Genomic DNA, 288,358 nt, shown 5'->3' on the forward strand with positions numbered 1-288,358 from the left:
ATAGGGTTGTTAGAAAGTCCAGTTTAAAAATAATTTTGCTTTTAATGGGAAACAAACCGACGCTTCCCGCCAACACTGAGCGTCACATGAGTGAGGCGAGGAGGACTAATGGTTTGGGTGGACTCCCTCTACACAAAGCAAAAGCGAAATTGCAAATATTTGCTGAAACACCAAAGAAAATATGCCTGATGTCTCGTAGGAGAGACACCCTATGTATCTATGAGCGTCATTCTGTCTAAAATGTAATTTTATGTACCCAACTAATAAAACAAAAGCAACTTAGTCTGGTGCGATATTGGATTAAGGGATACTTATCGTTGGAGAAAGTAAAAAAGAAAAATCAGTCTTTCCAGTAGCTAGTGTTCCATAAGTCATACTGATGACAAACCATAATATGAGGACCTTTACAACTTCACAGAACTTGTCCACACTTCTTAAAAACAGATATTTATTTATTTACATCGTGACCGTTTTCAAGTTTTTAATCGATTAATAATTTCTATTCAAGAATTATTCTGCGGCGTAGGGGTATTTGTTTACCAGGAAAAACTTAACCTGCATTTAACACACTTTCCGCTGTCAATGGGTTTTATGGGTGCGTATTTCATTCCGTTGTGAACCAAAGTTAGATACACTGAAAAGACGTGTCCTCTGAGTATTTTGCGGCGACTTCAGTTGATAAAATGTTCTCAGTTTTGAAGCTGTGACCACTGATTATAAATTTTAATGGACTTAATGGCGATTTAATGCAATAACGACTATATGATCACTGGTTCCGGTTGGCTAGCAACAATCCGCAGATTATTCTTACACTGTAATTAGTATCTAAGTACAGTGATAAGCATTACAACATCACTGCTAAGGGTGCTGAGTGCTGAGAGCCATTTGAACCATTTGTTGACATTGCTCTCAAATGTGGATTCATTTTCGCTTGTATTATTCCTAACGCAATGTTTTTTCTCTAATTTAGGGCGAACAGTACCAAATGTCTGTTCGAATTGTAACCGAATTTGTGTAAAGAAGAATTTCCTAATCTGCGCAGATAAGCAGCGAAGATTGTTTCTCTTTTTGGTTCCACATGCATGCGTGAAATGTTTTCTTTCTGTCCTGTATATTAAGAAAACTAGACAGTGTGGAAGTGTTTCTGATTGTGATTTAAAAAATTCTCTTAAAATTGTCTCAGCAGAGCCCGTGTTCCGTGTAGCATAATTGCGAATAAGAGAAGCAGCAAATAGGAGAGATAATTTCCTATTGAAAACAAATTTAAAGTTAGTATTATTATTATTTAAATCTCTTGAGCGTCGGTAATAGTGTCCCACCAAACTATGCTTTCAGTCCACCGCACGTTAACATATGACAATGACGAAGAAAACAGAAGTGAAGTTTTGGGAAAGGTCGAAACAGGCGGCGCGAGCGAGACAGGCGCAAGGAAAGATAGAGACAGCGCTAAGGCGCAAAGTCGAGGAGTGGGGTTTTGCATGTTGTTAACATAGCGAAGCCGTCTTCTGCACTGCACGATGCGGTGGTGCAAACACCATGAAAGGCACTGGAGTCCATGCCTGCACGTACGTGTTGTCTTGGCACTAGCCACCCGCGCCATCTCCGGCCCGCGCGTTTCATTATTGTCAATTATTGTCAGCCAGCTGCCAACCCCTACGCCGTGTCGCGTCTGTGCTTAAAAATATTAAAACGCAAGAGAATGGTGTTATCGCTTGAAGATAAAATACAGTACACATTACTGGTTCATTTTTAAAAAGATGACTGACGTTAAGTTAGCTGGTCAGCACGATGTAGGTAACTCTACAATAAGCGATATTAAGAATAATACCAACATAGTTTTGAAGTACATCGGCTAACTTCACAGTGAAGAAGGGAGTAAACATTTAAAAGTGATGAAGAAACCGAAATATGAACTTTTGGAAGAAGCTTTGTATTGATGGTCGCTATGAGAAAAGGCATTACAGTTAAATAAAAAAATTGGTAGCGACGAATCATTTGTGGGAAGTGGAATTCGCTAACTGGAAATACAAGGTGAAAAAATGTCAGCTAAGTAAATTCTTTTGAAGGTGGTTTTCAACGAGCAATTGGACGAAAACGTCTATGACTTGGACTTAGTTTACAACGCTGATGAAATCGGATTAAATTGGAAATCATTATAATCAAAATTATTAGCTTCTCGGTGAGAGAAGTTTTCGGTTACATCTGGGGGTGAGCCTGGTCGTATAGTGAAGAACCCAATTAAAAGCTTATGCCTATCCTTGATATTGAGTTTTGCCCAAACAACCTCGCATAAAGCTTCAGTTTACATCTTGGTGAATCTGAGTTTCTTTTCTATTCCGATGGATACATCACCTCAATTTCCGATTGGTATATGCTTTCGGTATACACTTAGATTTGTTCTAAAAATATCAATGCAGTCTGTTTAGAGTTTTAGCCTGCTTTAACAAGTTTTATGTGAGCTCCACTGCTTTGTTCAAACCCTGTGACATCGTTGTCAAATCTTGGCCAATTGATCACATGGTTTTTAAATGTCTCATCCGAGAGAGGCATTTCGACGATCTCTACAATAATACTTCGGGCTCTTACACTACTGGAAGCAGGTTACTGGTTTACTGCAGGACTCAAATGCACATCTCGTTGATCAGGCACTGTGCATCGCCATCTCTCCCTCCTTGCTGACCAAACGTTGGTTTGCACCTTCCTGCCAACACCAGGAGACCTCATCTACCTTTCATGTGGTTTGTTAGCACCCACCAGTTCTCCCTAACATGTACTAACCATTCCCTCCATGCATATCCATCGATAGATTAGGCTATTTCACTTATTCTAATTTTTGCCCGCTTCTTCCGGTCTACCCCTCAGCTCCTCCCTCCAGTGGAGTTAACCTCTTTATATCCCACTCATCTGAACTATTTTCTGGCAAGGGTGCCTTCCTTGCCTGTTGTTTCTAGTATGTCTTCATTGTACACTTCATGTTGTTGTTGTTGTGGACTTCAGTCCTAAGACTGGTTTGATGCAGCTCTCCATGCTACTCTATCCTGTGCAAGCTTTTTCATCTCCCAGTACCTACTACAACCTACATCCTTCTGAATCTGCTTAGTGTATTCATCTCCTGGTCTCCCTCTACGATTTTTACCCTCCACGCTGCCCTCCAATACTAAATTGGTGATCCCTTGATGCCTCAGAACATGTCCTACCAACCGATCCCTTCTTCTGGTCAAGTTGTGCCACAAACTTCTCTTCTCCCCAATCCTATTCAATACTTCCTCATTAGTTATGTGATCTACCCATCTAATCTTCAGCATTCTTCTGTAGCACCACATTTCGAAAGCTTCTATTCTCTTCTTGTCCAAACTATTTATCGTCCATGTTTCACTTCCATACATGGCTACACTCCATACGAATACTTTCAGAAATGACTTCCTGACACTTAAATCAATACTGGATGTTAACAAATTTCTCTTCTTCAGAAACGCTTTCCTTACCATTGCCAGCCTACATTTTATATCCTCTCTACTTCGACCATCATCAGTTATTTTGCTCCCCAAATAGCAAAACTTCTTTACTACTTTAAGTGCCTCATTTCCTAATCTAATTCCCTCAGCATCACCCAACTTAATTAGACTAAATTCCATTATCCTTGTTTTGCTTTTGTTGATGTTCATCTTATATCCTCCTTTCAAGACACTGTCCATTCCATTCAACTGTTCTTCCAAGTCCTTTGCTGTCTCTGACAGAATTACAATGTCATCGGCGAATCTCAAAGTTTTTATTTCTTCTCCATGAATTTTAATACCTACTCCGAATTTTTCTTTTGTTTCCTTTACTGCTTGCTCAATATACAGATTGAACAACATCGGGGAGAGGCTACAACCCTGTCTTACTCCCTTCCCAACCACTGCTTCCCTTTCATGTCCCTCGACTCTTATAACTGCCATCTGGTTTCTGTACAAATTGTAAATAGCCTTTCGCTCCCTGTATTTTACCCCTGCCACCTTTAGAGTTTGAAAGAGAGTATTCCAGTCAACACTGTCAAAAGCTTTCTCTAAGTCTACAAATGCTAGAAACGTAGGTTTGCCTTTCCTTAATCTTTCTTCTAAGATAAGTCGTAAGGTCAGTATTGCCGCACGTGTTCCAGTGTTTCTACGGAATCCAAACTGATCTTCCCCGAGGTTGGCTTCTACTAGTTTTTCCATTCGTCTGTAACGAATTCGTGTTAGTATTTTGCAGCTGTGACTTATTAAGCTGATAGTTCGGTAATTTTCACATCTGTCAACACCTGCTTTCTTTGGGATTGGAATTATTATATTCTTCTTGAAGTCTGAGGGTATTTCGCCTGTTTCATACATCTTGCTCACCAGATGGTAGAGTTTTGTCAGGACTGGCTCTCCCACGGCCGTCAGTAGTTCCAATGGAATATTGTCTACTCCGGGGGCCTTGTTTCGACTCAGGTCTTTCAGTGCTCTGTCAAACTCATCACGCAGTATCGTATCTCCCATTTCATCTTCATCTACATCCTCTTCCATTTCCATAATATTGTCCTCAAGTACATCGCCCTTGTATAGACCCTCTATATACTCCTTCCACCTTTGTGCTTTCCCTTCTTTGCTTAGAACTGGGTTTCCATCTGAGCTCTTGATATTCATACAAGTCGTTCTCTTATCTCCAAAGGTCTCTTTAATTTTCCTGTAGGCGGTATCTATCTTACCCCTAGTGAGATAGGCCTCTACATCCTTAGATTTGTCCTCTAGCCATCCCTGCTTAGCCATTTTGCACTTCCTGTCGATCTCATTTTTGAGACGTTTGTATTCCTTTTTGCCTGTTTCACTTACTGCATTTTTATATTTTCTCCTTTCATCAATTAAATTCAATATTTCTTCTGTTACCCAAGGATTTCTACTAGCCCTCGTCTTTTTACCTACTTGATCCTCTGCTGCCTTCACTACTTCATCCCTCAAAGCTACCCATTCTTCTTCTACTGTATTTATTTCCCCCATTCCTGTCAATTGCTCCCTTATGCTCTCCCTGAATCTCTGTACAACCTCAGGTTCTTTTAGTTTATCCAGGTCCCATCTCCTTAAATTCCCACCTTTTTGCAGTTTCTTCAGTTTTAATCTACAGGTCATAACCAATAGATTGTGGTCAGAGTCCACATCTGCCCCTGGAAATGTCTTACAATTTAAAACCTGGTTCCTAAATCTCTGTCTTACCACTATATAATCTATCTGATACCTTTTAGTATCTCCAGGGTTCTTCCAGGTATACAACCTTCTTTCATGATTCTTAAACCAAGTGTTAGTTATGATTATGTTGTGCTCTGTGCAAAATTCTACCAGGCGGCTTCCTCTTTCATTTCTGTCCCCCAATCCATATTCACCTACTATGTTTCCTTCTCTCCCTTTTCCCACACTCGAATTCCAGTCACCCATGACTATTAAATTTTCGTCTCCCTTCACAATCTGGATAATTTCTTTTATTTCATCATACATTTCTTCAATTTCTTCGTCATCTGCAGAGCTAGTTGGCATATAAACTTGTACTACTGTAGTAGGTGTGGGCTTCGTATCTACCTTGGCCACAAAATGCGTTCACTATGCTGTTCGTAGTAGCTTACCCGCGTTCCTATTTTCCTATTCATTATTAAACCTACTCCTGCATGACCCCTATTTGATTTTGTGTTTATAACCCTGTAGTCACCTGACCAGAAGTCTTGTTCCTCCTGCCACCGAACTTCACTAATTCCCACTATATCTAACTTCAACCTATCCATTTCCCTTTTTAAATTTTCTAACCTACCTGCTCGATTAAGGGATCTGACATTCCACGCTCCGATCCGTAGAACGCCAGTTTTCTTTCTCCTGATAACGACATCCTCTTGAGTAGTCCCCGCCCGGAGATCCGAATGGGGGACTATTTTACCTCCGGAATATTTTACCCAAGAGGACGACATCATCATGTAATCATACAGTAAAGCTGTACACTTCATATGTCTACTTAATTTTTGACAACCTTCTCTAGCACCACATTAAAATCTTTCCAGTTTCTGCTTCTTCAGTTTTTCCATTGTACATGTTTCGCTTTCATTGGGTGCTGCATTACAGATGCGTAGATTCAGAAGCAGTTTCGTATTTGATAGCAGTCGGGACCTTCTTGTTGAGGAAACCTTTCTTCACACACGGTACCGGTACTTCTTTCTGCTTTTGTTGCCGCCTTTCCTCTGAGATCCTGTGTAGTACTGTTTCTTCTACAAAAGCTATCTTTACTTTTACACAGAACGGCCTGGTCTCCCAAATTTTTTGCGTCAGAGTTACGAAGTTGGTAGACAATACCAAGCTTTAAGGAAGTTTGGAAGTGAATATTTAGGTTAAATAAATACACTCTTGACATAGTGGATTATCATCACCAAGCTAAGAAAACTGGCCAAATTATAGAATTTGTACGGGTGAAGTCACGTTCTGATATTCTATACAATGACAAAGCCAGTCAACTAGCGAGAGGCGTGATTAGCAGCGGAAGACCTATGGACATTAAACTCTCATACACAGAATGTCTCCTAACAGTAAAAGAACAAACTCTTCTCTCGGTCAGGGAGAATCTAATGAAAGTCAACAAACAAGAGGTAAAAGCCACACACATATACAGACATTCATACCACGTCAGCCATGGTTTGCTTAGTCCAAACATTCAAGGAAAACTATAACATCCATGGTAAGAATGTGTCTCAGTCACGGATGCGATGAAGAAACAATTGGTGATTTAGACCACATCTTATTTCAATGTAGACCCTAAGGGAAAACTTTTTAAAAGAGCTGTTAAATCTGGTCACTGCCAGCCGCTTTGTACGATCCCAATTCTCGGAGACACAATCAGGAAGAACTACGTCACATCCAGATTTATAGCCAAAGACGGCATAAAAATTTAAACGGAATTGTTTATATGCACCAATACATTTAAATTGTAATGGCTATAAAGTGACAATAAAATAAAAAAAGGTTAACATATCTTGGGAAAAGCAATCTTTGTACTGCTATAAACTCTCGTAAGATGCCTGAGGATGGCGAAGAAAGCCGAGAGTCGGTTCATAACAGACAATAGAATAGATGTTATTCTGGAACATCAAGACTGTGTATTTGAATTCTTAAACTGTCTCAATATGTTTCTCCAAGAACCGACGGAATATTAGACAAATGAATATTTAGCCTTTTATTGTAAAGGACAACTTACACCTTGTAGCTACAACTTTAAGCTCACAGCAGCTGTTCAAGTGATGAACGCTAGCCTCATTACAAAACTTACAATGTAATCGAATGACATATCTGAACCCTGGGTTCAACATCATTTGGTTACATTCTTTGCACAAGTTGTTCATCGAACTGCTGTAGCAGCAGCAGTCTTCATGCCTGTTATTGAAAGTGTGTGTTTCTTGAGCAATAATAGTCAGCATATCAGCATGGAAAGGAAGATGATCGATAATAAAACTGATGCCACTTTCTAATATGCCAAATGTGATTCAATAAAGTAGAATTACTGCAAACTTATTCTTCAAACGTACGAAAATACACACAAGTTTACGTCAATTGCCAATATTTATAGGCTTTAAAAACACTGCACAATTATGCAAACATAATCGTAAACAGTGCCATAAATTGAAACAACTTTGCCAAGCAGGGCAACTTTGCCACTTTCTGAATAAGATTGTATTCGGCGCTCTACCAAGTAATCATCCAATGGATGCGCCAATGCAGTCGCTGCACAGGGAAAACGAACGACAGATCTGACGCTCGTTTTAAGTTTATTAATTGTTTCCTGGTGTTTGTCAGCGCTTTTTCTTTCGATTTTCTAATAGTCTACAAAAGGGTCTCGTCCTGCCGATTCATTCTCACCAAGCGAAAAATATTTCTTTTCTTGAATGAAATATATAATTGGGTATCAAAAACACTTTTAGAAATAAAACTGTGTGGTGGATTTAGAATAATTATATAACTTGGTAATGTTGCATCAGAAAACTTTGCAAAAATGGGACATTCAAAATTTTGCCTTTTTCATGTCTCTTCCACAATTTTTTTAATCTAGCATTTTTAGGTCTATACAGGTCGTTAAAATGCCAAGGCTCATTCGAACCAAACTGGGAGCACGTAGGTATCAAAATTTTTGCTGTGAAGAGTACCATAATGCTGTCATTCGTGAACGTAATGAAATGACTGCCAGACTGGTCCAGGAACTCACACAGCTAGAGATCGGATTGCTTGTTGTGGTAGAATTCTTGATAAAAGAAAATTGTCAAACATTCAGTTTTCACACAACACGTGTCAACCTTCAGTTGCCACGCTTTTAGTGCTAATTATATGTGCATTAATCTTTCATTTTCAGTTATTATAGTAGTTGTCCATAGGACTGGCGACCGTAATTTTCCCCAAATCTCAAATATCTAATTAACGCCAATTAATTGTTAACATAACGACCGCACATTTACTTTCTTTATTAATTTTACCCTTTTCTCAAAATTAATTTTCACCAATTTCATTTGCATTTTTACTTTCATTTAGATGTAACCCTTTCCTCCCTTTTTATCGACAGATTAACTTCGGTGACGATTGCTTATCCCAAATTTCCATTAGGTACACGCGGTTTAATTTTTCGCTGTCATTAAGGTCGATAAGTGAGGGGGAGGTTACACGTGGTTTTAGGTGTCGTACAACAGTAGGGAGAAAAGCTTTTACTTTCCAAAATGTAAAATACATTGTGCACGTATTCCTACTCACTATGAAAACTGAGGCAAATTTTTCTGTCTTGACGAGAAAGCAAAAGCTTCCTTTTAACTTCGAAGATTTGAATTTTTGTTTGTACCTCTCTGTATAACTTCCCTTCTAACAATCTTTGCATTAAAGTGTTTTAATACCAATGTGTAAATTATCTTTGATGCTTCAAACTTCTTCTGCAATTCTTTCGGTGATTTCCACTGATTTTAACACAGTTGTGAAAGTTGTCCAGTTTTCTAGATAGCTTTTCCAAACGTATTTTTAACTTTTACGTGTAAGTACGTAACTAAGTTGTTATCTGTCCACGTATTTTGAAGTTAGAGATCAAGACTCATGTTTTAGTATGCTTTCAAAAACTTGTTTGCATTATAGGCTGATAACACAGGCACATAAGAAAGTGGCGAAGTTGTCCCATTTTACGGTGTAAAATTAATTTCAAGTTAAAACTTCAAATACTTAATTTTCCCCAGAAATCTGTGCAGTGAGACTGCGGGGCCCATAGCATTTGATACCTACATTGCATTAATAAACCGCCTATGGACAGCTTTCCCAACGTCGATTCTAAGGAAACGAGTAGAGCAAACTCTCGCGACTGAACCCAATTATTCGCCGAAGTGGCGTCAACTAAAAAGACTTGCACTAGGGTGGCCGAACCTCGAAAGGGGATATCCCGGCCAATAAATGCCATACGATCATTTCATTGTTAAGCGAGAACATTCGTCTGTGTGTTAGTTTAGGAACATGGAAGTCCCCAAAGTGGCGTCCCATTGAAAGACTTTCACCAGGTCGTAGAGCCACATGGAATTCTTAATACAGGGTATTTATAAATAAACTACTTATACAATAGTAACCTTTAATGGTGAAAAGGGTAAATAACTTACAGACATGTTTGATGCGGCACGGCATGCAATATATCTTAAAAGTTTTATTCCGGCATGGCTCATAACACTGTTGGTTTACGACGTTCCCGCTAAGTGGCATGCATGAGAGTGATGTCAACTCTGCCAATTTTACGGCTGATTCCGGCAAATTTGTATATTTTTCTCAGCCGAAAATATGGCAAATTTCTCGTGTTAATTAACTTAAGTTAATTAACTTAATTCGTGTAGTTATTAATATATTAACGTTCAAACAAGAAACTTCATTAGATTAATAATGAAATTAATAGTTTGGATGGACTTTAAGAGAAGACAACTTAATAAACTGTTCAACAATCAGCATTCTGATTATTATTGCCTACTGCCGACTGCGTGACCTTTGATGCAATAACAGACAGCAGCTGGAATAAACAATAACACTTTGCTACAATATAGTCTGCCCTGCTGTTACAGCCATTCTTATTGTCAACAATATACTGGCAGCATTCTTTAACTGTTTTCAATGTATTTGTGTAACCCTTTTCACTATGAATGAGAAGTCAGTTTTCTTATATGCATGCCAAAGAATCGTCCACTACGCGAGAATTTAGAGAAGAATCGTTAAAAGATGAAGAGTTAAAAAACTGCATTCAAAAAGTGCCGACAGATAAAACAAAGATGCGAATTCGTTTTTGTCAATGGCGTCTCAACTGCTGGTATTCGGGATTGAGAATGTCCGACAAGCATACGAAAGCGGCTAAACCATTTTCTTGTGCCAGACAGTCTAAATTGAATTCTCAACCTAATTTTCCTCAATCACAACAACTAGAGCCGAGGCCAGAATAACATTATTTGTGAATATGCATTATGCCGTACATTGTGTTGACCACGTCAGCGAGCTTTACGAGCGGTGTTTCCAAATAAGAGATCTGAAAACACCATCGCACCAAATGCAGTGAGATGGTACAAGATGTAATATATCCACACTTAAAAGTTTTTTTGAAAAGTGTTGTTGGTGATGTTTCGTACAGTATACCGTACGTGTGAATGAGAGCACCAGCACTGCTATAACCAGACAGCTAGGTGTTTGTATTTAGTACTTATCAAAAAACAAGAAGTTTGTAATTTCAATATTTTTGAAACTGTCGGAGATTAACTCAGTGATACAAACACAATTATTGAAGATGCGAAAGCTATATTAGCTGACTTTGAACTGAATTTGCAGAAAGTGTGTGGAATAGGCACAGATGATCCATCTGTTATCGTCAGCAAAGACAATCGAGCTTACGTTTTCAGTAAGCGAGAAAGTCCTCAAACTATTTTCTTGTCACTCCATCCAGTTGGCCATTTCTCATTCTTGTAAAGAAGAATTAGCAGCCCTTTTGGGATTCATGTTTTTAGAGACACACAATTGGTTTCACCGCTGATCGGTAAGGCGAAAGTCCTACAATGATATGTATAATATATTTTATTATGCGGATGCCTGTAGGATACTGGAAATCGCCGGAACACGGTGGATCACAACTAATCTCGTCCGTGAATGCATGCTTAATCAGTGGGAGGCTCTAACAGAACACTTCAGGGAAGTCTCCGTGAATGGAAACTGCTTACCGCTCAGACACTGACAATAACAGCAAATTGTTTTTCAACGTAGTTAATAAGGATCTCCAGTTTAGATCTGCTAATTCCAACAAGTTGCTGCAAGATCTCACTATTGTAATCAGTACACTTGTACAAATAGCTATCGTAAAGGGGTGTCACGAGGATCTGCTTTTCGTAAATGATTTTCTTTATACCAAGCCACGTTTGGGTTCCGTTTTTGTAAAGGAAGTAGGAATTTTGCATATCAGAATGACTGCGGATACTGAAACGAGAACTCAACAAATCTGCATTAACTTTATTGTATGCCTTATCCGTAAGCTCCAACACTTATCTCCTGAAGAATGTTGAAGTGCTACGCAAGTTACCATCTGTAACACCAGAAAACTGTTTAAGAAAAGTAAAGGACAATATCACGGCACTAGCTTTGGAATTAGGTATCAACCGGCTATCCTGTCTGATATGGAACTCCAATGGAAGAAAATCAACTTTGAGGCGTGGGAGAATGTGACAGACACGGTTGAATTTTGGTCTCAAGTTTCGAAGTACGAGGATGTAAGTAAATTAGTGATTTAGTGAACTCGGCCTGCCTTGGTCAAATACAGACGTTGAGAGGCGCTTTAGTGATACGAATATTGCACGAAGTTCATATAGGAACAGGATGTGGAACCCCATGCACAATTCTGTTCTAACGATTCGTGTTTGCCTTCGGTGCTTGGGAATGTGCAGTCATAACTTTAGATTAGAAGATGCAGTTCTGAGAAAATTAGTAAAGGTTCGAAATAACTGAATAACCGCATAAATTTATAAACGTTTCGAGTTTCCTGTACTACCTTGCCTTGAAAAAGAAATATTGTTTGTTTCATAGGTAGCATCAAGAGTTACATATACACTGAAGAGACAAAGAAACTGGTACACCTGCCTAATATCGTGTAGGGCCCCCGCGAGCACGCAGAAGTGCCACAACACTACAGGGCATGGATTCGACCAATGTCTGAAGTAGTGCTGCAAGGAACTGACAATACGAATCCTGCAGGGCTGTCCATAAATCCGTAAGAGTACGAGGCGCTGGAGATCTCTTCTCAACAGAATGTTGCAAGGCGTCCCAGATATGCTCAATACTGTTCTTGTCTGGAAGTTAGGTGGCCAGCGGAAGTGTTTAAACCCAGAAGTGCTCCTGGGGCCACTCTGCAGCAATTCTGGACGTGTGGAGTGTTCCTCTGTCCTGCTGGAATTGCCCAAGTCCGTCAGAATGCACAATGTACATGAATGGATCCAAGTGATCAGAAAGGATGCCTCCGTACGTTCCACCTGTTAGAGTAGTATCTAGACGTATCAGAGGTCCCGTATCACTCCAACTGCACACGCCCCACACCATTACAGAGCCTCCACCAGTATCAACAGTCACCTGCTGACATGCAGGGTCCATACACTCATGAGGTTTTCTCCATACCCGAACACGTTCATCCGCTCGATGCAATTTGAAACGAGACTCGTCCAAACAGTCAACATGTTCCCAGTCTTCAACAGCCCAATGTCGGTGTTGAGGCGCCCAGGCGAGGCGTAAAGCTTTGTGTCCTGCAGTTATCAAGTGTATACAGGTGGGGCTTCGGCTACGAAAGCTCATATCGATGATATTTCCTTGAATGGCTCGCACGCTGACATTTATTGATAGCCAAGCATTGCAATCTGCAGCAGTTTGCGGAAGGGTTGCGCTTCTGTCACATTGAAGGATTCTCTTCAGTCGTCGTTGGTCCCGTTCTTGCATGATCTTTTTACAGTTGCAGCGATGTCGGAGATTTGATGTTTTACCGAATTCCTGATATTCACGGTACACTCGCGAATTGGTCGTACGGTTGCGTGACAGGGTTGGCAACACTCATTGCGCAAATGAGTTATTCCAACAGTCATCACGAAGTTGCATAGTGGTGCAGAATGTGTGCAGTGTTGTTTATGGCTTCATGAATCCAAATCCACTACAACGGTTCAGAGACAATTCAGCACTAAGTATCGCAAGCCGTCACCTCAAAGGTGAACTGTTAGACTATTAATTGGTTCAATAGTTTAACTGAAATTGGCTATGTATAAGTCGCCGGGGCAGGGTCGGCCAGCAATCTCTGATGCAGCAATTGAAGCTGTTGGGCAGTCTTACATCCGCAGTCCGGGTAAATCAACGAGACTTGCCAGTGTAGAATTGAATATGCCGTGTGCTACAGTGTGGAAAGTATGACGGAAACGGCTGTCATTCAAATTCTACAAACTGCAACTGTTGCAAGCTTTAAGAGGAAGTGACAAAGAAAAACGAGCTGAGCTTTCTGTAGAAATGTTTAATAAAAATCAGACTGAAGACGATTTTGAATCTGCAAAACGTTCGGATATGGGGTGAGCAGAAACGACGTCACGTAACTGAACATGTATAGGTCTCTCCTAGGTTTTGGTAGGAAATTGATTACAGATGGGACGTTCGTCATGTTTCAAAATGTAGTCACAATGAATATTTGTAAATAAAACTCGAATGTCCACTGCATTCAGTGCTGTATCAAACATTTCCATAAGTTATTTACATTTTTCACAATTAAAGGTTACTTTTGTATAACCAATTTATAAACCGCCTATGTTATTGTTAAGTGCATGACAGTATGTCTGTGAATCGTTGTCTCGATTAACCAAGGTTCTGGAGGAATTTTCACTTTTATCGAGAAATACCACAGTAGTGGAACAACAGGGTCGCCACCCCACTCTCCATTGTTGCCAGATTTATTCAAGATGACGGATCCAAGATTGTGGCGAGAGATATGGCAATGTCGTAATGACATCATGGCGGTAAGTTCAAATTTTGGCGGGAAAATAGGTCAATTGGGCTACCTCCACTAACCTAAGCCCCTTCCCTCCCCTCCCCCAGAAAATGGTGGGAAGTTCAAATTCCATCAGGACAATGCAACACACCACAGCTACCTCCACTAACCTACGTCATCCGACCGTCACCTCTTCCTAAGAATTGGTGGTGAAAGGACTTGGCCAGTGCTGGATAGGATGGACGTAAGTCTTTATTCAAACAGCCTTTAATTAACAATTCGAGGTAGTAGCTCCATCCAGTGTGTTCACCATGGGGTCCAGAGTCCAACTGGCCTAATACACAATACTGCCACCAGAGGGTGCCATCGTCCCTCCCATGATGTAATCCAAGATGGCGGTCTGGGGAGGGTGGGTGGGGGGGGGCGGGAACAAAAAGGAACCCTTAATCCAGTCACAAGTTAGACATCAGCCAGAGTAGGATGGCGGTACCCGGTAATATCATTGGAGGGGATATAGGGTAGGCTCAGCAGCTCTGGGACCTCAGTCTTTCTCAGTCAGTCAGCAGCAGAAGAAGAAGAAGAAACATGAAGTGTCAACAGCAGTCACAATCCAGCACGGCCCTGCAGAACAGGAAGAAGCGGAAGTAAGTATCCAATATCTTATCTTTCTCTGTGGCTAGCATTAATATTATTATTATTATTATTATTATTATTGGTTGTTTTTGCATCTTGGTCCATGTGTAATGCTTCCTCATCTTTGTTCAGCTGTAGCCCTTGATGCATCCAAGCCAACAGTGTCGAGTGCCAACATGCCGATCTCTACAGCATCCAGTCCTGTAGTAACCTCGGCTGCCATCTTGTGAAGAACTGCACCGACCTCTGGACCTGCCACAGCAACAATTTCCAGCATGTCTGAACCTGTAGCAACCACGTGGGATCCGGTAGTGCACATAGCCCACTTGCTGGACCAGGACAAAGAGCTGTTGTTGTCTGTCCTATTCATGGATTTGTGTGATGAGGACACATGATCTGCTCCCAACACACTGAACGGTACTGGTGGTCCTAAACAACAGCAAGATGGAGGACAGTACTGGTCACCAACATAGGACCCATCACAGCGGAACATCCTTGTGCTAGTGCAGCCACAGAATGCAGATGCTGTAGATAAGAAGGCATCGAGTGTACCCATGCTTTTCAGTTCTACCTACAATTAACTACCAGTGGAACAAAGCGTGTAAACGTTGGTATAGAAGCACATCATGTGTGGGGCTTGCACGCGAGAATAGAAATTGAAAATGCATTGAAGGGTGTTAAAGTGTCAATTTCTGATTTCGACTAGGACGAAATATGTCGTGCAGGGCGCTACATCAATCAGCGGATGACTACAGAGTATTATCCAATTCGTTCTCCCCCCAGACATTCGCCTTTCTAGTGTGACACTATCTATTACAACAGAGTATGATAACCGTGCATTATGTGTGAAATCGGGTGATAACTGTGTTTATCTAAGGCACACCTCAGTTATGAACATATATCTTGATACTGTGCTACGTCTTGCATTGCCAAGCATAGACTCTGCATACAATGATGTTGTAAACTTCCTACGTGTGCATAGTGTACATGCTGATGATTTGGTGTAGTACCTTTGTTTGCTCATGAACGCTGAACCAAAAGAGAAGCAGATTAAATGTGTGTATGAAAAACCCGAATACTGTGAGGAATCCACTGACTTGAGGGAGATAAGCGCGGAATTTGTTGCATGCCAAAAAACTTTGTTTGGGAAATGCTGTACAGGTGCGAAGAAGAAGAAGATACAGAAAGAGTCTGATGATTTTCTTGGAACACTGCTCCTATGTATGATATTTAAATAATGTGTGTGTATATAATCTCAAACCGTGTTTGTTTTATTTCATACCTCTCTCATTATAGTCAAACGCTTATTAATATCATTATTTTTTCAATGTTACACCAGTTATTCACAAAATGAATGATAAAGTTACTCTTCATGGGTAAAATATATATGAGGTGCGACAATAAAGTAATGAGACCGATGTGAATAAAAAGTGTTGCTTACCGTTTTATTCAAGTTTCGTGTTGTCTCCTTCAAAGTAGTTCCCTTCTGATTGCACACACTTTTTGCAGCGCTTCTGCCATTGATGGTAACATTTCTGGAACTCATCTTCTATACTATCCTCCAAGACCCTCTTCACAGCTTTGTGGACATCTTGTGTTGTTTGAAAATGGTATCCCTTGCCCGCTGTTTTGACTCTTAGAAATAGAAAACAGTCGCACAGAGCGATATCTGGTGAATAAGGTGGCTGTGGTAGTACTGAAATTTTGTTTTGAGGTTAATAATTGCTGTACTGACAGAGCAGTATGGGATGGCGCATTATCGTGATGCAGAATCCAATTATCAGCAATGTTGGCACGGACACGAAGAAATCTTTTACGAAGTCTTTCTAAAATTTCTTTGTAGTAATATTAGTTAATTGTTTGTCCAGGAGGCATCCACTCTTTATGAACAATTCCCTTGGAATCAAAGAAGCACAAAAGAATGCATTTCACTTTTGACTTTGACATACGAGAATTTTTCGGTCTGGGTGATCCCTTTGAGCACCATTGCGAACTTTGGCGTTTTGTCTCTGATCATACTGAAAAAAAAAAAAACTTTCATCACCAATGCTAACACAGCTCAACAATTCTGGATTGATTTCCATTTGCTTTAACAGATCGGCTGCCACATTTTTCCTTGTTTCTCACTGTTGTGGTGTGAGATTTTTGGGGACCATTTTTTCACAAATCTTTCTCATACCAAGATCTTCAGTTATTATTAGACGAACCGTTTCTCGATTGATGTTCAGTTCTTCTGCAAACATTTTCATGGATAATCTTCGATCAGATCACACGAATTCACGCACCTTGGCCACGTTGACATCCGCCCATGAGGTTGATGGCCGTCCACTGCGTTTTCACCTTCAACATTCGTTCTGCCTTCACTAAACATTTTATGCCAATGAAAAACTTGACCTCTTGACATAACCTCCTCTCCAAAAGCCTTCTGAAGCTTACCATAAGTTGTCGTCGCGTTTTCACCCAATTTAACGCAAAAAGAAATGGCATAACATTGCGCAATATTAAACGGTCCCATTTCCATTATGAGAGACACAAACACGTGCTAACTTATTACAGCACAACTCATGACTGAGCAGTTGCATTGATGTGACGCTTGGAATAGAAGCAGCTTATAGACCAAGGTCAAAGATATTGTGCTTACGCAAGCCTGCAGGGTTGCCACCTCTTGCAAAGAAAATCAGTCTCATTACATCATTGTCGCACCTCGTATATAGCTGATTTCTCTATGTAGCCAATATAGCTCAGTCGCTTAAGTGATGGAGTTGTAGTGGCTACACATACTATTACCGGCCCTTCAAGTGTATCCTTCTATATATGCCAACTACTTGTCAGTACCTGGTATATTTAGTACCATGGCAGCGTGGGTGAAACATCCTCATCACAAGGACCTTGTTGTCGGTGACTGGTCCTGTGAAGATGTAAAAGAAGACCTGAAAAAGAAGAAGAACGGAATTCTCCTTCCTGATAATATACGAGCAATTATTGTAGGTCCGTCCAATTGCGGGAAGACTAATGTCCTCATGACGCTGCTAACACCGACTTGGCTCGGCGCCAGGCCGGCGAACGCACCAGCGGAGCGCGCTCCTAGAACCAGCAGAGCGCGCGTACGGGCTAACACTCGCCTGCTGGTGCCTGCAGAGTCTAAGTCCATTATCAGGGCGTTACGTAATCAAGGTCACGCGTTCTCTATATAAGCGGGCAGTGTAGATATGTATTCTCAAAGACACTGTTTCAACCCAAGTATCAGCTATTACAGGAGATCCTGTGCGTTGTAGATGGTGTTACATACACCATATTCAGTGAAAGCGGTGATATCCCTCCACCTGAAAAAGCAAAGCCAAACACTGTTCATATTTGATGATGCTGCTGTGGAAAACCAAGAACAAATTCAAAAATATTTTTGTTTCGGTCGTCATATGGGCGTTGATGTATTTTGTCTAAGCCAAACATATTCCAGAATCCCGAAACAGTTCGTTAGGGATAATGTATACCTCATTATAGCCTTCAAACAAGGCAATCTGAATTTAAAACACATTTACCAGGCACATGTCGGAACTGACATGTCGTTCAATGATTTTCTAAAGATATTTGCTGATTGCTGGAATCATTCAGAGTATGGGTTTCTCGTTATTGATAAAACAAGAAAATTGAATAATGGTAGGTACAGGTGAAACTCCCAAGAGTTTCTGCATATATAGCACGGTAAGAGAGGATAGTAAATCAGTATACGCTGCACCATGGACAAATTCGCGCATATGTCTAGCTCTCAACCTGAGAGAAGAGGTGTACAAAGAAAGAATATTCGCCTGTACATGGATGCGAAAATTCAGGCTATTGCGCATAAAATTGGAGGTATGCACAGGGAACCAGACTCTCCCGAGAATGGTGAATGTGTTAAATGAAGTAGTTAATAAAGTCGTTAAGAAAGTAGATGACTTAACTGAAAAGGTCGAGGCAATTGAGGGGAAAATAGGTGTAGAGTTCCTTGTTGTTGAGAAGAGGAAGCAGGTACATAGTAAGAGGAAGAAGAAAATGAGCGGACATATAAAGCCTAACGCTGCGGAGATGTCTGATTAGTGTACACCAAGATGTCAACGAAGCAGAAAGTGATTCAAGTGCGGAAAGCAGTTCTCGAGAAATTACAGTTGCTGAGGTTAGGGCATATGGATCGACAGCAAACACTGAGAGACCTTTAAGCCGGGTACTAAATCTCTCCGACAGCTCACAGCAAAAACAAAAACACACAATAACGATGGTGTTGCCAACGACGAATTCATTATCTGTCACGCCCCTGGTTAGATCGATAGAACATTCGGCGTTAGCGGGGGAAGAGCGTACATGTTGGGTACGCATCTTATAATTGTAACTGATGACACAATACACATTGGTGATGGCGGTTTGAGAGAACACTTGGCTTAAAGAATCTTACTTTCGTAAGACTTACCAAAAAACCTATAAATTATTCAGTTAATGATATGGAAACATACCGTGAAATACTGCACATGACAGATGTACATAAGACCGCGAAAAGCCTGAGCAACAAGAAATATAAAACCATTAGAAAACCAATACTTTGTAACCTCCCCCTCACTTATCGACCTTAATGACAGTGAAAAATTAAACCACGTGCACCTAATGGAAATTTGGGACAAGCAATCGTCACCGAAGTTAATTTTTCGGTAAAGAGGGAGGAAAGGGTTACATCTTAATGAAAGGAAAAATGCAAATGAAATTGGTGAAAATTAATTTTGAGAAAAGGGTAAAATTAATAAAGAAAGTAAATGTGCAGTCGTTACAATAACAATTAATTTGTGTCAATTAGATATTTGAGATTTGGGGAAAATTACGGTCGCCAGTCCTAAGGACAACTACTATAATAACTGAAAATGAAAGATTAATGCACATATAATTAGCACTAAAAGCGTGGCAACTGAAGGTTTATATGTGCTGTGTGAAAACTGAATGTCTGTCAGAAGTAATAAATTTTGCTACACTCTGACTTAATTTAGCAAAAGAATTAATAAAACCGGAAAATTGAAAGTTAATTTAGTGACTAAAATTAATAGTGAACTTTGTTTCTGAAGCACTACGAAATTCAATAAATGGTTAGTCTTGGGCTACCTCAACAATCGTTTCAAAAGCTACTTGAATCTACGCAATTTAGAAATAAGAGATTTAACATTGGACTTGAATTAAATGATTCTGAACAATTAACAATAGTAAAATTTAGTACGTACCAAGCTGAGCTGCAGTCACAGGTAAGCTAAAAAATGGTAACAAAACTCACACTCTTAATTTGTGCTTGTGTAATCTAAATATTGTAGCCAGCTATGAATACTTTAACTGAACTTTGAAATTAAAGCAGTGAAATGGAATGATATTACTTTAATGCTGGCGTATGAATTTCAACGACACTCGGGTTCATTCCAGAAAAGGAAGGGACCCTGCTTGGTAACGCAATTGGGACAATGAGCAACAAAGGTTCATGCTAAGTTGCTGTATTTTTGTCATGCAACAGTTTGAAAAGCTGAGGTCTGCCATACACCTCTAAAACTTTACGTGCTTTTAGTCTTACTTGTTGGTTGATTAAAGGTTTGCAGTTGTCGATCGGGGAGGTGGCGACAGTCACTCATTGTCGGCCTTCGCTGTTGCAGAAGCTGGATGCTGGCGCGCCTTCTTCTCGATACTGTCACCAGGCGAAACGGGCTCTTGATGTGCGCCAGCTAATGCTTCCCATCCGCAACGCCGTGTCAGAAACTATCATAGCAAGTCGAGCACAATTGCATGCTGTTAAACCCCGAAAGTGCGGCAACTCGCAGGAGCATCACACAACACACCTGCTCCACCGCCCTACACCAGCCAGACTCCGCTCTGCCCGCGCTCCACAGTTAACACTACCAAAGATCCTAAACACTATGGTTCTCCACACGACCTATCGATGTAATCGTTCGATAGCATAGTTTTCCCTAGGCCAGACTCAGCGTAAAAATACAAATAATATTTACAAAACAAACTAATTATACATCGACATATATATATATATATATATATATATATATATATATATATATATAAAAAATAGTAGATCAATTACAATATATAAAGACACAGAAATGTCATATCTTCATGTAACAAAATAAGGAAAAAAACTTATAGTACAATAGATGGAAATAGGAGGATATGCATTTCCGGCGTTACAACTTGAAGGCGAAAAGAGCAACAACAACAACAACAGCAGCAGCAGCCGCAGTAGCGGTATGGACATTGAGCGTAAAACAGTGAACAGTCGAATCCCGCAGTATATATATTATGACGACCCCAACGAACTAATAGACCGACTACAGCTGCTCATGGCATCAGGTGCTGCAGCTAATACAGCTTATTCGAATGAGGTTGGTTCAGTAATCTCTGATAACCTCAAAGAGAGAGGTATCATCGAATAAGTATAGAGACAGAAGTTCGATAACTGCACAAACCAGCACGCAAAACATACCCTTGTAGGCATGTTATGATTAAAGGTTTGGATGGCTAATGGCAAGCTGATCTTGTAGATATGAGGGAATATTCACATGGGAATAATGGATTCAAATGTATTTTAATGGTTATTGATACATACTCTAAATTTGCTTGGGCATTACCTGTTAAAACCAAAACGGGTAGAAATGTTGCGGATGTTTTTGAGCGTTTGATACAAACAGGGACGAATCGATGCCCAGACAACCTCCAAACCGATCACTGTGGAGAGTTTTACAATAGGTATTTCAAGACCGTCATACAGCGGTATGGAATACATCACTACTCAACATTCACTCACCTGAAGGCAAGTATCGTGGAGCGGTTGAACAGAACAATAAAAAGTCGAATGTGCATGTGCTTTAACCTTCGCGGCTCATGCAAATGCACAGATATCGTCCCAGAAAAAATTGCTCAGTATAATCGAGCCAAGCATACCACAATAAAAATGAGACCAATCGATGATCGTGATAATGAACTCATACATACGGTGTACTATCGCTTTAAAATGCTGGATCCATGCAGACAGAAATTTAATGTAGGTGATTTGTTATGCATCTCAAAACACAAGATGGCATTTGAGAAATCATACCTACCAAACTGTCAACAGAGATATTTACAGTTTCAAAGGTGCAAAAAACGAATCCTAGAACTTATATATTGAAGGATAGTAAAGGTGAAGAAATTTTAGGCTGCTTCTACACCGAGGAGTTGCAGAAGAGCTCTGAACAGGATGTTTTTCTCGTGGAGAGAGTCATAAGACGTCGTGGAAATAAAGCACTAGTCAATCGGCTTGGTTTTCCTGCTTCACTAAACAGTTGGATTGATGCCGACGATTTGCTATATAATGGGGGCACATAGTTCACAACCACCACAGTGGCATGACATGCGTGCTAGGAGATGGATTAGAGGAGGTGACGATATTCTAGACAAACTGCCAGTGGAATTACAAATCCCTGGGTATAACTACTGTGGACCTGGGACAAAGCTTTAGAAACGCTTGGCATGAGGTGATAATGGGGTTAATCTGTTCGACGAAGCGTGTAATGGAACATGACACTGCATGCGCTGCAATAAAGGTCTATCAAGTCGTCACATTGCAGGTAGGTTTTTAGCTGATAAGGCTAAGGCGATACAGAGAAGAAAGGATATTGGTATAGGTCACGCATCACAGCATTTGCAGTTGATAAAACTATGCGAGGAAAAATTAAGCTGGGTTTAGGAGTGATGAATTTCAAGCGAGTTATGAATGCTGCACGTTGTGCACTAAACAGGAAGAAGGACAATGGCGGGAAGCAAAGCTGTTTGAAGAAATGTATCCTGACAGCGATGTACGCAGCTAAAAACGCACTGAAGCAGAAAGATGCGGGAAGAAGAAGAAGAAGAAGACGACGATCAGTTAAACCACCTCAAGTTCTACCACTACCCAAGACGTCTGACGGTTTTCTTTCATTTCTCATCACGGCCCTCTCCACGCTCTCGGCGGTAGGTTCCCTCGCTGGTGCTGCTACAGCTATCGCTCGAACGATCAAGAACACACGAAACTCCCAAGCGCGGTTAGAAGAGGCAAGAAGACATAACCGCCTGATGGAATCTGCAGCCATCGGAAAAGGACTATACTTGAAACCGTACAGGAAAGGGCTTGGTCTGTTCACAAATTAAGAAAAAAAGACCATTAGCGGTCCTACCAGATCGACCACTCACAAATACTGATCTCATTACGTTTGTTACAAACAAATTGAGCATACCAAGATTCCGTGATGTGTTTATGGGGGATACATTACCAAAGACTATGAGGAAAACTGGTGAATGTGGCATTGTGAATTTAGATGTTGCTGGAGGCCCCGGCACCCACTGGGTATCATATGTTATGAAAAATGCGGATACCGTCTACTATTTCGACTCATTTTGTGACCTGCAACCGCCAGAAGAATTACAACGATACTTCACTCACAGAACACGTGTGTTCTACAATTATCAGCGCTATCAGGACTTTAATACATACCTCTGTGGACATCTACGCATCATGTTTCTCTTGACGTTTGCAAAGAAGAAAAAGAAGCATGCTATATAAGGAAGAGGTTTAAAAATTCCTTCATCAGTTGAGGTTCAGCTGCAATGTCGTACACTTTGACGTTAAAAGAACTATCATCTGTATTGTGTGCAAATTACCTCCCGCCAGTTTATTTGAGCGTTAGTGAATGGAGTATTGCATTGATTGGACTGGAGACGTACAACAGCATCCCAAATATCACTGTGACTAACAAAAAACTGCATCTGGATATTAATGGTGAAAGAGACACTTTTGAAATAGAATGGAATGCGTATGATATCGATGATTCAAACGAAGTCTTAAAACAGTCTGGAAAGGATTTGATTTGAAAACCAAGGTCGCCGATACAGTGGGATCCAAGCTTACACATAACGCTTTAGCATTCCTGTTCCAAGAGATACACTATGAACTCAATGGGTCTGAGATCGATCGTACACGCAATGTCAGCATAACATCGACCCTTGAAAGATACGTCTCTGCATCACCCACTGATTTGCATGGTTTAGAAAGTGTGGGGTGGTTCATAGACGATGTGGAGGATACAACAGTTACAGAGTACATGCGATTTACTGCATGCATTCCTTTAAAAATGCCTATGGGCTACTTTGAGGACATGAGACAGATTATTATGAACGCTAAACAAGAACTCATTCTGGAACGGAGTGCGGGAGCCATCCGTGACACATGGATATACACGGACACACAGAAAACCGAGCAAACGCTCTCCAAATGAGGAGGTGACTGGATACAATAGAGTCAGTGCTATACTACACCTTCCAATCAGTCCATCTGGATTGAGCTATATTGGCTACACATACTATTACTGTCCCTTCAAGTGTATATTTCTATATGCCATCTACTTGTCAGTACCTGGCGTAGTTAGTATCATGGCATGGTGGGTGAAACATCCTCATCACAAGTACTTTGTTGTCGGTGACTGGTCCTGTGAAGATGCAAAAGAAAACCTGAAAAAGAAGAAGAAGAACAGAATTCTCCTTCCTGATAATATACGAGGAATTATTGTAGGTCCATCCAACTGTGGGAAGACTAATGTCCTCATGGTGCTGCTAACACATCTAGATGGAGTCCGATTTGAACATGTTTGTGTATTCTCAAAAACACTGTTTCAACCCAAGTATCAGCTATTACAGGAGATATTGCGCGGTGTAGATGGTGTTACATAAACGACATTGGGTGGAAGTGGTGATATCCCTACACCTGAAAAAGCAAAGCATCTGGATATTAATGGTGAAAAAGATACTGTGGAAATAGAACCGTGTGCATACGATATCGACGATTTAGACGAAGTCTTAAAAGAGCCTGGAAAAGGTATTGAACTTAGTGCAAACATCAGTAAGGACTGTAAATGTAACGATTGACTTTAACCAGAAAGGTTCAATAGGACGCCTGCTGGGTTTCACAAAAGGGCAGGTTTTGAAGAAGGATCCAAGTAAATTTTACAAGTCAGATCAGACTGTGGACATGCTTCCTGTCAGCACAATCCGAGTCTAGTGTAACATTGCAGCGAACTCCTATCTCAACGATAATATGATTCGTATTATTTACAGAGTCTTCCCCTCAGTTGCAATGGGGTATAAGATTGTTGAGACCCCTGGCAATGTAATATACCTTCCAGTGGCAGCTCAGACACTGGATTATTTGGAATTGTGTATTGTGGACAAAAATAACCAATCGATTACATCTAAGACAGGATGGGCGTACGGTATAAAACAAGTGCACGCAATGTCACTTTGCTACTGAACAGCAAAGTGATAACGTGCGAACTACGAGTTTCTTAAATCACTTGGCTTGAAACTGCACAATGATGTCCTCACTCAATATAACCAGTCCGGTAGAGAATGATGAGAGAATTATACATCAGGAATACTTCTCTCATAAACCTTACGCTTCAACCACATTTAACAAGAACAATGAAATTAGGATTGTCATCCAGCACCAAGATGCACTCACGCTTCCATGCAAGAGTTTCATACATGTAGAGGGATCATTCAAGAAAACCACTGGCAATGATACAGTGGGATCCAAGCTCACACATAACGCTTTAGCGTTCCTGTTCCAAGAGATACACTATGAACTCAATGGGCCTGAGATCCACCGTACACGCAATGTCGCCATAACATCGACCCTTAAAACATACTCTCTGCATCACCCGCAGATTTACATAGTTTAGAAAATACGGGATGGTTCATAGACTATCCAGAAGATAGAACATTTGCAGAGTACAAGCGATTTACTGCATGTATACCTCTTATAATGATTATAGGGTTCTTTGAGGACATGAGACAGATTATTATGTATGCAAGGCTTCGTGCTTCTTACTATGAAATTGCCGAAGGAGAGGCAGGAGAGTGTCTACTCAGTCCATGTAAGTTCAAAGAGCTTTCACCGATCATTGTAATAGACTGCTCGAAACAGAACGAGATAATTACGTCTGGACCTATAGATGTGCAACTTGAATTTGAATCTTCGACATATTTCCCAGAACACACTGCCATGTATGCTCTAGTTCTACATGACTGTGTAATCAACTACTGCCTGCTCACTGGTGTTGTGAAACGAGCTGTAAAAATGAATAGGTGCTGCACCATACCTAGAGCATTTCACAGTGGCATCTCAAGGCGTGAACATCATTGCAGACGCTCAGGGTATCTATGATGGTGGGTGTAGACAGTTCATATTTAAAGATGTTGCGTTTGTAGCGTACACACAAGATGCTGGAATAATAGACATCCTCAGTAAACATTGCATCACCGAGGTCTTTCAAGTACGTGAAGTGTGCTAAGACATGGAAGAGTTCAAAGTGATTAACATATTTCTATCGTGGAATTCACTGAGATGATCCTGGCATACCCTATAAAGATATGGTGATGGCGGTTAAATTATTCGATCACACGGATACTATTGTCTACGTGAAGGGGAAGGAGAAGATCTCATGGACGAGTCGAATCTTTAAGTTTGCTGCTATTCAAGACCTGGAATTCTCCAGAGACTGAAGAACATGTATGAAAAAGGTGTTGCTGTGTCTGCTTATAAAAGTGTGAAATTACTTTTAAGTTGGACCAGAAATAAATGAATTTTTACCTCACAACCTCTGTGTTCGTTTTTCACAATCCTGCTCCCGCTGTCAGAGTGAACAGTTTTTTAACCACATGCTATGTCTGTGGTTTTCTTCAAGTACAGGAGATATAATTTTAGACATGTCTGCTATATATCTTTAGAAGCGGACACAGTCATGTGCCTCCTGCTCCCATAACCAAGTTCATGCTGAATGATAGGCATAATTCCATGCAACCATTATATGTATTTTGTTACCTTCCACCTTAAACTTCACCTCCTTAACAGCACTCGTCTTCAGCAAAAACTAATGTCATTTGAGACAGTGCTCTCACACCAGCAGCAGCAGCAGATTGACGGGTAAATTCAGTGACAATCGCTAGGAAGAATGCACCATATGCTATTCTGGGAAGCATTGGGGCATGTATCTTTTGCGCTAGTCCCGCACCACAGCTATGCGTCATCGCGCCAGCAATGGTACCTAGGTGAACACGTGTTTTGACAGTAATTTTTCGGATGTCATGTATGAAACAGATGTCGCCACCTCATCCTTGCGGGATCTGAACTGACACTTACTCGTCGCTTGGCAGCTGACGGCGGCAGTAGTGGCGTCGGCGTCAAGTGAGGGGCGGGGGATGTGTTTTTTACTATCAATCTTTTTGTAAACTGTATTCCATCGATTTCACCGACCAATAGGAGGCTGCGAATTAAAAAGAAAACTAATCACACATGTGCAAAATATCGATTTAATTGAGTTGCATAAATTTTGCATATCAAGATGGAGTTAGCTGTACAGTAGTTAAGGGGGAGTGCGTGAGTGGGTGACATGGAGCAGAACAGCACTTTAAGTGCATAACCCTAGGTTAATTTGCATAATTTTTATGTAAAACGCAGTACAATAGGGGTGGGTGACAAAGAAGAATGCACCAGAAATGGCGTTAAAAGTATGTGAAATACGAAAAGGGTATCAGAAAATGGTGGGAGGACGTAACTAATTACTTAATTGGGCATCAAAGGCGGTACAATAGTTTAAGGAAACGGGAGTGACATGAAAAACCGCTTAACAGAACAACAGGTTAAGTAAGACTTATTGGGCCGGCCCTTGTGACCGTGCGGTTCTAGGCACTACAGTCTGGAACCGCGCGACCGCTCCGGTCGCAGGTTCGAATCCTGCCTCGGACATGGACGTGTGTGATGTCCTTAGGTTAGTTAGGCTTAATTAGTTCTAAGTTCTAGGCGACTGATGACCTCAGAAGTCGCATAGTGCTCAGAGCCATTTGAACCATTTTTAAGACTTATTGTCTGTCCTATCCAGCACAGGCTTAATCCTTTTCCAGCCAATTCCTAGGAAGAGGCGACGGTCAGATGACGTAGGTTAGTGGAGGTAGCCCAAGTGCCCTTTTTCCCGCCATTTTCTAAGGTTAGTGGAGGTAGCCATGGTATGTTGCATTGTCCTGATGAAACTTGAACTTCCCGCCATTTTATGAGGGAGGAAGGGGGCAAGTGAGGGAATTTACCAGTGGGTGAGAGGTTAATTAATTGATCAATTTAATTAAGTAGTCAATCAAACTGATAAGAGTGAGAGGAGCTATTCCAATAACTCTGACCTGAAAGTGTACCTGTAGCAGCAAGGGAGGGAGGGAGAGGGGTTAGGGGAGAGGGAGGGGGACAATAGGATAAATGCCTGTCAATCAAAAGGAAGTGGGGGTGACATGGAAAACCACGTAACACAACAATAGCTTAAGTACCTGTCAATCAAAGGAGGGCAATAGGTTTGCCCCTGAGTACATACCTGCCCCTCATGTAGGCAAACCGCACTAACAAAATGCGCCACAAGGCGCCTTACCCCCTACTCATGTTGAGTTTGGACAGGTCTAGAATGCACATCCCCACATAAATAGGTTTTGTAAACTCTACTGCAGTCTTCGCCATGTCCATAGCAACAAAGTCGTTATTGAATATGGTGACCCGCTTAAAATTTGGTCTGGCAATGCATGTTTTTTACGCCATAACGTCCATCCCATTTGGTTCTAATCAAAATTTCTCGTTGCTCCTTCAAATTCTCCATTGTTTTACCAAAAATTGAATTATTCATTAATTTATAAAAATCTTTTTCAAAGTCACATGTCGCAGAAGCTCCTGCCTCGTATTCAAATCAATATACTCCTTTAACCAGGGGGCCTGCTTGAAGGAGACAGCCCGGGTGACTCTAACCAGCTCCATACCCAAGCTGAGACACTGCTGGAGATTACAATGATGAATGATGTATCTCCGCTTATCCCCCGGCGTTGTCATCAGTTTTGACATGGGGCCTTCTTGTGAAACTAGTTGCTCTGGACACAGTGACAAATCAGCGTGTGCATCATGCAAACTAATAGGGTATGTGATTTCTGCCTCTACCACATACCCTACATCAGAATCAGCTGCCACCCCCGCCTCCCACCCCCCCCCCCCCCACCCCATGACTTTTCCACCTAATCCTTTGCATTCGTATTCAGGCACCCATCGAAACTCACCAATCGGCAGTGATCGCTGCATGGTATGCCCATATAAGTTATTTACGTGCAGGTATATTATGTGACTCGAATCAAGGGATGCATTGAACCTGTCACCCATTTGCAGGTTATTTGCCTTCGTATGCCTATGGACACATTGGCGAAGTCCTCCACAGATCCCTCACTCAAAGAAAAGAAGCATGTCAGCATCGGTCAATAATTCAATGCTGCACTTCGTTTTCTTGAGCATTGCATTCCAAGACAACCCAGGTGCAGTGTAATAAAAGGCATGTCCATATAAAGCCGTGCATACTCTCCTAAAGTGGAAATATTGAATCCCCACCAGACATTCATTGCATGCTCATACTCTGCATCCGTTATGCCATTGCCTGTTAGGTTGTTGGAGAATGAAGTTATGTCGGGTAGCCTGGTTCCATTGAGTTTCGCCATACTATCCACATACTCATATGGGAAAACCCACTTCCTAGTCACAAGCTGAAACTTCCCGTTGGGAAATGCAGCTCTAGTGATATGCTTATCCTCTCGATGTAGAGTTTCAACGAGTTTCTGGAGTGACACCTGCATAAAATGTAGCATATCAATGGAGCGGAGCTTAATTCTTGACATCATACATTTGGAGAATGAAATGTATTTCTCAACGCTCTCAGATAAGACACTGACCTGATCTTTCTCCAATCCAAAATCAGCTAAGTGTTCAACTAGAAAGTGAGTGTCAAACCCATTTAAATTGTGGAAGAAAACGGGTAAATTTCTTGGTAGCTGGTACTTTAAACTGCACATGTTGTGAGCAGCGCCAGAGAACTTCCCAGTACGATGAGAGTGGCCCCTAGGAGGTGTTTCCGCTTTTCTGTCTAATGGCAGCCCACAGATATGGCAGTCAGCCGCATTATTATACAAATCTTCATTCTCCTTCTATTTGGTCAAGGGCACATTGTTGCTGTAAAGGTTATCAACCTCTCATTAAAATTTTTCGAGCTCAGTGAGCAGCCAAACCGCATGATTATCCCCCACATAAGATTTGTAGCGGTTAAGACTGGAATCATAGGACGATATACAATTTGGTACGCTGCTGCATATGGAACGTGTTTTTCTGTAAAGGTGGTGTGTGAGTCTGTAGGGTCACCTCCACAGTGGGTCACGGGAGCGAGGAGGCATTCAAAGTCGGCGTACAGTACAAACAGGCATCGCTCCTGGTGGTGAGTATTCTTGAACTTCATGAATTTGTTTTCCTCAGTAGGCGTAATAACATGTACTGGATCCTTGCATGCACAGTCTACTAGATGCGTTGCTAATAACTTGTCTGAGGAGAAATATTTCAGGCACCTTAAGCAAATATGCTTTTTACACTTATAGATATTCAATCGGCTGTAAAGGAGTCGGAACATGTCTTTGATCGAAACATAGAGATAATTATAACCTTCAGGGAAGAGCAGCATGTTTACATGCGACTCACACTCACCGGCAAATTTTAAGAAATGGAGGGGGCCGATAACAGTATGCTTGTCATGCTGATCTGACTTGCTTTCCTTCTCCCGGCCATAAATATGAGCCAATGTATTCTTTGCCTCAAATTTGGGTATTTCCTGGATCTTGACGGGGAAATCGATACTATCAAAGTTCTAACACAAACGAATATTATCACCTACGTGGTATGTACTGGGACGCTCAGGATGATCTCTGTAATTGTAATTTCTTTTGCAAGCCAGGATTGACTATATAAAACAAGCCTGATCATTTCCATTTTCTACATTAATACATGCCTGGTTATTAGCTATATCTTTATGGAGCTTGATACAGTTAGAACCTCCATTTACTGGCTCACAGATATGTGTATGGATGTCCAGGTGTAGTATTCAGCTGAGTGCTTTAGCTGACCCTCTGACTTCCATCTCAGAAAATCGGGCCAGTATAGCACTCAAGGTGGATTTACGAAACCACTCGGCGATTGACGTGCTCTGCATTTGCACGCCATTTTCCCCCCAAAGATAATGAAGAGTTGTCTCTTCAACACAAGACTCAATTTTGGGGGGGGGGGGGGCGATAATTTGATGCAAAACACCGCACTGCATTTAATGGCGGGATACCACGGATCATTGACTACCTTGAGGAGCTCCATTTCCATGACAGAAAGGCACGTCCTTAGAAAACCAACAGGGTCGTGGTACCCTCTGGCCAAGTTCTCAATCTTTGTGAACGAAATTCGCTCCTCAAAAGTGTCTGCAATCACCGAGTGTTCTAACTGCGGTGTAGTATCACTGTCCTGATGTCCTTTACTAAAAGGATGGGAGTGAGAACTGCCACTAGCCACAGGATCATCTGTATTACTATTAATACTATTTTGCGTCCACCCCGTTGATGATGGTGCTAGGGAGGGGAAAGTCAGTATGCGGTGAGGCGCACATACCTTGCACTTACTCCGGTTCCGACAAGGCTCATACGATGATGATGATGATAATGGAGGAGGACGTTGCGGTGTTACCAGGTCAGGCTGCGGCGATGGCTCACAATGCTGTTATAGGCCCGACCCGGTAACTTCAGGGGTCGTGGTTCATTGCTCAGTCCATGGACGCCAGAGCGGGGTGGCACCGGCGTCGGCAGCTTCCCACGCAGCGAATAGTGGCGCCCTTATAGGCGAGGTGTGCCTTACCGGGCGCCTCTTTGGTGAGGAAGACGGTTAAGCCGCCACCAGTATGTAAGCCACACCTTGTTGAGTTTGCTGAAACGCGACCGCTGTAGAAGAAGAAGAGATAAAATAAATACTGCTGCTGGTGTGGTGAAAGAAAGAATTCTGATGGTCACATGATTATAATCAGAGTAAGTAATTACCTTTTTCGCTCTGGCTCCGGGGCATTAACACTTGATCGGGCGACTCCACCGCACGCTCAAAAAAGTCACCATCATCATCATGTAAAAGGGCCAGATCTGTGCGCCCTTCTTGTCTGTCCTCGTCAGAATCTGGCAATTGGTCTGTCTCACCTACAACAACTGTAAGTAGACTGTATAGGTTTTTTTATTGGTAACGCCACATAGCGCTCTGTATGAAAATCACTGGCTGTGCTGTGTGCAGTCTGTGGCTAGTTTGCATTGTTGTCTGCCATTGTAGTGTTGGGCAGCTGGATGTGAACAGCGCGTAGCGTTGCGCAGTTGGAGGTGAGCCGCCAGCAGTGGTGGATGTGGGTAGAGAGATGGTGGAGTTTTGAAATTTGTAAGACTGGATGTCATGAACTGCTATATACATTATGACTTTTAAACACTATTGACGTAAATACATTGTTTGTTCTCTATCAAAATCTTTCATTTGCTAACTATGCCTATTAGTAGCTAGTGCCTTCAGTAGTTTGAATCTTTTATTTAGCTGGCAGTAGTGGCGCTCGCTGTATTGCAGTAGTTCGAGTAACGAAGATTTTTGGTGAGGTAAGTGATTTGTGAAAGGTATAGGTTAATGTTAGTCAGGGCCATTCTTTTGTAGGGATTTTTGATAGTCAGATTGCGTTGCGCTAAAAGTATTGTGTGTCACTTTAGTGAATGTTTGAGTACGTTCAGTTTTGCTCAGCTGTTTGAAAAGCAAATAATGTAAGAGGTTTATCATCACAGTAATTCAGAAATTTTTCAATGGGGACGTTTCATATGTCGACCCTTAGCCGAGGATACCTCTCTGGAATCTTCTGATTTTTTTTTGTAGTTTGTGTAATTAGTGTAGCTATTGTTTATTGCTAGCGCGAAATTGTAGAGAGAATCTCCTTTGTAATTGCAGTCTTTCATTGTTGTACAGTAAAACAGTTGTGGCATGCATGTAGATTTGCACCAAGTATTTCGCAGCTGCGCTTGCAATTAACTAGATATTATTTTCAGTGCTCTGTTAATGTGTTTTCTTATTTTGCTCTTCAAATTGTGCTTTTCTGTGTTGTCGTGTGAAATATTGTGACAATAATGGCGTGTGAAAAACGTAATACTAGGCTCCAAAGTAAACTGAGAAATGCAGTGAAGACGAAAGCAGTGTGTTAGCGCCACCGTGTAATGAATTAACTAATGTTCAACATAGTAATTTGGTAATTGTGCATAGGGAAATGGAGCGGGCTGCAAATAATGGTGTAGGCAGTGAAACAATTAGTGAACAGGGAAGCATTATCGATCGATCGGTCGGCAACAGCTCGCCCCAGGAATCCGAAATGACAGGACACAATCTTGCAAATACTGTAGATTCAGGTTTTGGTTCCTCACAGTTTTCTCAAATAAGTCAAGACACATTTTCTGCTTGTCAGAATGTGAATGTTGCCGGTGCAAATTCACTGCCAAAAAGCACAGAACATGTTTCAGACCCCCGTGCATTGTTATTACAGTTAATGCAACAAATGGGACAAAGGCTACAAAAGTTAGACACAAAGGAACAAAATCTTCAAAAGTTAGACACAATGGAACAAAATCTTCAAACGTTAGACACAATGGAAGATAATCTTCAGAAGTTAGACACAATGCAACAACACCAGAGACAAACACAGCAACAGTTAGACGCAATGGAACAAAAGCTTCAAAAGTTAGACTCAGTGGAACATAAGCTTGAACAAACACGTGAAGATTTAACTACTGAGTTACATAACATTGAATTGAAATGTCAAAAAGTCTGTAATGACGTAAAAACACAAATTTGTGAGCATTTTCAACCTATTTTTTCGCGGCATGAAAATGCATTACAGAATCACGAAGCAGCCATAAAAGAACTGCAAACCATTGTTCATAAAAATCATGAGACCTTGCAAGCTAAAATTGACTCAGTTGCATCTACCTATTCGGTTATGCAACTTGCAAAAACTCAGGAAAACTTAAAGGACACCGTAGATACCCTGAAAATTGGTTCAGAAGGACACATGGAGGAAATTAGTTCATTATCAGAGAAAGTAGTTGAACTTTCGGATCAGTTAAATAATTTATCTACGAAGGTAGATGATAATCTGAATGACACAAAACCGGTAGTCTTTAATGACACAGAAGAGTGCGAACAAATTAGGAAATTCAAACAAAATCAGAATCAAATTAATACGCAACACCAAAGAGAAATCCGGGAAGTACAAGATCAGCTGACACAGGTAATACAAGAATTACCTATTTCAGAGGACACTCGCGCTCCAATACGGGAAGAGGGACATAGAAATACGGAACAGCCACAAAATAATAACACAGCGCATTTCGGAAATTATGAAAGAAATTGGCAAGGTACACCGAATTTTGAAATGGAACCGCCGAAACGACGTAACAATGACCGATATGCGACTCGCCGACATGATGATTTTGACTATAAGCTGTTCATTACCACACGTAAATTTAAAACATTTAAGAATTCTGGCAACGACATTCATCCACAAGTGTGGCTCCGTCAATTCCCTCATTGTTTTCCTCCCAACTGGTCATTAGAGCACAGATTAGAATTTATGGGTGGCTATTTAAAGAATGAACCAGCTGTAAGAATGCGATCAGTCATTCACGATTGTCACAGTGAAGGAGAATTTTACCATGCCTTCCTCTCAGCATATTGGTCTCAAACTACACAAGACCGAATAAAACATAACATCATAATGATGAAACATTTCGAACAATCTGAATTTTCCAGTCTTGTGAAATATTTTGAAGACATGTTGCACAAGAATCAGTACCTGTCAAACCCATACAGCCCCTCAGAACTCATCTGCAATTGCTTAATCAAATTACCTGAACATTTACGACATATTATTTTGGCAGGACGTTGCAAAGACGACATTGAAGCTTTTCAGGGACTCTTACAAGAAATAGAAATTGACACTGACAATCGCGGAACGCGAAAACAGGAACAAAACAATTACAGGTCACATCCGTCGCAATTCCGCGATGAAAGAAATAATAACTGGACACGACAAGGCTATTCTCACAACACAAATCGTGACCAAAACAGACACCACCCGTATGACAACCGTTGGCAGAGTAGTAATAATTACAGGGAAAGGTCACCTCTCCACGGTAATGACTATCACAGAGACAATCAGAGAAACAGACAATATGGGAACCAAAATAATTATTATCAAGGGAGACAGAATAACTTTAGACGCAACGGTCCAGCGCGCAGTTACGATTCAGGGAGAAATTCTCCACCACGTGACCGACAAGAAAGAAACTATGGAATCTACCGACATGACGACAGACGATATGATCGTAACGACAGAGCTGAATTGCATCAGAACTGGCGGGATTCAAACAGAGCAGGGCCCTCTCGACAAGGTGAATTTGTAGAAGTTAGGTCCCCAAACCCCAATAACGACGTTCGCCAACAAAGACACAATAGGCAATGACTCATACCGGTGGCAGCCACAAAACGTACTTATGAAACTGACGACGCAGCTGCCGTAGCTAGTAATTACGTAAAAATGGAAGACATTAGGGACATCTTACTCCAGGAGCACGACGTAAAACATAACAACATTGCATATCCTGTGATTCACATTACAGTAAGTGACGTAAAATTTACGGCAGTACTTGACTCTGGCAGTCCCATTTCAGTAATTAGTGCAACAGCCTTTAGCAAATGCAACAAATCGAATGATTGTCCCACACTTCTGTTACGTAAGATTAAATTACAAGGTGCAATCTTTGGAAAAAGTGTAGATGTACGCCAACAAACCAACTTAGAATTCTTTTGTCAAAGCCACAGCTTCTCTATGAACTTTCTTATTGTTCCATTATTATCGACGGAAATTATATTGGGAGTAGACTTTTTGAATGAATACAAAGTAATCTTAAACTTTCACGATGCTGAAATAAGTTTAGAGAAAGAAGGTAGGTCAATAGCTTTGAAATTTGAAGATTGGCTCTCAAACCATGACGAAGAAATTAATCGGCTTTACCTCCTGTTAGACAACAGTTCGGAATTTTCGACGGAACTTGACACTAACAATCACTCTGCAAGTACTGACAGGGATGATATCGACTGCGCATTTCATACTGATGAGTTAATTCAGAATAAAATTCAAACAATTGAGAATTGTAATGAAGTGATAGGCAAGACCTTTTTGAGATTTTACAAGCACATTCCACAGTTTTTACTCACAAAACAGGAACAATCAAGGGATTTCAATACCAATTTCGTGTTCGTGAGCATACTAAATTTTGTGTTAGACCATACGTAATTCCAGCACATTATAGGGACCGTGTTAGAACAGAAATACAATCTATGCTTGATGAGGGCATTATTGAGCCTGCAGTAAGCTCATACAACAATCCATTACATGTTGTTGAGAAGAAAAATGGATCGATCAGGCTTGTCTTAGATTCGAGACAAATCAATACTATCATCATTCCTGAAACAGGCCGCAAACGTTAGAAGAACTTCTTCAAAATTTTAATGGTGTAAAAGTGTTGTCTTCTATTGATCTCAGTTCCAGCTTTTATCAGATCGAACTTCATCCAGAATGTAGAAAATACACAGCTTTCCTTTGTTTCGGCGTTTGTTATCAGTTTCGGAAACTTCCTTTTGGTTTGAACATTTCTTCGGCATCATTTATTCGCGGGCTAAATTCCATATTACCTGAGTTCTTAAAACGTCACATCACCTTATATGTAGACGATATTCTGATAATAGAAGCCTCATGGGAACAACACAATCGCATCCTCAACAGCGTGTTACATATTTTTGCAGAATCTGGAACTACAGTTAACTTGGAAAAGTCTGAATTCGGTAGGACAAAGGTGAAGTTTTTGGGACATATTATTTCTTCTGAAGGCATTCAGCCGGATCCTGAAAAGTTAGAAGCAATCAGAGCCATTCCAATTCCATCCACAAAAAAACAAGTCCGCAGTTTTCTAGGTATCGTAAATTTTTACCGTCGTTTTCTGAATATGGAAATTCTAGTTACACCAAAACTTTGTTCTCTCACTGGAAAAAATACTATTTGGAACTGGGACGAACAAGCACAGTTGGAATTCAATTCTTTGAAAGAATTGCTACTTAACGCGCCCATACTAGCTCATCCAGATCTGTCACAAGATTTCTGCCTTAGCACGGATTCTTCTGAAGTCGGTCTTGGTGCCCATTTATTTCAAGAAGCCACAGAAAATAACACTACTGTTCAGAAAACCATTGCTTTTGCTAGCCGAGTGCTAACAAAATCTGAAAAAAATTATTCCGTTACTGAATTAGAAGCTGTAGCTATCGTTTGGGCATTTAACAAATTCCGTTTCTTTCTTTCTGGTAAACACGTAAAAGTATACAGTGAACATTGTGCATTACAATTTCTTATGTCCAAAATTAAATCATGACAGGTTAAAACGTTGGGCATTGTTTCTGTAAGAATTCCACTTCACAGTAGTCTACATTCCCGGCAAGGACGACATTGTTGCGGAAGCACTGTCACGCGCACTGGCTGGGCTTGAGAAAAGTAACACAGAAGGCAACCTCGAGAAAAATTTCAGTATTCTTTACATTCGGAAAGTCGCCTTTGAAAACTTCATCACCACATCTTTAAAGGACATTGCTTACGAACAAGATAAAGATCCAATTTGGAAAGACATCAAAAGTAAATGGCATGAAAAGACACACACTCAGATTCGGCATTATTACCTGGTTAGAAACAACATACTCTTCAAACGCTGCACTGTTGATGACAAGCTATGAGTACTTTGCATTCCAGACGATTTTGTTAATAAGCTCATTTGGTACATTCATTTCAGCTACGCACATTTTGGTCCACGAAAATGTTATCATATTCTTCGAACGACTTGTTATTTTAACAATATGGAAAAGAGAATTCGAAGAGTCTTGTCTATTTGTAAACTTTGTCAAAAGGCGAAACCATCTACTATCTCACATCTTGCTCCGTTGTTTCGTATTATTCCTTCTAAATTAAAAGAATTTGCTGCTGTTGATCTCTTGGGACCCCTTGTCAGAACATCGAATGGATTTTCGTACGTTCTAGTCACTGTTGAACTTACTTCAAAATTTGTTTCTTTCACTCCGTTACGTAAGGCCACTGGACGGTCGGTATCCAACACCTTTGTTAAAAATTTCTTACGTGAAGTTGGCCACGTTGCTAAAGTCATTTCAGATAACGGACCGCAATTCAGATCTGCTGTTTGGTCATGCATGCTTCGGAATCATAAAATCAAACCTCTTTTTATTTCATTGTACTCACCACATTGTAACCCGTCTGCACGGATTATGAAAGAAATGAATAAGCTTTGTAGACTTTATTGTCACAGAAAGCATCAGCATTGGGACAGATATTTACACTTATTTCAAAATGTGCTGAATGAAATGCCTCATGATTCCACTGCTTTACCACCTACTCTTGTACTGAAGAATGAAGAACCACCGAACAGAATCAGAGAGCTTGTACCTTTCCCAAATACACGTAAACTTTGACACAAAGACATAATTGATTTGGCTCTTAAAAATATAAAATCTGCAGCAGACAAAACAAGAAAACTACATGATAAAGCAAATGCAAAGAAATTATATATTGGTCAGAAAGTTCTCATTAAAGCTCATTCATTGTTACATAAGAAGAAACACTTGAGTCACAAATTCTTTCTAGTTTACAATGGACCTTACAGAATCCGACGTATACCACATGATAATTGCGTTGAAGTTGAAACTCTGCGTACTAGGAAGAGTAAAGGTTTACACCACATTTCACATGTAAAACTGTTTATTGAAAGATAATCTGCTTTTTAACTTTGTCTTTCCCATAAAACGTTTCACTTCACATTTCTAGTATGCATTGTCAGACTAAGAAACTGTTACCATGTAACAATGTTTGAAGTTAAATATCCAATCAAGAATCAAGAGAACTTATTTAAACAGAAATTACGAATGCATTGTTATAGTGAACAGACGTCACAGTGTTATTGTGTGTGTACATTCTTGCTTGTTAGTTGCACGATTACGTAACGACTATAAGGCTTACATACATAGAACATATACTGGTACTGCTAATGAGATTTTAATGCAACATTTTGGTTTACTTGAAAATACATTCTGGATTTAAAGTACTTTCAGAGAGATACCAGATGACACAGTGGTTAGTTTATGCGACAGCTACACAATTTTATCACAACGCTACTAATGAGTGACAATTTATAATGTTGCTTTTTGCAGTGTTTCTGTTTTATATCTGCACAGTTTTTCTGTATTATTCTGGAAAGTAAAACATGTTTTAGTAGTAACTTTTGTGATATAGCTACAATGAGACAGCCTTTTCCGTAGCACAACAATACGTTACAGCACAGTACTTTTTTCATCGCGGCAATAAGCGTAATAACTAAGATATCTATACGCAAAGCATTTCACTTTTGTTTATCATGAGGTAAGTACATTGACTTTTGCGGAACTTAGCTTTCGGAGGACGATAACTACGACACTTCCACAGAGATTATCTTACAAGACGCACAGTTTAGCGCTACAGTACACGTATTTGAGTGATTAATTCTGTACTTAAAACATTTATTTTTAAAGATATTTGAAGTACAATGATACAAAGGTTTTCCGTGATACATTTCATTCCATTGCTGTAATCTGTAACACCTGAGGGTATTATTCATTAATCCTCAGGGGGATACACGCCTACTTTGAGTACCATGAGTTTAGCAAGCACAAGGAGCCCTAGCTAATATGGTATTTGCTTGTACAACTTTACACATCGGTACCATACTTCTCTAACACATAAATTACACAGCTATCTGTTCATTTAACGGAGAGAGACAAACATTTTTTTTACTACGTCAGTGACAGATGTTTACGCAATTACACAGTTGGATAACTTCACACTTACGAAATTTTATTTTGTCTGTACTGTGTGAACCCTTCATATTTTTTGGAACCATTGTGAAGCTTTGAATGATGTATTTGGTATGAGATCATGATTTTTAAAGTATGTTTGAGGTAGATGACACTATTGAAATGAGCAGAGAATTTTTTTTAGGTTTTGAAATTATTGCAGAAAGCTACGACGATTTTGAGATTTGACTGAGGTGTTATGATGTTATTTTTACGACGACGATGTGTATTATGCTGATGAGGTATGTTTATGATCAATAAGCTGATGCTATATGAGGAATTTGATTATGCTATGTATTTCTTATGATGAAATATTGAAGTGTCGTCGCAAGATTGAAGTGTCGACGAATATATATATGTGTAATAAGGTAAGGAGTAATGAATAGTGGTTAGCGACTCTGACTTGTGAAAAAGGATGTTGGAAACCAAGAATCGTACTTTAAGAGTTATGAAATGTGTGTAAATGCGTGAATGTATCACAATGCCTGCGAAAATTTTTTGGACACTGTTATATTCATAAGATTTTGTTTCTACACATTTGCAACGCAAATTCTTGACCCGTGAAATTTTGTATATGAGACTGCCACTGTAGTGCAAACTGGTGTTGTAAATATTTCAGTAAGAAAGTTAAGTGACCTTCAAGTACGTGGGCAGCTGCGCCACAGTCACCTGGAAGAAAAGCCATTAGTGTGTGCCTTTCAGAGGCCCAGGTGGAGAAAAAAGGAGGCCATTATCCTAGCTATTGACATTTCTTTGTAGAAAACATCGCAAATACGACACGCTCAAACTTGAAAACATATGATTACACTGTGGAGCTCGTAATTTATGTTGTTTACTAAAATGCCTAATGAAATGATGAAAAACATTTCACATCTATTGCCTTGCTAGTTGAAAGATTGTTTACTGCAGTATGGAATGCCATATGGCTAGTGAATGATGTTTCACGCCTTGCTTTGCCTATTTTGTTTAATATCTAGTTTCCAGCTGCACTGCAGCATTGGTTAAATTAAAATTTAATAGATGTACTAATATAGATATTTTATGCCTACAGATCCGGTAAATAACCATTTTATAATCTACTTAAAAAAAAGAGGGAGCACAAAAAGACATTTCCCTTCCAGTAAATAACCATTTTATAATCTACTTAAAAAAAAAAAAAACGAGGGAGCACAAAAAGACATTTCCCTTCACAGGAATTGCATACATAATTTTTGTCAATGACTGGGTAACTTATTTAGTAGTGTAAGTTAAGGTGATGCATCACCCTAGTGTTAAGATGTGACATAGGTATTAAACATGGCCATTTTTACTGTAATATTTTTTCTGCTTGAGCTTTGTCATGTTTAGGTATAAGTTATTTCATTTGCTGCTGCTGTTTGCCAGGCATAGTGCTACTAAATATCACTTTACATTACTCTGTTAAGCCAGTTTTACTACTGATTTATTTTTCTTGTTTGCTGCTCATTGCCTTATATTAGTTGTAATACTGCTGCTTGCTTTGCCAATTTGCATTTTTTTGTCCTTGCAGTTTGTGTTAATTTGTTATGTGCTGCTGCATTGCCTCGTCCATTGGTATATATATCTGAGCTCAGTAGATTTAAGTTAGCTTAAGAGGGGGTAGACTATATAAGAAACTAACTATGATGGATTGGAAGAAATGCATTGAGAAGCTATAAGAAAATGGTTTGGCCAAAAAAAGTAGTGTACAGTGGAGAAAAACTATTTTTGAAAAAGGATGTGAACAGAATACAGAAAGCATGCTTGGATAGGATTTTTTTTTTTTTTGGCTGGAGCAAATGTCGAAATATGAGGAACGATCTATGGAATGAAGTTTTGGGTTGGACTGCAGTACCAAATGTTACACTGAAAACAAACCCTGTCCTTTCCTTTTTTGTTATCCCACTGTGTGTTTGTGTACCCTTGTGTATTTGCTTTCTTTCTGTCTCTGTGCAGTTTCATAGAATTTTTTCTTCTTCTAATACTAAGCTACATTCACTATGATCAGGAATATTGTTATCCTCAAATATAATTGGCATTAATAGTATGTTATTTACCTTGTAAATATGCTTAGACATTATTTATTCTGTTTTGTTTTAATGCTCATGTGTAAAGTTGATGTTTCAAAAGTTTCTGATCTTTTATTTATTTACTTATGTCATAATTCCTGTAACACTGATGTATATGTTAGTTCGATTCTTTTGTAAAGCCTGTACTACAAATGTTATCTGTATTGCTATGTTTTTAATTATGTATTTTTGTACCTTTGTTATTGTATTCTTATGTTATAAAATTGTAATTGACACCAGTTCATCAAATTAAGTAACTTGTAAGTTACATTTCACTGCACACGTTTCTATTGGTCACAGTATATGGACAATATGTGAGAAGTAGGGACTGATAGTGTTTGCACGTGTGTTAATAATTCAGCATGGGACTGGATAACAGCATTGCCGGTTCTAAGGACAATTCCAAAAACTTTGTGAGTACACAAGTGGTGGCTATGGACTTGCTGTATTATCCGCAAGACTCTTCAGTGGTGATTGTGCACCTGCACAGTCACAACAGATGGCTGCTGGCCATCTCTACAAGGACTACAGTGGGTCTGCATCTTTGATGACCCACCAATACCATTATTTCTACAAGGACTACAGTGGGTCTACACCTTTGATGACTCACCAACACCATTATTTCTACAAGGACTGCAGTGGGTCTGCACCTCTGGTGGCCCACCAATACCATAATCTCTACCAGGACTACAGTGGGTCTACACCTTTGATGGCCCACCAATACCATAATATCTACTAGGACTACAGTGGGTCTGCTCTGTAATGACCTATCTACCAGTATTCTTCAAAACTTCGACTGACTCTGCTGTTGGTTTGCTCTGTTGTGGCCCATTACCTGTCTGCATGTCAAGAGTCAGCACTGTCTTTCTGTTGGAACGACAACACTACTTCTTCAAGACGGCATGGAAATCCACTACTTCCGTGTGCATTTTCTTTTGCTGCTCAGACTTCGAGAAAAACACTGCAATTTTACTGTGATGAACGATCAGGACTGTCTTTATGGACTGTGAGAAAATTTTAGCTTTTGACCAACATTGTATCAATAAGTGTGTGCATTTGGTTTCTTTGTTATTGTAATTATGAAATTTTTTTCAAATCTGTATTGGCCACTGCCCAAAACAATTTGTAAAATTTTTTGTGGGGAGCATGGGGGCTATGTAAGTAGACTGTATAGGTTTTTTTATTGGTAACGCCACATAGCGCTCTGTATGAAAATCACTGGCTGTGCTGTGTGCAGTCTGTGGCTAGTTTGCGTTGTTGTCTGCCATTGTAGTGTTGGGCAGCTGGATGTGAACAGCACGTAGCGTTGCGCAGTTGGAGGTGAGCCGCCAGCAGTGGTGGATGTGGGGAGAGAGATGGCGGAGTTTTGAAATTTGTAAGACTGGATGTCATGAACTGCTATATACATTATGACTTTTAAACACTATTGACGTAAATACATTGTTTGTTCTCTATCAAAATCTTTCATTTGCTAACTATGCCTATTAGTAGTTAGTGCCTTCAGTAGTTTGAATCTTTTATTTAGCTGGCAGTAGTGGCGCTCGCTGTATTGCAGTAGTTCGAGTATCGAAGATTTTTGGTGAGGTAAGTGATTTGTGAAAGGTATAGGTTAATGTTAGTCAGGGTTCTTTTGTAGGGATTTTTGAAAGTCAGATTGCGTTGCGCTAAAAGTATTGTGTGTCACTTCAGTGAATGTTTGAGTACGTTCAGTTTTGCTCAGATGTTTGAAAAGCAAATAATGTAAGAGGTTTATCATCACAGTAATTCAGAAATTTTTCTAAGGGGACGTTTCATACAACAGCAACAAACAAGATAAACAAACCGATTTGTTACAGAGAAAAAACCTCCTATACTACTACCACTACTACTAGAGGCATGTACAAATGTAACATATTTTTTTAAACTTACAAGTATGCTGCTTAGGCATCTCATTATTTGCTGGAGACGAGGTACTGGCGGAAGTAAAGCTGTGAGGACGTGGCGTGACTCGTGCTTGGGTAGCTCAGTTGGTAGAGCTCTTGCCCGCGAAAGGCAAAGGTCTCGAGTTCGAGTCTCGGTCCAGCAAACAGTTTTAATCTGCCAGGAAGTTTCATATCAGTGCACACTCCGCTGCAGAGTGAAAATCTCATTCTGGAAACATCATCCAGGCTGTGGCTAAGCCATGTCTCCGCAATATCCTTTCTTTAGGGGAGTGCTAGTTCTGCAAGGTTCGCAGGAGAGCTTCTGTAAAGTTTGGAAGGTAGGAGACGATGTACTGGCGGAAGTGAAGCTGTGAGGACGGGGTGTGAGTCGTGCTTGGGTAGAGCACTTGGCCGCGATTAGCTACGTGTACGGTACATTTAACCAAATATTATGAAAGTATGTTTTATAGATATTTGCGTTTTGTCACGCGCAATGAAAACAAATTAAGAGCTGATATCTCCAATAGCAAAAATATAGTTCTTGGGAGAACAGACCCGATGGATAATTAGTTTTTTTATAAGTAAGAAAGATAATCGAATTTTTCGAGTGAGATAGATGAATTTGTGGTTATAGGTTAGACGAAAACGTCGGAATCAGCGACACAAATGCCAGGATGGTATGTATGTTCGATGTGTCCATTAACTTCGTCTTGGAGCTGCTACAAATATTTGCCTCTAATTTTAATGCGCCCTGGGAAACATCGTAGGTCAATATGCTTACATATTTATTACAACATTTGTTTGCCACGAATGGAGAGTATGAAAAAATAGCTCACCAAAGGAAAGAAAGGCACATTTTATGTCGAAAAAGAACAGGAATATTACAGTATATGTACAGAAGTAACACTTTGCGAAAGTGTAACATGAACGAACAGAAATAACTTTCGATATACACCAAACTCGCAGAGGATTATAAATTCCACGCCCATTTGTACAGAGACGTCAGTCAACGCACATTGCAGTTATGCAGCTATTGCAAATTGATATTGGTGTGGAATGTTTTTTGCAAGCAAATCGCTAACCTTCTATCGTAACACAGGCCAATCACTGTTATCGGTTAATTCTATTTTACATTACGTTTAAAAATAAGTGTACTACTTTCAGTCTCCGGTGCGGACTTGGTCCACTCGGTTCCAAAAAATCTTCCCTCGGAGGTGCCGAACCGCCGTTCCAGCCCAAATGAAGTCCTATACTCCACTATTTTATTCACATTTTGACGATCCCCCTATGTTCTGAAGGAATCTGGCCCCTGATGATTAGAACTTTTCGTGCTACTTTTATTATTGTCGCTTTGTTGAGCGCTAAGTTGAATTTCTAACATTAGTAGATGGGCGAGGAAAGTTTTCCTGGCACACTATCCATTACTTTTACATCGCCTCAGGGGCACGTAACAGGGTCGTATAAGATTAATAAGTACCGTATTTTAAATGTCAGCCTTCTCTTACTCGTGAAATATTTGTATCAGAACTGGCTTACTTTAATGTAATATTCTTTGGTAGAAAAATCTACCACTTACGAACGTCGATGACTCTGCAAAGAAAGTGCTTCCACGAAATATCAGTTGTATTCGTCGAATCTCCATCATAGCAGTCGTGCAGCACGACAGCAAAATAGTGTATGTAAGTATGAGTGTGTGTGTGTGTGTTTTGCTTCCGCTGAATGAGATGGCGAAAATTAGGCCATTTATTTCACTTCTTCCACCGCACCGTTATTGCCCAGCTTCTGCACCTCGCACCCTCCACACGGCAGCGATCTTTAGACTGAACAGCCTATAAAATATGACTGGCTTTGACGTTGCAGTTAAATATTAATTTTACTTCGTTTTATTTTGAGATTCGTCTGGAACATATTGTCTGCCAGAGATTCTGGTAATAGAAGAAACCCATACCGAAACTCGTAATAAGTCTGAGGAATTTCATAATTTGTCTTTGTCAGATAGAGGAAATTATGGTGACAGCCTTACTAAATGCGAACGAAAAATAATTTTTTAAATGGGCCCATTTAAACCACAAGGACCGTTTCCAAGTGATCCAGGAACAAAGCGATGCTTTTCAGCCTATCATTACTCATATTTCAATAAGGCTGGTAAAAAAATTTCAAGGCCATGGCTATGTTATTCTGATATTTTAAACAAACCGTATTGTCACTTCTGTTGGTTGTTTGCAGATGGTCAAAGCAAATCAAACTCCTCCGCAATGGGTTAACGGTGTTTTAGTTAGAAGCAATTTTACATGATGTATATCTGACCATGAAAACTCACAGGAACATGTTAACGTGGCTTTATCTTTTAATATTTTGTTACAAGGTAATTGGTACAAGATAATTGGTTACATCTATACTTTACTGCAAAGAGGAATAAATAGTAAAATTACTTTCTGATGAGATGTATTACATCGTGTTATTAATGCCGTAATACTGTAGCTTCATACAGTTTGCCTTTAAGAGGTCACAATTATGAATCTGGAAATTTCACGTCGATGTTATGTTTACTATCGAATTATGACCCTATTTCAAAAGAACTTCTTTTAATGCCAAAAGATGAAATGAATTACTTAAATCCTCGATTCAAAATGAGGTTATTAGTTTACTTGCTACCGCAGTTAGAGAAAATATTGTTTTACAAATTAAAAAAGTTAAATCTCTAGGGATTATTTTTGATACAACTATAGACCTGTCAAAAACTGACCAACTTTCTGTAGTTTTTTGATACGTCTCGATAGCAGAAAATGATGATAGTGTGCCTAAAGAAATAAAAATCTGCTAGTCCTAGGGGATTTATATCAGTAGTTGATTGCAGTGCAGAAGCGTTTAAAATTGAAAGTTTTAATACTACAAAAGAATATGCAACTGATTTGTCCAAATGTAGAGGGCAGGGCTACGATGGAGCAAAAGTTATGTCGGATGTGTATGGAGGATTACAGGCCCATATGAAAGAACATGCGCCAAATGCCGATTGTATTTATTGTGCGGCACACACATTAATATTAATTTTAAATGATGCTGCGAAACGTGTTCTTGAGACGTCAACGTTTTCTATAATTTGGGAAAAATATATACATATTTTGGCAATAGTATTAAATTCTGCCCCATACTCAGTAACGATAAATATTTAAAATGTAAAATTACTGTTAAGAACGTATGCCCTATTAGATGGTCTTCAAGACACGACGTGCGACTCTTTCGCACATCGACTGCGGTTCTGCAACATAAATTGTCCACCTACCTCGATAATGCTGCAGATCCGCACACGTAACTCCTGACTGCAGCTACTTAAGAGATCTCATCTCAGAAAAGCAGTGTTGAAGAAACTGAGATTACGTAACTACACGTCGGAGACCGCTGTAAGTACAAAAATCTGAAAATAGTCTTGTGTACTCTAAAGAATAAATCAGAAAAGGGTTGCTCTTCAAATTTCTAAGTTCAAAGGTCCTTTTAAACTTGCATTAGGATTTTTTAAATTGCTATTAAGCAAGATCATCAGCCCACATGTGTTCAAATCATTAAAGTTCTTGTTCACAGTCCTCGTCACACTCAAACAGCCAGAACTTTTCCTATCCAATTCCGAAATCATTTACGAGAGTAACACAGTCAATAAACTGCTATTTACTTTTGCACTCGGCATTCAGTGGTTGTCTTTAAATAAAGTTTTTGCTCGCCATAAATACTCAGTGAAAAAAATTTACTTACTACCGCCATGCTTTTAGTTCAAAGTTTACACACGCGATTTTCTCCAGAACAAAATATCTCTCGACTCTTAAAATTTCACAGATAGTTAATGGCAAACACCAGCCACCTTTATCACTGTACTGAAACGCGGAAGTCACAATATCACTTCATTTTACACATAATGCGTTCGGACAGTTTCAGCATGACCGGCTCCTTCGAAAGCTAGTCCACCACTGCTTTCTTCTCTCTGCCTCTACAAGCACCTCTATCTCATGCGTTAGGTGGCAAACCATCCCACTTCTTATTGGCTGTACAGAATTACGGCCGATCAGAACTGACTTGCAGGGTGCTGCTCGCGCCAAAATCCAGCAAGAACCAACCACTGCTCTCAGCTCATTGACGTCATTAAAATAAGCAACTCAAAACTCTCTTGTTAAACAAATAAAATGAAATAAACTTTAAGCTGTGCTTGACATCTGGAATTTAACTATATAGTCGCGAACGTTCTAGCTGTCTCTTATATATTCAAACATGCTTGGACATCGTCATCCACTAGTAGGGGAACCACTGGTGGATTCGTTCACACGATACAAAGCTGGGACACTTGCAAGTTCCTATACAGAATTACAAACAGAAAATTTAATATTGGCGAATGTCCCACATACACTCACACAAGTACTCTCTTTCACACTCACCCTAACACAAAACATAAATATCTACTTGAAATTCTTAAAGTTATTACTACAGCAAAATTACGAAAGGTTTTCTAAAATGAGAACTTTCCAAATTTGAATCTAAACACTGAAGGTGTCATCATATCTTTTCAAATAGTCACAGTCGATTTAGTTTTTTGTCAGATAATTACGTTTTTTACTGACCTTTCTTTTTTTTAACTTTCAAATTATGAGAGTTATTGATTTCAGATTTTGACAGATTGTTCCTTTACACAACAGAAGGTTATGTACCTAACATGAAGTCCCTCAGGCTATTTCTAGATCAGTTATTAATTTTTATAGTTCCAGAGAATGTAACTACTCTGTAAGCACTTCGCCGCTACTTTCACACACTGCAGTCACACTATATGGTCATGATGCACGTCTGCAGGACACAGCTCGCCCGTTGCAGATCGTATAAGATCCTGACTGCTTACACTGGAGCCCACATACATTCATACAAGAAAGCTTTAATAGACAAATTGGCGATCGTGCCCTAGCTGCGACGCCTCATATGCTTTATCGGCTGTAAAGAAAAATTACCCATTAATATTGAAATGACGACCGGTGGGGCCGAGCGGTTATAGGCGCTAGTCTGAATCCGCGCGACCGCTACGGTCGCAGGTTCGAATCCTGCCTCGGGAACGGATGTGTGTGATGTCCTTAGGTTAGTTAGGTTTAAGTAGTTCTAAGTTCTAGGGGACTGATGACCTCAGCAGTTAAGTCCCATAGTGCTCAGAGCCATTTGAACCAATAATGAAATCTTTGCACCAGATAAATTTAATTTCCACTAACAGAGACGAGCGTGATGAATGTAAAAGTATAATTGATATTTTAGAGAACTACTATTTTATTCTGCTTGTCGCCTTTTTGTAATTCATTATTTGAAATCATTAATCCAGTTTTTAAGGCTCTACAGCATGAAAATAATGACTTACAGAAAGCTAGTGTTTTCCTATAAGCCAGCGTCACCTAGGACGGCGCTTCCGCGCAGATTCGGAACGGAACGGAAGCGGGGGGGAGGGGGAGGGGGGGAAGAGAAGTGCGATTGTTCGGCATGCCGAACTGCGTTGCTCCGAACACGGTCAAGATTGTTTGCCTACTGTACATTGTATTATACGTTCACATCTATGAAGGGAATAATAAACATTAAAACCAATTTCGATCAATCATCATGAGAGAACAGTTAGTACACGTCTTGACGACTTTGCGTCCACTGCTCCACAGATTTACTCTGCGTGACGTCGGGAGGCGAGATCAGCTGACACAGCTCTGTGAAGACGTGAAGTGTAATTTTTCTCAAAATGACAATCGTCTAACGACAAGGTCATTGAGACTGCTTGCAATAATTACCATTTATTGCAAATTTGAATTACGTTATAAATAAAAATTTAATACACAACTAAATTAACAGTCAATCAAAACCCGAAATCATTATATTTGCGCGACAGCTGCTTCTACTCAATAGAATTTTTTAAAATGTGTAATGTGTGTGTGTGTGTGTGTGTGTGTGTGTGTGCGTGTGTGCGTGCGCGCGCGCGCGCGCGCGCGGACGTGTTTGACTATAGTTAAGTTTAATCACTGCGTGTAAAAACGAGTTAGTGGTTGAAAAGACTAATGTAAAAGACTATTGTAGAAATGGTCCGTAAGTTGCCATATATTTCGCTGCTATCGGGCATTATGAATGTGAAGTAACACGCCCGATATTACAGTGAGAGGCCGCATTTATAACATTCAACAAGCAAACAATAACCTTCATCTGCTAATAACTTCAGGAAATACAGACCGGTAACATAGAGAACCATCGCTATCTCGACAAGTAACAGTTACTGTCATTTTAGGGCCTTATCCAATTCGTGCCATGAAAATAACAGAGGCTTACATGTGGAATTATCGGACTTCTGACGAATTTATCCAGCTACATTCTCGCGAGTTATTAGAGCATACTACATGGTGGGAGAAGCTTAACTTCTCCTTAGGCTATATGTTGAACATTATAGTCTGCATAATTAAAATTCGAAGCAAGATATGACAAGAATTGTGAATCACGTCACGAGCTGACACATTTCCGACTGGTAATCACTGCTATTTATCTTACACGTAAATACAAGTTTATTCTCAGGAACAAAACCGGAAGAACAGTCAACACGCAGAATAATTATCTGAGAACCTATTCCTATGAGAACTTTAAAGCCGCCAGTACCATCACTCATTTTCAGGCAGATCTTCTTGGAATGATTCTAAGTGACCCACGTTTTATCAAAGTAATACACTGTTGAGTTACCTCCTTCTCTTGTATCGTACTGCACCTATGTCACTTCTTTGAACTAAAAACTTTCTTCTTAACATATCTCGAACCAACGTCTTTTAAAATTATTTACATTGACGAAGTGCTTAACCATTGAAGCCTGCAAAACTGTAACACGATTTTGTGATTTCGGGCGTTCGTCATTCACATGGAGCACTTTAAAACATCGTTGTTAAAACCATCCATTATTTTTACAGATTCCTTGCGATTTCGATGCTTTTCCGGCGACACGAAACCGTTTCTATGGTTCCTACAGCTCTTACACATTCGTTTACAATGCTCTTTGCAGTTCTCTTGGCGGTACCACATCGTTCTGGAGTCTGTTCTTGTGTTTTCAAATGTCAACAGTAGGAGGAGACCTGTTTTCAAATTCACGTTTGAAAAAGTTATGAATGCGGTAAATAATCCGCCTCGCCTGCTTGTGAAGCACTTCCGATTTATTGCCGTCACCTGACTATTTTTAATCGCACTTAAGCAATTACAGATATACGTTCACAGCTATACTGCTTCAAGGGAAAAAAAAGACAGTTGAATGACTAATTCGGTTGATGCGAAGTACGGCAACAGTGCAGCATGTAGGAGCCAGATTCTCGCTGTCTACTGTAACTCGCTGCTAGATGCTCGGAAAGAGAATGAAGTTTATTGGCTGTCAGTGGCTAGTGCAGGAGGATGCGCAGAACGGCTGAAAATTGGGCCGCCTTCGTACATGACGCGAACTTTGAATAGACTGAGCGAAATAAGAAATCAAAATTCATTCCATGGTTTGCTAAACGAGTTCAGAGACTTAGCAAAAGAGTGGGGGGTAACGATTGTTTTGAAAAATCAAAGACGGAAGGTGACGAAGCAATATTTTGATGAGTTGTTGTTGTGGTCTTCAGTCCTGAGACTGGTTTGATGCAGCTCTCCATGCTACCCTATCCTGTGCAAGCTTCTTCATCTCCCAGTACTTACTGCAACCTACATCCTTCTGAATCTGCTTAGTGTATTCATCTCTTGGTCTCCCTCTATGATTTTTACCCTCCACGCTGCCCTCCAGTGCTAAATTTGTGATCCCTTGATGCCTCAGAACATGTCCTACTAACCGCTCCCTTCTTCTAGTCAAGTTGTGCCACAAACTCCACTTATCCCCAATTCTATTCAATACTTCGCCATTAGTTATGTGATCTACCCATCTAATCTTCAGCATTCTTCTGTAGCACCACATTCCGAATGCTTCTTGTCCAAACGATTTATCGTCCATGTTTCACTTCCTTACGTGGCTACACTACATACAAATACTTTCAGAAACGACTTACTGACACTTAAATCTATACTCGATGTTAACAAATTTCTCTTCTTCAGAAACGCTTTCCTTGCCATTGCCAGTCTACATTTTATATCCTCTCTACTGCGACCATCATCAGTTATTTTGCTCCCCAAATAGCAAAACTCCGTTACTACTTTAAGTGTCTCATTTCCTAATCTAATTCCCTCAGCATCACCCGACTTAATTCGACTACATTCCATTATCCTCGTTTTGCTTTTGTTGATGTTCATCTTATACCATCCTTTCAAGATACTGTCCATTCCGTTCAACTGCTCTTCCAAGTCCTTTGCTGTCTCTGATAGCATTACAATGTCATCGGCAAACCTCAACGTTTTTATTTCTTCTCCATGGATTTTAATACCTACTCCGAATTTTTCTTTTGTTTCCTTTACTGCTTGCTCAATATACAGGTTTAATAACATCGTGGATAGGCTACAACCCTGTCTCACTCCCTTCCCAACCACTGCTTCCCTTTCATGCCCCTCGACTCTTATAACTGCCATTTGCTTTCTGTACAAATTGTAAATAGCCTTTCGCTCCCAGTATTTTACCCCTGCCACCTTTAGAATTCGAAACAGAGTATTCCAGTCAACATTGTCAAAAGCCTTCTCTAAGTCTACAAATGCTAGAAACGTAGGTTTGCCTTTCCTTAATCTTTCTTCTAAGATAAGTCGTAAGGTCAGTATTGCCTCACGTGTTCCAACATTTCTACGGAATCCAAACTGATCTTCCCCGAGGTCGGCTTCTACCAGTTTTTCCATTCGTCTGTAAATAATTCGTGTTAGTATTTTGCAGCTGTGACTTATTAAGCTGATAGTTCAGTAATTTTCACATCTGTCAACACCTGCTTTCTTTGGGAATGGAATTATTATATTCTTCTTGAAGTCTGAGGGTATTTCGCCTGTCTCGTACATCTTGCTCACCAGATGGTAGAGTTTTGTCAGGACTGGCTCTCCCAAGGCCGTCAGTAGTTCTAATGGAATGTTGTCTACTCCCGGGGCCTTGTTTCGACTCAGCTCTTTCAGTGCTCTGTCAAACTCTTCCCGCAGTATCGTATCTCCCATTTCATCTTCATCTACATCCTCTTCCATTTCCATAATATTGTCCTCAAGTACATCGTCCTTGTATAGACTCTATATATACCCCTTCCACCTTTCTGCTTTCCCTTCTTTGCTTAGAACTGGGTTTCCATCTGAGCTCTTGATATTCATACAAGTGGTTCTCTTTGCTCCAAAGGTCTCTTTAATTTTCCTGTAGGCAGTATCTATCTTGCCGGCCGCGGAGGTCTAGCGGTTCAGGCGCTCAGTCCGGAACCGCGCTACTGCTACGGTCGCAGGTTCGAATCCTGCCTTGGGCATGGATGTGTGTGATGTCCTTAGGTTAGTTAGGTTTAAGTAGTTCTAAGTTCTAGGGGACTGATGACCACAGATGTTAAGTCCCATAGTGCTCAGAGCCATTTGAACCATTTTTTAGTATCTATCTTAACCCTAGTGAGATAAGCCTCTACATCCTTACATTTGTCCTCTAGCCATTCCTGCTTAGCCATTTCGCACTTCCTGTCGATCTCATTTTTGAGACGTTTGTATTCCTTTTTGCCTGCTTCATTTACTGCATTTTTATATTTTCTCCTTTCATCAATTAAATTCAATATTTCTTCTGTGCCCAAGGATTTTTACTAGCCTTCGTCTTTTTATCTATTTGATCCTCTGCTGCCTTCACTACTACATCCCTCAGAGCTACCCATTCTTCTTCTACTGAACTTCTTTCCCCCATTCCTGTCAATTGTTCCCTTATGCTCTCCCTGAAACTCTGTACAACCTCTGGTTTAGTCAGTTTATCCAGGTACCATCTCCTTAAATTCCCACCTTTTTGCAGTTTCTTCAGTTTTAATCTACAGGTCATTACCAATAGATTGTGTTCAGAGTCCACGTCTGCCCCTGGAAATGTCTTACAATTTAAAACCTGGTTCCTAAATCTCTGTCTTACCATTATATAATCTATCTCCAGGATTCTTCCATGTATTTGACGAGTTATCAGAAGAGAATTTCAGATCCGGAATCGTATTTCAAAGTCAGTGTGTGCAATTGCTGTTTCTAATTTCTCAAACTAAACAAATATTTAAAAGCCTCTGTGACCATAGTAATACATTCGAAGTGTTACAAGCAGAGGAACTCTTACCATTTTCAAATGAAAGAAGGAAGTGGGAAAACTGACTGCTATATGCAGTAAAGACATGTCATTTGATCTACATGAACAATTAATCTTTGGAAATGTGCTTCAAAACTGAAATTCAGAAAATCAATTCCATTAAGGAACTCATGAAATTATTACTGACTAAATTCGGTAGCCTTACATGCAGTTTTCCGGCGGTAACAAAAGATTGTTTCCTATTTTTGACCCTTCCTGTAAAAACCGCAACAGCAGAAAGAAGTTTTTCGAAATTAAAACTGATTAAAAACTATCTTAGAACTTCTACGAGTCAAGGACGGCTTTCAGACTTGTCAGCGCTGTCTATAGAGGCAGAACGTCTCGAAAAACTAAAATCGTATTCAGCTATGGATGATTTAATAAATGTGGCGAAAAAAAGGCAAAAAAGTATATATTTGAAATGTTTGGCTAACTTGGTTCCTAGGAGCACTAATTGTAAATAATTACTTACCTACGTAACCTATACTTAATCAATAAGTATTTATTTAATTTTTTCAAAACGAGAGTTTTTGTTTCTTTTGTGAAAAATCCTTACCCTCCATTTGAGCTTTGCCACAGTCAGGTAAAAGGGCCCCGGGACAAATTTTGATACAGGGTCCGTCTAAGGCAAGCAACGTCGCTGATCTGTCCTTAAATGGTCCGCTTACTCATTAAGAACTACTCTAGCACGAGCTAAAATTCAGAAAAAGGACGACGTTATTCCTCAGTAATTATTTTCGATTTTGTCGTGCTCAATACGCACTGTCTAGCAAATAATTTTGCTATTCTACGTTGAATTTCTACCAAATACCGTTAACAGTATTCGTTTGATAGCGATAGAATTTGCTAAAAGTTTGGATGTTTAAGTGAGAAGGAAAGAAACTGGTGACTCTGATTTCATGTGCATTAATTTGGGATAAAGAATTCCTCATCTAATGACATCTCGAGATGTGTTTTAGATACATCTGTGCAAATTTACACAGAATCCGGAGACATACGTGTGATCCAGTATGTTACAAGGTTAATGACAAGTTCGAATTGTCTTCCAGTACCAAATTGCAATAACGTACTTATAGTTTAATTGAGACGTTACGCCAGCCAGAAAGGAATTTCAGTAGCTGTGCCCAGACGGGGTATATAAGAACAGTACCGGTACACTTATAGATTCTTCCACCATCTGCAGTGAATATTCTATACACCGATATATATTTGTACTGGCAGTTGGTTGTATAAAATGTAAGTGTTGCGATGTTTCAAACATCCATACAATATTTATTGTCTAAGAAGGGATAAAGAAATAAATAAAATATATCTTGAGTTGCTGTTCTTGCAGTTTTGTTAGGAGGAACTTTCGAGCTAAAAGCTTTCGTCCGATTCTTAAAGGCATTTTCACTGCTTTTATTATCATGGCATCTGTAGGAGTGGAGTGCATCACAAGGAAACAAATGTGGAGGCGTCTATTGTAAAACGTAATTACCTCATAACGATCAGTGGATTCCGGTTTTGTTTGTACTGTAATGAACTCGTGTGGCTGATATAGGTAGAGTTCTTACATTAAAAAAGTCCCAAGAACTTCGCTTTCATCATGACTGGGGACCATATGGTTGTCTAAATGCTTTATACGTCCCTTGATTAAGTGTTGAACCGAAAATGTATTGTGTGAAATGATACATCATAAATTTCAGCCAATGGTCAACGTTTCCAGTAAGACATACAGTAATCGCATTCCGTTTGTCTTACTTGAAAACTGGAAGCAAGGTGGTGTTTTTTCAGCGCTTGTCTGAAATCTATGGCCAAGTACGACTTTAGCTACGCCTGAAGGGAACTCTTGGAAGTGTTGCGCGCGGTTCCTGGAACTATTGCGTCGGCAACACGGGCAGCAGTTGGCGACAGCGGGCGCAGTTCAGTATTGCAGTAGACATGAGGGGAGAAGCTCTGTTCGCTGTTCTGCTATGTGCTGTGGGTCTCGTCGCCTGCGGTAGGAACACGGGCAGAGGCAGATCGCCTTCTAACTGTAGGAACAAGACGACGTCGACGTCAGCGTCGGAATTTCCCGAGGTTCAGACGCCCTTAGGCCGGCTGCGGGGAAGCATACTGCAGTCCCTAGATGGCAAATCGATATTTTCCTTCCGTGGAGTGCGTTACGCACAGCCGCCCGTCGGCGAACTACGCTTCAAGGTACTACTACGGTGCTTATTCATTTTATCTTTGGTTCACTAGTTCAGGATCGACGAAAGTTAAAATGTTGCCGGGCAAACAGTGTAAGAGTGTTGGGCGTAGCCAAACTAGAAGTATTTTTTAATTAACATTTAATGTTGATTCTTGTCTCGTTTTGTTCAGTTATGGTATGTTGTACTTCCAGTTTACAAAAAATATTTAAGTGTTCATTACCTCTGCTGGCCAATTTTAAAATTATAGTTGCTCTTCTGCATGGCAGAGATGAATTAACATTGCCCAGTTATCTTTTCATAGTTTAGGCTGGCAGCATTGCAAGGGGATAGGAGCGCATACTACGAATTCGTTTTCGTCTACAACATGTAAAAGACAGAAAAAGAAGTCGACAGGAAAGGGATAGTGGGATCTATTGCAGGACGAGATAGATTTATTTTATACAGAAGGCCAGCTCTCGAGGGTGTCCCCAGCTTGGGGGAAGGGAGGGTAGTTGCCCCCTTAATAAAAACTTCACAAACCGAACTCAGATCCTAGCTGTCAAACAGACATGTGTCAATCCAGTAATAGTTAGACTAAAGCCAGAACATGTTAGTGTACCCAGAGCAGTTTCTTGTGAACTATGAAAACTGTGAGATGTCGCCACCCCACCCAGCTTAGAATTTGAGCGGTTTTAATCAAGACTTAAAAGAGTTGTGCAAGCAGTAGACGTATTACAACATTCTTCACTTGCACTTATTTGCCACAATACCAAATGATCTTTCTGATTAATAACAGGAGTAAATGTAGGTAGGCACATGCAATTCACAGCCACAAAACTGGAAGTACAAATAATTTCCACGTAGCGTATGTGTTTAAGTCTGTGGTTCTGACATAAGTTTTATTCAGTACAACAAAAAACGAGCCAAAGTTGCAAATTTCACATTTTTTATTCCGTCGGTGACTAATACTGGGCCGGGATCCGTTTTCGAAACATCATAACAGACAGTCAAACTGTTATTTCCGAGAATGCAAAAACCATGTCAAAAATGTGCAAACGAACAGTTACAGCGCCCAAAACTAGTTATCGAGTGAATAAAATAAGTGAAATTTGCAACTTTGGCCAGTTTTTCGTTGTATTGATAAATAGAAGTTGCTGTCCCACAATTATTTCAGCATGTAGGAAGTTCGTAGAAGTCTTATTATTGCTAACTTACTCGTCTTGAGAGATTCTGCAACTATGTTGAGATTCAAAATGTATCCTTTATTTCACCATCCCTGTTGCACATTGATTTGTATGTTGACTAACATTCTGATGTGTAGTTCCATGTCCATGTGGTTACAGCAGGTTTCTTACACCACTACTACACTGAAACCAGCAATCATAAAAATAACTGTGCAACTGAAACAGTAAAATAAAGGCCAAATTTTGAAGAAAAGTTTAATGTTCTGATACAAATTTCTCTAATTATCTACAGGCAGATACCAGGCAAAAAATTGAAAATCCCCAAATATTTGAAATTAAAGAGTACCTCATTAGCCATTCCTTCCATAAGTTATCAGAATATTTGGATTCAGAGATGTAAATTCCAATTAACTCTGGTTTTCACAGTAAAAAGACTTTAACTTTAATGGTATATAGTAGCTGATAATGTTTTGAGCAAAGTTATAGAAATACTTAATTTGAATTATTATATAAAAATAGCAGCTATGTGGTGTAAGAAGAAGAGCAGTGACTCTCTTTCAAATTACACGACCTGTTTTTTTTTCTGTTGGTGTTGATACTGTATATAATAAAGTAATCTAGACTAATCTTAATCCCAGTGAACATACCAGCACTAACTGTAATTGGTTGCCTGCTGCATCTGCCAATTGATTTATAATGTCACCTCTTCCACATAACTTAGGGTTCTGTCCCATACTGTGTTAACAAATGAAAGAATGTTCACACACATACCTAGCAAGTGTATGTATTTCTTTGTTTATGTATTATTTGCCCAAGGACTCTGGTTAATTTGATATTTAATACTCACTCATCTATACTAATACATAAAGACAAGATGTTGTTTAATGATGTTACCAAATTTCTCAAAAAGTTCCTGACTGATTTACTTAAAATTTTTACACAATATTCTAGTAAAATATGGAGAAAAATATAAATACACACTGCTACTATACAAGATGTCCCATTTATCTTGACCACCCTAAATAACTGTTTGTCCAGATGCAAATTATAAAATGTTTCAAGCAAATGTTCTTTAGCCATCAGGGGGACATCAATCAGCATGATTGCCTTTGTTGTAACTTTGTTTTTTACAAAGATATGAACAGTGGTATGACTTTTTAAATGGCACCCTGTTTTTTTTCAGTAATACATTTCCGCTCCTAAAGACCTTTTCAAATATGTATCACAGTGTACCATTCACTGAAACACAGTGTTATTAATTACATAACACAACATAGAATTTTAGCCCTGGATCACAAACTCGTCCACTTGCTGGAGTTGACAGAAAACAATTGAAAGCCAAATAAAGATATAACACAAAATTGACATTGACTTTCCTATACCATTGCCCAGGAGTAGAACATTCAAATGTGGTCAAAGTGGTGACCCTGGTCTCTGATACACTGGTGCACTCATTGAGTGAAAGAATTATTTACTGCTTCCAGTGTTGTCTGCTGAAGAGAATTACAAGCAAGCAAGATACGTTCCTGAATGTCCTCTGGAGTTGTTGGAATATCATGATAGGCAACATCTTTAATGCATCCCCAAAGAAAAAAGTCCAGAGGATTTAAATCAGGAGACCTAGCAGGCCAAGTAACTGTTCCTCCTTGACCAATCCATCTGATAGGATAACTTCAGTTCAGAACACGATGTGCACACAAGGCATTATGTGCTGGACATCCATTGTGTTGATACCACGTAAGCATTCTGGTTCTTAGCGGCACTTCATCCAGAAGAGGAGGAATCATTCGTCTGAGGAAGTTGACATATGCTGTGCCGTTTACACTACCATTGACGCTGATGTACCACCTGTCTAAGCCATTGTGGGTTGTCGCTGGACCAATAATGCATGTTCCTTGTATTTACCTGTCCTTTTTTTGAGAAGGAACATTCATCAGTAAATAGAACATCGGAAAAGAAGTTCTGGTTGGTGAGGATTTGCTGCTGTGCCCACTGACTGAATTGTACGTGTTTCTGGAAATCATTCCCATGCAATTTGTGATATAGGTTTACATGGTAAGGGTGGAACCAGTGATGTGTAACAATATGATGTACACTGGTTTTAGGAATGCCAATCTCATGTTCAAGCTGTCGTGTGCTCACATGTGGATTCATAGCAATGGAAACAAGAACAGTAACTTCGGCAGCTTTGTCTATGCGAGTGCTACAATGATTGCGTTGTCGTGGGTTGAAACTTCCCATTTCCTGAAGTGTCGCAACAAGATGAGAAAACATCTCAGGAAGATGGGTTCTTGTCAGGATATTGCTCTCTGCACAGTTCCACTGCCTGCGTAGCATTTCGCCTACCTTCATCAGCAACAACAACAACAACAATAACCACAACAAAAGAAACGTTATGTCAATGCGGTTTGTAGGAAGGACAGCCTTTACTGTATGCCTACTATACACAACAGTATTTAAAAGGACTTAACTACTGTACTAAATATACCTATACATAAGAAATCGGTATTGCTATTACTGTTCTGAAATTACTTACATTCCCCATAGATGAGTAGCATTTCTACCTTCTCTTTGTTGGTGTACATTCTCCTCACACAACTCTTCGACTGATGATGGTTGACAGAATGACAAGTGTGCATTCTACTTATGTTCCTATTTGTCCTCTGTCAACATCATCATGTGGATGTGTTCCATTTACCCCGAGTACCTGCACTAAGTGCTGGGAGCGGTAACATCAGTGTTGTGTTATGTAATTAATAACGTTGTATTTCAGTGAATGGTGCACTGTGATACATTTTTGAATAGGTCTTTAGGAGAGGAAATGTATTACTGAATAAAAAATACAGGGTGCTATTTAAAAAAGTCATACCACTGTTCATATCACTGTAAAAAACAAAGCAACAATGGAACGTTGTGTTTCAGTGAAAGGTGCACTGTGATATAGTTTTGAATATGTCTTGAGGAGAGGAAATGTCTTACCGAATAAAAAATACAGGGTTCCATTTAAAAAAGTCATACCGCTGTTCATATCTTTGTAAAAAACAAATCTACAATGAAGGCAATCATGCTGACTAATGTCTCCCTGACGGCAAAAGAACATTCGCTTCAGACATTTTTTTTTAATTTTCATCTGCACAAACAGTTATTTAGGCTGGTTAAGATAAATGGGACACCCTGCATAAAGTGGAAAAGTTTGTAGCAAAATAAATATTTGGAGAGGCATAAGGTACATACTTTTTGATTTATATAAAAACCAGAGAAAAGTTGTGAGCAAAAATCCCTTCAAATATTTACATGGTGTTCTAATAAACGTTCTGACCAACATAAGCTAAATATTTTTTTATATGAATGATGTGTAAACATATATTTAATATATAAAGGGGAAACATTCTTAGCAAAAAACTCAAAAAGTTCCTGACTGATTTCCTTCAGATTTTTACACAATGCTGTACTAAGCATTTGGACGGATGTAGGCTACATATTTTAATAAACATAATTTTATATAATCTATAATACAGAAAGTTATGAAAAATCTGAAAACTTTTTTACCAACTAACTTCAGATTTTTGTACAATACTGTAGTAAACGTTCAGGTGGACGTTGGCTATATATTTTCTTAAACAACAATGTGCAGATCTTCTGTTAAAACAAACTGAGAAAGCATGTTCTGTGCTGTGAAAATGTGTGGCTTCATATTTTTCCCTTAATTTTAACTACAATAGCATGACATTTAAACATTAAGCATATTGTTTCTTCCTTACATATTATTTCTTCTTATATATAATTTTAAACAAAAATTGATTACACAACTATGTGCTTTTTTGTTTTCTTCCTCACAGTCAGTTTTAACATAAAGCTAGAACGTTGTGTTTATGGTTTATTGGCTTTTAACTGGATTACTAATCAGATTGCGGAATCTGAATCGTCTGAAACATTGTAATTCTATCTGCTTACAGATTGTAAATTTGAAAAATACTATCCTCACATATCCAAGCAAGCAAGGTTAAGATTTAACATCACATTGAGATTGAGGATGTTACTGGCAGAACACAAGCTCACAATGTTTCAAGGATGTAGAAGGAAATCTTCCATGCCCTTCTCAAAGGAACGATCCCAACATTTGCCTGGGGCAGCCAGATGTGTATTTGAACCACTGTGCTCCCAAATGCGAGTCCAATGTGCTAACCATTGTGTTACCTGATTTGGTTCACATATCCTGCATGAGAAGAGGTCTCTCTCGTACACTGTATATACCAATGATCCCAACAGATTTGCCCATTCATTTTAAGCTACTTCAATTCCCAATCTAGGTTTGTTAATAGTCCCTAAAAGTTTTGTGCTGCTTACTTCTTTTATTGCCTCATTATTTAATTTATTATATACATTAAACATTCCACTTTATTTGGCTTTGAAAGCTGGGTAAATTGCTTTAGATTGACTTTTAAAAAGATTTTTTTTTTATATATGCTCTAACTTTCTATAATTATGGCTATGGAGCATGATATGAAAGCATGTAAGCCCAATGAAATGTCTGATCTGATTCATTTACGCACTCATTATGTACCTTAGATCTTATGAAGAAAGAGTGCAAGTCAAATCGTACCTTACAAAAGATGGGAAATCTTAGAATCTTGATTTGTACACTGTATCAAAAATAAAATAATGTAGATGGATAAAAATTTACTCACCAAGTGGCAACACGAGAAAACACACGTAAAAGATATGGAAACAGAGAAGCTTTTGAAGCCAGTAGCTCCTTCTGGCAGAAGTTTGAAGGGAAAGGAAGAGGGATGAAAGAAAAGCACTAGTGAGGTTCAGCAAAATGGTGAGAATATGGACTTACTGAATGGGATGAGAAATAAAGACTGATTTTAGTGCCTGTGCCAGATGAGATTCGAAAACCTGAGCACTTAAAGATGAAAGACATGGTAATAAGCAAGTCAGATATTACTGAATGAACATCACACAAGTGTCAATAAGAGTGGAAAGCTAAGTGCATTATACATGAGAGGCAGGTAAAGGTGTTGGGGAAAAATAGACAGGTCAGAAAATAAAGTGGGGGAATAAAAGGAATATCTACTAAAAAGAAACTGTGACTATAGAAATTAATGTACATTTAGGCCAGGTGGGTGGTAAGAACCATGCACAAGTTGTAATACCAGTTCCTGCCTGTGAAGTTCTCAGAAACTTTGCTACCTCCTAAAATTATGTCCGTCCTGTCTTATTACCCCACCCAGTCTGTCTGCCACTTAACAATGCACTTCACTTTCTGTTCTTATTGACTCTTTCCTGGTGTTTGCTCAGTAATCTCTGTCTTGTTTATTACCCTTTCTTCCATCTTTAAGTTCACAAATTTTCAAATATCAGCTTTTGCAGAGACCAGCAATTAGTCTTTCCTTCTCATGTCATCTAGTATGTCTTTCATGACCAATGTTCTGGGTGACTTTCTTGTATTCTCCCCTTTTCCTGAACCTCACCAGTCCTTCTCCTTCATCCCTCTTCCTTTCCTTTCGACCCTCCTTCCAGTAGAAGGAGTTACTGGCTCTAAAATCCTGCATGTTAAATATCTTTTATGTTTTTTTTCTCCTGCTACTTATTGGTGAGTAGATTTTTTTATCATGCATATTATGTTTTCAAACATTAATTATTTTCTTTACTATACTACTTAATGCTAATCATACATGAAATTACACTTGATGAAATAATAAATTATACATCATTTATACATAAGTAAGCAGATAACATAGTTTTTCACTCCAAGCTTTGAATTTTACAGTCACCAGTGCCAGTTGGGCCATGGGATGGTGTAAAGAATGCAACAAGGGATGGTTCAAGGTGTCCTTCAACACAAAACACTAATGATACGTCAGAAGACTGTTTGTTTCTCAATGTGTATACAACAAAAGTGAGTAAGAAGACTCCAGTGGTAGAGAAATAGTATGCTATAAATATTTCATGTAAATTCCATTTACTGCATTCAGCCTATGCTTCTTTTTGCTGTATTTCATATTAATTATTGTATTATTGAGATACACAACTACTAGCACAAACTTATAGACATTATGTAATAAATAGTCTAAAATTTAATGCAAAGAAGTGTGAGCTGGTGTACACAACAAGAAAAAAAAGATATCTACAATGAAAGTTTCAACTACTGGGGAGGGGATTGTATTTTTTTTTTTTTTTTTAAAAAAAGAAAAAAAAGAAAAGAGTGAAGGAAATAAGGAATGGGAAAGTCACAATATGAACAGTGAAGTCTCATAGAAAAGTACCAATAGTACCAATTACGATTTCAATCTGTAGAAGCCTGTGCCATGAATACAAGAAAAAGTAAGTACAAGAAAGTAAAATAAAGTTTCTGAGAAGTTGGACAGTTGTAACAAAAATGGAAAAGTTGGGAAACAAAACACAAGGGGAACCTCTGAAAGAAAAGATTGAGATGCAAAGATTAGAATGGTATGGGAATGCAGGGAGAGTGGATGATAAGAAGGTGCAGAGGAAGATGGACAATATGACGATGGAATGCAAGAGGCCAAGGGGATGGTCAACGGATAAGGTGGCTGAAAGGAGCAGAAGAAAGCATTGGAAGGAGAAGACTGGGCCAAAGTAACAAAAGAAAGGTGGCAGTAAGACCAGATCAGATGAAGATGTATGTGTTTCAAGCAGACCCTACAAGTACCTGGAAAGTGTACGGGATAATAATGGGTGTGATTTAAAAGTTTGTGTTTGCTGTCTTTCATTTTGTTATATTATTAGTATTGGTACTCAATTGTGTATTAGTCTGATGTACATATTAGTCTGATATGTATGACAAACCTTGTGTACAAGTTACTTAAGACCATTACATTTGTGTACCTATCACTATGAGTATGAATCATAACATGTTCTCTGTCATGACAGCTGCCACATAACACTAGAAATCCTCAGAGACCGGTGATAGTGTTTCTTCACCCTAGTGCTTATTACGTCTTCAGTGGTACCAGTGACTTGTATGGTCCACAGTATTTGATGGATGAGGACATTGTTCTGGTAACAATCAACTACAGGCTTGGAGCTTTGGGTATGTTGAGCAAATGTAGCAATAGGAGTCTGTGTGTGTGAGTGTGTGTGTGTGAGTGTGTGTGTGTGTGTGTATGTGTGTGTGTGTGTGTGGGTGGGTGGGTGGGTGCGTGTAAGTTTTTGTTGTGGTTTATACCTCACCTTGTAAGTCCATAGTGAAACTGTTGTATTTTAGACCATTACTGTATAAGTCTCAAATGGCAACCCAGTTCTAAGCAAAGAAGGGAAGGCAGAAAGGTGGAAGGAGTATATAGAGAGTCTATACAAGGACGATGTACTTGAGGACAATATTATGGAAATGGAAGAGGATGTAGATGAAGATGAAATGGGAGATAAGATACTGCGTGAAGAGTTTGACAGAGCACTGAAAGACCTGAGTCGAAACAAGGCCCCGGGAGTAGACAACATTCCATTAGAACTACTGATGGCCTTGGGAGAGCCAGTCATGACAAAACTCTACCATCTGATGAGCAAGATGTATGAGACAGGCGAAATACCCACAGACTTCAAGAAGAATATAATAATTCCAATCCCAAAGAAAGCAGGTGTTGACAGATGTGAAAATTACCGAACTATCAGTTTAATAAGTCACAGCTGCAAAATACTAACGCGAATTCTTTACAGACGAATGGAAAAACTAGTAGAAGCGGGCCTCGGGGAAGATCAGTTTGGATTCCGTAGAAATGTTGGAACACGTGAGGCAATACTAACCTTATGACTTATCTTAGAAGGAAGATTAAGAAAAGGCAAACCTACGTTTCTAGCATTTGTAGACTTAGAGAAAGCTTTTGACAACGTTAACTGGAATACTCTGTTTCAAATTCTGAAGGTGGCAGGGGTCAAATACAGGGAGCGAAAGGCTATTTACAATTTGTACAGAAACCAGATGGCAGTTATAAGAGTCAAGGGGCATGAAAGGGAAGCAGTGGTTGGGAAAGGAGTGAGACAGGGTTGTAGCCTCTTCCCGATGTTATTCAATCTGTATATTGAGCAAGCAGTAAAGGAAACAAAAGAAAAATTCGGAGTAGGTATTAAAATTCATGGAGAAGAAGTAAAAACTTTGAGGTTCGCCGATGACATTATAATTCTGTCAGAGACAGCAAAGGACTTGGAAGAGCAGTTGAACGGAATGGACAGTGTCTTGAAAGGAGGATATAAGATGAACATCAACAAAAGCAAAACGAGGATAATGGAATGTAGTCATATTAAATCAGGTGATGCTGAGGGGATTAGATTAGGAAATGAGACACTTAAAGTAATAAAGGAGTTTTGCTATTTAGGAAGTAAAATAACTGATGATGGTCGATGTAGAGAGGATATAAAATGTAGACTGGCAATGGCAAGGAAATCGTTTCTGAAGAAGAGAAATTTGTTAACATCGAGTATAGATTTAAGTGTCAGGAAGTCGTTTCTGAAAGTATTTGTATGGAGTGTAGCCATGTATGGAAGTGAAACACGGACGATAACCAGTTTGGACAAGAAGAGAATAGAAGCTTTCGAAATGTGGTGCTACAGAAGAATGCTGAAGATAAGGTGGGTAGATCACGTAACTAATGAGGAGGTATTGAATAGGATTGGGGAGAAGAGAAGTTTGTGGCACAACTTGACTAGAAGAAGGGATCGGTTGGTAGGACATGTTTTGAGGCATCAAGGGATCACAAATTTAGCATTGGAGGGCAGCGTGGAGGGTAAAAATTGTAGAGGGAGACCAAGAGATCAATACACTAAGCAGATTCAGAAGAATGTAGGTTGCAGTAGGTACTGGGAGATGAAGAGGCTTGCACAGGATAGAGTAGCATGGAGAGCTGCATCAAACCAGTCTCAGGACTGAAGACCACAACAACAACAACAACAACTGTATAAGTGTGATACTTTAAGAACCAGGAGAAGTAAAAAGTATTATTGTTATACTGTGTATTCTGTACATAACTATAGTTGATGATTTGGGAAACATTATCATTTTATCTGCATAAATTCACTATTATTGTTAAGTTACTGTTCATTAGTTTTTTTACACCCGGACCAGCCACGGTGTGCCAAACTGCACATGAGAAGTGTGGGCTGCATGCAGACTGAGTCTTGGCTTTGCGACATTTTTTGGTTGGAATGTCTTTCTTTGGTTAGGCAGGATCACGGTGTCAGCCCAGTTTACCCTTTGCCATTTGTTCCTGGTATAAAAAAAGTTCACAGGTCCAGTGGGTGTTGGTGCAAAAAAAGACAGTCTGTCAGTGTATTGTCACAAGCTTAAAACATGAATGGGAATGTTAGAGAAGAAGGATGACAATTCTCAGTATCTGATGTGTGTGATAGTCGCATAATCATCGGGTACCACAAATTTGCTATGGAACGACATGACAACACCATGCAGAAAGAATTTAAAGGTTTAGTTGACTATGAAAGAGGAAAATATTACACCCATTGAGAGATGGAATTCATTGTTCTGTACATCAAGGAGCATTTTACACTAAATTTGTGAGCATGGAATACGTGATGAAATTGGTGATACGAACATGAAAATTTTGTGAAGTCACTTGCATTATTCCACTGTCAGTAGAACTCAACATAGAGTATGGAGACTTTTAAATATTACTGAAAAGTATGTTTTTCAAGTCAAGGGGCAAGCCTGGAACATTTTTTTTATTTAAAACCTCTATAAAGAGTGAAAATCAGAACATCCATAATAGATTGCAAACCTTGCATTTTAAGTGAACTTGACTACACACAGCTCACAGAAAAGCACTGCAAGATAAGAAAAAACTTATTTGTGATTTTATGGGGATGGATTTAAAAAGAAAATCATCTTGTGGAAGGGACAAATTCTGACAAAAAACACTTCAATTTCCCATAAGCTCACTGGCATTAAAGAAAATGCAAGGTTTGAAAAATCAATTGTGGCCTTTGAAAGATATACAAGAATAGTTACCCAAGGACACTGCCAATCTTACATCTGTTTTCGAGCTGGTTTTAAATGTGTTTGCTATTTTAGTTGAAAGCGCCCCCGTGCATTTGCAGATGTATCTGATTGAGCTGCATGTAATTCCTATTTAAAAGACAAATTCATTGACATTGCAACTGTCTAGGAGATCTACATTATTTTCCTAGGGAAGAGTTTCAACATGTCAATAATGAGGTTGCAAACATGATAAAATATTTCAATCAACAAATGTATATGAAAGGCTTTTTTTCAATTATGAAACTAAATAAGTCATGAATATGTGGTAACCTGAGCATGAAAGTGTGTGAAGTTGTCTTCATCTGTCCATATGGTGACAGTTGTTACCAGATAAAAATTATATCTTCAGTGTGCCAACAATAATTAAATTTTGTTCGTGATCTGTGTTGAGAAATATTAAATCAAGTCATATGCAAATGCAACTGCATTGTCATTTAAATACAGAGGCTTTACAGTTTCCCACCCTTCCCCCTCCTCACACTCTGATAGCATGGCATGGTGGTGGGGGAAGTGTACATCCAAATGAAAGAGCTATTGGCAGCGAGCCAGAACCCTGCTCACAAGTTCAATTCTAGGGCATCACTGATTTACATTGTACTTGCAGTGGTGTGAATGTAGTATGTGACAATCATATTACATGTGATAATCATAATACATTGTTACTTTTTACTCAGATGGGAACTGATTCGTTCAGTAAATCATAATTAGTTTCAGTGGCTTACATTCAAATATAAGTTGAACCTATGGCAGCAAATGTGGGCTCAAATAAAGCTCCGTCAAATTTTATATACAGAGGTTTAATTTTATTGCAAAATAGAAGGAAGTCTTTAAGAAAACATTGTTATTCAGGAATGACATAGGAAAGTTACACTAAAAACTGCAAAAAAAATACATTGACAAGGGATACTGGAAAATGTAGCAATGAAATATGTTATGAAGTAATGCTTGCACATTTGAAAGCCGCACACATTAGTAGTGTGCATCATCTGCAAGAATGTGGTGTGAAAGATCAATACTGTGTGGACTCCTATAAAGCCTGCCATGGACGACTGCCTATTTAAATCCTGCCAAACGGCGCTCATGCTCAGTTACCAAGTTATTACTGCTTGCATACGTTTGCCTTATCTTATTATGTTCAATGTATATTATGGTGATTGGTGAACATGCCACAGACTAATAAAGTTGTACCCATGTTGCAATACAAGTGATAACGAGTGTGGCATTGTTCTCCATGCAGTTTTCATTCTGTGGTTACTCCTACATTTTGTCTACGATGTCTGACAGTGCTACTGATGAGTTTTTACACTGGCAGCAAAGGGTTTGTACTGCAGTGTTTCAGTGTCTCAGTCGACAGTATAAGATGTTTGCCACAGCACAACACATTCCATGTTTTGCAAATGCTTGCCTCTGTTTTGGCCAGTTCAGATCTGTCTCAATCTAAGTCATCTGACATGCCAGTTGCTACCCCAGTCGTTCATCCCCTGCTGTTTCCAGTGTACACTGAGTCTGTTGAGGAATGGGAAGCCTATGAAAAACAGTTGCAGCAGAATTTTCATGCATTTGGATTGACTGATGTTTTCTTGTGCCATCCTTTGTTTTTGTCTTGGTTATTGCCTTGTATGCATCAACTCCTTTGGCTTCCCCTGTAGGATCCATCTTCACTCTCTTTTGATAATATGTGCGACCTTCTTTCAAAGTACTGCTGTAAATGGACACATGTCATTGCTGCTCGAGTTGAGTTCTATTGGTATCGCAAGAAACCGGAACATTCCTATAAGACTTTGACTACTGAGTTTCACTGTTTAAGATGTCATCATTTTGTTGCTGGTCTATATAAGGAGTCATATGCTAACCAAACGGTTCCTGATGCAATCATTTGGTTGGTCCCCGATCGCGAAGGTCATGGCGGACCTTTCAATGTGAAAACCCCTCCCCTCCAATGTTCTGACTATTTCACTATCATTTGAGGTTTCAAAGGCTAAGGGTATTCAAACTGACTTACGGTATAAGGTTACAGAAGTTCAGCTTGCTTCCCCCCGCTATTTGTAGGACGATATGGTAGCAGCGGTTCATGTGCCAGCAAAACATCAAGGCGGCTGGCACACCTTATTGCAGCAGCCTCATCCACAGGATCAGCAGCAGCACAGCAAGCCTAGTAATGAACAATGCAAGTGCTGCACACTTCCCTCTTGTCCATTGTGTTGTGTCACTCATGATAGGTTGGATTGTCCTAAGTGGTGTGCCGTTTGCTGCCAGTGCAACAAAACGGACCGCATTGCTCCTCTTTGTAACGCAAAGTTCCAAGGTCTTTTTATTGGTAAGCTTTTTATTGATGTCAAGGTTTATCGGAATGTTTTGCACATGAAAGTCAACACTGGTGCTGCTGTGTCATTATTCATCTTGCATACGTATACGTACTTGATTCTCACCCTTCAGCACCAGTGTCACGTACATTAGTCACGTACAATAAACAAGTCATTCTAGAATTAGGTAGTTTCTCAGTCCCAGTCACATGTAAATCTGTTGTTCATCTGCTGACTTTTCTGGTGGTGAACAATGCATACACCAAAAATTTGTTTGGTTTGGGCACCTTTAACCTTTTCAGGTTTACTATTTCCGATGAAGTTAATCTCGTCTCTGATCAAGTGCCTTATACACAACTCATCTCTTTATGCTGTGAATTTCCACCATCTTTTCTAAAGGTTTGGTTTGTGCCAATAATTTCAAAGCTCACATTACCATGAAACCTTCAGTGAGACCCCGTTTCTTTTGGGATCGCCTGGTGCCGATGGCACTCTGTGACCAAGTCAAGTTGGAGCTTGACCACCTCCCGGCCTCTGGGGTTGTCCAACTGATCGCATCCAGTGAATGGGTTACCCTGTAGTCATTGTAAAGAAACCATCAGGATGGTTATGCCTTCATGCTGATTTCAACATTTCTGTCAATGCTCAGTCTGTCATTGACACATATCCCATGCCATGTCCTGACAAACTTCTTGCTAAGGGGAATCGGGAAAGATAGGTGGATGCATTGGCAGAGGGCAGAAAATAAACAGGGTGGGAAATAAAATTGGAGAGAAGATGATATGACAGTTTCCACCCCCTCTATCCTGTTATCTCCTCCCCATTTTCATCTCCCACCCTGTTTATTTGTGGCCCTCTGCCAACACATCTGCCTGTTTTTCCACACTCCTCTCCAATTTTGCTCCTTTTTTTCCCCACCTCCCTTCCCCACAACTTCATAATGCTGTGCCTGTTGGCATTCTAGTCCCTGCACAATCCACCAGACAGTATTCATCTCTCTTGCCACCAGTACACTACTGTCCCTTCCCCTTCCCCGCCCCTCTGGATTGCTGCTTGCATCCCATGTGATAGTTGCATTCTGACTCTAGAAGCTGGAGTTTGCGATTGTGCATGTGTGAAGTATGCTTGGTTGTGTGTGTGAATGGTGTGTGTCTCTCTTTTACTGATGAATGCTGTGGCCAAAAGCTTTATGTAAGTGCATTTTAATTGTGCCGTTCCGCAACTTGACATGTCTTCTTTACAGTAAGTAGGAATCTTGTCTTTTCCTACATTGTTAATATTCCTGACTGGATTAAAATATTTTTTTCATGTGATATAAATACAAATAAACAATGTTATGATTTTTTTCCTTTACTTGTACTGTGAAACCTTGCTTCTTGCCAAATTTCATGATTCAAGATGAACAGGTAGTACCCTATATGTTGTAATGAGTGAGTTTGTAGTCTTTCAAAATATTTGACATAAATAGTCATGTCTTTCACTTGCATTGACTTAGAAGCTTAAGTTTTTTCACCCTCAAGGGACCAAAGACATTAATATGTGAGATATTTCAACTTGGTATGCCTACCTGTTCCTGAGTAAAAGGGATCTCAACAGACAGATGGACAGGCAGGCTTTGGGAAAACAAATGACAAATTTTTATTTTTATTTTTCTTGATGTAGTTGCAAATTCACAATTTTGGATTTTTTTTATTCAGTTTACTGTGAAACTTTGCTTCATGTCAGATTTCATGCTTTAGCTCAACAGGTTTTGATGCATGTGTTTGAGAGTACCAAAATTTGTGACATAAATGGCTGTATCTTTTGATTGAATTGACTAAGATGGTTCAATCTTTTTACAACGCCAAGATACCATAGACCTTAGTATGTGACATAAATCTCAACTTCGTATGTTTTCCCATTCCTGAGAAAAAGGGGTTTTTAACAGTTGGACAGGCAGACAGACAGGCAGGCAGACAAACCAACAAGAAAGTGATCTTACAATGGTTCCATTTTTAGTGATTGATGTATGGCACTCTAAAAAGGAAAAAAATAAAATAATACAGTATTTGAAAAAAATGGTAAGGCAATAACAAAAACAAGGAGGGGAGTGGAATAAAACCAGACAACAACAGACGTGAATAATTTGAGTTTAAGGCCTGTTGCATGTTGGAAATCAAGGACATACTGTACAGATATAGAAAATTGTTTGATTTCAGCTGTAACTAGTCTTTGCTTCTTGTTGTTTTGGTTGTAAACCATTCAGCCATCTCTGGAGGAAGTGGGAAAGACTCTCAGTGAAGTGCTGTCACCCACCTTTTATACCAACTAAGAGCTCATAAGAGTACACAGAAAATTACAGTATGATAAATACTACTTGAGTAGCAGAGATATATGCTATTTTGATGTCATCTGTGAGGGATATTGTTTTGTATCCTTGTCGACACTGTAGCGTCTTGTACCATAGGAATGAAGTGAGAGGATGTTATTTGGTGACCAGTATCCTCTCTCTGCAACACAACTGCACACATGTATTAACAGGATTCTTTATTTACTTAAACAGATAGCTGCTACTTAACTTCACAGCATCCATTTGTTGTAGTACAAGATTTTCCAGAATAGACCACGTTAGGCTCACTGATGGTGAAGTGCAAATCCTGCTATGTGCTCGAGTCGTGTCGCAATGTACTGACAGACACCAACTAAAATAGTGGCTGACCTAGTAGCTGACCTAGTGACAAGAGCTAGTAACTGAAAGACTGAGACTGACTGATCTAGTGCCTGAGACTGAGCCCTCCAGTCTGTGGTGGCAATCTAAATACTTACTGTCAAGAGGACGCTGGCTGCATGTTGCTTGTGCGTCAGTCTTTGGTCACTCTCCTGATAGGCGTGCTTATCCAGTGCCTACTGTCGATCTTCTTGCTACATCTTTGCCAACCAGTGTGCTGGCAACAGCTTATGCCAGCACATATTGTGTAACAAATTCTTATCATAGAGGGACAGTACCATTGTCTATGAGAGTTAAGTATTGCCAGTGCTACAGTCCACATTTTTTTCAGAATTAAACCCGTCATCACAACTCATTAAAACATTCATCAATTTTATTTTAGTGGCTTCCCTGAAAACTGAATCCCAAAACATGAAACAGATGCTAAAATCTGAATGTTGTTATAGTCTGTAGCATGGCCACCTTGTTTACAGTTCTTGGACATGGCAGAGCTATCTAGCTGTAGCAGACGGATATGAAGTCACTGTTCCATGTAATGTCTTAAAATTGTATGGAAAGTACATTTGATGTACAACAAACCACACTTACAGGCTATGTTACATATGTCTGTCTTCTGTAAAATCAAGTAATCCTTTACACAGCCAACAAGTGTGGCTATCTTTGGTGCTTTAACTTTGTCTTTAGAGAGGATACACACTCTTTTAGTTGAAAGAAAAGGAAAAGGGCAGCCTGTGTCATCGGAGTGCCTTTGTGGCTTTTGTATGTGAATGTGTGTATTTTTTCTAGAAGAAGAGGAAGAGCTCAAAAGCTAGTGTGATCAATTTTTACTGTTATTTATTTTTATGCTCTACGCATCAGTCTGCTATAGGTGACTGGCTGCCCTTTCCCATATATATATTTTTTTTGTTTAAATCATATTGACCAACTAGGATCACATTAAAAACTTCAGTAACTCTTCTTCCTTTGTTGTTGTTTCCTATTTTTCCAGTATCCCCCATTTTCTCCCTCTGAAGTCTCTTCCTTTCTTTTGCCCATGTTGTACCCGATTTTTTAGTTCTTCTGCTTTGAAAGGCTTCCAAATTTAGTATTTTATTTTTAAAACAGTTTCTTTCTGCTATTTCTGATTCTTTGATGTTGTTTCTTTTTAGATCTTTCCTTACTTCTGTAATCCATGCTATTGTTGATTTCTTCTTCCAGAAATATAGGAGTATTTGTTTTGTTAGTATATTTTCATCTATTCGGTAGAGGCGTCCAAAAAAGGTTAATCTTAATTTGACCATTACTTCAGATATTTTCTCTATGTTTTTGTAGATCTCATTACTTCTTATTTTCCAACCATCTGCAGTTTTTATTGCACCCATTATTTTTTTAATAATCCTTCTTTCCAGTATCTGTAGTCTGTCTATTTTATAGTTCACCATTAGGCATTGAGATCCATATAAACATTCTGGTCATACCACTGTGGTGTAGTGTTTTAGTTTTGTTTTTCTAGATATAAACTTCTTGTAAATATTTTTGGTCAAACCATTTTGTTAGTTCTTACATCTATTGCAGATTTTTGTGGTCCATTCTATTGTATAGTCTCTCCAAGATATCTAAATTTATTTACTCGCTTTATTTTACCTATTTGTGTTTCTATGAATCTCGGCGCATTTTTTATATTTTTCATGAATTTTGTTTTTTTCAGCTGAAATTTTGAGACCAGTTCTGTTTGCTATTTTTTACAGAAGGTTTATCTGAATAACTTCCGTCAGGTTTTCTGAAAGTATTGCAAAATCATCTGCAGAAGCCAAGCAGTTTACCTTGATTCCATTTGTTTTCCTTCCCAGAGTTACTGGTTCAATTTTGTGATTTTTAGCTGCATGCAATTTTTTCTAGAGCACAATTAAAAAGTGAAGGTGATAAACCATCACCTTGTATAACACCAGTTTTTATTTCAAATGGCTGAGATACTTCTCCTATAAATTTGACTCTAGATATTGTACCTGTTAGTGTTTCATGAATTATATTTGCTAATCTTGATTTAACGCCAAATTCTCTAATGACCTTATCTATTGTTTCTTTGTCTATACAATCAAATGCTTTCTTGAAATAAATAAATGAACACTATAAATGCTTTGCTGGTTAACATTCTATGGCGAATTATTGACTGTAAGTTAAAAATTTGTTCTGCACAGGATCTCCCCTTTCAAAAACCACCCTGATATTCTCCCAGTTGTTTGTCTAAAGTATCTACCACTCTGTTCAGGAGAATTTTTGATAATATTTTGTATGCCACTGGCAGAAGTGATACTCCTCTGTAATTATTGACATTTTGTTTGTCTCCCTTTTTATGTACCAAGTGGATTAATGCTGTTTTCCATTCAACTGGAATCTTTTCAGTTTTCCAAATATTCTCAAGAAGCAGTTGAAGATCCTTTATGGTTTTTGGTTCTGCCCACTTCAATAATTCTTCTGTAATGGAGTCTTCACCACTTGCTTTATTGTTCTTGAGTGTTTTGATGGCTTCTAACTCTGTTGGTGGGAAATCTTCCTCGAGATTTTGACTTGTCACTGGAAATTCTAATTTAACTAAACCTGGTCAGTTTAACAGCTTTTCAAAACTATTTGCTAAAATTTCACTATTTTACTAGTTATTTAATCCCATTTTCATCTCTGAAACAAATACTTGCTGCCTGGTATCCTTTAAGTATGTGTTTAAAAGGTTGGTAAAAGTTTCTAGTATTATTTTGATGAAATTTTCTTCTATTTCAATAAGCTGAGAATTTTCAAAGTTTTTTTTTGATTTTACAGATTATTTTTTATGTTACTTTTCTTTGTTGTCTGAATTGTTCAAGGTCTTCCTCTTTTTTTGAACATCTCCATTTTCTCCATTTTTGAGCTCTTTGTATTAGTGCTTCCTCTCACTCCTCATTCCACCATGTCTTCTTTTTATTCTTGTCCAAACCTAAAGTTTTCTCTGCTGCTTGAGTTATTTGCATCTGGAGTTCAAGCCAATCGCCTTCTTTACTTGTCTCAATTTCTTCTCTAAATTTTTCTATATTTTCTTTTGTAATATTAGCTGTAGTGGTGTTGTATCTTATCACTTTCTCGGTCACCTTTTTTGTTTTAAATGGGAGAAATTTTATTTTAATCTTAGAGAGATTGAGTCAAATTCCTCATTTCTGACTATTGTAACATTCATAATTTCCGTGATATATCTTTTAGATATGGCTACGTGATCCGGTTGAAATTCCTCTAGGTTTGAATTTCGATGTCTCCAAGTTTTGGCTTTTCTTGGTAGTTTACGGAAATTTGTGGACGTGAGTTTTAACTGGAACATTTTACACATATTGATCAGTCTTTCACCATTTATGTCTCTTCTTGAGTGTGCTGGATATTCACCTATAATGGTCCTAAATTTCTTTTCTCTCCAAATTTGCACATTGAAGTCACCAAGAAGTATTTTAACAATCTTTTTAGGTATGATGGAAATTCCGGATTCTAAAATATCCCAGAATTGATTTACTTTCTCCAGATTTCTTCTGTTGTCTGCATTTATAGGTGCATGACAGTTTATGAGAGTGTAACTTTTATTCTTGCACTTTATTGTTAACATGGATATTCTTTCAGCCGGCCGGAGTGGCCATGCGGTTCTAGGCGCTACAGTCTGGAACCGGGCGACTGCTACGGTCGCAGGTTCGAATCCTGCCTCGGGCATGGATGTGTGTGATGTCCTTAGGTTAGTTAGGTTTAATTAGTTCTAAGTTCTAAGTGACTGATGACCTCAGAAATTAAGTCGCATAGTGATGAGAGCCATTTGATATTCTTTCTGAATTTGATCTGAATACTGTTACACTGTCTATGATTTTTTTGTGTACATGAAATACTGTTCCAAACATTGGTATGTTTTCCATTATTCTCACTTCTGGTTTCCCTTTATAAATTCTAGAATGTTGTGTATCAACTACACTACTGGCCATTAAAATTGCTACACCAAGAAGAAATGCAGATGATAAATGGGTATTCATTGGACAAATATATTATACTAGAACTGATTACATTTTCATGCAATTTGGTTGCATAGATCCTGAGAAATCAGTCCCCAGAACAACCACCTCTGGCTGTAAGAACGGCCTTGATATGCCTGGGCATTGAGTCAAACAGAGCTTGGATGGCGTGTGCAGGTACAGCTGCCCATGCAGCTTCAACACGATACCACAGTTCATCATGAGTAGTGACTGGCATATTGTGACGAGCCAGTTGCTCAGCCACCATTGACCAGATGTTTTCAATTGGTGAGAGATCTGGAGAATGTGCTGGCCAGGGCAGCAGTCAAACATTTTCTGTATCCAGAAAGGCCCGTACATGACCTGCAACATGTGTTTGTGCATTATCCTACTGAAATGTGGGGTTTCACAGGGATCAAATGAAGGGTAGAGCCATGGGTCATAACATATATGAAATGTAACATCCACTGTTCAAAGTGCTGTCAATGTGAACAAGAGGTGACCATGACGTTTAACCAATGGCACCCCATACCATCACGCCGGGTGATATGCCAGTATGACATTGATGACTACACACTTCTAATGAGTGTTCACGACGATGTTCACCAAATACAGATGCTGTAAACAGAACCTGGATTCATCCGAAAAAATGACGTTTTACCATTCGTACACCCAAGTTTGTCGTTGAGTACACCATCGCAGGTGCTCCTGTCTGTGATGCAGCGTCAAGGGTAACCGCAGCCATGGTCTCCGAGCTGATAGTCCATGCTGCTGCAAACGTCATCGAACTGTTTGTGCAGATGGATTTTGTCTTGCAAACATCCCCATCTGCTGACTCAGGGATCAAGACGTGGCTGCACAATCCGTTACAGCCATGCGGATAAGATGCCTGTTATCTCGACTGCTAGTGATGCGAGGCCATTGGGATCCAGCACAGCATTCTGAATTACCCTCCTGAACCCACTGATTCCATATTCTGCTAACAGTCATTGGATCTCTACCTACGTGAGTAGCAGTGTCACGATACGATAAACCGCAATTGTGATAGGCTACAATCCGACCTTTATCAAAGTCGGAAATGTGATGGTATGCATTTCTCCTCCTTACATGAGGCATCGCAACAATGTTTCACCAGGCAACGCCAGTCAACTGCTGTTTGAGTATGAGAAATCGGTTGGAAACTTTCCTCATGTCAGCACATTGTAGGTGTCGCCACTGGCACTAATCTTGTGTGAATACTCTGAAAAGCTAATAATTTGCATATAACAGCATCTTCTTCCTGTAGGTTAAATCTCGCGTCTGTAGCATGTCATCTTCATGGTGTAGCAATTTTAATGGCCAGTAGTGTACATTCTCATCTAAGAATCATGTTTCCTGGACTGCTATAATTTGTATATCATTCTTCTGCAGGAACAATTCTAATTCCTTTTGTTTCCCAATTTTTAGAAGAGAATTTACATTTAATGTTCCAAAGTAGTATTTCTTCTTGAACTGAAACGTGGAATGCATTTCAATATATTCCATCTCTCGTTCATTGCAAATGTTGGGACTCCCCAGAATCCTAGGTCCCATTGCATTACATGATGTAATGGTGGATTCCTCATCAGTTACCACCTGGGGTAGAGCATCCATTGTGCGAACTTTCCATTTTGTGACTTGAAGCTGTAAATTGTGAAGAGTAGAGAATCCAAAATCATCCTTGAATTCCAAAGTAAGACTAGGTTGTTAGCCTGGAATATTATTTATTCAGCTGTCACTAATATGTGGAACAAGTGCTGTCGGGGTGCCGCCACTAACATGTGGATCCGTCGTGCCCTCTGTCCACTTTGGCCTTGGACAAGAGGCTGCCTCTTCCGCCAGCTCCACCTTACCGAAGTCCATCTTCTCCACCTTTGCTTCTGTTGAGGTCTTCACCATATCCCTGGCAAGGGGCCCTCACAAGATACTATCAACTGGGCCAGGTGAACCAAGGTTTTTAACAAGGTGTTAATCTTCCCCTGCCTTCTTTGTCAATGGGGCTTGTGACTGGCTATGGCGGAGTTTCCAGTATTTTATGTTTTACTAAATAACAGATTTTATGAACAAATTGATGAGGTTGACAAGGCAGTCCCTTGTCTTTCTTGGCAACCTACTTTTTTATGGAAGAATCTGAAGAGAAGGCACTGGACTCTGTAAGTAAACATGGACTATAAGACCATTGTGCAATGTCTCACATCAGTGATTAAATGAGTTATCTATTTAAACAACTGAGTAAAGCATGCTAACATTGTTTTTATTTCATACTTTTATTTGTTATGAATTATGGAGGTTAATTGGGAAATTGTATATTGTCACTTTTTAAGCAGCCTTCTCTCTGCACGCATTTCATATATAGGATGTACCAGGCAGAATGGCCAGTATTCAGGGATATGACAGGAATGATCATTCAAAGCAAAAATGTCTAGCAAACATGGGTTCTAAAATGCATGTCTTAAGGGCAGTGAGTACTTCTTCATCTTGAATACTGTAAAACAAATCTCTTCTACTGCAAGCTCTCTGTTTTCCATATTTGGAGAGGTAGTAGTGTGGACCAGTATACATGGGTTCTAAGTGCATACCTTAAGAGCAATGAGTACTTGCTCATCTTTGCTACTGTGAAACACATCTCTTCAAATGAACAAGTGCTCATAGCTGATAAAGTATGCATTTTAGAGTCCAAGTGTACTAGACAATTTTTTTCTTCTTTTGGTTGATACTGCCTCCTCCAAAAATATGGAGAACAAAGGGCTCACAGTAGGAAAGATGTGTTGCACAGTATTGAAGATGATGTGCTCTTAGCTCTTAAGCTATGTATTTTAGAGATCATGTTTACTAGACTTTTTTGCTTTGAATGATTGTTCCTGTTACATCTCTGAATATTGACCATTGCTCCAGGGACAATCTGCATTTGTGTGTGTGTGTGTGTGTGTGTGTGTGCAGTCATAGTGCATTAAGAAAATGTATTCAAATATTGAAGAAATCTTGGCTTTTATAGTCTAATGATGGATCAATAACTTTGACCTATAACTGTTTATAATGTATCAGTACACCATGATTCTTTAGAGTGTGATTCTATAAAATCAAGCCTAAGCTATTTAATGTTGTTGTTGTTGTGGTCTTCAGTCCTGAGACTGGTTTGATGCAACTCTCCATGCTACTCTATCCTGTGCAAGCTTCTTCATCTCCCAGTACCTACTGCAACCTACATCCTTCTGAATCTGCTTAGTGTATTCATCTCTTGGTCTCCCTCTATGATTTTTACCTTCCACGCTGCCCTCCAATGCTAAATTTATGATCCCTTGATGCCTCAAAACATGTCCTACCAACCGATCCCTTCTTCTAGTCAAGTTGTGCCACAAACTTCTCTTCTCCCCAATCCTATTCAATACCTCCTCATTAGTTACGTAATCTACCCACCTTTTCTTCAGCATTCTTCTGTAGCACCACATTTCGAAAGCTTCTATTCTCTTCTCGTCCAAACTGGTTATCATCCGTGTTTCACTTCCATACATGGCTACACTCCATACAAATACTTTCAGAAACGACTTCCTGACACTTAAATCTATACTCGATGTTAACAAATTTCTCTTCTTCAGAAACGATTTCCTAGCCATTGCCAGTCTACATTTTATATCCTCTCTACATCGACCATCATCAGTTATTTTACTCCCTAAATAGCAAAACTCCTTTATTACTTTAAGTGTCTCATTTCCTAATCTAATCCCCTCAGCATCACCCGATTTAATTTGACTACATTCCATTATCCTCGTTTTGCTTTTGTTGATGTTCGTCTTATATCCTCCTTTCAAGACACTGTCCATTCCGTTCAACTGCTCTTCCAAGTCCTTTGCTGTCTCTGACAGAATTACAATGTCATCGGCAAACCTCAAAGTTTTTACTTCTTCTCCATGGATTTTAATACCTACTCCGAATTTTTCTTTTGTTTCCTTTACTGCTTGCTCAATATACAGATTGAATAACATCGGGGAGAGGCTACAACCCTGTCTCACTCCTTTCCCAACCACTGCTTCCCTTTCATGCCCCTTGACTCTTATAACTGCCATCTGGTTTCTGTACAAATTGTAAATAGCCTTTCGCTCCCTGTATTTGACCCCTGCCACCTTCAGAATTTGAAACAGAGTATTCCAGTTAACGTTGTCAAAAGCTTTCTCTAAGTCTACAAATGCTAGAAACGTAGGTTTGCCTTTTCTTAATCTTTCTTCTAAGATAAGTTGTAAGGTTAGTATTGCCTCACGTGTTCCAACATTTCTACGGAATCCAAACTGATCCTCCCCGAGGTCCGCTTCTACCAGTTTTTCCATTCGTCTGTAAAGAGTTCGCGTTAGTATTTTGCAGCTGTGACTTATTAAACTGATAGTTCTGTAATTTTCGCATCTGTCAACACCTGCTTTCTTTGGGATTGGAATTATTATATTCTTCTTGAAGTCTGTGGGTATTTCGCCTGTCTCATACATCTTGCTCACCAGATGGTAGAGTTTTGTCATGACTGGCTCTCCCAAGGCCATCAGTAGTTCTAATGGAATGTTGTCTACTCCCGGGGCCTTGTTTCGACTCAGGTCTTTCAGTGCTCTGTCAAACTCTTCACGCAGTATCTTATCTCCCATTTCATCTTCATCTACATCCTCTTCCATTTCCATCATATTGTCCTCAAGTACATAACCCTTGTATAAACCCTCTATATACTCCTTCCACCTTTCTGCCTTCCTTTCTTTGCTTAGAACTGGGTTGCCATCTGAGCTCTTGATATTCATACAAGTGGTTCTCTTCTCTCCAAAGGTCTCTTTAATTTTCCTGTAGGCAGTATCTATCTTACCCCTAGTGAGACAAGCCTCTACATCCTTACATTTGTACTCTAGCCATCCCTGCTTAGCCATTTTGCACTTCCTGTCAATCTCATTTTTGAGACATTTGTATTCCTTTTTGCCTGCTTCATTTACTGCATTTTTATATTTTCTCCTTTCATCAATTAAATTCCATATTTCTTCTGTTACCCAAGGATTTCTATTAGCCCTCGTCTTTTTACCTACTTGATCCTCTGCTGTCTTCACTACTTCATCCCTCAGAGCTACCCATTCTTCTTCTACTGTATTTCTTTCCCCCATTCCTGTCAATTTTTCCCTTATGCTCTCCCTGAAACTCTCTACAACCTCTGGTTCTTTCAGTTTATCCAAGTCCCATCTCCTTAAATTCCCGCCTTTTTGCAGTTTCTTCAGTTTCAATCTGCAGTTCATAACCAATAGATTGTGGTCAGAATCCACATCTGCCCCTGGAAATGTCTTACAATTTAAAACCTGGTTCCTAAATCTCTGTCTTACCATTATGTAATCTATCTGATACCTTTTAGTATCTCCAGGATTCTTCCAGGTATACAACCTTCTTTCATGATTCTTGAACCAAGTGTTAGCTATGATTAAGTTATGCTCTGTGCAAAATTCTACAAGGCGGCTTCCTCTTTCATTTCTTCCCCCCAATCCATGTTCACCTACTATGTTTCCTTCTCTCCCTTTTCCTACTGATGAATTCCAGTCACCCATGACTATTAAATTTTCGTCTCCCTTCACTACCTGAATAATTTCATTTATCTATTTAATGTATTGCTAATTAAAATATAATTTTATGATCATATTTCAGGTTTTCTGAGTACTGGTGATTCAGTTCTTCCTGGGAATAATGGATTGAAGGACCAAGTAATGGCTCTCAGATGGGTGCAGCAGAATATTGCCTCATTCGGCGGGAATCCTGGTAGTGTCACAATTGCCGGTGACAGTACTGGTGCTGTCAGTGCATATCTGCACATGCTGTCTCCTATGTCTAGAGGTATGTCATAACTGTGTATAAAAATGGCAGTTAGATAACAGATTGAGCTCTCTTGACTAAATTAATGTCAAATATCATTTTGTGCCACGTTAGGTTAATAATAACAATAATACAAAATTAAAGTTGTGGAAAATGGAATTATCTCTGCTTGCCAGAAAAAAAATTGGAACTCTGGTGAACAGTGTTAAAGATTCCCTCATCATTATACATGGCATTAAGAAGAGTGCAGCATTTTCTGAATAATACATGTTGAGATACAGACCATTTTTGCTTGTGTTGGGACAGGTCAGCACTCAGTTGAAAAGACTGTCTTTCTGTTGACAGCTCATTGCTCTTTCCTTACTGGTCATGTTTGTCTTGGTGCTTAGTGCTCTGGCAGCAAGGCTGTTGCTAGACACAGCACTTACAATTGCCTCCCATGCCACTGCTACTGTAGTTATCATTTTGGTGTTGTACTGGCACCAAGACAAGACTTGTGATTCTGTCAAGTGTCAATACATTGAGGTGACAAAATTCATGGGAATGTGATATGCAGGTGGTGGTAGTATCATGTACACAAGGTATAAGTGGGCAATGCTTTGGTAGACTTCTCATTTGTACTCAGATGATTCATGTGAAAAGCTTTTCAATGTGATTATGGCTACATGATGGGAATAAAAATACTTTCAGCGTGGAGTGGTAATTGGAGCTAGGTGCATGGGACATTCCATTTTGGAAATTGCTAGGAAATTCAACATTCAGAGATCCTCAGTGTCGAGAGTGTGCTGAGAATACCAATTTCGGGCATTACCTCAGCACAGACAATGCAGTGTCTGATGGTCTTCACTTAACAACCGAGACTGATGGCGTTTGTGCAGAGTTGTCAGTGCAAACAGAGAAGCAACACTGCATGAAACAAACTACAGTAATCAATGTGGGACATATGAGAAATGTATCCATTAGGACAGTGCAGCAAAATTGGTTGTTAATGAGATATGGCAGCAGATGCCTGACTTGAGTGCCTTTGCTAACAGCGCAGCATCACCTGCAGTGCCTCTCCTGGTCTCATGACCATATCAGTTGGACCCTGGTGACTGGAAATCAGATGGAATGCTGTTTCAGTTGGTAAGAGCTGATGGTAGGTTCGAGTGGGGCGCAGATTCCGTGAAGCCATTGACACAAGTTGGGAACAAGGCACTGTGTAACCTGGCGGGTGCTCCATAATAATGTGGAGTGTGTTTACATGGAATGGACTGGGTCCTCTGGTCCAACAGAACTGATCATTGGCTGGAAATGGCTATGTCTGGATACTTGGAGACAATTTGCATCCATTCATGGACATCATGTTCCCAAACAACAATGGAATTTTTACAGTGTGCCATGTCAGTGGGCTAAAATTGTTTGTGATTTGCTCGAAGAACATTCTGGACAATTCAACCAAATGATTTGGCCACCCAGTTCATCCGACATGAATCCTATCAAACGTATGTGGAACATAATCAAGAGGTCAGTGGATGCACAAATTCATGGACCAGCAACACTTTCATAATTATGGATGGCTGTAGAGGCAGCATGGCTCAATACTTGTGCATGGTACTTCCAACAGTTTGTTAAGTCCATACCACATCAAGTTGTTGCACTATGTTCGGCAAAAGAATATCGGACATGGTATTAGGAGGTATACCATGACTTGTCACCTCATTTTATTTTATTTTTATTTATTTATTTATCCATCTGTAGACAATAAATACTGTAGGGATGTTGTCCAAAAGTACATGTAAATTTATGGGAAACAATCTGTGCAAAAGGAACATACAAAATTTTACATTAAGTAGTACAAGGAATGATACATACAAAATTGTACAAAAAATGTACAAAGAAAAATACTTGGTCATACAAGATATAGTACTACAACTTTTTATAGATGTATACTAACAATATTGTAACTGCATAGTCTATTTGCCCTAAGGCTTTACATTTGTCTTCCCTAAACAGGAAGCCCTTATATTCACTGCAATAATTCAGTACAGATTTTAGCACACTCAGCAGCTGTCCATCAGATATACAAAATTAACAGAAAGTTTAGGGGACGAAAGACAGTGTTCTCTGTTTTGCCTTAATATAAACATTATCAGAATTATTTATTGGCCTAAATAGTCACTTACTGAGTAAAAACATTGTTCAAGTAGAAATTCTTTCTCTACATCAGTTTTCATCTTCTAACTTTCTGATGTTGCCTGGCAGTATGTTGTAGAGTTTTGTACCAATATGGCTCATGTGACTTTGTGGGTGTGTTCGTTTTGTTCACTCAGTATGGAGTGCTGTGCTATTTCGAGTATTGTAGTTATGCAAGTCGGCATTTGTCTGAAAATCTGCAAGGTGGGCCCTAACCTATAAAACACATTTCTACATATATAAGAAAGGTATTGTTAGAACTTTAAGCTTGTTGAATAAGGGTTTGCATTGTGTCTGTGGATGACTGTGTGTTGTTATTTGGATAGCCCTCTTCTGTAACAGGAAGATTTGTTTGAGACGGCAAGTGGTCGAACCCCAAAACATTATTCCGTACGTTGCAAGAGACTGAAAATAACCAAAATATGCCATCATGGCACCCTCTGGAGTACAGACATTTGCAATAATTCTAAGAGCAAAACAGGCTAAGTTACGTTTCTGTACAAGTTTCATTACATGATCATTAAAATTAAGATTTTCATCTACGTCAATGGATGCAAGATGGCGCCGATAGGAAAGTGTAGTGACGCTTCTCTCTCGTTAAAAAGGCAAAAAATGAACAGTTCTTCGTGTAGAGAATGTAAAAAGCGTGTGATGAAGGGTATTCTGTGTATCAAATGCAACTTCTGGTTACACGAAAAGTGCGCGAAAGTAAATCTAAAGTTCGTCAGCAATGATTTTCCGTGGACATGTCACGGTTGTTTACGTGACGAAACGGCCGATCTTGTAAGTGCAGTTGATACAAAAAACGAAATTATAAAGTTACTACGAAGTGACATTGAGGCATTAAAAACCGAACTTTCAACCATCAAGAAAGAAAACGATACATTAATACAAGAAAAGAAGTCTTGTGTGTGTAAAAGCCATCAAACGGAAAAGCAAGAAGATCGCGAAAATACGAATGACCGATCGTACTTTAAAAACAACATTTCAAGTGTTCCCGTTGATGTCTCGGTAAACTCAGTAAGCCAAAAACCGGAAGATAAATATAAATGGAAGGTGGTGACATACAGCAAAAGGAAAAACAAGGCGACAGATACGCAACAAAAGGAAAATGACTTTTTAATAATTGGCGATTCGCTGCTGAAGAATATCGCTGTCCCCAATTGCAAGATCGACGTACGACCTGGTATTAGAACGCATCAACTCGGTAAACATTTTAAAAATATGATAAATGCAAGACAAGATACTACAGAACCAGATTCTGAAACCAGACATAACTATAATGGGGTGTTTATACATGTTGGGACGAATTCGTTAAGGAGCAGCAGTGAGGAAGAAATGGCAAGCGAAACAAGAAACATGATTCGTTCTGCAAGAAATATGTATGCAGGATCTCGTCTGATACTTAGTGGAATCATAAACAGAAGGTTGGTGAGTGAAAAATATATCGCCAAAATAAACTGTGCTCTTAAAGAACAATGTGATCGTCTTGGGGCAATTTTTATAGACTCAAACAAATTCCTATGTGAAAACTCACTAGCGAAGGATGGCTTGCATTTAAATAGACTGGGGTCTGTAACGTTCAGCAGAATGTTTGCAGATGTCTGCAAAATCATTAGATGCAAGGGAAACTAATATGGCCTGAAGGGGATGAAAAATCATACACTCCAGCTGGAAAAGAAAAATATAAGCACCACACAAAAAAAGACGATACTAAAGAATTTGCCCCAGAATACAGCTCACAACATGTAAACCAACAAAAGAAAAATTACATAAAAGTACTTCATCAAAATATTCAATACCTTGGTAACAAACAATTAGAAGCAGAAGTACTCCTGAGTGAAGTAAGACCAGACATATTATGCATAAGTGAACATGGACTAACTGAAAGTAAAATACATAATGTGGCAGTAAGGGACTACAAACTAGCTAGTTACTTCTGCAGATCTAAATATAAGGGTGGTGGCGTTTGTATATATATTAAAACAGGTACTCTATCAAAGAATGTAAACAGTGAAGCTGCTACATTTCCCATAGCTAGAGAAAAAGACTTTGAAGTTACTGGTATAGTGGCAGAGGATTTTAAAGTGTTTTGTGTGTACAGGTCACCATGTGGCAATATTAGCATCTTTCTAAAAAAAGTTGCTAGCTTATTGAGAATGAATATGAAGAGAAATCTTATTATATGTGGAGACTTCAACATTGACATGGGAAAAAGACACAAAAATAAGACAGGATTTTGAAGAATTGTTAATACAGCATAACATGAAAGTGACAATAACTGCACCAACAAGAGTGACTTCACAAAGTGAGACAATTATTGACAACATAATTACTAATATGTGTAACTATGAGTCACATGTAGTTCAGACAGAAATATCTGATCATCATGGACAACTAATCAGCTTTTGCAGAAGTAATGACACAGTATCAGAACCAAAACAAACAACCAAAGAAATTAGGATCATCAGTGAACAAAATATCAACATCTTTAGAACAATGTTAAGTAAGGAAACCTGGAATGAAACCCTACAGGCGCAGAGTGTAAATGAAAAATATGATGCATTTATTTCAACAATTAAGTACCATTTTAATGTAGCATTTCCCAAAGTAAAGAGACAAGAAAGGCATCAAGATCAAACACAGTGGATTACGAGTGAAATACTAGAACAGCAAAGGAAGCTTCAGGACGTGAGACGGATGGGTGAAGCTGAAAACTATAAAATGTTAAAAAAGAAGTATAGAAAAACAATAAGAGAAGCGAAAGCAAGAGCAATTGACACCACTATAGCGAACTCAAAAAACAAGGCAAAGGCAGCTTGGAATGCAATCAATGCTGAAAGAAAGGAAAAAGATGGGTCAAACAAAGAAGAAGGTATTAGGTCAATTAAAGTAGACAACACAGTGGTCACAGATGGTATGGAAATAGCAAACATACTGAATAATAACTATATCAGTGTAGTAGAAAACCTAAAATTGGAAAGAAATAGTCAAAAACAGAAGGGTATTAAGGTACCAAAAAGATCATGCAGTACTATGTTCTTAAGACCAGTCATGGAAGATGAATTGCGGAAAGCTATACAGAAACTGAAGTCCAAGAAATCAGCTGGTGATGATGAAATATCAAATCATGTAATAAAGATGGTATGTGAGGAGATAATAACACCACTGCTGAACATAGCAAACTGTTCTTTCAGAGATGCAATTTTTCCAGAAAAACTGAAGATAACGAAGGTAGTGCCAGTGTACAAGAAAGGGCGTAAGGATGATCCCAACAACTACAGACCAGTTTCACTGATATCAGGTTTCTCAAAAATCCTAGAAATGCTTATGTATACCAGATTAGTTAACTATTTTGACAAACATAACATTCTCATGACCTCACAACATGGTTTCAGAAAGGGTAAATCTACAGAATCAGCAATTGTCAGTCTAACAGAATACATTTTACAGTCCTTAGATGAGAAAAAGGTTGTCTCTGCAATGTTTCTGGATCTTTCAAAGGCATTTGACACCATTGACCATGAAATGCTGATACAAAAATTAAGCAACTATGGCATTCGGGGGCAACCAGGTGAATGGATAAAATCATACTTGTGCAACCGCAAGCAGTATGTATCATTAGGAAACTCGTACCAATCAGAAACCAAATCCATCAAATATGGAGTGCCGCAGGGTTCGGTAATGGGACCATTGTTATTTAATGTATTTGTTAATGATATAGGTGTTGAGGAGGAAGAAAAGAAAATATTGTATGCTGATGACATGACAATACTAAATAGTGACCAAAATATGGAACAGCTTGAGAGAAGAGCATACATATCTGCAAATGTCACAGCTCAATGGCTGTTGGAAAATGAACTGGTTATAAATCTAAAAAAGACTATGTATGCAGTGTTTAAAAACAAGGAAAAGGCTGTAGACATGGATTTAGAGGTTGACGGAACAAGGCTGGAAGAAGTAGAATCTGCTAGATTCTTAGGTATTCTTGTGGATAATGAACTGAAATGGAAAAAACATATTAATAATGTCTGTAAGAAACTGAGCTCTGTCATATTCTTAATGATGCAGCTATCACAATATTCAGACAAGAACCTTCTGTGTACAGTGTATCATGGACTTTTCGAACCATACTTACAGATGGAGTGACGGTGTGGGGAAACTCAAACAAACAAGAGACAAAACGAGTGTTCACATTACAAAAAAAAGCAATTAGGACCATTTTAAGAAGAAAGACCTCTGAAACATGCAGAAACTGTTTCAAGAATTTAGGTATCTTAACTTTTTCATCATTATATATATACAAAACAATAATGTACATCACAAAAGGTAGTGAGGACTGGATTACAAATGCTAGTGTACACGCCCACAATACAAGAAAGAAGAATGAAGTACGGAGCATACCCCACCGACTGGCAATGCTAGAAAAAGGACCCCAGTACTCTGGTATCAGCCTACTAAGAAGTCTGCCCAAAACCCTGCAAGATAGTGTACTTCACAATGAATTTACAAAGAAACTTAAAGACTATCTCATTGAAAAAGAGTTTTACAGTGTTGCAGAATACTTACGCCATTAAATGTGTATATATTGTTACTCATTATCAGTGATGTAAAAATGTAAGCTAAAGGTGTAGAAAAATAATTGATAAAGAATTTTAATACTTTGACATGTCCTATATTACACGTACATTTACTGTACACGATGTAATCTTACAGGATCAAATAAAATTCAATTCAATTCACAATTTTGTTGATGCCACTCTGTCTATGGCCTTGTCACCCAACAACAGATCAAGATTTACATTTTGACATATTTTCTCAAACTGCATATAATTTGTTTTATTTGCATTTAATGTCAGCTGGTTTGCATTGAACCAAGTTTGGACATTATTTATTACTTGATCAGTAGTTATTTGCAGCATTTTCTTTGGTGCACCTATTCTCACACTAGTGTTATCTGTGAATAGTATGGCCTTTGCTGCTCCATCTGAGGTGTGAAAGACATTAATGTTGACAAGCAACAATAAGGGACGTGGAATACTGCCTGCGGCACTTCTATTTCCACTTTTTTTTTGCATCTAATACTAAATTAATTTTGTGGTTGGAGTAATCTGACATCAGTCCTACAATCTGTGTATTGTTTTGTAGGTATGATTCAAACCACTTTTTCCCTGTCCCATGAATACCTAATGCTTCCAGTTTTTCTAAAAGAATGCCAAGATTGACAGTGTCAAATGCTTGGGAGAAATCTAAATTTATTCTTACTATGCTGTTGTCTTTTTCTGGATTTTTGATTATTTGTTCAGTGTAGCACATTAGTGCTATTTTTGTATTTTTACCTGCCTGGAAGCTATGCTGATTTCTATTTAGTAACTTATGGTCATTTAGATATTTGTTGATTCTGTGCTTAATTAATTTTCTGTTATTTTGGAAAATGCTGGAAGGAGGGATATTGACCAATAATTATCTACCTTATGCTTCCGTTTTTGAATAATGGCTTCACTTTTGACATTTTCATCCTTTCCAGAAACACTCCTTCACTAAATGATGAGTTGACTATGTATGCCAAGGGCCATGTGATTTGTGCAGCTGTCATTGTTATGGTATAAACAGGCACCTCATCAACTCCTGTTGACATTTTAGGTTTCAAGCTTTTTATTACTTTGAACACTTCATGTTCATCTGTTGGCTCTATCCTCATGCTACAAGCATCTTTTGGAAATTCAAGTTTTTCTTGGTTTGTAAATTTTGAGCATAATAAAGTTGTTGCATTTATGAAATAATTGTTGATGTAATTTGGCAAATCTTGTTTTTTAATACTGACATTTTCTGTGTTTTTGAGAATGATATCCTGGTCTTCACATCTCTTTCCTGTTTCAGTTTTCACAATACCCCCACTCATAAATTCTTAACATATTGTATGAACTGTGGATCTGTAGATGTCTTCAATTTTGAATTTAGTCTCTTTAGAGTTCCACAAGAAGTTTTGATGGCAGCTGTGATCCAAGAACTTGACTTTGTATTGTGATGTGATGTGATTCTTGACAGCTTCTTTGGAAAGTAAATTTTGAAATCTTCCATGAAAATTGAAGAAAAAGTGTTATATGCATCATTCGTATTTGATAGGGTCAGCACTTCTGCCCAGGACTCACTAGTTAGGATATTTGTAAATTCTACACAGTTTTCAGTGGAAAATTTTCTTTTATATGTGAAGTACACTTTTTTCCTTGCAGTGGTATTGAAGGAATTCTGAGGACAAGAGCATTATGGTCTGATAATCCCAAATCAGTATTTGTTACTTCTACTTCTGTGGATCATATATTTGAAAATATATTATCTATAAGACTGTTTGTATTGTATGTTATTCTTATGGGTTCGTGTATGTGTGGAAACAGATTGAAACTACATAATTGAAATCCCCACAGACAACTACAGTGACTCTTTCAGTAAAAAGAATGTTAAGCAGTGTTTCTAACTGATTAATGAATATGTCTGCATCCCTAGTAGGCGGTCTGTATATTGCTATGACTATGACTTTTCCCTGTATTTCATACAACTGTATAGCTGCTGCTTCAAAATTATTTTCCACACTCAATGATTCACCTTCACACCTTCTTTTGTACCTGATACCTGATTTAGTAAAGATACATACACCTCCGTTTTTGGCATTTTTGCTACAATACTGACTTGTCAACTTATATGAATGAATGTTAATGATACTTAGTTCAAAACTTCTGCACCAATGCTCCATGGTGCACATGCCGTGAATGTTTGCACCATTCATTGCTACATCAAGTCCTAGTGATTTATTTATAAAGCACTGAATATTTAGGCTTAAAATCTGCAGGTGAATGGGGTGAGAACTGGTTAAAGTTTTATTTACATTTGTGCTGTCATATTCCTTCCCGTGTCCAGGTGAGATACCAAAAATGCTTGAGAAGGACAAATTTCGTGCACTGTACATTGGGTTGCGGTGAGTTGCTTGTTGCTGCTATTCGTGCTGCTGCTAATGTTGTTATTGTTGACAGTGATGCTGTTTCTGACACTTCCATGTTAGTTTTGCCACTACTGTTGTGCTTTCTTGTGAACTTGGAGTCTTTTTGTTTTTCTTGTTTTCATCTAAAATAATATTTGGATGGTGCAGAACTGTAGTTCTCTTGTTGTTCAAATCACTGTCCACTGTTCTTTCTGTACACATTTTGTTTTTATTTACATGCTTTGCTGGTGCTGATGATGGTTCTAATTCTTTTACTTATTTTTGCAGTGCTTTCGTTATGGAGTCTGGTGATGGCAATGCAATTATTATTTTGGATTTTAATTTATTTTGGTGGTTTTTTTATTTCCTTGGTTATCAGGTTTGTCAGGTATTCTTTCCCCAAGCCATTTGGGTGAAGTCCATGTTGTGTCTGGAATCTATATCCAATATTGATTAGATCAACACATTTCACATTTTTAAAATGTCTGCAAATTTTGGCTAACTGTTGCGACTTTTTATTTCCATATTGACACATGACCATCTTACGAGATCACAGTGATTCGGAATATTGACCACTACTACATTTGTGTGAGTGAGGGTTCTCAGGCACTCTTTAAGATCGCGCATGGCACTCGCTGTTTCATTTTTGGAGATGTTGTTTGTGCCTCCCAGAAGTACAACAAAGTCTTCATCATGCAGATTTTTTTACCTCTGCAGATGCAGTAATTTTTTTAATTTCACCAAGTGGGGCTCCCAGTTTCACTGTACCACACAAATATGTATTAGTTGTTTCTTTTAGCTTACTCACAAGTCCAAGACCATGGCTGTCTGAAAGCACAAACAGTTTACTATTATTGGAGTTCACAAAGTGGGAACCATTTTGTATTGTTTTACTAAACACTTTGGCTCAATTTTTGGTCTGCACATTTACACTGACCTCACTCACGCTTGTTTTCGTCAATAAATTTTCTTCTCCTACCTTATTCACAGTGCATTTTTGCTTTTCTCATAGTTCATGCAGACTATATGTTGAGTTTTCACTATTGGTGGTCGAAAGTACTTGAAATGTGTTTTTGTGCACAGGTTTTACGATTTTGCACTTTGGTCTTGCTGTTATTGCACTTCACGTTTGACCACTTTTCCATAACAAACGAACTATCTTGCGCAAGTTTTAGCATGTTCAGCTTGCTATTTTCTTGTTGTATTTTCAAAATATCCATTTTCAAACTACCGATTATGAACTGTAAGCTCGTTATGTGTTCATTCTGTTCTGTAATTTCATCCCTATAATTGTAATTCAAACAGTCCCATTATTCCAGGTGGGAAATGGCAGACTTGGTATTGTGCTAAGGCTTAGCCAATGGCATTAACCAGAAGGTGTTTGTCATGCACATTGGATGGCATCCTCAAAATTGCATTCCATCTATATTAGGTTGTTCCAGTAACTTACAGATTTGGGATCACGTGTAACATGAACAAGGTCCTCTGGTAGAACTTTCATGATGTGGAGGAATGAGTGTTGTGATAACTAGAGGGAGATCTTGAAACAATGTGCTAAGAACTTAACCATACTCTTGTGTGGTCAGTTCTGCATGAGTAGCTACTTTATGTGTATCACTTATTGCATATGCAGGCTCCAGTGTCACAAGACCACCATGTCAGTTTACAGTTCTGCCAATGGTTTCTAAGAAAGATTGCTAAAGATCCACAATTTAGAGCCTGCATTTTATTTACAGATGAGGTGAGATTCACACATAATGCGACAATAAATTACCACAATAACCACATGTGAGCAGATGCAAATCCTCAAGGGTTCATAGAAGTTACATGTCACATTTGCCTTAGTAGCACAACATGCAGGCAGGAATCTTGGTATCATAAGGGGGGGGGGGGGGGGGATGTGGCTCACCCATATACGTGTACTGGTGTACTGGACAAATTAACAGAAGCTGTTTATCACCTACTTCTGTACAATGAATTACCAGCACTATTAAAAAAGAGTGACTGACCTTTTACTTCCTTTTATTTTAGATACAGTCATAGAACTTGATTACAATCATAACAATTCATAACAGTTTTTAGTCAGATATGTTGCCCGTATTTGGACTCCACAAGCCATAGAGAGCATGTGGTGAACAAAGCATTCACAGCATGTGTAAGTGCTATATTTACCTTATGCTACTGAAATATCTAGAGCCTGAAGATAGCCAATGTACAACTGAAACCAGCTAAGATTGCAATCGAATTCCGTGATTGTATGTGAAAACCTCACCCAGGTATGTCAAAAGTAGCTGGATCCCAAAAGTACTATATCTGCTAGTGTTACAGAGAAAATAATAGGGCTAGCTGCAAATTTATTCCTCTCTTGCTCATAAAATTATAGAATAGAATAGAATAGAATATTTTTATTAGCCTTTCAGTATTTTTCATACAATTGGCTTTGTCAAAGTTTACAGAGGGTTTTAGTTTCAGTACGATATTAATAGTTACAAAAAGGGGAGAAAAGGAATTAAAGACCTTTTCTTCAGCATTATGTAAAACAATGTTTTATACAAAAATTAAATATACACACAAGAAAAGAATCACAGTAAATAACTAGCTTATATAATATCAAAACATTTTCATCATAACTTAGGTAAAACATATATTTTGATGATTAGTTTCTAAGAATTCTTCAGTTGTATAGAATTCGTTGTTTTTTAGCCAGGTTTGCAATATATTCTTATATTTATTTAGTGGTACTGTACAAGCTGAGCATGGTACCTTATTGAAAAATTTTATGCTTGAGTACTTATAGTTATTATGGACTACAGCAAGTCTTGTGGAAGGCAAGTCCAGCAGGTGACTGTTTCTTGTACTGTGTGCATGCACATCACATCTCATGTTCAATTTTTTCAGATTTTCTCTGGCATATATTAGACAGTTATATATGCACATTCTTGGCACTGTCATTACGCCAAGAGATTTAAAATAATTTCTGCAGGACTCTCTGGGTGCTAACCCCTCCATGCACCTTATTGCTTTCTTCTGCCATCTGAAAATACATTCAGCCCCTGGGGAGTTACCCCAAAGCAATATTCCATATTGCAGTTGGGAATGAAAAAAAGCATAGTATGACTGGAGTAGCAATTGCTTGCTCACGCTGTTTCTTAATTTATACAATAAGAAAAGTACTCATGCTAGTTTACTACATAGATAATTTGTGTGTCCTTCCCATGAGAGCTTTTGTTCTATGTTTAGTCCAAGTAATTTCACTGTTTTGTTTTCATTTTTAGTTACTTTGAGATTAAATATTATTTCTTCTGTTTTTGTTTGATTTATGCACAGCTGGTTAGCCTGACACCAGTAATCAACCATTTGCATCATTTCTCTGGTTTTGTCCAGTACACTCTGTAAGTTCTCTCCTGTAATTATTAATGTCATATCGTCAGCATATAGTATGTTCTTACACGGTATGTAATTTGAGAAGTCTTTAACATAGACAATGAACAGAAAAGGTCCAAGAACAGAGCCTTGGGGTATTCCTCTTTCTATAGGGAGTATTTCTGACCTCTGCTTATTTGCATATACAAGTTGTAACCTATTGCTTAGATAAGATCTGAATAGTTGGAGTGTGTCATCTTCAATGCCATAGTATTTTAACTTTTTGATGAGTATGTCATGTGACACCGAGTCAAAAGCTTTACTTAGGTCAATAAGTGTTCCAGACATTGATACCCTTTTTTCATATCCTTCATGAACATTGCTTACCATAGCTTCTACTGCTTTTACAGTTGATAGGTGTGACCTGAAGCCAAACTGTTGTTCATTTAAAATTTTGTTGGTTTCAAAATACCTGTATATCTGCTTATGCACACAATTTTCTACTAACTTGGATATGATTGGTACTATTGAAATGGGTCTGTAGTTATTTGGGAGATTTCTTTCACCTTTTTTTATACACAGGCAATGTAACTGTGAGCTTAAGACAATCGGGGAATATTCCTTTACCAAGTACTCTGTTTGATAGTGAGATAAGTGGCATTTCAATTTCTTTTGCTATACATTTAATGATAAGATTACTGAGTCCATAATAATCTTCTGTTTTGGAATTACTTAATTTGTTTATTGACTTATGAATATCATTTAATGTGATTCGGGTCCAAGTGAACTTCTCACTTCTTGTCTGTTTTGCACAAGTGAGCAATGCTTCTGCATCAGAGGCAGAATTGATGGGTGGGGTGGTGACGCTATTTACAAAATATTCATTGAGAATATTGCAGTCAATAGAGATACTCCTTTCTTTATTGGTATTATTGATTTCCCTTTTAATGACAGTCCAGGCAGCTTTACATTTATTTTTAGAATTTAAAATGTATTCATCATTTGCACAGCACTTAGCATTTTTTATTTCTAATCTGTAAAGGTTTCTCATTTTAGTGTAATTTTCCTTGTCCCTATCATTGTTATGAGATTTGTCTTTCATAATCATCAGTAGCATTCTGAGTTTGTTAAGTTGTGGGGTGTACCATTTGTTAGTATTTTGTTGCTTATGAGTAATATTACTCTGGCACCTTTTGGTTACCAAGGGGCATGTCATTTCTACTGTATGCTTGATCTCTGTCAGGAAAATGGAAAAACATTTATTAATCGTTTTCTTGTTATCCATTACATGAGTCCAATCCATTTCTTTTAACTGGTTTATCATTTTGTTTACATTGGATTCACCTAGAATTCTATATGTCACTTCTCTCTCTGTAGAACTGAAGGCTGACTTTTCTATTTGAAGCCACAGCCCTGCATGATCTGATATTCCTAATTCTGTTACATCACATTGTATGGAGTCTCTTTGTACATTGCTAATTATGTTATTAAGCATGCATTCAGTCTAGTGGGTTTTTCATTGAGACAGTAATAGTTTAATGACTTCAGAGTGTTTATCATATGAATTACATTTTTTCTCTTTGCCCTTATATCTATGTTAATATCATCTACAATTACAATTCTATGCTGTTTATATTTTGACAACAACAGTATTAAAGTATTAATTTTTTCTATAAATACTATCTCATCAGAGCCTGGGATTCGATAGATTGAGACAATTACAGTGTTCTGTTCGCGCATTACCACACCGGCTACTTCTATTGTAGCTTCAAGGCATATTCTACTAAGGTCTATAACTGAGTAATGCAATTCAAGGTTACTTTTGACATATATTGAGACCCCACCATGTGTAATACTTTTTCTGCAGTAGCTTGTAACTAACGAATATCCAAGAGGAACACACAAGTCTATTTCAGTGTCTTTCATCCAGTGTTCATTGGTGCATAGAACACTGCAGTTGATTTTATCGAGCCAGTATTGTAATTCATTGATTTTACACCTAAGAGATTGTACATTTATATGAAGGAGGAGGAAACTGTCATTGCTACATAATGGTATTCTACTTTCACAGAACCATCTGTATTCATTTATTTTTGCTACATGATCTAGGGTTGCACAATTATCTGAATGAATTAGACTGCTGCAGTTTCCACTTAATGTGGTTTCTAACTTTCCTTCGTCTGTAATGTCGTTTTCTCTAAAAAAGGAGGTGTACAGTCATGCTCTGTGGGACTGTCTTTTAAGACAAGGCTGCTGCGTGCTCGTATTTCATTTACAACTTTGTTTATCTCCTGACACAATAATGTTTTCCCATGGTAATTTAGATGCTCACCATGTTCAGTGTGGAAATTTCTTTCAAGTCTGCTAATATCCACTACATTGCATTTAGCATAAATGGAACATAGTTGTTTGATTTTAATATTTGTTTTGCGAATCTCTTTGTTAACACATGAATTATAGATCAAGTCATGTCTATGGGGTATCATCACAACAATAGTGCTTTCCACCTTACTTACATCTAAAAAAATTTTCAAACCTGTTGTACACTTTTTGGCTTCATTATGTGCTACATCATTTGCACCAGTCACACAAACAATGAAGTCACTGCCCCTTGTATTCTTGTGTTCTGAGATGCCTTCAACAATATTTTCTGTCCTCGCACCAGGTTTTATGATGCCAGTTGCATGAAGATCCATATTCACATCCTGTAGAATATTTGGTAGCTTTCTTCCATGGCTGTCCGCAAGAAAAAGCACATTGTGTTTCTTTGTTCGCTGTTTCTGACTGTTGGAGATGTTTTTGCAGCTCCTTACAATATTTTTATCTTCACGTTGGGCGGCTTGTTCACTTTCAATGTTTATGGAGTTACTGCTGCTTTCTGATAACACACTGAACATGTTTGTGCACACGAGATTAGGTTTATTCCATGTATTTCGTTGTGAGCAAGGCACTTTTTTAGTCACTTTGTTTGGCATTACACGAGAAATAGTTTTTGAATTGTTTACACACTTTAGGCCACTGTTTTCACTTTGAAGGGCATTTGAGTTAGGCCTATTTACGCAGTTTTTACTGTTACTTTCACTGGCATTTGAGTTCGGCCTATTTACGCAATTTTGACCATTACTTTCACTGGAATGCATGTTTAAGTTGTTTATGCTGTTTTGGTGTTTACTGCTCGCAACCAATGTTTTTAACTCACGGTTTTCGTTCTCAAGTTTAGTGATATCTCGTCTCAGTATATCAGCAATTAGCTGAAGACTTTTTAATCGTTCATTTAACTTTTCGATTTCTCTGTTACGTTATTACAAACACTATTTTTTACAACGTGGCTGTAGCTTTTTGTCTCCTTAATATTACTCACTTCTGCACTTGACGCGCTTTCACTTAAATATTGTACAGCTTCCCAATCCATTGTAGTTCCTACCTCTTTCGTCAGCTTAACATGTAAGGCAGACTCACATGCTTCACAACAAAACTTAATTCGCTCTTTCAAATTTCTCACAAGACGTATTTTGTAGTGTTGGCAGAAGAGTCAACACTGTTTTTCTAGGGGAGGCCGAAATGCACGCGTTTAATTACATGCTGACTGGTGTTAGGTCTGGAACAGGTCAGAGAAATAAGACTAGCAAAACAGGAGGTAACTGGTAGAATACTTAACTTTAATCCACAATTGTAGAACATCTCTCGTTACGGTACATGCTTCATAATATTAATTATCAATTGAATACGGCGCCTTGCTTGGTCGTAGCAAATATAGCGGAAGGCTATGCTAACTATCGTCTCGGCAAATGAGAGCGTATTTGTCAGTGAACCATTGCTATGAATGTTGGCTGTACAACTGGGGCGAGTGCCAGTACATCTCTCTAGACCTGCCATGTGGTGGCGCTCAGTTTGCTATCACTCACAGTGGCGACACGCGGGTCCGACGTATACTAATGAACCGCGGCCGATTTAAAGGCTACCACCTAGCAAGTGTGGTGTCTGGCGGTGACACCACATTTTTCACTGTTGCTTAGACCATCACAATCACTGTGAAACTGTTTTCTACACCATAATCCACAGATCACGAATATTTCCGTGGTTTTTATTAGTTTATTGCACTTAAGACACGATTTACTCTTGTCACTAGCCGCCATCTTGTATCATCAAAAATAATCAGTACCTGAAAATATGATTTAATTGGACAGATAAAAATCTACTCACGAAGTGGCAGCAGGGGAAAACGTATAAAAGATTTGTAATTATGCAAGCATTTGAAGCCAGTGGCTCCTTTTTCTGGCAGAACAGGTGAAGGGAAAGGAGCAGAGAGATGAAGGAAAAAGGACTGATGTGGTTCAGGAAATGTGGAGAATACAGAAAAGTCAACCAGAACACCAGGTTAAGGAAGACCTACTGGATGGGATGAGAAGGGAAGACTGAGTGTTGGTGCCTTCTCCAGACAAGATTGGAAAACCTGAGGACTTGAAGGTGAAAGATACAGTGATAACCAAGACAGAGGCTGGTACAAGTTATCTGTTAGAATTAATCTACATGGACAGTGGGTGTATACTGGAAACACACAATATCGTGTTGCAGAGCATCCTCTAAAACATGACAGTCGTGAGTTCTGTGCTCATTTCATGACATGCGCCGTCTCGCTTCTTCCTCATGAACAATTTCTCAGAACCCTGCAGATGGAAACTGGCATTAAAACATGTGCTTGGCTCTCATCACCCACCTGGCCTAAAGTTACTGTTATTTCTGTGGTCTCAGCATTTCTTTTCAGTAACTATTCTTTTATTCTACTTCCCTTTATTTTACTATATCTTTCATTTTACAACCTGTCTACACCCCCCCCCCCTCCTGCCCAAAATCCTGTCTGCACTTAGTTTTCTGCCTTCCATGACTCTTGCACAATGTTTTTTTCAGTAATCTCTGTCTTTCTTGTCTCCCTTTCTTCCAACTTTGTTCTCAGGTTTTCAAATCTCATTCTGTGCAGGTTCCAGTAATCAGTCTTTCCTTTTCATCCCATCTGGTAAGTTTCCCCTAACCCAGGGTTCTGAGGGACTTTTTCACATTAAACATTCCTAGTCCTTTTACTTCGTACCTCTTCCTTTCCCTTCAACCCTTCTGCCATAGAAGGAACCACAGGCTCAGAAAGCTTGCATACTTCCAAATCTTTTAAAGACACTTTCTTCTGCTGCTGCTTTAAATTTTTGCCCATCAAATTATATTAAATGAAATTATAAACTGACTGCATTTTTTGATATGTCTACATCTACATCCATACTCCGCAAGCCACCTGACGGTGTGTGGCGGAGGGTACCTTGAGTACCTCTATTGGTTCTCCCTTCTATTCCAGTCTCGTATTGTTCGTGGAAAAAAGGATTGTCGGTATGCTTCTGTCTGGGCTCTAATCTCTCTGATTTTATCCTCATGGGCTCTTCATGACATATACATAGGAGGGAGCAATATACTGCTTGACTCTTCGGTGAAGGTATGTTCTCGAAACTTCAACAAAAGCCCGTACCGAGCTACTGAGCGTCTCTCCTGCAGAGTCTTCCAATGCAGTTTTTCTATCATCTCCGTAATGCTTTCGTGATTACTAAATGATCCTGTAATGAAGCGCGCTGCTCTCCATTGGATCTTCTCTATCTCTACTATAAACCCTATCTGGTATGGATCCCACACTGCTGAGCAGTATTCAAGCAATGGGCGAACAACCATACTGTAATTTACTTCCTTTGTTTTCGGATTGCATTTCCTTAGGATTCTTCCAATGAATCTCAGTCAGGCATCTGCTTTACCAACGATCAACTTTATATGATCATTCCATTTTAAATCACTCCTAATGCGTACTCCCAGATAATTTATGGAATTAACTGCTTCCAGTTGCTGACCTGCTATTTTGTAGCTAAATGATAAGGGATCTATCTTTCTATGTATTCACAACACATTACACTTGTCTACATTGAGATTCAATTGCCATTCGCTGCACCATGCGTCAATTCGCTGCAGATCCTCCTGAATTTCAGTACAATATTCCATTGTTTCAACCTCTCGATAAACCACAGCATCATCCACAAAAAGCCTCAGTGAACTTCCGATGCCATCATCAAGGTCATTTATGTATATTGTGAATAGCAACGGTCCTACAACACTCCCCTGGGGCACACCTGAAATCACTCTTACTTTGGAAGACTTCTCTCCATTGAGAATGACATGCTGCGCTCTGTTATTTAGGAACTCTTCAATCCAATCACACAATTGGTCTGATAGTCCATATGCTCTTACTTTGCTCATTAAACGACTGTGGGGAACTGTATCGAATGCCTTGCAGAAGTCAAGGAACACGGCATCTACCTGTGAACCCGTGTCTATGGCCCTCTGAGTCTCGTGGACGAATAGTGCGAGCTGGGTTTCACACGACCGTCTTTTTCGAAACCCATGCTGATTCCTACAGAGTAGATTTCTAGTCTCCAGAAAAGTCATTATACTCAAACATAATACATATTCCAAAATTCTACAACTGATTGATGTTAGAGATATAGGTCTATAGTTCTGCACATCTGTTCGACGTCCTTTCTTCAAAACGGGGATGACCTGTGCCCTTTTCCAATCCTTTGGAATGCTACGCTCTTCCAGAGACCTGCGGTACACTGCTGCAAGAAGGGGGGCAAATTCCTTCACGTACTCTGTGTAAAACCGAACTGGTATCCCATCAGGTCCAGCAGCCTTTCCTCTTTTGAGCAATTTTAATTGTTGCTCTATCCCTCTGTCATCTATTTTGATATCTACCATTTTGTCATCTGTGCGACAATCTAGAGAAGGAACTACAGTGCAGTCTTCCTCTGTGAAACAGCTTTGGAAAATGACATTTAGTATTTCTGCCTTTAGTCTGTCATCTTCTGTTTCACTACCATTTTGGTCACAGAGTGTCTGGACATTTTGTTTTGATCCACCTACTGCTTTGACATAAGACCAAAATTTCTTAGGATTTTCTGCCAAGTCAGTACATAGAACTTTAGTTTTGAATTCATTGAATGCCTCTCGCATAGCCCTCCTCACACTACATTTCGCTTCACGTAATTTTTGTTTGTCTGCAAGGCTTTTATGTTTATGTTTGCTGTGAAGTTCCCTTTGCTTCCGCAGCAGTTTTCTAACTCTGTTGTTGTACCACGGTGGCTCTTTTCCATCTCTTATGATCTTGCTTGGCACATACTCATTTAACGCATATTGTACGATGGTTTTGAACTTTGTCCACTGAAGTAAGTAAAGTACTGGTAATTTGATTAGTATTTGATGAGACTAAAAGTTAATTTGAGTAGAGGAGCTACTGAGAAGTAGGAAAAAGATGGTTGGTGTAATTGAAGAGAAATTAATGCTAAAGATTGAGAGAAAGTGAGGTAAATCAAAAACATGGTGGTGTTATTCACTGGCAGACAACACAAACTACTTGCGATTCTCAAACTTTTATGTCACAACATGTAAACCTTTCATTTCCAAATTGGGATTTTTGCTTAAAGATGATCCGTCACCCTGCATAACATAATATGCAATGTTACTACTGGATGCTATTATTTGTTTGGCTTCTCCTTTTAATCTTATATAAAATTTAACACAGAATTAAATCAAAACTGATGATGAAAATTGAAAAGGATCTTTTATGAAGAATACTGATCATTCTTTTCACATAATTATTCTTCATGACATTTTTCAGAACAGTTGTACACAACTATCCTTAAATAAATGAAAAATTATTTTAGTTGCATTTTAATAATATCACAATGTAGCACTGTAACAAAACATCAATGCGACATTTGTGGGAATTCCAGGTAGGTGGATAATGGACATGGCACCTGAGCTAATTGCAAAATAAGATCGACAATGTTTATTTCTAATACTGCTGAGAACATTTGCAGTGCATTGACAGCATAAAAAGTGTAGAATCGAACTAGCTCATGCAATCCTCCAAAGAGATAACTCAACTCAAAGAAAACATCTGACAAAGATAACTGCAAGCTGAGTTTATATGATAATTCTTACACAAAGGCAAAGGCTCCCATAGAGGTACTTCCCTTCAGTGCAAAGCAACAATAGGCTGCCAGTGTAGAACAATGGGCCCATTTCTCTCTGGTAAGATGGCAGTTTGGTGTCCTGCTAGCCCAGCTGGCACTGAAAGAGGAAGCAGGGAGCCTTACAGACCTGCCCCTAGCATGAACAATGGTTGTAGTTGGCATCTTATTGTCTCAGAGGCTGTGGAACTTCTATGACCTCTGCTGATAACTGTGACTGACACTGGAGTGTGGTGGTTTCTGACTCTTAGTTCTAGTAACACTTGTAACATTGGGATCACAGATGGCACCAGGTGCAGTAACGTGTACACTGATATTTGCATTTGCAGTGCTAATCTGTGTTATGTTGTAAGGTTCCTTGTGGGTTATTCATGCCTTATGCTGGACCCAGCTATGTTCCCTCTCTTCACATGTGATTTTGCCTAATGCTTTTTGCTTTGGTTGTTCACACACACCACTCTCAATTGTTACAACTTCAGTTTGCATGTGATCCACAAATTATTTTCTGTGATGAGACCTTTCCTTCTTCAGTTCTATTTTATTTTAGCAGAACCCAGTTCCCTTGCCTTGGAAAACAATTTTTACTGTGAACCTTGTGCTGTGTCTGTGGTACCAGAGACACAAACAACATTCCTCAATTTGTTTTTATTAGGAAAAACCAATAAACAAGAAAATTACTATTGTTGACAAAACAGTTAAAACAAAACACAATTTAAGGAAGAAACTAAGTACGGATCCCACTTTGGATCTTATAACAGAAGAATAACAAAATAAAATGTTTTCCTTACAAGTCTCTCACTCGAGAAAGTCCACCAAAGAAAAGATGGAAACAAAACTACTAGAGAGTGGTAGATACAGCATTACCACAAAGCTGTCCAGGGAGGCCATATCTCTGTTACTAGACACTCTTGAGTCACAGTCCAAAGCTACCTATCCTGATGAGTCTGCAGCTCGTGGTCTCGCAGTCACATTCTTGCTTCCTGAGCATGGGGTCCCAGGTTCGATTCCCAGTGGGGTCAGGGATTTTCACCTGCCTCGAGATGACTGGGTGTTTGTGTTGTCCTCCTCATTTCATCATCATTCATGCAAGTGACGAGTTTGGACTGAGCAAAGGTTGGGAATTTGTACAGGTGCTGATAACCATGCAGTTGAGCACCCCACAAACCAAACATCATCATCATCATCACTCCTGACGATTCAGGACTACCAACAGACAAGGTGGAGTTGCTAGTCTCCCATTGGGAGCCTTCCCAGGTGATGGATTGGGGAATGTTCACCAGATATGGTGGACACTGGGGAAATAAAATACCCAGGGCAGACCAAAACTAGCAAAACAATAACTGCTGCCTTGCAGTTGGGAGTTGGGTCTCCAAAGGTTAAGGGAAGAAAACCCTGATTAGAAATCACTCATCCCCTGGTAGGGGTTGGACGCAGGGTTGACAGCCCGCTCTGTAAAAAACAACTGTTGCAAAACTTCTATAAAGTAAAGTCGGACGGATGAAGGAAGAAGGACCTGGCATGGAAAAGGACAAAGAGGATGGAATACAAGTAAATGAAGGAGGAAAAATTAGAAAGAAGAGAAATATAAGGCATAGATCAGGTCTATATATTGGTACTTGGAATGTGAGATCCCTATATCGACCAGGAGCACTGAAAGTAATGCTGGATCAAATAATGAATCTGAAGCAAAGTATAATAGCACTTCAAGAAATTAGATGGACAGGGAGTGGAGTTTTAGAAAAGAAAGAGGCGAATATATTTTATAGCTGCAGTGAAAGAAATCACCAGCTGGGGACAGGATTTGTTGTACATCATCAATTAAAGCATTTGGTAATAGAGTTTACACCCATTAGTCCAAGATTATCAACACTCAGGATAAAGGGGAAATTCTTTACCTACTCCATAATTAATGCCCATGCACCAACAGAAGAATCCGAAGAAGAAGAGAAAGAAGTATTCTATGAATCTTTGGAAAGAGTATATTATGAGTGCCCAGGGCATGATATTAAAATAATAGCTGGAGACCTAAATGCTCAGGTGGGGAAAGAACAGATTTTTAGACCAGTAATTGGCCCCCACAGCAAACACGCAACAAGTAATGATAACGGAACAAGGCTTATACTGTTCGCAGCATCTAGAAATATGGTAATAGGATCAACACCATTCCCACATAAAGAAATTCATAAGGGAACATGGAACTCATTGGATGGAAACACAGTAAACCGGATCGACCATGTGTTGATAGATCTGAGACACAAATCGGACCTATTGGATGTGAGGAGTCTCAGAGGCCAAAACACAGATACGGATCATTTTCTGGTATGGGCACAGGTGAGGGCAAGGATATCTAACGCAGCGAAAGGAGACTGACCCAGGGCACAGAAATATAATATAACAACTTTAAAATCAGTGGAAGTAAGAGAACAGTATAAGGAGAAGATAACTCGGATTCTGGAAAACGCTGGAGAAGTGGGAAGCGATAAAAACAACTGTGGAGACATCGGCAAGAGAGATACTTGGAATTGGGACAAGACAAGTAAGACCATCATGGTTTGATACTGAATGTGAAATAGTAACTGAAGAAAAGAACAAAGTATATAGAAGGACACTGCGATCACACTGTACGAGGGGGATAGTAGAAGAATACAAATAAAAACGGTGGATTGAAAAGAGGACTCACCAAAGAAAAAAGAGAGAATGGATGAGAGGAAGTGTCAAAGAAATGGAGCTCTTGAGAAGCAAAAATGAGATAAGAAAATTCTACAGAGAGGTGAATGCGGCACAGAAGCCTTTTGGTAGCAAAACAAGCTTAATAAAAGATGAGACAGGGAATATAATAAGTGAAGGGAAGGGAATATGCAAAAGATGGCGAAGGTATTTTGATAGTCTCCTCAACCCTAGAATAACTATACCAGAGAGCCTTATAGACACAAAGGGGTAGAGGACCCAGACAACAACACTGCCCCACCAAATATAGAAGAAGTGAAAACTGCCATGAAGAAATTGAAAAACAACAAGGCGGCAGGGACAGATGGTATTCCAGCAGAACTGTTTAAGCAAGGAGGCAGAGAGCTGGAACAAAGCCTTCTGAAAATGGTCACCAGAATATGGGAAGAGGAGAAAATGCCCCAACAATGGAAAAGGGTATCATATGTCCTATATATAAGAAACGAGATAAGATGGAGTTTGACAATTACAGAGGGATCACACTACTTAATTTGGGATATAAAATACTCTCTAATATACTATTCGACAGAATACTCCCAATCATACAGAGGGAGACGGAGCTGTACCAATGCGGATTCCTTCCTGGGAAGTCAACCATAGATCAAATATTCACCTTAAGATAAATCCTGGAAAAAACAAACAAATACGGAGTTGGCATGCATCCAGTCTTTATAGATTTCAAAGCAGCTTATGATAGCATAAATAGAGAGCAGTTATATCAAGCTCTAGATGAACTGGGAATCTCTAGAAAGTTGGTAAGGCTAGTGAGAATGACAATGAGCAAAACACAAGGTAGTGTAAGAATAGGAGGAAAGATGTCCAACACACTGAGTATTAAAAATGGAGTGTGATGAGGGGATGCTTTGGCATGCCTCCTCTTTAATGCTGCCCTGGAGAAGGTGATGAGAAACAACCTTCTGAACAGAGGAACGATCTTCTATAAATCGGTGTATATACTGGCCTACGCAGATGACATAGATATAATAGCAAGAACCCAAAAAGCAATGGAAGAGACATTTATAGCCCTTGAACAGGCCAGTAGGAACACGGGGTTAATTATTAATGAACATAAAACAAAATATATGGCAGCTGGAAAAGCACATAGAGAAAATAGGCCAAATGCAATAACAATGGGCAATTATATATTTGAGAGAGTTGAACATTTCAAGTATCTGGGCTCGACAGTTACACATCTAAGTGATACCTCCTTTGAAATTAAGCAGAGATTAATACTGGCCAACAGAGCCCATTTTGCCCTAACAAGACTTCTATCCTCAAGGCTCCTGACTTGTACCACGAAATTAACTATGTATAAATCACTTATACGACCAGTGCTTACATATGCCTCTGAAGCCTGGGCATTAACAACTAAAGATATTGAAACACTGGATGCATTTGAAAGAAAAGTACTTAGATGAATTATCAGCCCAATCTGTGAAAGAGGAAGATGGAGGATGAGATACAACCATGAGCTGTATACCATATACAAAGACTAGCCCATCAGAAGGATAGTGAAATCATCCAGACTGAGGTGGGCGGGACACATGGCTTGCATGAATGATGCAGAAGTACCAAAAAGAATATTACAAGGAAAGCCAGGAAGGCAGAGAGGACGTGGTTGAACAAGACCCAGATGAGAAGATGGAGTAATCAAAGATCTTAGCAAGATGGGCTATAGAAACTGGAGAGTATTGGCAAAGGACCGAGAGAGATGGAAGGAAATTGTAGAAGAGGCCAAGGCTCATCATGAGCTGTAGAGCCAAGAAAGAAGAAGAAGAAGCAGACAAGGTACAAGGATATTGTGGCCAGGATTACAGATCCCTACAAATCCAGGTGGCATGTCGAACTGCCTTCTGGCCAGCAGTGCACTGGCTTATAAGGCTGTTAGGTGGATGAATCTTCTAGGACTATTTTGGATCATGTGAGTGGTGTAGGAAAATAGTTGGCTTGTTGATTGCAACCTGTGGTGCTGCTGTCAATTCGTGTAGCATGGGTAATGGTCCCTGGTGGCAGTTGACTGAAACACTAGGCTGTGTTTTTGTCTCTGGCTGTGGCCTCAGCCATACTGTAAACATCTTCTTTGGTTTCACTCGCTGTGATGAAGACATCCCACATCTCTGTTCTGTCATATTGTCATATGGGATACTGTCCACTGGCCTTGCCGCAGGTGGTGAAAATAGCAGCAGCACTGGACTGGAAGGCAGGAAGCGATCATCCCTGAGATCCAATGGAAGACAAGGTGGTGTAGGAGCTGCCCCCGAAGCATGCCAGATGCCAGAGGTGGAGCTGGTTGCTGTGCTTCTGGCACACCATGCCATCTTCAAGGGTGACAGTTGCCGTGGCACAGCTGAGGAGGTTGGAGATCGTGGTCGGGCCCCACTGAAGACGGTTCCTGGTGAACACTATTGCCCAAACTGGATCCTGCAGTGAAAAACAAGAGTGGTTAGAACATTGCTGAGGTGGATGGGACAGAAAGTGAGAACAGGGTGGACAGGGGTGATTGGTGAGGGTGTCTGTTAAGTTTTTACACTGGGGGTGTCACATACTGGACTGTGGACCAGTAGGTCAAAAGAAAAATATGAGAGTGTCATCCAGCGTGTGCTGCTGATGCAGTTTGGCCCTCCATGTCTTAAATGTGTGGACAAATCTTTCTGCCAGACAATTTGATGAAGGATGAAACAGCACCGTATGGAGCAACTGGATGCTGGAAGTAGCACAGAAGCAAGTGAATTCAGCAGACAAACTGAGGACCATTGTTGGTCACAGTTGTTTCCAGAAGTCCTTCAATGTCAAAGATATGGGAGAGATTGTGGGTGATACTTGTGGCTGATGTGGAGGACATGCGGGAGACATATGGGAATCCATTGCCGGTATCTTTGAGGATGAGCCAGGAGGGACCAAGGAACGGGCCCACGAAATCCAGGTATAAGCAGAACCAAGGAGAAGCGGTCAGATGCCAAGGGGATGAGGGAGTGCCAATTGTTGACTTTGACTCATGGTACATTATGTCACCATATGAGTGTTGGTGGGATCCATCCCTCTCCAATAAACATGTTGGCAGGTGAGATGTTTCGTGAGGACAATACCCCAGTGTCTGACATGCAGGAGCTTCAATTCCTGCTGGTGCAGGGAGGGCAGCAGCACAACCTGCCAGCGATCGTTATCCCACTGGAGGTGGTGAGAAGTCCTCATAGGAATGGCTGAAGTGGCATCAAGCAGGGAGACCAACAGCTTGTGATCTGTGAACAATGTGGAGTGGCTGCTGTAGATGAAGTTGTGGAGCATTTTTAACCCAAAAACCATGGCTAAGGCCACCTTCTTGATTGGGTTATAATTTTTCTGTGTGGGTGAGAGAGTTTTGGAGACAAAGGCAATCAGCCATTCAGTGCCATCAACAATGTGAGACAAGATGGCCCCCAATACATAATCCAATGCATCCACAGCCCAGGTGAGAGGTTTGTAGGGGTCATATGGGAGAAGGCACACTGGCTTAAGGAGGGCTGATTTCAGACATTTGAAAACCTGATCACAAGCCAGAGACCATTCCCATGAAGTAATTTTACAAAGGAGGTGGTGAAGCGGTTCTGCCAGAGCTGCAGAGTGGGGAATAAAATGCCTATAGTAATTCAGCTGCCCATGTATGGACATGAGCTGTGAAGTGTCATGACGTATTGCAGCATTGGACAAATACCTGTGTCACTGAAGATGTGATGAGGCAGGTTATGTGAGGCACAAAAAAAAATACATTTGTCCTTGTTTGCAACTAAGTGAGCATCCTGCAGAATACTGAAGAGTGCACATAGGTTCCGTGCAAGTTCGTGGTTGGTACCACTAGCGTCTAAGATGTCATCAAGGTAGTTTGCTGTCCCAAGAATGTCTCTGGTCAGCATCTCCCAATTGCACTGAAAAGTGGCAAGGGCACCTGTGACCCTGAATGGAAGCCAGTTGTAACAAGAAAGTCCAAAAGGCATATTGATGACCAGGATAGATAGACTCGATGTCTTGTCTGAAGGCAACTGGAGGTAGGCATAATGAAGATCAGTCTTGGCAAATACTTTTCTTCCCAACAGTTTTGACAGAATATCCTCAACCTTTGACATGGGTTAGGTGCCAATAATGGATTGCGATTGACAGTGGCTTAAAAATCCCTACAAACTCAAAGAGACCAGTTCGGCTTTTTGATGATGATGATGATGATGATGATGATGATGATGATAAGTGAAGCCCAGTGACTATAGTGCACTGGCATCAGGACTCTTTCATCTTCCAGGTGATGAAGCACCAGCTGCAGCTTATCGCAGAGTGCAAACGGTACTGGATGGGCTTTGTGGAACTTCGGAACCACTGAGGGAAGGATTTGGATGTGGAACCCAGAGACCCCTAGGAAGGCATCGGAAAAGATGTCTGAGAATGAGTCCAGAAGCGCTTGCAACTGAGTGTCCAAAGAGAAGGACTTGATAGCTGGTGCAGAATAGTGTAGCTCGATGCCCAGGAGTGGAAGAGTTCCATCCCTAACAAGTTGGTGGCCTCATAGGACCAAAATGCCTGCTGTGAAATCATTTGTTAGATATTGGATCCTTGTTAAGAACCTCCCCTGTAGTTGGATGATGTAGTTGCTGTAACTCTTCAGAGCAATTGTGAATGAACAAAGCAATGGTGAAATTAACTGGCGGTGCCAGTCCCAGTCAATGATGGTGGGTAAGGGGCGCTGTTTACCTGTGCGGTCAGAGTGATAGCTGCTGTCATGTGTGGAAAAACTGGTGGAGTTTGGTCTGACTCATCCCCTACAAATTTTGTAGGGCTTAATGTAGTGTGGTCCACATCCATAAACATTGACAACTGGCAGACTTCGGCCTTATGACCCTGCATCCCAGAGACTGAGCAGGTCACCCTCTGGGAATGATTATCTCGTCATCGATGCATAACAAAACATTGACTACATGGGTGCAAATGTTGCTTATGTGGCTGAAGGTGGGGACTAACAACATGGCTCAAGGGGGTGGCTACATCCTTCGTGGAATATCCCTGGCACGGACACTGTCATTGTGAAGTATGGCTGCATGGTGGGCAGGCAGGAAAGAGTTATGATGGCGATTGGAGTGTGGCAGATGAGCAAATTGACTGTTCATGTGTGCAAATAATTGATAAAGTTTCCAAGGAGAGATGTTTCAGTTTCAAAGATCTGCTTGCAGGAAGTTGTCTGGAGCTTGGACAAGAATCATATCCCACATGAGTGCCAAACCATATGACTGCCCGCAGGTGAGGGTTCCCACAGAAGAACTGACAGTCACAGGAAAGACCTTGAAGAGTAACAATCCATTCTCTGAATGAGATTTTCACTCTGCAGTGGAGTGTGTGCTGATATGAAATTTCCTGGCAGATTAAAACTGTGTGCCAGACCGAGACTCAAACTCAGGACCTTTGCCTTTCAGGGGCAAGTTTGGAAGGTAGGAGACGAGGTACTGGCGGAAGTAAAGCTGTTATGATGGGGCATGAGTCATGCTTGGGTAGCTTAGTTGGTAGAGCACTTGCCCACGAAAGGCAAAGATCCCGAGTTCGAGTCTCAGACCAGCACACCATTTTAATCTGCCAGGAAGTTTCAATCCATTCCCTGTTAGACTGTGTTGGGAGTTTTTGGCAACAGAAGATTGTGTACCTAGGAGTCAAAAGAATCCAACAAGCTAGACATCAGTGCCTCATAGGAGAGGGTATGAGGCTCCTCGTTTGGATGTAATTGCTTCAACAGATGTTAAATGTCAGGACTCAAATTGACAAGAAAAAACAAGCGACGTTGTATGTCACTAGTGACAGTATGTGCAAGGAAATGTTGTTCCACATGGTCACATAGTTTTCCCATAGCTCAGGAGTTTTGTTGAACTTGGAAAATGTGGGTCTGTGGCACAGAACTGTATCAGAGAGGAGTCTGACTGCGACCTATGAACTGGAACCTCTGAGAGTGGGGAGAACATTGCCTGTAATCACTGCATAATAAGCTCATTTGTTTGTTGCATGTGTTCTTAACAGTGCTATGACTCATGCTGAAGATTCATCTAAACCTGGAATACTGTCTGCCATAGAGAAAAACGACTGGGAAAATATGTGAATATCGAACAAAACCTACCCCTCGCGACTGCTGTATCTGTGGTAGCAGAGAGAAAAAGTGAATGATATTCCTCAATTTGTTTTTATGAGGAAAAACCAATAAATAAGAACGTTGCTGATGTCAACAAAGTAGTCAAAACAAAACACAATTTAGGCAAGAAACTAAGTATGGATCCCACTTTGGATCTTATAAAAGAAGGATAACAAAATAAAATGTTTTCCTCACAAGTCTCTCACTCGAGTAAGTCCACCAAAGAAAAGACAGAAACAAAATTACTAGAGAGTGGTTGGCACAGCATTACAACAAAGCTGTCCAGGGAGGCCAGACCACTGCTGCATGACACTCTTGAGTCACAGTCTGAAGCTACCACTCCTGACGATCCGGGACTATCTGCAGACAAGGCACGAGGGTGTTGAGTTGGGATGGTAGATCCCTACAAGTCCATGGCACATGTCGAACTGCCTTCTGGTTGGCAATGCTCCGGCTTATAATTCCAGTTGGCAGATGGATCTTCTGGGACTATTTTTGATCACGTGAGTGGCGTAGGAAAATAGTCCACTTGTGGATCGTGATGGCACCCCTTCAATCCGTGGTGTTCAGGTAGTGTGCCCTATCAGTTGTTGGCTGAGACATGAGGCTGTGCTTTCATCTCTGGCAGTGGCCTCAGTCATACCGTAAACATCTGCTTTGGTTTCACTCACTGTGATGAAGGCCTCCTGCATATCTGTTCTGTCATGCAGGATGCCAATATTGCAGGTGGGCAGGATGGATGCTGCAGCTTGATTTTCATTGCATAATTTTCTTTTTCTTGGTTTTCATCATCATACTTCTTACTTATGGCATCTAAATTCGATTTCAAAGAACAGTAAGTATTCTTGAATTGTTTCTCAGATGTTATTCCAGAATCTCTGTACCATATACATGTGTGTGTAAATGGTCTGCAGATGTTGCCTGTCACTTAAACCCCACTGCTAGTGTACTGAAATTTGCCATTTGCTAGGTCAGGAATGAAGTGGAATGGTCTTAAAAAATCAGTACTGAATATCGGCTCATTTATGCCCACAGTTGTGAAATGTTGGATGATAGCTTCGTGCAATGCGAGGTACACTATGTGGAACTATTCCATATACTTTGAAGTGTGTGTTATTGATGGTGGCATCCAAATTCTCAGGTTGAGATGCTGTGTTGGGGAGGGTACTCACCTCAGTGTCACTGTCAATAAGAAAATCCTGGTTTCATATCTTATCTAGGATGTACAGTCTAGAGGGTTCCTGCGTAGGTCAGGCTAAACTTATTTGGTCAATCCAACTGTACTAGTGACATATTTTTTATGTTTCATGGCCATGTGCCTATTTCAATGTTGTGCCTAGCATTTGAGTAACTACACAGTGAGGAACATTTACATGCTTGATTCCCAAAATGTGCATGAAACCAACACAACAGTGTTTGTCGTAACTAGTATTCCTGGCCCTGTTAGATAGGGATGTGTCTGATGTAAAAAGCTGATGTCTAGTTCTCATGCTGACTGCTGCAATCACGAGTTGACTTGTGACATCATTGTCATGTTTCCATGAGTGCTTGGTGGCCTTTGGCAATTTATTGCCTTAGTTGTGGGACTGTGAACTGCTACTGCCATTAACTGTTGTCCTTTCCATAATAGTATCGTCATAGTTGCTGAAACTCAAAACTTCTATCCAACATATATAATTTAAATTTCCATGTAACATCACCATGTGGAACCATCACTCATTGAATATACACTGAAGCTCCAAAGAAACTAGTATAGGCATGCATATTCAAATGCAGAGATATGTAAACAGGCAGAATACAGCGCTGCGGCCAGCAGTGCCTATATAAGACAACAGTTGCGATGAAGCAAGCTGGGATATTTTTACTGCCCCTCTTGTTTTGCCATCTGTCTCCTTAGCCTTTATTTTTTCACTTTCAACTAAGTATCATTAACATACATGACCATAATTTGCATTTTCATAAAAGAGAAAGGTTGGAAGGTTGGCCCTCAGTTTCAAAGTATTTAACACCAGATCTAATTGTGTGCTTAGTTTTTGATTTTCTAATTTATTTCAATTGTGCATAGTTAGTATCTTTTGTTATAGGGTGAAACCAGTAATTGTTTCATAACTTAAATTCTGTTGTTGATGTATAAACAAATATAAGTTCTGTACTAATTATAAACATTTGGAGGAACAATTAATTGTATTTTTAAAGGATCTATTTGGCTCTATTTGAAAACATGTCAGCAAAGCCAGCCCTTAATTAATTTCAAAGTAATTATCAGTTTTATCAAAAGTATTGTTTGCATAATTATATATGTTAATTTCACCATTTAAACAAATAATTCAGCCTAAATCTTGTAGTAGAAGAAACTGTTAAAAAGAGCCAATTTTTCAATGTATTCAGTTCATTTAATGAGTTAAGTTTTAATTGTAATTTCTGTACATTTAATTTTGAACAATGTGTAGTTTCAGCACCTATTATTGTGAGGATATATAAGGGCCCAATTTTTGGTCGTCAGACATTGAGTCCACAGCTGAGTTTCAGACGAGAAACTTGTGTTGGTTAGAACAACAACAATGCATCAATGTAACTGTGAATTAAGTGTAACACAAATAGGCCATGTGTTAAAACAATGATAGTGTCTGTTCCATATGTACCTGATTACACTGAAAGAACTGTGAATTATGTGGTTATGTTCTTTACTGCTCATAGATGTTCAACAGTAAACTATTGTAGCAGTATGTGGATGTTCGCCTGCAAAACTATTAATGAGGCTTATCTAAAGTTAAACATTAGTGAACTGGCCATTTAACTGAGTAATATTGGGGGGTTGTGAACAGTGAAATTAAAGTACTGTGAAACACAATGGCGCATCTGTCGGCTACATCATTTACAGTAGACAGTAGTTGCACATCCAGCCTCTATTTTTTCAGCCAGTACGTCGACGCCAAGGACAACAAATGAACAAATAAAGAAAGCAGGCCAACGTCATCAAGAAGTGCCTGGTGCAGTTGTTAGATCCGTTACTGTTGCTACAATGGCAAGTTATCAATATTTAAGTGAGTTTGAATGTGGTGTTATAGTCGGCGGAGCATCTCCAAGGTAGGGATGAAGCGGGGATTTTTCCGTATGACCATGTAATGAGTGTACCGTGAATGTCAGGAATCTGATGAAACATCAAATATCTGACATTGCTGCAGCCGAAAAAAGCTCCTACAAGACTGGGACAAACGACAACTGAAGAGAATCGTCAACATGACAGAAGTGCAAACCTTCTGCAGATTGTTGCAGATTTCAATGCTTGGTCATCAACAAGTGTGAGCATGTGAACCATTCAATGAAACATCATCGATATGAGCTTTTGGAACCAAAGGCCCACTCGTGTACCATTCATGACTGCACAACACAAAGCTTTATGCTTTGCCTGGGCCCGTCAGCACTGACATTGGGGTGTTGATGACTGGAAACATGTTGACTGGTCGACCGAGTCTCATTTTAAATTGTATCAAGCAGATGGACTTTTATGAGTATGGAGGCAACCTCATGAATCCATGGAACCTGCATGTCAGCAGGGGACTGTTCAAGCTTGTGGAGGCTCTGTAATGGTGTGGGATGTGTGCATTTGGAGTGATATGGGACCCCTGACACGTCTAGGTATGACCCTGACAGGTGACATGTACGTCAGCATCCAGTCTGATCACCTCCAGCCATTCATGTCCATTGTGCATTCCAATGGACTTTGGCAATTTTAGCAATACAATGGGACACTCCACATGTCCAGAACTGCTACAGAGTGGCTCCAGGAACACTCTTCCCCCCTCCCCCAGACATGAACATTATTGAGCATATCTGGAATGCCTTGTAACATGCTGTTTAGAAGAGATCAAGAGATCTCCATGCTCTTGTACTCTTATGTATTTATGGACAGCCCTGCATGTTTCATGGTGTCAGTTACCTCCAGCACTATGTCAGACATTAATCAAGTCCATGCCGTGCCGCGTTGCAGTGCTTCTACATGCTTGTGAGGGCCCTACACAATATTAGGCAGGTGTACCAGTTTCTTTGGTTCTTCAGTGTACAATGGTAACTTAGATAACCAACATGTCCAAAGTATGCTGTCTGGCATGTATGTTAGATCTGTCAGTTTATGTAAGTGTCTCCAAAACTGTGAATGCATTCTGCTGCCCAGTTTCTCTGTCTGTACCACTTGCTGTATCAGCTGTTCCAGCAACATAGCTAATCATCAGTGCAGGGTTCCTTTCACCATATAAAATTTGCTAGATGTAGGTGGTGATTGTATCACATCACTAATAACATAAGGCTATTCACCGATATTGCTGAATATATGGAAACCTTCAAATCATTATTCAGTACACCCCAGTTGCCAAGTGTGATTTATGCGATGGTGAACAACATCATTGGATGATCAGGCTGGAAAGGCAGTTGTTTAGGCTGTAAGTATTGTCTTATGTGCACTTCGTGAAAATCAATTTTGTTTGGCACTCATACTGCCAGTGCAAGTGCTGTTGTAATGGAAATCCCAGCACTTGTATGCAACATGGAAGAAACCACCAAAATCTTCTTGTGTAACACAGTTGGGTGGGCTCCACATTTCTGTGCTAATGGGTTCAACTGTGGATGCACTAATAAAATTACATGGAGCAATTTTGTACAGGTTTGAATTTCCAGGAAACACAGAATGTTCTGTAAAAAAAAAAAACGCCGTATAGATTTAGTACTTGACCTCAATCATTTTTAAAGTCACTGAAAAGGTCATACTGTGCCAAACATTGTCTATGTAAATGTTCCATATTGTTCACCCTATGAGAGGGTCGTGGAAGTACACCATTTTCTGTTTTCACAGCATTCATTGTCTGTACAGATACATTAAAAACACTTCAAGAAGCACAGTTGACATTATCATGCTGGGAAAACTGTCCAGATAAACATTGCTCATTGCAACAAGTCACTGTCATTGTGAAGCAATCCATTACATATATTGAATTTTGCTGAAGATGATCTGCATGCTTTTGTTGGGTTATGACTGTGAGAATTCCAGGAAAGTGGATCACAGGAATATCACTTGATCTGATTGCAGAATAAGATGAATGGTATTTATTATAATATTGTTGAGCACATGTACAATACATTGACACTATAGAGAATCATAGAACAAAACTAACTCATGCAACACTCCAAAGATATAACTCAAAGAAAATGTCTGACAATGGTAATTGCATGCTGAGTTTATGCACAATGATTGTCACTTGTAGGCAAAGTCCTCACACTTTGATATCTGAGACCTTTCATGATTGTACTGATCTAATTTATCAGTCTTTGAGGATATAATGTATACAATTACAAAAAAATGTGTTTCATGATATTGAATGTGTTTCATTAAGGTACCAACCATCAATAAAAAAATTTTAACTTTTGTTTTAGGCTTGTTCCATAAAATAATTGCAATGAGTGGAGCTGATCTAACAAACGGTGTTAGAAACCCACTGCAACAAGCAAGAGAGCAAGCAAGGCTGGTGAACTGCCCAGATACAACATCAGAAGAGATAGTTAATTGCCTGAAAGGAAAAGATGCTTTGGAAATTGCCAAAACAGGAGAATACTTTTATGTAAGCATTGTATTATTAATTGCCTAAATTTATGATGTGCTGCACATTAGTGAACATTATGATCTGTTAAAATATCACATTCCTTCTAGAATAAATCTTTCACTCTGGAGGGAGTGTGAACTGTTAGGAAACTTCCTGGCATATTAAAATTATGACTGACCAAGACTTCAACCTAGAACTTTACTTTTCATGGCCTATACTCTTGTGGGAACAATCAGTACAGCAACTAACTGTAGTGTATGTTGCCTTTTGATACAAACTTTTATCTTTCAAGTTCTCTTTTTGTCTTGTATACATGTTGTCAACAAGATATGTATTTTGTACACTGCATAGTCTGAGTATATGTAGGACACAAGGATAAATTTTTCACTCTGAAGAGGAGTGTACACTGTTACAAAAATTCCTGGCAATTAAGACTGTGCACCTGACTAAGACTTGAAAGTGGAACATAGCTCTTTATGAGGAATGCTCTTACTGCCTGACCTATCTAGGCACAACTCAGGAGAGAGGTAGTGACAGAAGTACAGCTGTGAGGGTGTGCTGAGTGTCGGGCCTTGATACCTCAGGTGGTAAGAACATTCATTATGAAAAGATGAGATTCCATGTTCAAGCCTCAGTCCGGCACATAGTTTTAATCTGCAAGGCAAGTGGATGTCCAAGGATGGGAGAGACAATTCACACTTGTGCTCTTAAGAAGATTTGTTGCTGGATCCAGTTGGCATGGGTTTCAGAGCTGCTATTAAAGTCATCAGAGCTGTGGGGTTCTACAACAGGTAGGAGGGAGGGGGTGCAGTTTCATGATTAGCCACATTTTGGAAGTGACTGTTCATGAGGGTGTACAGGTGGTTGTTTGCCTTATCCACATAAAATCATAAAATTGTAAAATATTTTGTTACTGATAACCCTTAAAGAACAGAAACCACAAAGATCATCTGTAAAATATTTATTTATTTAATGTCAGCATTGCTAGTTTGGATGACTGTCCATTTCAAAGTAACTCCATGAGAATATTAAGAGGACATTGTCACCTAAAAATGGATAAGGTGTCAAAACTACTAGTGAACATAAAAGAAAATAAAGGAGTATCAGCCAGCTTTAGTGTTTTCTTCCCATAAAATTGCTTAAATTCAGAATATGGCAATGGTTGTTGCATCAGAAATTTTTAACAGTGCAGTAGTTGTAAACCTGTTGGCACATGATATGGCTGTTGTCTCAGTTGTTGTTGTTGTTGTTTTTTGGGGGGGGGGGGGGGGGGGGGGGAGACCAGACAGCGAGGTCATCGGTCTCATCGGATTAGGGAAGGAAGTCGGCCGTGCCCTTTCAAAGGAACCATCCCGGCATTTGCCTGGAGCGATTTAGGGAAATCACGGAAAACCTAAATCAGGATGGCCGGACGCGGGATTGAACCGTCGTCCTCCCGAATGCGAGTCCAGTGTGCTAGCCACTGAGCCACCTTGCTCGGTGTTGTCTCAGTAAACACTATCTCAGATAAAGTAGGAATGGCCTGTGACAGGTTTGTTATAATAGATGGTGTGACAAATTGCTTGTTGACTTCCATATTGGGTTCTTCAACCCAAGAACCTGAGATGGATGCCAACAGGCAATTTGTCAACAAGTGGCCATAAAAGGCTTAACTGTTTTATGATAGTTATGTTAAATCATATAAAAATATTTAGGAAGGTTGTAAAAGCAGCAAAGAAAATGGCAAATACTAAATTTATCAACAAGTACAGAAATAAATCCAAGGCATTATGGACAGTTGTCAAATGTGACCTTGGAATCAATCCTAGCCACCAGGAAATTTCTAAAATAAAGGTAATAAAGGTACAAGACAAAATAATTGTAAATCCTGCTCAGATATCAGATAATTTTAACAAATTTTATTATAATGGTAGCAAAATCTGAAGGTAATGTAGATTAAACTCCTATCAAGATAATGTACATTTATTTGGGTCACTTTTGAGCAAGAATCAGAGTCAAATTTGACAAAGTAACAGTAAAAGATTTATATTAAGCCAAATAAACAAAAATTATGTGGGATGGGATGAAATACCTGTCAAAGTCATCAAAGCAGCTTCAAATATAATTGCACATCTACTGTCTGAAACAATTAATAAATCACTTTAATAATGTTACTTTCCAGACATTCTAAAACATGCAGAAGTGAAACCATTATTTAAGAAAAAGACTCTAAAGAAGATAGGGGAAAATACTGTCCAATTTCCCTTCTTCCTGTATGTTCTAAAATATTTGAAACGATTGTTGCAATCCAGATTCAAAATTTTTGTCACAACTTTAATATAATTTGGCTTCCAAAAAAGCAAAAGTACAATTTATGCAGTTAATTAATTCATAACTCAAGTTAATTCCACCATAGATAAACCACAAAAAGCTGCAGGAACCTTCTGTGACTTATACAAAGCATTCAACTGTGTGAACCACTCACTATTATAATATAAAATGTAAAAATACAGAATTACAGGCAGTGCGTTACAGTAGTGCAAGTCATATTTGACAAAGTAACAGCAAAGAGCAGCCATAACATCAGACAAAGAAAAATACTCTTCAAAATGGAGAACTATTTCACAGGGTGACCACAAGGATCAATTCTAGACCCTATATTTTTTTCTTTTTTACACAGATAACTTCACCATAAATATAAATCATCATTCAGTTTTATCCACTGATGACAAATCAGCACCGATAGAAAATAAAAATGCAGAAGAAATTCCCAAAAATGTCATAAAAACTCTAGAAAATCAAGATGTGTGGTTTCATCTATGTAGACTAAAACCAGATATTTCAAAAACATAGGTTATGCAGTGTAAGAGAAATCAGTCAAAAATAAATTATATTCAAACTATGCAAGGAAGTCTGGAACTAAATCAAGCAGAATGTGTTAAATTCTTAGGAATGCAGTTGGACAGAAATCTGTCATGCTCCTCACATATAGACTATTTAAAAAATAAACTGAACAGCCTGGCATTTGTTATGTTAATCTTAGCCAGTGACACTGCCATAGACATGAAAAAGGTAGTGTACCATAGCTACTTCGAGGTGACAGTGAAATACGGCTTTATCTTTTGGGGAAATGTTAGCAGTCTGACAAAAATATTGACTTTACAGAAAAAGATTGTAAGTAACATGTGTTGTGCAAAGTCAAGAGAATTTTTTCAGTCACTATTAAGAGACCTAAATATACTAAGTGTTCCCTCATTGTATTTATATGAAACAATTCTTTTCACAAATAATACTCCAGAACTGTTTGCTCCAAAAACTTCCAACACAGATGTGGAATTAGAAACATAGAAAGTTTCATGCTTCCTACACATAGACTCAATCTTTGTGAGCAGACCCAACAATATATGAGGATGAAAATATTCAACAAATTAAAAAGGATAAATTTTCAAAAGATTGAAACTGATTCAGTAAAAAGGAAATTATATAGCACTCTGGCTCAAAAATGCTTCTACTGTACTGATGAATTTTTTAATGATGATCTGACCAGTTGAGCAGGATAAGAATTAATAGTTTATATAGTTCTAGTAAATGTTGTATTCCATGTAGAACCTATTATAGTTATAAGCTTGATGAGTCTCCTGTACAATAAAGCAATGATTTGACATGTATGTTGAGAGACAATAAAATTCTGATTCTGATATGTTAGCTTATCCTGAGGGGACATTAGTGAATGCAGAATAGAGGGCAAGAGTGTCACGGAGATGGACTGGATAGTCTACGAAATACATATTAACAACATGGACTGGATAATCTATGGAATACATATTAACAACATGCAAGTTGTGCTAAGATTTCAGACAATGTACTTCCCTGCAGCTAACAGTGCTGTATGTGTGTGTGTGTGTGTGTGTGTGTGTGTGTGTGTGTGTGTCAGAGAGAGAGAGAGAGAGAGAGAGAGAGAAAATTTACTGTTCACCAAAATATTCCAATAGCTGACATTGTCACCTTAATCTAAAATGCGCTCTCTACATGGACTCCAAAGGCTATCACATACTGGTGATAATGCACCTGAAATTACACACAAGGTTAGTTATTGGCTGTCAAGCTCTGAAATATCCTACTTTAATGTAGGTAGAGTTCATAATTATTGCATTTCTCTGCTTATGTCCTTCTTCATTTGTAAGACTGTGGTTGCCCGGGATACTGCCCACATTGAGGCTGATCCCTCACCTGTGGTAGAGTGGGAGGTCGTCTCAAGGTGTGGCAGGGGGCAAAAGACATTCCGGAGGGCTGAACGGAAGGCCTCTCCAGTTTGTCTGACGAACCGGTTTCAGGCTCTGTCTCAGGCTGATACTGATCTTCGGCCTGACATGACTGCTTGTCCTGTTCCAGAGGTTGCCCCTCAGTCTGCAAGATATGGGCGGTCGCAGAGGGTGGGCTTACTGGTAGTTGGGAGCTCCAATGTCAGGCGTGTAATGGGGCCCCTTAAGGATATGGCAGCAAGAGAGGGGAAGAAAACCAATGTGCACTCTGTATGCATACCGGGGGGAGTCATTCCAGATGTGGAAAGGGTCCTTCCGGATGCCATGAAGGATACAGGGTGCACCCATCTGCAGGTGGTCGCTCATGTCGGCACCAATGATGTGTGCTATGGATCGGAGGAAATCCTCTCTGGTTTCTGGCAGCTGTCTGATTTGGTGAAGACTGCCAGTCTTGCTAGCGGGATGAAAGCAGAGCTCACCATCTGCAGCATCGTCGACGGGACTGACTGCGGACCTTTGGTTCAGAGCCGAGTGGATGGTCTGAATCAGAGGCTGAGACGGTTCCGCGACCATGTGGGCTGCAGATTCCTCGACTTGCGCCATAGGGTGGTGGGGTTTCGGGTTCCGCTGGATAGGTCAGGAGTCCACTACACGAAACAATCGGCTGCACGGGTAGCAGGGGTTGTGTGGTGTGGGCTGGGCGGTTTTTTAGGTTAGATGGCCTTGGGCAAGTACAGAAAGGTCAACAGCCTCAATGGGTGCGGGGCAAAGTCAGGACATGCGGGGACCAAGCAGCAATCGGTATTGTAATTGTAAACTGTCGAAGCTGCGTTGGTAAAGTACCGGAACTTCAAGCGCTGATAGAAAGCACTGAAGCTGAAATCGTTATAGGTACAGAAAGCTGGCTGAAGCCAGAGATAAATTCTGCCAAAATTTTTACAAAGGCACAGACGGTGTTTAGAAAGGATAGATTGCATGCAACCGGTGGTGGCGTGTTTATCGCTGTTAGTAGTAGTTTATCCTGTAGTGAAGTAGAAGTGGTTAGTTCCTGTGAATTATTATGGGTGGAGGTTACACTCAACAACCGAGCTAGGTTAATAATTGGCTCCTTTTACCGACCTCCCGACTCAGCAGCATTAGTGGCAGAACAACTGAGAGAAAACTTGGAATACATTTCACATAAATTTTCTCAGCATGTTATAATCTTAGGTGGAGATTTAAATTTACCAGATATAGACTGGGACACTCAGATGTTTAGGACGGGTGGTAGGGACAGAGCATCAAGTGACATTATACTGAGTGCACTATCCGAAAATTACCTCGAGCAATCAAACAGAGAAAATGACTCGTGGAGATAACATCTTGGACCAACTGATAACAAACAGACCCGAACTTTTCGACTCTGTATGTGCAGAACAGGGAATCAGTGATCATAAGGCCGTTGCAGCATCCCTGAATATGGAAGTTAATAGGAATATAAAAAAAGGGGGGAAGGTTTATCTGTTTAGCAAGAGTAATAGAAGGCAGATTTCAGACTACCTAACAGATCAAAACGAAAATTTCTGTTCCGACACTGACAATGTTGAGTGTTTATGGAAAAAGTTCAAGGCAATCGTAAAATGTGTTTTAGACAGGTACGTGCCGAGTAAAACTGCGAGGGACAGGAAAAACCCACCGTGGTACAACAACAAAGTTAGGAAACTACTGCGAAAGCAAAGAGAGCTTCACTCCAAGTTTAAACGCAGCCAAAACCTCTCAGACAAACAGAAGCTAAACAATGTCAAAGTTAGCGTAAGGAGGGCTATGTGTGAAGCATTCAGTGAATTCGAAAGTAAAATTCTATGTACCGACTTGACAGAAAATCCTAGGAAGTTCTGGTCTTACGTTAAATCAGTAAGTGGCTCGAAACAGCATATCCAGACACTCCGGGATGATGATGGCATTGAAACAGAGGATGACACACGTAAAGCTGAAATACTAAACACCTTTTTCCAAAGCTCTTTCACAGAGGAAGACCGCACTGCAGTTCCTTCTCTAAATCCTCGCACAAATGAAAAAATGGCTGATATCGAATTAAGTGTCCAAGGAATAGAAAAGCAACTGGAATCACTCAACAGAGGAAAGTCCACTGGACCTGACGGGATACCAATTCGATTCTACACAGATTACGCGAAAGAACTTGCCCCCCTTCTAACAGCCCTGTACCGCAAGTCTCTAGAGGAACGGAAGGTTCCAAATGATTGGAAAAGAGCACAGGTAGTCCCAGTCTTCAAGAAGGGTCGTTGAGCAGATGAGCAAAACTATAGACCTATATCTCTGACGTCAATTTGTTGTAGAATTTTAGAATATGTTTTTTGCTCGAGTATCATGTCATTTTTGGAAACCCAGAATCTACTATGTAGGAATCAACATGGATTCCGGAAACAGCGATTGTGTGAGACCCAACTCACTTTATTTGTTCATGAGACCCAGAAACTATTAGAAACAGGCTCCCAAGTAGATGCTATTTTTCTTGACTTCCGGAAGGCATTCGATACAGTTCCGCACTGTCGCCTGATAAACAAAGTAAGAGCCTACGGAATATCAGACCAGCTGTGTGGCTGGATTGAAGAGTTTTTAGAAAACAGAACACAGCATGTTGTTCTCAATGGAGAGACGTCTACAGACGTTAAAGTAACCTCTGGCGTGCCACAGGGGAGTGTTATGGGACCATTTCTTTTCACAATATATATAAATGACCTAGTAAATAGTGTCGGAAGTTCCATGCGGCTTTTCGTGGATGATGCTGTAGAATACAGAGAAGTTGCAGCATTAGAAAATTGTAGCAAAATGCAGGAAGATCTGCAGCGGATAGGCACTTGGTGCAGGGAGTGGCAACTGACCCTTAACATAGACAAATGTAATGTATTGCGAATACATAGAAAGAAGGATCCTTTATTGTATGATTATATGATAGCGGAACAAACACTGGTAGCAGTTACTTCTGTAAAATATCTGGGAGTATGCGTGCGGAACAATTTGAAGTGGAATGATCATATAAAATTAATTGTTGGTAAGGCGGGTACCAGGTTGAGATTCATTGGGAGAGTCCTTAGAAAGTGTAGTCCATCAACAAAGGAGGTGGCTTACAAAACACTCGTTCGACCTATACTTGAGTATTGCTCATCAGTGTGGGATCCGTACCAGATCGGGTTGACGGAGGAGATAGAGAAGATCCAAAGAAGAGCGGCGCGTTTCATCACAGGGTTATTTGGTAACCGTGATAGCGTTGCGGAGATGTTTAACAAACTCAAGTGGCAGACTCTGCAAGAGAGGCACTCGGCATCGCGATGTATCTTGCTTGCCAGGTTTCGAGAGGGTGCGTTTCTGGATGAGGTATCGAATATATTGCTTCCCCCTACTTATACCTCCCGAGGAGATCGCAAATGTAAAATTAGAGAGATTCGAGCGCGCATGGAGGCTTTCAGACAGTCGTTCTTCCCGCGAACCATACGCGACTGGAACAGGAAAGGGAGGTAATGACAGTGGCATGTAAAGTGCCCTCCGCCACACACCGTTGGGTGGCTTGCGGAGTATAAATGTGGATGTAGATGTGAATTGGTTTGACAGCCTGTGAGTTTCTTGTTCATAGTTGATCCATAGGACATAATTCGTATAACATAATGTACAAAATAAGTGTCTGCACAGTGGTGGCATTACTCCATGTTGATTAACTTTTCCTCAATTTGATAAAAGAACTTCAGGCTTCTTTATTAATTTATCAGTCAAAACGTATGTTATTATTTTGAGTGCATGCTGTCATTGTTTATTTATTTATGTAGAAATTAATTAATTTAGATCTATTTTTAAGAAAAGTTTTAAAGTAAAACCTGGCACACAATTACAATTGTTCACATGTTATTTATTACTTAATGCCTTGTTTTTGCAGGACCTGACAAGGAATTTAACCAGCTCATTTGCTTTTGTTATTGAGCGAGATTCAGGAGATGGAGGTGAAAAATTCTTACCAGCTGACGTTGCAGAACAATTCCTGCAAGGAAATTTTGCCCATGTTCCTGTAATGACAGGAACAACCAAAGATGAACTCGCTTACATACCCAAGGGTAAATTACTAGCATTTAATAAAATACTCATTTTCTTAATGCAATACTGAAATGCAAGTCTAAAGGTTAGTGGATGGGATATAAATACCATTGTCACTGCCTTCACAGTATGAATTAGTTGGGTGCCTGTTCTAGCTTGAAGTGTTCAATGCATCTGAAATAGTATGTACGTTCAGATTGCAAGTGCTGTTCCTTTTTGACTCTGAACTTCTGCCTCTTGAAATACTGTTTGGGTAAACTGTATAGTTATTTCCTGATGTGGACATCTTCACTTCTGCAGTTGTTAGGACTTCTTCACCTCTGCAGTTGTTATTGTGTTGGAATTTGTGAACTGTTATCATATCCGTACTTTATACTAAATGATACAAAGTATTTTTTCTCACAACAGTTATATTATATCTTCTGTCATAACTGATGATATAAGGGAACACAACATTTAAAATAAATTCTGATATATTTGATCGCACATTACGTAAATTCCATCTGACAATAATGATGACAGTTCTGTACAAATCTGACAGAATAAATTCTCCAGGATGAAATTTTCACTCTGCTACAGAGAGTGTGCTGATATAAAACTATCTGACAGATTAAAACTGTGTGCAATACTGAGACTGGGACCCAGCACCTGTGCCCTTCGTCTGCAAGTGCTCTACCAACTGAACAATTGAGTGTGACTTATGAACAGTCCTCACAGCTCTACTTTTCCAGTACCTCATCTCCTGCATTCTAAACTTCACAGAAGTTCTCCTGCCTAACTTGCAGCACTAGCACTCCTGGAAGAAAGGAGAAAGAATCTTCTTTTTCTTCCAGAACCTAAACACCATTGTCATGGCACACTCTTTTTCTTGATAGTGCACATTGCTTCTCTGAGCTGGAACCCTATAATACAGAATAATTTTCTGGCCAGCAAGCACCATAGCACGTAGCCAAAGCTGCCATCATTGTCCCACCTTGGTGATGTGTTGCATTCATCCAGGTTAGTGTACATGCACAAAGAATAACAACTTTCCATCATTGTACAATTGTATACCAACTAGCTAATAACAGATACTTTCACTGTGATGATCATCATTCGTAGGCATGGTAGACTTCACCAAAAGTGAAGTGTTACACGACAAGCATTGCTGTTCAGTTCATTATTTATGTTATATTTCTGCATTTATCTAGCCTACTAAATGAGTCACAACCACTTTTGTAGCTTACTGAGCACCATCAATTCTTTCCAAATGATTTTGCCATTTCTGATACTATTGTTGTGGTTTATATCTCAGTCTGTTTCAACTGTCCTTGTAGTTTCATTCTGGAAGAAAATAGTTTCCTAAGTGAGTGACACACACCATAATGTGTTAAACTTTCAAATTTGCAATCACAGATTTTTTTATGAAACATTTATAAAATAGGCTGTCAACTGTATAAAAATATTCACACAAGAAAACTATAAAATTACAGGACAGAATCTCTGGCAAGTACTTCTATTCAGGAGGAAAAATTTCAGGTTATATTGAACCATGGGCTACATTGGATGAAATGATGAATATGTTGTAATAAATGGCTGCATATTGTAGCTACCTTCACCCACTACATTTTTTATGCCACTATCCAATTATTTCTGCTGTGGGAATGATTGTCATAAAATGCTAAATTAAAGTTACGTGTTTGTCACCATTGTAAGGCTGTGAGACAGTATGGTTGCATAATGTGTTTTAGTCTGTTTAGCTTGACTTGTTTTTCCTCATCTTTGACACAAAATCATCTAGTGGTTTATTGTTTTATGTGTGATCATATTACCTTGCATTTTCATTCATTTACAATATTTAAAAAAATGGTTTCTTTATTAGCAAATATTTTAATGCCATTTAGTCAATATCAGACCCAATGAAGTATTTGCAGTAACAGATACTCCATCATGGAAGTAACAAACATAAAATGGACAGGTAATCATCCACCTGTAGCTGAGTGATGCACAGCAGTTATACTCACATAATGCTATAAAGATTTGTCTAGAGTTCAATACGTTGACCCTTATCTAATTTAAATACACACTCTTCCACACAAAGTCATACAGAAACTGAAATACACTCACCCACAGCCATTTCAGTATGTCATCACACAGTGTTTGCACTTAAACTAAAAGGGAGTGGTACTTCAATATATAGGAAACTTGCTCTTCTGTTACGTGTGCCTAAGCATCACATTTATGTGGTTGCCTTTCCTCATTTTTATTGATTAAGTCCAAAGAAATATTTTTTTTGACAATATTAGGAAAAGAATAGATTGCTGCTCACCATACAGCAGAGATATTGAGTCGCAGACAGGGCAACAAAAGGCCTACTAAAATTCCCGCAAACACAGCTGACACACACACGACCACTGTCTCTGGATGCCAATGTTAGACTATGAGAAGCTGGAGCAGTAAGTGAGAGGGAGAGCAGGGTATGAGTTGGGGGACAGTAAAGTAATGTTTGCAGGAGGATACAGGGATGAGGTGGAGAAAAAGTAGGGCAGCTAGGTGCAGAGTTGGGAGCTAAGATGGAATGTGGTGGAAGGGGGGGGGGGGGGGGGAAGGTGGAAGGAGAGAAGTAAAAACACTGTGTGTGCGCTTGTGGGATTGAAGGCTGTGTGGCAGTGGAGGGTGAACAGGGAACAGGGAAGGGTATCGGTAGGTGAAGGACAATGACTAATGGAGGTTGAGGCCAGGATGGCTACAGGAACATGTGATATATTGCACACGAGTGCACACCTGCACAACAGAGAAAAGCTTGGTGTTGGTAGAAAGAATCCAGATGGCACAGGTTGTGAGGCATTCATTAAAAAGAACAATGTGTTGGGCGGCGTGCTCAGCAAATGGGTGGTCCAATTGTTTCGTGGCTACAGTTTCAGTGGCCATTCTTGCGGACACACAGCTTGTTGATTGTCATGCCCATGTAGGACAAAGCACATTGGTTCAGGCTTAGCTTGTGAATCACATGACTGGCTACACAGGTAGCCCTGACTTTAATGGGACAGGTGATGCTTGTGATCAGACTGGAGTAGTAGGTGGTGGGAGGATGCATGGGAGGGGTCTTGCATCTACGTCTGTTACTGGGATGTGAATCATGAGGCAAGAGGTTTGGAGTAGAGGCTATGTAGGGAATGACAAGGATATTGTGTAGGTTCAGTGGGTAGGGGAATATCACTGTGGGAGGGGTAGAGAGGATAATTGGTAGGACATTCTACATTTCAGGGCCCTGCTAGAGGCAGCCGAAACCTTGGTGGTGAATGTGATTCAGTTGCTCCAGTCCTGGGTGGTGCTGAGTCATGAGAGAAATTCTCCTCTGTGGCTGGATAGTGGGACTTTGAGAAGTGGTTGGTGACTGGAGAGATAAGGTATGGGAGATCTGTTTCTGTACGTGGTTGGGAGGGTAAGTACAGTATGTGAAAGCCTCAGTGAGACCTTTGCTATATTTTGAAACGGACTGCTCATCTGCATGTTGTCTGTTTCAGAATATGGCCATCTGGCTGAAAGCTTACATGTTTAGTATTCTTTTTGTTGTGCCTGTGTCAACATCTCTGCTATATGGTGAGTAGCAATCTATCCTCTCCAGAATACTGTCATTAATCCATAACAGATTCTCCTATTTTTTTCTGCCATGTCAATAATTCTTTAAAATTATTGACTTACATCACTGTTTTATGCCAGGTTACCGTCACACACACTTGCTTATGCCAATGTTGTAATGAAAGTACAGCTTACTCAAATACGTGATAAAGGTAATGAAACAAATACAACTGTGTCACGGGCAAACAAAAAATAAGTATGCAAAAGTTGAAATACATTACTAGCACAACAGCATATTATTGTTTTCAACCATACACCACATTCTTGGCAAACAGTGTATATGTTTACATATTACTACCCTAACATATTTTTTTCCCAAGATGAATATCAATATGATTACATGGATATTAAGCATTTGGGGATAAGCAACAAAATGTAATGTAACTGAGAAAGCGGCAGCTTGTTCTCAGACTTACTGTTAACTTGTTCTCAGACTTACTGTTAACTTCGCACCGTCAGATTTACCTTGTTTGTACACAATTTGTTTAGAGCAGTGTATTGATTATAAACTATCAAAGCAGTTTTTGCTTCACATTGTTCCACAATCCTTCATGTCTCTCTTCATTGTGGGGCTCATAGTATACAATGAATGATTGGATGTATGACGCTTTCCATTCTGTACCTGCTTAATATATCAGAAACAATGCAGTGACATATCATTATTGTGACATCTTATAACAGATTACAGAAGGCAGCATACCAGACATACTTTACTATAATTAATTTAAATTTGTAAGAATTTCAATGGAGAGGGAAATTTGTAATCTGAAGATGTAGTATCATTATGTGGTCTTCCCTTATGTGTTCTCACTCTCTCTCTCTCTCTCTCTCTCTCTCTCTCTCACACACACACACACACACACACACACACGCACACACACAGATGGGCTGGGGGGGGGGGGGGGGGGGGGGGAGGAAAGCATACAGAAGGATTTAATGACTGAATAGTTTGGAATACATGCTGGTATGTACACAAGGTAGGGCTAGTGATATGGTTAGAAGGCAACAGATACCAATCAGAGTGATCTTCTATTATAGCTACTATATCAACTGTTTGATTGTAACTGTATATTTTAAAATTGTCTTCCAGAATTTCTCCGCAGTAATGTATCACAGAATTTGAAAGAGAATTTTGTGTCAATAGTTTTAAACTATGTCCTCCAAGAGATCAATGCTCCAGGATCAAATGAAATTGCTGCAGAGCTGACGAAATTTTACCTCAATGATGAACCAATAACAAATGCTTCAGGGGATGCTCTCGGTAAAGTAAGTGAGAAAGTAGACATATTTAAAGCTATAATTTATGAACAGTGACTGTGGGAAGGTATGAAACTTTATATTGTTTTGTTTTCTTTGTATAATCAACCAGTGTTGTATCAGAAATGGTATGTTTATATAGATATTTCATACAGCATCTTTTCTTTTTAATCATTGCTGTCTTTCAAATTTGAAAATGTCAGTGACTAACATTTCCATCTCAAAACTTCCCTATCTGGCAAAAAAGCTCAACACACTTAATGCTGTGCAGCTAGAGACACAAACTATGCAGCTAACATATTCAGAAAAGGATATATCACTACTCGCCCTAAAGATGACATGTTGAGCTGCAGACAGACACAACAAAAAGACTTAAACATTTAACTTTCTGTCAAAGCTTGATCCATAAAAGAAAAATAAACAAACACACACACACACACACACACACACACACACACACACACACACACACAAAAGCAAGTACACCTCATGCACACATGACCGCAATCACCGGCAGGTTGGACCCGAATGGAACTGTCACATTGAACAAAGGCAACAGTCTGGGGCGGGCAAGGGGGAGGGATATCAGGGTATAGGTTGGGAGAGAGGAGAACACTGTCCGGTGGAGTATGCAAGGGACTATGTGGCAGCATGACAGGATCACCGCATTCTGCGTCAGGAGGCTGTGGGGGAAGGAGATGGGGAGGGAGATGGAGGGAGCGAAAATGGGTAGGAGGGGGAAGGGGAAAGGTGGACGGGTGGGTTGGCAGAGGGTGGCACACAAAGAGGGTGAGGGGATGAGAATAGGGAGGAGGTGATAGGACAGAGGGGGGGGGGGGGGGACTGTTGGCTGGAGGTTGTGGCCATGATAATTTCAGGTGCTGAGAATGTGTTCTTGTTGGTGGTTGGGGGTTGGGGGGATCCAGATGGCATGGGTTGTGAAGCAGCCATTGAAATCTCACATGAAACCAATGCCATCTAGATCCACCCCATCACCTCCAGCTTTTCTGATCTGCACAAATGGGAGCTTTCCTTACAGTACATCCTTCACTCACATAACCTCTGTGGCATAAGCCTAAGGTAACTTGCTGACCCAACACCCTCCACCCAATAGAGAGAGAGTGTGTGTATGTGTGTGTGTGCATGTACCATCCCCTGTCCCAGTAACCCTGCCCAATTTGTGTCAGCTAGTTGTGTACTGCCATCTCATGCCCTAGTTTGTGAAATTGCATGCCCAGCCGTCTGCCCCCTGCCCCCCCTAACTGCTACCCCAGCTAGATCACAGGCAGCTCCCCACTCTCCCATGAGTCACTGGACACTTTTACTTCCAACCCCTTCCCTGCATCCCGCCTCTCTCCATCCCTCACCACACCCCACCCTGCACCCCCAGTCGACTGAGCACAATGTAGGGAGACAGACATTTGCATGTAAATGAGTGTGTATTTATTAGTGTGCATGTTTCTCCTACATGTTTCTCCTACAAGCTTGGAAAAGGAATTTCATTCTGAAAACTAGCAAAGCTCTATACCTTTTGTTTGTATACCTATCAACAATGCAGTGTTTCTGCCTTTCGGTGAGTCATCTCCTTTATTCGTAAATAATTTATATATTGAAAGTTTATTTACAGTTGCTGCTGTCAGCCATGTTTAGAACTCTGTTGAGCCCAATTGACCTGACAGGCTCAACTGAAATGATTTTGTTCCCCTCTCCACAGTTAGTTGGCGGGATTTCCCCACTATTAGAACCTCCTATCTTCAGGTGTTGTTTACAGTCCCCTCCACTAGTTTACGTGTGACCTTTGTGGAGAGCAGATGTGATGATAGTGGCATCTCCAATTTTGTGAATATTTTGTGAAAATATATAGTACCATGAGCTTGGCATTTCAGGTACATTGTGTCTGAATATGAAATTATCCAGGTGTTCTCTATTTTAAACTCCAGAGTCTCCACAGATATGGCTCAGAATAATAACGGCTTGTCTCACACCTGTCATCATAAAGAAATTCAGGATTTGCTGATGTGCACTGACTAGGAAGACCCCCATGCTGTCAGAGGGTCTTGATGATGAGGGTGACATTGTTTCACAAGATGAGGTGAAAGAACATGAAGGCGATTCTGTAATAGAGCAAGATGGTGAGGATATTGCTGAGGATGAAGAAGGAAGAGACAACAAAGCAAGAAACTTCTATTTGGGAAGAGATAAGAAGACAATGTGGGCCAAAAAGACATCGGCACTCACCTCCCTGGAATCATAGGAAATGCTACAAATGTTAAAAGTGCAATTGAATGTTGGAAATTATTTATTCACTGATGACTTCCTTGACACCATTGTCAAATACGCAAATCAGTACGCTGACACTATCAGGGATCATTAATCCAGATAGAGAGACGTCAATTTTGCAGATGTAATTGAATGAAGAGCATTTATTGGTTTGTTGTACCTAGGAGGTGCAGATGAGTGGGGGACACCCCCCCCCCCCCCCCCAAAAAAAAAGGGGGAAATTCATCTTAACATCTTTATTTCTTCATATTTTTACACCAAATTTAATCACCTTAGAAAATTCTCCATTGACCACAACAAACTTCTTCAAACAATCCTTCCATTGTTCAAAACAGTTTTTAAATTCACTTATTCGGATGTTCCTTATTCCTTCCAATGATTTTTGTTTTATGTCTTCCACAGTGGCAAAGCACTTTCCCTTCATGTCCCTTTTGTATCTGGGGAAACAAAAAGAAATCACAGGGGGCTAGATCCAGTGAGTAGGACGAGGGTGAACAATTGGTATTGTGCCTTTTTTGGTCAAAAACTGCTTTACAGGGGGGGTGGCGTGGGCCAGCATGTTGTCATGATGGAAGAACCAGTCACCTGTGCATCAAAGATCTGCCCTTTTGTTCCAGATACTCTCCCTTAATCCTTTCAAAACCTCTAAGTAGAACTCCTGGTTGACAGTTTGACCCAGGGGAATGAACGCCACATGCACAACACCTCTGCAGTTGAAGAAACAAATGAGCATTGTCTTGATGTTTGACTTCACTTGGCTAGCATTTTTCAGATGTGGAGAGCCACTTGTCTTCCACTGACTTGATTGGTGCTTTGTTTTGGGTTTGTATGCATAGCAACATGACTCATAAGCAGTAATCACCTTGGAAATAAATCCAGGGTCCTCTTTAAGCTGATTTTTGAAGCTCAAAACATGCTTGAAGTCAATACTCCCTTTGCTTGTTTATCAGAAGGTGAGGGACAAATTTGGCTGCAACCCTTCTCATGTGAAAATCTTATGATAAAATCCTCTGAATTGAACTCCATGATATTCCAGACATCTCCAGAGTTGAACAATGGTTCAACAACAGTCTTCACAAACAAGGGCATTGACATCTTCAATTGACATTTCCCCATTTTTAAAACATGAAAAACCACTCATAGACGCTGGTTTTACTTAAGACAGCATCCCCATAAGCAGTCTTAAGCATTACAACAGTTCCCGCAGCCAATTTCCCCAACAGGAAACAAAATTTCACAGCCGCACATTGCTCTCAACAATCTGCCATCACGTTTTCACCTAAATGGAAAAAGTTGTTTAACTAAAACAACTCTGATGGGTGAACCGAAGCACTCACAGCAACACAACTGCGTACACTGACTCCAGTGGCATGACTGTAACAGACACTGTCGCAGCCCACTTTCCATTACTTTTTGGTCCTCCCTCATACAAAGGGAATTGTCAAAGCTGGAGGAATTTTGGAGGACTGGAGGTGACAGCATTGAAAAATTCAGTCTTGTGATGAATCTCAAATGGTTTAAGAGTCTGATACATTACCTATGTTTTGACAACCAAACTAACAGAGCTCAATGGAAAGGATTGGACCGGCTAACTCCTATTTGCGAAGTTTTCGAAAAGTTCACAGAAAGCTGTCAAAACAGCTATTGCCACAGGGATAATGTGACTGTAGAGGAAATGCTTCCTGGTTTTTGTGGTAGATGTGCTTTTTGGCTGTACATACCCTCAGAAACAAACAAATATGGAATCAAACATTTTGCTCTAGTTGACTGCTAAAATGATATATACAGTGAACATGGAGGTCTACACTGGACTACAGCCTGTGGGTCCTTTCTGTGTCAGCAACAAACCAGCTGAAGTTGTCAAGAGAATGACTAGGCCTGTATTTGGATCCAGTCAAAATATCACTGCTGATAGCTGATTGCCTGATTTTGACCTCATCAACTATTTGAAGACAAAAAAGCTGTCCTTTGCTGGAACTGTCAGAAAAAATAAAAGACAATTGCCATCCAATTTTGTTGATGTAAAAGGGAAGCAGTATGTAATGAGAAGATTTTAGTTTCCTTCATACTGCGCCAGAATAAAAGTGTGATTCTTGTATCTTCTCTTTATAGTGACAATGCTATTGATCCTGATCAATCTGGAGAGAAAAACAAACCAGAGATAGTCACTTTCTACAATTCAAAAAAATAGCGGCATTCATACCACAGATCAAATGTATGCTACTTACAGTGTGAGCAGAAACACAAAGTGCCTGCCAATGATCATTATTTCACGATATTGAATGTGGGTGGTATCAACTCCCAGGTTATTTACCATTGAAATCAACTGGAGAAACAGCTTGAAGAGTTTACCTAAAATTGCTATCACATCAACTTGTTCTTTAATATTACACAGAAGTATGAAGAAGATTGGAATCCTCTCCAGCTTACAAAGCCGACTCAAAAGATCTGTCCCCACAGAAGACAGAGAGAAATCACCACCTCTCCCACACCCCAAAAAATGTGTGTGGGTCACCTGCACTACAAAAATGGGCTGCAGAGCGATGTCAGACTATGAATGTAAAAACTGCCACAATGCTATCTGCTTATCACATGCAAATATGATCTGCCAACTTTGTTTCTCTGCTCACCAGTGTATTTGTTCTGGTACTTCTGAGTGAGTGTGATAAGCATCAGCACAAAAATGGTGGCTTAAAATGGGAGTTTTTTGCACAAATTTAGTGTTTAATAAAATTTGTGTACTGAAAACTGTAACTGTTCAATGGTGGAATCACAGTTTCGGTCATTTATATTTTGTTTCTTTGTTTTTAATAAGAGGTTTTTTAGCATTCTTTTTTGTATGTTCCATTTCTGCACATTCCCATGAAAGCCACTGCTAACGTTTAGGTTACTAAAGTTGAAAATGTGAGATAATAGCTGATTTTGAAATCTGTGCCTGTCAGGCTCATTGCATCCATATGCAGGTGTCCCAGAATTGCGCCTGACTGACAATTAAAATTGTAATGTCTTCAATGCATTCTAAAGCTGTTTGGAGTTTCTCCAAGCATGTAAGTGGCAAAACTGGGCTACTACTGCAATTCACTCACTACCTGTTGCAGAAACATTAATCATAATACAAATCTCTTCTGACAAAAAAAAAAAAGAATTCTTTCTATCTCATAGTTGCAGGATTGTATTTAGGATTTGCAGATGCCTTGACTGAACTTATGTTATGGGCCGTACCAAGAGAAATTTTGTGATAACAACCTGCAAAAATAACACTTGACAACAATTTTGGAATTAAAAGCATACAAAGCACCATTTAATATCTATTTTTCAATTTAACTTTTAGTATATAATTTGGGATTTAATGAACTGATGAGATTTTAAAAAATAAAAAATAAATAATTAAGATAACAGTGTTTAACATGGCATATTAACACCTCTATGAACAACTATGTTTTTGAAAAAGGAAACAAGAAGTTGAGAATCTTGTTTATGTGAACATCAGTCTTTCAGTTTTAAAAATAAAGTATTGTAACTATAAACAAACATTTTATGGCTAAAGCTATGTACAATGTTTAATATATTTCTTTATTTATAATGTGGGGGCTGGTGCCATCATCAGATCTCTAATTAAAATATAAGAATGAGAGATGTTTGTTTTACATTGTCAGGATACTAAAGGTAAAATATGAAAAGGTTAAAAAAATTATCAAAGTCACTTACCAAAACCTAGAAGTTAAATATTGTTTAGCCTCAGTTTGAATAAATCTTCTACCTAAGTGGGTCGTACAGAGAGACAAATGCTAGGGTGTAGTGATTGGAATAACAGAATGAAAAAAATTGATTCATTTGGTTGTAGGAAAACAATTGACTCATTTGGTTGTAGTTTTAGGCATAAGTTGAATTATAAATTCATTTTTTGAGTGACACCAGTCAATGTGAGCAAACAAATTAAAACTACCAGTTCAATTGGTTGTAGCTTTATTTGTAGGTTGAACTATGCAATCATTGTATTGAGTGAAACTAGTCTGCGGCAGCAACCAAATGAAATTGCTCGGTTCTGTCAGTTGTAGTTTTACATACCTGCAGGATTATTATTCATTTGGTCCTTTTGAGTGGAATCAGTCTGCAGGAGCAACCACATGAAAACAGTTGATATAGACTGTGCATTCAGTTCTGAGTGGAAACATTTGATCATTTTGCCATTGTTAAATCATTATTATTGATTGCACTCTGTTATGGCTTGTCATCACTGTGCCAATATGTAGTTTTTAGTTTGTTTTTTTCATCCATATTTATGAACAGGTGTTTTCTTAATAGTGAACTATGTCTCCAGATCAGGATGCAAAAATGCTCAGTGGTGTGGAAATGGAAGATATCACATGACTAGATAAAAAGTGATCTGCAAGATAAATTCAGTGCAATATACAGTATCTGCAAAGATGATATATGATATGGACTGTATTAAAGAAAATAAATGAATGATGACAAATATTTGTTGCAAAAAAATACTTCTGACACGAGACATTATATGCTTAAAAAGCAAGTTAAACAGTGACCAAAAATTTAAAAAAAATTGTATCTTATATGCTTTTTGTTCAAGCCATCTTAACATTTACCAAAAGAGAATTTTGTTGATGGGCACAAACCAGTAGGAAGAGAGAGTCAGATCTTGTATAAGTTTCAATATAAAAGTAATTGCTGATTTATTTAAACATAATAGTATAATGTCGCACTAGTTATAAGCCCTTTTAAAACAAATGAAAAGTCCACATTTAATGCAAGAAATATGAAAAATTAATATTTAAGTAAATGCACATCATATCCCACTATATGTAAACTGAAGTCAGAATAGATGGGAACCCCACTCATTATGGAAATATATTGGATCTAATGGCAACAAATAGACCTGAAATCTTTGAGGATGTTCACATCAAAACTGGTATCAGTGACCATAAAATGGTTGTGATAACAATGATTACCAAAGTACAAAGGACAACTAAAACAAGCTGAAAGATATATATATTCAGTAAACTAGATAAAAAATCAGTAGTGTCACATCTCAGTGAGGAACTTGGAACTTTTAGCACAGGTCAGGAGCATGTAGCGAAACTCTGGCACAAGTTTAAAGGAATAGTTGATCAGGCATTGCATAGATATGTGCCCAATAGAATAGTTCATAATTGGAGGGGACCTCCATGGTATACAGTCACTGTAAAGAAACTTCTAAAGAAACAGATATTACTGCATAACAGATATAAAACAAAGTGTAGGACTATAGATAGTGGGAGGCTGAATGAAATGCATTTGGCTGCCAAGAGAGCAATGCATGATGCCTTCAATGACTACCATAGCAGAATATTGTCAAGTGATCTTTCACAGAACCCAAAGAAATTCTGGTCATATGTAGAGGCTGTTAGTGGCACCAAAGCTAGTGTCCAGTGAATGAGACAGGAAATGAAATTGAGGGTGGCAAAGTAAAGGATGGAATGCCTCAATCCATTTGCAAATGTTCCTTTACAAAGGAAAACCCAGGAAAATTACCCCAATTTAATCCTCATGCCAATAAAAACATGGGTGAAATAAGTAGTGTCAGTGGTGTTGAAAAACAGCTGAAACTGTTAAAATTGAACAAAACTCCAGTGCCCGAAGGAATCCCTGTCAGATTCTATACTGAATTTGTGGCTGAGTTACACACATGTTCAAATTACTAGACTAATCAATTATTTTTGATACTCTTCAGTTTTCTGGTGTAAAAATAGGAGAGAAAAGTGTAATAATTGATTTTTTTAATGGTTTGATTGATGCCACAAAATTTCCCTTCCAAGCAACTCACAAATCACTTAATTTTTCACAGTTGGTAACATTTGTCATTTTCCCTCCAAATCTACATCTACTACATCTACATCTACATTTATACTCCGCAAGCCACCCAACAGTGTGTGGCGGAGGGCACTTTACGTGCCACTGTCATTACTTCCCTTTTCTGTTCCAGTCGCATATGGTTCGCAGGAAGAACGACTGCCGGAAAGCCTCCGTGCGCGCTCAAATCTCTCTAATTTTACATTCGTGATCTCCTCGGGAGGTATAAGTAGGGGGAAGCAATATATTCGATACCTCATCCAGAAATGCACCCTCTCGAAACCTGGCGAGCAAGCTACACCGCAATGCAGAGTGCCTCTCTTGCAGAGTCTGCCACTTGAGTTTGCTAAACATCTCCGTAATGCTATCATGGTTACCAAATAACCCTGTGATGAAATGCGCCGCTCTTCTTTGGATCTTCTCTATCTCCTCCGTCAACCCAGTCTGGTACGGATCCCACACTGATGAGCAATACTCGAGTATAGGTCGAACGAGTGTTTTGTAAGCCACCTCCTATGTTGATAGACTACATTTTCTAAGGACTCTCCCAATGAATCTCAACCTGGTACCCGCCTTACCAACAATTAATTTTATATGATCATTCCACTTCAAATCATTCCGTACACATACTCCCAGATATTTTACAGAAGTAACTGCTACCAGTGTTTGTTCCGCTATCATATAATCATACAATAAAGGATCCTTCTTTCTATGTATTCGCAATACATTACATTTGTCTATGTTAAGGGTCAGTTGCCACTCCCTGCACCAAGTGCCTATCCGCTGCAGATCTTCCTGCATTTTGCTACAATTTTCTAAGGCTGCAACTTCTCTGTATACTACAGCATCATCCGTGAAAAACCGCATGGAACTTCCGACACTATCTACTAGGTCATTTATATATATTGTGAAAAGCAATGGTCCCATAACACTCCCCTGTGGCACGCCAGAGGTTACTTTAATGTCTGTAGACGTCTCTCCATTGATAACAACATGGTGTGTTCTGTTTGCTAAAAACTCTTCAATCCAGCCACACAGCTGGTCTGATATTCCGTAGGCTCTTACTTTGTTTATCAGGCGACAGTGCGGAACTGTATCGAATGCCTTCTGGAAGTCAAGGAAAATAGCATCTACCTGGGAGCCTGTATCTAATATTTTCTGGGTCTCATGAACAAATAAAGTGAGTTGGGTCTCACACGATTGCTGTTTCCAGAATCCATGTTGATTCCTAAAGAGTAGATTCTGGGTTTCCAAAAACAACATGATACTCAAGCAAAGAACATGTTCTAAAATTCTACAACAGATCAACGTCAGAGATATAGGTCTATAGTTATGTGCATCTGCTCGATGACTCTTCTTGAATACGGACTACCTGTGCTATTTTCCAATCATTTGGAACCTTCCGTTCCTCTTGAGACTTGCGGTACACTACTGTTAGAAGGGGGGTTGGTGTTAGTTGTCTGAGTACATGTGTACATGCTTTGAAACTGTGTTTACAGTAATGCTTTACATTTCTGTGGTGTACTTCAGCTTGTTATTTATTCTATCAACTTCTTGCTACATTAACAAGACATTACATAGCTTGTGAACTTGCATGTTTTTAGCTATAGGAATAAATTGTGGAGTTTCCAAAGAAAGTGAGGTTATTGGGAAGGCAAAAGGTGTTTCACCTTGGAAAGTTTCAGCTGTGGTAGCACTTCTTGCTGAAAATGCTTATACACAGCAAGAAATTGCTGACAGAATGAGAATATCATGGAAAACTGTCAGCAGAATTGAACTTTCAGTGCAGAAAGGTGGTGAATACAAGCCAAACAGGAAAGGAAAATGTCGATGTGAAACAAAAATCAGTCCTAGAACAATGAGAAGACTTACAAACATGACAACAATGAACCATAAACTTTCTTCTTCAGTCATGAGCCATCAGCTGAAGGGTATGGATATTGAAGTTTCACCTGTGACAGTGAGGAGGGGGCTGTTTGAACGTGGTTTAAAGGCATGCCGACCGAGGAAAAAACAGAAAATCACACCTGCCATGAAAAACAAAAAACTGTACTGGGCTAAACAACTTCAGGAGTGGGCAAGTGAGGACAGGGCTAAGGTGTGTGCAATGATATGGTAAATTAAGTGGGCCTGATCTCTAAAGTTAGGAGTTTTGGATTGAAATTGTGATGTTTTATTGATACTGAAGAAATGCACATTTGAATTTTGTGCCTGTTGAGGTCTCCTATGCTGCTGTTCCCAACTTTTCTAGCTTGCACTTTTGTGCACATGCTTCAGTGATGAATCTGTATTCACTGTGATAGAAGAAAGCAGCCAGTATGTTCGCCGCAGACCTGAAGAACAGTTCAAAGATGAGTGTGTGCAGCAATGTGTGAAGCATAAAACTTCCGTTATGGTCTGGAGTGTGATGTCCATGATATCCTGGCAGATTACACATTGTTGAAGGGACAATGAGGCAAGAACAATATAAAGAAATCCTTGAAAAGGGAATAAATGAGAGGTTTCCTAATAAATATGCCATTTTGATGCATGATGGGGCACCTTACCACAAAGCCAAAAGTGTTTCTAAGTACTTGGAAGAAAAGCAACTCAAAGTGTTGCCCTGGCCAGGGAATAGCCCTGATATGAATCCAACTGAAAATTTATGGGCTATTGTGAAATGGAGGATAAGGAAATTTACAATAACCACCAAACAAGATCTCATGGAGAAACTAGAGGAAATCTGGTACCATTACAATGATATTAAAATGTCATGTGAAAAGTTAATAAAAACTATGCGAAACAGGATAAAAATGTTGATTAAGAACAAAGGCACACATACTAAGTGTTGAATGTACAAATATAATCTGTATGTGGATGTAAATGTGTAATGTTAAGTTTCTTTAGTCTAATAATTTGAACATGTCTGTAGCTATTCTTTTCTAACTATAATCTATCATAGATTCCTCAAATAAAAAACTGTGCTCAGTTCTTGGTAAAAGGCACAGGTCACATCCATCAACAAGAAGGATAGTAGAAGTGATCCACAAAACTACCATCCAACATCCTTGACACTAATCTGTTGTAGAATCTTAAAACATATTCTGAGCCCAAACATGATGAGGTGTCTTGAACAAAATGATGCCCTCAATGCCACCCTGCATGGATTCCAAAAACATCGATCATGTGAAACCCAACTCCCACTTTTCCCACATGACTTGCTGAAAACTTTGGATCAAGGCAACCAGGTACGTGCATTGTTTCTTGGTTCCCAAAAGCATTTGACTCAGTATCTTCACTTATTGTGAAGACCATAGCCATCGTATAGTGATTCATTTGTGATTTGTAGCTGACCACATTTTATGTTAAGACACTTACAGCACCATCTATTGGTAAAATTTTTGTTACATTTGGTTTTGTTCCATAGCGTTTTCCCCCTGTGTCAATAATATGCTGTTCAAAATTGATATCATTCTGAACAGTGGTTCTCTTTCTCCAGAGTTTTGAAACTGGAACTTTAGTAGTGGTTACCATAAATATGAGATATGGCACACCAATAGGTATATAAAACATAAAACCACACATGTATTCGAATGGAACATTAAGTCAAAGTTTCAAATCAAATGGTGGAGAACTTTTGGTTATTTACAAGTTTGTACAAATGAACCTTTATATTTTTATTTATATAGATTAATATATTTTAAAAGCCAGATCCATCTCACAATAGGACTAGTAACTTGCCTCAGAGGCACATTGGTTACAACGCAGCCAGCGGCAGCTCTGCTGTCCCAGCAAGTGCCAGGTGTGACCCAGCAATACCATAGGAGAATGTGCCACAGTCAGTACACTTTATACCAGAAACTATCAAAAAATTTCAAAAGCCAGTAGGGAGTTAATATATGAACAAAAATTTAAAAAACTGAAAATATAATATAATTGGATAGTTAAAAAATGTTCTGTTCACCAAGCAGCAGCAGGAGTTAAAATGTATAAAGATAAAAGAAATGTGCGAGCTTTCAGAGCCAGTGGCTCCTTCACCTTGCAGAAGGATGGAATGGGAAGGAAGAGGGATGAAGGAAAAGGCTGGTGAGGTTTAGGAAATGGGAAAAGCTTGGAAAAGTTTCCCAGAACCCAGGTCTGGGGATACTTACTGATAAGTTGTCCAGAAATCAGATCATGGGAGACTTACTTATAAGTCTCCTTTGACCCAGGTTTCTGGATGACTTTTCCAAACTCTTCCCATTTTATAATCCTCACCAGTTCTTTTCCTTCATATATCTTCCTTCCCCTTCAGTGCTTCTGCCAGATGAAGGAGCCACTGGCTCTCAAAGCTTGCATATTTCTGTAACCTTTAGGTGTGTTTTCTCCTGCTACCACTTGGTGAGCAGAATTTTTTTTTTAATCTATACAATTATGAGTAATGTCATTCTGTTTGTTCCAAATTGCTTGTGAATTTCTTGAGTTGAGGATAAAAATTTCAAAGTCTTCCAGTATTTTTAATCTTGTCCTGTAGGCTCTATGCAGCACTTTCACACTTGCACTGGTGTGAACTAACCTATACTTACACTTTTTTTAGGTGTGACATCACGGTCCACCATTCCCATCATAGAATTGCTTTGATCTTGTAATGTATTTCTTCCCACTCCATCTTATATAAAACTTAACACAATTGTTATAGTTTATTTTATATGTTCTTGAGTCACAGTATTTGCTGGCTGAAGAATGCTTGTTCTGCTAACTGTTGAAGCACCAACCAGATCTCTTTCTGATGTTTTGTTGCTTTAATCCTGTTTTAATGTCTCTAACTGAATTGACGAAGGTAGCATCCAATTGCTGCAGATAAATTTTATGAGTAGAAGAATGTGTATTACTAGTTTGCCTTCTAAGTACTTGTAAGAAACTACTTTTTTTGGCCTGTAGATGTTTAATTTTGTAAAACTTTTTACATCCTAAATAAGCATTATAAACAATAAGTGTATATCCAATGTTTGCTTATAGTAGATTTTATACATCTGATACCACTGAGAGCAGGGAACACATTTATAGCCTCCAGTATTTCTTCAGAAATAAATATCATAAATACCTAGTGAATCTTATATATTCTCTACTCTCTGCTTCATGTATTAAATTTGTTTTCTTTTTTGCAGTTTTATTCTGACATTATTATAAACTATCCTGTGTATAGTACAGTCAAAATAATGTCACAGCTGAACACAGCACCTGTCTATTATTACCACTTTACTTACCAGGGCAGATATAGCTGGACATACATACCAGGCACACAGACTCCTGATGGTAAGTGTCTTCTCCATGGTGTTACAATGTCCCATTTCAAACAGGGCTGCACAGTATTGTTAAAATATAATTTGCTGTTTAAACTGATGGCTTAGACCTTCAGTACCTTGCTTTTACTACTGTCAGAGTAGAAAATCTTTTTAAGAGCAGTGGTACTGTGATACAGTGGCAGGATGGCTTGGAGGGGGTGAGTGATTCCGTACCAGAGATGGATGCAGTTGCAGTAGAAGAAGGTAGTCTGTCAATACAAATGCCCTTTAGTGTTTATTATGTCCAGTTTTTCAGTCTTCTTGGCCATATGTCTTGATCTCTAGAACCTCAGCAAGTATCATAAATATGCTGCCACAGCATCTCGCAGCACAGCTGTCATCACAGCACCATCCTTGTCAGTGGCTGTATATATCAATCACCTACCGTGCTACGTCAGGCCCAGTGGATGTCTCATGTAATCCATCCTGTAGCAGACATGGCCAAGGTGCCTGCTGTTGTTGCAGTGAAAGTAGCCATGTGATGGTAGGTTCCTGAATCAGCTGTGGCTGGCTGTGTCAGTGCAGGATGGGGATAATCTTACTTCAAGTCCCAGAACATGAGAAGCTGGCTGGATCCCAGTAAATAGACCCACGGTAGTGGGGCTGTCAAGAGCCTGGGTTTTCAAAAGGCAGTTGACAGTTTGAGGCCCAGTGATGATGTTGATAGTTGAGTCATTGGTATGTCATCATCTCCGTAGCAGCATGTGTCACAGGCTGGGTGTCATAATTCAGTCCAGCTGTCTAATGGTGACTAGCCACTGTCAGGAGGCTGGTTACTCAGAAGAGGTAGCACTGTCACATTTTTCTGAGGTGTGGAGGATTCTTGAAGGGCAATCAAAGTCTGAGAAGTTGGTCATTGCCTTTTGGAAATAGATCAGAGCACAGAAGTGGCTTGCAGCAGAGGGTGTTGTGTGCATGGGTCACTGACATCAATGGCCAGTGTCCAGAGCATGGCACTGCAGCTACAGGCACCATTTGATTCATTATGTTCTAGCCTTCTTAGTTGAATTTGTCCTTTCAAATACCAGCTTGAAAGTGAACTGCAACAGAAGCACTAGAATATTTATGTTTATATACATTTTGTGTCCTGTTTTGAGTTCTGCTAGCACTCTGGTTAGGAATGGAATTTGGGCAACTTTACACTTGAGCTGGTAGTAAGCAAAACATATTATGACTAGAATTATGTAGCAGCTGAGATTTCAGTTCCCAATGTTTTCAGTTGGTGGTGGTGTTCTGTACAGTACCTTTTCACGTCATAAAAAGTAGTACCTGTTATGGTTAGAATTATCTTTTCCTTTGTTCTGCACTAGAGGGCTGGAACAGGAATTGCTACCCCTCATCCTAAATTAGATTTGTACTGTGTACATTTATATACTTTTCTCTCTGCTGCTCGATGTCCCCCTTTAGTAGGTATTAGTAGGTATTAGCAGCCTCTCTGGGGTTACTTGAAATGGACGAGTATGCCCTATGTGGAGTGCTGTGGGGTTTATTGGGAGTTGTAATTTAACATTAACAGGTGACTGTCATTTCTACTACTTGGTAGGGTCCTTGGTGATGTGAAAGAAACTTTTTTGCCTTCCCCTTCCATTTCATCATTTTAACTTGGTGCCCTTAATCTTTTTGAGAATTGTTGAACTGATTACATATCTTCTCCTGGAGGGGCTTTGCATAGCTCAGAAGAAGGTGACATTGTTTAACCAAAATAACCTCATATGGGGACATGCTGATATTGTCATGAACCTTAATTATATGCCAATATCATCGAAAGAAGTAGGCTGTCACAGTCGTTATGGTGACTATTGACATAGTAACTCAAGATTTTTCCTATTGTCCTAGTTCATCCATTTGCTTGTGGCACTAACACACTAGTCCTGTGATCCTTAATGCACAATAGTTGACACACCTACCTTATTAAGTCTGACAAAAATTCATGGCTTGGTTTGTTGCTACTGCCTCAGGTGTCCCAAACTTTATTATCCACTAATTATGGGGGGAAACCAAATTAGAAGGTTCAAAAACTCCGATTTTTTTAATGCATAAATCATTAGCTTAACTATCCAAGAATAAATATGCTGTCAAAATTTCAAAGCAAAATTCTCATTTGTTTAGATTTTATGAGCATAAAACTGCATGCGCATCTTCCAACATATGAAGATTTATCAAGCGATGAGATACCGGAGAGATGTTTCGGTAGCCACACACAAGATGCAAATGAAAGTTTTAATTCCACTATTAGGCCATTGGCTCCTAAACACTTGCACTCCAGACTAAAAGTCATAGAATTGGCTTTGTATTTAGCAGCGAGATTATTCAATGAGGGAAAGTCATCCCTTCTGATGGTCATGAATGAGTTAGGAATTGTAGTAGGCATGCAAAGCTTCAATTATGGTGAACAAATGGATAACCAGCATGTGAGCTGGCAGAATCAACATATTTCATTGGAATCAAAGGAAGATTGGAAAGCTTGTAAAGCACTACCACAAGTGCGAAACGAAGCTTATGGGGAAGGAGAAGGATTAGTATATGGTGCTGGAATCCCTTATTAATCGGTAAGCATTTTACGTTATTGTTAACTTCCTTGAATTTCTAGTTTCACATTTGCGTGCAGTCTAACTCAAAAAGTATACTACTGATCATTGTGAAAACTGACGGTAAAATTACAAATTATATGAACCAAGTTGTGAGATGATATCATGATTTTAAGGGTATTTTTCTTTGCATGAGTAGAGAAAAAAATTCACCTGCATTGAGGTTCATATTCTTAGAAAATAAATTATTAATGTAAAATCAAAACCTTTTTGATTTCAGATGAAAATCGGAATGTCTGCACTGCACGCAATTTGAGAATTATACTCACAACCTTCAGCGGAAATCACAGAATTTGATTAAATCCTAATTAATTCTTCCCACCCAAAAAATCAGTGTCAAACAGCTTCCTAATGTGGTTCCCCCCCCCCCCCCCCCCCCTTAACCATTGCTTGTGCCATTGTTTCTGGTTGCTGGTCTGGTATTGTGATCATGACACAAAATGTGAAAAATGATCAATTATTGTTAGTGCATAATGGTTCCGCGCTGGTGTTTGAGCAAATGGTTCGATTAAGTCCATGCCAATTATCTGAAATAGTTTATCTGCCTCTGGTGATATCTGTAATACAAATTTTTGCTTTCTAAGCTGTGCTCTTTGTGCCCATGGGATACAATTTTTTACATATTGTTCTACATGTTGCTTATATGTCTTCCACCAATAGTTTTCTGCAACCCATCACTCTGTGGCTCAGTGGCCACTGTGTCTGCCTAAAACGGAATCATGTGCTGACTCAGCAGTTTGTTTCATAATTTTGCTGGTGCCACAAGGCACTGAACACATCTTTTCTTTCTAGATAGCAAATCACCTGAATTGCTGAATTTTGGTTTCTTCACGAAGTGCTAACAATCTATGTTAGCAAATTGTTCTTTCTGTCATTCACCTGTGTTTACATTATCACATTCCATGGTGAGTACTTTCCAATTTAGTCTGTCTGCATTCCATGTGATTTACCTAGTTGATACTTCAAAATAAAATTGCCTTAGTCTTAATGCCCATCTGGCTGGATCTGTAATTCCCATTAGCCATTTTAATGTCAAGTGATCATTTATTGTCTTACAGTACAGTCTGTACAACCAACAGTGGAGATAAGTGACTCCATATATTTCCTTTTATTTAGCTGAATATTTTTTTCAGCCTTATTGAGTTGTCTTTATTAATTTGCTATTGAATGTTTTTCTTTTTTTTCCCCCATGTAATACTTGACTTAGGACGCAATCCAAGGCATGATTCCAATTGCTATTTTGCACTCCAGAGAACACTGAAATTTCTTTCCATGTTTTAGTAATTGTGTGAGGAGTTTTATGAGTTCAGTGAATTTCAGAATGAATTTTCTATGAGAATTAGCTATGTCTAAAAAGACTGCAATTATTTTTCTATAGTGGGTGTTGAGCTATTTCTCACAGCTTTAACCATTTGCAGATTGGTACACACTACATCCTGACCTATAATATGACCCAAGTAATGGATATCCTGTTATACAAAATGGCACTTTTGCAGGCTGAATGTTTGTCATGAATCTAAGACACTGCATAAAGATATCAAGTGCTCATGGATATCTTTGGAGAACAGAATGATGATGTCTAAATATACCATGTTTGCTTTTTGTTTTACTGCTTGTGATACCCCATCTACAAGATGTTGGAATATTGTTGGTGCATTTTTTAATCAAATGGCATTGACAGTGCTGGTGGTGATCAGAGGGAACTGTGAATGTCATTTTTGGTGATGGTGTTAATTGTAACTGATGGTAACCTCTTCATAAATCCATAGTTCTAAGATAATGACATTGGCCCAAATTATCTGAGATCTTCGTTATATTAGACCTGGGGGAGATATCTGTGACTGTCTGTTGGTTCAAATACTGTTAGTCAGAACAAAACCTGTACACTTTGCCGTGTGATGATCTCTTTCGTATGATTACCCCGATTGCTTGTACTCTTTTCTGTGAACCCATCACAAAGTTGTTGATATATAAACTCTTCCACAACAGGCTGTAAATGGTACACACCTTGATAAGATTCCTTATACACGGTGATTCATTCCCAGTGGAAATACTATGTTCAGTTAGTGGCATGGCAGGCCATGGTCCAGGACAATCAAATAATTCAGTGTATTTTTCTAACAACCTCTCCTTATCTACTGTATCATGTCCCTCTCAATGTGGTACCTTCCCATCAGTGTGGCTGAACTGATACTGTTCCAGTGTCATATAGATTGTTGTGGAATCTGTATTCACTTCATCCTCACCCAGTGCTTCTAAGCTGGCTGTCAAAGCACCATGAAATAACATTACTTCATTGGAACTAAACGTATGTATACTTACAGGTACAGCCTGGCTTCCACTGACTTCTTGTACATAGGACAACTACTTACAAAATGTTGTGCTTGATCCAACTCCTTGTGCTCTGGCAAGGGCTAAATGATATGTAGAGAATTAACCAGCAAATCTGCTCCTAGTCTCTGTATGTTCATCTTCTTCTATGTTCACACACATCAGTATCCCTGTACAACCTGGTACAAGATCCTGTAATTTGAATTTAAGGGACAAAGTATGTAAGTTAGGTGGCCATCCCTGGCCTAGGGGCAATTCTTGTGACAATGTGGATTTTTCAGCCATAAAACCAAGATGAAACAATGTTCTATCTAGCTCTGCCGGCTGCTTTTCTAAGTCAACTTTGGCAAGATGTTCAGTCAGGAAATCTAAACCAAGTATGACATTGTATCTATTATCAACTATAGGGAGTACTTCTGCATAAACTTGGAAGTTATTTACTTACAATCAGAATCCCAGAACATTGCCAAACCAAATGAATGAATGTTAACTCCACCTACACCACTTAACCTCCAATGTGCTGGATTCAATTTTGCTTTACCCGGTATACCTCTACTTGCCATAGATACTTGTGACCCTCTTATCTAATATAAACTTGTGCAATTTTCCTCTCGCATAGTTGGTCAGAGAGTCAACCAGTGATTCTGCACAAAGGTGTTTGATGCTTGGGCAGATTTAAAAATTTTGCACCACTAGGCGCACCAAATTATATGCCCCCCCTCCCCCCCCCCCCAAAAAAAAGCTGGTTTTAAATAGTAACTATTACCCGATCACTTCACAATTGCTGTTTTGCGTGGGAGTGCTGTGAACTGTTTCCGTACTCTGCTATTCATTGTTCTGAAGGAGGCGTCAGTGGTCTAGTCGCACTCAATCAAAATGTAATATGGTTCCTGAACTGTACTTGGTGCACAGCAGTGGATAAAACAAACTTAAAACTGCATTGTGTTTACACATTCTTCTGTCAAAAGTCAACAGAAATGAACACAAGGAAAATAACTTTTCTTTTATGGCCTAAATATTCAGCACAGTGTGTAGGAGACAATGGATTTTTGTTATACATTCACCTTAAATATGTCCTTTTACACGAAACCATTGAAAATGAAAATAAATAAGTTGTGTTATGATCTAAAAATTGAAGCAAATGTGTCATAATTTAGAAATTAATATATACTTTTACAGAGATGCATTCAAATGTAAAATTAAACTGTCATTTTACGATCAAATAATTTGAATGTGTGGCACATGAAGAAAACACATTCGGTATTAATACATGAATCTATAGGAAAGTGTAAGAAATGAAAATGAAATAGAGATTTCAGTGCACAAACTAACAGCTAAATATGGACAAACAAACACAGAACTGGATTTGCTATTGCATAATTTTACAGACAAGTGTGGAAAAATCAAATTTGTTTTATAATCTAATAGTTAATGTGTAAAGCATTAGAGTCAGTGTAGCTATATGCTGCATAATAAGTGTACACCACACCTGTAATCCATGTAAGGGCTGAACAGTTTTGTACTGGAGCTACTGCTCTCACCATAGCTCTTTCTAATGGTATTAGCAAAGCTTTTACATATTTATTGACAGAACTGAGCTTATTTATTAACACTTTTTCATCTGAGAATTCTCTCCGATAACATATATTTCTGCAATAACTATACATTTCAGCAGACACCAAGAATAAGCATCAGTTGTAATATAATGCAGTATCAGTATGACTTGACTGTACAGCGCCAAGCAGCCTGGGTCATCCAGGTATCGTTTAGTACTGTCGGGCGCCTTCGGTCATGTCTGCACATAAACGAGGTTTAGTTCCACTACCAATGAAGCCATTAGCATCAAGGACAGGTATGAGTACACTGGAATGTGACCTTTTCCTCCTTTCCTCACTTAGGCTTCCCAATGCTGTGTGCATTTCTATGTAGCTTCCCACTCCTGAGCTACATTATCCAGCACATGCTTAATCACACCCCAAGCAAAAACCTCTTTAGACATTTTGCCCACTTACCACCACTACAAGTACACAGTGTACCTAAAATAAGAAGGAAGAAAAAAGGATAAGAAAAAACAACCATAAATGCCAAAAGCAAAATTCTAAAGTCGGCACTTACTTATACTGCTGCATAGAACATCCCTGCTGCAGAACCTGTTCCATTGCTCTCTTTCATTGATAACCCATCTGAATCTTCACTAGTTTCTTCTGATACCAAAAGTGTTAGGATGGCTTGAAGTGGATGAGTGATTGTCTAGCAGATCACAAAATATTGCTGCAGAAGTTGGAGCATTATGGAATACAGGGAGTAGCTCACAATTGGTTCACCTCTTATTTTAAGAACAGACAGCAAACCCGCAGTATTGAGAATGGCCGTGATATGAGTTCTGGGTGGGGCATAATTAAATGGGGGTTGCCTGAGGGATCAATGTTGGGGCCACTGCTGTTCCCTATTTATATAAATAATATGCCTAGTCATTCAAAAATATTTCTGTTTGATGACGACACTAGCTTGGTAGTAGAGAGTGTTGTGTGCAACATTGGCACTGTTTTAAATAGTGCAATTCAAGACATAAGTTCATGGCTTGTAAAAATAAACTATTGCAAAATCACAATAAGAATCAGCTTTTACAGTGTCTAACACACAATTCAACAAAACCTGATGTTTTAATTACACAGAATGGGCATATGATTAATGAGAATGAACAGTTAAAATTTCTAGGTGTTCAGATAGATAGTAAATTGTCATGGAAAACCCATGTTCAGGATCTTATTCAAAGACTTAATGCTGCCATTTTCACTATTAGAACAATATCTGAAGTAAGTGATCGTTCGATACAAAAAGTAGTCCACTTTGCTTATTTTCATTTGTTTATGATGCATGGTATTATATTTTGGCGTAACTCTTCCCATTCTCAAGGTGTATTTTTGGCTCAGAAATGGGCACTTCAGGCAGTAAGTGGTATAAGACTGCGATCCTCTTGTCAACTCCTGTTCATTACTTTGGGTATTCTGACACTATCAATCAATCAATCTCTTTATTCATCCATTAACAATATACATTGGCCTCTCAATATATATATATTCTTTAATGTCATTTCTTGTTAACAATATCAGCTTATTCCCAAGAATTATCTGCTCTCACTCGTTAATACTAGGCAGAAGTTCAGTCTGCATTTGGATCACACCTCCTTGACTCTTGTGCAGAAAGGCATGCAGTATTCTGCTGTATCCATTTTCAATAAGCTACCACAAGATTTCAAAAAAATATTATCAGCAATCCATGCACTTTCATACCTAAGCTGAAGATTTTCCTCATTCTTTCTATGAGTTCCTTGAAAAATTAAGCTGATTCCTGTGTTACATTATTGATTGTGTTTATGTCAAATTGTAGCTTGTGGTCTTTTTAGAATTCATAAACATTTTTATTTTATTTAGAATTACATTTCTGTTGTAATTTCATGTACTGAAATGTTCCATGACTATGGAGATTTCCTGCTCACTTTGGTCCTATGGAACTAGACGTGTGAAACAAAATATAAAATAAAAAGATGGACGTGGATGCAGCAGAAGAAGCCCCATAGATAAAAATGCCATTTATTATTATGTACAGTCATTCACTCTTCTTATCCATAGTTCTTGATATCTGAGATTCTGGCCAGTGTCTCCTGTGCAGTTGTCCCCACAGCACTGTCCATATTAGAGGCAATGTATAGCAAGTGCCCACTAATCCTCCTTCAGGTCCATCATGGACAACTCGTGTAACTGAGTCTGTAACAGACTCAGGCATGACAACCGTTGTTATCGTGGTGAAGGCGGCCAAGAGACGCAAAGCCCCAAACTCTGCACCACTGGATGGCTATGTTTGGCAGCATCAGGGCAGCAGTTGAGCGTTTGAGGCCTGAGACAGTGTTGGCAGCCACATCATAGGTAGTACATTGTTGTTTCCATGGCAGAGTTTGACACAGAGTGGATGTCAAACATAGACTGACTATCCAATGACGACTGGATGGCTCCTTAAAGGGGCAGGGGCGGGGGAGGGGGAGGGGGAGGAAGGGATGATAAATACTGCTGCAGGAAGCGGATTATGTGTAAGAGGTAGCCCAACCACATTCTTCCATCATGTGGGGCCACATTCTTCCATCATGTGGGAGCATCTCAAAGGGTAGTCAGTCTCCAAGAACTTGGTTATTGTCTTGCAGAATTAAGTCAGAGCACAGAAGTGACTCACAGCTGAGAGCACTGTGTCAACATAGGTCATAGAGCTTGGCATCCAGTGCCCAGAATGTGTCACTGTGGTTAGAGGCATTGTCTGATTCATTGCAGTATGAACAGGAGGAGAAAACTCATATCCTTTCCCAAATGGATTGAGACAGGAAGATGCACTGCCACTGGTTAATCTTACCATGGAGAAACCGTAAGCCAGCAAAGCTGAAGAGTGCAATGGGCTATGAATGGAAAGTGGCATGTTTCAGACATTTTCTGATGCCTACACTGTGGCATTAGTGAGAGTGAACATGATCTTGGGGAGATTTACAAAAGAGTTACCACAGCAGTAAGCAAGGCAGGACTACCCATCAACAATTTAAAAAAAAAGAATATATCAAGTAGGCAGAACTAAAACAAATAATATGCAAGTAGGCAGAACTAAATCAAATAATGTAAATTCTAGCTTGGAATATCAACAGTGTTAGGAAAAAGATAGAGTGCTACTCATCATAAATGATGACATGTTAAGATGCAGAGGGACAAAACAAAAAGACTGTTACATATTTTGATTTTGGCCAAAGCCTTCTTCACAAAAGAAAATATATGTCAGTGTTCATGTGTGTTTTCTTTTCTAAAGGAGACTTTGCCGAAAGCTTTGTTGTGCCTGTCTGCAACTCAGTGTGTCATCTTTATGGTGAGTAGCAATCTGTCCTTCTCCTAATATTGCTGTTAACCAGAACTAAATATGCACAGGAGCACTTCACAGTTGATGAAAACATGTTCATGTCTGTTGATCAGTTCATGTACCTGGGAAAGTACAGTTGTTATGATCAGATACGCATAAAGGTAAATGAAAGAATTTCTGCTGGCTCCAGATGTCAATGTGCTCTCAGAGATATGTTTAGATCAGAAGCCACATCACTTTCTGTGAAAATGAAGATCTACAATCCCACCATTTGCCAACTTGCCCTCTGTAGTTCAGGAAGCTGGACAGTAACTAAAAGGGAGATATACAAGTTTGTGACATTTGAAAGAAAGCAATGAGAAGAAACTGGGGCCCAGTAAGAGAGAGATATACTTGGTAAGCAAGAAAGAATAATGAAATGTATGAGCTCATGAACCACCCCAAAGTTTTACTGTATCAAAAGAGGACACAACTCCAGTGGGCAGCTCACATAATCTGTATGCTGGAGATCCAACTTCCTAAGCAAGCTTTCATTGCCCACATTACAACAGAAAGACCACATGTTAGACCAAGAAACAGATGGTAAGGTAACATAAGGATGGATGTGGAAGCTTTGAATGTAATCAGCTGAGAGGAAACACCAACAGTCAGAATACAGTGGAGACTGATTGCTGATGCAGTACATACTCTACAGTGCTGGTAACTGATGGACAAGTAACGCACCTATTTGTGTAGTGATGGTGTTATGCAGTCTCCTAAAATTATCTATGGCTATTTATAGAGGGCATGGCCAAAGAGAAATACGTAAAGTTTCTGGTTACGTACCATAAGTTATTGATGTTTTGTTTTATTTCATGAGATAACACACTGTTGCGGAGAGAATAACTCCTCCTTATATGGAAATGAAATGTGGATGATAAGCACCACAGAGGAGAGAAGAGCTGAAGATTTTGAAATTAGACATTCTAGAGGAATGATAACCATCAAAGGGTAGAGTGGGTAACTAATGAAGATGTACTGTATCCAGTTGGAGAGTAAATAGATCTTTGGCACAACTTGGCTAAAAGAAGTAATATATTGACACTATAGATCCTGAAGCACCAAGGGACAATTATTTGCTAATGGAGGGAAGGGCATGTGTGAGTGTTTAGGGGAAAGTGGATCTCAAGTTTTAGAGGGAGGCCAAGACCTGAATACAGTAAATAGGATTGAGGGATGTACGTTGCAGTACTTATGCAAAGATGAGAGAAAGCATCACACAGTCTTTGAACTGAACACCTCAATGATTTCACAGCTTTCGTGAAAGTGCCTGAAGCAGAAAATGTATGAAGTGTCATAAATGTTGTTAATGGAAATTCGTTTTCTACCAGGCATGACTTTATTCAGGCATATAATTTTTATCTTATAGTAATACAAAAATAATTGTGCATTTCTTCTTGCAAAATACATTTATTATTTATGCTCTGTTTTTTTTTGTAAAGGTGTTTCACATACTGATGACCTCTTGTACTTATTCTACACTTCAACAATTTTCCCGGAATTTGTTGAAGCTGATCCAGAATATACAACAGTGAAAAGAATGACGAAGATGTGGGCAAATTTTGTAAAAACAGGGTAAGTTTCATGTCAGTATTGTTAATGGGTGATAGCCTTAATTAATTTAGAAATTTTTTATGTACTAATAAATTTGATCAGACTATTTTTGTGCAATTACCTTGAACCAACACCCATTTTTCTATTTACTACAATTACCTTGAACCAACACCCATTTTTCTATTTATGAGTTTTCTGCAAAATTTTAAATCATCTTATGCCAAGACCAAGAGTCAACTAAAAATCATTAAACCAAGTAAAAGATTATAACAAAACTGATTCATTTATTTAAACATGACTCCTACATGAGGGGAATCCTAAGGGATGCAGGAGGGAAAAAAGTAAAAGATGAAAAATTTTAAAATCATCAAATTCATAGAAAATTGTAAAAGTGCTTTGAATAATGAGACTATCCCCCCCCCCCTCTCCCTCTCTCTCCCTCCCCCCCCCCCCCTCTCTCTCTCTCTCTCTCTCTCTCTCTCTCTCTCTCTCTCTCTCTCTCTCTCTCTCTCTCTCTCTCTCTCTCCCCCCCCCCCCCCCCCCCCCACACACACACACACACACGCACATCTTCATGTGAAGTAGTTGTTTGTTTAGGTGTAAGCTACTTGAGCATGGAAGTATACTTCCCACATAAAAGATTATTATTTTATTCTCCAGTAATCTCCAAAATGTAGCTGAATATTGTTAGACAGAAGAAGAAGATGAATCGCCACTTTTGCATTTCTTGTTTGATAAACTCATCCTTGCACAATATAGTGGTCATTGGAAAGAAATACTTAAAAACTCTAATGAAGCTACTTATTTTTTTCACCATGGTGTGGTACAAGCGTTATAGACAAACATTGGCTTCAGTGTCTTTGTGAGGCACATTTTCATATTTACAACTGAAACACTCCATCGCAAATTTCTAGTTGTCATTTATTTTCTTCCAAAATCATGTTTGCAAAACTCCAAGTTGACATCTTCACAACCGCAGCTTGAAAATATACATTGTAATAAAAGAAATTTTTTTTTAAAAAACACTTATAATATGTGAAAGATTGAACTTATGCATACATTTGGACAACAAGTGATTAACTGTACCTACAGTAGGCATACTTCTGATTTATTTATAGTTCTGTGTTTGGTGTCAGAATATTCTCGAAAATCAAACTTATCTAAATGTACTAGTGGTATTCTGATGCCCACTGGCCTACGCAATATCCTTGTCCATCCCTACTCCACCACTGCTCCCAACCCCTTGCCTCATGTGTCATATTCCTGCAATAGAACTAAAGGTGAGACCTGTCCCCTACATCCTCCCACCACCTACTCCAGTCCAGTCACAAGCATCAGCTGCATTCTACATAGACATGACAACCAACAGGCTGAATGGCCACCAACACTACCTCTCCCTTCCCTGTTCCAACCTACTCCTCACCCACATAACCCAGATTGCTTCTCCCATCAGTCCTCACAGTCTGCCTCAGTGGCCAGAGATAGTGATTATGTGTGTATGAGTTGTGTTTGCATGAATGTGTTTGTGTTTCCTGTGTTGGAGCAATGCCATTTGACCAAATGTTCACATGTATAGCAGTCTTTTTGTCGGCCTGTCTGTGACTCAACATTTCCTCTATATGGTGAGTAGTAGTCTTTCATAATGTTGTCTATCTTTCTTTATTTGAAAATGAGTAATACAGCAATGAATCTTCATTGGGAAATATTATACTTATGTGGTTTGCTTGACAAAAAACCAAATAGAATACTTTTGTTAGTCATAACCAACAATAAATTACAAAACTGTATCGCAAAGTATATTAGACAATGTAGATCACCATCTTATCCAATGGCACTGCCTACTCCCTGATACATTTCAAGCAGCCTCCAAAACAAGAAAACAATTGCTCCACTACATTTCAGGCTGAGAAAATCTAGCCTTACATAAACAGGAAGGTCTCAACTTGGCCAACTGATTAGGTTCATATTTGGCAGGTTACTTGTATGCCCCCTCCCTCAACGGGAGGCGCAGCACTTCAGTATATGACCAACATGGATTTTATGCTTACTCCATCAATATCTTTGGCAAGGAATTTCAAACCAGGTTAACATTTGTCAACAGTATGTAACGAGATATGTCTCACACAAGGAGACAGCAAATATCGAAGATATACAGACATTGGCAGCACTGTCCAGCATGCAGATGGCATCATTTATTAGCAGTTTTAATTGTGTTTACATGATCAACACAAACCAAACAAGATGTGAGTTTCAGATGGAGCTCCGATGTGTTATCGCATAAGGGAGAAAAGCAAACCCTTGCTGTGGTTGGCTGTATACGTAAAATAACACATTTGTACACAGTGCAATATTCCATCACAGCATCTGCAAAATTTTATAGATGAGCATAAGGGTAAAACTCAAAATTGGTTATTATGTTTTCAATATTAACCTAAAACAAGTGAATGGTTCCACCATCCTCAGTTACTACTCAAATATTGGCCATGAAAGCCTGCAATGTGTGGATTTTTGGCTCTGAGCACTATGCAACTTAACTTTTGAGGTCATCAGTTGCCTAGAACTTAGAACTAATTAAACCTAACTAACCTAAGGACATCACACACATCCATGCCCGAGGCAGGATTTGAACCTGTGACCGTAGCGGTCGCTCGGTTCCAGACTGTAGCGCCTAGAACCGCACGGCCACTCCGGCCGGCTGTGGATTTTTCTGTTTGATTTTGTGCAGTTCAAATATAAGAAATAAAAGATAGTTTAGTCAAAGTCTTACACATATATATTAAATAGGTACAGAAAAAATAAATATAACAATGACTGCTGCACTGATTAAAAAGTTTTAGTAAACAAATATTGTGCCAATGATAAGTTGAATCTGGTTCAAAATCAGTCAGTTAAGCAAAACATCTAAGAGGCTATGTGCCCTGCACTCTGAATACAGAAATAAATTTCATAATAGCTCATGAACATAATGTTTCCTTACATACCAAGAATTTCTGTTTTCTTAAACAACAAGAATTCCCAGGAGTACAGTGTAATGTATAAATAAATAATACTTGCTGAATAATTTCCTTAACACTGGGCTTTGTATACAACTTTTTAAATATTTGAGATATTTACAGTTGATTCCATTGAGCTTCCATTTTTAAACTCCAACTCTTCCATATTTCCGAAGTAGCAACTGCACTGACACTAGCATGTGAGGCTATTTTTCAGTTATCTCCTGAGTGTAAATTTGCATATGTTTATCCTTATATCCTCCACAGTGCATATTGGAGGGTACATTGAACCAATGTTAGGGATTCCCTGCCCTTTGCCATTTGTACATTGGTTGATGGAAAAAATGACTGTCTGTATTCCTCTGTATGTGCCCTTATCTCTCTAATCTTATTCTCGTGATCCATACATGATTTATGATGGGGGGCAATAGAATGGTCACACAACATTCTTTGAACACATGTTCTCTAAATTTACAAAACAGGGTTTCGCAAGAGCTATGTCGCATTTTTTCCGACGATTTCCAGTCAAGTTATGTTACACTTCCATATAGGATATACCATTGTACAACTAACTTATCATTTCATTTCTGAAATCATTACATGTCTATTTTCATGCCTACATCATAAGACCTCCAGATGCTATAACAACAATCTACAATTTGTCACACTAGTGTCTTGCATGCAATTTCATACAAACTGCACATCTACAGAACCTTCCCAAGAAATGTAACTTCCATTTGACATCTTTACTACTGATTTTAAGTAACCAAGCCATTTTGTACTGTTTCTTATTATTACCCTTAACACATACCACGTGACTTGCTCAAGATGGTCACCACCAATCTTGGTATTGGATACTATCAGGTTCCATTTCCTTTTCGTTTTGTTACAGGCATTATCTTGTATTTTGCACATTTAATGAGAGCTGCATTCATTACACCAGGCAGAAAATTTGTTATTCTTTCTGCCTTTCCTTGCACTCACCTAGTGATGGTACTTTCCTGCAGGCAATGTTGAAGCAGGAAACGGGTGGTTTCTACTGATTTCAACTGCTGTCGTGTGGTGAGCTGGCTTTTAATGCTGCACCCATGCACTAAGCTCAGGTAGCTGGCTCAGACAATGGTAATTAATCAAACACATGATTACATGATAATATATTTATGGACAACAGTTGCTACAATAAAAAACTCACAGAGGTATTGTCTGAAATGTTCAACACTGCAGTCATGTGACTGCATTAAATAGCTCAACTATTGATGCTGAAGGGTGTACACTTCTCAGTGATTGAGCCATAGTGTGGTCTGGCAATTGTGGGGAGACAAAGGATGTGTGTCCAGCTGAACATGCAAATTACATCTCAACTCGTGAGGCCTGTTTAATTTGCTGACATAATGGGATGGAGCAAATAATTGGCAGCTGTTCAGATTTGCAAATGCATCACTAGGGAGCATGCATTCCACTCAGCCCATGTGTTCTGTGGCTGACAGAATCTGCAATCGGCATAAACATACACAGGGCATGGAGGTCTAGCTCACACTGCCTTTCACTTTTGTCTCCTCTGCACCCATGGACGCTGCACCACTGCCAAAGGTTGGCCTAACAGGGAAATCTAATCTTGTGTGTGAACACTGGAGCTCCATGGTTGACGTGATTTCTGTGGTACAGCTGCCACATGGATTCCCCCTCGGAGAGTGGAGCTCTGTAGCTGCGAAAAGCAAAAGTGATCCATCTGTGGCCAGTATAAGTTTGGGCCTCCCATGTTTCGTGCTGATGTCAGCATGAGTGCATTGTCATTGCGCCGGTCAGCAGTGATTGGGCTGATTGGGCTGCGATGCATGATGTCACATGTGGCTGGCTGGGTGTGCAGTGGGTGTGTCCACGTGCAGCCCACTAATGACAGCAGTGACAGGCACCACTGTCCGGGAGTGGTAGGTGATGATGTGTGGCTGGAAATGTGCGGTCCCGAGTAGGATGCCCTAGGTGTTGGATGTACAGTGTCTATGCACAACATGCATGCAGCACTCTAAATTAGCATGAACATATACACAGCCAGTGCCATGGCCAGTGGTGTAGTGTGGTTTTAAAGGTTGGGGAGACTCTACATTTATTATAGGGAGACAAAATAGTACAATAAACATTAATTTAAACAAGTGAAGCAAAATGCATCAAATAAAACAACAAAAACAACAACTACTACTATTACCACCACTACTACCACTACTACTACTACTACTACCACTACCACTAATAATAATACCAAACATTCAACACAAACCAAAAGAAATTTTACCAGACAATAGATAACACACACATTAAAATAGACAATCCACCAAACATAACAGACATAGAACACTTCTGGAGCAACATATGGTCAAACCCGGCTCAACATAACAGACATGCATGGTGGATACAAGCAGAAACAGACACATATGAGACGATACCACAAATGCCTGAAGTGATAATTTTGCAACATGAAGTCACCCGAGCAATTAATTCTATGCACAATTGGAAAGCCCCTGGAAAAGATAAAATAGCAAATTTCTGGCTAAAGAAGTTCACCTCAACACATTCACATCTAACTAAATTATTTAACAATATGGATATAATAGAGGGAAACATTCCACTTGGGAAAAATATATCTAAAAACAACGATGATGTGACTTACCAAACGAAAGCACTGGCAGGTTGATAGACACACAAACAAACACAAACATACACACAAAATTCAAGCTTTCGCAACCAATGGTTGCTTCATCAGGAAAGAGGGAAGGAGAGGGAAAGACGAAAGGATGTGGGTTTTAAGGGAGAGGGTAAGGAGTCATTCCAATCCCGGGAGCGGAAAGACTTACCTTAGAGGGAAAAAAGGACGGGTATACACTCGCACACACACCCATATCCAACCGCACATACACAGACACAAGCAGACATTTGTAAAGGCAAAGAGTTTCGGCAGAGATGTCAGTCGAGGCAGAAGTTCAGAGGCAAAGATGTTGTTCAAAGACAGGTGAGGTATGAGCGGCGGCAACTTGAAATTAGCGGAGGTTGAAGCCTGGCGGATAATGAGAAGAGAGGATATACTGAAGGGCAAGTTCTCATATCCGGAGTTCTGACAGGTTGGTGTTAGTGGGAAGTATCCAGATAACCCAGACAGTGTAACACTGTGCCAAGATGTGCTGGCCATGCACCAAGGCATGTTTAGCCACAGGGTGATCCTCATTACCAACAAACACTGTCTGCTTGTGTCCATTCATGCAAATGGACAGTTTGTTGCTGGTCATTCCCACATAGAAAGCTTCGCAGTGCAGTCAGGTCAGTTGGTAAATCACGTGGGTGCTTTCACACGTGGCTCTGCCTTTGATCGTGTACACCTTCCGGGTTACAGGACTGGAGTAGGTGGTGGTGGGAGGGTGCATGGGACAGGTTTTACACCGGGGGCGGTTACAAGGGTAGGAGCCAGAAGGTAGGGAAGGTGGTTTGGGGATTTCATAGGGATGAACTAAGAGGTTACGAAGGTTAGGTGGACGGCGGAAAAACACTCTTGGTGGAGTGGGGAGGATTTCATGAAGGATGGATCTCATTTCAGGGCAGGATTTGAAGAAGTTGTATCCCTGCTGGAGAGCCACATTCAGAGTCTGATCCAGTCCCGGAAAGTATCCTGTCACAAGTGGGGCACTTTTGTGGTTCTTCTGTGGGAGGTTCCGGGTTTGAGGGGATGAGGAAGTGGCTCTGGTTATTTGCTTCTGTACCAGGTGAGGAGGTAGTTGCGGGATGCAAAAGCTGTTTTCGGATTGTTGATGTAATGGTTCAGGGATTCCAGACTGGAGCAGATTTGTTTGCCACGAAGACCTAGGCTGTAGAGAAGGGACCATTTGATGTGGAATGGGTGGCAGCTGTCATAATGGAGGTACTGTTGCTTGTTGGTGGGTTTGATGTGGACAGACGTGTGAAGCTGGCCATTGGACAGATGGAGGTCAACGTCAAGGAAAGTGGCATGGAATTTGGAGTAGGAGCAGATGAATCTGATGGAACCAAAGGAGTTGAGGTTGGAGAGGAAATTCTGGAGTTCTTCTTCACTGTGAGTCCAGATCATGAAGATGTCATCAATAAATCTGTACCAAACTTTGGGTTGGCAGGCCTGGGTAACCAAGAAGGCTTCCTCTAAGCAACCCATGCATAGATTGGCGTACGAGGGGCTGTTCCCTTTAATTTTTGGTATGTCTGGCCTTCAAAAGTGAAGAAGTTGTGGGTCAGGATGAAGCTGGCTAAGGTAATGAGGAAAGAAATTTTAGGTAGGGTGGCAGGTGATCGGCGTGAAAGGAAGTGCTCCATCGCAGCGAGGCCCTGGACTTGTGGAATATTTGTGTATAAGGAAGTGGCATCAATGGTTACAAGGATGGTTTCCGAGGGTAACAGATTGGGTAAGGATTCCAGGCGTTCGAGAAAGTGGTTGGTGTCTTTGATGAAGGATGGGAGACTGCATGTAATGGGTTGAAGGTGTTGATCTACGTAGGCAGAGATATGTTCTGTGGGGGCTTGGTAACCAGCTACAATGGGGCGGCTGGGACAATTGGGTTTGTGAATTTTAGGAAGAAGGTAGAAGGTAGGGGTGTGGGGTGTCAATGGGGTCAGGAGGTTGATGGAGTCAGCTGAAAGGTTTTGTAGGGGGCCTAAGGTTCTGAGGATTCCTTGAAGCTCCACCTGGACATCAGGAATGGGATTACCTTGGCAAACTTTGTATGTGGTGTTGTCTGAAAGCTGACGCAGTCCCTCAGCCACATACTCCCGACGATCAAGTACCACGGTCGTGGAACCCTTGTCCGCCGGAAGAATGATGATGGATCGGTCAGCCTTCAGATCACATGCGTATCCTCCTACAGGCCAACCGCAAATTAGAACAGCATGCCACCCTCCAGCTCAAAAAACTATCCAATCTCCTGGTTTCCCATCTCCGGAAAGGCAATTCACTCACCCTTCACAACCTTTCCAACAAACCTCAACCTCCTCTCAATGCACACAAACCCAGTCTCTCCCATCTACTCAATCTCCCACTTCCAGCTCCACTCCCACCAAAACCTCAAAATTCCAATCATCACAATCCGGAACCACAACACCCTAATTCAGTAGTTAACCTTTCCTCCAAACCTCTCTCCCAGTCCGAAACCTCTGTCCTATCCAAAGGCCTCACCTTCAGCCCCACTCCCAGATTCAACCAAAGAGCCCTTGTCAAAGATTTACTGTCCTACACTCGTACTCCCTGCTGGAAATATCACTTTGCCACGAAGAAAAATGATACTAATCCTACTCCTAATGATCCAGATCCCCAAGACACTATCCAAATTCAACCTTGCCTGGAACAGTTCCATCCTCCATCACAGCGGGACCCACCTCCCCTTCCTCAAAATCATCCTCTCCAAACCTTCCAGGAATTTCTGACTTCCAGCCTTGCCTCTCAATCCTACTTAAAAAAACCTTTATCCTACTCCCAACATCACCACTGCTGAATCCCAGGCTATCCGTGATCTGAAGGTTGACCGATCCATCGTCATTCTTCCGGCGGTCAAGGGTTCCATGACCGTGGTACTTGATCGTCGGGAGTATGTGGCTGAGGGACTGCGTCAGCTTTCAGACAACACCACATACAAAGTTTGCCAAGGTAATCCCATTCCTGATGTCCAGGCAGAGCTTCAAGGAATCCTCAGAACCTTAGGCCCCCTAAAAAACCTTTCACCTGACTCCATCAACCTCCTGACCCCATTGACACCCCACACCCCTACCTTCTACCTTCTTCCTAAAATTCACAAACCTAATTGTCCCGGCCGCCCCATTGTAGCTGGTTACCAAGCCCCCACAGAACATGTCTCTGCCTACGTAGATCAACACCTTCAATCCATTACATGCAGTCTCCCATCTTTCATCAAAGACACCAACCACTTTCTCGAACGCCTGGAATCCTTACCCAATCTGTTACCCCTGAAAACCATCCTTGTAACCATTGATGCCATTTCCTTATACACAAATATTCCACAAGTCCAGGGCCTCACTGCGATGGAGCACTTCTTTTCATGCCAATCACCTGCCACCCTACCTAAAACCTCTTTCCTCATTACCTTAGCCAGCTTCATCCTGACCCACAACTTCTTCACTTTTGAAAGCCAGACATACCAACAATTAAAGGGAACAGCCATGGGAACCAGGATGGCCCCCTCGTACACCAACCTATTCATGGGTCGCTTAGAGGAAGCCTTCTTGGTTACCCAGGCCTGCCAACCCAAGGATTGGTACAGATTTATTGATGACATCTTCATGATCTGGACTCACAGTGAAGAAGAACTCCAGAATTTCCTCTTCAACCTCAACTCCTTTGGTTCCATCAGATTCACCTGCTCCTACTCCAAATCCCATGCCACTTTCCTTGACGTTGACCTCCATCTGTCCAATAGGCAGCTTCACACGTCTGTCCACATCAAACCCACCAACAAGCAACAGTACCTCCATTATGACAGCTGCCACCCATTCCACATCAAATGGTCCCTTCCCTACAGCCTAGGTCTTTGTGGCAAATGAATCTGCTCCAGTCCGGAATCCCTGAACCATTACACCAACAATCTGAAAACAGCTTTCGCATTCTGCAACTACCCTCCTGACCTGGTACAGAAGCAAATAACCAGAGCCACTTCCTCATCCCCTCAAACCCAGAACCTCCCGCAGAAGAACCACAAAAGTGCCCTACTTGTGACAGGATACTTTCTGGGACTGGATCAGACTCTGCATGTGGCTCTCCAGCAGGGATACGACTTCCTCAAATCCTGCCCTGAAATGAGATCCATCCTTCATGAAATCCTCCCCGCTCCACCAAGAGTGTTTTTCCGTCGTCGACCTAACCTTCGTAACCTCTTAGTTCATCCCTATGAAATCCCCAAACCACCTTCCCTACCTTCTGGCTCCTACCCTTGTAACCGCCCCCAGTGTAAAACCTGTCCCATGCACCCTCCCACCACCACCTACTCCAGTCCTGTAACACGGAAGGTGTACACGATCAAAGGCAGAGCCACGTGTGAAAGCACCCACGTGATTTACCAACTGACCTGCCTACACTGTGAAGCCTTCTATGTGGGAATGACCAGCAACAAACTGTCCATTTGCATGAATGGACACAAGCAGACAGTGTTTGTTGGTAATGAGGATCACCCTGTGGCTAAACATGCCTTGGTGCATGGCCAGCACATCTTGGCACAGTGTTACACCGTCTGGGTTATCTGGATACTTCCCACTAACACCAACCTGTCAGAACTCCGGAGATGAGCACTTGCCCATCAGTATATCCTCTCTTCTCGTTATCCGCCAGGCCTCAACCTCCGCTAATTTCAAGTTGCCGCTGCTCATACCTCACCTGTCTTTGAACAACATCTTTGCCTCTGAACTTCTGCCTCGACTGACATCTCTGCCGAAACTCTTTGCCTTTACAAATGTCTGCTTGTGTCTGTGTATGTGCTGCTGGATATGGGTGTGTGTGCGTGTGTATACCTGTCCTTTTTCCCCCCCAAGGTAAGTCTTTTCACTCCCGGGATTGGAATGACTCCTTACCCCCTCCCTTAAAACCCACATCCTTTCGTCCTTCCCTCTCCTTCCCTCTTTCCTGATGAAGCAACCGTTGGTTGCGAAAGCTTGAATTTTGTGTGTATGTTTGTGTTTGTTTGTGTGTCTATCGACCTGCCAGCGCTTTTGTTTGGTAAGTCACATCATCTTTGTTTTTAGATATAAATTATTTAACAGTTACATTGCAGACCCATTCACAGTCCCTGATACACTTATACAAGGAATAACTTATCTGAAACCTAATGATCAAGCGGACACAGCAAACCCAGCAAAATATTGCCCCATAACATGCCTACCAACAATATACAAAATATTAACTTCAGTCATTACATAGAAATTAATGACACATACAACACAGAACAAAATTATAAATGAAGAACAAAAAGGCTGTTGCAAAGGAGCACGAGGATGTAAAGAGCAACTGATAATAGACCCAGAGGTGACATATCAAGCTAAAACTAAACAAAGGTCGCTACACTCTGCATACATTGATTACCAAAACGCTTTTGATAGCGTACCCCACTCATGGTTACTACAAATATTGGAAATATACAAAGTAGATCCTAAATTGATACAGTTCATAAACATAGTAATGAAACATTTGAAAACCACACTTAATATCCAAACAAATTCAAATAATATCATATCATAGCCAATACAGATTAAGCGTGGAATATACCAAGGAGACTCATTAAGTCCTTTCTGGTTCTGCCTTGCTCTTAACCCACTATCCAACATGCTAAATAATACAAATTATGGATATAATATTACTGGAACATACCAACACAAAATCACACATTTGCTATACATGGATGATCTAAAACTACTGGCAGCAACAAATCAACAACTCAACCAATTACTAAAGATAACAGAAGTATTCAGCAATGATATAAATATGGCGTTCGGAACAGACATATGTAAGAAAAATAGCATATCAAGGGAAAACACACTAATCAAGAAGATTACATATTGGATAACCACAGCGACTGCATAGAAGCGATGGAAAAAACAGATGCCTATAAATATCTAGAATACGTACAAAAAATAGGAATAGGTAATACAAATATTAAAGAAGAACTAAAAGAAAAATATAGACAAAGATTAACAAAAATACTGAAAACAGAATTGACAGCAATAAACAAGATAAAAGCTATAAATACTTATGCTATACCAGTATTGACCAACTCATTTGGAGTAGTGAAATGGAGTAACACAGACCTAGAAGCACTCAATACACTTACACAATCACAATGCCACAAATATAGAATACATCACATACATTCAGCAACAGAAAGATTCACATTAAGCAGAAAGGAAGGAGGAAGGGGATTTATCGACATAAAAAAACCTACATTATGGACAGGTAGGCAATTTAAGAAAATTCTTTATAGAATGAGCAGAAACTAGCAAAATACACAAAGCAATCATTCATATAAATACGAGGGCTATCCACAAAGTACATTACATTTTGGAATTAAAAATAAATAAAGTATTGGAAATTTTTTTTATTATATACGGATGAAAGCCACACTTAAATACTACTTTTCTACATAGTTGCCATTTAAATTAAGGCACTTATCATAGTGATGGATGAGCTTGGAAATTCCTTCGTCGCAAAATCCGGCCGCCTGCGCCTTTAACCACGTGGCGACTGTCTTTTGGGACAGAAAAGGTGTGATTTTTGTGGATTTCCTGGAAAGAGGCACTACAATAAACTTTCAAAGGTATTACCAAACTCTGCACAACCTCAGAAGAGCAATACAAAACAAGCGCAGGGGAACGTTGGACTCAAAGATCTTGCTGATTCACGACAATGCCTGGGCCCACACGGCAAATTCCACTTGTGAAGTTCTCGAATCTTTTAAGTGGGAGTTGTTTCCTCATCCGCCGTACAGTCCCGACCTGGCACCGAGCGACTTCCACTTATTCCCAGCAATGAAGAAGTGGTTGGCTATGCAGCGTTTTGATGACAATGCACAGCTTCAAGAAGAGGTAACCACGTGGTTGAAGGCGCAGGCGGCCGAATTTTACGATGAAGGAATTTCCAAGCTCGTCCATCGCTACGATAAGTGCCTTAATTTAAATGGCAACTATGTAGAAAAGTAGTATTTAAGTGTGGCTTTCATCTGTATATAATAAAAAAAATTTCCAATACTTTATTTATTTTTAATTCCAAAACGTAATGTACTTTGTGGATAGCCCTCATACATTGGTTACACCATTGCAATTTCATAACCACTTCTACAACCATTTAGATCACATAACATCAACAGATATGAAGAAAGTAAATTGGAAAAAGAAAACACTACATGGCAAGCACCGGTATTATCTAACACAACCACACATCGATCAAGACGCATCCAACACATGGCTAAGAAAAGGCAATATATACAGTGAGATGGAAGGATTTATGATTGTAATACAGGATCAAACAATAAACACCAGATATTACAGCAAGCATATTATTAAAGATCCCAGTACCACAACAGATAAATGCAGACTTTGCAAATAACAAATAGGAACAGTAAATCACATCACAAGCGGATGTACAATACTAGCAAATACAGAATACACCAGAAGACATGACAATGTAGCAAAAATAATACATCAACAAAATTGCCATATGACATAAACTAATAAAACAACACATTCCCACATACAAGTATGCACCGCAAAATGTACTGGAGAATGATGAATACAAATTATACTGGAACAGAATCATTATAACAGATAAAACACCACCACATAACAAACCGGACATAATACTCACCAATAAAAAGAAGAAATTAACACAACTAATCGAAATATCCATACAGAAGAAAACAGGAGAAAAAATTGAAAAATACATCCAACTGGCTGAGGAAGTCAAGGACATGTGGCATCAGGATAAAGTTGACATACCATTTATACTATCAACTACAGGAGTCATACCACACAATATCCACCAGTACATCAACGAAATACAGCTACACCCAAATGTATATACACAACTTGGAAATCTGCAATTATTGATACATGTTAAATTACCCAAAAGTTCCTAAATGCTATGTAACATATACCATACAGTTAAAAGGAAGTCACGCTTGATCAAGGTCTGCGTCACTTTCCATTTCTAACCAGACATAAAGTGTGAGATAGGAAAGAAATAATAATAATAACTAATTTGTTCAGGAAACGATGACACATTTGTAGAACTCCAGCAGCAAGAGAAGAAGCACTTATATTTTCTTGTACACAAGTGCATTGCGCCTGTCTTTTCTTTCCATGAAGTCTACAACTCGGTCTACAAAGATCTGATCACTGGATAGCTCTCCAAGTAGTGTCTTTTCTATTGATAATGTGCTCAAACACGACAGCTGGGTGCTGGACATGGAATTCCTTAAATAATTCTTCACTCCTTTAAGAGTACTCATGCTTCATTCACTGCTTGCTGTAGTTGCAGGTAGGGTCAAAACCAAAAGCAGGAACTTCGTTGTTTCTTCATAAACGGAGTCTAAAGCATTGTTGACAATGTACTTTAAGAGGATTCTTGGAGATAAATGTTTTTTCTCATCAGCATACATGTTACACAGTTCATTTTCAAGTTGTTCTTGTTAAAAAAAAAAGAAAAGAAAAGGGTATTGTTCTAATAACTGATGCAGTTTCAACTTTGGCATTCTTTTTGATAGTTCGAGAAACACTTTTCGTTCAAAAGTTCAACAAAATTAATTTGGGGAAAGTCTTGAAATCTTCTTTCCATCTGAACAATTTGCAAATCCAGTATCTCGTAAGTTAGTGCCCTGAGAGATGTCTTTTGACTGTTACAAAATGATAAGTTGCCATTCAAACACAAGCTGCATTTAATGCATTCATGAACGAATGTTTCCGTTCTTAACTGTCGTAAGTTCCTCAAAACAGTTCTTATTTCATTGTGGCAAGCAGTTATACTGACAGATTTTGATTGAAGAACATTAAAGAAATGATCAACATAAACAAAGTACCCTCGGTAGAAATGAAGCAAGTAGACAAACATAGGATCATCCGTCCGTCGTTTCATTCCCACAGCACAGCTCAAAGATTCTGGTCCCACTGAGAGTCTGAATCATCAATTATATAATTAAAAACACTATATAGCTCTGAGAAATCACTAGATATTTTTGAAACTGCCCTGGAACGAAAGTTTCAGCGAATGTTGCTTGCATGTGGCAGTTTAAATCCTTTCTCAGTTAGCAATACTGTTCGTTTTTATGATTTGCTGAAAAACGAATGGAATGCAGTAAGATCACTTACAAACATGCATACTTCTCATATGATTTTGGAAGCATGTAACAGTAACAAATTCAGTTGGTGTGCATAACAATGCGTAAACACCACATAGGGAGAGAACTGCTTCACCAGTTGTTGTATTCCTCTTTCTCTGTCCGCCATTACTGAAGCACCATCATATGTTTGACTAACCACTTTTGTTTCCACATTCCATTCCTTCAATACTGCATGAATAATGTTTGACAAACCTGCAGCAGTTTTATCTCCAGAAACATCATAAGATTCAATGAATCTTTCCTCAATTTTGTCTGCAATACAGTATCTGAATACTATACTCATTTGACTCTTGCATGACACGTCTAATGTTTCATCAGCCTGAATTGAAATGAAATCGCACTTCTGAATTTCAGATTTTATTTTCTCATTAACTGCCAGCGTTATCATTTCTATTACATCATTCTGTATATCTGGAGAAGTTCCTTTAAAGGTTGAAGATGATAACAGATGGTCTCGGATTAACTGCTCTCCTTGAGCTAGTAAATCTAACAATTCCAGATAGTTACCTTTGAAGCTAGAGGATTTGTCTTCTCGATGGCTGCGAAAGGCTAGTTCTTGTTTACAAAGAAATACAATTGCCTGAGTAAGACAAGCCAATACTGTCCTGTTGGATGCAACTTGTTCGTTGTATTTTGTTGCTGTCAGACGAGCGGCTTCAGAATGGGCATGCTCAATTCTACTTTTGTCCAATAACTGAAATGATTCATTGTTCTGCCGGTGATGTTTTGATATCTGATGCTTTGGTGCTTTCCTGTCAAAGTTCCTTATTGTATAAATGTCCATATTGCACCATTCGTTTTCACCACCAAACAGAAGACATATATAACAATGTAATCTGTTATTAACTGCATTCGCAGTCAGCCAAGTATACTTTTCGTACCAGGCTGTCTGAAAAGTGCGTTTTCATGTGGCTTCACTTAAAACTACACTGAGTATAGGAGTGGTTGTTTGTCCTTCAATTCGCAATTTTTTTCGTACGGTGCATTAAAGTAGAAAAAGGCGTCTTTAATAAAAATTCTACAAGATGTTCAGTTGCTGGCTCACTCATGGTGGCGACACAATGAAAATATGCACTAAAATCCCACAAGAATGACTAAGAACAAAAACCGTGCAACTGTTCACTTCCATGTTAAAAGCCAGCATAGAAGTGGCAGAGACTAGTCTCAATACCTGCTAGCAGGTGCAGTGCCCCAGCCTTCGTGGAAGAGGGAAAGTGGAGGGGAGCCGAGAATGCCACTAACACAGCCAGGTAAGGGTAGGAAGGCAGAGACTAAGAGCAGTCGAGTCTCAAGCAGGCAAATACACCAATACTCAGGGTGCAACGCGGGCTACAAAACCGATGTCTTCTCGCATTTAGAGCTCTTAGCAGAAAGTTTTTTATATTTTTGTTGCGACTTACTATTGCATCTTTTTTGAACACGAAAACAGGGGAGGCTAAGTCTCAAAGTCTCCCCTCATGCTACGCCACTGGCCATGGCACATCAGTGCATGCTGTCACAGACTGTCCATGTGACTGCACAGATGTTCTGCCAGTTGTGAGACCAAGGAATCCTGTGGTAGTGCCTCCTCCATGAATTTACCAGGGATGGCAACATATTGACAATAGATTAGGTCTGCTGATGAAACATCGATCTCTAACTTTAGTGTTAATCACAGGCTGAGGAGTACAAGCAGAAGTGCCTGCATTCAGGCAATGCCTGATGGAGCTAGTTGACCATGTCTTTAGATGCTGAGGGGTAGCTTGCTGTTTGAAGTATCCTCACACCACACAGTCTGGCAATGTGCATAAACAGCGCACACTGTTTTCAGTAGAAACCTTTTGCCTTGGATGCAGTTGAATTTCCATGGGAGGAATGGGCAATGTGCGCCTGTCAAAACATTGCACAAAATTTTGCAGGAGGAAGTGGGAATGGGCATTATACTCTGTTCATCATAAGAATAAATCTGATGTAAACAAACACAAACATGATGATCTGTCAGAAGCCATAGCACACGTACACTGGTGGTGTTACGCTCTTGAAAGTAGATCCTACTTATGCATTAGATATCTTATTACTAAGTTACATTAAATGAAACTTTAAGATATTCTAATGTATTAACTTCCATGAATGTTTTTCTTAATCATGCTTTAGCTATGTAGTTTATATTGCAAAACTCATTTACAATTACAGTTTCTGTACTGTTGTGCTCTGTCACACTGTTAATATGCAGTATGAAAACAGATGAACCTGCTCCCTGCTCTGTAGTGAAATACATGTGTGGGACATTGTTCAAAAGTGCTGAGAAATAGGTAGTCCTCAATGTTTTCATAAATTTACAGAAAAAATTGGCTTTGCAATTTTCCAAGGAACTGTCTTTGATACAGTTGAGATAGAAATACACACTGGACATATAGTGGAATTGGTAGTGTAGTAGATTGGTAACCTGGTGCAGTTCATGGATCACAGCTACAAGGCTCACCTTTGTCATCCTTTTTCTTTTCATTCTATTTGAAATACCTATATCTTGTAATCGTAAAATTCATCATCATTTTTTTATGAATAACCCACATCTTCTTGTTTCTAATTACATAGTGCGCACAAAATTCTTGTTTTCGTTTCAAATATAAATTCTTAATTGTCAATATTTTATGAAAGATTATAATTAAAGGTTGCTTAAATTAAGAAAACATAACAATTTAATTTTTAAGACAAAAATGTAAAACAACACACACTTTATTTGAACTATGTCCATTGTTTTATACGACAGATGTAGTCTCACACAAACCACAGTGATAAGTGTCATAGAAACATGAAAAACAATCATTTTCCTAGCATTGAGCACACCTTACAACTGCTTCATTTTTATATTTGCCACTGTACCATTACAATATGAACCAAACAGAACTGATTCTGGAGCCAAGTTATGGGATTAGTCACAAGAAATAACAACACTGTTAAGCTGTCAGACATACTGGTACTAAACCAGGCAGTTTTTTCACATGTCACTGCTGATTGCTGACAGAGTATAGAATGGCACATCATAAAAGAGGAGGAGAAAATGTGTTGCCTGAGTGGTTTCATGGATTCTGTTGTTGACTGACTTGTTATCAGCATAGCAGATGACAGTTCCTGAAATGAAATGTATTTCTCTGAGATAAGGAAGGAGCCGTGAGATTACCAGATGACTGACTGTATTCAATACCTCCAGTGGCTTCATTATTCAAGAATATGGTGAAATCTGTCCAGTATGCTTTTGCATATCTCTGTATTTAAGTTAGGAAATTGTGATCCCTCTTATTTGTAATTAGAATACTGTGTTAAGTTGGAGAATGAGAGCATTTTATGCTTTCCGTTTGGTCACCCAAGAAGCATGTGGTAGTGCTTGAGTTTTGCTGAATATTCTTTCATTCTCTTTAAAAATTAAATGACATTTGAAGCTATATTGTTTCTTGTAGAGGGAGACCAAGAGATGAATACACTAAGCAGATTCAGAAGGATGTAGGTTGCAGTAGGTACTGGGAGATGAAAAAGCTTGCACAGGATAGAGTAGCATGGAGAGCTGCATCAAACCAGTCTCAGGACTGAAGACCACAACAACAACAACAACATTGTTTCTCTGCTCATCTCTATTTATTTATTACTTATTTATTTTATTGTGAGTTCTGTTGACCCTGATAGCAATGGATTGCAAGGATATGGAACTAGTCAGTATTTTTACAACATTAACAATACAGCAGAGCACAGTATGGTTAATTCATGACAAGATTCATAGTAACAACATGGAACACTAGCAGAAATAAAAACATATAACATACATGATAATTAATATTATGTGTACACATTCAGATTAACAGTATCAAAGTATTTGAGCAACAATATAACACTACAGCAACAAATAGTTTACACTGAAATGCTAACTCAGTTGTATAATAAAAATTTGTTCCTATGCACAAAAAATTCATTAATTGAATAGAATGACTTTTGTATTAGCTATTCTTTCAGTTTGTCCTTGAATGTTGGTGTTTCAGGAAAATGTTCACGTCATTGCAGGTTAGTTGGGACCACTGGCTAGGCAGTGCTGTCCAAGTTAAATGTGCCTATAAAGCTGTCATCTCGCATTATCACTCAGTGTATGTGCATGTAACACAGCATTAAATATATTCAGTTGAAAACCACTGTCCAATTGTTCGCCACTCTCCTATTCTTGGGTGATATCCTGAAAGATCACAGGAGAGGAGATAACAGCACAGTCACAGACAAGCAGTCAGCAACGACATTTTCCACCCCAGAAATGTGGCAAATGTCCTTGGTGAACTGCAGCATGTACTCTAGCTATTATAGTTAGTGTGGTGAACAGATGATAACAACAGCTTGTGGCTGATGAAAGTAATGAAAGGGCGGGTGTCTTCTGATGAACGTACACACTCCATGAGCACTGTGATGCTGATAACTTGCATGAAAAGAAACAAAGTGGCTGCCAACTGCAGCCGGTGCACTGTTGGGGAGTGCTGCACCCACAGGAGTCTGGCTGGCATCTTTAACTGCAACTAACTGTGCATTGTGTTTTTTTTTTTTTTTTGGGGGGGGGGGGGGGGGGGGCAAGCAGCATCGTCCAGAGAGGCTCCATTTGGACTCGGCAAAGCTTTGTTTCATTGCGTCTGTCCAGGTAATGAGAACCCTTCCTTTAGCAATGGGGCCACAAACATAGTTCTGCACTCAGGCATTCCAGCACCTCAGCAGTTATGCAAATGGTGCCAGTAAAAGTTGATCACACTGAGGTACTGGCGGATACTTTAGTGCGTCTGTGGGTGTGGCATATTCAGGATTGCCTGTATCTTCTACAGTAGAGGCTTGAATCTGGTAGGGGTGATTAGATGCCCATTTCAATCTCCATTATCCTGAATACGCATTTCAACAGGTTTATAACAATGCCAGCCTCACTAAAGTGCTGAAAGATAGTCATTAGGTGGCTGTTGTGGAGCTGAGGCAAATGTGAGAACATGAGGATGTCATCAAGGTATGCAAAACATCGTGGGAGGCCTTGCAAATCCCCCCCTCCCCCCCCCCCCCCCCTCCTCCCACAGGAAATGCTGCTAAGTCTGGGCAGCACTCCAAAGGCTGAACATTGTATAAATGTTCTTGAAAAGCCCAAATGGGATGACGGTCATCAATTTTTGTATGTCTTCCAGTGCAACAGGAATCTGAATTCAGTGCACAGTAGTCCCCACATGAGAGCCAAGAATTTTCCTTTTTTGGTAAGAAATTTACAGCAGAAGACCACGGACTGCTTGACACTTGAAGTATGGCCTCAAACTCAGTCTTTGCTTCGTTGTGAATTTGTGATGTCAGTAAGCATCTTGTAGTGGCTAGGAACACCCAGGATCAGCTCGTTGACACCAGTCATAGTGAATCTCCACACAAATGAGCAGTGCAGTCCATGGTCCACATTCCAGTGATGAACACTGTATGTTTTGTGGCAGAATTGTTTGCTGCCATGAGAATCAGAATTTTAGCCTTCCTACAGTCTCTTAGCATTGGCCAAGGGAAAATGGATAAATCTGAATCAGTGTCAACCAGGTACCTGTGGCCTCCACTGGGGACTGATGACCTCAGATGTTAAGTCCCATAGTGCTCAGAGCCATTTGAACGGCCTCCACTACAAACAGATGCTTTGATACTGCACTGCAGATGGGTGTGTCCAGGACTGGTCGCAGATGGCATTTGAGTGTGAGCATGGTGAATGACATTTGGTCACTTTGTTACCAAAATGGGCAGGGTACCAACAGTAACTGCTTGGAGGTGGTTCCACTATCAAGAGGGAACTGTTAAAATGGCTGTTGCTGCAGTGTATCGTGTTGTAGGCTGCCGCAGCCGTGGTACTAAGCACTGTTGCCAGTACTTCGTGTACTCAATTGGCCAAGTTTGCAGTGGCATCCAGATGCATATCTGTCTGCATGGCTATTACCACTTGCACCTGTGTAGGGAGGCTGCGTGACCAGATAATGTGCAACAGTGAATTCAGGACAATGTCTGGCTGTGCAAGGCTGTGCAGGTGTCACAGGAACTGAGAAGGTCACTGCATACCTCATGATGCAGCAATTGGTGCATCTGTTGTTCTTTGGATGATGAAATCCATTGGATAAATTCCTCCTTCATCTGTTTATACAAGGACTGCATCGGTGGCGCAGTGATTATGACCTGCATTTTGGCCACATAGTTTTGATTGAGCTGGCTCATGATTTGTCTAAATTTGGTCAGCCTGCAAGTAATCTTGTTGCTTAGAAAAACCGTTTCCACTTGGCTAAATCACATGAATGGTTCGCCGGGCTAAAAGGGGGGTAGACTAATCGACATGCATCCTGTGCTAGCTGTCGTCCCAGCAATGGCAAGTGGCATTGGTGTGGTGCTGTTTTGCTTGTGCAAATTTTCATGAGTTGGCTTCCGGTGAGCTGATGCCATGCGTGTGGGCCATGTCTGTAGCTTGCTCTCCAGGAACCTAATGCATGCTGTAATTCTTCTATTGTCTATTGGAGTTCCTCCATAGTCATCATAATGCAATAGCTAAGTATTCACACACAGGGTAAAACACATATTTATGGTAACTTGACACACATGAAAAAAACATGCACACACAAAAAAATTAATGTTCAGTATTCAAACACATACGCACACATTTAGGGGAAAGCACAGAAACATTTGTCCAGGAGTCCACTTGCAGTTCCACATCACTTCCACTGATCATGTCCTTCACCATTTGTTTTGTCCACAAATAATGTCAGGCTGACCAGTGAAGTAGGTAACTGGTCATTTTTACTGCTTTCAAGTCCATCGTGCTGTGAGCCAGCTTTTACTGCCGCACCCATGCATTAAGTTCAGGCTGCAGGCTCAGGTGACAGTAATTGATCAGAGACATGATTACATAATAACATATTTATTGACAACAGTTGGTATGCTAGAAAACTTGCAGAAATATTGTCTGAAATGTTCACAATGTGCAGTCACGTGACTGCAGTTAATAGCCTGACCACTGATCCTGGAGGGCGCACATTCCTCAGTGATCGAGCGCATAGTGTGGTCTCGCAGCTGCAGAAGGAGAAAGGATGTGAGTCTGGCCAAACTTGCAAATTACCTCTAGTCTCATGGGCCACCATTTAATTTGTGGACATGACGGGATGGCGTGAATGATTAACACGTGTTTAAACTTGCAGATGGATCAGTGAAGAGCATGTGTTGTACTTGACCTATGTGGGTCACTGCTGACAAAATCAGGGTCACTGTAAACATCCACAAGACACAGAGGTCTGCCTTGCACTGGTTTTTGCTTTGGGGACTGCACCATTTCCAAGGCCTAACACTAAATTGGTGCTCTCGGGCAAAACATGGTGTGCTGCCCTCCTTATGATCCTGTGGTATGGCTACCACAACATCATCAACAGGGAAAAATTTTACTGTGCAACTGACCATATGTGACAAATTTTTCATGGATATTAAGTGCATTTGACGCTTTATTTCACTTTCTGTTGAACTTTCACTTCCCAGTATAATGTATAGGTTGCTATTAGTCAAATATTCATTATGCCAGTCACTATATGTGAAGATACGTATGATCATGTCTTTGTTTATCGTCAATGCTGTGGAACAGTATCAAAATCTAGGAATATGGTAGGGATATGGTATCTAAGTGTTCACTCACATGTACTGTTAATGAGATATCGCCAAGCTGTGTTTCACACAAGTGGTTCTTCCTGAAAATTCATGTTGGGTTTTTGGGAAAAGTTGGTTTGCCTCTAGGACTATCATAATGTTTGAGTTTGGCATATGCTGACAGATGGGCAATGGTGATGTTTGTATAATTTTCTGTATCTGTTCTTTTATCTTTTTTGTAAACAAGAGTGACCTGTGCTCTCTTTTCCAGTCCTGCAGGACTGATCACAATCAGGAAAGTTTTGATAAATATGAGCTGGGAAGAGTGAATTCCACTTTTATTGTAAACAAACAAAGCACAGAATGCACTGTAGGTCATTAATCTGTTCTTTTTATTGTTGCAGGAATCCTACATCAGAGAAGACAGATCTGCTTAATGTCGACTGGCAGGCCCTTAAGCCCCGCACCCCACGGTACTTAGAGATAGGCTCACAGTTGGCTATGAGGCAAGGTTTCTACCAGAAAGACCGCATGCAGCTGCTGGAGAGGCTCTTTCCAGTGACAAACATTTCATCATGGACTACGCGCAGGGCTGGATAAGACTATCTTCACTACGATCATCACAATGAAGATTACTGTTGATTTAGAAATTGCAGGATTCTAGAATGAAGCCAGAAATTTACTAGAACATAGTTCACACTTTAATTTGAAAGAGATGTAATAATTTAATTCTGTCTGTACCTACTAAGGTACTGCATAATTAACACAATGTTAACATAATTACAATACTGTTCAGAAAACCTAGCTTGAAGACTAAACTGGTTGATGCAAATGTTTGTCTACCGCTTGAGGGGGGGGGGGGGGGGGGGGGGGGAATAATTACTTGACATTCTCTTAGTTGGCACAGTTGATAGAAGGCATGATTCAAGGATTCAGTTTTGTGACATGTATGCTTGTAAATGAAAAGTTACAGGCCTTTTTTTACTTTTATTACATTCTTTAGTAGTAAATGAAAATGTAACAGCAACCATTTCCTTTGCAACAACCCCCTAAGAATTTTGCATGCATGAAATGTGAGCAAAAATTCTGACATCAACATAATGGAACAACCAATGTTTCATTTGGAATAAATGATAAAATGTTTTTCTGAAATAAATTATTTCTACTTGCAAATACTGTTTTTCAGTGTTTGTTTGTTTGTGTGTGTGTGTGTGTGTGTGTGTGTGTGTGTGTGTGTGTGTGTGTGTGTGTCCAATAATATTTAACTAATGCAAAATTGCACAGTTAGCGAAATATTTCATTCATATCTACCATAGGAATTTTAAATTCTTTAAATCTATCATTATCACATTGCATTAACAAAATTTCAGAACATCTACACAATGATTTGAATTTAATCACCTACAGGGTGACACAGAAAAATGGGCACATTTCCACAATCCAATAAAACTAGAAGTGATGATGCAAAGGAATTGCATTCATAGTTATTGAAACCTTACAACTTTGCCATTTACGAAACATTGATAGCATTTATCATTTTTAAAAATTATGTCCTTTAGATGGCGTCCTGCTGTACGAATACATTCGTGAAATCTGCTGTTGAGATTCCTCATTGAATGCTGCAACATCTCAGCTGGGACACCGTGAATTACATCCCAAACTTTGCGGACACTCTCCTGGGACAATTCCAATCCCTGCTGCTTGCTTATGAGTTAAACACCGTTGACTCCATAAGACAGACTCGCATACATCAATGTTCTTGGTCATCCTGTTGGTTTCTTCTTGAGGGCAGATCCAGTCTCTTCAAAGTTATTAATCCAATATTTTATCATGTGTTTTGACAGAATGGCATCATGATGTCCTGAATTATAAAAACATCAAAACTCCCTCTGCGATGCTACTAAACTATCAATGTTTTTATAAAACATTTTTATGGCTAATGCACACTGTTGTCTGTTCCACTGATCCATGATTACTGAAATGGCAAACTGTTTACTCCTAAGTGACACAAACCTGCAGTGCTGCAACCTGCCTGTGGCTGCCACTACTCATTTCAAACACTCCCATTATTCTGTGTCAACCTGTATTTCTGGCGAAAATGTGAAAAGTTATTTTCTAATTTTTTGACAAATTCGATAGTCCATTATTAGGTAAACTTCATTGTTGCAAGGCCCATTACCTTTCACACTTCAAATGGTTGTGTCACTGATTTCACCATCTCAGTCCAGTTTACTCCATCATCTCTTGTAGTAAAGTATATCAACTTTATACATTCTCTTTCATATCAAGACATTTAGCTGCTAGTGGGCATTGATTTGCATCAATGGGAAAAGTTGAAAATTTGTGCCGGACTGGGATTCAAACCCAGGTCTCCTGCTCACTAGGCAGATCCTCTAACCACTAAGCCATCCAAACACAGTGGTCATCGCAACTGCAATGGACTGCTCTAGAAATTCTCAACTTATCCACACATTACTGATGTAGTGCCCCTGCCCATTATTCTCATTACTCATGACATTACACTGATTACTGCAAGAGTTCGAATGTAATGTGCATCTGCTCTGAAGGGATTGTTGGCCAGCCTCACCTTAATTATATATCTTTTGTATCAGTTACATGACAGTTTAACCATCGCTACAAAAAAGTTAGAAAATTAATTTTCACAGCAGTGATCAAAGCTACAGGATATATGTTCCTGCATCTAAAATTATGTTGTACTTGGGGCTGAAGTAGAATCTTCACAGATTTGTAAGTGAACTGTATCCCTTTCCCTAAAGCTCTGCAGTCCTTTTCCTTCATGCCCCTTCCTTCCCCTTCAGCTCTTCTGCCAGAAGAAGAAACCACTTGTAGCAGTTCACATGCTTTATTTATTTTGTTTATTGTCCTCAGTGTCAACGTACTGCGTTGCTATACTGGCTGAAAAATGGGGTTTGTAATGTGGACACTGACTACCGTAAATAATGCAGATGACAGATGCACAGTTGCATTTCACAGTTTTTTACTTTCACTGCTCACAACCCCCCAATAATACACAATTATATGGCCAGTGCACTATAGATTAACCTTCGATAAGCCTCATCAATAGGTTGCAGGTGAACATCCACATACTACTACAATAGTTTCCTGTTGAACATCGATGAGCCGTAAAAACCTAACCAAAAAGTTCACATTTCTTGAAGAATAGCCAGGTACATATGGAGCAAACACTGCCATTGATTTTACGCATGGCCTAATTGTGTTACACTTATTTCACGGATGCATAGTTGTTGATCTAACCAACACAGGTTCCACATCTGAAACTCTGCCGGGGACTGACTGTATTGTGACCAACAATTGGGCCCTTATGTATCCTCACTGTGGTGTCACTGCCAGACACCACACTTGATAGGTGGTAGCCTTTAAATCGGCCGCGGTCCGTTAGTATACGTCGGACCCGCGTGTCGCCACTGTCAGTGATTGCAGACCGAGCGCCGCCACACGGCAGGTCTAGAGAGACTTCCTAACACTCGCCCCAGTTGTACAGCCGACTTTGCTAGCGATGATTCACTGACAAATTATGCTCTCAATTGCCGAGACGATAGTTAGCATAGCCTTCAGCTACGTCATTTGCTACGACCTAGCAAGGCGCCATTATCAATTGCTATTTATCTTGTGATGCATGTACCGTCAGACCGATGTTCACCAATTATGGATTAAAGTTAAGTATTCCAACAGGTACTATTTTTGCTAGTCTCATATCCCTGACCTGTTCCAGACCTCACGCCAGCCTACGTGAGCTAAACGCGTGCCTTTCAGCTACCCGTCACTGTGGATTGGCTGTCTTGCCAGTCCACAACACTCACAATAATAGGTGCTGAAACTACACATTGTTCAAAGTTTAATTTACAGAAATTACAATTAAAACTTAACTCATTAAATTAACTGAATACATCAAAAAAATTCCATCTTTTTAACAGTTTCTTCTACTACAAGAGTTAGGCTGAATTATTTGTTTAAATCTTGAATTTAAAATATACAGTTATGCAAACAATACTTTTGACAAAACTGTTAATTACTTTGGAATTAATTGAGTGCTGGCTTTCTAACATGTTTTCGAATAGAGCCAAATAAATCCTTTAAGGATGCTATTGTTTCGTCTCCCAAATGTTTATAATTAGTACAGAATTTATATTTGTTTGTACATCAACAATAGAATTTAAGTTAGAAACAATTACTGATTTCACCCTACAATAAAATATACTAACTAGTAATAGTCAAAATAAATTAGAAAATGAATTATATACAGAAAACTAGGCACAAAATTGGATCTGGTGTTAAATTCTTTAAAACAGAGGGCCAGTCTTTCACTTTTATGAAAAAGCAGATTATATACACGTATATTAATGGTAATTAGTTAGAAGTGAAAAAACGAATTTAAGGAGGCAGATAGCAAAACAAGAGAGGAAGTAAAAATATTCCAGCTTTCTTCGTCACACACTGGCTCAGAAAGCATGTAGAAGTGAAATTAAATCCTTTTATGTGTGTGTTCCCCTGCCAGTGATTGTTGAGTAGATTTCTCATCTATCCACACACTAGTTTTAATGCCCCCCACCCCCACCCCAAATATAGCTACAAGTTCATTATTATGTTCTGAATAGTACTCGTTTTGTACTAACTGTTTAGTTGTTTACCACTGATGATTATCTTGTATATTTCTACTCAAAACAAAGTTATCAGGTTAAACTAAGCATTTCTACCATTTCTCATCTAAGAGACTAATAGGTCATACACTTTTCATTCTGTCTTCTCATCCAATATACTCTTAATCACTTTCCAAAATTACTTATACTTCATTATAAGCATATTGCAGTATGATTCCTTGGATGTAATTCACTACATCGTCTGATTATTAGTCCCAAACCATAAGTTCATCTTCATATTCCTCTCAAAATATTTCATAATCTCCCACAGTACACCACAATCTTCATCATAATTACATCATCTCAAAATAAACTATCATTACTTCATTGGTCTAACATTATACATCTAATCAAAAACTAATCATTGACAAAAGCTCTCAACGTCACCAACAGTGCATGTGACATGATTCTTAACTGTACATTGCCTGGCATCCCACAAAACTTCTCTTCTTTTTTCAGTATTTGATGAAATGTACCTCACAGTATGAATGACATAAATTTAGACAAAGATGTTCAGTATATCATTTATTTACATTAAATTGGATGACTATCCTGCTCTACCATAAAAATAATGAATGCTTGACTGTAGAAACAGTATTCTGGTTCTCCCACCTATCCATAACTCTCATTATTATTATAATTTTTTCTTTGTAAATAAACATAATAATTAAAAGATCAGACATATGCAGTTAACAGCAAAATCAATAGTTCAGTCATTTCACTTAAAAAGTAGTTAGTAATACACATCAATTTGCAACAAGAATTATTGTTTTCATTGTTGTAGGAAATGTACAGCACTCTGTCTTCAGGCCACAAGTGGCCCATTGGGACCATCTGACCGCCATGTCATTGTCAGCTGAGGATGCAGATATGAGGGGTATGTGCTCAGCACACTGTTCTGCCGGTCATTATGATGGTTTTCTTTGACCTGAGCTGCTGCTATTAGGTCAAGTAACTCCTCAATTGGCAACAGCACATGGCAACCCGGATGGTCACCCATCCCAGTGCCGGCCATGCCCGACAGTGCTTAACTTCAGTGATCTGATGGGAATCGGTGTATCCACTGCGGTAAGGCCATTGCCAGGAAATGTACAGGGTGGATCAAAAAGAGTCATCTGATTTGGCATGTCTATATTTCTGAAACTAATACACATATGCATTGAATTTTGGTTTTTGATGGACAGAAAACTCAAAAAGTTTTTTATACCTTTTCATAGGTGTTCAATATGCCACCCCTCCCCCCTTGAGATGCACAACATATGTCAATGCAATATTCAAATTGTTCCCACACTGCAACGAGCATGTTTTGAGTTACAGCTTCCACAGGGTAATGGAGGCACATAAACAGTCTTTTGTAAACCCCCACAGGAAATAATCATATACAGTCAGGTCCACTGACCCTGGAGGCCAGTAATGTAAGGCTGAATCATTTGGTCCAGTGTGACCAATCCATTGGTAAGTAATCCTTTGCTTTAAAAATTCCTGCACTTCCAGATGCCAGCATGGCGGTGCCCATCCTGTTGATAAATGAGTTGTTGTTTGAATCAGTCTCCAACTGTGGGAAAAGAAAGTTCTCAAGCATATCAAGATATGTGCTTCCTGTGACAGTGTTCTCAGCAAAGAAAAATGGACTATACACATTCTCCTGAGAAACTGCTCAAACCACATTAAATTTTGGAGAGTCCGTCTCATGTTGTACAACTTCATGTGGTTGTTCCATACCCCATATTCTCACATTATGACGGTTCACCTTTCCATTTAAATGGAATGTTGCCTCATCACTAAACACTAGGCATGGAAGAAAACTGTCATCCTCCATCTGGCCAAGAACTAAATTAGAGAACTCCACATGCTGTTGTTTGTCACCTTTATGAAGTGCTTGCTGTGGCTGAATTTTGCATGGTTTCATTTGTAAATGTCAACTGCTCATCACTACTTATGCCACCTCCCTATACACTAACATCCCCAATCCCCGTGGCCTTGCTGCTATACAACACTATCTTTCCCAACACCTGACGGATTCCAAACCTACAACCTCCTTCCTAATTGCCATGACCAACTATATCCTCACTCATGATTACGTCTCCTTTGAAGCCACTGTCTACAAACAAATACAGTGTATGACTATGCATGGCATCATCCTTTGCCAACCTATTCATGAGCCATCTAGAGGAAACCTTCCTAAACACCCAGAATCCCAAGCCCCTCACTTAGTTCAGATTCAGTGATGACATCTTCATGATATGGATCAAGGGTGAGGATACCCTATCCACATTCCTGCAGAACCTCAACACCTTCTCCCCCATTCGCTTCACCTGGTCCTATTCAACTCAACAAGCCACCTTCCTTGATGTTGACCTCCACCTCAAAGATAGCTACATCAGTACTAACCACCAGCAATACCTCCACTTTGACAGTTGCCACCCATTCCATACCAAGCAGTCCCTTCCATATAGCCTGGCCACCCATGGCTGTTGCATCTGTAGTGGTGAGCAATCCCTCCCGAAATACACCGAGTATCTCATTGACGCCTTCAACCTTGTACAAAAACATACCTCTTGGCCTTATCTCTCCAGTCACCCATGACTTTCCAAAGCCCCACCATCAGACCACAGAGGAGCATTCCCCTCGTGACTCAGTACCATCTTGGGCTGGAGCAACTGGATCACATTCTCCACCAGGGTTTTGACTATGTTTCGTCATGCCCTGAAATCAGGAATGTCCTACACACTACCCTTCCGATCCCTCCCACAGTGGTATTCCGTCACCCACTGAACCTACACAATATCCTCAGCCATCCCTACACAACTCCTGTTCCCAACCCCTTGCCTCATTGCTCATATCCCTGTAATAGACATAGATGCGAGACCTGTCCCATACATCCTCCCATCACCACCTACTCAAGTCCGGTCACAAGCATCACCTATCCCATCTAAGGCATGGCTACTTCTGAAACCAATGATATGATCTGTGCTGGTGTAAGCTGTCACCAACACTCTGATTGGCAAAGAGGTGGTGAGAAGATTAATAGTAGGCACTGGAGCAACCTGTCAGGAGAGAGGACAAAGGCAAACTCACAAGAAATGTGCGACCAATGGCCTCTTGACCACCAGTATTTAGACTGCCGCCGTGGACCAGAGGGCCCAGTCAGTCAGAGCCGCAGAGAGAGTCAGTCATCTAGTGAGTCACTGAGTTGAGTCACTTGCAGTCACAGACAGTTGCAATTGCAGTTAGTCTCAGCCTCAGGCAGCACATAGTGACCAGAGTAGAGAACATAGCGGGACCTGTACTTCACTAGCAGCGAGGCTAATGTGGCCTATTACGGAAGAGCTAGTACCACAACACTGGACTATCTTAAGTTAGGTAGCTTCTTGTTTAAGGTAATAAAGATCCCTGTTAATACATGTGTACAGTTGTGTTACAGAAATAGGATACTGGTCACCAAACAACATCCTCTGCTTCCTTCCCATGGTGCAAGCCTACAGTGACAACGAGACGACACAAAATGATCAAACTAAGCTGCAAACACTGTGCTGCATTCTATATGGGCATGACAGTCAACATCCTGTCTGTCCACATGAATGGCCACTGAGAAACTGTGGATAAGAAACAGCTGGACCACCCTATTGATGAGTGTGCTGCCCAACACAGCCATCTTCATTTCACTGACTACTACACAGCTTGGGGCTTCTGGATCCATCCTACCAACACCAGCTTTTCTGAATTGTGCAGATGGGAACTCTTCCTGTAATATATCCTGTGTTCCTGTAACCCTCCTGGCCTTGACCTTTGTTAGTCTTTGTCCATACCATCTAACCCCTTCCCTGTTCCCATTCCAGCACTACACAGTCCTCTATTCCACAAGAGCAACCAGTCTTTTTTCCACTCTCCTTTTCCATTAACCCTCCCCCATCATCTGTATAACCTCCCGACTGCACGTAGCTGCCCTACCCTCTCTCCACCTCATGCCTGATGCTCCCACAAACAGCAGTTCACCATCCCTCACCCCTACCCTGCTATGACCTCCCCCCCTCCCTGCCCCAGCCTCCTCCTTACCCTCTCGACATGGTCTACAATCCTGTGCTGTTGCTCGCAATGTGGCCTCAGCTGCCAGAGACTGCAGTCATATGTGTGGGAATTATGTTTGTGTGAGAGTGTGTGTTTATGTTCTATCACCAATGAAGGCCTTGTTGGCCAAAAGCTCATTTTCTGGTAGTCTTTTTTTTTTTTGTTGTGCCTATCTGCGATTCAGCATCTCTGTTTTATGGTGAGTAGCAAATGTCCTTTTCATAATATTGTGCAATAGTTAGTTAGTTTTTTTTAATATAAAGAAATGAATTGGTAATTCCTACCCACCACCCTTTACACATTGCAGTGATAGAAATTCTTCTACGGAATAGAATGACCTGTCAAGGAGAAATTATTTCAGTTTGTTTTCGAACTTTACTTTGCTGTCAGACATTTTATGAGAATTGCCCAGAAAGTAATGCACCACATTTTTTTCTAAGCCAAAAACAATGCTACAAATGCAAAATGTTACATATGTATTATTTGAAGTCTACTGAGTGAGTTCGCCAAGTCTCCGTCACTTCCAACAGATAACATAGCTGGAGGACAGTTTCAAAATAGCGTATGTGGGTGATGTATGTTAGAAGCAACATGCCATCATTAAATTTCTCACGGCAGACAAATAAACTGTGGGGAACATCTAAAAATACTCTTGCAAAGTCTATGGTGCATCTGTTGACAAGAGAAGTACAGTTAGTTGCTGGGCAAGAAGGGAGAGGTCATAAGAAGGCAGTTTGGTGGAGCTCCACAGTTTGCACTGGTCAGGGTGACCATCCATGGCTGTCACACCTGACATGTTCCAGTGAGTTGATGTTTGGGCAGTTAAAGGATGCCATTCATAGTAGACATTTTGAGAATGATGAGTGTTGAGGTGATTCACACAGTGAAGCACTGGCTGCACCACCATGACAAGGACTGGTACCATCAGGGCATACATGCCCTTGTTTTGTGCTGGAGGAAGGCCATAGAATGAGAAGGAGATTATGTGGAAAAATAGGGTGTATAGATAAGACACCATTCTTTCATGTGTGTAATTCTCTTTATGTTCAATAAAGAGTAATTCTCATTATGTTCAATAAAGAATTAATAAAGAAAAAACTGCACTGCATTACTGTCAGGGCAACCCTTGTACATCAAACTTTTGGCTGCAGCATTTTACACCCCTTTTTGTGCCAAAGGCAATCTCAATTAGGAGTAGTAAATGCCACTTTTTCTTCTGATATTACAATATCTACATTTTTGTCTCTTTTGAACTGCAGTGGACTATTTACAACTAATTATGTAAGGGAATAATTACACTGGTAGTCAAAATGCCCAACGTCTTAAACAGATATCTACAAGGCGACTGTGGGTGAGCACCACATATTACTCTTGCAACACATTTTTGAGCATGAAGACTTTCTTTCTTAAAGATGATTTACCACAGAACATTATTTCAAATGACATTACTGAAAGAAAATATGCAAACCATCTCAGCTTACTTATTTCTCTCTCCCGCAAGATTAGTGATGATTCTATATGCAAATGTGACTGAACTAAGCTGTTTTACAAGTTTCAAAATCTGCTTTTTCCAGTTCACTGGTGGACTACCTTTGAGATCTACAGAAATGGATATGCCAAATTTTTACTTTATATTTAATTTTATCAAGAGAGATCATTTACAGAAAACCAGACATTGATACTTTCGAAAAATTGGATAAATTACAATACTAGTGTCATGGGCAAAGAGAATTAATTCTGCATGTTGTATATCTGATGGAAGATTGTTTATTATATGAGGACCAATGGTGGACCTAAGATTGAGCCTTGCAGAATCCCGTACATGGTTTCTCTCCAGAAAGAAGAATATCCTATGACTACATTGGCTGAATTACTAAGTACAACTTTATGCATGATATTGTTCAGTGGTTGGCTGTAACAGTAATTACATTAAATCTCAGCACTTACAGAATATTGTGATTCATGCAGTCAAATGCCTTACATAGACTGCAAAATATGCCAAGCAGTATTTTTTTTTAATGGTTATAAAATTTGGTGAATGAATGTGTAAATGGTATTCTCAGTAGAGCAACTCTTCTGAAATCCAGACTATGATTGACTAAATATATTGTTGTTGCTCATGTGAAATACTGCTCTAGAAGACACCACCACTCAAAATTTTTGAAGAACAGTTTGGTAGTTATTGACATCTCTCCAATCACTTTTCTTATAGAGATTAGATTTGCCTCAAAGTTTTGCCAGTGGAACACTAACATCCAAGTGGAACATTAATGACCAATCCCAAGCTGACTAAATAAATTCATGCATTGCAGATGTCATGGATTGTACAGCAGCAGAATGTTAGATATGCCTCATAGAGTCACATTTCTGATACAAGGGAAAAATACTCCATCTTGCGATTGGGTGTTCACAGCTGATGCTGGGCCATATGAAGTGCAAATTCTTGTAGAGGTGATGTGCTGGCAAAGCATACCAGAGTGGTTAGTTGTGCTGCAAAGCAGATGGTTTCTTTCCATCTTTCTTCCCCCCAAATTATTATTATTTTTTGTGAATATTTTCAATATAATCATTTACATGAAATGTGCACATAGAGAAAAATCTTGAATAGTAACTCAGGGCTTAGCCAAATTAACTAGCACCTATTACAATGGTTAGTCATTTAGAAACTGTAATTTAATTACTTTTCCTAAAACAGAGATAATTATAATTACCAGTAATTAAAGATTTTCTTAGCACTGTTCATATGTAAACACGTGAGGTGTGATCAAGAAGTAACAGGTATTTTCGTTTTTCTTGAAGAATCTTTATTTACTCATCAACAAATGTCTTCAGGCACTGACAAAGTACCTGGGCCAGTCATAATAAAGTATGCTAGTGTCATATCAGAACCACTCTCACATATCATAAATACATCACTGTCTGAAATAGTGTTCCCCAAAGATTAAAAATTTAAAAATAAACCCACTGCACAAAAAGGGCAATACATACAATGTGGGAAATTATAGGCTAATAGCTTTGTTATCTGTATTTTCAAAAATAATAGTGACAGTCATGAAATACAGAATCATAAATTTCCTTGATTCAATCTCATGTCTGTAAACCAACACAATTTTTGCAAAGGACCGAACGCAGAATTCATTGAAAATAGTGTAATGGGACTAGACAGAAACAACAGTGCAATAGGAATAAATTTGGACTTATCAAAGACATTTGATGCTGTCCAACATAATATCTTGCTAGCAAAATTAGAAGTTACTAGTATATGAGGAGTTGCAAAAAAATATTTTCAATCTCACTTCCATAATAGGAGACAGATAGTAGAAATTACCTGAGCCAACATTAAATACCAGAGTCTTGCTTACAGATCTGATTTTCAGACTGTACCAATAGTGGTACCACAGAGAGTATTCTAGGACCTCACTCATTTCTAATGTATGTAAATGACATCAATATTCCAATCAATCGTACTCAAATAACCTTGTTTGCTGATTATACAAATCTTGTTGTAACTGATATAAACCAGATATTGCCAACATGTGGAACTAGAGTTTTGCAATATTTGCTAAACTGGTTTGCAATGGACAAGTTAATGTTAAATATTTCAAAAACTAATTATATCAATTACAGGGAAACAAAGTCACAAAATGACCTGGGCCACAGAACAAAAAGTAAAGTAGTTAATAGAGTAGCTGTCACAAAATTTTCAGATATCCATATAGATGAAAATTTTAGACTAGAAAACTCACATTCACTATGTCACTAACAAGTTAAACTGTTCTTACTTTGCACTACGTGTAATTCGTAGTGCGTCTGGTAAACAGTGTATCAGAATTGTCAACATCTACATCTACATCATAACTCTGCAAACCACTGCAAAGTGTATGGCAGAGGGTACATCCTATTGTCCAGTTATTAGGGTTTCTTAGTGTTCCATTCTTGTATGGAACATGGGAAGAATGACTGAATGCTTCTGTGCATGCTGTAATTATTCAAATGTTCTCCTCATAATCCCTATGTGAGCAATGTGTAGGAGGTTGTAGTATATTTCCAAAGTCATCATTTAAAGTTAGTTCTTGAAACTTAGTTAGTAGACTTCCTCAGGAAGGTTTATGTCTACCATCAAGGGTCTGCCAGTTCAGGTTCTTCAGCATCACTGTAACACTCTCGCAGGGTCAAACAAATCTGTGACCACTCATGCTGCCCTTCTCTGTGTATGTTCAATAACCCCTGTTAGCCCTATTTGGTACAGATCCACACACTTGAGAAGTGTTACACCCAAGCATTTGTATGAGTTTTTCATTTTGGGAAGTGTACAATTTTACATTAATGAATGTTTAAAGCAAGTTGACCATCTTTTCAGAACTTTGAAATCTTACAAAGATCTGACTGAATATTTATGGAGCTTCTTTCAGGCAGTACTTCATTAACAATAACTGCATCATCTGCAAAATGTCTGAGGTTACTATTAACACTCTCTCAAGGTTGTTAATATACAATAAACTTCCCTGGGGTATGCCCAAATTTACTTCTACATATGATAATGATTTTTGATCCAAGATAATATCATGTGTCCTCTCTACCAAAATATTCTTAATCCAATCACAAATTTCACTTGATACCCAATATGGTTGAACTTTACACAGTAAATATATGTGTGGTACTGAGTGAAATGCTTTTTGGAAGTCAAGAAATGCTGCATCTACCTAACTACCTTGATCCGAAGCTTCCAGTGTGTCATGTAAGAAAAGTACAAGCTGGGTCTAATGTGATCGCTGTTTTTGGAATCCATGATGGATGACAATGAGGAAGTTGTTCTGTTAAGGTGCCTCATTATGTTTAAGCTCACGACCTGCACTTTCTTCAAACTACTAGTGATGGTTTATTGTTTGAGGAATCTACAGTAGTTTAGAAGAGGTGCTAACTCAGCTGCAAATTCAATGTAGTACATGATAGCAATTCTGTCGGACCCTGGAGCTTTGTTCAGCTTTAATGATTTCAGTTGTTTCTCAACACCACTGAGACTAATACTAATTTCACTCATCTTTTCAGTCATATGAGGATTAAATTGTAGCCATTCTCCCAGGTTTTCCTTTGTAAAGGAAGATTTGAAAATGGAGTTAAGCTTTTCAGCTTTTGCTTTGCCACCCTCAGTTTCAGTTTCAATCTCATTCACTGGGGACTAGATGCTAACTTTGGTGTCACTAATAGCCTTTACATATTACCAGAATTACTTTGGGTTTTGTGAAAGATCATTTGATAATACTCCACTATGGTAGTCGCAGAAGGCTTCACACATTGTCTTCTTGACAGCCAAATCTGTTTCATTGAGCATTTATCTATTATAGTCCTGTGCATTGTTTTGCACCTGTTATGTGGTAGTCTGTTTCCTTATAAGTTTCTTTACAGTGACTGTATACCATGGAGGGTCCCTTCCATTATGAACTATTTCACTGGGTACATATCTGTCCTGTGTATGGTCAATTATTCTTTTAAACTTGAGCTGTAGTTCCTGTACAAGCTTCTGCCCTGATCTGTAAGTTTCAAGTTCCTCATTGAGGTATGACATTACTGATTTTTTAAATCCAGATTACTGAGCATATATATCTTTCTTCAGAGAAGGCATTTAGTAATGTTTCACAGGATGTCTTATCACACCCACCACTACCAAGACTGTCATTTTCCCAATAGTTGGTTGGAAGATTAAAGTCTCCTCCAATGATTACAGTGACTGGGGAATGTACATATAAGTGAACTGAGGTTTTCTTTAAAGTTTACAGTCTGGCAGGCAACAGAAGGATCTAATTAACATTTTATGCCCACCCTTGATAATGAGTCATGCCCAAACAATGTCACAAACTGCTTCAATTTCTGTCTTGGTGGAGTTGAGTTTTTTGGCTACTGCAACAAATACTCCACCTCCCTTTCCCTTTAGCCCATCCTTTCAATATACACTTAAATTTTCCCCAGCATCTCACTGCTATCAATTTCGGGCTTCAACCAGCTTTCTGTACCCGATATTGTATGAGCTTCACTACTTTTCAGGAGTGCTTTGAACTCTGGCACTTTGTTGCAAATTCCTCAGTAGTTAACCAGGATTTTAATATTATCACCTGTGGCACTTGTTTCAATCTTCCACAGATGCTTCTGAGTTTTGTACAGCTATAGTTATCTGGATTGGATGGAGAGTTGCCTAATCTAAAAAACTCTCTGTGTGCACCCCATACACAGTCAGCTACCTGGGTAGCAGCCTCTGATGTGTAGTGCTCACACAAACTATTTAGGCACACCCTTAAGTTCTCAACTCTATGGCGCAAGTCCAGGAAGTCTCAGCCAAGCTCATCACATAACTTTTGAAATCTCTGGTTCACTACTTCTGATTGACTCAGAACTAAGGGCCATGATCACTTCTGTGGACAATGCTGCAAACTGTGAGCTTCATTGATATTCCATGCGCAAGACTGGTCTTCTCAACCTTCTCTGCCAGTTGCTGGATTGAACCAAGTATGACCTCTGAGGCCAGACAACTGCAGTGGCTGAGGCAACATATTTGTTTTTTTGCCAAAAAACCCAGCATGCTCTACACAGTGTCGACAAGTTGCATTGGCTTGCTCAATCACTAGTTCTGTCTCCAGTCAAGCACAGATGGGACATCTTTGTGGACTACTCCAGTGTCATCCACAACCAACATTAACTGTCCCCGTATTGACCGACCAGGTGCAATAGGCATGGAACTCCATCCAGCAAAGTGACATCCGGCACCGGTACAACACAATGCATGCATGTTTGCATGCTTGCATTCATCATTGTGGCAGTTACACTGGTGATTGATGTACCAGCATTTCACATTTGCAAAGGCTTATCTCACATTTACATTAACATGTGATCTTTTAATATTTATCACTTAAATATGTTACCTAGACAAATGCATTTCTGAAATTTCATTACTGTACATTAATTTTTTTTGGTGTTGTGATTTTTTTTTTTTTCTTTCAGCACATTTATATAGGCTCCCTAGAGCTACACACATTTTGAAGGTTCCTATCGTCATCTTTTATAATTAAATTCTCTGCAGCTACATCCATACTCTTCATACTACTGTCAAGTGCATGGCAGAGGGTACATCCCATTGTAACAGTTATTAAGGCTTTTCCTATTCCATTCAGTATGGAATACAGGAAGAATGATTGCTTAAATGCCTCTGTGAGTGCTACAGGTAGGCTAACCTTCTCTTCAGGACCTCTATGGCAGCTGCACGTAAGTGGTTGTGATATATTCCTAGATACACCACTTAATGTTCACTCTATAAGCTTACTAAGTTGATTTTCACAGGTAGTTTGTGTCTGTTTTCAAGCATCTGCCAGTTTAGGTCTTTCACCATCTTTGTGACACTACCACTGGTCAAACAAACCAGACTGTTCAGTGTCTCCTGTCAGTCCTATTTGGTATGAGTGCAGCACATGTTACAAATTTCTAGGATGGGCCACAGTGTGTTTTGTATGCGGTGTCTTTTGTAGACTGATTGCATTTCCCTAACATTGTACCAATAAACACCAGTCTGCTACCTGCTTTACCAACAACTGAGATTATGTAATCCTTCCATTTTGCACTCCTGCAAACTGTTACACCTAAGTATTTGTATGAGTTGACTGATTCCTACAGTTAATCATTAATATTATAGACATAGGATACTACATTTTTTTGTTTAATGTGCTGCACAATATTACATTTAAGATGATTTAAAGTGAGTTGCCAATCTTTGCACCATTTTCAAATCTTATCAACATCTGCCTGAATATTTGTGCAACTTCTTTCAGACACTACTTCATTACAGATAACTGTAGTACCAGCAGACAGTTTGACATCACTATTAATATTGTTTGCAAAGTCATTAATATACATCATGAACAGCGGTGGTCACTATGGCACACATGAAGTCACTTCTACATCTATCGATGCCTTTCTTTGTATTTTTTACTGGTGAAGCATCCATTCACAAAATATTTGATGTGGGATACAGCTGACTTTGTACATTAGTACATAATTTTAAATACATATTACACAACAGTTAACACTGATTTGATTAAATAAATAATTCAAGCACATGATACAGTGCAGTAAATCATTGAAATACAATACAGGCTTTCACTGAAAGCTCAATGTGTAATGATCTTTTATTGTGCTTGTCTGCAACTCAGCATGTCATCTTTATGGTGAGTAGCAATAAATCCTTTTCATAATATTGTCATGCTGCTACCTGGACTTCCAATTCTTTGACTGGGCATCATTGTTCAGTTACTTTATTTTATTTTTTGTTTGATATGCCAGATGCCTTATAGTATTATACACATTCAGCATGGGAAACTTACATGCAAATGTAACAAAACATTATTCATTATAAATTTAGTTATGCATATTATAGCACTTATAAACCTTTAGGGCATACATGTTGTAATCTGTCAAAAAAATTAACAATTAAACAGAAACACTTACATTACAAAGCCAAGAAATGGCACAGTCTGTGAGTCTATGCAGATCCTCTAGTGAACCATCCTGAAAACTATGAGTTTCACATTCAATTATGTACTGCATTGTCTGTTAGGTTAGGTTGTTTGGGAAAGGAGACCAGACAGCAAGGTCATCAGTCTCATCAGACTGGGGAAGGACAGGGAAGGAAGTCGGCCATGCCCTTTCAAAGGAACCATCCCGGCATTTGCCTGAAGCGATTTAGGGAAATCATGGAAAACCTAAGTCAGGATGGCCAGATGCAGGATTGAACCGTCGTCCTCCCGAATGCGAGTCCAGTGTGCTAGCCACTGCACCACCTCACTCAGTTGCATTGTCTGTATTTCGCCACAGTCACAGTGAGGATCGTCCACATAGCCCCACTTGGCCATCAGTTCGTTGCACCGTCCAACACCAGTTTTCATTCTGTTTAGTGCCACCCAGGTTCTTCGGCATATTGAGGACAGGAACATGATCAGCCGGATTCTAATGAGGTGACCAGTGTTAACACTTGCTTGTTGTCATAGGTGTTTCCATTATGCTATGGTGTCCCGATTGTTTGAGGAGTGATGTCATAAGGGATTTCTTGACTTTAACCATGTCAAGCCGTGCAGATCAACATGTACTGGGAGTGTGGTGTCAGCAGAAATTGTTTGCATTTCTCTTTGGATTGTGTGTTGTCTGCAGAGTGAGGGAGGTTCAATGTTTGCCATAGTGTTGGGGTAGGTCTCACTGTTCCAGTTATTGTTCTCAAGGTGTCATTTAGGTGAACATCTACTTTATAGACATGCAAACTGTTGGCCCATATAGGTGCACAGTATTCTGCAACACTGTAGACTAGAGCCAAGGAGGAAGTGCGAAGTGTTGTAGCATTACTTCCCCAGGTAGAGCCTATGAGTTTCTGGATGATATTGACTCTGCCTCTGAGTTTTTGGCTGACATCCTGCAGGTATTCTTTGAATTTTAGGTTGCGGTCTAGTTTAACACCCAGGTATTTTGGTGCTCTTTCATGTATTATATTCTGGCCTACAATATTCAAGCACAACTTTCTATCTGATTATTTGTTATTCAGGTGCATCACTGTGCTTACTGTTTTTGATGCATTAAGGTACAGATGCCAGGTCATGTAGTAGTTATGAAGCTGCACCAAGTCAAATTTAGGCCTGATTCCAATTGTTCAAATGACTCGCCATGCAAAGCACTGAAGAAATGTGCAGAACAGTCAGACTTTGTGAGCTCTGTCTCTGAAGAAGAGTTGATAACTGCAATTAACGACATCAAATCAAGGAATGTTGCTGGACCTGATCGAATCCTACCAGAGTTTCTAAAGAACGTAGGTCCATGAGCATGCACATGGTTTTGCAAATTTTTCACCTCCATACTTAAGACTGGAAATATCCCAAACAAATGGAAGGAGTCGAAGATAATAGCTATCTTGAAGCCTGGAGAGGACAAGAGAGATCCCAAGAGCTACAGACCTATCTCTCTGCTATGTGTGATGTGCAAACTTCTTGAGAAAATTGTTCAGTTATTTGCTACAAAGGTTGGTGATCTACAAATGCCAGGCATTTTATGATATTCTTGTTTGCACACATTCTTCCTGGTTGGTTTCCTTTTACTTTTTCTTCCCATTGTTTCATAATTTTGTCCAAGACAATGTTGAATAAAAGCAGTGAGAGACTATGTTCTTGTCTGACCCCTGTATATATCTCAAATGGGCCTGAGATTTCTCCCACAGATTTTATTTTGGGTGTGATATCTGTTGTATGAGTGTCTTAGTTTTTCTGTCTGTTCCATATTCTTTTAATATGTCAAAGAGAATCTGCCAGGTCTATGGAGTCATAGGCCTTCTTAAAACCCATGAATATGACTACAGTGTTGTTTGTCTGTCTGATCTTGAGGAGCATTTGCTGGTTCCATATTTGTTCAATACAGGACCTTCATTTTCTCAAGCTTGCTTGGTATTCACCTATCTTTTATCAGCTTTTGGTTATATTCTGTTGAGTAATGCCATGGAGAGAATTTTGTGGGTGACCGGTAATAATGAGATACCTCTGTAATCATGACGGTCTGTCTTATCACCCTTTTTTTTGAGTGGGCGAATCAGTGCACAGTGCCATTCCTTTGGAATTTTCTCTGTATTCCATATTTCTATAAGGATTTCATGGATTTTCTTTGTGATGATTTGGTATTTGAGTTTACAGAACTTGGAAATAATGCCCTGGGGCTCTGTTGTGTTTTTAGATGTTTTATAATCTCTTCTACCTCTTTTACTGAAGGTGGCTTTGTATCTGGGTTTGGTACTGTTTTCATGTAGAGTAACTTTTCTTTAGGATTCTTGCAATTGAAAAATTTATCAAAATAATTCTTAATTATTTTGCAGTTTTCTGTAATATTTGTTTCCAGATATCCATCTGTTCTTTTGAAGCAGATATTTGGAGGCTGATAACCCTTTATATTTTCCCTGAAAATTCTGTAGAAATTTCTCTTGTTATTTATCTTGAAGTCTTCTTCAATTTCATTTAGTCTATTTTTGTCATATGTCCTTTTCACTCTTCTAATATCTTTCAAGGATTGTTTCTGGACATTGTAGAAATTGTAATTTATTATTTGATTGTTTTATACCTCTTCTCACTGTAGGAAATTCCTAAGCATTTTTAGCATATTTTGTACCTACACAATGCTAAAATTTATATCTATGAGCCTCTGTAAGTACTGTCCCCATGTATAATTATGACTCATTCTGTATCCATGCAGTTCTCTTGCGTAATGGATAAATGGAACATGAATAAATAAATAAATAAAAATCATAATAACAGACACATGTTCCAGTTCAGCACTGAGACTGAGTGGCTTATGTGCACTTGACAAGTCATCTTGTTTTGATCCCATAGTAGTTCTGTTAATGGCCTTTGTTGGGAACCTGTAATTAGATTCCACTAATTTCTAATCTCATGTACATTCTGAACCATCTATGCCTTTGCATTTTTTAGCTTTGCAAATGCTTTTGATGTATACCTGTACTCCACATCAAAAGCAAACTGCATCTGTAAATGCACTATAAAACATGAATGCTTGATATAACACCGAGTACACAAAGGGAGTCTTAATACTTCTTGTAATGAGGAGGTAAGTAACAGATGACTTTCTCCTCACCAAATGCTGGTGGCATGTAAACAATATTTTTGCTTGCTGCTCATTTTATAGGTCCCTTGACTAGAGGTGCCTCATAGTATGTGGAGACTTTTCCTTCCTCATGCCTGTGTACCTACCTAGTGGGACACTGCATGCAATCTGAACATTACCAGTTCCTCTGTGCTATCCTTAACACATCTGCTAATGACAGATCCTGTTGCCTTAGCATTTGTGATCTTATCCTATTGTTGGAGGCTAATCTAATCACAATATCTCAGACAAGGGCCTATGGATAGGACTGCTGACACTGAGGATTTTCAGATTGAAATTTGCAATGACAACTATAGTTTTGAAGACTGATAATAAATTATTGATATGGTTGATCAGGTCTCATCTTATGCTGGTTGAATTCTAATGTAGCTGTCACTACATGAATTTTCATAGTGCAAAATTCAGATAACACTTCGCAAACATGCGAAAATGAAAACATATTGGACACAACTGCTAGGCAACTATACTACTTTCTTTTCAAGACACCAATAACACAACAACCTTGGGAAATTGTAACTGTTGCTGCAGTATCTGACATTACACTTCCCACTCATACAAGTGAGATAATGGAAAGTGGCAAAGGTTTTGGGTACAGGCCTAAGATGTATAAAAACAAAAGGGTTCTTACAAACCACAATCTAGTTAGTGCAACAGTCTGAGACAGTGACAGAATAAAAATCTTCCTAGAATGAGTGCAAATACAGTTAATGTGAAAAATCAGGTCCTCTGATGTCCTAAGAGCCTCAATGGAACTACAGTCTTTTACCTGAAGATCAAGGTAATGTGTAGGGAACATTGTAATATACACAGAAAGAAAAAAGAAAACCTGCAGAATGACACATTAATTTTCAGAATTTTATATTCAGTAAATTTATTACATTTAGCTATAACTAAATGGTAACAGTAAACTCATTTATGATAGCTTACTGTTTATACTGCCTGTTACTTTTGCATATAATGTTCACAAAATCAACAAGCCTGTTTCACAACATTTTCTTTTTTCTTTAATATAAGCAGTGGGCACTGATTCTTTTTCTTTGGCTTCACCATCACAGACACTCTCCTGGAGTCCTCTGATATTCTTCTTAAAAATTATGAGCATTGAATGTAGAAAAATTGTGAAGAAATTGATTCTACTGAAAAAAAATAGTCACAAATATTTAATTTCAAGCACTGTATAATAGATCTATCAATATTGAGAGACTAGATTCATCAAGAAAAATACAGAATATTCAAATTTGTCCTGTTCCACATACATATTAATACTTGAATGTAATCATAACAAGTCAACTAGCTTGCCGCAGGGCAATGAAAACAGAAATTAAAGAAATGTCAGATGCTCTGAACTCCCTGCAACTTCTGCACACTTCTACCCAGAGTCAGTGTCCAGAAATAGGTGGCAATTAAGTTAACTTAACAAAAAATGATAAAACAAATTAAGAGTGTAACTGATAGTAAGTCAGTGGTTACACTAGGTATATAGAAACTGACAATGTAAAGACATTAGATAAATGAAACCAATTAAAAAAAGTACAAACCTCATCCTGACATATTTTTTGCTCATTATAAGTATCATATAAAAGTTGCAGGCCATCTTCACAGTTTAGCTCTTAGCTATTATTTATTTTCTAAATTTAATAGAAAACTACACTGAATTCTGAAAGAAATGTGTGCTGAAATAATTTCTAATGAGAGACACATTTTTAACAGTCTAATCACCATTTTATTACTGCAGATCATACACACATGTACAGTGTCACCTTGCAGTTGGCACACAATTTCAGTTTTTATGGTCATTTCAAGACAATACATTCAATGCTGCTTCCCCTTGTGTCACCACACAGTAAGTGCTCTCTTAATGTAGCAACAAACATCACAATTTCTCACTACCAAAATTAGTATGACATGCTTTCAAACTGGACTTCCTTCCATTTAGTATCAGTACTTATAAAACTTCACAAATTATCTGAGATTTTCTACAGTTACTGTTACAGTCTGACAGAGAAGACAGCATGAACTTTCTCAAACATCATTTAAAAATGTAAAACATCTAATTAACAATCCACTTTCAAGAGAACTGTATTGTACGGCTTGCTGCAGATTTAAGGAAGTGAGCTATTTAATGAAACAGCAAAGAACTAAAACTAAAAGAACTTGTTGCACTGTTAGTCCTGTTTCTTTTGTGGTGCCAGAGGTGGTATTTTGATAGAGTGGGAACAATCTGTCCCACAGCTGCATCCTGTCTTTGTAGTAAAAGCCTTGTTTCATCATCAGGTCTGAGCCTATCTCCAGGTATGCTGGGCTTGAAAGGTTTAGTGGCTGCCAGTCAATGTTAATCAGGTCATTCTTCTCTGATGTTGGATTTCTGCAACAAATTAAACAGGTGACCCTTTGTAATATGAAATCTATTCTTTGTTTCGTGTATACTGACAAATCAAACTACAATGAAATCTCAGATTAGGAAAAAAATAAAATAAAAAAAAAAATAAAAAAAAAAAATAAAAAAAAATAATAAAAATCAGGTATGAACATTTACGAGCAACAAGTATCACATCTTATTAGTGACTAATGAATTATGAGACAAAACTGCTGGCCACTACTTACCTTCTGTAGATGAAACACACAGTACTGCTAACAGGCACATAGGGAAATACAAGGGAAAGTGAGGCACAAGAGAGAATTGGACCTACAGTACTCTCCCCAAAATTTTCCCCTTCACCTTCACCTTATTTGTCATCATTAGTGGTGGGTGTCTCTCATACTGGTGTGTGGGTAATCTATGCTTCATTTTTATGCTTCCCTGACCTCTCCCTCTGATCTACTTTTGGAAGGAACTGTTTGTTCTGAAAGCTAGAGACTGTACCATTTTTACTTTTCTATGCATTTATTGGTAGTATTACACTTTTCACACTCTGCTCAACACCCAGAGACTGTGGTCATGTGTGTGTGAGTTGCATTTGCTTGAGTGTATGTGTGTATGTTGTCTATTTCTGAAGATGGCCTGTTGGTCTAAAGCTTACTTTCTGATAGTCTTTTTGTTGTGCCTGTCTGTGACTCGGCATCTGCACTAGCAACTATGCTTTTCGTAGTCCCTATTTGAGATGTGTTTCCCAAAAAAGCTCACAAAGATCAATGTCATGCCTAGGAACACAAGCCAGTGGATAACATCTGCTATTAGAGTATCTAGTCAAACACTAAAACATATCAGTCAGCTCAAAAAAGATAACAAAGATGTACACTTCACAGATTATGTTAAGACATACAAGAAAATTTACAGGAAGGTGATCAAAAAAGCCAAGACAATGCACAATGACAGTGTAATTGCTGGGTCAGCAAACAAATCGAAAGCTATATGGAATGTAGTAAAAAAAGAAATAGGCCCAAGCAAAAATGTTAGAAATCCGGATGACTATGTTTTAAAAGATGATCAAGGTGTGCTAGTCAGAAATCTTACTTTAGCAAGTTACATTAATGACTACTTCATAAATAGTCCAATCAATCTGAGTAAAAATTGTTCTAAGATTAGTAGAACATCAATCCCAGAAAAACAAAGTGTTAATTCATTATTGCTACCTCCCATGAACAAATTGGAAGTTGAAACTTCCTGGCAGATTAAAACTGTGTGCCTGACCGAGACTCCAACTCGGGACCTTTGCGTTTCGTGGGCAAGTGCTCTACCATCTGAGCTACCGAAGCACAACTCACCTCCGGTACTCACAGCTTTACTTCTGCCAGTATCTCGTCTCCTACCTTCCAGACTTTACAGAAGCTCTCCTGCAAAACTTGCAGAACTAGCACTCCTGAAAGAAAGGATAATGCGGAGACATGGCTTAGCCACAGCTTGGGGGATGTTTCCAGAATGAGATTATCTTTTCTTTCAGGAGTGCTAGTTCTGCAAGTTTTGCAGGAGAGCTTCTGTAAAGTTTGGAAGGTAGGAGACGAGATACTGGCAGAAGTAAAGCTGTGAGTACCGGGTGTGAGTCGTGCTTCGGTAGCTCAGATGGTGGAGCACTTGCCCGCGAAAGGCAAAGGTCCCGACTTCGAGTCTCAGTCGGGCACACAGTTTTAATCTGCCAGGAACTTTCATATCAGCGCACACTCCACTGCAGAGTGAAAATCTCATTCTGGAAACATCCCCCAGGCTGTGGCTAAGCCATGTCTCCGCATTATCCTTTCTTTCAGGAGTGCTTGTTCTGCAAGTTTCGCAGGAGAGCTTCTGTAAAGTTTGGAAGGTAGGAGACGAGGTACTGGCAGAAGTAAAGCTGTGAGTACCGGGCGTGAGTTGTGCTTTGGTAACTCAGATGGTAGAGTACTTGCCCGTGAAAGGCAAAGGTCCCGAGTTCGAGTCTCGGTCGGGCACACAGTTTTAATCTGCCAGGAAGTTTCATATCAGCGCACACTCCGCTGCAGAGTGAAAATCTCATTCTGGAAGTTAATCGAATAATAAAAACAATGAAGAATAAAATGTCCTCAGGGATTGACGAGATACCTTGCTCAGTCATGATGAGATGTGCTAGTGTTATATCAGACCCACTCTCACACATCATAAACATATCATTTTCAGAAGGTGTCTTTCCACAACGATTAAAAATTGCAAAAGTAAAACCATTGTATAAAAAGGGCAATATACATGAAGTGGGAAACTATAGACCAATAGCTTTATTATCGGTATTTTCAAAAGTAATAGAGACAGTCATGAAAAACAGAATTACAAATTACCTCCAGAAATTCAATCTATTGTCTGTAAACCAACACGGATTTCACAAAGGAATGACTACAGAGTCAGCCATCACCCAATTCACTGAAAATATTGTAACGGGGCTAGATAAGAACAACAGTACAATAGGAATAAATTTGGACCTCCCAAAGGCATTTGATACTGTCCAACATGATATCCTGCTAGACAAATTAGAATATGTCGGTATACGAGGAGTAGCTAAAAAGTGGTTTCAGTCATATCTCCATAATAGGAAACAGGTAGTAGAATTTGCAACAACAAACAGTTAAAACCAAAGTATTGTTTACAGATCAGATATTCAGACTGTGCCAATTCGGATACCGCAGGGGAGTGTTCTAGGACCTCTCCTATTTCTTCTTTACATAAATGATATCAAGATTCCGGTAAATGGTACTTATATAACCCTGTTCGTGGATGACACAAACATTGTAGTAACTGACATAAACCAGGTATTGCCAACATCTGCAACCAGAGTTATAGAATATTCGCAAAATTGGTTTGAAGTGAACAAAGTAATCATAAATATCTCTAAAACTAATTATATCCATTACAGGAAAGCAAAGTCACACTCTGATCTAGATCTTAGAATACAAAATAAAGAAATTGTGAGAGTTGCTACCACAAAATTCTTAGGTGTACATATAGATGAAAATTTAGACTGGAAATCCCATATCCTGTATCTCTCGCATAAGTTAAGCTCTGCTTGCTTTGCTTTGCGTGTTATTAGCTTTGTATGTAGTAAGGAATGTAGCAGAGCTGTTTACTTTGCTTATATACATTCTGCTATTACCTATGGCCTCACCTTCTGGGGTCACAGTAAGAAAAATCTCAAAACCATCTTCACTCTACAAAAACGAGCTGTTAGAATAATTACCAACAGTTCAAGACTAACTCCTTCAAAGCAATTATTTAAACAGCTGAATATTCTACCCCTGCCGTGCCTCTATATACAGAAAAGCGTAATTAATATAAAAAGAAATATTAACAATTTCCAATCCAACTCGGATCTACATACTTACAACACAAGAAAATGCAATGACATTCATATAAAAAGAGTTAACAAGGCTTTGGCGCAGAAACAATCAAACATACAAGGAAGCAGATTGTATAACAAACCACCGGTAAAGTTAAAAGAAATAAAAAAATTGTCTTCATTTAAAGAAGCAGTATTCAAATTTTTAATGACCAACTGCTATTATAGTGTAAAAGAATACCTGGAATAGCTTCATACTAAACAATTATATTTATGTACTCTGTGCCAATAGTAATTTCTATCTGACTGTTGCTATGATCTAAATAAATAATATGTACAAAAGTGCTAGAATTGTATGTGTTATATCTAAATATCAACTGTGTATTCCATGTAAAAAGTCTTTCCCATACATCAATGTAAATAATCAAAGTTGTACATGCTATTTCAATGTGGTCTGGTGTTACATAGTCTACTATGCACATCTGTATTTTGTATAGTATTGTTAACCCTATATGTGTATATATATATACTATGTATTTTTGGACGAAATCCATGCAATGTACATTGTCTCTGGATGAATAAACTACTACTACTACTACTAACATTGTCATATTCCACTGTGTATTTTCCATTATTTGAATTTTCCATGTGTTGTGATGACATTAAAAGACATAAAGCATTGGAAAACACTTGCCAGCAGTTCTGTCTCGTAATTTATTAGTATTGTCATATTCCATTGTGGATTTTCCATTATTTGAATTTTCCATGTGTTGTGATTACATTAAAAGACATAAAGCATTTGAAAACACTTGCCAGCAGTTCTGTCTCGTAATTTATTTACAAAATAATTTACCTGGATATATAAAAAATCTACTCACCAAGCAGTGGCACAACACACACGTAAAAGACGTTTGTAAATGGCAAGCTTTAGGAGCCAGTGGCTCCTTCTTCAGGCAAAAGGTTTCAAGGGAAAGGAAGAAGGGTGAAGGAGAAGAACTATAGAGGTCTAGGAAAAGGGGTAGGTTTCAGGAAAGTCACCCAGAACTGTGGGTCAGGGGAGACTTACTGCATGTTTATTTGTTTTATCACCCAAATTTTTCATATATTGATGCCACTAACACATACAAAGTGTTTAGTGGTGGGGGATAATAATCAACTGAAATACACAAAGATGGCCGCCGAGTAAGTGACGCCAGAAACTATTTCCAGAAAGTTAAGTGATTTAGACAGGAATATAATTTAGTTTAACGCCGATAACAAATTAAATACGTGCATTAGTGTATCGTTTAGTCTTGCCGTTGAAGGTTTGACTTTTCTTTACGTATTTTTTCGGAAAACATGAAAAGATCGTAACTTCGCGAAGTCGCGCTTAGGCTTAAATTTTGTAAACGTGTTTGTTTCTTGTTTCAAGGGTAATTTAACTAGTTTCTCGGTAGCAAATAAGTAAACTACCGTAAATAGCGTATAACTTCATTGTTTTGAAACAGATTTCAGAAAAACAGCGTAACTTTATATAAGAAACTTGCTTATATACATTTGTTTATAGGCTTAATTCTCGTAACGTTTTTGGAGAATCAAACTTAAACTATCTCGTTTAATTGTCCTTTTTTCATTCCATCGAGTGAAATATATAATAAATAGCGTATACCTTCATTGTTTTAATACAGATCTCAGAAAAACAGTGGAATTTTAAATCAGAAACTTGCTTATATATATTTGTGAATAGGCTTAATTCTTGTAACGTCTTTTTTTTTATTTTAGGTAATTTAATTGATATATTCTAGCTAAAGTATTATTTTTGCCATGAGTGAGAAGTGCCCGACTTGCCGTAGAATTGTTAGTTCCGGGGTTTGGTGTGATGGATGCAGTAGTTTTTTTCACTGGGGGGACTGCAGTAGCATGGGTGTCGGCGAAGTGGATCAGGCTCATCAGTGGTTATGTAGGATTTGCAGCAAAGATAGGAAGATAGTGGAACAGGAGGGGAAAATTGCTGCCCTTCAGGCTGAGCTAGATGAGGCTAGGGAAGATCTGGGCAGGTTAAGGAGGGAGAAGGGCAAAGAGAGGTGGGAAGTAGCAACAGGTGACAGAAGGAACAGGCCTAGAACTAAGTCTGACAGTTTTGTGGTGAATGTCAAAAATAAGTTTGACCTGTTGCTTCAGTTAGAAACTGATGAGCCTCAAGCAGAGGTAGGTGTAGACAGGACACAACAAACTTTCAATAGGAAATTGAAAAATAATGTAGGAAAGTCATTGAAAAGGAAGAAAGTTTTGTTGTTAGGCAGTTCTCATGCCAGAGGTGTAGGCCAACTTCTGCAGGAGGAATTAGTACCAGAATACCAGGTCACAAATTTTTTCAAACCAAGTGCTAGTCTGGATCAGGTGACAGAGGATTTAGGTTCACTCTGTAAAGGATTTACCAGGGAAGACACTGTGGTTATTGTGGGAGGGCCAGGGAACAGCATCGACAGAGATCCTGGGTACAGTATGGAGTGTGACCTGGTAAAGATTGCATCGGCATCGAGACACACCAATGTTGAATTTGTATCTGTCCTGAGATGCCATGACCGGCCTCATTTGAACTCTTCTGTTGGGAGAGTTAATTTGGAGTTGGAACGGCTGCTTGGGCCGGGTGCGGGGGCTCATATTGGTGTGGTTCCTGTTGATTCTCTCAGTAGGTGGGACTATACCAGGCACGGCCTACATCTCAACAGGGAAGGGAAGGGGAAACTGGCTGGGGTAATAGCAGGAAATTTAAGAGGGGGAGGCACTGCGATGAATGGTAAAATACCAGTGGTTACAGGTGTTGGAGCAGCACCATTTTTAGGATAGGTAAGACAGAAAGATGCCAAGTTCTACGAGAGGTCAGGATTGAAACAAATCTTCAGTTTAGGAAAGAAATTAAACAGCACAATTCTAACATATTGGATCACCAATCACAGCTGTCAGTTATAAATTTTCACCAATCACCAGAAATTTTATCTCCACCAAGTTGTATCTCAGTCCTAGGTAATTGCATTGATGAATTAAACTCACCCAACCCAGTTGACATAATCTGCCTCTCTCAAACCATGTGACCACTGGTATAAGAACTACGCCTAAGCACAATGATAAACTCAGACAGGAGAGTACTGCAAATGTTAGAATAAGGAAAGGTTCTCATAAAAGTATAATTAAAAATAATGTAAGTATATTTCATCAAAATATTGGGAGTTTAAAGAATAAAATAGATGAGCTTCTGGTTTGTTTGAAGATTTAGAAGCTGAGGATGAAATAGATATACTACGCCTGTCTGAGCATCAAATTGTTACTGATATGGATAAGGTAAATGTAAGTGGATATAAGCTCTCTGCACATGTAATGAGAGATAATATGGAGATAGGAGGAGTTGCCATATATGTCAAAAGTTATCATTGTGCAAAAAGTATAGAAACAAAAAAGTTTTCTGTAGAGAAACATATAGAAGCATGTGCCTGTGAGCTTAAATTAAATAAAGGCGCATTTATAATTGTAACTGTATATAGGTCCCCATCAGGAAATTTTCATCTATTTCTGAAAAATTTGGACTCCTTGTTGTGCTATCTGTCAGACAGGAGGAAGCAAATTATTATTTGTGGCGACTTCAATGTAGATTCTCTGAAAGAGGGTAATAGGAAAAATGACCTTGAAGTATTACTTGGTTCTTTCAATTTGACACCCATTATTGATTTTCCTACTCGGGTGGTAAAGGATAGCAGCTCACTGATAGATAACTTCTTTATAGACCAAGATAAGTTTAACCAGATAAATGCTCAGCCTGTTGAGAATGGTCTTTCTGATCATGGTGCACAGCTAGTTACAATATATGACATACCTCCATTCAGCAATACTAAACAGTCCTCAAAGGAGTACGTTCAGTCAACGACTTAACAATTGCAAATTTCAAGGAAAGCCTACAGCAGTTAGACTGGGATGAGGTGTACCGTGAACCTGATGCCAATTTAAAATATAATTTATTTCATGAAAATTTTGTAAATACATTTGAAAACTGCTTCCCCAAGAAAATAGTTAAATATACTCATAAGAAACCTTGTAACAAACCATGGCTTACAAAGGGTATAAAAATATCTTGTAACCAGAAAAGGGAAATGTATATGACAGCAAGAAAGAGTAATGACCCAGAAACTATCAAACATTATAAAAACTACTGTGTTATATTAAGAAAAGTTATTAAAAAATCCAGAAGTATGTGTATCATGTCTGAAATCAGCAACTCTGATAATAAAACAATTTTGAATATTATTAAAAGAGAAACAGGTCAACCAAGAGCACAGGAAGACAGAATTACCATCAAATTGAATGAAAACTTTACGAACAAAAAATCAGAAGTTGAAAATATTTTTAATAATCATTTTCTAAATGTTGTGGATATAGTAGGATCCAGGTGTTCATTAGAAGATGCTAGGCCAATTAATGGAAGAGGCCATACCTATGCAATTTGGTACAATTGAAATCTCACCCACTTCTCCCTCTGAAATTAGGAAAATAATAAACTTGCTTAAAAGCAAAAACTCACATGGAATTGATGGCATTTCCAGCAAAATACTAAAAGCTTGTTCTCAACAGATAAGTAAGATTCTCAGCCACCTGTGTAATAGCTCTCTGGAACAGGGCATTTTCCCTGATAGACTGAAGTATGCTATTGTTATACCTTTGCATAAAAAGGGGGAGAGATCTGATGTCAACAATTACCGTCCAGTCTCCCTTCTAACAGCTTTATCCAAAATTTTTGAGAAATTAATGTATTCAAGAGTAGCTTCACATATCTGTAAAAATGAAGTACTAACAAAATGTCAGTTTGGTTTCCAGAAAGCTTTTTCAACAGAAAACGCCATATATGCTTTCACCAATCAAATTTTGAATGATCTGAATAACCGAACACCACCCATTGGGATTTTTTGTGATCTCTCAAAGGCTTTTGATTGTGTAAATCATGAAATTCTGCTATACAAGCTCAAGTATTGTGGCATGAGTGGGACAGTGCACAAATGGTTTAATTCGTACCTAATTGGAAGAGTGCAGAAAGTTGAAATAAGTAGTTCTCGTAACATGCAAAGATCAGCACATTCCTCAAACTGGGGAACTATCAAGAATGGGGTTCCACAGGGGTCAGTCTTGGGTCCTTTGTTGTTCTTATTATATATTAATGACTTGCCATTCTATATTCATGAAGAGGCAAAGTTAGTTCTCTTTGCTGATGATACAAGTATAGTAATCACACCTGACAAACAAGAATTAACTGATGAAATTGTCAATACTGTCTTTCAGAAAATTACTAAGTGGTTCCTTGTAAACGGACTCTCACTGAATTTTGATAAGACACAGTACATACAGTTCCGTACAGGGAATGGTATGACGCCATTAATAAATATAGACCTTAATCAGAAGCATACAGCTAAGGTAGAATATTCAAAATTTTTAGGTGTGTTCATTGATGAGAGATTAAATTGGAAGAAACACATTGATGATCTGCTGAAATGTTTGAGTTCAGCTACTTATGCAATAAGGGTCATTGCAAATTTTGGTGATAAACATCTTAGTAAATTAGCTTACTACTCCTATTTTCACTCATTGCTTTCATATGGTATCATATTTTGAGGTAATTCATCACTGAGAAGTAAAGTATTTATTGCACAAAAGCGTGTAATCAGAATAATAGCTGGAGTCCACCCAAGATCATCCTGCAGACATTTATTTAAGGATCTAAGGATATTCACAGTAGCTTCTCAGTATATATACTCTCTTATGAAATTTGTTATTAACAACCAAACCCAATTCAAAAGTAATAGCAGTGTACATAACTACAATACTAGCAGAAAGGATGATCTTCACTATTCAAGATTAAATCTAACTTTGGCACAGAAAGGGGTGAATTATACTGCCACTTAAGCCTTTGGTCACTTACCAAATAGTATCAAAAGTCTGGCAGGTAACCAACAAGTATTTAAGAAGAAATTAAAAGAATTTCTGAATGACAACACCTTTTACTCCATAGAGGAATTTTTAGATATAAATTAAGGAAAAAAAAAACAAAAAAATTATTAAATAAAAAATAAAAAAATATAAAAAAGTTGTTATATTAACTTAAGTATGTTGTTAAATTAACTTAATTACGTCATGTATTGGAAAATTTGACTCGTTCCACATCATTATGAAATATCGTATTCATGATCCATGGAACTAGTATTAATCTAATCTAACACAACCAGTCACTTTCATTTTTCTTACCACTACACATTCTGGAGGACTATACCTCTTGTATCCCAAGGAGATAGTTCTTCAGACACTGACTCCAAAATGACATAAGTTAACAATACTTCTGGCAGGAGGAATTGAGCCAGGGGGATCAGTTATTGGTACTAAGAAGAAATTGAGCTGCTATGGAATTACCACACAATACACCACTCAAACTGCCTGAGCTGATCCCAGGGAACAGAAGAGAGCGATTTAAAAGGAACTGCTGGATGGAGCTAGCAGTTTGTGGCTTGATTAGAAGCTTCTGTACCTTTGACTAGAGCTCTACTGGAGTGTTTTGGTGGTGTATGGGTGTTGGGATCTGAATTGGGATATTTACCCAAATTTTAGTTTTGGAGACACTACATGGGACCTCTTTGTTCATGGAATACATTGAAGAACATACATCTACATCTACATCTACATGGATACTCTGCAAATCACATTTAAGTGCCTGGCAGAGGGCTCATCGAACCACCTTCACGATTCTCTATTATTCCAATCTCATATAGCGTGCGGAAAGAATGAACACCTATATCTTTCCATACGAGCTCTGACTTCTTTTACTAATTCACAAAACAACCAACCCACATTGCCAACTTATTAGAGAAACAATGCATGGATACCAACTGTGCTCTTACATTATCAGTTACATATTGTTTCTGTTTACTATGATCTTTTTGGTTCAAATGGTTCTGAGCACTATGCGACTTAACTTCTGAGGTCATCAGTGGCCTAGAACTTAGAACTAATTAAACCTAACTAACCTAAGGGCATCACACACATCCATGCTCGAAGCAGGATTCGAACCTGCGACCGTAGCTGTCACTCGGTTCCAGACTGTAGCGCCTAGAACCGCATGGACACTCCAGCCGGCTTATGATCTTTTTATATCTTAAAGAAAATAATATGTTATTATCTCGCTATTTAGTGAGATAATAATAGATTGTATTTCCCCGACATCACCCCATGTCTCTATTTGCACCGCAGCGGCACGAGAAATTTCAAAAGACTGCGCAATGGAGAGAACTTCATCTAGAGTCGGATTTGCCAACTGAAGGGCATGTCGCCGAACTTCTTTGTTGGGCGCCGACCAGATAATAGCATCCCATACCATGGAATCGGCATAGGATTCTTTGTGAACATCAGTAACAAATTGACACTTTCGACTGAGGCCGTGAAGTTCAGCAGCCCAAGTGTGATTGGATTGATGTGGCTGTTTTTGACAACGATAAAAAGCAACACGAGAGGCTACCACATGTGTTTGCTTTTGAAAATAGACAGACAGAAGAGAGCACATTTCAGCAAAGTACAAAGATGCAGGATCCTTCAAAGGAGCCAATTGCGACAACAACCGATACATTTGAGGTGAAATCCAGGAAAGGAACAGAGACTTACATGGTTGTTCGTCCGTGACATGAAATGCTAAGAAGTGCTGTCGAAGACGTTTTTCATAATCAGACCAGTCTTCCGCCGTCTCGTTGCAAGGAGGAAAAGAAGGTACAGCCAACGACGAGAAACGCCCCGCATTTGACGCCGCGATGAAATCGCGAATCGCCGCTGTTAGAAGCATTTGCTGTTCAAGGAGAATTCGCAATAGTTGCTCGACAGTAGCCATGGAACCCTGTGGGTCAACGGTGAAAAGGAAAAATCCACAACCTCGTCGCCAATTGTTATAACGTCAAGTTTAACAAATATAGTTGAGAACAACACAACACATATAAGTCACAGAGTAAGTTGACAAGCAAGACATGTGTACATGTTAGCATTCAAATGAGCACTGAGTCCCAGTCTAGCGGCCGCTGCTCGGCTGGCTGCTTAGGTGGCGCAGCTGCTGCATGGCTGGCAGACAGCGCCGCACATAGAGGACGCGCGTAATTGCGCAGCGGCGCTTTGAATGATCGGCGAGTCACAACAGTAATCAATCTTAGTGAAGATTAAATGTGTGTGTCAGGGCAAACTAAATTAAGATGTCATGTACATCTTTGAGCAAACATCATCCAACACTCATTTAGACTTTCAGCTTTGCAGTGCTAGAGATTGTTGCTACCAAGGCAAAACTATGCTATGGAGGAAAGATTATAAGAATTACACCAGTATAGCTACATATGGTGCCGTACCAAGTGAGGAACTGTCCCACCATGGTATAATTACAACTAGGATGTGTTGAGGCTTGTTCCACCCTAAACAATTAGAAAGGACAGTGAAACAATGGAAAATCCAGATTTATGTACAGTGGTAAAAAGCTATTGGACAGTGAACTATATTTTTGTGGGGTATAAACAAACTAAGACTATGTTTAGACAGCAAATATGCCAGTGCATGAAAAGTAGTTGGACACTGCAAATTATGTTATGTGAAACACAACATCAAGCATATCTACACCCACATCTACATAGACGCTCTGCAAGCCATCATACGGTGCGTGGCAGAGCCTATCCTGTACCACTACTTCTCATTTCCTTTCCTGTTTCTCTCACAAATTGAGCAAGGGGAAAACAACTGTCTGTATGCCTCCATATGAGCCCCAATTTCTCATATCTTATCTTCATGGTTCTTACACGCAATGTATGTTGGTGGCAGTACAATCGTTCAGCAGTCAGCTTCATATGCTGGTTCTCTAAATTTTCTCAATAGCATTTCTTGAAAAGACTGGTGCCTTCCCTCCAGGGATTCCCATTTGAGTTCCCAAAGCAACTCCATAACACTTACATGTTGTTTGATCCTACCGGTAACAAATCTAACAGCCTGTCTCTGAATTGCTTCAATGTCTTCCACCAATCTGACCTGGTATGGATCCCAAATACTCAAAAAGTACTCAAGAATAGGTTACATCAGCATCCTATATGCAATCTCCTTTACAGATGAACGACTCTTTTCTTAAATTCTCCCAATTAGCCAAAGACAACTGTTTGTCTTCCCTACCACAGTTCTCACATGCTCGTTTCATCTCATATCACTTTGCAACGTTATGGCCAAATATTGAAACAACTTGACTGTGTCAAGCAGGACACTAGTAATACTGTATCCAAATCTTACAGGTTTCATCTTCCTACTCATCTCCATTAACTTACATTTTTCCACATTTAGGGCTAGCTGCTATTTATCAAACCAACTGGAAATTTTGTTTAAGTCGTCTTGTATCTTCATACAGTCACTCAACTTCAACACCTTACTATAAACCATGACATCATCAGCAAACAACCATGGATTGCTGCCTGGCCTGTCAGTCAAATAATTTTTGTATATAGATAACAACAGTGGTCCTGTCACTCTTCCCTGGGGCACTCCTGATGATACCCTTCTCTCTGATGAACACACTGTTGTCGAGGACAAGATACTGGGGTCTATTATTCAAGAAGTCTTTGAGTCACTCACGTATCTGTGAACTTATTCCATATGCTCCAACTTTGTAACTTTGCAGGTCTATCCTTTTACCTTTCTTTATACTGAAGTTACTTGCAATTTTTTCCATTTGCTTGGGACTTTGCACTGGTTGAGAGACCTGGTGATTTATTTGCTTTCAAATTCTTCAGTTGTTTCTCTATGCCAGGTATGCTTATTACTATGTCGTTCATATGGGAGTGTGTCCAATGGTCAAATGATGGTATGTTTGTATGATTCTTTAGTGTAAACAATTTCTTGGTGGTGAAATTTAAAACTTCAGCTTTCGTTTTGCTATTTTCAACTGTCACACCAGCCAGGTCAACAAGGGACTGAATGAAAGCCTTAGAACCACTTAGTGGTTTAATATATGACCAGAATTTTCTTTGGTTCTCTGTTGCTAAGGTGTGACAGTAGTAGTTGTATGCTTCATGCATAGATCTTCTCACAGATGCACAAATCTCTACTAACCTTCACTTGTCATTATTTATGCATTCATTTTTGAACCGATTGCAACAGTCTCTGCTTCCTCAGCATCCACTGAATTTCATTATTAAACCATGGTGGGTCTTTTCCATTCTTTATCCAGTTATTAGGCATGTAACTCTCCAGAGCATGAGTTACCATCTGCTTAAACTTTGCCCATAATCCTCTACATCCACCTTACTGAAACTAAGTGATGCCAATTCACTGTCTAAGTGAGATCTTAATAATTGCTTATCTGTCCTATCTAGCAGAAACTGTCTCCTACCATTCTTGAGTGATTTATTAAGTTTCATAATCATATTTGCTATAATGACATTATGATCACTAATCCCTATTTCTATTTACTGGCATTGTTGATAAGGTCTGGCTTATTTGTAGCTATATGGTCCAAGATATGTCCATTGCATGTGATCTACCGAGTTAGCTGCTTGAATCCATAGATATCCCAGTCTATACTCAGCAGGTTAAAATTGCCTCCAACCAGTATTGCATGATCTGGGTATTGATGCACTATTGACTGTAGACTTTCTTCGAATGAATGTAGAACTGTCACATCAGAATCGCGTGGCTGGTAAAAAATCCACCTACACCTGTTATATGTGAACAGAAGACTTCATTGTCACATTTGATGCCATTATGGAGAAGACTTTGGTGACGTCAACATTGTCATCAACACCATTTTGAACAGCAGGCAATCTGTGCAGAACCCAATTATCGACAAATCAGATTGGTGTGAAAGTATATGTAACTGGCATGGAAGTTATGAGTGGAAGCAGTAAGCAGATGGCAGTTATGAGCTGCAACAGCAAAAGATTTCAATAGCAGCAGCACCTGCCATTGAAAAGTTTGGACTTAAAGTATTTTTTTTTGTTTTGTTTAAGTCTGAGTAACTGTTTGCCAAAATTAGTGACAAGGGGGGAGACAGAGTGTTTGACAGTGAGGGATGAGTAGTAAACGGTAAGAGTGAATAAGGGAGAAAGAGACAGTACATTTGACAGTGAGGGACAAGTAGTAAACAGTAAGAGTGGACCTGAAGATGACAGTGGGGTAAAATCAGAGGAATGTTATCATTACGATGAAAGCAATGAAATCAGGTAATAAATGACACGTCAAGGGCTTGACCCACTGATTGCTGAAATGTGAAGGAGGAAGAGAGTGTAATTCAGAGTTGATGGGACAAGTTATTGTTAAATACAAATTTTGTGAAGAAAAACAAAATGAATAGGAAAAGTATGGAGGTGATGGTATTAGGTCAATACTGCGGCAGTTTGCAGACAAGATAGTGATAAAAATGAACAACAATACTACGACTCCTAAAAGAAATTTAAAGAAGACATTGGTATTTTAGATTCAAAAATGAACAAAATAGTAGTGACATTAAAGAAGACATTGATAGCTTCAAATTGAAACTAAAAAATGATACTGACAATTTGATTTCAAATTATAATCTATAAAAGTTTGTTCTGAAAATAAATTAGATACCTGAATTCAGAAAATGTGACCCAGTGAAATTGTAATTGAAAACAGGTGCAATGAGGGTATGGAAGTTGCTGTTGTCGAACCTTGTCAGGATGAATGAACAAAACCAGAGAAGAAATGGGCTGATAGGGAAGATGATGGAATTTTTCTTGGTAAAAAATAAGTACATACATCAAAAAAAGTTTTGCACCACCCCAGTTCCCAGAACTCCTGAAGGTAGACATTGACTATGGATATTGTATCACAGACACAGTCCCTTTGACAGTTCAGAGATGTCACTAAACCCACGCAAAGATGTAAACAACCATGCATGAGCAGCGCGTATTAGATGGAGAGGGTCCATCAGCTGACTGTTCCAGTCATTCCACCAGGAAGGAGGTACACGGCTTGTGCTGTCTGCAGTTCAACCATGTCTAGACAGTCAATACCGCAGTTCAATCATGTCTGCATTGTTACTTTGTGCCAGGAAGGGCTCTCAACAAGGGAAGTGTCCAGGCATCTCGGAGTGACCCAAAGCAATGTTGTTCAGACATGGAGGAGGTAGAGAGAGATGGGAACTGTTGACGACATGCCTCGCTCAGGCCACCCAAGGGCAGACACAGTACGTCTTGTTATGACTCAGGCTGTGCGCACTCGGCTGCATGATGCGAAACTTCACTCTCAAAACATGCAGCACAGTACACATGAGGCCAACAAGATGCCGAATGGACTGTTCAGGATTGGCATCACGTTCTCTTCACCGATGAGTGTCGTATATGCCTTCAACCAGACAATCATCGGAGATGTGTTTGGAGGCAACCCTGTCAGGCCAAAAACCTTAGACACACTGTCCAGTGAGTGCAGCAAGCTGGAGGTTCCCTGCTGTTTTGGGGTGGAATTATGTGGGGCCACCAACATACACTGCTGGTGGTCCTGGAAGGTGCCATAACAGCTGTATGATATGTGAATGCCATCCTCTGAGCAATAGTGCAACCATGTTCTTGTTGCTGTGGTCTTCAGTGCAGAGACTGGTTTCACGCAGGTCACGCTACTCTATCCCGTGCAAACTTCTTCATCTCCCAGTACCTACTGCAACCTACATCCTTCTGTATCTGCTTAGTGTATTCATCTCTTGGTCTCCCTCTACAATTTTTACCCTCCACACTGCCCTCCAATACTAAACTGGTGATCCCTTGATGCCTCAGAATATGTCCTACCAACCGATCCCTCCTTCTAGTCAAGTTGTGCCACAAACTCCTCTTCTCACCAATTCTATTTAGTACCTCTTCATTAGTTAGATGATATACCCATCTAATCTTCAGCATTCTTCTGTAGCACCACATTTCAAAAGCTTCTATTCTCTTCTTGTCCAAACTGATTATTGCCCGTGTTTCACTTCCATACATGGCTACACTCCATAAAAATACTTTCAGAAACGACTTCCTGACACTTAAATCTATATTTGATGTTAACAAATTTCTTTTCTTCAGAAACACTTTCCTTGCCATCACCAGTCTACATTTTATATCCTCTCTACTTTGACCATCAGCAGTTATTTTGCTCCACAAATAGCAAAACTCATCTACTACTTTAAGTGCTTTCTTTCCTAATCTAATTCCCTCAGTATCACCCGACTTAATTCAACTACATTCCATTATCCTTGTTTTACTTTTGTTGATGTTCATCTTACATCCTCCTTTCTAGACACTGTCCATTCTGTTCAACTGCCATTCCAGGTCCTTTGCTGTCTCTGACAGAATTACAATGTCATCGGTGAACCTCAAAGTTTTTATTTCTTCTCCATGGATTTTAATACCTACTCCAAATTTTTCTTTTGTTTCCTTTACTGCTTCCTCACTATATAGATTAAACAACATCGGAGATAGGCTACAACCCTGTCTCACTCCCTTCCAAACTACTGCTTTCCTTTCATGCCCCTCAACTCTAACTGCCATCTGGTTTCTGTACAAATTGTAAATAGCCTTTTTGTCCCTGTGTTGTACCCCTGCCACCTTCAGAATTTGAAAGAGTATTCCAGTCAAAATTGTCAAAAGCTTTCTCTAAGTCTACAAATGCTACAAATGTAGGTTTGCCTTTCCATAACCTATCTTCTAAGATAAGTTGTAGGGTCAGTATTGCCTCACATGTTCCAACATTTCTATGGAATCCAAACCAACCTTTTCCAAGGTCAGTTTCTACCAGTTTTTCCATTTGTCTATAAAGAATTTGCATTAGTGTTTTGCAGCCATGACTTATTAAACTGATAGTTCAGTAATTTTCACATGTGTCAACACCTGCTTTCTTTGAGATTGGAATTATTGTATTCTTCTTGAAGTCTGAGGGTATTTTGTCTGTCTCACATGTCTTGGTCACCGAATAGAAGACTGTTGTCAGGGCTGGCTCTACCAAGGCTGTCAGTAATTCTAATGGAACATTGTCTACTCCCGAGGTCTTGTTTCGGCTTAAGTCTTTCAGTGCTCTGTCAAACTCTTCATGCAGTATCATATCTCCCATTTCATTTTCATCTACATCCTCTTCCATTTCCATAATATTGTCCTTAAGTACATCGCCCTTGTATAGACCCTCTATATACTCCTTCATCCTTTCTGCTTTTCCTTCTTTGCTTAGAACTGGGTTTCCATCTGAGCTCTTGATATTCATACAAGTGGTTCTCTTTTCTCCATAGGTCTCATTAATTTTCCTGTAGGCAGAATCTATCTTACCCCTAGTGATATATGCCCCTACATCCTTACATTCGTCCTCTAGCCATCCCTGCTTAGCCATTTTGAACTTCCTGTCGATCTCATTCTGAGACATTTGTATTCCTTTTTGCCTGCATCCCTCAAAGCTGCCCATATTGGCAGCATATTGGCGAGGCATTTGTCTTCATGGATGACAATTTGCGCCCCCATCATGCATATCTTGTGAATGACTTCCTTCAGAATAATAACATCGCTCGACTAGAGTCACCAGCATGTTCTCGAAACATGAACCCTATTGAACATGCCTCAGATAGATTTAAGGGCTGTTTATGGACGACGTGACCCACCAACACTCTTGAGGGATCTACGCCGAATCGCCATTGAGCAGTGGGACAATCTGGAACAACAGTGCCTTGATGAACTCATGGATAGTATGCCATGACGAATACAGGCATGCATCAAGGCAAGAGGATGTGCTACTGGATATTAAATGTACCGGTGTGTACAGCAATTTGGACCACCACCTCTGAACGTCTCACTGTATGGTGGTAAAACATGCAATGTGTGACTTTCATGAGCAATAAATGGGCAGAAATGATGTTTATGTTGATCTCTATTCCAATTTTCTGTACAGGTTCCAGAACTCTCGGAGCCGAGGTGATGCAAAACTTTTTTGATGTGTGTAAATATTGTTGATAATTGGGGTCTGGAATTTGTACAGAAGATTGTATCTTTAAATGTAAGTGATATTTAAAAAAAAGACTGTGTACAAGCAGTGACAGAAATTATTGTCAAAGTTAATGAATTTTTTAGTGAGATGTTAAGCAATGTGATGATGACAGTGTTGGTCTTGTTGGAAGAATGTATGAAGACACTGATAGATAATGAAGTAAATGAAGGACAATTAGTAAGCATTAATGTAAATGTTATTGTGATGCAGTGTAGTCCTGCTGCAAAGTGAAATATTGCCAAAAGGAAGAAATATGTTAAATTGCCAATGGTAGCTATCCTTAAGTTATTAGAAGCTAATGATAAAGTAAAAATTTTACTGGTGGAAGAAATAATTTTTTGGAACTGACAGTAAAGTAAGCAGTTGCCAAAAAGTAATGTGCAGTGTTACTGTATCAAATGTTCTGAAAGATAGAAGTTGTTCTGCAATCAGTAATGTAAAACTAGATGGAAGGTCATGGGGTAAGTTTAATTGTGAATCCACCTGTGGGATGCGGTTCACTGCCCTTTAGTAAATACATTACACAGTGCATAATGCCTCTCAGAGCTAGATAATTTCATTGTTCCTCTTTCCTGTATCCCTGAAACTCTTTTACTATGCTGTCAGTAGCTTGTAAGTAGATAGTAATCACCATCTACTTTGCACAGTTTTAGGTATAAGGAGGTATAATGTGTTGAATGATTAAAATCTGCAGGGTGTTGGGCATAAAATTTGTGTAGTGATGAACTGCAGCAACACAACAGGATGGAAGCCTGTACAATATATAAAACTGTGATACACTTTATGATGTATTGTTTTGATTTTTAAAAATATAATAATGATGAGTTTTTTGTGTTTGTAATAATCACTTTCTTTTAGCCAAAAGGTAACTTACAAGTGTAAAATATAAAATGTGTAAGAATGTAAGAGAATGTTTAAGCATTGGGTGAGGATGAGGAGGAGATTAATGTTTAACACCCCATCAACAATGAGGTCATTATAGATGGAGTACAGGCTCGGATCGGAGAAAGATAGAGAAGGAAAGTGGCTGTGCCCTTTCGAAGGAACCATTTGCCTTAAGTGATCTAGGAAAATCATGGAAAACCTAAATCAGGATGGCCACACACTGGATTGAACCGTCATACTCCCGAACATGAGTCCCATGTGCTAACCACTGCATTACCTTGTTCAGTTTAACATCTGGAGATAATACTGAAAATCCAATGTAACCAGCAAATATGTGAGCCAATAAATGTTTATATAGCAGCTGAAAGACAGAACATTTTATATACATGTGCCAGTACTGTTTCTGTAAACATGTTAAAGTCTTTCATTCAGTCTAAAGAGAAACTGAATGCGACTGCTTATGGAAAAAGTTCATCTTTAGTTGAAATGTGGCATATTTGAGTCCTTCAGGCATTAGTAAGGAAAAAGTGAATATTGTTGCATATAGTAAAGTCTGTAGAATAAAGAAAACATTTGTGTCTGTGTTGCCTAAATGCAGAATAGTGCTTTGACATAAAGCGAAGTATTCATTTCACTAATTGATGTTTTTTGTGTTATGAAAAGTGGAATTTTATCTATAAATGGAAATGCCGTGTGGCTAGGGCCTCCCGTTGGGTAGACCGTTCGCCTGGTACAAGTCTTTCGAGTTGATGCCACTTCGGCAACTTACGTGTCAATGGGGATGAAATGATGATGATAAGGACAACACAACACTCAGCCCCTGAGCGCAGAAAACCTCCAACCCAGCTGGGAATTGAACCTGGGCCATTAGGTATGACATTCTGTCGCACTGACCACTCAGCTACCAGGGGCAGACATTTTATCTATAATATTATGTTTTGTTACTGTGGGGTGTAGTGCTCTAGAATCATTTTTAGTACATTAAGCAGTGCAAGTGTTCATTTGTTGTTTAATGAAGTAATGACGTAAAAGTGAGGTGATGATATAATGAAGTATAATGGACTATGTGAAGTACAGATAATGAGGAAGTATTAATGAAAATTATTATATGTAGTAGTCTCCTGATTTTGCTGTAGCTTAATTTTTTCCAAATGCACTCCTCTGGTTAACAAGGTTGGTAAAGAAAGAATTTCATGGGAGTAACAGGCTTGAGTAAATTATATAAAATTAACTGTGTACAGACAAATACAGACTGAGTGAGGTGGCACAGTGGTTAGCACATTGGACTCACATTCAGGAGGATGACGGTTCAAACCCATGTCTGGCCATCCTGATTTAGGTTTTCTGTGATTTTCCTAAATCACTTCAGGGAAATGCTGAGATGGTTCCATTGAAAGGGCATGGCTGACTTCATTCTCCATCCTTTCCTTATCCGTTGGGACCAATAGCCTTGCTGTTTGGTCCCCTCCCCCAAATCAACCAATCGACCAACAAATACAGTTTTTGTTCTGTTGAAACATCTATATTGACTGCAGTAACGTCTAGTTTTGTGTATGGAACTTCCAAGAAAGCATGAACTGAAATATTAATACATCAATAAATTATTGAATATACATGGTAGCATACCTAGTTTTTCATGCAGTGCAAATTTGATGTTTATAGTTTTGATGCTGATGATCTTGCAATAAGTGAAAAGTATCATGAATATTCTGACAGAATTTAACATTAGTAAGATAGTAATTTTGGGAAATACTACATAATACTTTGAACATTTTACTGACATTTGACTTTGATTCAGTAAAGTTAATATGTGCTTTGAGCAAATGTACAAGCTAGTATGAAACAATTTCTATCCCCTTCACTGGAGTGGACATGTAGTGTACTGTAATGTACAAAGTCGATGGGAAGATTCTCCATTTCTTATGAAGAGATGCTCTGTGGAGACAGTACCACTTTACACCAACAGATGGTGCTGGCTGTATGAACTTCATGTTAGTCTAAATTACTTAATGAATCATAGTGAACATATCACTACAGCCATTTGTCAGCTGGTGGTAACTTTTGTTGTGGTGGTGCACTTCTAAGCAGATCATTCTCACAAATTTAACATTCCTGTAATATGTAAGTTGATGAAAATTTGTCATTAAATTTTTTTATGTTTTCTTATGTTCTCACCTAATGAAAGAACAAAAAGAAAGTAATGTAATCTCCAAATTTTAATCAGGGACATAAAAAAGACAGTTTGCAATGATTTTTTTTTCAATTTAATGGATTCATACAGTATATTAATTTTTACCTTTGTTTATACATAGATCTGTGCTTATTTATCTTTTCATCTTTTTTAAGGCCATCTTTAAAAAACTGACATTAATCACATACAAGCTCATGCTGAGATACAAGGCTTCCATGCCAATGGGATGTCTAACACCAAAATTATTCAGACATTGGGTGTTGATTGAAAAATTGTTAGAGTTTGGGTTAATAGAGGTGACTGTAACGTTAGTGACAGCAACAGGGTTGGAAAACCAACAAAACAAGCGACTGAAGATAATGGTGGCATTTGTAGCTGTGGAAAAACTGAACTGCACCATCAGTGGTGATTATTATTGGGAAAGTATTGTTCCTGTCAGTGGTCAAGCAGTCCAGAATGGTCTTTTCCCAAATCCACACAATACTGTTCTTATGCTAGAGGGAGTAACAGCTCACACAGCTAAATAAGCAGTAGTGTTTCTTAAGAGAATGTTTCCTATTGTGTGGGATGATTGATCTGGAAACAGTCCAAACCTAAACTCTATAGAGCACCTATGGGTCAGACTACAGGATGCAGTCTTCAAAGAACCTCATCCACATAGCAGGGGCCAAATTATTTCATGTGTGCTGGAGAAATGGAACTCAGTCACTCTTGAGGAGACAGCAGTGCTCGCAGAGAGTTTTGGCAGATGAATTGAATATTGTCTTCATAATCAGGAATGCCATAAAAAATACTGAAAAAGTAACAAACTGTCCAAAATATTCATTCAAATGTAAAAATGTGTTTTTGCAAAAAAAGAAAAAGTAATAATAATAAAATAAAATCTGCATGATCAAAATATTCTAAAAACACTTGAGATTTCATTCGGAAATAAGGGCCAACATCTAAATGTAAATTATGTTCCCAGTAAACAAATAATTCAAGTTTATATGTGAATGTAATGCACCACCGAGTCTTATCCACATTCCAGTTTTGGATACAGAATAAAGGCACTATGCATATTAGATTCAACTAAATAAAGCAATTTATTTCATTTATCATTAGGTTTTTATATGCTACTTAATGCTGTGGTTATGTGCACTTACATTTAAATTTATTCCTTAGTTGCATAAGTTTTGGTTGTATTATTTTGTTATACTTTTACCCCATCCTGAGATCTAACTCAGGGTATGCATGTCCCTAGCTGACAAGCTCCAGTTCTGGCATGATGTCTGGACTTGCTGTTTAATTTCCTTATACTATATTTGTACAGGCACTATGAGCCACTTGCAAGCATTTATGAGCTCTTTTTGTATTAATGCCTTTTTTATTGTATTACGTACAGTTCTTGTATTTTTAGGACTACAGTAATATGTTGCATACACCTATCTACTTTTGATGCTTACTAATAATGCAATAATTGTATGTACCATATTTTTATCTTTAAATTTTAAACTTATCTTTCTCAAATATTAATATTCTTCTCTAATTTGTATTTATTTGTGGTACATTTTTCTGTACAGTCTTCTGAAGAAGGGCACTAGATGCCTGAAACTAGTAAAGGAATAATTTTTTTTTTTTTCAACTGGTTGCTGATTCATGGGGCTGTGTTCTATCTTTGCAGTTAAATGAAAGGCAGCTTGTTTTTTCATACATATTTTGCTTCTTTTATTGATGAAACACCCTCCCTGGTGATTTCCAATGTTGTCAGTCCATGTATGTTGTTCTGGAGATGTGTTTACTCGGTTCCCATACTCCAGATGGCTGATGTTGTGTTGTGTTGCATTATTTTTCTATATTTTTGTCCACCTCTACCTCCACCATTCCTTCTCATATATTTCCCATCGCCTAAAAAATGTGCATCATAGTGAGTCACTATTTCTTGTTCTTGTTTTTCTGATGAGTAGAATGTGCTACTCCATGTCACTGATTGCAGGTATCTAAAGTTATGCTCGGATTTTGGATGTCTGAATGATTTGAATCACCCAGTGATCTTCTTTCATAGTTCACTGCACATGCCAAGTCCAATTTCTTTTGCATGTCAAATACAATAAACTGCCTATCAATTAATGACACAGAAAGTCCGACATCTCTCTATTGATTGCTTCAACTTCTCCTTGTGATGAAACTAGAGTTGTTACACTTTTTGATTTTTCCATTCTGCATCTTTTCAACACTTTTTAGCATATTTTTGTTGATGAATAAAGACATCATCTTCTATTCTTTTGATTTCAAGTCCAAGACACGTTGTTGGTTCTTCATCAGCTGTAGTCTCAAATTGTTCTTCAGTTTGTGCAGAAGATTTTTCAATTGACAGATGCCTTCTCTAAACAGAATCCCATCATCAACTTGTACAGCAAGATACATTTTTTCTCATGCATGATGTCTCCACACCATACCTGAAGAGTTAACACTGGTATATCACTCCAAAAATTTAGAAGACAGACCATGATCTATCACTGAAAATGATGCATTGCCATTTGTCAGCAGTCTGTGTTTCATGGGGTATGGCACCACTTAAAATGCAGCTGTCTGTGCTGTAAAGGAATAGCCCATGCATGGGATGGTGATCTGGTAACCTGGCTTTAGCTAGTCTCTGATCAAAGGTGTGGCACATCATGGAGTACTGCAGTGAGTGCATTACTTGGACTTAAATAATAGGCACAGAGGTTATGGCAGCATGAATTACTTTGTGCACCATGCACTGATCCTCCATTAATGTGTTCAAATTTGATCAACCAAAACCTTGATGTCACATGTGGTTTCGTTCAAGTTTTCCCATTCAGCCCAACATCGTGCCACTGTCACATCCGGACACCACACATACACCAGCTGGCGATATGCAGAGCTACAATGATGCCCTTTCAAACTCTGTCAAATGTGAGTAATGTTGTCACACAAGCACAGATTTCTCCATGGTCCCTCACAATGTTCACCAACTGTTTGCCATAGAGCACACCCATTACATACTTTGTAACGTCTGATAACATGTCCATGTTATGAAACAGTAATACCATTTGGTAAGCATTCTGAAGATCGCAAACTGTTGCAACTCTCATAATACACACATATTTGATGATATCTATGTGTATGAAATTAGGACTTTATTGGACCATTCCTTCCAGGTGCTAAACTTCTCTCTCTCTCTATCTCTGTCTGTCTGTCTGTCTGTCTGTCTCTCTCTCTCTCTCTCTCTCTCTCTCTCTCTCTCTCTCTCTCTGTGTGTGTGTGTGTGTGTGTGTGTGTGTGTGTGTGTGTGTGTGTGTGTGTGTGTGTGGGTGGGTGGGTGTGGGTGTGGGTGTGGGTGTGTGTGTTGTTTCTGTTAGGTTCTATACACCTACGGCAGGTAACCATTATTTGAAATTAGTAATTATTAGTAGTATTTAATATAGACTGCAGATGAATTCACATGAACTTACCCATTTTTAACAAAATTTGCCCACATTTTTGTCAATTTTTTGACTGTTTGATATTCAGGATCAGTCTTTAAAAAATTTGGAAACATTGCTGAGCTGAAGAATAAATAAATCAGGTCGTCCTGGTGCAAAACACCTGTGAAAATGAATAAAAATTAATACAACTAGCTATAAATAACACATGAATATTATGTAAGCTGAGAATATAATTAAACAATTAAGATGTCAAGATATTACACATAAATTTATGCAAATAATAACTATATCTTGAAAATGGTTGTCTCCATTGACATGGAAATTTAGTAAGATTCCCTTGTAGACCATGTCTCTGCTCGCCAAAACCATATCTGACACAGACGTCAGACCATTGCACTTCTCAACTGTAGGTTCAATTTTCCTCATAGTAGGTATTTCTTACTATTAAATTTCTGCTTGGTCATTGCAGACATCTGTCATCATGCATCTATCCTTGCAACCTCTTTCTTTTAATTTTAACATCCTTTTTAAAACTGCTCTTTATATGAATTGCCATGTACTCAAAGAAAGTAAAGTTAGAAACAATGAGTGCGGACTTACCAAGAGGTGTCAAGGTTCCTGGTTTGTATGCCCAGCTGTACCTGCCTTGGTAAGTGAACTGGTAATAATAAACAGGCTCAGTATTCTGCTGAGATACTAGCTTGGCTACACGCTCCACTGGGAATATTACAGCAATGTCGGAATAGACCTATAAAGAGAAGCTGAAAGTACATGAAATTCAAAGAACACACTAATTTTAATACAATCAAATGAAGATTAATCTTTTGTAATTGCAGCTCCTGTAGCACAAAGACTGGAAAAAGATAAATTAGTAGTACTGTTACCAATCATAAGACTTGTTTATAGTAATTTAAAATATTCATAGAAACATACACCTGATTTTATGTGTTAATAGACTACAGACGGTTCAAGAACCATCTTCTCACACAAGTGAAATAGCACTTGGTGCCCCCCCAACCCCCTCTCCCTCCCCCCCTTTCAGACATTACTTGCCTTTCCTTGGGATATTCACAAGAAATTTAAAAATAAGTTTAAGCCTACTGATCATGCAAATGAGTTGTTTTTTTCCTTTAAAAATAAGTACTACACAGAGTTCCTCTCTGACTGAAGTAAATTCTGGGATACTGTTCCGTTGCAAAATATTAAAATAAGAAACAGTTAACCTTCATTTAAGATAATTGATGAAATCTTAAAAGCTTTTAATGGAAGCAAAAAGAACTAAATCTGTTGTATTGTTCTCACTTAAATAAAAATATGCTCTCTATTGAACTGAGTGAGAAGAATGAAAATATAATGTCTCTCTTATTTTTTTAATTGTAATAACAGAACTTTTTAATTACATAATTTACAAATTACTTCGCTTTCGATTGGAAGAAGTGGGACAGAAATACAAAAAATATCGTCCAATTTAAACATACATGTTAATCATAATTCACTATTTAACTGCAGAAGTTGTATGCTACATGTAAACAAAACGTGAATGCCATTGCACTTGGGTACCTCTGGCATCCTTCTTTTATAGAGCCTCAAGCAGCTTGCTTATGTTGCTTGGACTGTAAACTGGCCCTGAATATAGCATTTTTGTTGCAATAATTAAATTCTGTTAATATGAGAAGAAACTGAGAATAATGTCTGTGATAAGGGTCAAATTGATTCAATATCAGGCCTCTTCTTTTCATTGATTCTTTAATCATGTTCTGTACATCTCATCACAAAAGTGAAATCATGAGAAAAGGGAGTGAATGAGGAAATTTTTCAAGAAAATGAAGCCACTGTTAGAAACTGTTGAAACACTATTTGTTACTAGTTAAGTTAAATTAAATATTGCAAATTTTAAAAATACTGCTTTCCCTTAGTTGTGACACTGCTGCCATTTTTCTCCAGTGGAACCTTAATGTATACATACCCAGTCTGCTGCATAATTTACAATGTGGCATTCATAGAGTACAATTATTATAATGTAATGAAACCATTCACTAGGCAGAAATGAGCAAAAAGAATACTTCACAAAGTGGACAACTGCACATCAATGAAAAATATTCAGCTAAATAATAGTGTAACAACTACAATGCAAGAAGGATGTATAAGTTTCATGCAGACTTAGCTTGAAACTTCCTGCAGATTAGAAGTGTGCATCAGTCCAGGACTCAAATTTGGGACCTTTGCATTTTGCGGAAAAGTGCTTTACCATACCCAAACATGACTCCTGACCTGCCCTCTCAGCTTTACTTCACAGAAGTTCTTCTATATAAGCTGTAGGACTAGCATTACTGGAAGAAAGGATATTTCAGAGATATGACATAGCCAGCACCTGGGGAATTGTGCCCAGACTGAATTTTCATTCTGCTGCTGTGTGTGCACTGACATGAAACTCCCTGGTAGATTAAAACTGTATGCCAGATCAGGACTCGAATCTTGGACCTAAGCCTTTTGTGGGAAAGTGCTTTACCAACTTATCCACAAAAGGGAAATGTCCAAGTTTCAAGTCATGGTCTGCCAGGAGATTTCATTTCAGTGCACACTTTGCTCCTGGGTGAAAGTTCATTCTGGTAGACTTAACTTCCTCTCCTAGGATTCAGAGTAAGGATCTGCATTTTGAAGCAAAATTCTGCAATAAGTTCCCATTAGTCATAAACCAAGAAATGGGAATCCCTAAAAATGAATAAGAAGTTTACATAATATTTCATAATATCTATTCCTCCTGCAAATTATCTGCTAAATTTAAGGACTGAAGTCTCTTTTTACTCATATGGCACATATGAGGGAGTGTCTGTTGTTGTAAATTTAGGTAATTGTCAATGTTAAGCAAATTTCAACATGGTCTTGTTGCAGCAATAGATAAGCAGCACCTATTTAATGACAGGAATATCTTGTTCAAATCTGCATCATTCCTCTTGAATCCACTATGTTACATTTACCTTTGTAAGTACAAACAGAGGACAACCATATTGTGAGAATTTACATCTACATCTATACTCTGCAAGCCACTTGATGGTGCTTGGTGGAGCACCTTTGTGTATCACTGCCGTTTCTCCCCTTCTCCTGTTTCCATCATGAATAGTTCATGGGGTTACAGTTGTTGATAAGCCTCTGTAATCTCAAATCTTTCTGATTTTACTTCCATAGTCTTGTTGCAAGAAACATGTAGAAAGAAGCAATACATAATTTGACTCTTCCAGGAACACATGCTCTCAGGATTTTACACCATGATGCAGACTGGCTCTCTTATGCATCTGCCACTGGAGTTGACTGAGCACATTTCCATGATGCTTTCAGGGCTACTAGATGGATGTGGCTGCTTCCAGTGGTTGTTCTGCAGTTGTATACTCATGCAATAATGGGTATTTCTGTCTATTTATGCAGAATACATTACATTTCTGTATGTTAAGGGTTAATGCCGGTCCCCAGATCAACTGTCAGTCGTCTGCAGGTCTTCTTGCATTTTGCTACAATAAAGCGTTGTGACTTTGTATGCAACAGCATCATCTGTGAAGTCCGCCCCAGTAGCTGAGTGGTCAGCGTGACGGATTGCCGTCCTCTGGGCCCGGGTTCGATTCCCGGCTGGGTCGGAGATTTTCTCCGCTCAGGGACTGGGTGTTGTGTTGTGTTCATCATCATTTCCTCCCCATCCGGCGTGCAGGTCGCCCAATGTGGCGCCGAATGTAATAAGACCTGCGATATGGCGGCCGGACCTGCCCCGCGAGGGGCCTCCCGGCCAATGACGCCAAACGCTCATCATCATCATCATCATCATCTGTGAAAAGCCTCATGGGACTTCCAACATTATCCACTAGGTCATTTACATACGTATGTTGCTATAACACTCGCTTGGGGATACACCCAACATTACTTTTATGTAGAGGATTTTTCTCCATGCAAATGACATGCTATGTTTTGTTTGCTACAAACTCTTCACTCCAGTCACACAGATGGTCCAATATTCTGTACATTCATATTCACCATATAGGGGAGATGCTGACTCACAGATAGGCACAACAAAAAGACTGTCACAGAATAAGCTTCTGGCCAACAAGGCATTTGTCATATGTGTGTGTGTGTGTGTGTATGTGTGTGTATGTGTGTGTGTGTGTGTGTGTGTGTGTGTGTGTGAGATCTGTTTTTGACAAAGGCCTTGTTGGCCGAAAGCTTATTCTGTGACAGCCTTTTGGTTGTGCCTATTTGTGATCAGCATCTCTGCTATATGGTGAGTAGCAACTTTCCTTTCATAATATTGTTACATTCCATCTCGGATTTTCCATTGTATGATACATCCATATTCTGTTCATGAGGTAGCAATGTAGAACCATATTGAATGCCTTAAAGAAGTCAAGGAACACGGCATCAATCTGGGAGCCAGTATCTACTACTTTCCAGGTCTCAAAGATGAAAAGAGAGCAAGTTAGGTTTCACATGATCCTTGTTTTTGGAACCCGTGATCCCCATAGAGCAGATTATCAGTCTCCAGATATTTCATAATATGGAAGCACAAATTATGTTCCAAAATAGTTCACAGATCGACATCAGAGGTATAGGCCTATAGTTATGTGCATCTGTTCTATGACCCTTCCTGAAAACTGATATGACTTAGTATTTCTCCAGTCATTAGGAATGCTTCCCTCCTCCAGAGACCTATGGTACACTGTTGCTAGAAGAAGAGCTATTTCTTTCGCACACTCTACATACAGTTGCAGTGGTATCCCATCAGGCCCAGTGACCTTTCCTCTGTTGGGTGATTTCTGTTAATCTTCTGTCCCACGGTCACTTACTTTGATATTTGTCATTTTGATGTTCATCTGATGATTTAAAGGAGGAACTACACTGTATTATTCCTCAGTGACACAATTTTGAAAAAAGACATTTAGAACTCCTCTCTGTCATCCTATGTTTTTATGCTATAATGACTATGGAGTGTCTGAACCGATGGCTTTGAGTCATTTACTGATTGATCATAAAACCAAAACTTATTAGGATTTTTTTGTTAGATTTTTACTTTTGAATTTATTGACTGCATCCCTCATGGCTCTCTTTATTATAGGTTTGGCTTTGTTCAATTTTTGTTTGTCGGTGAGGCTTTGGCTATGTTTAAATTTGCACTGCAGCACTCTTTGCTTTTGTAGTAGCTTTCTAACACTACTTTCCAACCACGGTGGGTCTCTCCCATCCCTAACAAGTTTGCTCAAAACATGCCTGTCTGCCTGTCTAAGGTATTTTGTACAATATTTCTGAAAACCGTCCATCTGTGCTCAACTTTTTCAGTGATAGAGATGAAATTTTCATGTTGACCACTCAAGTAATCTCAAATTTGTTTCTTGTCCCTCTTTCTAAGCATAAATATCTTACTATCTTTCTTTATTTCTTATTTACAGCCATATTCACTGATGCTGCAATGGCTCAAGATCACCAATTCCCTGTTCTATACTAAGTCAAGAAGTTCAGGCTAGTTGGTGACCACAAGAGCTTATATGTTGTTTTCATGAGTGGATTTTCTGATAACATGCTCAAGGTAATTTTCAGATAAGCCATTTATAACAATTTTACATGATTCATACTTCCTGCCTTAATAACTTGCAACTCTCAGTCCATGGTTCGTAAGTTGAAATCGCCACCTAATACTATAACATGATCAGCAAATTTTTGCAAAATTTTCTCCAGGATTCCCTTCAAATGTTCTGCCACTACTGATTCTGTGGCAGGGGGTCTATAAAAGCATCTGATGACAATGTCTGATCAATTTTTATCACTTATATTCAGCCAAATTACTTTGCATTCACATTCTGTACTAACCTCATTAGATATTATCATATTTTTTTGCAGCTATAAACATGCCTCCTCCACTAGCATTCAACATATCTTTGTAATATACATTTCAGCTGAAATTTAGAATTTCATTGCTATTAACGTCTGATTTCAGCCAGGTTTCTGTCACTAGCACTATGTAGATATTGTTATTAAGAAACAGAAATACGCCTTCAAACATCATTTATGGTGTACAACAGTGATCTAGGCTGTTTATAGTAGAACTAACTTGATAATGTCAAGCATATATAACACTTGGTCTGGCTCCAGCTGCCAGAGACTGTGGTCATGTGTGTGTGAGCTGCATTTGCGTGAGTGTGTGCATGTATGAAAGTTTCTGTTTTTGACAAAGGCCTTGTTGGCCGAAAGCTAACTTTCCAACAGTCTTTTTGTTGTACCTTTCTGTGACTCAGCATCTCTGCTACATGGTTAGTAGCAACCATCCTTTTCATTATATTATTACATTCCATCCCAGATTTTCCACTGTTTTATGTATAACACTGTTATGAGCAATGATTTGCACATGTTGCATGTAATTGCTGATGGCAGAATCTACCCCACATGTGAAAAGAGAATCCTTGGAAAGCAAGCAGAGCAGACAAAGGCCTTCTTTCTCAGTCTGGCTCTATTTTCCCAAGGGACTCCATCACCTGCCTACTTTTGCATCTCCCAATGACAAAAAATCCTACCTTGTACACTTGTTTGGACCTTTCAGGAAAGTCAACCCAAGTTCCAACAGACATGTCCTGTGCTGGCTCAGAGATATTTTCAGGGGAGGGCAATACCTCAAAACTGTTTTTGAGATGTAGGAGGACAGTTGTGTGGCCACATTCATGATCCCATCACCATCAGATAAGAGTCGACCAACTACTACAAGCAAATAGGTGGACTCTATGATATCAGGGATCCCATGTGACATTGTAGGCTTCAAAGGTGCCAAATCATTTGTCTCACATGCCTCAGTGACATCACAGCCCAGGGTAGCAGCCAGAAGCCTGTCAACCTTGGCCAGCTTCCACAGTTTATGGACAATAGCAAATTTCCCTGCTCCTGTAAAGAGCAGGTGCAGTGCCCATTGATCTTTAATCAATTTTTTTTACACCACAAGTAACATTAACACTAACCTAAGAAGTCACTGAGTGCAATCTAAATTCTGCTGGTACCCTACTTCCAGTTTAACTACACTCCAAAGTCAGCTCACACAATGTAAATTGAAATTTGTGCAAAAATTTGGACAAAGTTAGTATACAGTAGTCAACACAGTATGATAATGGATACTTCTCGCAGAAGGACATGAGAACAAAAACTAAGCTTAATTCTATATACAAACAGAAAACAAAAACTGATTTTGCTGCTGGCATGTCTGCTGGGCTCCAGAGCTGTGGATACATTTGTGATAAAGCAGGTTACCTCCAAACATTCTAATTTGACTAGACTCCTAAATGATGTTTTAAGTCCAGAAAATTTTTGCTAATTTTCTTTTCAAGATTCTGATGTTAAAGTTCCTACAATGAGCACATTAAGCACTTGTCATGCAAATTATTAAAATCATAGAAACAAATTCCCCCCCCCACAAAAATTTATTTCAGATCATTCAATTCTTTGTTCTGGCTGCAATGTGCTAATTAATTTCTTCACAAATGATGGCAATCAAGAGTTAGTACAACAACAAAATTTCACGTATCAGGAAAGTGTTATGAGCTAATAGATAGGTTTGTAAGGTAAGACCACTTTCCGATTAAAGAGCTAGTTTTTTTCTTTTCAGTGATGTATTTGCATTAGCCCAAAATTAATTCATTTAAAAAATAATGATAATTACAAATTTCACTTGATTCAAACTTTCAGTGCCAATTATAGCCTAACCACTATGAATTTTCAGGAGCTGTTGACATACATTTGAGTGCCTGATATTTCTAAATTTGTTGACACCCACATTAATGAGCAGGAGTCAAAATTAAAAATTACTGAATTTTCAATAACTGATGTTAAACACAAAAGATAGATCCCATAGGCATAAAGCTGGGATTCCCAATCCACAGGCATAAATTATTACAGTAATTTTAACAGATAAATAATATACAATCAGAATATAATGATTGACTCGATACCCAATAAAGGACAAACTTTTAGATCTGTAAAATTTATAAACTTAAAGTTGACTCTTGCACCATTTCCATCATTCTGCACTTAGATTTCATTTATTATAGCTTCATTCCAGCTAGTCTGCAGTTTAGCCCAGCCTCGGGACCCGTTTGCATTGCCTCTCAATTCATTTAAATCAGGCTGAGAGAACACATTTTATAGTTATGAGCAGTAGACATCAAAATGTGTGTGTTTTTCTTCAGTTGAATGATATTTGTGAGTTCAGTAACAGTTAAGTGACTTTTTTACTTAAATGAATGTGAAGCAACTAATAATCACTTCATCCATACTGCATGCACTTTACTTTCTGAAGAGATACAAACTATTAGGCTCCACATATGTCCACACTAACTACCTGTTTGTAAGCATTATCAGAGACTTTTAAGGGACCTAGTCACCACTGGTAGGTTCAAAGGACATGACTAAAGATTGGTGAACTTCCAATTTTGAGCTTGAAAAAGAAGCTTCTGGCTACTCATTTTAAGGATAAGTATTACAAAAGCAATTTCAGGTGGTGATCCAGAAAAACTATGCAGCTACTGAAGACTTATAATACAACAGGTAGGTTTAGTTATGAGACACATTGACTATGCGAGAGATGTATTCATTGGTCATGAGATTCAGATTGAATCAGGCAACAGTAGCACTTATGGTGGCACAAAGTTACACAAATTTTAAAGTTGCAAAAAAGAATCATTCGCAATATGTGCTCTGCATGTCGACCATTATTTAAAGACCTAAAAATATTAACTGTCCCCTCTTTATGCATCTTTGAGGTGGTTCTTTTCCTATGCAGCAGAACTGATCTATTAAAAAAATAACAATAATAATTTTGAACACTCATACGACACAGGACATAAAAAAAACTTTATGCTTACCTCTTATTTCTTAAAACTGCGTGCTCAGACTCCTCAGTATATAGCCATGAAAATTGACAACACAATAAAAGGGTGTGACATAATGAATATGAAGATAAATATTTTAAAAAACAAGTTGCATGATTTTCTAATTGAACAATTACTCTGTGGAAGATCTCATGAAATGGAATAAAAAATTTATGATAGTCACAGTAGATGTAAATATTGTAAGTTTGACAAATTTCAAGTAAGTACATTCTCCACAAAGTATTATTGTAAGTGTGACAAAATTTTAAATGAGCATATTGTCTCCTGTACATCAGACATTTGTACTGAAGTTGTGTACATTATGAGATGAAGAAAACACATTTCACAATAAAACGAGCTCACTCAATGCAAAATTTTAGAATATGTTAGGTTACACTAGTCAATGTGGTAACATACACAGATGCAGCTCATTTTTTTACAGAAGCGCATGAGAACAAAAAATACACTAAACCTAATTTGCAAACAGGAACTGCTGCTGGCATGTGTGCTGGGCTCTGTGGCTTTGGATGGACTGAGATTACAAGCACTGCTTACTGCAATGCAGGTTATAATAAGTTTATATCAGCTGATTTTCTTCTGTTACTCATTTTACATCTTGGAGGAGTAATACATCACAATGTAACCTATGAAACACTATGAACGAATAATCAGTGTTTGCTACTTGAATGGCTCAGCTGCTCCATGACTTGAACTGAAGATTGGAACTTGAGCCATCACAGTTTGTTATTATTCCTTATTTTTGTCTTGCATTTCAGGTATGCGTTTTAGAGATGACTCTGACAGACATAAGCATTCACTTACTTCTTTTTCAATTTTCTAAAATGTGTCTCCTGTTTTCTTTTCATTTAAGAAACTGTTGACAGAGGACATCAGATCCAACTCTAGTAATGCTAGCTGAAAAGTCTTATGATGGTATTGTTGTTCTGGACTTCATTTTTTACTTTCCTCATTAATTTTTTAAAATAAAATACTCTACAACAAGAGGCATTTTCCTTCCCGATAAACAGTTCGCTACAAATGGACAAATTATTGATTTAACTTTGCAAATGAGTGTAAACTATTGACAGATTTATAACTGCCCAATTTATTCATAAAATTAATTGACCTTTATTACTGAACATCTTAAAAATAAAATATGGAAAACACATTTCACCACAAACTTTATTCAGTGTCATTTAAAGAAGAAAAATTTACTTACTTGTCCAAGACTAATCATGGAATCATTTGTTATTGGTTTATCATGAAAATAAAATTTCCTGATCTCTCTACTAATTTCTCGTGAACGTGGAGTATTACGTTCATAGAAAAAGGCTATTGGGAATACAGTCTCATAATTTTTTGACATATTTTCTGCCAAATTATCATGAATGACATCTGAAAAATAAAAGAAATTAATTACAACTGATTGTTTGATATATTATATGTAAGTGTCAGATCTTATTTATTATCTTACAATACTGTTCCCCACTCTCCTTTAATCTCCATAAACCATCATTTGTTATCATATCACTGTTTTTACATACATACATTTGTTCAAAACCATTAACATTGGAAAATAATGCCAAATAGTCAAATAAAAAGTTAGGAGTTTCTTGCAAGAGCTCATATGCTTGATGCACAAAATAGTCAGATACTTGAACAAAACTGCTTATGTGGAAATGCAGTGCTATAGGTGTTATGCACTGTTGCTACCACTATAGCCATAGTACTTGAGACATAGTCTGACAGACTTCAATATGCTATAGTAACATCACTCTACAAAACTGGAGCTAAGCAAACCACCTCTAATTTCAGACCTATGCCACTCCTCTCAGTCTGATCAAAAGTGTTTAAAAAATGGTCTATGAAAGAAAACTGATTCTTTTAACTGAGCAGAACTTGCTAAGCAAGTCTGAATTTGAATTTTGTAAAGGGTTCACTATGCAGAAAGCAATGCAATACCTCACAAATGAAGTGAGCAGCACAAGAAAATTTATCTTGTTGATAAGTTTGTGACCTTGGCAGAGCCTTTGATTGTGTAGATCATAAAATATACCTTAGCATACTAAAGCAGTACGGCATTATGGCATTCCTATCCAGTGGATGAAAGATCACATTCACAACAGAAAACAGAGGTGTCAGGTAATTAACTGTTTCAGTTGCAAATAGTTTTATTGGTTCAAAATCATTACAGACTTGGGACAATTAGAAGCCCATCATCAGGTACAAAAGTCTACAAAAGAGAAAGTGAAAAAGCTATAATAAGAGACTACATAAGACAATGCTTTTTAGGTATAATAATAGTGGGATCCACTCTCCAGTTATAAATATGAGATTGATACGGTTGGGTTAGTCAAAATGAAAACAGGGATGTCACATCAGATAGCCACAAAATAACCTAAGAAAAGTGAGTGGTTAAAGGAAGAAAAATGGACGGAAATACAAAGGAAACATCACTGAATGATTTTAGATAAAGTACATCAAGAGGTGCATGGCCTTCATACACTGCCCGCAGCCTAGTTTTCGTAGAGTGTGTCTGCATGAGCAAAGAAGGAGGGGGGGGGGGGGAGGGAAGAGTAGCAGAAGAAGGCAGAACATGATCTGCATGGGAAAGGAGTGATGTGGGCAGAAGACAGAAGGAAAAAGGCAAGGTGAAGTAGTGGGAACAGATTAGTGGAGGGTTAGGCCAGGAGGACTGCAAGAATGTTTGAGAAGCTATGCTCACCTGCATAGTTCAGAGAAACTTGTGCTGGAAGGGGTACATATTGTGACAGTTTATTGTTAACACAATACACAAATTAAGTTTCTATGAATTCTTTGTCTTATACCTTGAGTCATTCCACATCCCTGAAGGTCTTCTTCTTCATAAAACATGTTGAATGAATGGGTGAATGAATTTTTGGAAATTTATGCCATCACAGGTGACACTGAGTGTATGAAGATAGAGGGTTCTATTGAAACACTTACAACCCTAGTGACTGAGATATCCAAGCAAACTGCAGCACTCTATACGAGATGCTCCAGCTGAGTGCCACAGAAAGAACCTTTGTTTTTATTTCGTAAAGTAGAGAAAGCAGCAGCTTTTTATACGTGGAGGGAGGCCTGTTAGCTTTGCTACACTAAATTTAAAGTGAAGAAGTAAGAATTGTTTACTGAAATTTAATGGCAGTCAATTATTGGCACAACTTTTAACAGCAGCTTCACTTTGTTAATGAACATCTTGACTGACTTTAAATCTCTGGAGATTCTCCTTTGTAAAGGGACCCTCACAGTGTGATGGATAAACAAGAGAATAACTGGCATTATTTCTACTTCTAGGTCACTGTCCAGTACACTGAAGAATTAAGTGACATAAAGCATTTTTCTGGCAGGATGTATATTCCCTTCATTGTAGTTTTGGTTCCTCCTTACAGCACTATTATTGCAAATCACTTAAAAAATTATAAAAAAAAAAAGGTTAGGTTTGGTGTGTCGAATCCAAACAGTCTCAATGACATTTGTATATCTTACACAATTAATTGACACAGTAAAGTAATTATGTTGAGTGGCACATGTGGAAGTTGAAATTTGCAGGAATGCTGGAACAAAATTATGAATCTATGGCTGCACCCTCCACAAATTTGAAAACTGGCAAGGACTGTTCATCAGTATTGTAAAAGGTGAGTGTCACACCATCTACACGTATATCTATGTCTGTACTCTGCATATCATCGTGAAGCACATGGCTGAGGATATGTCCCACTGTACCAGTTACTAAGGTTTCTTCTCATTCCATTCACTTATGGAGTGCGGAAATAATTATTGTTTGAATGCCTCTGTGCATGCCGTAATGATTCTAACCTTATCCTCACTATATGAGCAATACGAAGGGGGTTATATGATATTCTTAGAGTCATCAGTTAATGCCGGTTCTTGAAAATTTATTAGTAGGCTTTCTTTGGATAGTTTACATCTATCTTCAAATGTCTGCTAGTTCAGTTTCTCAGTATCTCTGTGACACTCTCACATGGACCAAACAAATTTGTGATTATTTTCACTGCCCTTCTGTGTATACAGTCAATATCCCCTGTTAGTCCTATTTGGTATGGGTCCCACACACTTGAGCAATATTCTAGAACTGGTCACATGAGTGCTTTGTACGCAATATCATATGTAGACTGATTGCACTTCCCCAGAATTCTACCACCTGCTTTACAAATGGCTGAGCTTATCAAATAATTCCATTTCATATCCCTATAAAGTGTTACACATAGGTATTTGTATGAGTTGGCCAATTCCAACAATGACTCATGAAGTTATAGTCACATGATACTACATTTTTTTCATTTCGTGAAGTGCATAATTTTATGTTTTTGAACATTTGAAGCAAGTTGCACCACTCTGAAATCTTATCAAGATCTGAATGAATATTTATGCAGGTTCTTTTACACAGAACTTCATCATCTGCAAAAAGCCTGAGGCTAATATTAATATTGTCTGCAAGATCATTAATATACAACATGAACAGCAAGGGTCCCAACACACTTCTCTGGGGCACACCCAAAGTTACTTCCACATCTGAAGAAGAGTCTCCAGCCAAGACAACATGCTGCATCCTCCCTACCAAAAAGTCCTCAATTAAGTCACACATTTCACTTTGTACCCATATGATCATACTGTTGTCAATAAGTGTAGGTGTGGTATTGAGTCAAATGCTTTTGGGAAATCAATAAATACTGCATGTAGCTGACTGCCTTGATCCAGAGCTTTCATTATGTCATTTGAGAAAAAATCCAAGTTGAGTTTCACAAGATTGATGTTTTCAGAATCCATACTGGTTAGCATGGAGGAGGTCATTTCCTTTGAAACACCTCATTGTACAGAATACATTCTAAGATTCTACAGCAAATTGTTGTCAAGGATATTGTATGGTAGTTTTGTGGATCACTTCTACTACACTTCTTGTAGAAAGGTGTGATCTGTGTTTTTTCCAAGAAATGGGCATGATTATTTATTTGAGGGATCTATGATGGATTATAGCTCAGATGCAAATTCATTACAGAATCTGACAGGGACTCAACTGAGCCCTGGAGCTTTGTTCAATTTGAATGATTTCAGCTGTTTCTCAACACTACTGACACTAAAACTTATTTCATTCATCTTTTCAATGGTATGGGGATTAAATTAGGGAAATAGACATTTGAAAAGGGAGTCAAGCATTTCAGCTTTTGCTTTGCTACACTTTATTTCAGTTCCTGTCTCATTTGTTAGGGACTGGACACTAACTTTTGTGCCACTAGAATTTACATATGACCAGAATTTCTCTGGGTTTTGTGAAAGTTGAGTTGACAATATTCTGCTACAGTAGTAACAGAAGGTTTCACACATTGCTCTCTTGACAGCCAAATGTGTTTCACTGAGAATTTCTCTATCTATATGCCTATGCATTGTTTTATACTTATATTGCAGTAATCTCTGTTCCTGTAGAAGTTTCTTTAGAGGGGCTTTAAACCATGAAGGTTCCCTCTCTTTAAAAACTATTCTACTGGGAAGATATATCCAGTGGATGGTCAATTATTCTCTTAAACTCAAGCCATAGTTCCTCTACAAGCTCCTTCCCTGTGCTGAAAGTTTCAGTTTCCTCACTGACATTTGGCACTGTTGCTAATGTGGTCTTCAGTCAAGAGACTGGTTTGATGCAGCTCTCTATTCTACTCTATCCTGTGCAAGCCTCTTCATCTCTGAGTAGCTATTGCAACCTACATCCTTCTGAATCTGCTTAGTGTCTTGGTCTCCTTCTGTGGTTTTTACCCTCCACACTTCCCTCCAGTACTAAATTGGTGTTCCCTTGACACCTCAGTATATGTCTCACCAACTGATCCTTTCTTCTAGTCAAGTTGTGCCACAAATTCCTCCCCTCCCCAATTCTATTCAGTACCTCCTCAATAGTTATGTGATCTATCAATCTAATCTTCAGCATTCTTCTGTAGCACCACATCTTCTTATCTAAACTATTTATTGTCCATGTTTCACTTCCATACATAGCTACACTCCATACAAATATTCTCAGAAAGGACTGAAATTTAAATCTATACTCAATGTTAAGTAATTTCTCTTCTTCAGAAACACTTTCCTTGCCATAACCAGTCTACATTTTATATCCTCTCTACTTTGACTGTCACCAGTTATTTTGCTTCCCAGATAGCAAAACTCATCTACTACTTTAAGTGTCTCATTTCCTAGTCTAATTCCCTCAGAATCACCTGATTTAATTAGACTACATTCCATTATCCCCATTTTACTCAAGATACTGTCCATTCCGCTCAACTGCTCTTCGAAGTCCTTTGCTGTCTCTGACAGAATTACAATGTCAGCAGCAAACCTCAAAATTTTCATTTCTGCTCCATGGATTTTAATTTCTACTCTAAATTTTTCTTTTGTTTCTTTTCCTGCTTGCTTAATATATAGATTCAATAACATTGGGGCTAGGCTACAACCCTGTGTCACTCCCTTCTCAACTGCTGCTACCTTTTCATGCCCCTCAATTCTTATAGCCATCACTTAGTTTCTGTACAAATTGTAAATAGCCTTTCACTCCCCGTATTTTATCCCTGCCACCTTCCAAATTTGAAAGAGAGTGTTCCAGTAAAGATTGTCAAAAGCTTTCTCTAAGTCTACAAATGCTAGGAATGTAGGTTTGCCTTTCCTTAATTTATCTTCTAAGATAAGTCATAGTGTGAGTATTGCCTCACATGTTCCAACATTTCTATGGGATCCGAACTGATCTTGCATGAGGTTGACTTCTACCAATTTTTCCATTTATCTTCTGGGCCTTGTTTCAGCTTAGGTCTTTCAGTGCTCTGTCAAATTCTTCATGCAGTACATATCTCCTATTTCATCTTCATCTACACCCTCTTTCATTTCCATAATATTGCCCTCAAGTACATCGCCCTTTTATAGCCCTCTATATACTCCTTCCACCTTTTTGCTTTCTCTTCTTTGCTTAGGACTGGTTTTCATCTGAGCTCTTGATATTCATACAGGTAGTTCTCTTTTCTCCAAAGATCTCTTTGAATTTCCCATAGGCAGTATGTCTTTCCCCTACTGATACATGCTTCTACATCCTTTCATTTGTCCTCTAGCCATCCCTGCTGAGCCATTTTGCACTTCTTGTTGATTTCATTTTTGAGACGTTTGTATTCCTTTTCACCTGCTTCATTTACTGCATTTTATATTTTCTCTTTTCATCAATTAAATTCAATATCTCTTCTGTTACCCAAGAGTTGCTACTGGCCCTTGTCTTTTTACCTGCTTGATCCTCTGCTGCCTTCGCTATTTCATTTCTCAAAGCTACCCATTCTTTTTCTATTGTATTTCTTTCTCCCATTCTTGTCAATCATTCCCTAATGCCCTCACTGAAACTCTGTAAAACCTCTGGTTTAGTCAGTTTATCCAGGTCACATCTTCTTAAATTCCTACCTTTTTGCACTTTCTTGAGTTTTAATCTACAATTGAAGGGCTTATTTCAGTAGTGGTACAAGTCCATTTTTGTTCATATACTTGAGTATTTTTGGTATCTCAACTGCAGATTTTGCAGCGCTCAATTTACTTTAGGACTCTGTATCTCAGAATGAACAAAAATGGACTTGTACCACTATTGAAATAAGCCCTTCAATTCATAGCCAATAAATTATGGTCAGAGTACACATCTGCTCCTGGAAATGTCTTACAATTTAAAACCTGGTTCCTAAATATCTGTCTTACCATTATGTAATCTATCTGAAACCTTCCTGTGTCTCCAGGCCTCTTCCACATATCAACCTTCTTTCATGATTCTTAAACCAAGTGTTAGCTATGATTAAATTGTGCTCTTTGCAAAATTCTACCAGGCAGCTTCCTCTTTCATTCCTTATCCCCATGTCCATATTCAGCTACTACTTTTCCTTCTCTTCCTTTTCCTACTATCAAATTCCAGTCCCCCATGGTGCATCATACATTTCTTCAGTCCCTATGGCACTACTGAATCTTTATCTAGTTTACTGATCATATATGTCTTTCTGCTTGTTTTAATCATCCTTTGTACTCTGGTAATCATTGTTTTAGAGCAGGCATTTAGTAATGTTTCACAGGATGTCTTATCAAGTCCAAGACTAACAAAATTGTGATTTTCCCAATTGATTGTTGGATGATTAAAGTGTTTGCCAGTAATTACGATATGACTATGGAACTTCTGTAAAAGTGAACTGAGGTTTTCTCTAAAGTTTTCAATTGCATCAGGAGATGAATCTGATGGGCGATAGAAGGATCCAATTATCATTTTGTGTCCACTCCTAGTGCTGAGTCTTGCCCAAAGTCTCACACACAGCTTCAATTTCTATCTCAGTGGATCTGAGTTTCTTGTTTTCTGCAACAAATATACCACCTACATTTCCTGTTTGCCTACCCTTTTGATATAGACGCAGTTTTCCCCAAAAATCTCACTGCTATCAATTTCAGGTTTCTACCAGCCTTCTGTACCTAGTATTATATGAGCTTCACTGCTTTTCAGGAGCACTTCAAACTCTGGCACTTTGTTGTAAATGCTTCAGCAGTTAATCATTAGGATTTTAATACTCTCGTCTGTGGGAGTCATTTATTTTGATCTCACATTGATACTTCTGTGTTTCTTACAGCTATCATCATCTGTATTGGATGGAGAGTTGCCTAATCTAAAAAGCCCTTGTGTGCATCCCACACACAACAGCTACCTGCGAAGCAGCCTCTGATGTGCAGTGCATATCTGACCCAATTAGGGGACCCTACAGTTCTCAACCCTATGGCAAAAACCCAGGAAGTCACAGTCTAGCTTGACACAAGAACCTTCAAAGTCTGTGGTTCAGTCCTTCCACTCTACTCAGAACCAAAGGCCCATGATCAGTTCTGTGCACAATGGTGCAAATTGTGAGCTTCATTGAAGCAACATGCACCAGGCTGGTCATCTCATCCTTCTCTGGCTGTCACTGAAATGACCCAAGTATGAACTCAGAGCCCAGATGACCAACATCATTTGTTTCAGCATGCACTACAGTCTGCAATTGGTTGCGCCTGTTCCCTCAATGGTTGCTGGAATAGCCTCTTCAACATGTTGAATGAGGCCCCCAGGCATACACTCTGAGTACAGATGATGTCCCTTCCTGTCTCTTGGTGCCATTTCCCTAAGGGAAATCTTCTACAGAAATGAAATCTGACATTGTCAAATAGAAGTAGATGATCTATTTTGAAAGTTACTTTTTCATTTATAATTGTCTTGATAGTATCCGATTCATTTGTGACAGTGTACTGGTTTCAGCTGTTACCAGTCATAATCATAACTGAAACTCCACAAAACACCAAACAGCAAAACTGCTGTTAAATATGAAAAGTTACAAAAATATTAAAAAGTGCAAGGTAAAGAGAAAAAATAAAAATATACCCAGGATCTCCATATTTAAGTAACATTCAAATAGTCATCTATGCCCATTGTGGTCACTTGAAAATGACAGTTGTGTCTGCTCACACATTTTACTTACACAAATGAAACAGTTTTGTTTGTAGAGCATGCTTGACTTACATGTGCAGGAAGTACAATTTAAAAAATAATAATTACATTTAAAAAACTTTACCATAATCATTAATTTTTACATTAATCACAATTTAGAGTATTAAAGAAACTTAAACAAATTGGGTATCATTCATCCAATAAAATGAAATAAATATGTTTTTTCTCTACTATAATTACGAGCACACAAAATTATCAAAAGCAAGGAAACCAAGGATACATAAAAATGTAATTCTTAAAGACAAAGAATTTTGTCAGAAAGAGACAATAAAATGAAAACAAACAGTTGGAGTTGTGTGAAGACACCTTGTAGATGGGCCATGAGGGATGGCTCTGCCACGTCCTGCATGCTTACAGAATTTGGAGGCAACTACAAAAAATTAAAAAGATTCAGAAGCTGAGCAGTTTTAAAAGTGAACTCAAAAGAATGTTAATTAGTAATAGCTTTTACAGTGTTAGTGAATACATGAATTCTTCAGAAAGATAGCATGCCTTCACCTATCTTATAGGTCACTCATATACAAACTTGTGTCGTGGGGTAGACTCTTTTATGTACACACAAAAATTAATTAATTTCTCAATATAGAGTGTTATAATCATTGTTTCTTGTTGCTGTCCATTATACACAGAATATATGTAACTTATTTGTGTCCTATATTGTTACAAATTTATATCATGTAAGCTATAATTGTTTTTGCCCATGTTTTTAATTCAGATTGTTCACTGATATTTTTTTAAATAATATGTTGTTATTCATATTTTTTCTGTATGTAACATATGACAAATCCCTATCATTGTACATGATAAAACGGGTGTTCAATAAATCAAATCAAACTGCAACGTCATCTCTGTTGCATGGTCAGAAGCTGACTAATGCAGAAACTACAATACATATGCAGTCATTTCGTCCACAATGCTACAAAAAAGTTTTCTTTTACTCTATGATACAACACTTAATAAGATATACCTTACAACTAGAGAAAATAAAGAAAAAGCTTTAGCTCTTACAACAGATGGTGGTTGCGAACAGCCATAAGAGCACAGAAGTCCAAACTTTTCATGCTTTCATTCTTTGTTTTCTATAGGTTCCATCAAGAAGAAGAACCTTCAGGGATGTGGAATGTGTTAAGGTATAGGTTAACACAAGATGTCACAGAAATTTAATCTGTACACTGTATAAGCAATAAATTATGATTTAGTGCTCTTCATGTTTACCCCACTAAATTTAATCAAGTAAATTATTAAGGAAGTTGAAACTTTGAAAAAAAGTTACCACTTCACCAGTTTTACTGTATAGTTGCTCTTCATCTGCTATTAGCAGCTTACTGTTTACTTGATTACAATGGCATTTTTCAAAGATAATGTTTTTTACACCTGTGAATTCTGAGTCCTATTTGTAGTACATTATTACTTCTCACACAGCTTTATGACAAAGATTGAAACTTCCTATGTAGCTAACAGAACCTTTCAAACCCCTTAATCTAGATATTCTGATAATTTGTAAAAAGACTGGTTGATGAGATTTGTTTTTAACCTTCTTTTGAACTGGTAGTGTTGCCCAACTTGTTTCTTATTGAATATCCTACCACATTTATTCTGTATGGTCAGCTGAAACTAATTTTTATTATCTATGACAAAAAACTTGAAGGAATAAATATATTGCAAAATCAGTGTATGAGTACTTAGATCCCTTAAAAAAAGTCTTTTGCAAGATGTACAGTTATCTACTTTACAAAATATTCTTATTGCTTGCTTCTGTTTAACAAATTCTTTACTTGCTTTAGGTACACTGCACTAGAAGATAATTCCACACGAAATTATCTACTGAAAATATGCAAAATAAGTCAACACTTACTTTAGATTGACACAATGAGAGATGTTTCTATGGGCATAACACACTGAACTGAGTTTCCTGACCAGCTGGGCCTCAAGGAAGTTCATTCAGTGTATGTATATTAATGTCTACTTTTGGTGTTAAGAGAGCATTATTTATTGCTTGTTTGAAATGGTGCAATGTTAGTCTTTGTGAGGTTAAGACTTCAGCTGTTACATGTGACCCACGAGTAGGCCTGTTCACTTCTAATCTGACCCGTGTCTGCTAGGGCTGAGTTTGTATCCTTCATTAGAATGCTCATATAATAAGATTATAAAACAAAAGTATTGAAGCCTCTAAATGAAAATAAACTACTCCATAATCACAATAAAGAAAGAAAAGAAAAAAAATCTAGACATGTCTCCATGATTTTCAGTGGTAAAATTTCACAGAAAATTAAAAAGAGGGTTAGAAATATAATGTCAAAATTGGCTTTCCAACTCAAACACTTAAAATATGATTATATAATAAAATAGATCAGAAGGCTGAGAAACTGTACTGATTATGACAGCTGTTGTACACTGATCATCCAGAACATTATGAACAAACCTAATAACAGTACGTCCACCTCTGGCATAGATAACAGCAGCAAGACATCATGGCATGGAAGCAATGAGGTCTTTGTAGGTTGCTGGCACCACATCTGCACACACAAGTCACCTAATCCCCATAAATTCTGGGAAGGAGGCAATGAGCACTGATGCCATGTTCAATTACATTCCAGATGTCTTCGATCGGCTTCAGATCTGGCAAGCTGGGGGCCAGAACATCAATTGCAACTTGCCGCTGTGTTCCTTGAACAACTCCATCACACTCCTGGCCTTTTGAAATGGGGCATTATCTTGCTGAAAAATACTACCGCCATCAGGAAACATGATCATCATGAAGGGTGTACATGGTCTGCAACCAGTGTATGATACTCATTGGCCATCACAGTGCCTTACTTGAGCTCTATTGGAGCCATCAATATCCATGTGAATATTCCCCATAGCATATGGAGCCACTGCCAGATTGTCTCTGTCCAGCAGTACAGGTGTCAAGGAGCTGTTAGCCCAGAAGACAATGGATTCTTGCCCTCCCATCAGCGTGATGAAGAAGGTATCGACATTCATCAGACAATGCAATGCTCTACAGCTGTGCCAACATCCAGTGCCAATGGTCACATGCCAATTTTAGTCATAGTTGCCAAAGTCATTGTGTTAATGTAGGCATGCTTGGGTCGTCAGCTGCAGAGGCCCATTGTTAGGAGTGTTTGGTGCACTGTGTGTTTAGACACACTTGTACTCTGGTTCATTGATAATATCTTCATGATATGCTCTCTGCGCCAAGACACCCTATCTTTGTTCCTTCACAACCTCAACACCTTCTCCCTCATCCACTTCGCATTGTCATCCTAAAACAAGTGTACCACCTTCCTAGATGTTGACCTCCTTCTCTATTATGGCTATATCCACACCTCAGTCCACATTAAACCCACCAACCACCAACAGTACCTACATTTTGACAGTTGTCATCCATTTCATAGCACAAAATCTTTTCCATACAGATTGGCCACCCGGGGATGGCATATCTGCAATGACAAGAAGTGCCTTGCTCAGTATGCTGAGGGTCTCATGAAGGGCTTCACAGATAGGCAATATCCCCAGACCTAGTCTGCAAACAGATTTTCTATGCCATTTCCCCTCATGCCCCCAATCCCCCCACCACTCCCCAAGAACCAGCCCAAAGGAGTATCCCCTTTGTCACCCAGTACCATCCCAGAATGGAGCAACTGAACCACATCCTTCGCTAGGGCTTTGATTACCTATCATCATGTCCTGAAATGAGGGACATCCTACGTGAGATCCTTCCCATCCCTCCTAAAGGTGTGTTCCATTGCCTAACCAATCTCTATAACAATCTAGTTCATCCCTATGCCACTCCCAGTGCCAACCCCTTGCCACAAGGATCATATTCCTGTGGAAGACCCAGGTGCAAGACCTGCCCAACACATGCACCCAGCACTTCCTATTCCAGTCCTGTCACAGATTTATCCTACTACATCAGGGGTTATGCCACCAGTGAAAGCAGCCATGTCATTTACCAGCTCTGCTGAAATCATTGCACAGCTTTTTATATTGGCATGACTACCAATCAGCTGTCCACCAGGATGAATGGTCACCACCAGACTGTGGCCAAGAGCAAAGTAGACTGCAGCTGAACACAACATACTTGATTTCAATGGCTGCTTCACTACCCGAGCCATCTGGAGCCTTCCCTCCACCACCAGATTTTCTGAACTGCACAGATGGGAGTTATCCTTACAGTACATTCTCCGCTCCAATAACTATCCCAGTCTCAACCTGTGGTAACATACTGTCACTGCACCCTCCACCCAACAGTTTCCACCCCCTCAGTCCTATCACCTCTTCCCCTTTCTTTTCTCCCGCACTGTTTATTTGCCACTCTCTGCCAGCTCACCTGCCCATCTTTTTGCACCTTTTTTCGCAGCCTCCCTGCCTCACAACGTCTTGATGTTGCGCCTGTTGGCACTATAGTCCCTGCACACTCCACCAGACAGTGTTTGTCTCTCTCACCACCTGTACATGACTACCCCTTCTCCTTCTACACCCCCTCCAGATTGGTGCTTGCATCCCATGTGGTAGTTACATTCTGGCCCAAGATGCTGGAGTTGGTGGTCATGTGTGCATGAGATGTGCTTGCTTGTATGGATGAATGGTGTGTGTTTCTCTTTTGCTGATGCAGGCTGTGGCCGAAAGCTTTATGTAAGTTTCTTTTAATTGTGCCTGTCTGCAACTTAAATATGCCTTCTTTACTGTAAGTAGCAATCTACCTTTTCCTAAATTGTTTAGATAAAAAATCTACTCACCAAGCAGCAGCAGAACACACATATAAAAGGTGGTTGTAATTAGGCAAGCTTTCGGAGCCAGTGGCTCGTTCTTCAGGCAGAAGAGTTGAAGGGGAAAGAAGACAGGTGAAGGAAAAGGACTGCAGAGGTCTAGGAAAAGGGGTAGATTTTGGGAAGGTCACCCAGAACTGTGGGTCAGGGGAGGCAATTTGCATGGGATGAGATGGAAAGATTGATTGTTGGAGAATGCAGTGGTCCAGATTTGAAAACCTGAGAGCTTAAAGGTGGAAGAGAGGTTAATACACAAGACAGAGATTACTGCTTTAACATCATGCATCAGTTAATAAGAATGAAAAGTAAGTGCATTGTATGTAACAGAGGTTGGAGGGGGGGGGGGGGGGGGAGGCATGAAATATAGACGGGTAAGAAATGAAAGATGTAGAAAAGTAAAATAGAGTGAAGAAAAGAGTAGTTACTGTGAAGAAATGCTGAAACAGAAGAAATTAGTGTAAATTAAGGTGGCAAGAACAAAGGATGTTTTGTAGCACTAGTTCCCACATGTAGAGTTCAGAGAAACTGGTGTCTGGGGGAAGAATCCAGATGGTGGGTGTGGTGAAACAGGCACCAAGGTCACAATTGTAATGTTATTGAGCACACCCTGCAACAGGATATTGTGTGTTGCCAGTATACACCCTCTGCCTATGTCCATTCATCCTGACTGACAATTAGGTGGTAGTCATGCCAATATAAAAGGTTAAACAGTGTTTACATGCCAGCATTTACATATACCAGCTGTTATGTAAACACTGTTAGTGTTTTACATTGGCATGACTACCACCAAATTATCAGTTAGGATGAATGGGCATAGGCAGAGGGTGTATACTGACAACACACAATATCCTGTTGCAGGGCATGCTCTACAACATGACAATTGTGGCCTCGGTGCCTGTTTCACCACACCCGCCATCTGGATTCTTCCCCCAGACACCAGTTTCTCAGAACTCCACAGGTGGGAACTAGCACTACAACATGTCCTTGGTTCTCACCACTCACCTGGCCTTGGTTTACATTAATTTCTTCCTTTTCAGCATTCCTTCACAATAACTACTCTTTTCTTCAGTCTGTTGTAGTTTTCTACATCTTTCATTGTCTTGCACATCTATTTTTCACCACCCCCCTCCCATCTCTGTTACATACAATGCATTTCACTTTTCACTCTTATTAACTCTTGCATGACGATAAAGCAGCAATCTCTGTCTTGCATATTATCCTATCTTCCACCTTTAAGCTCTCACATTTTCAAATCTCGTCTGATGCAGTCCCCAATAATCAATCTTTCCTTCCCATTCTGTGTGGTATGTCTCCCAGCATGTTAGAGGAACTAGAGATTTTCTATACCAACAAACAACATAAGGATCAGATATTAAATGAACAAAGTGAATTTAACCAAAAGTTTTGTTTTAATATTTTCAAAGAGTTGATTTCCTGATGATATTTTGCACCTGGTTTTTTCAATGGATAATCTGATGTAGTGCCTCTTAACAAGATAGTCATTGTTGTGTGCTTACAATGGTGCACAGGACCTGACATCTCAGTGGACCACTTGTCCAAATGTTCCACAGGCATGCAGAATGTAGTGGAGCTGTTGCTTCTTACTCATTTATAAGCTGTTGTTGCACAATTCCAGCTGAAAGCAATAACAATAAAACAACAGCTCACTTGCAGGTTATGAACCACAGTGGCTACATTGAACAACTGTCAATCAATTCTACTTTTTCATTTTATGGTCCTTTTCTGACAAAATTGTTTACCTATAACATTGATACTTTTACTTACGGATGATTTCTTTGCTTTTTATAATTTTATATGCTCCCTAAATACAGTAGTGAACAGACACACGTTTCATTTTGTTACATGAGTGGTCCTCAATTATCTAATTTTGTTTAAGCACCATAAAATTAGGAGACAGAATTGCTGGCCAGTAATTGCATTTAGTAGAAATGACAGTACTGCCAACAGGGGTTCCTGCAGGTTTTCATGTCATAGAGTACCTGAGTCCTTCCCAGGGGACACCGCCTTATCGAAGGTGCCTTCAGTGCTGGGCAGGAGGGTTTGCGTGTTCTGATGAAGCCAAGAGCTGTGTCAGCAGTAGCACAGCTACTGGCATGGTCACCCAAGCTGGAGTGGTCTTGACAAAGGAGCCATACAGGTGTGTCCCACAACATAGGGCAGGGAGGGCTCTATAGGCATAGTGAAGCCAGCTGCCCTAAAGGAGTAAACCTCATACAAATCCTGGTCCTCCAAGTTGGGGGTTGGGCAAGTGGCTAACAACCCTTTCCTGCAAACAAATTCTTGTTCAGAAATCTCAGAGTAAAGAAGCCAGACGGATTTATGGACGATGACATGGCACTGTTAAAGGCAAATGAAAATGAAAAAAATTATCTGTTTATTGGAACCTGGAACGTACAATCACTGTACAGGACGGGGCCCCTGAGGTCACTGCTAGATCAACTCGATAAAACCAAGGAAGGCATAATTGCTCTACAGGAAATATGATGGACTGGACATGAAGTGCTTGATATGGGAAGGTGGATAATTTTCTATCATGGTCCAGAGAGCCACCATGAATTTGTTACAGGGTTCACGGTAAGACAAAAATTTATTCACTGGAATAACATCTAGGATCTCACATATGAGACTGAAGACCCAATTCTCAAACTACTCATTGATCAATATACAAGCACCAGCAGAAGTATCAGATGACCAGCATAAAGACACCTTCTTTGAGAACCTCGAGAGAACTTATGACAGATGCCCTGAGTATGACACTAAAATAATTATTGGAGACCTCAATGCATAGATTGGTAAAGAAGAACATTATCTCCCAGCAATAGGGAAGCACAGACTCCATAAATACACAAATGACAATGGCTACAGAGTCATTCAGTTTGCACTGTCACATAATATGGCCTTAGATAGCACTATGTTTCCACACAAAAGGGTTCATAAAGCAAGATGGTGTAGCCCTGATTAGCATACCTTCAACCAAATTGATCGTGTAATTATTGATGGCAGGCATTCTTCAAACTTACTAGATGTACAAACTTACAGAGGAGTTAATGTAGATTCAGACTACTACCTTGTAATTGCGAAACTAAGAACTTGAATATCCAATGCAAGAAAAGTCAAAGGAATACCTCAAAGTAAGTATATAGTATCAAAGTTAAAAAATGTAGACATCTCTAAAACATACTCTGAGAAGGTTGCTGAGAATCTTGCATTACACACCCCTAGTATAAGTGATAACCTGGATCAGGAATGGAATGCTTGCAGGGATGCAGTCATTAAGGCAGAAGAAGAAGTGCTAGGGAAAGAAGAAAAACAACTGAGGAATTCCTGGCTTGATGAAGAATGTTAGAGAATAAGCCAGGAGAAAAATCTGGCATAGAGAAAAATTCTCGAGAAATAATATAGTCATTTAGCAGTAAGAAATTATTAAGATAAAAGGAAAGAAGAGAAGAAACTGTGTCAGAGAAAGAAAAGGGAATGGGAAAGAAAGCAGATTGAAGAACTGGAGACAAATGATGCTAGCAAATTTTATCAGAAAATTAAAGGTGGAAGAAGAGCATTTAAGCCACGCATCAACCTGTGTAAAAGTAAAAAAAGGGGCGCTAATAACCAATGATCAAGAGGTATTGGAGCATTGGTTAGAGTATTTCAGTGAACTGTTGGATGCTTCAGAGTCCCCTACTGAAGATATCCCAGTCACTTCAGAAGATGATGCCATGGTACCTCCCCCTTCCCAAGGAGAAGTGAACAAAGAAATTGCTCGATTGAAGAACAATAAAGCACCAGGGACAGACAATATAACATCTGAACTATTGAAAGCTGGAGGAGTTGAGCTAAATCATAGAATCTACAAGACTGTGTGCCTCATCTGGGAAAAAGAAGAGTTACCAGAAGAATGGAATGTAGGGATAGTGTATCTGGTGCATCAGAAAGGAGATCTATTTGAATGCAGATACTACAGAGGCATATTTTTAAATATTATATATAAAGTACTATCAAATTTCCTGTTTAGTAGACTTTCACCTATAGCAGAAGATATTATTGGAAGCTATCAATGTGGATTCAGACCAGGAAAGTCAACTTAAACCAGATATTTACTCTTCAACAAATAGTAGAAAAGACCAATGAATTCAATGTTGGTGTGCACCATCTTTTCATTCACTTTAAATCTGCATATGACACAATAAACCGGGCCAAACTTTATGAGGCAATGCGGGAATTTTGAGTGCGTGGAAAATTGGTGTGTTTAATAGAGGTCACCCTAAAGTATCCCTAGTGTACCATGTGAGTACAGTCAAGGCTGTCACCTCAGTTTCCCACTCAAACTGGGCTAAGGCAAGGAGATGGACTTTCCTGCCTACTTTTCAACCTGGCACTTCAAAAAGTGGTACATGAATCAGGTATTCAGACAAGAGGAACTATCTACTATAAGTCTATATAAATGCTGGGGTATGCAGATGACTCGGATTTAATGAGCAGAACACTTAGAGATCTACAAAGTGCATTTTCAGCTCTAAACCTGAGTGCAGAGAAGATGGGCCTGAGAATTAATTAAGGAAAGATGAAGTATATGAACAGGGTGTTCAAAAAGTCTCTCCACAGTGCTGTATGATTGTTAGCCATGCATGCCGTATGCTGCAGTGAATATACCAAAATGAAACTCAGTGAAATACAAGTTATTAATTTATTGAATATTCATTTTTACTTACAAATTTTCACATTAAATGTTGAAAGTGTCCCCCCTGTTGTTGAATACACAATTCAATTCGTCTAATCATACGGCACGAGCAGCTAACAATCATATGCCAATGCGGAGAGACTTTCTGAACACCCCGCATAATGGCACTAACCAACCCTTACAGCCCACAATAACCCTTGATGGAATGACATTTGAGCGAGTAGAATGTTTTACCTATCTGAGCTCAAAGATAGAAGCAAATGGCACCACCTTTACTGAAATTATGGCTTGCATAAGTGCTTCTAACTGATGTTACTTTGGAATTTTGTGACATTTTAAATCCAAGCTTATATCATGAGGGCTAAGTGCTGACTTAACAAAACACTGATAATGCCCAGTACTTACTTATTCCTCAGAAACATGGGCAATTATGAAGCAGGGAGAAAACAAACTGAGATCACATGAAAGAAGTATATTGAGAAGGATTTTTTGACCTGTATATGAAAATGGGACCTGAAGAAGACAAAGAAATGACGAACTTTGTGATTGCTATAAGGAGGATATGTGGTCAAATTCGTAAAGCTGTGTAGACTGGGATGGGCTGGACATGTGATGTGACTTGATGAGTCAGATCCTGCAAAGAAAGCCTGCTGCAGTGAATCTGGAGGAAGAAGAGCAAGAGGACGACCTAGGTTGAGATGGAGCGATGAGGTTGAGGAGAACACTGCTAGAGTCGGTTGTCATAACTGGAGGTCGACGGCAAAGTCCAGAGAGGAATGGCAGAAAATAATTGAGGATGCCAGGTCCCATCCCGGGATGTAGTGCCAATGGAAGAAGAAGAAGAGTACCTGAGTGCCAATAGATACATAGAGAACTACATTCACTATCCAAACTTTTGGACCTAATAGTTGCCTCCTAAGGGTGGTGAGGACCTGAGGAAGGCCTATTAAGTCCCAAAACTAGGATAGTGATATAGTTTTATATGTTCCCTTGGAAGTTTGAATGAGGGAGTTACATGTATGTTATCTTGCTTTTGTGTACTCAAAACTATAACAAATATTTGTGTATCTATATTTCAGGAATGTGTGTAAAATACTGTATCACATTTGTATTTCTTCTTAAATGTTCTTATTGTAAAACTTGACATGTCTTCTGTACATCAAATCAAATGATTTGAAAATTTCATAATGAGCTGATTAGATCACATTTCACTTTAAATTAAGTTTTGAAAATTTCTGAAAATGACAGAAAAAAATCATTATTATGTTGCAATTTTTTTAAACATAAAAAATTTTTAAGTAGTACTTCTCACTTATGTAAGCTAAGCATGCTCCCATGCCCCCTAAAAACAAATCCATTCCATTATAAGTACAATGCATGAGCAGGAGGGCAGCTGATTTTAAATGACCACAATGGATGCCAGATGACTAATTTAAGTGAGCAGCCTAAAATGAGATAAAGAGGAAGAGGATGGGAACAGGTGCAAATGGGAATGAGGTACAGTTAAGTGGTATATCTTGACCACTACCATATGCCACCTTTACCACTATGTCCAACACATCACTGCAATTGCCTGAAGCAAACCAGGATTGAAATTGGAAAATATAAAGGATCCAAGCCCCAATGTGTACTTGTTAGATTCTACATAGAATATGCAAGTGAATTAGTTCCACACTCAGACATAATTTATGATAGACTACAGTGGCCAAAAATTATTCCTGATGATTGCATTAGAGCACACAGGTTACATTCATCTACAAAAATAATAGTAAAACAATCTACACAACTATGATTGTAAATGATTTTCTTCCATTTGTCAAAGAATTCTAATACATGCTCTGAATTCAGTATAATGAACTACATAAACAAAATGAACTCTTCTTTGGCAACTAACACAGTGTGCAACAATACTAATCATGAAAAACACAACTTCCATTCTCCACATACGATACCCTAAGTGGCATGAATAGAGGTTACCAAAAAGTTTTAGTGTTCTTAGATCTCTGACATACTACCAGATCATTACCACATAATCATCTACACTATGTGATAAAAAGTATCCAGACACCCCCAAAAACATATGTTTTTCATACTAGGTGCATTGTGCTGCTACCCAATGCTAGGTACTCCATATCAGCAACCACAGTAGTCATTAGACATCGTAAGAGAGCAGAATGGGTACTCTGCAGAATTCAGGGACTTTGAACGTGGTCAGGTGATTGGGTGTCACTTGTGTAATATGTCTTTACACAAGATTTCCACACTCCTAAACATCCCTAGGTCCAATGTTTCCAATGTGATAGTGAAGTGAAAATATGAAGGGACACGTACAACACAGAAGCGTACAGGCCGACCTTGTCTGTTGACTGACAGAGACCACCGACAGTTGAAGAGGGTCATAATGTGTAATAGCCAGACTCTATCGAGACCGTCGCACAGGAATTCCAAACTGCATCAGGATCCACTGCAAGTACTATGACAGTTAGGTGGGAGGTGAGAAAACTTGGATTTCATGGTCAAGCGACTGCTCATAAGCCACACATCATACTGGAAAATGCCAAACGATGCCTCTCTTGGTGTAAGGAGCATAAACATTGGAGGATTAAACAGTGGAAAAATGTTGTGTGGAGTGATGAATCACGGAACACAATGTGGCGATCTGATGGCAGCGTGTGGGTGTGGCGAATGCCCAGTTAACGTCGTCGGCCAGCGTGTATAGTGCCAACAATAAAATTCGGAGGCGGTGGTGTTATGCTGTGGTTGTGATTTTCATAGAGGGGGCCTGCACTCATTGTTCTTTTGCATAGCACTATCACAGCACAGGTCTACATTGAAGTTTTAAGCACCTTCTTGCTTCCCGCCGTTGAAGAGCAATTCGGGGATGGCGATTGCATCTTTCAACACAATCGAGCACCTGTTCATAATGCACGGCCTGTGGCAGAGTGGTTACATGACAATAACATCCCTGTAATGGACTAGTCTGCATAGGATCACGACCTGAATCCTGTAGAACACCTTTGGCTTGTTATGTAAAGCTAACTTTATGCCAGGCCTCACTGACCAACATTGATACCTCCCCTCAGTGCAGCACTCCATGAAGAATGGGCTGCCATTCCCCAAGAAACCTTCCAGCACCTGATTGAACATGTGCCTGTGAGAGTGGAAGCTGCCATCAAGGCTAAGGCAGGGCCAACACCATATTGACTTCCAGCATCACCGATGGAGAGCGCCACGAAGTTGTAAGTCATTTTCAGCCAGGTATCTGGATACTTTTGATTACACAGTATATCAAAGAAAATGAATTCATTTAGAATATTAATCCATGCTTATGAACAGAGTGATAACATCACAACAGACACAATACAGTACATTTACTATTATACATAGTGTCCTTCACAGATAGAAATAATTTCAGATGTACCACAAGGAGGAGTGGTAGTACCAGACATTGTGCAGATGATGTGGCTATCTGTGAAGAAGGAATGTCTGACAAATATTATAGCAATATCCAATTGAAAGTGTACAAAATATCAGAATTGTATAACACTCATAATAGAGTGAAATGTAAAGTTATGCTCTTGTACAAACGTAGTAACTTCAGACTAAAACATTTTTCAGTAAAAACTGATGTCAGTCGCATCATATGAATAATGAAAACAACGACATGTGTGTGAAAATGAAACAGGATTGTCAGGTAAATCAAATTTTAAGTAAAACAAGTGGCAGGTTTTCAGTTTGTTCATAGCATACTGAGAAACTACTGATGATCTACAAAAGAAATTGCTTATAAACCACTTGCACTGTATGCCCTATACTTAAAAACTGTTGAAGAGGGTTGTCCTTTTCAGGACACATTCTTGTACACAGATGGTGGTACAAATTTTCACATTGTGTTTGGTTGCCAAACCAGTGTAACCTCAATTCTGAATGACGATAAGTGGCCTAAATTGGAAGACAGATGCCCAGTACCTCACAATAATGTGCTTAAAAAATTCCAAGATGAGCATCCAATGCAAAATCTATAAATATTCTTCAGTCCTAAGTTGTTATTATTATTGTATGAATCATTTAAGTAAAATTTGCTCAATAACAACACACACTAACACTAATAAGTAACTAAATGAGCCTTAAGATGAAAACAAAAATGTATCCAGTGGTAAATGAGTTATCATTCTTCTCAACTCCAGCCATGAATAGGTAAGAATAACATTTCGCATAAAATACATAGTACAACTACTCTTTGGCATGCACTTTGCAGTAGTCTTCTCAGTACAGATATTGATGCCAATGTAAACTTACAAAAGCATAGAATATGGTTTTAAGAGCTCAACTTCTACTGAGAATTCTACCATTTAAAATACATTATTAATTGAACAGACCTTCCTGTATTAATTTTACTCTGAATTTCAACCTTCAGTTTGTATATCACTGAAAATAATAATAATAATTATTATTATTTGCGTCCAAAACAAATGACAAACCCAAGCCTTTCCAAGAGATTTCATCTTTGGTTGTTCCTATTATCAATGGAATATGAGTGAAATTCCCTGAAAGAAACAGTTCCGTGACATCAGCTGTCAAGAATCTTTCAGTTCCATCTCGAAAATCTTTCTCAGTGACAGATCCAAATGCAACCATTGGATCAGAGCCCCATTCCTGTAAAAATAATGCATCAGACACAATTGTGGAACAGTGATTCATCTTTCAAATCTATTCTGCACTATATTCATCAGCTTCCATGACAAATATATGAATCTATGTCCAAAGAAGAATAAGTGAAAGACAATTTATTTTTGTTATTTTTTATTGTTATTTCTTTAGGTACTGGCTCAAAGGAGATAGCTAATGACTATCACACTAATGATTATGTGAATGCTTTATGTATACATGACCCACATTAAGTGAAATAAAATCAGACAGAAGACAACATTTAAAAAACTAAAAATTAAGAGAACTGTATCATAATTGCACACCAATAAATATCATGCAAGTTTTAGTTACTAGTACACACCATAATAACTGCTGTGTCCCAATCATAGAAGATCACAGAGTGTTAAAGGCAAGAGTAGATCACATTAGCAAACAAATGAATAGGTAGTTGTCCATGAAAGCAAAAAACAACAATGAATTGAAGGGCATGGGAGTTGTAGACATACAGTCTTTTATGTAAAATCTGTCTATGGAATGATGAAAAAAACTAAAGAGACTAATTTATTCTGAAATGATATTGTGGCATTATCTTTTGGATGCACTGTGGTTTCTAAAAGGTACCAAGTAAGCAACATATAGTTATACCTCTGGTGCCTGATAGCCCACAAGATACTACAGAACTGCATGAGGGAATCTGCTCAGTTACGTCTGTAGGTTACAATCTCTTAAGAAGTCCATGATGATTTGCAAGTTTGTATGTTTCTTGATGTGAGGATAGTGGTTATAATAGTGGAAAATTGATGTTCCACCTTGAAGAGAATAGGCAATTTAAACAGCAGTGTTTTGAAGGAGGAAAAACCAATAATTATTGAATTGAAATCACTTTCTGATATTGAGTCACATGAGTAGGTTGGGAGGTGTCTGATATCCAACACAGTGTTGATGACTGAGGAAATTTCCATGATAGAAGTGCATCCTTGTCATGAGAGTTACATGCTGTACTGCAAGTCCAGTCCATAAATTTGGTTGATTTAGAAGGATCAGGTTGCAGTTATAGTACTGACTTCCTTAGTATTTCTTCCTACTCTTCTTTCTATTATATGGCCTAACTTTAAGGATATGGTTAGCCTGTAGCATAGTTTGTAAGCATTCTTGTACTGCCAACAACTGTTGTTGACACTGTATGTCTGATGCAACAGCTGGGATCTGACAGCTGATCATGGCACTCAGAGCAGGTAAGTACTGTTATCATTAATAAATGCCTTAGCATATGAATAAGAATCTGCCATAGCTAGACCTCTTTGTAAAGTTATTTTGTGAAAAATGAGCCATCCATTTATTTATAAAACTGTATGCATCACCTGTGTGTCAAAATGCTCACCAAAGCAGTTTGCATATTTATCACAAGGGGCATAAAAACACTGATTTAACCAAATTGTAGGTAATTTAAGTGCTGCCTTAAAGCAGGATATATTGGAAAAACTGGCATCTTATTCCATAAATAACAAAATATGTTGGTAATTCTTGAAAACTGAAAATCAGTATGCTTATTCTGAAGATCAATCAAACAGCTTTGTTTCTCTTGCACCAATGTCTTTGTAAATCATCTGATGTTAACAACAGGTACAATTCATTGTACAGTTGATTTAATTTTGTCTGCAGTTATGCTTTTATCAACAATTTTGGTACACAAATCAGAATATAGGCATCTGAATGTTTCTCTTGTGGTCACTAACAAGTTTGCATTTGTGATGGATTTCAATTCTGTCTGAATCCAGTTCCTAAATATATCACAAATATTAATGACATCATCTATGAAATCATTAAAAGGCTGAGTGTCCATGACTCTGTACATGTGATTTTGAAATGGTCTGAAAGGATAACTATTTGCTATAGAGTCAGGTGCACTGGTTGTTATCATGCCCCGTCTGATTACCAGTGGAACCCAGAACCTTTCCTTTTGCTCTTACCAGTAGAGCTATACAGGCATGGCTCATGCTCCACCTGCTCCTGCTTTAAAAACTTTTAGAGAAGCTTCTGAAGTAAAACAAAGACTCAGAACCATCAGTGTTACATACTTCAATTGTGACTTCCATAACACAACTGTTACTACACAATTAGTACGAAGCTCTCCTCACAAGGGAAAAAAACACTATGGTGGGACATATAATGAAGCATCAGGACAAATGCATCAGGTCATTAATGGAGTAGTAAATTGGGGGAAAACATAGTAGGAGATGAGAACAACTGGAACAAGTAGTACAGATTATTGAGACAATACAGAGCAACAGATACTGGGAGGTGAATTAATTCACACAGCAGAGAAGTAATTACAGGACACCTGTAACATATTACAACTAAAAATATGATGCTTACATAAAACTGTGTTACTGATTTTGCAATTTCCAAAGCATCCTTTTCTCTCAAGCAACTAATTATCTCTTCTGATGATGTATCTGGGCAGTTCAGTAGTCTTGCTTGCTTTCTGGCTTTCTGTAATGGATCAGGATCAGTACTTGTCAGGTCGGCTCCACTCATTACAATGCCCTTATGAAACAAACCTGAAGAAACATATTATTTCTTATTACAATTGATAACAAATGTCTACTATAATCTTGTTGATTTATGGTGTGATATTTGTACAATTTTCAATGGGGCTTCAAAATCTGGACTAAGATTTCTGTAGCATCATAATTCTTTGATTTTCGTTTGTATTCTTTTCTGATGTAGAATTTTGTATTGCTTTTATTGAAATTTACATGCTTTCAGAGCTAGTGGCTCCTTCTTCTGGCAGAATGGTTGAAGGGGAAGGAAGAGGGATGTAGGAAAAGGACTGCTGAGGTTTAGGAAATGAGGAGAGTTTGGGAAAGTCACCCAGAACCCTGGATCAGGGGTGACTTACAGGACAGGATGAGAAGGAAAGACGCCTGTTGGGACTGCACCAGATAAGATTTAAAAACCTGAGAGTTTAAAGGGGGAAGATAGGGTAAGATGCAAGCCAGATTAGTGACAAAACGTCGCACATGAATTAAAAGAGCAGGAAGCTAAGTGCATCCTATGTGGCAGAGACGGGTGGGGGTGGGGGATGGATGTGGGGGGACAGACAGATCAGAAGATAAATTTTCTTTTTCTTTTATTTTCTGACCTGTCTAACTCCCCAGGCCTCCTCCCCACCACCACCTCTACCTGCTGTTATTAACTTGTGCACAGTGTTTTGTCAGTAATATCTGTATTGTTTATTATCCCATCTTCTATCCTTAAGCTCTCAGGTTGTCCAATGCAGTCCCAAACTATCAGTCTTTCCTTCTTATCCTGTCTGGTAAGCATCCTCTGATCTGGGGTTCTGTGTACCTTTTCCAAACTCTCTCCATTTCCTAAACCTTATTAATCCTTTTGATTCGCCTCTCTTCCTCCCCTTTAACACTTCTGCCAAAAGAACAATCCACTGGATCTGAAAGCATGCAAATTTCAATACTTTTGTACGTGTTTTCTCCTGCTGCCACTTAATGAGTAGATTTTTTTATCTATCAAGTTACCTTGTATTGCTTTTAGTTTTTGTGATATGTAACTAAAATTTATAAACTAATTAAAGCAAAAAATACACACATCCACTAAGTCACCATGTTATAAACATATCATCATGAAGGACAACTTTCAGGGATGTGAATTCAAGTAAACACAAATTCTTGTTTAACTATTTCAAAAAAATAAAAAATGAAAAAATCATGCTAGTCCATAAATTCACATTAACATAATTCAGTAACTGAATTTCTTTCAGCAAAGTTTCTTGGTATCTAGCTAGATAACTATCTTAAATGAAGCCATCATCACAGACAAAACTGAAGGATTATTTCCTGTATTTCCATTCCTACTCACCCTACAGGTGAAATCAATGAAGTTACACAAATAACAATATGGCAAGGACAGATTGCTACTTACCACTTAGAAAATAATTCAAAAAATATTTCAGATTTTGGTCAAAATAGAAAATTCATACACACATAGGGCTATTGTTTCCAGGTGCTAAGTCAGGCCTTAGTGCCAGGAGGCAGCAGCTTTTTGTGTGTCAACTGTGCTTGTGTGAATGTGTGTGAGTTTTCAACTTCTGAAACAGGATTTTGACCAAAAGCTGAAATATTTCTAGAATTCTGTTCCATTGTGGATTAGTTCCACCTCCATATGGCAAATAGTAATTTATCCTTGCCATATTGTTGTTATTCCATCCAGGACTTTCCATTGTTTAAGCTATGTAAGTATTTAATCTGAAACAGAAGCTGTGGTGACAATGATTATAACAGAGCAGTTGACTGGGTTGATAGATGTGGGGAGAAGGTAGCAAAGGATGCAAATGGTAAGGAGAGGTTGCGGAATAGCACAAGGCAGTAGCGAGAAACACAGATGACTGAGTGGATGCACAATATATGATGGAAGGAACAGTTTGGGGGGGGGGGGGGGGGGGGGAGTGAGAGATAAAGAGATATATGTATATACGAGGTGTGGCTAGAAAAAAACCGGACTGATGCTGGAAAAAACATTTATTTACAATTTCATGTTATCTCCTTCAATGTACTCTCCTCCTCGGTCTCTACACCGCTCCATATGAATTTTCCACTGTTCATAGCAATGCTGCAGATCATTTTCGGTAAGTCCATACATTACTTCCGTCGCTTTTTCTTTTACTGCTTCAACAGTCTCAAATCTAGTTCCTTTCAAAGCTGACTTGACTTTAGGGAAAAGAAAAAAGTCACAGGGGGCCAAATCAGGTGAGTAGGATGGATGATCTAAGATGGGAATGTTGTGTTTTGCCAAAAACGTCTTCACTGACAACGCACTGTGAGCTGGGGCATTGTCTTGGTGAAGGATCCATGACTTTTTTCTCCACAAATCGTTCCATTTTCTCCGTACTCACTCACGTAGGGTAGCCAGGACGCTAATGTAGTAATGCTGATTCACTGTTTGTCCCTCTGGTACCCAATCAATGTGCACAATCCCTTTGATGTAAAAAAAAAACAATCATCATTGCCTTGAATTTCGATTTTGACATTCGCGCTTTTTTTGTCGTGGAGAACCAGGAGTTTTCCAATGCATCGATTGGCGTTTAGTTTCGGGATCGTAAGTAAAAAACCACGATTCATCGCAAGTAATAACATTTTGTAAGAAGGTGGGATCACTTTCAATGTTTTCCAGGATGTCAGAACAAATCATTCTTCGGCGTTCCTTCTGTTCAATTGTGAGACACTTTGGAACCATTTTTGAACACACTTCGTTCATGTTGAAACTTTCATGAAGAATCTGCCTAACACTTTCCTTGTCAACTCCTGTTAACTCAGACACTGCTCTGATTGTTAAACGGCGATCTTGTCAAACAAGTTTACCAATTTTTTCAATGTTTGCATCAGTTTTTGCTGACAATGGTCTGCCAGTGCGAGTGTCATCACTGGTGTCTTCGCGGCCATCTTTAAATCGTTTAAACCACTCAAACACTTGTGTTCGCGATAAACAATCATCGCCGTACACTTGTTGTAACATTACAAACGTTTCACTTGCAGATTTTCCTAGTTTGAAACAAAATTTGATGTTAACACGCTGTTCTTTCTGTACACTCAACATTTTCCAACGCACAGACAAAACGTCAACTACTTAAAACAGACGCTACGGGCAGACTGAGTGCAGGAGGCAGATGAAACTCGAGCAGTAGGCGGAGCGAGAGTCACGTGACAGGCCATGCGACTTTCAGCCTTATTGCATTCGTTTTATTGTTTCACCAGTACTAGTCCGGTTTTTTTCTAGCCACACCTCGTGTGTAGAAGTAGAGGGGGAGAGTGGGAAGGAAGAGAGTAATTTGGAGACGGAGTTAGGGAAGGGAGAGAGAAGGGGTGAGGGGTGGAAAAGGGGGAAGGGGAGGAAGGGAAGAGAGAAAGAGAGAGACACAGAGAGAGAAAATGACCACATGATTTTTTTGCGGGGGTGTGGGGGGAGGAGAGGGAAGAGTGGTGGGAGAAGGTAGTACATGGCCTGGGCAGGAAAGGAGTAGTGCAGACAATGACAGAAGAGAAAAGCAAAATGGCAAGGTGAGACAGTGGGAAACACTTCAGTAGAGGTTTAGGCCAGGGGGATTGCGAGAGCACAAGATAAGCTGGAGAGACAATGCCAATTAGTTCAGATAAACTTGTTCTTGATGGAAGTCTCCAAGTTGTATGTGCAGTGAAGTAGTTGTTAACATCTTTTGTGTTGTAGTGCACAGTATATTTGGCAAATGGATGGTAAAGTTTGTGAATTGCCTCAGTTCAGCAATCACCACTCATGCGAGCAGACAGTCATACTGTCATACTGACTCAGAATGCTGCACAGTAACTGTAGCATAACTGATTTATGATAGGGCTGCTTTCACACATGGAACTGCTTTTTATTGAGTACAGAATACCTGTTACTGGATGCAGTAGAAGGTGGTGGGCAAGTGTGTAGGACAAGTCTTGCACCTGGATCATTTACAAGGAAGTGACACACTGGACGTAGGATTGGAGTAGAGAAGATTGGAATAGGGATGGACAGGATTATATAGGTTGGCTGGGCAGCAGAACATTACTTTGGGTGATATGGTTAAGATGTTTGGTATGATTACCCTCATCTCAGGACAACAATAGACAGTTGAAGACCTGGTGCAGCATGCAGTTGAGCTTCTCAAGTCCAGGGTAATATTTGGTGATTAGTGGTGTGTGGATTGGCTGCTTGCTAACAAATTTATTGCTGTCAGAGGAGGACAAGGCATGGGAGCTCTGTTTATGGATGAACTGGATAGGACATTGTCTATCAATAAAGGCTCTGGCAGCATTTTTGACATATTTTGACAACTCCTGTTTTTCAATGCAGATGTAGCATCCACAGGTGGTGAGGCTGTAAGGAAGAGATTTTTTGGCATGGAATGAGTGACAGCTGTTAAAGTAGATGAATGGCTGGTGGTTTCTGGCCTTGATATGAACAGATATATTTATGGGACCACCTGAGAGTTGGAGATTGACATCTAGGAAGGTGGCTCATTGAGTTGAGAAGGACAAGGTGAAATGGTTTTAGGAGTTGGCAGCGAGGTTCCTGAGGAAAGAGTGAAGGTTGTCCTTGCCATGAGTGCAGATCATGAGAATGCCATCAATGAATCTAAACCAGACGAGGGGTTTTAGGCACTGACTAGAGATGAAGGAATCCTCCAGCTGGCCCATAAATAGTTAGCATAGGATGGTGCCATATGTTTACCTATGGCAGTACCATGGATTTGTTCATACATATGGCCTTCAAAAGTGAAATAACTGTAGGCCACAACGTGGTTGACCAGGAGTATTAGAAAAGAGGTGGTGAGTGTTGTATCACAGGGTAGGTGGCATTCCAAGGCACGATCTGTGCTCACATGGGCCATCTGAAGGAATCTTTTCTCTCCAGCCAACACCTTAACTGCTTGTCTGATTCACATTTACTGATCATATTTTCATGATTCAGGCTCATGGCAAGGACAACCTTCACTCTTTCCTCAGTAACTTCAACACCTGCCCGCAAAACCACTTCACCTGGTCATTTTCAACACAATGACCCACCTTCCTAGATGTTGACCCCCCACCTCTCGGATGACTCCATAAATATGTCCTTATATATCTAGCATGCCAACCAGCATCAGTATTTTCACTTTAGCGGCTGTCACCCATTCTATACCTATAAGTCTCCTTCTTTACATGCCACACCAACTGTTGATGTCACAACTGCAGTGAGAAGCAGAAGTTGTCAAAATTGCAAATAATCCTGCCAGAGCTTTTACTGATACAGAAAATCATATCCAGCTTATCCATAAACATATCCTGGTACCAACTGACTGCCATGCCATCCTCCACGACTGCTACTACTTGGCCAAGTAGCTCCTCAATTGGCATCATGAGGTTGAGTGCACCCCATTCCAATCCTCTCACCAAGGAAACATTCTTGGCAGTATAGGGAATTGAAGATGGGTCCTCTGCACAGCAGTCAGACACATTGATCACTCAGTTTCCTCAAGTACTGTGCAGCATTCTATGTGGGCCCAACAGGTAACTGACTGTTTACTCACATGAATGGGACTGCTAAACTCTGACAAACCAAAAACTAAACCATCCAGTTGCCAAATGTCCTGGTCATTACACCAAAAACTGACTTTTACAGGTGCTTCACTATGCATGGCATTTGGATACTTTCATATAGCACATGTTTTCTGAAATACAAAGGTGGGAATTGTCTCTCCAGCAAATCCTGCATTCTCACAATACCCTTGGCCTAATCTTCCACTAACCTGTTTCCCACTGCCTCAACTTGCCTTTTCCCTTTTCTTTTCTGCCCACATCACTCCTTACCCATCCAAATCATGTACTGCCTTCCCCACCACACTTCTTCCACCCAAGTGGGTATTTTCTCTCTCTCTCTCTCTCTCTCTTTCTCTCTCCCCTCTCCCCTTTTGCCTGTATTCTTCATTTTCTACTTCCTCTCTTTCTCCACCTCCCTTCTCACCTCTCCCCCTTTCTATATCTCTTTAATTCTCTACTGTCTGTAATACTTTCGTCTTGTTGTACAGCCACTGAGTCATCTATCAAAAGACCTGCCTTTTTCTAACTACTTTATGTCATTCCCTACACCCCCCCCCCTCCCTTTCTTCCTTCCTTACCTCCTCCCCACTCCCTTCAGTGCAGGCAACTGCTTTCAATAATGATAATCAGTCTTGTCATGGCCACAGGAGTGTGCATTTGTGAATCTGTGTGGTTGTATGTGGGTGAATGTGTGATCTTTTACTCACAAAAAAGCAAAAACCCAAAAGCTAGTGTGACGTTGTGGTCAAATTTATACTTTGGCTACTTCTGTAGTTTATGGGTCAGGCACTGCTTTTTAGGTCAGAGATCTTGCAAACGCAAACAGATCTCTAGTCTTGCAGTCTGTGGATAGCTCTCATTCTATGAAAATTATTAAAGTGCTTTACAAATATTCTATGATAAATCATTTAGTAGCTGGGGCTGTACCGAGTGGCTAGCATTCCAAAACAATGAAGATAACTTTAAACTGACAGTAGAATGTCTGATCAACAATAAACCTACACTGAGTAAGGACAAGACTGTTGTCATGAAGTTTTTACTAAATTATAAGCAATCTCAAGCAGACATAAATAATGAATCACTGTCTACAGCTGAAAAATCTGATAAACATAAATTTTTAGGCATTTTGATTGACGAATATCTTTCATGGAAAGTGCATATTGCTACACATGTAAAAAGATTAGCTATAATATTTCTTTACTAAAAGTGTCACAAACATAATAACTTATGCTGTTCTTAAATAAATATACTATGGATTAATCCACTTTCATTTGCAAACTGGGGCTGAAATTTGTGGTGAAGCACACACTGTCTACAAGGGGACTGTAAAAAGTAAGTTACACATTATAATGCAGGCCACGTAACTTTTATTGAATGCTTCACTATACTTCAAAGTGATAAAGATATCTGAAACTATTTTTCAACATAGTCACCAAGTCTCAGTAAACAATAGTTGGAATGTTCTACCAATATTCAGTTAATCAATGATAGAAATTTGCCACTGGTCACAAAGCCATTGGATAACCAATGTGTGAATACCCTCATTATCAGAAAACCTGCAGTTCATGGTAACTGGTTCCTCTGTTTTCTGGGCATTGTCATCTATGGTTGGTGTTACTGGTATTCTTCTCACTATCACCAACATTTGTGTGGCCTTGGTCAAACTGCTGGCACATTTCACTATGGCTGGGTGTGACATTGCATTTGATCCATGTATCACCAAGAATTTCATGGTGAATCTGTGTACAATTCAGATGTTTTGCCCACAAGGATGACACTGTCCCGCGTATTTCAACTTTGGAGCATGTTTCGAGTTGCTGCATTATTCACTCCCGCACTGTGATACACCTGTTGTCTATACCACAGTATAACTGAGTCTGCAGGAAACCCTTAACATTCTTAGCATCGGATGACATATGTAACTTATTTTTTGAGATACCCTCATAAACGGATAGAATATCCAGGCTTCAGACAAGAGAAATTAGGATAACTCTTAATATAATTAAACACCAGTCCTGTAGGGACCACTTTGTCAGCTATAATATGAGGTTCACTAAAAAAAATTCCAGAAGATTCGTAATTTCATGCCAGTGATGTGTTGGAGCAAAATGAGGTTGGCATCCCTGCACACACCTGTGTTTGATGTGTAACTGCCAGACACTTCATTGCTGCATGTCTGTTAGTTTCTGCTCAGTACTGTATTGAGTAAAACACTGTGTCACACACTTTGTGAATTTCAAGACGGCAGAATTAGGGGAGCAACACGTCTGCATTAAATCTTGCATGGAATTCAAGAAAATCTTTACAGAGACACAGAAAAATTACGCACCAAGCATACAGTAATGAGTGCTTAAGCCATACTCAGTTTCACAAATGGCTCAAACAGTTTACAAATTGCCGGATGGAAGTTAAAGATGAACCTCTTTCAGGACACCCTTTGATGTCTACTGACGATGTTCATGTCAGGGTTGTCAACAGAATTGTGTGGCCAGTCGATCACTGACCGTCCAAGAGATTGCAGATTGCAGTTGGATCGTGTCATGAAATCCTGGTACAGCAGCATGGAGTGAATCACGTCGCCACCACTTTTGCCCCACAGCTCATGACTCAACACCAGAAAGACCTTCACCTCGCTATCTGTGAAGACATTTTGGATCATGTAAATGAGAACAAGATATTACTTAAGAGAATCATAACTGGTAATGAGCTGTGGTCTACAGTTATGATGTTGAGACCAAGGTTCAATCTTCACAAAGGGTCAGGAAAGGTTTTCTAAAATGTCAGGTCAGGTCAAATGTCAAAGCCATACTGATAGTTTTCTTTGGCTTTGAAGGATTAGTTCATCATGAATTCATTCAACAGGAACAGCTGTTAATCAATGAGTCTATCAGGACATGTTGCGATGCCTGCAAGAAAATGTGAGAAGGAAATGGCCTAAATATGGTGAGACAATTCACGGCTCTGGCATCACAATAATGCACCCAGACCTTCATCCCTGTTGGTGTGGGACTAGTGCACAAAAAACGAAATCACTGTGCTGCCTCATCCTCCATACTCTCCAGACATGCCCATTGCAAGGATGAAGATTTGCAATGATATACAAGCTAAAAGAAAAATCACAGATGGCACTTCACTTGAACCAACAAATGGTGTACCAAGACTGCGTCTTGAAATGGAAATGACATTGGGAGTGGTGTATCAATTGTGGAGGGGAGTATTTTGAAGGAGATGATGCACAATAAATAACAGGTAAGTGAAGAAAAATTTTGTGGACAAAGTTCCAGAATTTTTTGAACAGACCTCGCATACCGATTGTGTATGCGTCATATGTGCATAAGACAACTACGTTTGTAAAAAAGAATGAAACATTGAGCAAATGAATTGTATTTATTTTTTATTTATTTATTTATCCATCCATAGACAATAAATATTGTATGGATGTTATCCAAAGTACACGTAAGTTTATGGGAAACAATTTGTGCAAAAGAAACATACAAAATTTTACATTAAGTAGTACAAAGAATAATACTTGGTCATACTAAACACAGTAATAAAACTTTTTATACTTGTATACTAACAGTATTCTAACTGCATAGTCTGTCTGCCATAAGGCTTCACTTTTGTCTTCCCTAAACAGGAAGACCTTATGAAACTTCCTGGCAGATTAAAACTGTGTGCCCGACCGAGACTCAAACTCGGGACCTTTGCCTTTCGCGGGCAAGTGCTCTACCATCTGAGCTACCGAAGCACGACTCATGCCCAATACTCAAAGCTTTACTTCTGCCAGTACCTCGTCTCCTACCTTCCAAACTTTACAGAAGCTCTCCGGCAAACCTTGCAGGACTAGCACTCCTGAAAGAAAGGACATTGTGGAGACATGGCTTAGCCACAGCCTAAGGGATGTTTCCAGAATGAGATTTTCACTCTGCAGCAGAGTGTGCGCTGATATGAAACTTCCTGGCAGATTAAAACTGTGTGCCCGACTGAGACTCGAAGTTGGGACCTTTGCCTTTCGCGGGCAAGTGCTCTACCATCTGAGCTACCGAAGCACGACTCACACCCGGTACTCACAGCTTTACTTCTGCCAGTACCTCGTCTCCTACCTTCCAAACTTTACAGAAGCTCTCCTGCGAACCTTGCAGAACTAGCACTCCTGAAAGAAAGGATATTGCGGAGACATGGCTTAGCCACAGCCTAGGGGATGTTTCCAGTATCAGATTTTCACTCTGCAGCGGAGTGTGCGCTGATATGATACTTCCTGGCAGTTTAAAACTGTGTGCCCGACTGAGACTCGAAGTCGGGACCTTTGCCTTTCGTGGGCAAGTGCTGTACCATCTGAGCTACCGAAGCATGACTCATGCCCGGTACTCACAGCTTTACTTCTGCCAGTACCTTGTCTCCTACCTTCCAAACTTTACAGAAACTCTCCTGCGAACCTTGCAGAACTAGCACTCCTGAAAGAAAGGATATTGCGGAGACATGGCTTAGCTTGAGCAGGTTTTGGAAATTCAGGTTCTTCTTAGTTTGTAAATTTTAAGCTTAATGAAGTTGTTGCATTTGTGAAATAATTGTTGATGTATTTGGCAAATCTTGTTTTTTATTATTGATAATTTCTGTGTTTTTGAGCATGATGTCCTGGTTTTTGCATCTCTTTCCTTTTTCAGTCTTCACAGTACACCATATGGCTTTTGATTTGTTAGCAGACTGTCTTATTAAGTTGTCATTACTCATAAATTTTGCCTTGGCAATAACTTTTCGATGTACCCTCTTGCCCTCTTGTAATTCTTAACATATTTTATGAACTGTGGATCTGTAGATGTATTCAGTTTTGAATTTAGTCTCTTTAGAGTTCCACAAGAAGTTTTGATGCCAGCTGTGATTTGATGCCAGCTGTGATCCAAGAACTTGGCTTTATTGTGAACTGATGTGATTCTTGACAGCTTCTTTGGAAAGCACATTTTGAAATATCCCATGAAAATTGAAGAAAAAGTGTTATATGCATCATTTGTATTTGTTAGGGACAGCACTTCTGCCAAGGACTCACTAGTTAGGATATTTGTAAATTCTACACAGTTTTCAGTGGAAAATTTTTTTTCATACATGAAGTACACTTTTTTTTCTTGCAGTGACATTGAAGGAAATTTAAGGACAAGAGCCTTATGGTCTGATAATCCCAAATCAGTATTTGTTACTTCTACTTCTGTGGTTTGTATTTGATTGGTTGGGGGGAAGAAACCAAACAGCGAGGTCATCGGTCTCATCAGAGTCGGGAAAGACAGGGATGGAAGTGGGCTGTGCCCTTTCAAAGGACCCATCCTGGCATTTGCATGGAGTGATTTAGGAAAATCACGGAAAACCTAAATTAGGATGGCTGGACACGGGATTGAACCGTCATCCTCCCGAAGATTGTATATCTGAAAATATATTATCTATAAGGCTGTTTGTATTATATGTTATTCTTGTGGGTTCGTGTATGTGTGGAAACAGATTGAAACTACATAATAGATTAGGAATTGATTGTTTAGCCTACTTTCATTCATAAGATTTATGTTGAAATTCCCATAGACAACTACAGTGGCTCTTTCAGTAAAAAGAATGTTAAGAAGTGTTTCTAATTGATTAATGAATATGTCTGCATCCCAGTAGGTGGTCTGTATTTGCTATGCTATGACTATGACTTTTCCCTGTATTTCATACAACTGTATAGATGATTTTCACACTCAATGATTCAGCTTCACACCTTCTTTTGTACCTGATACTTGAGTTAGTAAAGATACATACACCTCTGTTTTTGACATTTTTTCTACAGTACTGACTTGCCAACTTATATGGATGAATATTAACAGAGTGTATACGTGGACAAGGAAAAAAAATTCCCGGGTTTCTCCCGGATTTCCCAGTTAAAAATACACTTTCTCCCAGGTGAAAACATACTTTTTCCCTGTTAACTGACAGGATATTTTCTCTTGGAACTGTATAAATTATCAGTCCTTTAAATGATTATGGTTTTATACACGGGCATGGAATTTCCCAGCGCTTTAGAAAACTAAACACAGGGAAGAAAACACGTTTTGGAAAGATCTTTGATGTGCAGCAACATGTACGTTGCATATTTTCATATTATGAAAGTATAAATTCGAATTCCACCAAACACCACATGTTACTTTAAGAAGATTTGAAATCGAGATTGCGATGCGCTTTTGTAAGCCAGTCATAGCTCATGTCATGTGATCTCGCCAGCCGATGACAGCGGGTACTCAGAGCTTAGGACACGTGATGTAGTCAGCCAATAGCAACATCACTGTTAAGTAGCGCGAACACACAAATAGAAAAAGTTAATGGTTTAAATTAATATACATAGTGTTGCTACACGAAGCGCAAAGCTTTCACATATAATATTGGTCTATAAGATTAATACGCTGCAAGAGAAGCTAAGCTTTCACATATAATGTTGGTGTTTTATGCGCTTATTACACTGTAAGATGTATCACACAAATGTGCCAGTAAAATTTTTAATAAAGACATAAATGTCTGATCATCTGGGCTCAAAATTCATCTAAATGGCTTGTTATCAAAGAGTCAATTTTTAAATTAGAGTCAAACGCTCTGTGATTTAAGAAATTCATCATACATTCTCGCACGGGATACAGTAATATCTTAGCAAGCACGGAGACAAGAAGAAGAACTGCACCACAAAATGAAAAAATTGCTTAGTAATATCCTTTGTTGAGTATCGGTTCTTACCAGTCAAAATTACAAAAATTTAACTGATAACAAAAACAATGGAAAATTCCCGGAATTCTAAAAAATTCCCGGGTTTTTCCTGGTTTTGTGCCGGATGAAAAAATTACCGGGATTTTCCCAGATCTCCCGGTTGTCCCGGGTCATATACACCATGATTAATGATACTTAGTTCAAAACTTCTGCACCAATGTTCCATGATGCACATTCAGTCAATGTTTGTACCATTCACTGCTACCTCAAGTTCCAGTGACTTATTTCTAAGGCACTGAATGTTTAGGCTTAAAATCTGCAGGTGACTAGTGTGAGAACTGGTTACAGTTTTATTTATGTTTTGTGCTGTCATATTTGTTCCTGTCTCCTGGTGAGATACCAAAACTCCTTGAGAAGGACAGGTTTCCTGCACCTCTCGGGACATACCTGTACATTGGGCTGCAGTGAGTTGCTTGTTGCTACTAATGGTGCTGCTGCTAATGTACTTAATACTGCCAGATGGTGATGCTGCTTCTGACACTTCCAACGGTGGTTCTGCCACTACTGCTGTGCTTTCTTGTGAACTTGGAGTCTTCTCGTTTTTCTTGTTTTCATCTAAAATAATATTTGGATGGTGAAGAACTGTAGTTCTCTTGTCGTTCAAATTGCTGTCCACTGCTCTTTCTGTCAACACTATCTTTTTTTAAATGCTTTGCTGGTGCTGATGATGGTTCTAATACTTTTACTTCTTTTTGCAGTGCTTTTGTTATGGAGTCTGGTGATGTTGATGCAATTATCATTCTGGTTTTGAATTTATTTTGGTGGTTTTGTATTTCCTTGGTTACCAGGTTTGCCAGATATTCTTTCCCCAAGCCATTCAGGTGAAGTCCGTGTTGTGTGTGGAATCTACATCCAAAATTGCTTCTATCAACACATTTCACTTTTTTAAAATGTCTGCAAATTTTTTCAAACTGATTGTTGTCACTTTTTATTTCCACATTAACACATGACCATCTTACAAGCTCATAGAGATGTGGAATATCGACCATTACTATGTTTGCGTGAGTGAGGTTACTCAGGCACTGTTTAAGATCGTGCATGGCACTCCTGTTTCATTTTTGTAGACGTTGTTTGCACCTCCCAGAAGTACAACAAAGTACCTGATCATGTACCAGATGTGATTATCATAGATGCTTATATTCACTCAAATTTTTCTAAGTTTGGTGGCCAATGTTTATGTAACAGTTCCTAAACTGCTAATTGATATATTTACGGAAATATATCACTGTTGTAAAAGTACAAAAAATTATGATGTTCAAGACAGTAAAGCATTATGGGCAAATAAAGATTTTTTACTATCAGTTTTATTAAATATTAATTACTAATTTTATTGGTCTCACTTACACAAAAAAAGTAGGAGAATCATAATAATCAATTGTTAAACAGTCAGCAGAATTATTTTCTCTCCATTTTCTCTCCATTAACACTTGTCTTGAGTTGTTCTGCATTTCTGAAGTTCTCTTTAATAATGAGTTATAGATAACTAGTGTGTTTGCATTGAAATTTTGTTTCACTTGATCTTGTTGGTACCTATTACATCTCAAAAATTCCAAACGCATTTCTTCTAGCAAGTTACAGTAAAGTATTATGAAACAACAGCTACACATAATTGGAAGTTTTCAGGTTATAGATTTCTTCATTTGATAAAACAGAGGAAAGGCTGGGGAAATGGGGATATTTACCAAATACAAGGACTGATTTTTCTTTTTTCCTCCAAATTCTGATAGGCATTAATAAAAGACAAGTGTTTATAAAAAAATGTAAGTCTTTGTAAATTTTAGTAATACAATATGATGGCCTTGTAATTATGATAACTAGTGAAGTCTTCAGATTCAAGGAGACACTGCTAGGTGTGATAGCAGAGAAACTAAAAATGTAAGACCAGCAGCAGACAGTATTTGAGAACCTGAGGGATCCTCAAATCATAGAAAGTGAAATAATTACTCTGCACTGCATTTGCCATTCAGCAGATTCTTGGTCAGATTCAGCTTACAGAATCAGCTACTCAAGTTTAATTTTCGGTCTGTCAACCACTTTATTTCTGCTTTGTTTGAGCCAGAAAAATATATGTGTACAATCTACTTGAGTGGATGTGTGAACTGTTATGCACACACCCACCCACCCACACCCACACCCACACCCACACACGCACACACACTTTTTTTTTAGAATATGTAGTGCATACCTTTAGACATTGGGGACAACATGTGCAAACATACACTGACAGCACCAGCACTATAACCAGCAAGTGTCACGCTATCTGGATCCCCACCAAATGCAGCAATGTTCTGCTTTACCCATCTGAGAGCCATCACTTGATCCTTTAATCCATTATTTCCAGGAACAACTGAGTCTCCGGTGCTTAGGAATCCTGCAGCATAATCATTAATTTATGAAATAATTTAAGAAGTGTATTTTGTAGAGTCTACATTATTGTATTATGGGATACAATCTGAACTAAGGCATAGTAAAATTAATTTTCATAATACTATCTGTTCTTACAAGTATGAATGAAATAAACAGTAGTCTCTTCAACATAATTCCAAAACATCCCATAGCCTATGTTCCTGTAACCAAAACACTATTAATTTTCTCCATTGCCTTGAGACAACATCTGTTAATTCCCACCAGATTCCTGGTTTGCCACTGTTGATGCTGCGCATGCATATGGACCAACATCCAGCACTATAATGGTTTTGCTGTCATGGGACATTACCTCTTACTGCATCCGGACATCAAATTCATCACCTCCTTAATCCTTCCAGCCAGTCAAGATCTGACTTATACTTATTTCAATAATTATTATTGTATGCATATGTTTCCCTATTAAATCACTGGTTTCTGAAAATTAGGTATTTCAATCTATAAAGAACAGGTATATAGTTTGAAGCACTGCCTAGCACATTTTTTCTAAATTGTTAGGAGTTAATGCATTCATTTCATTTACATACCCAAAGCTCCAAGCCTGTAGTTGAGTGTCACCAGAACTATGTCTTCATCCATTAGGTACTGTGGACCAAACAAGTCACTGGTGCCTCTGTAGACGTAAAAACCACCAGGGTGAAGGAAAATCATCACTGGTCTCTTAGGATTGCCTGTTCTATCTGACAACTGGTATAATGATTCATACATGAAATTTGACAAAGAGCTAAATGGAAACTCTTTTAAATGAATAACAGTGTAATGTAATTATCACAAGATAGAGAAATGGGATAACTTATTTGTTTTATGTATTTGGTTACTACATTCTGGAAATTTTTGAACAAATATTTTAAGAACTGTTGATTTGACAGCTGTTCTTGTAACTAATTAAAATGCAGCATTATGTACATAATTTCTGTTTGTAACAATGATGACAGTTTACAAGACACAATATACTTATACAACAAATATATGAAATAAGTTATACACTGAAGCGCCAATGAAACTGGTGTAGGCATGCATATTCAAATACAGAGATATGTAAATGGTAGAATACGGCACTGTGGTCGGCAACACCTACATAAGACAACAAGTGTCTGGTGTAGTCATTAGAATGGTTATGGCTGCTACAATGGCAGCTTATCAAGATTTAAGTGAGACTGAACATGGTGTTATAGTCAGCATGCAAGTGATGGGACACAACATCTCCAAGCTAGCGACGCAGATCCTGTACAACTATTTCGAGAGTGAACTGCGAAAATCAGAAATCCGGTAAAACATCAAATATCCAACAACACTGTGGCCAGAAAAAGATCCTGTAAGAACAGGACCAATGATGACTGAAGAGAATCATTCAACTTGTCCGAATTGCAACCCTTTTGCAAATTGCTGAAGATTTCAATGCTGGGCCATCAAAAAGTGTCAGCATGTGAACCACTCAACGAAACATTATCGACATGAGCTTGCTGAAAGTCCACTCATGTACCCTTGATAACTACATGACACAAAGCTTTACACCTCACCTGGACCTGCCAACACCGACATTGGACTGTTGATGGATGGAAACATGTTGCTTGGTTGGACAAGTCTCGTTTCAAATTGCATCAAGTGGATGGACACAACCTCATGAATCAATGGACCCTGCATGTCAGCAGGACACTGTTCAAGCTGCTGGAGGCTCTGTAAAGGTGTGAGGCATGTTCAATTGGCGTTATATGGGACTCCTGATATGTCTAGATACAACTCTGACAGGTGACATGTATCTAATCTTATCACTTGCATCCATTCATGTCCATTGCACATCCTGACAGACTTGGGTGACTCCAAGAGAACAATGCGACACCCTACACGTAAAGAATTGCTACAGAGTGGCTCCAGGAACACACTTCTGAGTTTAAACTCTTTCACTGGCCACCAAACTCCCCAGACATGAACATTATTGAGCATATCAGGGGTGCCTTGCAATGTGCTCTTCAGAAGAGATCTTCACCTCCTCATACTCTTACAGATTTGTGGACAGCCCTGAAGGATTCATGGTGTCAATTCCTTCCAGCACTACTTGAGTCCATGGCACATTGTGCTGCAGCACTTCTGCATGCTCACGGGGACCCTACACAATATTAGGCAGGTGTGCCAGTTTCTTTGGTTCTTCAGTGTAGATGTAGACATGGCTTTATGCAGAGTTTCAAAATCAGACAAAAAAAGTGGCAAGATATTTTGCATCAGCATGGAACAAAAATTCTTTTCTGTGCAAAACAGGCTCTTGTTGCAGTCTCTTGTGACACACATTTCTTATTTGTATGTTTAACTGTCAACAATATCTGTGAGACAGGAAGCAAAAAGGTTCCTCTTGTTAGAGAAGTACAATTTTCAGTATAAGCAAAAACGTTTGATAACATCTACTATATCCATTTTTATTTTTTGCATGTATTATAATAATTTATTTCATACTGTGTGCATGTTTATATACATTTCAAAGTTGTTTGAATCCAATGAAGTCAATAATGTCATTGAAAGTAATTGATGTCAGTCTTCTGAAAATGGACATCTTGTTGTTACGGGGAAATAACACTGGCCTGACAAGAGCCCCCTTTTCAAAATGTCGCAGCTGTGTATGTAATGCTTCACAAAATTATATATCTCCTAACTTTTAGAGGCATTTTGAGGTGCTCAGAGTAGATTTGTATAAAAGAACAACATTTTGTGATTGCAGTAACGCCAAACAAGATAAGTGGTCCCTTCTTGTATGAAAGTTATAAATGCTACTGATATAGCCAATTTTGCAGTTGGCCATAACATAGAATAAAAATGCCAACATTCTGACAAAAAGGCAGCACTGGGTTCACCAATTGCTCTCAATTAGCGGCCAATTTACATGGTTTTAAATTTATGCAGACTGCAATATGCTTTAGGTCTGAAGGAATTAATCACATGATGTGTACTGTTGATTTAAAAAATGCTACACCATTTGACAAATGACATCCTACGGGCAATATATATGCAGAACTGATTTCAAAAATACTTCAAATAAAACAATGGCACCAGTAATAAAATGAAATTTTAAAACACATTTTCTCAAAACAATACCAGAGAAGGAACGTTGCTACTCACCATACAGTGGAGATGCTGAGTTGCGATAGGCATAAAAAAAAAGATAAATTCACATAATTATAGCTTTCGGCCTTTGTCAGCAGTAGACACACATACACACATGCACACACACACTCAAGCAAACACAACTTGCACACACGTCTGCAGTCTCACAGAACTGAAACTACACTGCGAGCAGCAGCACCAGTGCATGATGGGTGTGGCAACTGGTTGGGGGTAAGGAGGAGGTGGGGTGGGGAGGGGGAGAGAGAGTATGGTGGGAGTGGCAGACAGTGAAGTGTTGCAGTTCAGACAGAGGGCAGGAGAGAAGGTGCAGAGGGGGGAGGGGGTAAGTAGCAGAAAGGAGAGAAATAAAAAGAAATTAAAAGCCTGGGTGTGGCGGTGAAATGATGGCTGTGTAGTGCTGGAGTGGGAACAGGGAGGGGGCTGCGTGGGTGAGGACAGTGACTAATGAAGGTTGAGGCCAGGAGGGTTATGGGAACATAGGATGTATTGGAGGGAAAGTTCCCACCTGAACAATTCAGAAAAGCTGGTGTTGGTGGGAAGGATCCATATGGCACAGGCTGTGAAGCAATCATTGAGATGATGGATATCATGTTTGGCAGCATGTTCAGCAATGACTGCTCCACAGCCTGTATAATGTCCAAAACTGTAAATTTGAAATTTCGTCTTATAATGGAGTTATGCTTGGATTTTATCCATGAATGGAATAGGTAGGTGGTAAAACGATTTTGATTCACTATGTTCACTTCTCTTCACACTTTATGGTGTCTTGCAAAGAAGGAATGTATGTTTAGATATATGTACACACTAATGCTGTCCACAGTCATGCATGTGGCCTTATTCACCAGCAAACTGCCAGTGAGAAAGAGTGTTTACGAAGCTAAGGACGCTTTTCTTATACCTGAGAAGATTTATATCATTTATGAGACCAATTTGAGAAACTGTACGCTAACATCAGGTAAATATTATTCCTGGATCCTCTGTTGTAGCAGTTACAGTATACTACACACAAGTTTTCAATTTGGGGGTTTAATGGACCTGTTACAGAGTTTAACCATTTCCTTAGAAAACCACATTTGCCAAAGTTGCTCCATGTTTTTCAAATCTTTTAATACCTGCTCCAGTATTTGAGCTAATATTTCTGGGTACCACACTTTCTTAATCACCCTTGAACAATAGCTGAAATGTCAGGGGACATACTGGAAATAACAGACTATTATAAGAAAGAAATGTTTCCATTGACTTCTTAAATTTAGCGACTTTTAAGGCATTTATAGGGATTCTATTATTATTGAATAAACTTTACTTACGCTGGTTGTATACACATTAAGTAGCAAACAGTCTTCAGACGTTTTGTCAGTGTTTTCTACCTCTGGGCACCTTGCCCCATCCTCTGTGGCATCCATTACACCTTCCCATGGATCTGCTGGTTCTGGTGGCTGTAAAATTGGTCTCTGGTGAGAACAAAGAATTATGTACTTACGTGCATATGTAATAACATAGAGACCAACATTTGATAGTTCTGGCTTATGTCGTCGCATTCAACACACTGAACTTGATCTTTGAAAGATATTTTATCTGGTCATAAAATGTTTACCCTCGTTTAATCTATTTTGTCCAGGTAGACACATCTGCACAGTTGTCAATGGAAAATAAAGAATGGGTCACACAATTTGAATATAATAACTTGTAAGTTGTGGCATATACTGCACAGTATCAGTACAAGGTTTATGCGCCAACCTAAACGAATGCTGCTCATCAGGTCTTTCAGGCGACGCCTATTGCCGAGAGAAAGCATCGGTTAGTTTCCAATTGCGAGAAAAATGACTCTCACAGCGGAATTTTGTGTGACCATTCGATTGAGCGGCCCCAAAGTAATCTAGTGCGATATTCGTTTTACCGATCTGTATTGACAAGAGGAATAAAACGCGAAGAATAACAAGTTCTCCGGCAGTAGCAGCATGGACCAGGGTAGTGCTGTCTCTGCTTGGACTACTGGTTGTTTTTCGTGTTATTCTGTCCCTGTTAACACAGATCGATAGAACGAATGTTGCACTAGGCTAATTTTGGACCGGTCAATCGAATGGCAACATTAAATTCCGCTTTGAAAATTATTCTGCTTCTGTCGGCACTGGGTGTCGTGTGAAATACTTAATGAGCAGTATTTGTTTTGGCCGACTCTAGCTACACAGTGCAAAAACTAAATTGTAAATATCTGCCGAAACATAACAGAAAAAGCTCGTAACGACCCACAGGATCTCTGTATAATGTCAGCTGAATGTTTAGGTAGTTAGTTACACAGTTACCGGTTTACGTAACAATTTTTTGTCACTTTTTGTCTTTCACGTCTGGACTAGTTGTATTTGGGCTCTGTAGATCCAAAGGCTGAACCTATGATTTGGGCCCCACCAGGAGAAATTTTATGATATAGCTAACCATCAAAAACAGCATTTATAACAACTTACGAATTAAATGCCTTAAATGCCGTATTTAAATTTTATTATTCAACTGTACAACATTTCTGATTCGACGAATTGATGAAACGAAGAAAAGAACTGAAATTATTAAGTTATGCAGCACAATTTACTGACATTGCTAAGGGCAACTACGTACATTAAGAAAAATAAGATTCATGTCCAGGCAATATTTAGTAATTCAGTTGTAAAATAACATATTGTCAACCATAAACAAACGTTATGCACATACAAGATAACAAATGGAACGCACTCTATTACTTGGCTCCAGAGTGGAGGATGATTGGAGCGAAAACTTGCGATCGGTTCGCAACACATTGACTGCTAAGACAAGGCCCGTCTCCTCCTGGAGCAGGCAGATTATAGCTTATAAAAGAAACGATCATGTAATGGATTGATGCATCACAGAAGTGGCGCAAAAGTTGATAGCATGCCGCTAGAAGGGCCAGGTGCAGCCTCTTCCCCCCTTTTTTTGTAGATATTAACAATCACTAGGTGTAACAGTGCACACGGATCGACATTATATCCACAACGGCTACGTACTGTTACATAGCTAAGGCTGGCAACGACCGTAAGCATTCCGGAGTGGCACGAAGTCACCCGACTTCAACCATCATATAGGGGTCAAATAGAAGTGTGCGACAAGTAACAACTAGGTAAAATTTTACTTATATTTAATTCAGCTCAACACATTCCCTACGTAGCCTTTAATGAAAGTTCCAAATAATCTTGTCGTCTAATTGGTTTGCACACATACTACATACTAATGAAGCTGCCATGCTTGTAATTTCTGCACCCACCATAATGCTGTTTTACATGGATGCTGACAATTTTTTTGAGTTGTCTCCAAATGCTAGTAATATAATTACTCGGATATAAAATATATAGGGTGGTCCATTGATTGTGACCGGGCCAAATATCTCAGAAATAAGCGTCAAACGAAAAACTAGATAGAACGAAACTTGTCTAGCTTGAAGGGGGAAACAGGATGGCGCTATGGTTGGTCCGCTAGATGGCGCTGCCATAGGTCGAACGCATATCAACTGCATTTTTTATTTGATATTCGTGTAATACGTAAAGAAATATGAATGTTTTAGTTGGACCACTTTTTTCGCTTTGTGACAGATGGCGCTGTAATAATCACAAACATGTGGCTCACAATTTTAGACGAACATTTGGTAACAGGTAGGTGTTTTGAATTAAAATACAGAATGTGGGTACGTTTGAACATGTTAGTTCGGTTGTTCCAATGTGATACATGTACCTTTGAGAACTTATCATTTCTGAGAACGCATGCTGTTACAGCATGATTACCTGTAAATACCACATTAATGCAATAAATGCTCAAAACGATGTCCGTCAACCTCAATGCATTTGGCAATACGTGTAACGACATTCCTCTCAACAGCGAGTAGTTCACCTTCTGTAATGTTCGCACATGCATTGACAATGCGCTGACGCATGTTGTCAGGCGTTGTCGCTGGATCACAATAGCAAATATCCTTCAATTTTCCCCACAGAAAGAAATACGGGGACGTCAGATCCGGTGAACGTGCAGGCATAGTATGGTGCTTCAATGACCAATCCACCGGTCATGAAATATGCTATTCAGTATCGCTTCAACCGCACGCGAGGTATGTGCCGGACATCCATCGTGTTGGAAGTACATCGCTATTCTGTCATGCAGTGAAATATCTTGTAGTAACATCGATAGAACATTACGTAGGAAAGCAGCACACATTGCACCATTTAAATTGCCATCTATAAAATGGGGGCCAATTATCCTTCCTCCCATAAAGCCGCACCATACATTAACCCGTCAAGATCGCTGATGTTCCACTTGTCGTAGCCATCGTGGATTTTCCGTTGCCCAATAGTGCATATTGTGCCGGTTTACGTTTCCGCTGTTGGCGAATGACACCTCGTCGCTAAATAGAACGCGTGCAAAACATCTGTCATCGTCCCGTAATTTCTCTTGTGCCCAGTGGCATAACTGTATACGACGTTCAAAGTCGTCGCCATGCAATTCCTGGCGCATAGAAATATGGTACGGGTGCAATCGATGTTGATGTAGCATTCTCAACACCGACGTTTTTGAGATTCCCGATTCTCGCGCAATTTGGCTGCTACTGATGTGCAGATTAGCCGCGACAGCAGCTAAAACACCTACTTGGGCATCATCATTTGTTGCAGGTCGTGGTTGACATTTCACATGTGGCTGAACACTTCCTGTTTCCTTAAATAACGTAACTATCCGGCGAACGGTCCGGACACTTGGATGATATCGTCCAGGATACCGAGGAGCATACATAGCACACGCCCGTTGGGCATTTTGATCACAATAGCCATACATCAACACGATATCGACTTTTTCCGCAGTTGATAAGCGGTCCATTTTAACACGGGTAATGTATCACGAAGCAAATATGGACCGCACTGGCGGAATGTTATGTGGTACCACGTACTTACACGTTTGTGACTGTTACAGCGCCATCTGTCACAAAGCGAAAAAGGTGGTCCAACTAAAACATTCATATTTCTTTACGTACTACACGAACATGTAATAAAAATGTGGGTTCCTATTTAAAAAACGCAGTTGATATCCGTTTGACCTATGGCAGCGTCATCTAGCGGGCCAACCATAGCGCCATCTGGTTTCCCCCTTCAAGCTAGACAAGTTCGTTCTTTGTAGTTTTTCGTTTGACGCTTATTTTGTGAGATATTGACCCAGTCACGATCAATGGACCACTCTGTATACCGTAAGTATACAATCATGAATTTCTTTCTTTCACAAAATTCATTACATTTTGCTCTTTTTACTTTTGAATTGCCCACTAAAACGCTCATGGTGGTTGTATGAACAAGGGCCCAACTAGGCGGGTCCCTGCGGACAAGGAGCCCATTGGCACACAATAGAAAGTAACGGAAGAAATGAGGAAAAAGTAACATTAGTTTTTCACTCTTTCTCTTCGTAGTATCCTAAAAATTTTTAAGTATTCTATACACATTAAAAAAGTTCTGCATCACCTCGGTTTCTTAGAGTTCCGGAATCTGCACAGTAAATTGGAATAGAGATCAACATGAACATCATTTCCGCGCTTTTTATTGCTCATGGAAACCACACATTGCATGTTGTACCACCATGCAGCGAGATCTTCAGAGGTGGTGGTCCAGATTGCTGTACACGCTGGTACCTCTAGTACCCAGTAGCATGCCTGTATTCGTCGTAGCATACTATCCACAAGTTCATAAAGGCATTGTTGGTCCAGATTGTCCCACGTCTCAACCGCGACTCGGCGTAGATCCCTCAGAGTGGTTGGTGAATCACATCGTCCGCCCTTTTCAATCTATCCCAAGCATGTTCCATAAGGTTCATGTCTGGAGAACACGCTGGCCATTCTAGTCGAGCGATGTCGTTATCCTGAAGGAAGTCAGTCACAAGATGTACACGATGGGGGCTAAAAATTGTCGTCAATGAAGGCGAATGCCTTGCCAATATGCTGCCGATATGGTTGCACTATCGTTCGGAGGATGGCATTCACATATCGTACAACCGTTACGGCGCCTTCCATGGCCACCAGCGGCATACGTCGGCCCCACATAATGCCACCCCAAAACAGCAGGGAACCTCCACCTTGCTGCACTCGCTGACAGTGTGTCTAAGGCGTTCAGCCTGACCGGGTTGCCTCCAAACACGTCTCTGGCGATTGTCTGGTTGAAGGCATATGCGACACTCGTCCGTGAAGAGAACGTGATGCCAATCCTGAGCGGTCCATTCGGCATGTTGTTGGGCCCATCTGTAACACACTGCATGGTGTCGTGGTTGCAAAGATGGCCCTCGCCATGGACGTCGAGAGTGAAGTTGCGCATCATGCACCCTATTGCGCACAGTTTGAATCGTAACACGATGTCGTGTGGGTGCACGAAAATCATTATTCAACGTGGTGGCATTGCTGTGAGGGTTTCTCCGAGCCGTAATCTGTAGGTAGCGGTCATCCACGGTAGTAGTAGTCCTTGGGTGGCCTGAGCGAGGCATGTCATCGACAGTTCCTGTCTCTCTGTATCTCCCCCATGTTCGAATAACATCGCTTTGGTTCACTCCAAGACCCCTTCTTGAGAGCCCTTCCTGGCGCAGAGTAACGATGCGGACGACATCGAACCGCGGTATTGACCATCTAGGCATGACTGAACTACAGATAGCATGAGCCGTGTACCTCCTTCCTGGTGGAATGTCTGGAACTGATCGGTTGTCGGACCCCCTCCGTCTAATAGGCGCTGCTCATGCATGGTTGTTTACATCTTTGGGCGGGTTTAGTGTCATCTCTGAACACTCAAAGGGACGGTGTCTGTGATACAATATCCACAGTCAACGCCTATCTTCAGGAGTTTTGGGAACCGGAGTGATGCAAAACTTTTTTTGATGTGTGTATATTCCTATGTTTTTTCTCATCTTTAGTGATGATCCTTAACTGACCTTGGATATTACTAAGAGAAATGACATAGAGAAACTGCAATGAGAACATCGGAAGAAACGAATTCAGGAGCATAAAAGAAGATGTCGAAGGAAAAAAGTAGGTAAATTAGCCATACAGGGACATACTTTGCAGTTGAAAACTACTACGTCCTATCTGATACATCTCAAACCGTGGCAGCCACAGCGGATAGGCTACATACGCTACACACTAAGGAGACAGAGGGTACTGCACAAAGTGACCACCCTACTACCAATACAACTGTATGAATGACAGTTTTCATTCTTATTTGTGTATTGCTTATTCATAGAAAAACGAAGCGTACGACAAAATTTAGTGAAAGCGGTAGTCAATATTACATAGTTGTCATTTTGTTGAGCTCGTATCCCTATATTCGTTATCACGTCGATAGTGTGTGTGCAGTCTGTTCGCTGCATCTTCCATCGTCCTTTGTGTAAATCAGTGGGACATAAATTCAGTACTCTAATAAAAATGACATGAGCAGCATTTACAATCCTGATTACAGTTTTATGACATCCAACTACTTTTTCAAAAAACGTTGACATTCAGACAACAGAGATTAACTTTCAACCTTCAGTCCAAACAATCACAATCAGACTGATTTTGCGGACGCAGCAGCAGTAGTAGGTCTACACCGGTAGATAAAAAGTGTAACAATGGAAGTTTTACGATGCATAATTAAACTGATTACCGTACGTGAATGAACCAACAGTTAAAATTTACGAACTCACAATAATTCTGATACATCATACTTTCCAAATTTCGCATATATGTTTGATGTAATTACAATTCTCGTAAGAGTATTTTCAACATGAAAATTAGTAAAACAAATTTTTCAAACAGTTAGATGTGAATAGTTATGGGCTGCCCTTGCGTTATTTTAATTGTTAACAGTTGCGGCGAAATTTAAAATTGTACAAAATTTATGTACCGTACTGTAGTGCTTTTACTTTTGTTTTAAATTATATAAATGTGACTAAGTTTGCTTTGCAAGCAAATAGATCTTTTGCATAATCGAATAACAATAACATTCCTTGTACACAAGAATAACATAATGATCAGCAATGAACATCAAGCGAATCCAAGGGGGAGCGGTGTGGGGCGCTGTAGAGCTGCTTGCCCTCCCTGCCAGAACATCTCTTTCTTCTTAATCTACGTTTCTCGCAGTATTTCGTTAACGAATATAGTTACCCGAATATGGTTTTTCCCAGATTTAAGAGCTCAGAAATCCGTGTCTTGAAACAGGCAATAAAAAAATATGTGTCTTAGTTTGTGTGTAATGAGATATGGAAGAACTAAAACTCACTTCAAATTGCTAGAGCTCTGTTAACCGTCTTTTAGGAGTCTTAGCAATTTTACCAACTGAAACATCACGCTTCTGACTGGGAGTCATTGGGAATCTGACGCGAGTAAGTGCGGGGTTTGAGAACTGAATGCTGATTTGATTCACATGAGCTGTGCAATAGCTTTTGTAAATGTCAATGTAGAAATAAGTTTAATGGCCTTCGCCAGTGTAATGCAAGCTTTTGGACCCTCAGTGGCTCATTGAAAATTTATTGTGCGGACACGAAAGAAACAACATTCAAAGCTTAGAGGCTACTATCTTCAACGATGAATATCCCAGCAGGTAAAACAGAAATGGCTTCAGTACATCTGACTTAAAACTAATGAAACCTTAACTGGCGGATTCCTGCTATTTCCAAAACGTCAAGCCAGCTGTAATATATTGCTAATATTTCACTATTTTTGTCGTTCGTCCGATGTATGCAGTACTTCACACCAGACTGGTCAGTATATTCCAAATAGAATATTATTGGTAATCGACTCGACGAACACATTTCCCTTCATTACATCCTCCCCCCCCCCCCACCCCCCTATTGTTGTGAACGGGAGGGGCGCGAGGGTTCATAAGTCTACTGTTTCGTCTCTTTATTAATTTTGCTGGCCAAACCTAGGTGTGGTAGTCGAATAGACGAAGGTATGGGTATAGAAGGGTTCAAAATTGTTATAGTATTCTATGGTTAAATGTATAACCATGGAGAACTGGCATTCACTTTAGGCACATGCCAAGTGATGAGCTAGAGGTGCTGCTTTGGCTTTATTTGTTACATCGATATCTTGTTACAGCCGACAGGTGACTGCATTTTACGTTGCGAAACTACCTATTTGTAGATTCGGAGCACTGTCCGGGGAAAATGTGGCAGTCGCATGAGTATTGGCCACTCTCTCTCCTTTAACTTCTGTAGGCCCTCCTCACATCACGATATTGGAGTTTGCCGCGTCAGCTGCTCGCATTTCCGGGAAGGCTGCGAAATGATGCCCGCACAACGGTTTCTTCAAAGCTCGAAAAAGTTGGTAATCCGAGGGGGCCGAGTGAGGAGAATTAGGTGGGCGTGGCAGTACCTGGAACTCCAGCTCAGCGATGGCAGCCGTGGTTTTCCGACGTGTGGGGACGGGCGTTGTGATGTTGCGAAAACACTTCCGTGACGGGGCACACTCTCCACACACTGCCACCAGTCGCCTGTGAATATCCGCAGTATTCGCACACCTCTTTCCACAGAAACCACGTCGTCAAGCGCTGTCCTTGATGATCACACACTATGTTCTCCGTTCTCGTAATGACAGTGGTAGGGAAAATGGGCTGCAGGTTGTTACACTTCTAGTGATTGTCCTGTCGCATACGGTTAGGCCGGTATTACACTATCATATTTCTTTGTAAAAGTTGATATGTCAAATATTGATGTCAAAGAGATTTAACAGTGTAATAGGGAACTTTGCTTCGACCATTAGTATCTATGGTCGAAGGAACTTTGTCAAATATCGCCTTTTGTCAAAGAGATATGACCAAATCTAGAACCTCATCGTAGATCTGATCATAAAAGTCGTTTCTCTTGTGTTCACTGCAATGTGAAATTTAACCGCTTGGAGCGCTGGCATCGTGCCAGCTATTTGACCTCTCTAAGCGTGTTTGTAAAAATGGCTTCAAAGTTGGGACCAGCGATGGGTGGAACTCTTTTCAGTAACCATAATTCGACGGGGGTGTGGGCACAATGCATGCCATCAATCGTGTGCTGATGGGCAGGTAGAATATGCTACAGGCATCGTCCTATCTACAACCATAGCTACAGCCAGTCACCTCTACATTTGGAAACATCCAGGCAACTTTTAGTAAGCCGGAATAATGGAGGTTGTC

The 288,358-nt window shown here is 39.2% G+C and overlaps 2 protein-coding genes, 1 non-coding gene and 1 pseudogene across 3 annotated transcripts in view; 1 reads left to right on the forward strand and 3 right to left on the reverse strand.

The window, feature by feature from the left end:
• Window positions 1–55,690: 55,690 nt before the first annotated feature.
• Window positions 55,691–178,419, forward strand: LOC124776615 (esterase E4-like). Its single transcript, XM_047251700.1, has 10 exons — window positions 55,691–55,980; window positions 62,913–63,041; window positions 64,037–64,196; window positions 81,818–82,003; window positions 116,838–117,022; window positions 125,174–125,348; window positions 130,040–130,215; window positions 143,460–143,607; window positions 154,927–155,059; window positions 177,959–178,419. Exons 1-10 carry the CDS (start codon window positions 55,723–55,725, stop codon window positions 178,152–178,154), a joined length of 1,746 nt encoding a protein of 581 aa, XP_047107656.1. The 5' UTR covers window positions 55,691–55,722; the 3' UTR covers window positions 178,155–178,419.
• A 1,477-nt stretch (window positions 178,420–179,896) lies between these two features.
• Trnat-agu lies at window positions 179,897–179,969 on the reverse strand. Its single transcript has one exon. It is a non-coding gene; the product is annotated as a tRNA-Thr (tRNA).
• A 3,228-nt stretch (window positions 179,970–183,197) lies between these two features.
• Window positions 183,198–183,315, reverse strand: LOC124778462 (annotated as a pseudogene).
• A 15,515-nt stretch (window positions 183,316–198,830) lies between these two features.
• Window positions 198,831–288,358, reverse strand: part of LOC124776291 (esterase E4-like) — a 148,305-nt gene continuing 58,777 nt past the window's right edge. The window contains exons 2-10 of the mRNA XM_047251198.1: window positions 279,509–279,637; window positions 275,615–275,774; window positions 274,849–275,034; window positions 260,170–260,354; window positions 257,625–257,799; window positions 235,339–235,514; window positions 225,838–225,985; window positions 225,265–225,397; window positions 198,831–200,354 (exon numbers count right to left, since the gene is read on the reverse strand). Of these exons, the coding sequence (XP_047107154.1) occupies window positions 200,105–200,354; window positions 225,265–225,397; window positions 225,838–225,985; window positions 235,339–235,514; window positions 257,625–257,799; window positions 260,170–260,354; window positions 274,849–275,034; window positions 275,615–275,774; window positions 279,509–279,637 (1,542 nt within the window). The 3' untranslated portion in view covers window positions 198,831–200,104. The remainder of the gene's footprint in view (window positions 200,355–225,264; window positions 225,398–225,837; window positions 225,986–235,338; window positions 235,515–257,624; window positions 257,800–260,169; window positions 260,355–274,848; window positions 275,035–275,614; window positions 275,775–279,508; window positions 279,638–288,358) is intronic.

Source organism: Schistocerca piceifrons, chromosome 2, assembly GCF_021461385.2.
Source record: "Schistocerca piceifrons isolate TAMUIC-IGC-003096 chromosome 2, iqSchPice1.1, whole genome shotgun sequence".
NCBI classification, from domain to species: Eukaryota; Metazoa; Arthropoda; class Insecta; order Orthoptera; family Acrididae; genus Schistocerca; species Schistocerca piceifrons.

Coding starts and splice junctions, on each gene's coding strand:
- LOC124776615 (XM_047251700.1), top strand. CDS start 55,723: ATGAGGGGAGAAGCTCTGTTCGCTGTTCTGCTATGTGCTGTGGGTCTC. Junction 125,349..130,039: donor ACTCGCTTACATACCCAAGG/GTAAATTACTAG, acceptor ATTGTCTTCCAG/AATTTCTCCGCAGTAATGTA. Junction 155,060..177,958: donor GCAAATTTTGTAAAAACAGG/GTAAGTTTCATG, acceptor TTATTGTTGCAG/GAATCCTACATCAGAGAAGA.